The sequence below is a fragment of the Vitis riparia genome, chromosome 3 (assembly GCF_004353265.1).
Source record: "Vitis riparia cultivar Riparia Gloire de Montpellier isolate 1030 chromosome 3, EGFV_Vit.rip_1.0, whole genome shotgun sequence".
NCBI lineage: Eukaryota > Viridiplantae > Streptophyta > Magnoliopsida > Vitales > Vitaceae > Vitis > Vitis riparia.
The window spans coordinates 5,785,191-6,046,326 of NC_048433.1; the positions used below are offsets into that span (position 1 = coordinate 5,785,191).

Genomic DNA, 261,136 nt, shown 5'->3' on the forward strand with positions numbered 1-261,136 from the left:
TATTTATAGAAAACAAATGAATAAATAATAAATATTTTATGATTAAGATATTGATCGGAAGTATAAATGGATAAGTGTGAACGTCAATGAGAGTTGTGAGAAAGTGGCCTCCAACTGGCCAAAGACCATGCACCACTGACATCCCTATTCTAATTTCAAAGACCCACGCCGAGGCTCAAGGTCCCACTCACTTCCCAACCCCAACACCCTCTTCTTCTCTTTCAAATACAAAAAGGAGATCGAGAAGTGATGCCATTGCCGCAATTTCTAGCTCTTCTCGCCATGTCTCACCTCTCTCTTCTGCTTCTCTTCTCCGTCTTCTCCGCCACCCATGCCCTCACTCTCCCCTCCGACGTCTCTGCTCTTCAATCCTTCAAAGCCTCCATTAAACCCTCCTCTGTTTCTCCTTGGTCATGCCTCGCTTCTTGGAACTTCTCCACCGATCCATGCTCTGTTCCTCGCCGGACTCATTTCACCTGTGGTATTTCTTGCTCCGCAGACTCCACCAGGGTGATATCAATCACTCTCGACCCTGCTGGATACGCTGGCGCTCTCTCTCCGGCCATAGCCAAACTTACCCAACTCACCGTCCTCGACCTCTCCGATAATTCCTTCTCCGGGTATGTTCCAAGCGCACTTTCCTCTCTTTCCAACCTCCAAATCCTCACCCTCCGGTCCAACTCATTCTCTGGTCCTCTCCCTCAAACCATTACTGCGATCAAGTCTCTTGAATCTCTCGACATTTCTCATAATTTTCTATCTGGGTCGCTCCCCAAAACCATGGTTTCTCTCTCCAGCTTGAGGAGACTCGATCTCAGCTTCAACAGGATTACGGGGACCCTCCCCAAGCTTCCGTCGTCCTTATCAGAACTCGCTCTCAGGAGCAATTCTCTATCTGGGTATCTCCTGAAATCGTCCTTCGACGGTTTAACTCGATTGGAAGTAGTCGAGCTCAGCGCAAACGCCTTCACGGGGCCAATACAAAGCTGGTTCTTCCTCCTCCCTTCCCTGCAACAGGTCAATTTAGCCAACAACAGCTTCACCGGTCTCGCGATCTTGAAACCCACAGCCAGCGACCTCGTCGCCGTCGATCTGGGCTTCAACCAGATCAAAGGCTACGTTCCCACGAATTTCTCAGCCTTCCCTCTCCTCTCATCACTCTCGCTTCGCTACAACCAGTTGCGTGGCCCAATTCCGATGGACTACAGCAAGAAGGAGACCCTAAAGAGACTATTCCTGGACGGGAACTTCTTGAACGGAAAAGCGCCGGTGGGATTCTTCTCCAGGTGGTCGGGGGTATCGGGGAGCTTGGGGGACAACTGCCTACAGAGCTGTCCGACATCGTCTCAGCTGTGCCTACCATCACAGAAACCCAACTCTATTTGCAAGCAAGCCTACGGAGGAAAACCAAGGTCATAGTTAGAGAGATCTGTCAGCATAATATTTGTATTTTAGAATCCTCCTACTTCTCTGTATTTTAATTGTTAGTTTTAAAAAATAAAAATACATTTTCACTTGTAATATAATTAATAACTGAAGCTTTAGCACATGACAGTGTGCTTAGAGGATTCATTCTAGCCTCCCTGCATCCCTCTTTTTGTTTTGTAGAAGAAACAAGACAACAAGGGTAGGTGGATGGATGAAGAGCTGTTTGGCACTCATATTAAAAACACCTTTCTGGTATTAAAAATAAAAAAATATTTTTTTAAAATAATTCTAAAAAATAGCTTCTCAGGTCTTTTAAATTACTCTTTAATATTTTATAAAACAAAAATCTATTTAAAAACCTAAATATTTTAAATATATTTTTTATATCTAATGATTTGTTTTTTTTATCATTTTACATACTTGTATAATTATTTTTAAAAACAATTCTTAGAAAACAACTAAAATATATTATTTAAAAATACTTTTATTTTCTATTCTTAAAAATAGAAAATAGAATATAAAACATGTTTTTTTAATTTGTAAACATGTTTTTCTATTTTTTTTCCCTAAATAATATAAAACTATTCTTTAAAATAATTGTCAAACTGATCCTAAGCGTGTTTGGTACTATTTTAAAAAATAGTTTTTGAAAATTATTCTTTAATTTTTATAAAATAAATTTTTTAAAAAAAATATAAATTTTTTAAAATTATTTTTATATTTAGTGTTTTATGTTTAATCATTTTACATGTTTATATAGTTATTTTTTAAAACAATCCTCAAAAAACAAGTAAAAACAATAAAAACAACTAGAGATTCTCAAAGTGATCCTAAATCTCTAAAATTCTTATTTTTTATATCAAAATTATTATTATTTTCTAGAATAACAAAACGAATACTAATTATTATTTTTTTTTTGAAAAATATCCTGCAACCATGGTGAATGATTAATGCATTTACTTGCATCAACAATGCAAATATTTTTTATTTTTTATTTAATTTTTTAGTCTTCAATTAAATTTTTTTTTCAATGAGACAAAAGACCATATCTCTGTCTGCTTGGATCAATTTATACATAATTGTTGGATTTATAAATTATTGTGGTGGGCCTACATTGGGGAACATTTCCATTTTCTAGAAAGGCAGTGGATGGTACATTTTCTTTTCACCCTTCTTTAATTATTTTTCATCCCAAATAATTATAAAAAATGTATCAAAAATATTTCTTTTGTCAAATTTTTTAAATAAAAATTTAAAAAATAGTACACACCTATATGGTTCATTCTCTTTTTTCCAAACAAATGATGGGATGTTCACAAATCATCCAAAAATGATTTACACTTTTTTTATTATAGAGATCATTAGTGTAATGACCCGTGTTCAAACGTAGATATTGTTTATCATATATCTAAAGAGATATTTCACTATTTTAAAACGCATTTATCAGGTTAAAAAAAATTTATATTTATATAGCGTAAAAAACTTTTTCCTCTGTTACAAAATCACAATAATATCTCACATTGAGAAAAAGTTTATAACATTATATAAATATAAACTCCTCTTAACCTTATAAATATATTTTAAAATCATGAAAATCCTTTTGGGTTTAGAGTTGATAATATCTCCAAAATTGGGTGCAGATCGATTCTTATTTAACCTCACAATGTCATCTGAAAATATTTACATGATTGAGTGCGTATAATTAATTAATATTTTTTAAAAAAACATGAAATGAAATTAAAATTATTAAATATATTTATAATTATTATTATTAAAATTAAAACATAATTAAAATCTTATTTTTAAAAATAAAAAATAAATCTGTATCACCAATAATTTTGGGGCTGTTATTTAAGGCGTAATAAAGAAAAGTCGTTAATAAGAGTAGTTAAAGTAGGTATAAGGTGTCGGTGGTACAATCCTTTTGTGGCGTCCCCATCAATAACTCCCCGCCCTGCATTCTGAACTTGTACTCTACATGTTAGGCATTCATGTCCCACACTTGTTCCCACCTTCAATTCCCTCCATTATTGTCTTTCGTGTCCTTTTTAAATCATGACACGTGTACATTTCGATATTATATACTTTTAACGATAAAAATATAAGATTAATTATTTTTTTCATTTTATTTTTTACCCTAGTCGTAAACAATTATTTTTTATTTTTTCACCATTTTACTCTCCTTTATTTTTGTTTTTCCTTCCTTGGAAAGGGGATCAGTCTTCCTTTCGTTTTCTTTCCCATGGTCCCATTTTGTCACCTTCCCTTTTCACATCTTAATGTCTCTTTTTTTAGCTTTTTCCTTTTTATTTCCCATCAAAATCAACCTCTTTGTCTCTTTACGTCATTTTCTTCCTCTGTTATAATTAATCTTCAGATGTCTTTCTAGATCTTATTATATACACTGAAGTTGGGATTGAATGTCCAAGTTGATTAACCCGATCCAATATGAGAAAATAGAGGAACAATTTAATTTTTTTTAAAACTATCCAGAAATTACTATTATTAAGAAAAAGTTTTTTTTTTCACTTTGACAACTCTCTCTCCCTAGAAACCAGAAAAAGAAAAAATATATTTTCTCCTATCGATGAAAGCAAAAGAAATAATACAATTCTTTTTTATTAAGAAACAAGTTATTTTCTCGAAATGTTTTCATATTTTCGTGAAAGTAAAGATTAAAGTTTTTGCGTTGTGAGAAAAAAATGTTTCTTATATTTTTAGTTTTATTCATGACTTAGATTCATGTCTTTCTAAATCTTATTATATATATTGGAGTTGAGTTTGAGTGTCCAAATCAACTAACCCGATCCAATATGAGAAAATTGAGGAACAGTTTATAGGAATTTTAAAACTATCCAAAAATTATTACTATTATATATATAAAAAATCTCACTTTGACAACTCTCCCTCCCTGGAAACCAAAAAAAGAAAAAATACATTTTCTTATATAGGTAAAAATAAAAGAAATAATACAATTATTTTTTTATCAAGAAACAAGGTAGTTTCTCGAAATGTTTTCATATTTTCATAAAAACAAAGGTTGAAGTTTTTGTGTTGTGTGAAAAAAAATGATTCTCATACTCTTAGTTTTATTCACGATTTAAAAAAAAAAATTGATCAATAAAACAACAAATTATAAATGTTAATCATTTCAAAAGGTAACCCGAAAAGTCTTATTTTTCATCAATATATTTTTCACGTCGATTTTATTTTGATAATCTCAACTCTAATCATCTTTGATATTGCGCCTGAAATAAACTTAATATATGTTGATTGCATTTTGGTAATCTCAACTCTAATAATCGAGAGTAGAAGGTGATAGAAAGTTCAACCCTTAGTTGTGTCGCCATGGAGCTCACAAATGAGCTTCGACACCCGTCCTGCAATAGTGGGTCGGTCGAGTAGAACTAAAAATAATACATGCTGTCATGCACTTGAATAAACAAATTGGTAGGAATTATGAAATTATAGTATGAGCGTCGGAGTAAAATGGCAATGATGGCTTGCATCCAAGTGGTATAGAAAATGAATCACAAAGGACGATAGAGGATCAGAGAGGGGAAGTGGTCTTCCACAAACTGATTGCTTACACTCAAGATTTAGAGGTGGAAATTTGAATTGCAGAGCACTAGGCCTAGTTGCAGTGTTGGTCTCTCCTCAAGCCTCCATTATTCAGCTGTCGACGTCATTGGAGATACTGAATTTAAATCCCTGCTCCTCACGTGACTACCCTCCTCATTTATTACTCTACCCTTTTCCCCCACTTCATCTGCCTCACGTGGCATTTTTTTTTTTTTAAATTTTATTGAGTTTTATAGAACAAATTAAAAAAAGGGGTGAAGATGATGGAGAATTTTAGTGTGACAATGGACCAGCTGTGTCACAGAAAAAAGGTAGGGAACTAACCCACATGGGCCCTTCCTGGAAGCCACTTCCATTTTTTCGGAATAAAGGGTGCTTAAAAAAAGAAAAAAAAGGAAAAAGAAGAATAGCATCCTCATCCTTTTGGGAAAAAAAAGAAATGAAATCGACATTATAACATAACCAACATAATGTTACCAACTTTAGGGTACCAAAACAAATTAAAGGTCCGTGCTCTTACAATACGAGCAAAAACCCGTGTTCATAAGAACACAAACAAAAGTACGCATCTTTATGAACACGAATAATAAGTCATACTTATTAAAACACGATCAAAAAATCATATTCATGTAAATACAATTATCATAGTCTTCGCCGTTGAAAAGATAATACGTAAACTCATGATGAAAAATAAAAACTAAGAAACGTCCTAGAAGAACTCAAGTAATAATTGTGTGTGACAATAAGAAAGAGTTGTTTATGTTTATGAAAATTGACGAAAAAGTCAATTTAATATGAACGAGATTTTTTGGAATAAACGCTTTTTTTCTTCTAAGTTCGGGTTTGATTGCTGATAATGATAATAATGATAATGATGTACAAGTTGGTATATTTAATATGTAATAGTGAGGGGACAGAAACATTGTGAAAGGGTGGTTCATACTTTCTTAATCCGCAAGTTTTCAACCTCTATTTTAATACCAAACACAATAGTTGGCAAGATGCTTTCAAAATAACATAACATTCTCTATTAATTAATCCTAGTTTAGACTAGGAGACGGCGCCGCATTAATCTATTCAAACAACTCCGTGTTTGGATCTTCGGAAAATATTTTTCTTTTAAGATTAATGCATGTAGGATTGATTGTTGGATTAAAGTAATGAAAGGGAGGCTTTTTAATAGTAGAGATAAAGTTTGAAACCAATATCTCATGTGAGATCATAGTGCACATGGCTTGTCCACGGTCCAACTCCTCCTTTTCTTGGTGCCAGTCCATTTTATATTTAACAAATTTTTAAGTGTTGGTTAAATAATTTAATCACCTTATATAATTAAGTGATTTGATTTATTTTTTAAATACATTTTATAAAATATCTCAAATTTTAAAAACTTCTTACATTAAATGAAATGAATGACAAACAAATAAATATTTGAAAAGTAAAAAAAAACCAGTAAAACTCCATTCCTACTCTTATATATATAAATTGCTTGCTTTTAGCTAAAAGACATAATTGGTATTTGTTTTTTTATTATTTAAATTTAAAAAAAAATTAATCTAACTTAATTCTATATATAACTTAATAGTATTAAATATTAAATTATTTATTTTTGTTCTATTAATTATCAAGCATCGAAGATTGTGTTTTAATTGTTTCAAAGAGTTATTTTTAACATTCAACAAAAAAAAACAATTTTTTTTTTATTTTTTTGTTTTTTATATTTATATGGGTTTGTTTTTTCACTTTTTGTTAACTTGTTTTTATTTCGTAAGTTTTTTTATGGAATAAAAAAAAACAAAAATATTTGATTTTTTTAAGATGTTGAAGGTAATATATTAAGTTTTCTTTATTTTTTTAAATACTTTTTAAATTCTATTTTGTAATTAATTAAAAAAACAAATACGACCTAAATATTTTAGTTCTTTTTTATTTAATAATTATTTTTAAATAAGTAATAAATAGAATACCAATAATATAAAGTCTGAAAAGCAAATTGTCTTAAAAAAAGCAAACACCTCGAAGGCAAATGAAGGTAGTCATAATCTTCAACATATCAATTTCCGAGTGGTAGCTTTCTTGGCCAGATTGCATTGGAAACAGATGCGTAGTTGAGGAGCATGACAGTGATGGACTGGAAGTTCGGAACAGGGAAGGAAAAAACAAAATATTGGGTTTGTTGACCTTTGAGTTTTGGACATGTTGGATCTGGTTCACATAGTTTGAATTGGGCTGGGATGGAGGAGAAAGGTGGGGGAGCCCAGCCCAAACCTGACTTAGAATCTGATCCAATAAGTATTTTAAACTTTTATTTATTTTATCAAATTAATTTTTATTTAAAACTTATATTTTATAAAATATTTAAAAGCTTTTTTTTTTTTAGTCGCAAGGAAGTTCATGATAATTTTATTTTATTTTAATTTTTTAAATAAAAATGATAAATTTTTTAAAATAAAGTGTTCGTATTTTTGTAATTTTTAAAGTAATAAATTAAAGTGATTAATATAAAAAAACTTTAAAGTCGTCACTCATCTCTCACCTCTCACCTCTCTAAGCTCTCTTCGTCTGCTGTCATGAAACCCTCCCTTGCGGCCAGCTCCACCGCCGTGCCGTAATCGTCGCCGCCTCCACCCCTTAAGATCTTCACAAAGTCACTCATCTCTCACCTCTCTTCGCCTAAAACTCCTCACAAACCTAATTTTCTCTCTCGACGAATTTCTGTGCGTAGATCTAAGCTTTGATTTTGAAATCTTCAGACATGGGTTTGGACAACGTCAGGTAAATCTCATATACTTGTACATTGTTACGTTCTTGTTACTGTTTTGAGTAGTGTTGATTTTCGTTTTTATTCTTCTGATTATTTGATGAATGTTGATGCAGATCAGAATCATCCAAAAAGGTCGGGAAGTTTGAAAAGAAACTGAAGTTCTACTCCAGTAAGTTTGAACTTTTTTTTCGACTCATTGTGATCTAGCATATATTGAAATATATGCATTAGGCTGTTTGGCCTTTGGGAAAATTGAATTAGTTAATTAGGGCAAATATCAACACCTGTTTCATCATCCAATAATGGCTTTGAAAAAATTGGCACGTTGTATGCTGTCTCAATTTCACGGGTATTTTGATTATATACAATGCTTGTTTGTTGGGTCCGAATATTATCTTGCGAATATTGAACAATGGCATGTATGAAAGTTTTTCTTTACACAACCGTCATTAATCAGCCAAGTGATAATTAAAGAGAAGACACATTTGCCTTAATGAAAATGATAATACAGTATGAAGCACGAATATAATTCTTTTTGCAAGGTGTTATAATTTTGTATCTGTTGAAAGAAGATCTGTATAGGGAATTTTTCTCCCTTTACAAGGTCGGAGAGAGGCCGAACAGAAACCTGAATGGACATATGATATGTATGTGGCAATCTGGCATCGAGTGGTTATGAGGAAACAGCTCATTGTGATTGGATGAGTTTAATAACAGTTTAATGCTTTCATTATATGTGTTGTTTTTTTCAATTTCTGTAAATTTCACTTTGTATCATTTGTGAAAAGGCCATCTATAACTAAATTCATTTTTTTTCTCGTTTATTTGTAGAGGTTAGAGATACAGTTGCTTCCTTAAGTGCCAAAAAGGGTATTAATAAGGTGAGAATCTTACTTTATTCAATGTTCTTGTCATCATTCTTGGTGCTGCAACTATTTATGGCCTACTGTTGGTTTGCTTATGCTTGTGTTCAAATTGGGTCAGTTATGTCATGGCCAAAGTTGTGGATTTGACAGAGGAACTTCATTGTCATCTGTGATATGATATTAAAAATTTCAACAATTCGCTAAGAAATGATGCCAAAGTTATGGAGTTTGACGCTAAGTTGTGGTGTCATTGATTGCTAACTTTAGAATGATTTACATCGGTTCTTATTTTTTGTAAACAAAATGAATTTACATGGACTTATTGTTGATGGTTTTGTATTGCCATTTAGAAAAGAGGTCCTTACTAGTTGCTTTTTTCGATGTTCCAATATTATTCTGTGCTTTATTGCTATTGGTGCATGCTGCCTTTATATTTTATTCGAGGTACTAATTTTTGAAAGAAATTCATTAAGTACAACATTCTGAAGATGTAAATCTTGTTTAACCAGAAGAAAAAACTTAGAAGCCGACAGAAGAAATTGAAAGCATACAATCTCTCTTCCCTCTCGGAGGTCCTTCCAGATTTGAAGGCTGAAGAGCAACCTGCTCCTGTAACTGAGTTTAAAGTGAATTGCAAATCTAGGCAAAAATTGATGTAAGTGCTTCAGGTCCATGGCTTTATTTTTAGTCTTCCTGTACCTTATACTGTTTTCAGAATCTTGATTATCTAATGATGTGTTTATTGTAACCAGCATGAAGGAAGGAGATCAGTTGAGAACAGTTCTGAACCATCCAATTTTCCATTCAGATCCGTTGGCTGCCATTCACCAACACCTACTGAGCACACAGCCTCCAGATGAGAAACAAGAAAAAAAGTCTAGCAAAAAAGGGAAGAAGGCTAAAAAGCAAAAATCGAAGGCTTCCCTAGGTCCTCAATCCATGGAAATGTGATTTGATATAGGAGCTTCTTTTTGAGTTGTGTTCATGACCTATGTATGTTCATGTCAGGTTTGGCACTTTCCATTGCTTAAATTTTGAATATGGTGTCCCTGTTATGTTCATGTCATGTCCTTGGGGCTTTAATTTCTGATACACCTGATTACTGGACATTGTAAATGGGTTTTTTCTCAATTCCTAGGGCTTTCCTGGAGTCCTCTATGCCATTTTGTTCCTAAAATCTGAAGTCAAGCTACTATTGCAGCTTTGTTGATCACATTTTCATTTACTTGCATTTTGTGTATGTCAGTGCTAGAAATGAAGGCCCTGTTTGCAATATGTGCTTTTCAAAACAAATTTTGATATTTTTAGTTGTTGGTGGTGGTGGTTGGTGTTTTATTTTTTGTAAGAGTTAAGAGGATATTTTAAAGGGTGCATAATATGAAGCGAGTTCTTAAATAGAATTTGCTCCTAAAAATAATTAAGAATTATTTTTGAAAATTGTTCTTAAAAATTGTTTTTTGAAAATTATTTTCGAAAATCTTGCCAAATAGGGCCAAACTCTTCCCCTTGTATGATATTCCAGCTTAAGAGTTTTGTTGATTCAAGGATGCATCTGTTCATGTGCTTCTGGGATCCAAAAATTGACCTGAATGAGCCTATGCTGATTTGAATGTTGAAGCTTTCTCTATGAAGTTTAACTAAATCATATTTAGATTTACTGAACCACCATTAAAGATGAAGAATCTTCCCAACAATAGGACCCTAAGGGGAAGACATTGTTCAGCACATTCAAATAATAGTGCCAATGCAGATGGGAGTAAACCTAAAATGGCCCTATTTTGTGGGTTAAAAGCAATCTTTAAATGGATAATGTCACATCCACAGTAAAAAAAAAAAAGAGATGTATTTGTCCATTTCCCACAAAAACAAACAAAAGACCCTCCTGAAAAAATATCCACTGTGCTGCACCATCCAGTATTACCAATCCCCAATCCAAAGATCTCCTGTTCAAAAACCATCTTAATCAAATTTATCTTGCTCTAGATGCATATAGGTGCAGTATCTAGGCCATTTTCACAAGATATTCTGGAAAAGCAGCTGGGTATGAGTAGATCCAAAGACAAAAAAAATCCCTTTACACATTAAAATCTTTCAACATTTGGCATACTATCATGTTTTGCTACTCTTTTCTTCGGCTTTAAGACAAAATTACAACAAATAACAAGAATGTAATTGATAACAACATTAGGAAAAACCACAAAATCATGAGGTGATTTCTCAAGTGCGATCAATTCTTAGAGGCTGACTGGAAGATAAAGACCGCTGTCAAAACGCCCACCAGTGCTGTAACTGCCAAGGCCACTGTTGGCAAGGGGCTTGTCAGCCCAAAATTCTGCAAGATCAAAAGGAACATGGGTTTTATAAGATATGCAAATTATATTTATCTTTCTGGGTCGGGTTTAAAGTGTCAAATCTGAATCTGGAAATCTAAGTTGCATAATATGCATTTGGAAAATTGGAATCATGTAATAGCCTAATAGGTAAAGCATATTGTATGTGACATACCTCCAGAAGTCCCTTGCCTGTTGCTATCTCGACGCTGATAGCCACTGCAAAACCAACCATTGCAAGCCGTCCTAGCCATACATCCAAACTGTTGCCCTCATTGGCACTTTGCTCACATCTTATTGAAACTGATGTTGCTCTGCATGCAGGTTTCTGTAGACGAGAAGATCTGCATATCACTGGAAATGAAGTTCAAAATGACCTTTAGTAACTAAGAATATTGAGGAAATGAAATGGAATTACTACAACAAATAGTAGTGAGATTCCAAATTTTCTCTTATATTCCTACATTTTTCTAATAGGGCATAACATTGAAGCAAGGCTGACTAGGTAGTGAAAGACATTTGAGAGAGGTCATACATTTTTTTTTTCTCCAACAAGAATTATAGAGATGAATGAAAGGCCAATGGTGTCTATAGGGTGTTCTTTGTAAACATCCCAGGAGTGATATAAAAAACAAAGATTGATCAAATTAATGCTTGAATTCTTAGTGCAAACAACAAAATAGATTTTTGATCCGATCTTTTGGATCCAACAGGAGGAAGAAAAATTAGAATGTTAAAACTGCGAAAACATAGTTGAGAAACAAGGGAGACCTTGAGGCCTGGCTCAAATGGTAAAGGGATGGGGAGGGTTTGTAGGAAGTTCCAGGTTCAAGGCCAAGTCCCAATGGGAACAAAAATTAACTAATAAAAAAAGAAACAAAATTAGTTTCGTTGATAGCAGGTTTGAACCTGCATGGGCAAAGTCCAACAGATTTCAAGTCTGTCTCCTTAACCACTCGGGCATATCGACCTGTGGCTTTCATCTTCAATTTTTTATAAGTTAGAGGATCATCAGCATAATCATACTAAGATGAATGCCATGAGCTTAGGTCATTGAAGCAAGTGGGTGGCTTTGGCAAGTCCTTGCAGGCCTTATATCGTGGCCTACCACAGACCAAAGTATTCAAAATCCCCAACGGAATGAAGCTTAGCTAAGACTATGTTTGATTACAGGAAAGTACTCAAGAAAGGAAAAACAATATTAAAAAAAACGATTTTCTCATGTTTGATTGACCATGATTTTTCTTTAAAAAAAATCAAATATAATTAAAATTAATTGAAAGCTTATACATTTTCAAATTATTTAATCTTTATATGGAAAAAGAACAACAAGTGAAGTGAGTTTGAGGAACCGTGTAAAGATAATTACTAATTTTAAATCTATTTTTTATTTTCCTTCACTTTTTCCTTCCTTTCCAAGATCCAAACATAACCTAAAACTCCAACTAGCTTTTGATATAAAAAAGAAATCAAATACAATTCCCTGGCAGACTTTCAAATCTTTTCTAGAGGAAGACATGAGTGTCACTTGTTATTTAGCTAATAAGCCCAATTTGAAAATTTGAGACGATGTGAAGATCAGCAGATTCTGCACAATACTTTTCACAGTTAGCTCCAATTCATTATTATTTCCTCTTATTGCAGTGTCAACACCAATATATATACATATATCCCTTTGATTTTGAGCTGTCCATGCTCCATAGAACCAGTTATCATATTTCCCAGTTCAATTGGCCTCCTAATGAAGTCTTAAGAACCATAAGAAACTAATGTGCAATATGATGAATGATTTAGATTTAATGCCACAAACAGAAGTAAATGATATGTTGTGCATGAAGAGAATCCCTTGTTTTTCCTTCTTGTTTGGATTCTCTTATGTATGAGCACTGACATTAACATGGAGTATCATAAGTTTCTACAAATTGTTTGTAAAAGATACTACAGGATGAACATATCATAAATTCATAACCTACTTGGTTCCACAAAATTTCAGAATCGCCTAAAAAGGAATTGACCCTCATTTGGATAGAGGGCCTTTATGCATATTGCCCACCAAGAATACCCCCAACCAAATAAACCATTACATCCATGCCCTCAGTCATTTCAATGCCAAAAACTGAGCTTCCGTCCAGAAAACTTCACACAATTTCCACATTCAACCATCATAAAGCACCCCAGAATCAGGGTGTGAAAACCCAAATACGACACCCATAATTGCAAACCCAGTGAAAAAAAGAAAAAGAAAAGTGAAGAACATAAAGCTTAATACTCACAGAGTGGAGAGCCGGAGGCAAACGGAGTTCGAATTCGAGCCAAACTCGACATGGGTAGGCGTGGAGTGGAAAAGGCTCTTGCGGAGCTTGGAGCACATACATCTGCACCCAATAATTTTGGAGCATGAAATTTCTTGAATTGTACCAATATTATATATATAAATACAGAGATGGATAGAAGTAGAGAGAGGGATACAGGTGGGGATGCAGGCGTAGAAGGAGGTGGAGGCGGAGGCTGAGGCTGAGGCAGAGAGTTGAGGTGGTGCCATGGCCGTTTGAGAACGTTGGAGGTACGAACTACGAAGCCACACTGCCCTCTCAATGTTTATCTCTTTTTTTAATGTTTTCTCCTCAAGGGGTTTGTGGCAGTTGAAGATGACCAGACATCTTCCAATTGGGTAACTGACACGTGTCCTATCCATATGACCCCTGAAGAGCCCTTAATTTCGTAAGAATGATTTGGTTAGTATTTTTATTTTATTTTAGGGTTTATTATACTCCGAATTTATAACGTGTTTTACATTTTATCTCAAGTTCAAAACAATATACCCTTCGTTCTTTAAAATTATATATAATATGCATTTTTTTAAGAGATGAAGATTTTTTTTTTTTAATAGAAAGACATATATTCTTCGTGATCGATAATAAAATGATAATTTCTTAGTAAGTGAGGGCAAAAATGATCATTTCATTTTAACCTTAATCTGTCTCTACCCCATCTCTTCTCTTCCATAGATTGTTTCTTCCCCTGTTGCCCGGTAAATCTCCAAGCCTAAGCCCTCGTTCCCCAATGAAGCTAATGTAAGGTTGACATTGAATAAAAGACATGAAATTCAACATTAATTTTTTTTCCTTCTAATTCTTTAATGGGTAGAAGCATGTCAGGAAAAAGGGTTAGGAATTTTTTTATTTTTTATCTTTCAACAAATTTAGGGAGAATAAAACTAGGTTAAATTGAGGGTTAAGGTTTCGTTTGATGTTTCAGAATAGTGGAGGAGATTTTGGGGAAATTTTAGGGCAATTTTTGGGGGAAATTTGAAGATTTTAGGGTTAAAGAAATTATTTGGCAATTTTGCAAATTTTCACCCCATGGACAAGGAGAAATTATGTGGGGTTTTTTTTTTATCCCTGTCTCATTTAAAAAATTAAACGGGATAGGGTAGGTATGGGCCCCGCTCCGCCCTGCCTCGTTTAGTTATTTTATTTTAAATTACTTTTATATTTTTTAATTACATTAAAATAAATATATTTTATAAATAATAAAATTATTATATTTTTTATAACTTATTTTATTAAAATTTTTTATTATTATCTATATATTAAAAATAGTAAAATAAAAATTTAAATTAAATTAATTTTAAATTTTAAATTTAATTTAATTTTATATGTAAACGGGATGGGGCAGGGCGGGATGGGGCAATACCCGAACCCGCATTACCTGAAAAAACCTATCACGTTGCCATTCCTAACTACAGATTGAGATAAAAATGATCATTTTATCATAGATCATGCGTAGAACACGTGCCTTTCCATCAAACAATATAATGTTGTGTTTAAAAAAATGCATATTACATGCAATTATAAATGATGAAGGGTACATTCCTCCATTTTAAACTCGAGAAGACAATATGTAAAACACATATTATAGGTTGGGGATAAAGTGTAATTTATTTTATTTTACAATAAAAATAGAAAAATTAGATATGATATCAAAACCTTTAGGCTATATTTGGTTCTCAAAAAATTTGAGGGAAAATGTAAGGGAAAGAAAATATAAAGGAAAAATATAAGGAAAGGAAAAGTGAATGAAAATAAAAAATGGATTAAAAATTGATAAGTTATTTTTATTTTTTACTTCAAACTCATTTTATTTATTTTAACTTATTAATATAAATATTAAATAATTTTAAAATACATAAGTTTTTAATTAGTTTTAATTGTATTTAATTTTTTTTTATATTTTTCATAGGACAAAAATAATTTTCTTTTACATTTTTTTTTTCCTTAGTATTTTCCGGAACAAACGTAACCTTAGTATCATGTAGATCCTCTCGGGCATCATTAGCTTGAACAGTTCTGTTTGGTATTATACTCACCATAATCCACTGATTCCACTATTAGAGCTGCTGATTCCACAGATGCTGGAGGAGTGGAAATAGGCAAAAAGTTGCATCCATCGTCCATTCAACTGGGTTGAGTCCTCACTCCACAGTGGTCCTTGGCTGTACCATCTCCTCATCTTCTGCAAGCCCTAGCTGAGCTCCAATGGCTTCCTTCTCAATCTCCACAAGCCTCTCTCCATCACACTCACTCTCAAAACGATCACCTCTCTCACCCGCTTACTCTCGTCCTTGGGTCCCATCTCACCATCGCCTTAACTCCTCTACTTGGAGGTTCAGACCTCCGAAATTGAACGCCCGACTCGAAAACAAGCCCGGAGACCCACCCTCCTCCACCCCGCGAGAGGCCCAATCCTTGTCTGACAAACAGCTTCAGGTTCTTCGTCTTCCCTTTGCTTCCAAATTCTCTCAGTTTTGATTTGTTTCTGTGAATTTATGAGCACTCTGCTTGGTTGCTGAGATAATGGAGGAAAGTGGAATGCTGAAAATGATGAAAATTTGAGAATCGGGATTTTGTTATTTTGTTTTATTTTTTGCCTCTTCTCATCAACAAGACGGTGTGAAATTCACATTGGTTAGTTGGAGTCTGCAACTGATGGCTGGAACATGTTTGGTTGGTTGGTTGATGAAATGAGTGTAGCTGCATATAATTATCATGAAGGATCACTGTTGTGGGGTTTTCTATAGCGGATGAGTTTCGAGTTTGTCAATGATGAAAATTTGTTTCTACACGGATTGCTCGTTAGCTGCTGCTGGGCATTGGGATTCAAAAGTCCCCAATTTGTCTTTTGAACGAGCTCCGACTGTTTGCAAAATTGTCATTTAAACATATGTAGTTTATTGATAGGATTGGAATTTTGATTCAGAACGGTGAAATATCATGAATCATGTCTCATTTGAAAATTTTGGATGATGCTTATTATTACTTCTAGCTTCTCAGTTTTTCTTCCATGATATTTCCCAATTCCCAATTTTCTACTGTGTGTTAAGGCTAGTAGTGAACCTGTATTAAGTTGTTGAAACAGCCAGGACACTCGTTGCTTCTATGTTGGAGTTGTTAGTAATATATTAGAGGATTGGTTAGCACTCTGTTGGAAGATTAGTTGGTAATAAACTCTATTCAAGCCATCTAATATACAGCTAATAAACTGTAATGAAAATCACTTCTGTAGAGAAGAAGCTTCCTCATTTTCTTTAGATTCTTGAGATGGAATCCGAGCCAAACTCTCCTGAAAATGAAATTTCTTTAGTTTTCGTTGTGGCAACCTCTTTGTCCTCCTCCAGATTTCTACATGTGTCTTTTACTCACTGTCTTACTTTGAAATTAGATAACAACGATTTCATCATATGGTGTAAACAAATTCTTGCTACTGTTCGTGGTCACAAGCTTCAACACTTCCTTCTTGCCACGAAAACACCTCCATTGAAGTTCTTGGAGCTAGGAGATGAAGCAGTAGACAAGATTAATCCAGATTTCTTGGATTGGGAATAACAGGATCAATTGACTGTGTCATGGACCCATGGTTGCTCTCCTCAATGTCAGAAGGAATTCTTCCTTGAATAGTGAATTGTGATACCTCAGCTCAGATCTGGAGTACTCTAGAGGTATATTTCTCTTCTCAAATTCGAGCTAAAGCCACTCAATTTAAGAGACAACTGCAAGACACAAAGAAAGCCTCTTTGTCCATTAATGATTACCTCTAAAAAAAATTAGGGGTTTTGTTGATTTACTTTATCTAATTGGTTATCCTCTTTTTGTAAGACCACATTGATGTGGCCTCCGACAGTTTGCCTTTTGAGTGTGATGCTTTTATAGTGTCAGTGAATTGTTCTATTGTCCCGTATGGTGTTCATGAAATTGAATCTCTTCTCTTGACACAAGAAACTTGAACTGAGAAAAACAACAAGGTTCTTGATTCAGCTAATCCTAGTGCAAATCTTGTCATGGGCTCTATGCAAGATGCACCACAAGGGAAGAAAAAGTATTACAATCTTGGAAATAATGAAAACTATGGTCAAGGATATGGTTAAACTTCCAATCTTCCTGGGCAAGGAAATTTTCTTGGATTTCTCAATAATAAAGGAGGTTTTAGTAATAGAGGAAGAGGTTGTTTTAGTGGTTCTAATGGACTTGGAGGATATTGGAATAATAACACCACAATGTTAACTCTGCGGTTGGATAGGACATGTTGTGATGCAATGCAACTATCGGTTTGATCAATCTTTCCAAGGACCCAATAATCACAAATGCCAACAATGCTTACAACTCTAGAAACCATGTATGATAACAATTGATATCCAGATTCTAGAGCGGTGAATCAGATCATTGCTGATGTTGGAAACCTAACGATTGAAACAAGATTCTTTGGGATAGATCAAGTTTATATGTGCAATGGTAAGGGGTTTATCGGTTAAGTATGTTGGTCAGTCCATGCTTATTTCTCCTTACCTTTCTTCCAAAACTCTTTCTTTAAAACATTTGTTACATGTTCCTTATATAACAAAAGATCTACTTAGTGTCTCAAAATTTGCAAAAGACAACATTGTCTTCTTTGAATTTCACCCCTCTTCATGTTTTGTCAAGGACCGGGTCACCAAAACAACTTTGTTGGAAGGGATACTTAAAGGTGGGCTGTATGTGTTTGATCACACTCAAATTGATCTAAGAAGTCAGTTGCAGCCTAATTCTTTTGGATTTGCCTCAGCAAAAGTTGTTGGAAAATCACAAGTGTCAAAACACTTTGTTTTACTTCCTCTGTTTTTGTACTGGTCTCTTATTCAAAGTCTACGCTAATTTCCTCTTCTGTTTCGACCTATAGTTGTTGGATAGATTAAGCCACCCTTTTGAGAAAGTTGTAAGATCCATTGTTTCTAAATGTAATCCTTCCACAATCAATAAACATGGCTCTACCTTTTGTTTTTCTAGTTGTTTGGGCAAAATTCATAACTTTTCTTTTCTCTAGTTCAAAATACATGAAACCGCTCTAGTTAGTGCATTCAGACCTATAGGCCATCACCATCCTTCTCATCAAGTGGTTATTGTCATTATATACACTTTGTTGGAGCCTTCTCATGTTTTACTTGGATTTATATGCTTAGAAAGAAGTTTGATGCACTTCAAACTTTCATCAACTTTAAAAATCAAGTAGAACTTCAACTTGGTCATAAAATAAGGTCCATTAAAAATATTGGGGTGGAGGGTATAGGGCATCACTAATTTTCTTCTTTTCTCATGGTATCATTCACAAAAACTCTTGCTCTCGTACTCATGAGCAGAATGGTGTGTAACTCAAAGAAAACATCATCACGTAATGGAAAATGGTTTTACTCTTCTTGCACATGCATCAATGCCTTAAAAATATTCCCGAAAAAGAGCATTTGGGTGGACAAGGTTCCATCCAAAGTTGCTTTTTTTGCTTGGAAGGCTTCTTGGGAGAAGGTCCTAACTTTGGATAATCTTCAAAGACGGGGCTGGCAGTTTCTAAACCGGTGTTTTTTGTGTGGTTGTGAAGAGGAATCTGTAAATCATATTCTTTTACACTGTACAGTTGTAAAGGCTCTCTGGGAGATTGTCTTGGCCTTGTTTGGGGCTAATTGGGTGTTCCCAGAGAAAGTCAAAGAGTTGTTAGAAAGTTGGAGGGGTCCTTTTGTGGGGAAAAAGAGGAAAAGGATTTGGTCTTCCATTCCTTTGTGTATTTTTTGGACGGTTTGGAAGGAGAGAAATAGATTAGCCTTTAGGGGGGGATCTCTAGCTATTCAGAAGCTAAAAAATTCGTTTGTTTGTAATTTGTGGAGTTGGGCTAGGGTGTATATGGGAGAGGAGTCCTCTTCGCTTTTAGGTTTTTTGGAATAGCTTGCCACTCCCTAAGGGATGGTGAGTGTTGCTTTTGTTTTTGCGTAGGCTACTTTGTATACTCCCTGTATGCTTTGTGGCTTTTTGCCTAATTTTATATACATGCGCTCAATTATCTAAAAAAAAAATATTGGGATGAGTTTTTTTGAACATTTATCTTTCTCATAAACAGATTGCCCACGCCTGTTCTTCATAAAAAGTTTCCACTTGAAGTTCTATTTCATGTCTCACCAGATTATTCACAACTTAAGAGTTTTTGGTTGTGCTTGCTTTCTAAATATCAAACCTTATAATTAGCATAAGGTGCAGTTTAATTCCACTCCTTGTTCCTTCCTTGGCGATAGCTTGAATCATAAAGGTTACAAGTGTCTTGATACTAGTGGTTGAATTTTCGTATCCCGGGATGTCATCTTCAATGAGCATTCTTCCCCTTTTGGCCCACAATGTTCTGCACAAGTTAAACCTTTAGAAGTTCGAATTGATGATAATTTTCTTTCTTTCATACATGTCATTTCTCCCTCACATCCTTGTACTTTTACCAATGCTCCTACCCCTGTTATTTCATAACAAACTCTTTTGTCAAACACTACTAGTAATTCAGTTCCAAATAGTGATTCAATCTCAGCCTTTCCACATTCTGCTCATACTCCAAATCAGTCTCTAAATAGGTCTCATGGTTTATCCATTCTTGAAGAAAACACCACTAACCAAGATGTTGAATTATTAGATTCTGCAATTATCCTAATGTCAACCAGGTTACATATTCCAAACAGACATTTAATGACAACTAGACCAAAGAATGGAATTTTTAAGCCTAGAGTGTTTGTTGCTCATAAAGAACCTGATTCTGTTGAAGAAGCTTTGCAGCTTGATCATTGGGAGCAAGCTATAATAAATGAATTTCTAGCATTATTAAGAAACAACACTTGGTCTCTTGTACCTCTACCTCAAGGGAGGAAGGCCATAGTGCAAATGGGTTTTCAAAGTTAAGGAAAACCTTGATGGAACAATAAGCAAGTATAAATTAAGACTTGTTGCCAAGGGATTTCATCAGGTAGTTAGATTTGACTTTAATGTGACTTTTAGCCCTGTTGTGAAACCTATAACCATTCAAGTGGTACTCACAACGGTATTGACTAGAGGGTGGACAATCAGACAACTAGACATCAACAATGGGTGACTTGCAAGAGGAGGTTTATATGGAAAAACCAACTGGTTTTAAAGATCCAAAGTTAGTTTGTAAGCTTCATAAGTCTCCCTATGTCTTAAACAAGCCCCAATGGCCTGGTTTGAGAAGATGTACAATGTTGTTATTGGTTTTAGTTTTCCAATCAGCCAAGTCAAATCAATAACTCTTCGTTCGGATAACTTCTCAACATTGTACATCTGTTTTGGTGTATGTAGATCATATTCTCATTTCTGGAAGCAATACTAAGAGTGGTGCAGGAATCGATAACTAGCTTAAATCGTAAGTTTGCATTAAAGGATCTTGGTGTTGTAGATTACTTCTTAGGCATCCAAGCGAAACACATTGCAGAGGGACTTCACCTTTCATAGACAAAGTGTATTACTGATCTGTTATGCCGAGCTAAGATGCAATATGCTAAAGCAGTCAATGCTCCAATGACAATTGGACTTCAACTTACAACATATGGAAGTGACCTTGTAGAAAGTGCATAGATGTACAGAAGTGTAGTTGAAGCCTTGCAATATGTTACCATTACAAGACTTGAAATTGCTTTTAGTGGTAATAAGGTCTCCCATTTCTTGCATGCCTTTAAATTGTAGCATATGCATACAAGAACATTTGACCTCATGTCAACTGTTATACCCTTCTGTAATTATTGAACACCAATAAGGAAAAGGAGATTAAAAGATCATATCACTTAAAATATGGCACATCCTAACATTCAAATATTAGAAATAAATCATATAATTTTAGAGCATTGATGTTCCTGTAATACAGTTTGCTTCTTTTCTGATGGTAGTTGCTTACCTTTTGGAATGTGATCAGGAACTGACACCATCATCTGGATCATGTGATCCCCTATGTTCTGTTGATGAATTAAGCTCACAAGATTTTGAAGCCACATACCAGCCAAAGACCGATTTGCTGAAAGCTCTTGCAATTCTTGCAGCAGCTACAACAGGAGCAGTTGCAATTAATCAGTCGTGGGTTGCTGCTAATCAGGTCTATCTTCATCTTGTTGTCTGATTCTTTTGATGGTTTTCTTGTTTGCTTACATGCCTTTGTTCAAAAAAGTTCATACGAATAAAGGGGCATTACAAAACAAATCAATTCTCATGATATAGGATGCTGCTATGGCATTGCTATTTGGAGTGGGATATGCTGGAATAATTTTTGAAGAATCTCTAGCCTTTAACAAAAGTGGAGTGGGGTTATTGATGGCTGTGAGCTTATGGGTTATAAGAAGCATTGGGGTAAGATTCATTTTTGCTTCTTGAGATTATTTGTGATATTTTGTTTAGCTGTAATTTAATATCTGGTTCCTTCTCCATTTGCCTGTATGGATATGAAAGGTATCATATATCAATTTAGGCTGAACAACAAACTTGAATTTATTTGGAGCATTCTTTTATGATCTATCAAGTAGATGTCTTAGTCATGGTAATGTGTTCACCACAGAATTTATTTTCATTGCCTGTGTCTTGGTGTAAATGAAAGTAGAAATCAGCAGATCAAGAAAGGGATGACTGAATCATAATAACCTTCTAAGGTTCTATTCCTGTCATAGAACAAATATGAATTATATATCCCTGCTGTGCTAGAATTTAATGAGCTTCTATTCTTATTTTGGGATCTTTGTCATATTTTATTTTGCTATTGGCAGCCTGTTATGGCTGATGGGATTAGTGACTTAAGTCACTAATTGTCTCTTAATGGTGATTACCAATCCTAACAAGTAGGGGTTGCCTAATTTTCATGAATTACATCTGCTTTTAGCATGAGGAAGTTTGAACAAACTTACAAAAGGATGGTTGATAGCTTATTGCTTATGATGGAGTCACAAATTTGGTGGTTAATGAAACCAACTATTGACTTGTTGATATATTATATAAGTGGATGCTGGCACATTGTTGTTGTTGCTAGATCTACAATAGTTTATATGTGTTTGGATTTTGGTGTTGGTATTTGCTCTTGTTATAAAATTATTATCTACTGTGGATGAAGATAGCCTAGTTGCAGGCTATCATTATTTCCTTCTTATACAAAATCTATCTTGTGAATGCCTCTTCTTAACTGCGCCACTGCAGTTATTTCCATTGGATCAATATATCCATTGAATTTTCATTAATTTAAATTTTGCACATTGAGTCTTACTTTTTATGTGTTAATGCTTGTGTCTGTCTTTGTTTGTAGGCACCTTCAACTGATATAGCTGTTTCAGAGCTAACTCATGCATCTGCTGAAGTTAGTGAAATAGTGTTTTTCTTGCTTGGTGCAATGACCATTGTTGAGATTGTTGATGCTCATCAAGGGTTTAAGCTGGTTACTGACAATATAACAACTCGCAAGCCACAAACTCTACTTTGGGTGGTGAGTGCTTTATTTCATGGCAACAATGTTTCTTTTGAACTTCAGATATTTTAACCTTATTCTTGGACATTAATGTTGACATGGTATTTTTGATGTTTTTTATCAGTCTCAAGTATCAAAACATACAGCAATTTTTTCCTTTTTCAGTAGCTTTTATTCAAAGTATAGTTCTCATGGGCTGGTCTTTTAATTCTATACTTGGCAATATTGACACTAGTTTGTTTCATCACGTCAACATATACACAAAGATCCAACTTATTACCTCTTGATAACAAGATCCTACCAAGTATTTGGAAGGTGCATGTTTGTGTGTATATCTATACATACACATTATAATTTCTAGTATATGACTTTTATTATTTCTTTTTTTTTAGCTTCATACCTTTCTGATTTTCTTGAGTAACCCCAATAACTTGGTACCTGCCTATAGGATGGTGCTACATACACCATGGTAATTAGTGATTACAAATGACAAAAAATGGACAACATGCATTAAATGCAGAAGTTTTTGGCACCCAATCACTAATTGCCGCCTAGCAAGGTGGAAAAAAATGTGACAGAAGTGATGGTGCAAGTGGTATTTTCTCTATCTACATATGCAATATATGATGGTGAGCAAGCCCAATTGCACTTGACTTCTTACTTCTTGCTCTTAAAATGAGGAATATCTAGGAATATATATGGATAGGAAGAAGTAAAGAATAGAGTTAGTGATGTATTTTTTTTAATTACAAAAATGATGGTTTCTTAATATTTGGCCCTTTGCTTCACATGGGAAATAAAGTTTTGTGGGGGAAAAAAATCTTTCTTACAGTGATTTCTGTAGTTCATAATCTACCAAAACTAGATGGGTTTTAAAATAGAGAAATTTTGCAAATGTTTAGACGTAAGTAATTTTGCAATGTTTAGACTCAAGTTCAAATGGTGTTAAGAAGTTGAAAAAAAATAGAAGAAATTATGGAGAAATATAATTATAATTCCAAATTTGAGTTAAAAAATTTTGGAAATTGGTATAAGTAATTTTTAATTTCAAAAGATTGTAAGTATTTCTGCCAAACCATGTTAACTAAGATTTGGTCTATTTCACCAAAATTTTAGAAATACATACAGGTTAGTTTGGGTCTCCATAAATGGTTGAATTTCAGTAAGCTTCCACCTTGTTCCATCCCTCTTAAGAAAAAACTTCTGGCTTTGACCCTGCTTGTACCAGTTTATTTTTATTACAATGATGTGAGATGTCATCCATTCTTGGAGTCAGCAATTTGTTTTAGTGGGTATCAATGGGAGCTCAGTAAGATAGATTGACCCTAAAGTCTCTCTGGACATATCATCAAACAATATTCTAACAACAAAGTTTGTATGGGAAAATACCAAGCTAAAACCTACCTATTGAATCCTAAAAAACCTAAACGACTTCTTGGAAAGATTGGATAATAATCTTTGTTCCAAAATTCCTGAATTAATAATTTCTTGTTGACAATAGTTGGTTAATTCTGAAAATTTTTCATTCTCTCCTATGGAATTTCAATATTTTATTGCATTGTAGCTTTCTATTGATTATAATAATAGATGGGACACTATGGAACTCAATACAGAATCCCAATATTCCAAGTTTTTATGATAATTTTTGAAAAGAGAGAAAGATTTCTGAATAGTACTTGTATATTCACCAGGCATATTTGCAACCTATTTATTATGTTTTACAACGAGAAAAGGAAAAAGAAATTAATCTATTCTAGGCCTAAAATTACTCCTCTAAATCAGTTGCTAATTTGAGGAAATAAATCAGTTACTTAATCGATCTCTAATTACAAGAAATAAACCAGGAAATAAGTTAAGTCAATTGTACAGTAAAGAAAAAAACAAATTTCAATCAAATCCCTACCTGTTTAGGTTGTATAATTTGGCAATTACTGCACCGATTTCCAACACTTCTAAATCTGGTAAGTAAATGTTCTTCCCCTAGCTTGTTTGTGATAAATTGGAATGGTTGAGCTGTAAGTCCCCTGAGTATTATGTCGGCTAATTGTTTTTTTTTTTTCTTTTTTTAAAGGATATATGGGGGGTGCATACTTTGATGAATTGATGATAAACTTCAACGTGCTTAATTTGCTCATGTTGAACTGGATTGTGGGCTATATTGATGGGCAACTTTTTATCACAATAGAGCTTCATAAAACTTTCCTAGCTTATTCTAAGGTCACTAATTGTTTTTTTTTTTTTTTTAAAAGGATATATGGGGGGTGCATACTTTGATGAATTGATGATAAACTTCAACAAGCTTAATTTGCTCATGTTGAACTCCATTGTGGGCTATATTGATGGGCAACTTTTTATCACAATAGAGCTTCATAGAGCTTTCCTAGCTTATTCTAAGGTCACTAAGAAATTTTTTTATCCAAAGAAGCTCACACAGTCCTTGCATCTTGAAATTCTACTTCAAGACTCAGACTTAGCAACCACGGATTGTTTCTTACTGTTCCAAGTTACCAAATTCCCTCCCAAAAAAGGTATAATAGCCAGATGTTGAGCTCCTGTTAGTGGCTGATGTATAAACCTCCAGTGTCAACCTTCCAGTTTTCTGAAGCAAAATACCACTGCCAGAAGTTAACTTCAAGTATCTAAGTATCTGAGTAATATCCTACATGTGTATCTCCTAACAATTGTGCATAAATTGGCTTCCAACACTCATAGCTTATGCTATATCATATATAGTATGTGATAGGAAATTAATTTACCTACCAAGTGTTGATACCTCTCTCTCTCAATTGGATGACTCTCCAGTCCCTCATCGAGTTTGTGACCTGTCTCAATGGGTGTATCTGTGGCCCACACCCTAACAACTTGGTTTCTCTAAGGAGATCTAAAATATACTTTTGCTGTAAAATCAATAATTCCTCTTTTAACTGAGCAACTTCAATCCCTAGAAAGGATTAAAGCCATCCTTAGTGTTTGGTTGCAAACTCTTTTTCCAACTTCTTTTTTGATCTCTCCATTTCTTCTAAATCATCTCCTTTCACAATAATGTTATCAACATATACCATGAGTGTAGTTATTTTCTTATTCCCAAAGTATTTAACAAATAATGTATGATCCCTTTGCCTCTGAATATAATTCATGTTCTCTATTTCCTTAACAAATCAAGCTTTAGGGCACTATGTAAACCCACATGGAGCCTTCTTCAATTGATAGACCTTATTCCCCTTTAAATTTTGGTGTCTCCATATGAACTTCCTCCTCTAAATCCCCATGGAGGAATGCATTCTTTGCGTGGGAAGCCACTTGGGGGAAGGTGCTTACTCTAGTTAGGCTCCAGAAAAGAGGGTGGCAACTTCTTAATTGTTGTTTTTTGTGTGGTCGCGAAGAGGAAACTGTAAATCATATTCTAATACATTGTATAGTGGCTAGAGTGTTGTGGGATATTGTTCTTGGGTTGTTTGGCGCTCAGTGGGTTTTTCCAGAAACTGTAAAGGAGGTCTTATTTAGCTGGAAGGGCTCTTTTGTGGGGAAAAAAAGGAAAAAAATTTGGAAATCCATTCCATTATTCATTTTTTTGACGGTTTGGAAAGAGAAGAATAGACTAGCTTTTAGGGGGGTGTTAGCAATTCAAAAACTTAAAAATTCTTTGTTTTTAACTTATAGGGTTGGGCTAAATTGTATATTGGTGAGGAACCGCCCTCCCTTATGGGCTTTTTGGAATGGTTAGCTTCCAATTAAGGGATGGTGTGTTTTTTGGTTTTCTTTCTTTGGTTGTGAGGCCTTAGCTGCCTTGTATACTTCCTGTATGCTTTGTGGCTTTTTGCCTCTTGTTAATCTATGCTGTGCTTATTTATCAAAAAATGGAGGAATGCATTCTTTATATCAAATTGCTATAAGGGTAGACCAACGTCAGTACCAAGGAATAACAATATATGAATAACATTCATCTTTGCCATTAGAGCAAAGGTTTCTTGGTAGTTTATTCCACAAGTTTAAGTATACCCAGGAGCTATCAATCTTGCTTTATACCTCTCAGGTGTCCCATTTGCCCTATATTTTATTGTAAACACTTACTTAAACCTAACTTGTTTCTTCCTAACATGAAGATCCATAATCTTCTAGGTATTATTTTATTTTATTTTATTTTCAAAGAACTCATCTCTTCTTGCATTGCCTTCCTGCAATTCCCATTCTGTAATGCCTCTTGAATAGTTTTGGGCATATAAATGGAGTTAAGTTTGGTAACAAATGTTCTATTAGATGCAGAAATATTATCAAATGAAACAAAGTTGACCAAAGGATGTTCAATACAATTTCTCTTGCCATTCTTAATGGTAATAGGTAAATCAAGATCGTGCAACATATTGGAATTAGATTCAAGTTTAGTTTCAGTACTTTCTTCCCAGTTATTAATTGGAGTAGCACCCTAAGGTTCAGGAGTAGACTATATTCTCTTAGAGTACACCTTACTGTAGCATATCTCTTCCTCTCTCTTCCTTGGAATATAGAATCCGGAATAACGGACTCAGGAACCACAGGTTCAGAGCTTGTGGGCTTGGGTGAATCTTGAGGATGACTTGAGGAATGAATTGCAGAGCTTAAAACAAGAATAGGCACTGATTCAGAGTCAGACTCGGAAGCAATTTTGTGTATGAAACAAACAAACTTCGAAAAAATTGATTCTCGTTTGCAAATGGCTCCCCTTGAAGATAAGGTTGAGGAAAAAATGACCGACTTTCACGAATGGTAACATCCATTGACATGAAAAATTTCTTTAAGTCAGATGATTGCACTTATATTCCCTTTTAGATGGAGAATAGCTAAAAAATATGCATCTAAGGGCTCTAGGATCAAGTTTTGTTCTTTGGTGAGTATGAATATGAATAAAGGCAATACAACCAAAACTTCTGAGGGCTATTTGAGTATAACCATCAAATTAGGGTATAGCCAAGAACTTGAGAGGGTATTTTGTCAATAAGAAGAGCAACAATAAGGATAGCTTCCCTTCAATAGGTTTTGGGAACATTCATTTGAAAAATCAAGGCTCTAGGAATTTCAAGATAATCTTTGTTTTTTCTCTTAGTTATCCCATTTTTCTGTGGGGTATTAGTACAAGAAGATTGGTGAAAAATTCCCTCTTTTTGTAAGAATGGTGAAAGTTATTGGTTGAAATATTCACTGGCATTATCGGGTATTAAAGTCCGGATTTTTGAGTTAATTTTGGTGCTTACCATTTCATGGAAAACAGGAAATATAATACTAGCATTCGACTTTCATTTTATAAGGTAGACCGAGTAACCCTTGTACAATCATCAATAAAAGACATAAACCACTTTGCTCCAAAAATACTTTGGACTTTTGTGGGTCCTCAAACATTCTTATGAATTAAATTGACAGGAATATTAATTTTTTATTATTCATAGGACAAGACCCTCGATAGGCTCGATGGCACTTAGCAAGTTCATATATGTCACAACGGAAGTTTTGAATCTCTTTGAAACATAGTAGGAAACATTTTCTTTGATAACCTAAATGGTGGATGACCAAGGTGAAGATGGGGTAACCAAACTTCAGCTTTATTAGACCTGGAAGTTTCGAATAAATAGGAGAGAGGACTTGAGCATGTTGTTCCACTTTCACCTTCACGGAGGTGCAATCCATTCTTCTCTCTAGTATGCTCAATCATATTCATTTTATGAAATTCGTAAAGACACCTAAAAAGTGAGAAATTCATAGTACATTCAGATTTTTGGTGATTTTAGAAATGGATAACAAGTTAACAGAAAGCTTTCGAACATGCAAAACATTTTCAATGATGAATCTTTAGTCAAAGAGATATTTCCTTGACTAGTTGTAGTAATTGACTCGACCTTTACCCTGTGTAAGTATATAAAACCAATGTTTTCTTTACACAATAGTCTTGATCGGTCAAAACTAGAGAAAAGGCTACTATAATCAGTAATAAGCCGGGTTGTCATCCTTGGGATTCAACCTAAACATGATTTGATTATTCTAATGCTTATGTTATATTGATTAGGTGTTGCTAAGATCTAAATGAACTAATCTAACAATAAAAATTGGAACTTTCTGAATTAAACTAAACCAAGAGATTTAGTAATAATGAAAAGATGCAAATAAAAATAAAATATCCAGAGACAATCTTGCTCTTAAATTCATATCTCAAGTGGAGTAGGATTTCAGTTTTCTAAAAATAGTTGCACTCTTTTGAATTTGAATCTCAAAACCATTGAAAAGCTTAATAATCTCAAGACCTTTTTGAGGGGTTTGCACATAATTGATGAAATCGGTCATCAATGAATCAAACCTCCAGGGTAAGCATTCACTGAGCCTAATAAGCATAAAATATGCTTTATCTTGATAGATTTGTAAAGAATTTTTATCCTGAAAAAGTTAAGCATTCTGAATCTAGGAATAGGGAAGTTCTCCTCTATAAAGCCCTAATAACAATATATATATATATATATATATAATAACACAATACTAGCAGAAAATCCTGGAGAAACAATCCTTGGAAGGAAATAACACAAAACAATCTGACATCGGATTGAAATCAACATTGGAATGGCTTTAGCATCAGAATTTTGACATCAGGTTCTAATTTCTAGGTGGTGCCAGTTCATTATCGAAATCTAGATGCACAACCAATAGACAAACTGAAACTATTGCCAAAGAAGATATAAAGGAGTCTGCCATCAGAAATGGTGTCGGTTTAATCCGATACAAGACCAACATTGGAACACTATACAAGCCTTACCCATTAAAACGATGACAACTCCAGCTGCTATCAGTTTAGTGTCAGTTTCTTGTCTCTGTTGTTGAAATGGATTCTCCTTCATATTCAACTTCCTATGCAAAATTCTTGCTCTCACAGGTCCCAATCCACTTAAACTTCCTTTGTAAATCAAAGTCTCCTTCAATTTGTGCACAAATTTGGATTTTGCAGCTTGATATTTGAAGTCTCAACTGACATCAGATTTTTGTCAGTTTCCTTGATAAATATTCTCTAGCTTCTGCCAATAATTCCTCACCATCAGTTTGCAAACTGATAATGGACCGTGGTGTTTGATTCAATTCGATAGAAAGAACTGAGAGTGAACATCCTTGAGTATGCTTTTGGAATTTTCGACATTGTCTCTTTTGGTATTGATTCATTTTGACATCATGCATCAGGCTTCAAATCTGCACTGTTCATTGCGCTGGAGCCTTATTGAAATTTTGTGCATGCTTCTTTCCATTATCAAACTTCTATTGTATAGCCTCACTGTTTGAAACGGTATTCAAATGAAGTTGCCAATCCATTTGAATTGGCCAAACCAACAACAACCTTCCTTCATCTTTTCCATGCCCTTTTGTTGTCCAATTGCATCTCTAATCCTTCCGTTGCTTCTTCACCTTGGTTCCATCAACATAAGATTTTTACATTGCCTTGAAACTTGTATATTTTGCACCTTTTACTATCTTTTCACTTCATTCTTCACTAGATTTGAACTTTAGTCCTCAAATAGGGCTTAACATACATGTAAGTTAAAAAATACTGATTAACACTCAAATTATATTTAAAATCCTTGTTTTAAGGCTGGGAAAACATCAGTTTTTAAGTGTTAAAACAGTAACAAACGTTCCATCTGCTATTTTATTTTTTTGATTTCTTAGGCATGAGCTGTGGGTTAGGAAGCAACTTGAAGAATTGGTCATATGGTCCAAGCTCTTGAATCGATGACCTAAAGGCTGGAAAACTGTTCTTTTAAGACATTTAGGGCAAGAGAATACTTTACTGTCTGAACAAAACATGTTGTCCCCTTTGGTTTCTCATGTTGTGACAAGAATTGTTTCAATTTTTCAATATATTCTGTATTCAATGATTCTTCTCAGCTACCATTTTTGTTTGTGGGTTTTTCATCAATGTTGGCCAGATTATTTTGTGGTTTATACCCTTGGTTTCCTCCTTGGCCTCCATTTCCTCTTCTAAAAACATTTGAAGTTCCATGGAGTTGTCAACATGACTCTCAGGTATGTCTCAGCTTTTGGTAGTAAGTACACCACTGACAATCAATTGACCTTCTACCTTCATTCCTTCCTAGGTTTGTGGCTGAGGCAATAGTAGTAGTACCAATGGTGGGTTAATAGTGATGATAACAAAGTTTTTTAGTTGGGTAGTGATTAATATGGAGCCATTCAAAAAGTTCCAATCTAGCATAACGCCTCTTCATCCTTCTTCCCCTCTAACAATTGCAAAAGCTTTCCTTAAGGAAGAAAGAATCTCTTTACCAAGAATTTGAACTCTGATATGAACAAAATCCTTATGTAATCCAATCAAGGATAAAAAACGCTCTTTTTTTCAATAAATTCTTGATACATCATTGCATCTTTACCACATTTCATTTTTAAATATTAATCTAATTCAAGCCACAACCCTCATAACATTGTAGTTTTGAAGCACTAAAAGATGACCTTATTTGGTTTTATGAATTCTAGTCTTGAGTTCATCAATTTGAGTAACATCTTCAACCTTTGAATAAGTTTGACAGGCAAACTCCCAAATCTCCCTTGTTGTAGAGATGAACATACAAGTTTTGTTGATCTTTGGTTACATTGAGTTCTATGACTAAGACATTAATTGAGACTCCTCTTCATCCTGGCCATTGAATTTCAAGCCTCCCTTACTCATCTCTAGCCTGAGTAAATGACTCAATTTTTTTTTTTTTCCATTTCAGGCACGTTTTTGCCAACTACATCCATTCTAGGTAATTGCCTCAATTCAGTTTAAATGTGGGTCAAGTACTCCGAAATTCTCCTGGGGTCAAAGTTGGATCTTGAGTATTTATGGTTGTTTGGGTAATAGTGGAAGAGACATAAGATTCTATCACCTTAGGTTGATTGCATATAAGACGAGATTATTATAATGGGGGGTGACACACACCATAAAAAAAGGATATAGAAAAATGGGTTCTGAACCAACCACGACAATGAAGGCCAAAAGGATACACTAACAATTCCTGCAATTAGGTTGGAAAAAAATTAAACTAACACTGGCAATTGGAATCGGTAAATGGAAGAAAAAGAAAAGTTATTGGGCACAAGACTTTGCTACCATGAAAATAGAGAATGATCTCTGGATAATACTGGTATTCATTGATAATAGTTACAGCCTATTTACAATGTTTTATGGTGTGAAAAGGAAAGGAAAAAGAAATTACTCTATACTAGGCATAGAATTACTCCACTAAATCAGTTACTAATTACAGAAAAAGCAGGTACTTAATCATTTCCTAATTAACAAGTAATCAAGTCAACAGCACAGAAAAAAAAATATACAAAAAAATTCCAATCAAATCCTGACCTATTTTGGCTGCATAATCTAACAATTATTGGATCAATTTTCCAACAATTTTAGACCATCTTATATCTTTCTGGTTATGCTTTTCTTTTGGGAAATATTTGGAGGTTTATTTGATTTTATTTTCCATTTGGTGATTTGTGATCATGGTAGCAGCTTCATCTATTGTACATTGCATATCCGTATCGTTTTTTGGTGTTTAACAAATTATTGTTGAAACTTGCAGGTTGGTTTTGTGACTTTTTTCCTCAGTTCGATCCTTGACAACCTGACGACCACCATTATCATGGTTTCCTTATTGCGAAAACTGGTGCCTCCATCAGAATTCCGCAAGTATGTGCTTAAAAATGTACAATGTTTTCTTATGTGATTTAGGATTTTCTAGTATATTAAATGATAAAAGCCTTACCTTGTATCAAATATCCTGAGTTTATTTTACAAGTAGTATGTATCACAATATCTATCACAGATCTATAACAGTATCACTACTTGTCTTGGTATAATGCTACATTGTTGGTTCTCTCACACTTATATTAGGCTTCAGGTTTTAGCTGATTAGAATTTTGTTCTATGATTAAGTGGGTGTTTGGTAAAACTTAATACTTATGACTTGATGACTTAAGTTGATTTTAAGTTAAATTATTCTTAAGTTGATGACTTAAAACCTATTAGTTGATTTTTTAAGTAGTCTATTGGGCTATTTGGTAAATTTAGCTTAACTTTTTTTCTAAATTATCTAATTGACATATTTACCCTCATTAATTTTAATAAATATTTATCTTCATTAATTGTAACTAATATTTACTTTCATTAACCCTAATCAATAAGTTTGTTTATTAAACATTCATATTAAAAATATGATAAACACATAAAATAATTACAAAATATTTACAATAAAAATTAGTCATAGATGTGGAGTCATAGATCTAAAAGAGACTCACTAGATATTAGGCCAATAAGACAAAAGAAATATAAGATTCAGAATAAGTTAATTATTTTGTCTTAATACTTAAAGTAATTTTTAATTTTAAGTTATGGTATTAAGTTACTTTACCAAACATGCTCAATCTACTTAATAACTTAAATTAAGTTATTAAGTTATATTAAGTAATTAAGTTGATTTACTAAATATTGAACTTTTCTTTTTTTCTTTTTGTATGTGGTTGACTTCCATAATATGTTTCACTTTGCTTCTTGTTTTGAGGTGTCTTATGGTTATATACTCAATTCCCTTTTTTGATAGGTAAAGCAATTGTACTGAAAGCACCAAAAGTATACACGATGTATTCAAGGCCAAAAAGGGAGGGATACATAGGATATATAGGATTGCCCATGCTTTGCAGCTTGATTTGGTCCCCTTTTTCCTAAGACAATGATGTGGGTTAATGCCTTAATATGGTACCTGACCTGCTCCCTTATTAGGATGGGCATTAGATACAATAAAGCCTTGGGCAAGAATTTCAGACCTGATGAGGTTCCAGTTGTATTCTTATACTGTTTCTCCCCTTTTCTCTGGAGACTTAGTAGGCGTAGTATATTGGGTTTTGTGCCTGGAGGCTTGTCTGAAGGTGAGGCTCAAAGCAAATGACTTGAGGCACTAAGTGATAACTCAGACACAATCCCAAGGTTTAAGGCTCTCATCAGATGTTCATCTCACAACTTAAAGATTCATCTTATATCAGAGTTCAAGATTGTGCTTTATAAGCCAAATATCTTCTTTGTGGCTTTTAGCTCTGCAATTCTTACAAATCAGTAATATATTTCTCAAATCTAGTTTTGTTTGATGCCAACAAAATACAGAAGACCTAGGGTAGGTTTAATGTGGAGGCATGTGTATAACTCTGAACGGCATCTAAGGTGCTTTTTGTAATAATTTTATGTGTTATCTTTTGTTTTTTCCATAATTTTTCTATATTTTCTATTTTACTTTTGAAATAAACATAAAAAATTATGATACTTAAGTCTTACACTTTGAGATCTTGAGGCTTATATGTGGTCTCATGGGAGGGTAAAAAACTTTGCCTCCAGCTTTCTCCTTTTAAAATATGTTGGTATCTATAATTTGGACAAACAGATCAATGGACAGAAATCTTTCTTTCATCAGGTTAATCATCTATATTGTTCTAACTTGCCCTTATTTGGATGGAGATAGAACATACAGATTGAGTTTTGGGTTAAGTTGGATTTTTATATCCAAGCCTTTTTATGAGTGCCAAATAATGACATGATTACTGTCAAATAATAGTGTTCTTTTGCTCAAGTATTTGCTAAAGCATGCCACAATCTTGGAAAATCATATAACATTTTTTTTCCCTTTTTTTTTTTCTCACTTTGGTGATTAAAAAGAGTTGATCGAAGAGCATAATATAAAGAAGGCTTTATGAAAATAAATCGTTTATGAAATGATGCATTGGATTTATGTATTGAAAGAAAAAAATGATCCATTGACTTTGTTCTTTTGTCTCTATTTGAATACAAGAAAATGAGAAATACCCAACTCTGTGGAGTTTATTCCCATATTTAAGTGTCATGGACCTCTTCTGTAGTAAGAATTTTTCATAGGACTTGGTTGATGGTTAGGGGGATCAGTTATGCTGAGTATCATTTAAGGTGGCAGCATTTCCAATTTTAGTCTAAATTCTTGGTTGATTGACTCCATGGAATTTGAGGAGTCAACTGATTAATACTGCTCTCTTCTGGCTGCCAATTTTTCTACATTACTAAAATGTCGCCAATCCTCTATTTTTCAGAAATTCTTTGTCAACTTGTTCTGTATTACCTTTTTCACATTCCAGGGTTTGGTTGACAGGTTCCTAGGAGCAGTTGTTGTGATAGCCGCAAATGCTGGTGGTGCTTGGACTCCCATTGGTGATGTTACCACTACTATGCTGTGGATTCATGGTCAGATATCCACATTGCAGACAATGAAGGTTCTTTTATTTTGTCCATGCTTCCATTGGACAGCTATTCTTTTACAGGGAATCGATTGGAATAGATATTTTTTCTAGTATATATAGTTTGAACTTATGGACCAAGGTAATTTTTGTTTTGTTAGCAAGTATATTTTTATGCTAATGACACGTGCTGAAGATTACACATCAAGTAGATAGGACTGAATCCAGCAGGTTCAGTATAGCATAAGTTCTAGGTCTTCAGATTGTCTTCCCCTGATATAAAGTATGATTTGGACTCAACGAGCATTTAAAAATCACATTCTAATTGTCGGTCTTAGATAACTTAAATGTTGTATTTTCAACTGCCATGTTTAACTACTGTGTCTTAGCGCATGTTTTGGGTTTGAGGCTAGAATAGCCAACACACCCTCTATTTCATCACCCCTGGAGAAATTTTTAGAACTGTATTGTTTTGGAATAATCTGGAATGGAAGGGTTCCATGATTGCCTTTTCTTTCTTACAGGGTTTGTTTATACCTTCTGCTGTTTCTCTGGTTGTCCCGCTGGCTCTTATGTCCCTCACTAGGTAATTTTCTTGCATGTCAAAATAAAGCCAGGAAGTTTAAGTTGCTATGTTTAATTTCATGCATTATAGGTAAATTGTTTGAGCTTTTCTTCTCTCATTCAGTGAAGTTAATGGGAAGGGACAGGATTCTCCCAATGTTTTGGCATCTGAACAGATGGCTCCAAGAGGACAGCTTGTTTTCGCTGTTGGAGTTGGAGCTTTGGTGTTTGTTCCAGTGTTCAAGGCTGTGACTGGTTTGCCTCCTTTTATGGGTATTCTGCTTGGGCTTGGAGTTCTTTGGATTCTGACAGATGCTATTCATTATGGTGAATCGGAAAGACAAAGATTGAAAGTTCCACAGGCTTTATCACGCATTGACACTCAAGGAGCCCTTTTCTTCCTTGGAATCCTTTTATCTGTCAGCAGGTATCCACAAACACCATTCTCTCTATGTTATACAGGGTGGGTTTTATGCAACATAGTAACCTGTTAATGACTATCTGAATATCCTATCACTTATAATCGTTTTGGATCATGGTCAGGAAATCATGATGCACTTTTGGCACCTTTGTTTTATCAGGAAATAATGTTTTATCATGATTATACTATATTTGATGACAAATTAAGAGACTGCACCTTTGTAGTAATACCTTTGTTGAAACCGTAGGTTTGATTTTTAGGAGTTTGAATTTAAAAATAAAATCAGAAGATAAGACTTGACTGAGTTCTTTTATTTTGGACTGTTTAGTTTAGATAAGTCCAAGATTTTTAGGGGTTTGAATTTAAAATAAAACCAAAAGATAAGGCTTGATTGAATCCTAGATAAGTCCTTGTGTGTTTAAATTTGTTTTTATCACTAGTTTGAATTAGAGAGAATATCGGATGATATTCTGCAGGATGGGATTGCTTCGTCTATTTAAGTTCTCGATGTAAACCAAATTTTTTCAATAGAGTATCATTCAGTTTCTCTTCCAAATTCAATAACCTTTCAAACAATGGTCAAGGGAAAATTTTCCGACCTTCCATTAAGAAAACATTCATTATACAACGCTATTAAGCACTATTGGTTCTTTCATTCTGAAAATTGTGTAGATTTGTTGTGCATGTACAAACTTTATTATATTTGTTTAACATTGTTTTCTTCCCTGGAAGTAAGGAAACAAAAAATTTTATTTATTTTTAATTTGGGATGTCCAATGGTATAACTACATTCACTCCAGGCCTAGAGGAGAAAAAGGAGAATAATTCTTTAGTAAGAAGTGCTAGTGTTTGATCATTGAAGCGTTGTGGTCTTGTGCCCTTTTGCTAAAGCTCTAAAACTTTATCTGATCTGAAATGCTTGATTTGTAGAAATGAAGCAAACAAAAAATGAAGATATTTGCTGGATAGCTAAATTTAATGCTCTAGAAAGGGAGGATGTTTTAGACTGCATGATAGAAATTATTTCATCAATTTAGTTCGTGCTATTCTTCCATGTCAGAGAGGGAACAGGATAAAATTCTGCTTCCTGGCTATTTTTTGTAAGGGTTTCTTAGGATTTGATTTAGTGACAGGAATTTCTGGGGATCTTGAAGACTGTTAATAGACCCTGATAATGGTCTGAACTGTAGAACCATTTGTCCTAGCCTGAAAATGATAAATAAATAAATAATCTCTACAAAGATAACTAACAAAGTATAATCTACATTTTCCTTTTTTTGAACTTTTTAGTATACAAGGCCGGTTGTCGAAACTCATTCATTGAACTATGTTAGATCTGTTAGAATATTGTACCCATAAGGTGGGACTACAGTTTTGTTGACTACTATATCTGTTAGATGTGGCATCAGGGGTTAAAACTATACTTTTCCTGTTCTAAAAATTTTGAATTCTCCTTTTGTAGTCTTGAGGCAGCAGGGATTCTCCGGGAATTAGCAAATTACCTTGATGCACATATCCCTAATGTTGAACTTATTGCAAGTTCAATAGGTGTCGTGTCAGCAATTATAGACAATGTTCCACTGGTTGCAGCGACAATGGGAATGTATGACCTTACCTCATACCCCCAAGACTCTGAGTTCTGGCAGCTGATTGCCTATTGTGCTGGTACGGGTGGATCCATGCTAGTTATTGGCTCTGCTGCTGGAGTTGCATTTATGGGGATGGAAAAAGTGGACTTCTTTTGGTACTTAAGGAAGGTATGTGCTGCGGTGCTGCTATTTGATGATAATTCAGTTTTAATTAGAACTGGAAACTTTCCTTAGTGAAAGAAATTGTTTCCTTTTATGCAGGTGAGTGGGTTTGCCTTTGCAGGCTATGCTGCTGGTATTGCTGCCTACCTAGCACTTCATAACCTCCACATTTCCACAACTCTAGCTCATGTTCCTTTCTTCTCTGGTTCATAAATCATGGTGCTCAGATTTTGATGCTTTCTGGCTCCCCAAATGGCAGTGTACATCACAAAATGTGGTGGCTCACATGATATTGGCATGACAATATTATGGGACCATTTTAATTAGACCCAGAGATGCAGATTGTGGCAACTTTTATGGAAAAAAAAATATAATGCTGCCAAGAGTCTAATAATATTCTCTTTCCTGCTAAGAAAGCAGCCCTAAAGGAAGCATGTATGAAGTGCACTCAGACATTCATCTTCAGATGTACATTTTTTTTGCAAACCCAAATAAAAATGATATTTCAATTTCCATAAATGCTCATCTAAAAGAGCTTTTAGAGTTTTAAAGCATGTTGGTTGCTGGTGGACAGAATCTTCAATCCACAAATGCTCTTCTCACTCCAAGGTATTTTGGTTGTTCTATGGTACCCACTCTTCATTTTGGGAGTACCTATCCACATTTGACCCCAATAAAAATATGACATGTGTAAAGTGCATATCATTAAAAAATTTATAAAAATTTATCAAACCCGTAAAGATGATTTGTTGGTGAGAAATAATCACATGCATTTTATATATATCTAAATATTACAACTTTTTTTATAATTTATTATTAAATATTAAGTATAATTTGTTATTTAATGCATTACCTAACTCTATCTAAAAAAAGAAAATCTTACCTACTACTTTTATACTTTCATTATTTATATATAAAAAAAAGGATAGTAATTTAATATGAAAATTATATAATTTTAACTACCAAATTACAAAATATGTAAGATGTATTTTGATGAATCAAATTTCAAGATCAAGTTTAAAACTTTTTGAGAGAGAATTTAAAATTTGTATTATATGAAGAAGATGAAGGATTTCAAGTGATTACAAGTGTCAAAGGTAATATTTGATATTTTTTTATCCAAATATAATTGTTGTAGGAAGAAATGTGATGTTAAATAACGATTTTAGAATTTTTTATGAGTTTATTATAAAATTTTGTTCTCAAATTGTTATTAATATTTTTATATAATTTTTTTTTTTTTTTCATAGATTAAATTTGAAGATGAATCTTTATATGTCTTGAAGGATGTCAAGTGATTACAAGTGTTAAAAGGTAACATTTGATTTTTTTTTTTCCATTTACATATAACTATTGTAGGTAGAAATGTCATGTTAAATGACATTTAAATATGTAATGATTTATAATATCTAGATTTTTTATTTTTTTTCTGAGTTATTTTTAATCAAATTGAGACAATTTATTAATTTGTTATGAAATTGTCATTAATATTTTGTAAAAGATGGTACGAACTTTGTAAAAGAGAGTGCGAATTTTTTAAGAGAGGGTACAAACTTTTTAAGAGATGGTACAAACTTTCTAAGAGAACTTTCTAAGAGTGAATGCGAACTTTCTAAGAGAGGGTGCAAATTTTCTAAGAGAGGGTGTGAACTTTCTAAGAGAGGGTGTAGACTTTTTAAAAGAGGGTAAAAACTTTCTAAGAGAGGGTATGAACTTTCTAAGAGTGGGTACGAACTTTCTAAGAGATGGTACAAACTTTCTAAGAATGGGTACGAACTTTCTAAGACAGGGTACGAACTTTCTAAGACAGGGTACGAACTTTCTAAGAGAGAGTACGAACTTTCTCAGAGAGGGTACGAACTTTCTAAGATAGAGTACGAACTTTCTAAGAGAGGGAACGAATTTTCTAAGACAGGGTACGAACTTTCTAAGAGAGTGTACGAACTTTCTAAAAGAGGGTACAAACTTTCTAAGAATGGGTACGAACTTTCTAAGAGAGGATACGAACTTTCTAAGAGAGGGAACGAACTTTCTAAGAGAGGGTATGAACTTTCTAAGAGAGGGTATGAACTTTTTAAGAGATGGTACGAACTTTCTAAGAGAACTTTCTAAGAGTGAGTGCGAACTTTATAAGAGATGGTATGAACTTTTTAAGAGAACTTCCTAAGAGTGGGTGCGAACTTTCTAAGAGAGGGTACGAACTTTTTAAGAGAGGGTACGAACTTTCTAAGAGAGGTGCGACCTTTCTAAGAGAGGGTACGAACTTTTTAAGAGAGGGTGCGAACTTTCTAAGAGAGGTGCGACCTTTCTAAGAGAGGGTACGAACTTTCTAAGAGTGGGTACGAACTTTCTAAGAGAGGGTACGAATTGTCTAAGACAGGGTACGAACTTTCTAAGAGAGGGTACGGACTTTCTAAGAGTGAGTATGAACTTTCTAAGACAGGGTACGAACTTTCTAAGAGATGGTACGAACTTTCTAAGAGTGGGTGCGAACTTTCTAAGACAGGGTGCGAACTTTCTAAGAAATGGTACGAACTTTCTAAGAGTGGGCACGAACTTTCTAAGAGAGGGTACGAACTTTCTAAGAATGGGTACGAACTTTCTAAGAGAGGATACGAAATTTCTAAGAGTGGGTACAAACTTTCTAAGAGAGGGTACGAACTTTCTAAGAGAGGGTGCGAACTTTGTAAGAGATGGTACAAACTTTGTCAAAGAGGGTACGAACTTTGTAAGAGAGGGTACGAACTTACAAACTTTCTAAGAGATGATACGATCTTTCTAAGAGAGGGTATGGACTTTCTAAGAGAGAGTACGAACTTTGTGAGAGAGTGTACGAACTTTGTGAGAGATAGTACGAACTTTGTTAGAGGGGGTACGAACTTTGTGAGATGGGGTACGAACTTTGTGAGATGGGGTACGAACTTCCATAATTTCTTTAAGAGTAATTTTTTAATTTCTTTTAAGAGTAATTTCCATCATTTCTAATCTTAATTAGTATCAATAAATAATATTATTGTATTTCCATGTGGAAAAAAATTTTGAAAAGTTTGAAAATTTGTAAAATTTTCGAGGGTAAAGAGAATGTGATGAAGGGTGTTAAGAATGTGAGGATTCCTCACATTCTTTGTACAATTCCTCACATTATTCGTACCTTCTACAATTACTTAGTGTTTTAATTTTTTAATTTTCTTAAAAGTAATATTCATCATTTCTAAGCTTGATTAATATCAATAAACAATATTATTTATATTTTTAAGTGGAAAAAAAATTGAAAAATTGTTAAATTTTAGGGTACGGAAAATGTGAGGTAAGGTATGAAAAATGTGAGGATTTATCATAATCTTCATACATTTTCTCACATTTTTCATATCCTCTCTAATTTTTTAGTGTTTTAATTTTTTAATTTTTTAGGATAATTTACATTATTTCCAATTTAAAATTTTTTAATGCTTAATTTTTTTTAACAATTTTATCAATAATAACTCAAAATAATATTATTAAACTATGTTATTGTTATTTCAAGTTAAAAAGTAAATCTAAAATTTTAAAAATATAAATAATTTAGGGTACGAAAAATATGAGAACGATATGAAAAATGTGATAAATACATGTTTGGTACTTTTATCACATTTTTCATATTGATTTTTAGTTTTAAAATTTTTGAAATTACAAATTTATTTTCGAAAATACTATCATTAGTAACTTAAAAGAGTATTAGTAATTTATTTTTATTGTAATTTAACTTTAAAAACCTTAAATTCAAAAAATGTAAAATTTGGAGAGTACGGAAAAAAATTAGGACTATCTAATTACCTAAACTTTACGTATGATTACCAAAATGTTGAATTTTTATTAAAATACTCATTTCATATTAAAATATTACTATATTCATTTTTTGTTGAATTTAAATGTTTAATAATTTATTAAAAATAAAATAATGTAATTATGATATATGATGATTTTTTTTGTTAATAAATATGTTTTCAAATTTATATCATTTTATTTCTTATTTTTTTCCAATTCTATTTTTATCTAATATTTATTTTCTTTAAACCCAAAATTATTGAGAATGGAGGAAGAAAAAATGTCACAACCGGTTCTTCCTTTAACTGGTTAAGTGGAATTTTTATTTCAAATTTAAAATGGATGGCCACGATGTAATCTTGGACATCCAATGGCTTGAAAAGCTTTTTGGGTAGGTACCAAAGAGGTACCCTAGAATTTTCCTTTGGTTAATGCCCTAAATAAAAATGTACTTTAGCCTTGACCCAGGAGTTGGCCAAAAAGCATTGCACTTTCACTTGGTGGTTGATTATTGATTTGGAAAATTTCCAGCTCCTCTCAACTGGCAATGATGCCCTTGTGGTTATATCGTTGTGTTTCTACTGAAATCTGTTCCGAATGATGATGACACTATTAAGAATCTGAACGGGAGACCCGCAAAAGCATAGTTGAAACTTGAAACGAAGATAATTGCAACTTAATGAAGAACATGCTTCATATCGTACATCTGGATTATTCTTTTCCCCCTCCGCTAAAGGTACTACAAAACATACAAGACACTCGATGCAAATCATCAAAATTGGGATCCAAGCACACAGATACGAAGATTTCACATTACAACTTGAGGAAAACAAACTCTTCTACAGCTGGAATCTCCCCAATCTTCTTCAGCGTTACCTTGCTAGGTTGCTCATCCACTCCAATAGCCATTACAGCATGCTTCCGAGGCGCAACTCTTCCAACGCTCATGAAGCTCACATTCACGTTCTCCTCCCCCAAAATGCTCCCGACCTTTCCAATCATACCCGGCTGATCTACCTGTCTGCAAAGTATAATGCTACCTTCCAAGCTCACATCCACTTCAAAAGACCCTACCTTTGTCAAATGGGGAATCCCATCTTTCACACGTCCCTCCACTGTAATCTCCCCAGACTCAGAAATGGCACTGGCAAATTTTGATTCCACATTAGCAATCTGAACCTGGATGAACTCAAGTGGACTCTCAGGTGAACCATCTAGAATTGATCGTTCTTCTGTTATTCGGAGTCCTCTCTGTTTAGCAGAGAAATCAGCATTCACCAAGTTCACAAAAACACTGGATATGGGCTCAATCAGACCCTTGGTGATCATGGCTCGGAGTAGCCTTGTGTCAAGGTCATCAGGAGCCCTGGCAGAAGCATATGTCACTTTCACCGACTTTACACCACTTCCACCGGATACTAACTGGACAGCAAGTCTCCCAAGTTTTTCAGCAAGTTCAACGAATGGTTTCAGCTCTGACAGAACCTGCAGTTTCGAAGAAAAAATAGACAAGTCAAAACCTTAAGCTATTATGCCATAAACTTTATTTCTCAGTAAATTCTTTGAATTTATAAGAGAGAAACCAGTCTTTAATTTAGCAGCCTGTTTAGAGATCCACAGACCACCATGATAAAGCAAAACTGACTCAATGGTACATGATGTAAATAAGAAGTTTGGCGTCAAACCCCTCCACATACTTTCCTTTTTTGTAATAGACGACATATTTAGCCACAAACATCCATCTACTTTATTTTCCTATGTCTACTGATGTAAGTGGTTTCTAATTTCCAAGAATACCTATGCATAATTGTTAAAAACATACTATAAACAACAAAATAAAATGATATGATACACTTTGATGTAACATGATACACATCCTCGATATGTATCTTATCTTAGTATGATATTATGTTACAATATAGATATTAAAAACAATTTGATACATGGTGCAACAAAAGCAATATTGATGCATGGCCCTATGACCATCTCTAATAGTTTCTAAGAAAAATACAAATTTGAAAAAAAAAAAACCATTAAAAAAATTTATTCTATTAAAATGTATTTCAACATTGAAGATTGATGATAAAAGAGAGCAGTAAGATAATTCCACATGAGAATGTTAGAACTTGTCAAAAGCAAACACAAAAGTTAGAAACTTAATAAACTTTATTCTAGTAATGAATATTGGAAAGTTGTTTTTCAATTTTTGATGAATTGGAAGCTAACCTTGAACATAATGGTGAATGAAAGTGTTCTTTAATACGTTTTTTATTTTTTGGATTTTTTTTCTTAGGGGCAAGAAATGACAAGTTTGGAAAGCCAGATCATTGAAAGTGGCACAATAACACATAGAATGTGTACAGTAAAATGCCATCCTAGTTAAGTTAGAACTGTCAAAATCTAGTGTTAAATGTTTTCATATATGAATTGATGGATGTCCCTTCCAATACTGGTTATATAATTTTCTATACTTTATTCTTCAAATATATATGCAGTTCTTATCCTGCACGTATTTTTTATATTTATTTCTTCACCATATGAAAAATTTTATAGCACGTGATACGATGTTATACACAATACAAACAAATAGAAAAATGAAACACAAGACATTTCACGAGTTAACAACTATGTACCCAAGTCCAATCCAATCATAAACATGTTTTTTTAATCAGATTTTAACATTCATTAACAAATGTTTAAATTGAAAAATTAGAAAATGCAGCATTGATCTTTGAAACTGAAATACATAAAACAAGGAACTATGGTTGAAGATTTAGAGTCAATTTTTTTGGGCTGGAAAGATTGAACATGGTTCCTTACTTGAAATCATGGGTCTTGAATGCAATGAATAAAAATGGTGAAACAGAGAAAGTGTTTGGAATTATACCTCTGCAGGAACCATTGGTGCGTTGACTGCAGTAGCAGCAAGCTCCCCCTTTAAGGCTCCAACAACAGCTTCAGCTATCTCAATGGCTACTCCTTCCTAAAAGTCAAATCCAAACATTACATAACAACATGGTGAGGGAAAAAAAGGAAGCATGACTAATATTGATCACTCAATGCACCTGAGCTTCCATAGTGCTGGCACCGAGATGGGGAGTCACAGTTACATTTTCATGTTGTATTAATTTGCTGTCTTTTGGGGGTGGCTCTTCTGTGAAAACATCAAGAGCAGCCTGAAACAAAGAAAATCATGTTATTCCCTTTTCTATGCCAAAAAATGAAAATAAAATAAATATTTTTCCTTCAAAAATGAGAAGCCAAGCACCTGTGCAACAATTCCAGCATCCAGTGCCCTCACAAGAGCTTCTTCATCAATTACCCCCCCACGAGCAACATTAATTATCCGAACTCCTTTCTTCATTTTGGCAAAAGTTTCATCATTGAGCATCTTTGATGTAGCAGGAGTAAGGGGCATATGAAGTGATATGAAATCTGCAGTTGATATGGCTTCATCAAAGCCCACAAGTTCCACACCTATTGCACGGGCACGGTCTGCAGCTGCATATGGATCATGTGCAATCACATGCATACCAAGCCCCTTGGCACGTCGGGTAACTTCTGACCCAACCTTACCAAACCCCATCACAGCAAGCGTTTTCCCAACAAGAGAAACACCCACATATTTGTTCCTTTGCCACTTCCCTGAAATGAGCGAAATTAAAATAAGTGAGAAGGCCCTAGGTGTCATTGGAATACTACTAGAAGCCAATTTTATTGTTGAATGTTCATGATTATGAAGCTCATACATTTAATTAACATAGTTAACTCTTGAACAAATCCACCAAGAACCCCACAAAACCTATAAGAAATCAATTATTAACGGGACACAATTCAATCTGATTCTAATAATAATCTTCCAAAAAAAAATAATAATTGACCAGTGCCTGCTGGATACCTCAACACAAGTTTCCCCTTGTGAATTGAAAACAAAAAATGACAAAAAGAAAAAATTGCCTGAAATCCACATGTTTGTTTAATTTTTTCTCCCTTTAAGCACTTCCAATCAAATCTGGCAACTATATAAATTTACATGTTACCTAATGACAATTTGTCTATGCCCTCCCAAAGATGAAGCATGCTTCCTACTCTTATTTCCAGAATTCATATGAAATCCACAACTAAGCTAGATCTTAAAAACCACAGTAACCCAAATATCGATCACATCTTTCAGGGTGGTAGGAAAGAAATGAAAGCCTTTGGCGTTCAGAGTTTTAGAATTTTCTTTGGTTTTTCAATCAAAGAGAACATAAATATATAACAACAACAACAACAACAACAACAACAACAACAACACCAGATCTAGCCAGGCAAAGGAAATCGTCCGATGAAATGATGAATAAAATCAAAATCCAATCCCAAAACCAAATCAACACTCACCAGATTTCACAGACGCATCAGCCTGCGCAACATTCCTCGCCATCGCCGTTAGGAGGGCGATCCCATGCTCCGCCGCCGCAACCGTATTCGCCGTGGGCGCATTCACCACAAGGCACCCATGCTCTGTCGCCGCGGCCAGATCCACGTTATCGATACCGACGCCAGCCCGTCCGACTACCTTCAAACGGCCGCTTGATGCCTCGAACACCTCTCGACTCACCTTGGTTCCACTACGGACGATCAAGGCGTCGCAGAGCGAGATCTTGGTGCACAGCTCCTCCGGGCTCAGATTATACGCGCAATCAACGTTAGCAAAATCTTTCAGCAGATCGAGCCCCGCCGCTCCCAGCTTTTCCGCAACCAAAACCGTCGGTTTCGCATCCAAGGCCGTCGCCACCACCACTAACGACCGACGCCGACGGGGCACCACGACGGCGACAGAGAAGGCGGGGGCCAACGATAGCTTCCGTGACAGAGAATTAGACGAGAGCTTGTTTGATGGAAAGAGAGTCGATGAAGACGCAGCTGCCATAGCTGTATGCCGGAGGTGGATCGTGCTAAGCTGCGCCGTAGGGACGGTTGAGCTGATAGTGGAAGTGAGACAGGAGCCTACGATGCATTTTATAGTGGTTTTGCGATGGACTCGCCCGTGATTGGGCGCGGGAAACTCGGTGAAGGGTTTGGGGGTTGTTTGGATTTTCTTCATTTATGTTTGGTTTTGTAAGTAACCTTCTACCTTTTTGGGCATTTGTAATTGTCCCCATAATACCATACGTATATAACCAATTTTGGAAATTCTACTTTTTTTTTTCTTCTTATTTTGATAAAAATATCTTTACTCTTTTCTTATAAAAATAATCATAAATACTTAAAATAATAAACAATATTTATATAAAAAAAATAGTTATTTTTTGAATACCGGTAAATATAAGGATTATTTCAACCCTTTTAACTCATTAATTTATATATTTTAAAGACATTTAGACATCTTTGTTGCCAAAAGTAATAACAAAATAAATATGAAAAAAAGATGATTTTTATATATTTAATTATATTATGAAAAATATCAAATATAATAAAAATTAATTAAAACCTTAGGGCCTGTTTGACTAAATGCTCAATTACAATATGTATGTATATAAACTAATATTTAGGAGTTAAGGAGTATATGAAAAGGAAAAATAATGAGACAAAAAATAAATTTATGTAATTCATTCTTGCTATATTTTATTTTAGATTTTACATACAAAAATAATACTATGAAAAAATAACCATTTTTGCTATACCCAATTTTTTTTTTTTTATAATTTATTTATTATAATGAAATAGATTAATATTTTTAATAGTTTAGGGTCTGGTAACTGTTTTATAATATTTTATAAAATAAAAGTATGTTTGAAACTTAAAATATTTTTAATTTTATATAATTATTATTATTAAATAACTCTAAAAAAATAGATGAAAATAACCAAAAAAATAATTAAAAAATATCTAAAAACATCTTATTTAAGTTCTTAAGAACATAAAAGAGAAAATAGCCTTTATTGTCAAATATATTTTTTTTATTTTTTTTTAGAGAATGAAAAACTATTTTTAAATAAAAAAAATATTTTTCAAAATAGTTACCAAACAAAGGAATTTTGCAAACAAAGCAAAAATAGAAAAGCTGGGGTTGGTGATGAGTAGAATTATAAGTAGCGAGTCAAAAATGTCAAGGTAACGGAGACAAAAGAAAGAAAATCTAGAACCATCTATTACGCAGGCCCCACGAGGGTTGGTGAGGAGGGCATGAAAATCCCCATTTTGCTTTCTCAACAAGACAGGGTTGGTGATGGATCCGGATCTCGTATTGGCCCTCTACTGTGTACATTAAAAACTTCGAAATCTAGATATCCATATATCTTTCTCCCTCGGATACCTTTTCATGGGATAATCATAAAGAAAATAAAAAGTTGTTACATAGATTATATGATATAAAGATCTTTAATTCTATGAAAAGATTATATGATTAAGGATGTGCTGGCGCTGACCAACATTTCATGTACTAAATACCTACTCCATCTCTTATTTATTCGTGTTCTATTCCAAATATGTACCACTTCAATCTCTAGATGCTCACATAATTGTGCATGTGTTATGTACATGTGTACATCTTTAGGGATATGGGACAAAAAAAAATGTTTAGAAAAATGTACACGTGTACATTTTATTTATTCGTTGTTCTTTATGGAAAATATGTACATGTGTTACCATCTTTAGGGATATGGAACAAAAAAATTGTTTAGAAAAAGACGCATAATTGAATCTAATCCCATCGATTTTGTGCTTTTTATTTTTTTACGTTTTCATAATTCTGATTTTATAAGTGTAAAATCAAATAAAAGATTTCCTCATTTCCCATTCTAAAAATTGAAAATAATTTAAACCAAACGTTAAAAGACAAAAAGGGGTATCAGGTGAAATCAATCTTATAACGATAAAAGTTGTGTACAATTTAGAAGGTTTCAATAAAAGCCCCAGGTCATAAAGAAACAACATCGATCCTAAACCACTTGAGAATTTTTATTTTTTATTTTTATCCTAATCAATATTTGAGGTATCAATATCCTGGAATGCTAAAAGACAAAAAAAAGGTCTTAATAACCCTGAGGAGTAGCTCAGTTGGTCCGGCCTTGGGTTTGCTCCCCAATGGTCACCAGTTTGAGTCCCCTCAGGGCCACTAGAGGTTTACCTGATCATTAATTTTAGGGACCTATGGGATTAGTCGAGATGCGCGTAAGCTAACTCGGACATCCACAGTTATAAAAAAAAATAAAAAAAGTCTTAATAATATCCTCACTTATAAACTTTCTAATGGTACCTACTTGAAAGACCTCTTAACATTATAAATGTATAGTATAAATGTATAGTATATCCCTCATCGTGATCCTAAGCTTCTTTAGGTAATCCAAAATGAACAACACCATGATCATATAAATGATATTTATGGCAAGTTGGTTGGGAACAAGACTTGAAGAGAGGGGCCAACAAAGGCAAACTCAAGTTGGCCTCAAAATAGATATCGTGAAGGAATAGTTCTCCTTCAATAGAAGTCCCTGCTACTAAATCAACTTCACATTCTTCTACAAATTGTAAACCTACGAATGACAAAATAGTAGTTCAACTCAAAAACCTTTTATTGAATTAGAAAGCTTCATCCTCTTTCTTATCTTAGTCAATGTAAAGAAATAAAAAAGCTTATGAGATGGGAATTAATTAAGGACTACATAAGGAAGAAAGAACACCTTACCAAACTCAACCTCTTCCAAAACTAAGGGAAACCCAAGTGAAGAAGAAACATAACTAATTAAAATAAAATGTGTCATTCTCATTGGGAAGATCAACTAAATCATCAACAAGTGGCAAAATAAGAATTGCATGACATGATTTTGAGCATTAGAAAGAGAACAACTGCTAGTGCTATAAAAAAATGCTTACTATGTCATCATTCCTAGAGTAATCACTCCCATTAGTAGAATGACAACCCTAACTCTTAACGCTTCTTACTAAAGAGATTGTAGGGGAGGTCCTTATTGAGAACCTCGAATTACTTTGTTCTCATGTCCTGGATCTTGTAAGATGCATGTATCTATCCTTAGACATCTCTAAATTTATTGCAGCGGAATAAAATGACAATAAAAACAATTATTAACTATAGGTCTAGAGATATAGTATTTTTACTTGGATCTAAATATTCCTAGATCAATTTTTTTTTGTGGTGAAGAACATGTTTGAATAGTTTAGAGGTCTTGTACACCTAAAATTTTCTATCTGATGAATCGAATCGTGATCTTGGCACTCTTAGCATTCCAAAGTGTGGGTTTTAAAAGGGTGGAAACCTTAGCACTCTCTCTCTTTCTTTGGAAGTAGAAGATGACTAACTAAAGTCATGAGGAAACCCTAACCCCATAAAGGGGTATTTATAGGGTTTCCTTATTGGGATCGAGCAACTTGAGTTAACCAAAGCTTAAGGGTCACTTAATCTATCCCAAAATGGGTCATAAGTGATTAATTAACCACATAAGGTCATCGAAATAATCAATTAGCCTAATTCAAAGACCTAATTCACTATTCCCTGTACAATCTTACATAATTACCAAATCACCTTTATGCATAAGAGTGAACCTAGAGTCAATCCAACCCTTATAAATTATGTCATCATGGTATATAAGGTCAAAGTTGGGACCATGAGAACTCATAAAAGTATTGGCTTCTTCATAATTTAATTCTAAAATTGATTTGATATTCCACTAAAAAGAATTAATTGCACTCCAATACTCTATATAAATAACAAGAAGACAAAGTTCAGGTATGTGACCTACTATCAATTGCATACAGACTCCCTATGAATTAGTATTTGTAATTTAACAAGGTCGAGTTATCACATATCAAGATTATCTCTTAAATCATTGAATTACAAATTTCATTTATTATGTGATCAACTGATATACTCTAACTTCAATAAATATATGTCAAATTCCACTAAATGAATTACTACAACCACATATTTCATGATTAAATGTCCTTTGGATCACCCAAGGTGACATATTGTCTCAATCTATGAGATATTTATGATGCCTTTATGGAGAATACATGTTACTACCAGCTTCCATCAATAGTGATCCAATTCATAGGGATATACGATCACTTCAAGATCTCAACCATATGTCAAAGTCTCCTATTGATTTTGACATAGATTTAATATCCTCTCAAGATTGAGAGTCCATGTAAAATAGTAGTTTGGTGAATCATGACAATTGATAGTCTTGCATCATGATTCACCGTAAGTCCTATCCAATTTGCATCATGTATATTAGTGTACTCACCATGGGAAACTCATCCCGATGGCCAAAACAAGTCATTTCTCCAATTAGAAGGTGGTGCATTATAGTTTCTATTGGATTGCCCAAATCCATGAATTGGTTGTGAATAACTTATTTACTTACAAGGAATCTATGATTTGTATCTTCTGTGCAACTTCTAATGCACTCAAATCATGTACAATACAAGAGACATAAGTCGAATGCTCAAATCAATGTTAATACATTAAAGAAATAACAAGGGGATAGTTAAGTCTAACTTTGTTATATCATGTCTTACTTTCAGAGGCTCAATCTCAATAGTCTTAAAAAGGTAAAAACAAACCCCAAGAAAAAGTACTTGCCTCCTATCTAAACCAAATCATCAAGTCAGGGAAAAATCCTAACCTAGAAATAGCTAACCTAAACATTCTAGTTGCCTCAAAGAGTTTGGGAGAATGACTCAACCTCCGCAAAACAACCTGTTCTTGAAACCATCACATGTTAATCTAGTTAAGGCTCGAGTTTTCTCTATCGAAAAGCTTGCATGAATCATGAAAAAGAAATTTGTGAAAGAAAACCAAGGGCTTGTTTGAGAACTATTTTTTTAGAACAGTTTTTTATTCTCCATAACAGAAAATGCAGAAAACACATTTGACAACAAAAAACTGTTTTATGTTCTTAATAATAGAAAACGGGATGTTTTTAGAAAACATCTTTTAATTGTTTTATAATGTTTTCATTTGTTTTTTAAGGACCGTTTTAAGAAATAATTATACAAATACGTAGAATGATTAAAAATAAAATACTATATATAAAAATTATTTTAAAAACATATTTAAAAATATTAAAAACTAAAAATATTTTAGGTTTTCAAATAGATTTTTGTTTTACAAAAATCAAAGAATGGTTTTAAAAAATTATTCTCAAAAACTATTTTTCAAAATTGCTTTCGAAAACGGTTACCAAACATGCCCCAAACCCCTCGATGGATTTGTAAAATCAAAACCATTAAAGGGGAGAGAGGAAATGGTCATTCCCTCCTTTGACTTTCAACAAACCTTATATCTATAGAATTCTATCTTCTTCAATAATGTTCTTGGATTGAGCTTCCACTTAATGGATTAGGCTATTGATTCACCCCTTGTAATATGAGATCTTAGTAGTTAAAATTATTTTTTAACTATTTTTATTACATAAAACGTTCAAAGGCTTCATGGATATGATTTTTAAGTTAGAATTTTATATAAAAAGATTAAACACACACACAAACCCTAGCATTACATGAAAATACATTTAGAGAGTTCATAAGACCATTAGGAGTTCATTCGAGACAAAAGATCAAACATCGAAGATAAAACAAATACCATGGTAGAGGATCTGTGTGCTTCGAAAAAGTTAAAAATAATAATCCCTTAAAAAACAATTAAAGGTTGTCACATACACAATATGAATAGTATGCAAGTAGAGTTGGAAGTAAATCTCATGAAACATCTCCAACAATAAAGAGATTTTAGCGTTGTTTGGGATAACTTCCTATTTTTGACTTTAGCTAGAAATGGAAGGCAAAGACAATTTTTAGAAGGTAATATTAGTATGATAAAGTTTTATTAAATATAAAATAACTTCTTATATAAACTAAAATAGAATTTTTACCAAAAGCAACATTTTCCTAACTTCCATATTCAATTCTTTTTTAAACCATAAACTCTTTAAACTAAATATACACAAAAACTCTTATTGAGCTTATAAACGAGCTTTTGACTTTTGATAAGTCAATCCAAACAAGCTCTCCATGGACCATTCTTTTGGTGATTTTGGTACTAGGGAAACCCATAAATAATTAAGCTTGTTTGGTTGGTATTTTCGAAAATTGTTTTATGTTTTTTTAGAACAAAAAAACACATTTAGTAAGGGAGTGTTTTTTATTCTCTGTGTTCTCCTCTTTGCACTGCAAGTATTTCCACTAGCTCCATGGTCAGCAACCTTTACTTAAAAACTTCCAAACCCCTCTGTCAACTTCCTAAACTTGGGGTTTTTGCTGAGATTTCTTTTTATTATCAATAAATTTGTTTGTGGTTTCAAGATTTGCAATCATTGATTTTGTTAGAGATGAGAGTGTTTCTTCATACACACCTACAACTGCGCCTTGCGCACATGGCTTCTCGCCTTTGAAGACTCAACCACACTGGTTTTTTCACGTTCTGTCACAGTGGTTTGCTCCGCCTTTAATGGCGTTTGTTCTCGCTATTTCTGCTTTTTCTTTGCAAGTAATTTCAACTAGGTCTGAAGTAGTTCTTCTATAATCAGAAATGGAACGAAACCTCATGGTATATAATTAACACATAACACACACATACCCAAAAAGATTATGATACGAAAGGTAGTAAAAGAGCATGAAGAAGACAGCTTGGTCAAAAGACAGGAGAGGAAAGAGAGATTGAATTCTCCCTTGAAGAATCAAGAAGAAGCTTGTGGGGGTGCAAAGTTGGCAAGGTATGCGTCAGCCAGCATTTGCCCAAGGCTAACCTGGGCCTCCGTGGTTAGATGAAGATGATCCTCTTTCAGTGGCAATCCCTTGGCGTCTACACACACTACATTGGGAATATCGATCTCCTTCTGCGCTTCTCTCACTCTTTCCATGTACTTGCTGTCACCCGATGCTATTGCAACCTGTTCACAATTTGGAATCAATTCCATCAAATCAATCCATGTTGATTTCCCTTTTTGGGATGATAATCTCTGAATTCTGAATCAAAAACCAATTGGGTATCATCAGATGTAGAGATTATGGAATTTATTAAGGGATTTGACGAACCTGGATGATCGGGAGAGAAGGCGAGCCCAGATCTTGACGAACATTTTGGATTAAGCTCTCCATGTTATCCTTGTACGACTTAGCGTCGTTATACGACGACGTATCACTCTCTCCCTGATACCACAGCAGCGCCTTGATCTCCCCTCCGCTCTTCACCGACTCTTTAGCCCTGTTCACCATGTTCTCGTACAAGGGCCGTCCACGCGCCCACTCTTTGATGGCGGTGCCGCCCACCGCGCACGGCACCAGCCCCACCAGCCCCACACGCTTTCTCACGGCGTTTGCGAACGACATCCCCGGCCCCACGCCACAGGCCTTCTTGGTATCGATATCGGCGTGGAGGGGCTCGCGGGCGGACTCCCAGTGGAGCTGGGCGTTGAGGCGGAGGATGGAGGAGTCGGGGCTGCACTCCGGCGGAACCACCCCGTCCCATTTGTGGTGGCCGTTGACGCCGCCGCGGCCGGCCATGTTGCTCTGGCCGGAGAGAATGAAGATTTGCTTGGAAGGGCGGCTTTCTGTGCTCTGGTTTGAGCTTGCAATTCCCATGGCTAGGATCTGGGTTGAGGGTCAAGGGGGAAAGTGAAGTGTGGGGTTTTTTATGAGTGGGTGTGGGTGGGGTCAGTGTTTGGCGCTCACCAGGTGGGGCTAGTGACTAGCCAACAGGTGATGTATCAAAAGTGATGCAGGCAAATCATAAGTACCCACAATGGTTACAAACAAGGAAAATTCCTAGCAGAAGCCACGGCTACCCGCGAAAGTTCCCAATATCCTGTTTGAAAAATTCACCTCCCGCAATTTTAAGTACTATGAAAAATCCATCCATTTTCAAGTATGAACAACCAATTGAATCCAATTGATTTGATTTGATTTGATTTCACTTGAGTGTATAACTTCATCGGGTTAGTCCCTTTCACTTTGAACCTTAAACCTAATACCATTGAACATCGTATACGAGGTTTAATAACCTATCTGGTAATGATATTAAAAAATATTTTTATTTTTTAAAATATTTTAAAAAGTTTTATCTTTTAGTTATTAAAAAAGCTAAAACCGTTCCATAAATTTAATGTCAAATTCATACTAGCCTATTACTTAAAACCTTGATATCATATTTCTATAATTTTATAATTCATATTGTCCTATTTAATATTATTTATTTATTTGATTTCTAATTTAAAAATATATATATGTTAAATGATAATTAGATCATATATCATTTGATGTAATTAGAATGATATATAAAATTGATTTTTTGCTATAATCTTAAAATGCTTTCTTATGGACTAATATATTTAAGTTTCATTATAGATATCTAGAAGAAATTTTTAAAAATATTGCAAGTGGGTTTAATCTAAATTAAACTTGACTAAACCAAATTTTAAAACCTTACAATCCTACCAACTCATGTCTAATCTAATGAACTTAAACCTAATCCGAGCTTTATGAGTTTGAAACAATAGGTACATGAGGAACTTGAGTTGAGTATCAAACTCTTAATTGAGTAAGAATTCTACTCTCTTGAAAACTTGAACCATAAGCCTTCAATTTCTACATTTGGATTTCAATGTTCCAATAAACTTTTACAATCTCCTGAAATAATAAGAACCTGTTTGGTAGTAATTCTAAGAAACGCTTTTAATATTTCTAATACTTGAAAAATTTTATCAAAGTGTTAGAAATACTAAAAACATTTTTTAGAATCACTCACAAACGCCACTCTAAACCTACTTAAATAACTTCTCTCCTAATAATTAGGTAAGAATGAATTAATGAACTTCAAACCTAGTAGCAAATTAGAATCTTTACACAAGAAGAAACTATGATGGATTTGAAGGTGCACAAAATGGTTTGTAAGTTGAGAATTGGATACACTTATGGAAGAGCTTTGAACAAAGAAAAAAAAAAGGTTTTTCAATTGAATACAATTATTTTTTTATATTAATAAATGCTCTAAAACCCTTTAATAAATATTTTTTCCATTCGAGGATGCCAAAGGCCATAAACAAGCCTTGACCAGCCAAGTAATCATTTTAACTGAATCACTAGTTGTTGTGCATTTAATGCATCGATAGATGACCAGTGGGGTTCAACCCTAACTGGTTGAACAACCAATTCAACTAGTCAAGGCTTTGCTACACCTAAGCCATTTGAAGTAAGGAGGTTGCAAAGTGTTATTTGACTCATTAAACCCAATCAACTTAATTGATTCTTCACCCTCTCAATTGGGCCCATAATAAAGTATTCAAATAGTATAGTTTAAGACATGAAACCTTTAGCAATTTGTGATTAACTTCTTAAAACCTTTTGGGACAAGTTTAAAAAGAATTTGGTTCAAGGTTTTAATCTCCAATTTTTTTTTTTTTATGAAAATGATATTTTTATGTTCAAGGATGGATCAATTTAAAGCTTTAAATGCATCAAAATGATTTAGACTCAAGTGCACCAACAAATACCAATCTTATATAAGGTCCTAGATCACTTTAAGTCTTCCAAGATTTCAAGTCTTCATGGTATTGATTTTCTTTCATGGTTATTTGAACTTTGTTTGAATTTTCACAAGTAAACTAAAAATACTTACCTTAATTTGAATCGTTAGTAACTTTAACCTTATTTTGTAATCATCAAAATTTAATTAGTTAATACATTTCATTGTCTTTGAGGTTTTCATCAAAATATATTGGCTCATCTGGCAAGGCATAATAGTTTTAATACATTTGTCTAGTACATCCAATCATTCATATTGTGCTTAATTTTTGCAAGAAACCTAGACTTTTATAATGACAAAAAAATCTGCCCTACAAGGTTATAGTTCATTGAAGGTTGTATACATGAGCCTACATAGAAGTGCTAACTTGTACTAAAAAACAATGCAAGAAACCTAATAGTTTTAATACATTTGTCTTGTACATCAAATCATTCATATTATGCATAATTTTCGCAAGAAACCTATATTTTCATAATGATAAGGGCCGGGGGGTGGCAAGAATACTAATTGGATGGTTGAGTGGTAACCAAAGTTTCCTCCTAATCCAAAGGGTAAAGATTCAAACCCTTGTGAAAGAAGGATTTTTTTCCCTAATTTCAGGGGGGTCAATTTGCCCTCGTAAGCCTTATGTTATATTTTTAGTGCATTTAACTCGTATATTTAGTATATTTATATCATAGTTATCTCTTAAGAGTAAACTTAATTACTTTGAGACTATCTTATTATGCCATATTAACTTTTTATAATAAGGCATGATAGTTTTAGTTCATTTATCTTGATCATCAAAGAAAATCAATATAGTAATGAAAGCATGGGATAAAAATTGGACATACTAAGCAATCACATAGGTTCACACCTTGCGGCAAATTAGCTGAGAGTTGGTGACAACTTGTGTGGAATCTATGCTTGTTAAACTAAAGGTAAGAAAATGAATGAATGAAATGAGACATATCAATCTTGACAAAAAAAAAAAAAAAAAACACAAAGGGAGCAAATAAAAAATAGTTTTTTATCTTAAAAAATATTGAACAAGTTCTTTACTAGAAATAAGTTTTTGAAAATTTGTTTCGAAAGTAGATTATTTTTTATAAAAAAAAAAATTGAGTTTTTAAGGCTATATTTGATTCACAAAAAGTACTAAGGAAAGAAAAAAAATGATAAAGAAAATGATTTTATTATATTTAGTTTTAATACGAAAAATATATAAGAAAATCAAATATAATTAAAAATAGTTAGAAATTTATATATTTTTAAATTATTTAATATTTATATAGAAGTGGAAAAATAAGTGAATAAGTTTAAAGTAGCGTATAAAATAACTTATTGATTTTAATTTTTTTTTGTTACTTTCTTTTACTTTTTCTTTTTTTTTCATTTTTCTTTTTCTATTTTCTTTCCCTCATATTGTTTCTCATATTTTTTCTTCTTAACCAAACATAGTATAAGTATATTTTATAGACCATTCTAATAAATAATTAAAAATACATATAATAGTTTAAAATTTTCATATTATACATAAATATCCTATCCTTTTATAAAATGTAAATTCTAAAAATTAATTTAAATTCTAAATAGAATTATTTATATAAATGATTAAAACCTAAACAAACTATTAAGCCTAGCCAAACCCTCATCCTAAACTTTCCATTGTCCCTTCTTGAATCAATCTAGTAGAATTTATTGGCATGCTATCTCTTGGTTGAGCCTGTCTAGCAATTGGATATGCAAATTGACCAAGATAGCATTTGATTAGAAGATCTTAGAGATGCAGATTGACCAAGTCTATTTTAAAATAGGAAATAAAAATATTAGTAGGAAAACAATAGATATTTCCTTTTTGGTAATTGTTCTTTAAAATCATTTATAAAAAAATATTTTAAATTTGATAAACTTTTGATAGGTAACTATATTTTTAGAATTTGTTTCGACAATGGTTTTTAGGAGCATTTTTAGTTGTTTTTTTATATGGTATATATTAAAAACTACAATTGAAAAATCGGAGAACATTATTAAAATCATGCATCATACGCAAGTATACAATAATTTTGGACTGCATCGCACAAACCGGTATTCGAATGGGCTTGTGTTTCTTCGAATATTTAATCTCTAAGGTAAGTATGAATGAACATTCGAATAGTTAAATTTAGAAATGACGTGAATGAGTATGATATTGAACAATATAAAAATAATTAATTTCATCTTAGTTAATTGATTTTTAGATAAGATGATTTTAGTTCTTGATCCTTTAACAATTTTGAACCTTTTGGTTCATTTCCTACCATTTCTTATGCTCAATATTCATTTCAATGCAATTTTCAAGCACTAGGATGCCCTAGGATCATGTGGTTGACTCTTTGGTTCATTTATATTAATCATACCATTTTGATTTCTAGTTAAAACTTTGATTTTTAACTTACATTTCTTACAATTTAAGGGCATTGTTTTATCAAAGTAGTCTTTGAACAAAATTCACAAGCAATTCAACAATCGAAATGGAAAAATAAAGATTGAGTTGGGTTGCAACTTTGGTGGCTCAACCCACCTTCCTAAGTTATAATTCAAACTAGTGTGTGCAAGAATTGATTAGGTTAGGGTCAAAGTTTGGAATAAACTAATACCCATCCCAAAATAGTAGCACATTGCACTTCAACATTACGCTCCCTTGACTTGAACCATAACCCTTGGCTCTTACACCAAAATTTCAATTGGGTTTTGACTATTTCATGTAGCGACCTGCTTCCAATTATGTAAATATTATTCACAATGAACTTAAAGAACCCTTATAACCTTAAAATACATTAATAAGATTAAAATAAAGAATCCATACAAACATGGAGTTAAAAACCTTTTCTCCTGTTCATATCACATTTCACTCATTTCATCTAGATATTAATTAATGTCTAATAAAAATGTATGAAGCCTTTTATAATATTCGACCACCACCTTTTGAATGATCCATCTCTCGACTTAAAAGAAGCATTATTGTGCAACAACATATTTAAATATTAATGCTTGAGTTTGGTAGTTGTTATTTAAGTTAAATAAGTAATTGATCTTCAAGACTCATTTAATTTTATTCTCTTATATAATAACATCAATTGTAATGATCTGTTCTCAATCATGTAGATATTGTTCATTTTGAACCCAAAGGGGTCTTCATGACTTTAAAACACGTTTACAAGGTTAAGAAAAGTTTATACTTATATAGCGTCAGAAGCTTTCCCCCTATCCGATGTGGGATATCACAAACATCTCCCATGTAGACACAACGTCTTTATTGTGTCCCACAAGATTGTGGGGTCAAATAAACGAATAACCCTATGAGGTCAAACAAATCTCCACACTTAAGTCAGAGATCAAATTTGATATCATTTGTAATGGCTCACTTCCAACCATGTAGATATTATCCGTTTTAAACTCAAATGGATCATCATGTTTTAAAACACATTTAAAGGGTTAAGAGAAATTTATAATTATATATTACCAAGAAATTTATCCGATCACATTAATTTTTTTTATAACGCAGTATATTATAAAAAATTATTTATTTATTTACTTATTTATAAAAGCATTTACGGTAAAAGCACTATGGGCACAAGTGCCACAAACTAGAGCCACTTTTACTTGATGGGACACCTTGTGTTTTTATTTTCTCTGTCATCGCACGTGATGCTTCATATAATTGTACTTCCACTAACCATATCATCTCATTTCTTCTTTTATAAAATTTAAGAAAGACAAAACTAAATTCTTTTATTTTTCTATTGAATTTAGAAAATAAATAATAAACAAATTCACGTGATGGTGAATCGGTGATTGAGCAGAAGATGACAAGGATGATAGGATAATTTCATAATTTAAGAAATAAAATATATATTAAAATCTTGCTCCGAAAAACAACCTAAACCAATCGATTAAGAAACAGAATGTTATTACACAAACTACAACATATGTTACATGGAATAATAATAATAATAATAACAATAATAAAAATATTAAAGTCACCTCCACGGTCATAGGCAAAAATCAGAGCCACATATCATTCACCAATCAACGGCTCTCATCTCTCTTGTAAAATAAGAGTACAGAATCATGCAAACATCTAACGTTTTCAAGTCAACAAAGATGGAAGATTCAACTTTAATCCAAACATTGGGCCGTTGTGTGGGCCCATTTACATCATTAGTGTGAGGTGGGTGAAATCTTTTCCAGGATCTGAAGCGCTTCTTTCATGGTGGGTCTTTTTTGCGGGACCGACGAAGCACAGTTAAACCCTAATTTAAAGCATGCCAGCGTGGCATCCTCCCTTCCTTCCACGTCACCTCTTATACCCACGTCAGCCATCCTCAAAACCCGGTCCCTCCCTTCCATCCCCGAACCGCCGGCTTTCAACTGACCCAACTCCCGGTCCAGAAACACTCGTCCCGTTAGAAGCTCGAGCAGAACGATTCCAAACGAGTAGACGTCCCACTTGGGGTTAGGCTTGAGGGTCCCGAGCCACTCCGGGGGATGGTACGGGGAGAGGATGCCGGCGGACGTGCCGGCCGTGAGGTAGTCCTGTGGGTGGTCGTGAAAAGTGGTGGACCGCTGTCTGCTGAAATGGCCGCCTGAAGCGTCATCTTTGTGGGTGTAGTCGCCGGAGAGAAAGCGGTCGAGGCCGAAGTCGGCGATGATTGGTTCCATTTCAGGGGTTAAGAGGATGTTGGAGGGTTTGAGATTGCCATGCACGTGCTTCTTCTCGTGGATGTAGGCTAGCCCTCGAGCCACTCCTTTGGCTATCCTGAACCGGAGTTCCAGCGGCATATGAATCGGCGATGACCCCATCTTTCCTGAAAATATTAACCATGTCTTAGTGAAAAAAGAACAAAAATGAAAAAAGGGGGGGGGGGGGGGGGGGGGCATATGGGCAGTTAGCTATATATATCTATATTGCTAATGATGTGTTACATAATTAGCCAATAATGCGTTACATAATAGTTTAAAAGAATTAAAATATGCATTCATACGAATTTAAGACCCCAACAGTTCTATAGAGGAAAGGTATTTGGGAGGTGGATGAAAATTGAATGACTGAAAAAGAAATGGAGCCAAAAGTGAATGATCAGTGGATTTCCTAAAGGCAATGAGACATGGATTGATGTATGCCGTTTTGTACGCGCGTTCGAGACTTATTCTCTATCCCGCATGACCCGGTGTACCGTGTACCAGAAGGCTGACATCCACCGTATTATGGGCTTAGGTTCCCTGCACAAAGACTCCTTTTCCACACCGTCGGATTTCTACGTAATCGTTACCGACAAACTCACAAACTGCCGACGGTGCAGATCTCAGGTAAATCAATAGTCACTCACTAGTCCCACTTCAGAGGAGAGGACCCACATAATCCAACGGTGGAGATTACGGAAGATTGGTTATCGACCAAAGTACCGGGTCCACCTGGTCCACGGTAGTGACGGCACCAGCCTAAGACTGACCCCAATGGGGACGATGGTTTGTCAGCGTAATTTAGCAAGAAATGAAGAGTTTTGCTAAAGTGCGCATGGGGAGAGAGAGAGAGAGAGGGGTGGAGAAGAGCTTACTGTGACCGGTGCTGGCGAGGCTGCCATTGGAGACATAGTCGTAGATAATGAGCTTCTCATCTGAACCCCAGTAAAACCCTCGAGCACGAACCAGATTTGGGTGGCGGAGCTTGGCTATGAGCCTCACCTGGTTCTCGAAATCTTTGAACTTCTCCACTCGGCTCTCTCCGATCCTCCTCACTGCCAACGCGGTTCCATCCTCCAGCACAGCTTTGTACACAATGCTCGCCCCAGTGGTTCCCAATATGTAGGCAGACGCCTTCAGCAGAGTCTCGAGCTCCAGCTGCGTCTCTCCGTCCACAGTCACCACGCAGCCCTCCCCATTTTTCATCATCTCCTTTTTGTTACCGTCATCGCGGTGGTCCTCAGAGCCAGTCTCCGTCTCAGTCTCGGTCTCTTCTTCTTCGCCGTTCTTTGGTTTTGTTAAGCACGACCACGCTTGGGTTGTTTCTTTCTTCTCTGGAATGGGTTTGTTCAATGAGTCCGTCTTTTCGTTGTCGTTGAGTTTCTTTCGCTTCTTCAGTTGGTAAACGTAGATGAAGATCATGGCAAGAATAGCGATGCCTGCTAAGTCTCCGACAGCGATTCCTGCGACTGTGCCGGGATTCATCCCGCTCTCTTGCTGGGTCTGAGGCGAGCTTGTTACTGGGCTTGAGTCGGTTGTTCTGGGGATGGCTGCAATCGCGGGAGGAGACGTGGTTGTGGTTACATTGGGTGGAGTAGCTTGCGTAGAAGGTACTGTGCAGAGTTTCTTCAGTGGGTTTCCACACAGATCCAGATTTCCTTCAAACGACGCCGGTTTCTGATAAATCAAGGCTGCAGTTTCTGGAATTTGGCCTGTCAGGTCGTTCGACGAGAGATCAATTGTCGCGTTCCCCGGGATTTTCTCGGCGAATTGTGACGGTATTGTTCCGGAGATCTTATTATAAGAGAGATTAAAGTAGCTCAAACTCTCCCCACCAAAATCTATGGGCAATGACCCATTGAAAAGATTGGATGACAGATCTAAAACTTGAACCAGATTGAATCCACCGGGAACAGTGCCCGAAAAGTAGTTGCTTCTCAATGAAACTACCGTGAGATTCTCCAGAGCAGTCAAATTCTCTGAAACCGTACCCGCCAAGGCGTTGTCGGAGAGGTTGAGAAGCTGCAGACTCTTCATACCACCAATGAACTCCGGCAGCTCACCGGAGATCACATTGTTGGCAAGAGAAAGCACCCTGAGCTCAGAAGCTTTGAAGAGCGAAGTGGGCAACGACCCATTGAAGAAATTGTTGGAGAGATCAAGACGTTGAAGGTGTTCGATCGTGCAGAGATCTTCTGGGATGGAGCCCAGAAGCTGACAGTTGGAGAGGACCAAACCGGTGACCCGAAACATATCCGGCGTGCCCGGAGCTCCTATTTCAGTACACGTGACTCCGGTCCACGAACATGGCGTTAGGTCGTTGTAATTCCAGTTATCCAACACAAACAACGGATCACTGAGAATAGAGTACTTCAAAGAAAGCAACAGACCTCCATCGGAGTTGAGAGCAGAGCACCGAACCAGAAGAAGAAAAGCAAAAGCAAACGCAAACGCAGTGATCCTCCACCATGAGCAGAGATAATCCCCGTTGAAACTCATGCTTTCTCCAACTGATCCCACATCTCCACTACAAATTCATATAGAAAAAAGGCAGAGAGCGACAAAGAAGATGGTGACCAACTCTAGCTATTGTTGTTCTGGTTACCAGAAAGAGAAAGAAAATGCAGGAAAATTGATGGGACTTGCAGGGAGGCACAGAGTGTAGAATGAAAGGTGTTCCTTTTTACTTTACCATTTTTTTACATGTATTCATGGGAAGATGAGTATAAATGAGTGAGGCCACCGTCGACCTTAGCCAACTGTGAGTCTAGAGAACAGAAAAAAGAAGAGAAAAAGGAATAATTCATTTACTACAAGACGCCATGTGATTATTGTGAGTTGTGCCCCATCACAGTCCACAGTGAGAGACCCCAATTCCATTGTTTACTTCTGTTGCCTCTGTAATCTTGATTCTGGTAAAATAATAATAATAATAATAATAATAATGGTATTGAATCGGTAATATCACATTTGGAAAATTTTATTCTTTTTTGTTTTTTTTTAATTAAAAAGTAGAAAATCTTCAAGTACTAAAATGACAGTGTATTAAAGTTATTTTTTGTCATTCAAGTTGTTTTTCAATGTAATGTTAAAATAAAAGTTGTTTAGAAAATTGCAGAGAAAATACCCTAAAAGAAAATAATGAGGAAAAAACGAAGAAAAAAATTTTTTAAGTCAATAAATTATTTTTATTAATTTTTAAAGCTTATTTCACTTATTTTACTATGTTATATAAATTTTAATTGTATTTAGTTTTTTCTTTATTTATTTTTCATGATGAAACCAAATATGAGAAAATCGATTTTCTTAAATTTTTTTAATACTTTTCAAAACTAAACATAATTGAAAATTTTATCTTAGTATTAATTTTTTTAATCCATGAAATGATATAGTAAAAAGTACTACCAAATTTATCATAGAAAATAAGATTGCTATTAAATTGGCACATGAAGTGGTATTACTCTTTAAACCAACAATATTAAATGTAAATATTATATCTTAAGGACAATATTAAATGCATATGTATTTTGAGGGTAGCATAAATATATCATATTTATGATATGTTATGTTTGGTTGTAAAAGGAAAAAAAAATATTAAGGAAAATAATTTTTTATGATTTCATTAAAATAAATATGAAAGAAAATAAAATAGAAATAAAATTAATAAAAAAAATTAAATATTTTTTAACTATTTACTTTTATTTAAAATTATTAAAATAAGTGAAGTGGGTTTAAAATAATATATAAAAATAATTTATTAATTTTAAATCTATTTTTAATTTTCATTCACTATTTTTTCTTCCATTTTTTTTCTCTTTCTTGTGTTTTCCCTCAAAATTCACAAAAACAAAAATCGCCTAAAAAATTTTTATAGGATTTTCCTCCTATCAATAACTTAACTAGTTATGTTTGATTCTTATAAAACACTAAAGAAACAAAAAAACATATTAAAAAAAATGATTTTCTTATATTTGATTGTACTATAAAAAAATATCAAATAAAATAAAAGACAATTAAACAAGTTAAAAAATTATATATTTTAAAATTAGTTAATTTTATATCAATGAATTAAAATAAATAAAATTAGTTTGAATTAATAAATAAAAATATTTTATTGACTTGTAATCTATTTTTTTATTTTATTTCACTTTTTTTTCTTCTATTTTTTTCTTTGTATTTTATTTCCCTTGCTCAGATTTCCAAGAAACCAAACATAATTATCGCAATAGTTTATTAAAAAGATTAGTAAATTAAAACTTACAATCAATTAACCAAATATGAAAATATTATTTTTTTACTTTTAATATATCTCTAGAACCAAAATAGTTTATTACCCTAATCACAATGGGTACAAAGGACAAGCCATCCATTCTCATTGAACCATGGCCAAGTAATTATTAGGAAAAAATTGGGTGGGGCTTTAATTCTACTTTCAAATTTCAATCATGGATGCCCCAACAACTAACTAAACTTGCAGACCATTTCAAAAAGAATGTGGCATCCCAACCTAAGCCACTCCTCATTCTATGCCTTCATGCTTTCTCCCATAATTGTGGCAGCTATCTTTTTAGCTCTATTTAATGTTATCCCATCATTGTTATGGGCGCATCTTATATTAAAGTTATTGCATGGCATTATGGAATTTGGTCTGACTGCTCTATATTAATGATTCATCTACTCCATGTCAACGCATATATGAGATTAGGAGAAAGTCCAACCGTTCCTCTAAGATGGCTTTTATTATTTGAACCATGTCTTAACCATAGTCTCTAGTTAATTTTCTTATTTTATTCTATGATAAATTTATATTTACGATTTATCAAATTTGCAGATCTTTTATTCATCTCCTTTAACAATGACACGATAATTTGTAACTTCGGGTAATAACATCATTTAAATGGTATTTGGTGGTCAATTTGATCTGGTCAATGTTTAAACTAGGGTTGTAACTTAGGTGAGTTGGTCGGGTTGATAATTAGCCTAAGTCCAACTCGAATTAAAAAACAATCAACTTGAACTCAATCCAATCCAAATTGTAATTGAAGGTATTCAACTCAAACCCAACTCAACCTCATTTTACTAAACTTGAATTCAATTTAGATTGTTCAAATTGGATTCGAGTTGATAGAATTATACTTGAATTACATAATTCAAAATCTATTTGTAATATTTTTTTAAATTTTTTAATGTATTTATATTAAAATTCAAATAGTAAATAAGATAAAATTTAAGGTAGTAAAATAAATAAATATAAATTTATATATTTTCTAAAAAAATAAAAAATATATGATATAATATAATTTTTTTAAGAAAATAAAAAACAAAAAATAAATATTATTTTATATGATAATATGAATTATAAATATTATAAAAATATTAAATCAGAGTTTGAGTTAGGCTCTTTAGTTTGAATGCAACCCAAATTAAACTCCAATTAAAAAAACTCTAACTCAAACCCAATCCGAATATTGAAAATGATTGTCTAATGCCATACAAACGTCAAGTTAAGTTGGGTCAACCTACTCAAGTTGTACTCCAAATTTAAATGGCTTAACATCGGATTAAATTATAAAAATAATCATATAAAATTATTAGGGTCGTTGCGAGTTGAATGTATAAATAATCTATCAAAACTAGAACCCACATATTATTATTTATTTAATATTATATTATATGTTATTTTATTCAAACATAATAAAACACAAAAATATAAGAAAACTTTCTAATCTTTCTTACTTTTTAATTATATTGGGCTAATGAGTTTATTATTTTCATTAAATTATTAAAATATCTTTGATAATTGAAATTTTATGAGTCTTTATTTATATCAAATTAGTACATAATGATTTATATTTTAGAAATTCTAAAATAATTATTCCGTTTTGATAATCTACAACAAGCCTTGGCATCGAATCCGAATTGCCCATAGACTTGACGTGATTTAGATGAAACAAATTAAACATATCGACAAACCGATTTAGCCTGGATCAAGCTTCAAAGTGGCCATCCTACAAAAAGAGGTTTTCTGTGCTGCCCGTGAAAAACATATAAGAGGAACCATGGCCGTCGATTGAAGATCCTGTCAGAATCTAATCGAGCCAAAATTAAAATAAAGTGTAAAAGAAAGGAGCTGTTTGTGAGTGGGGAGTCCAGCTAGCTGCTGGCGAGAGTCCATACTTCGAGCAGCAGCTACACGTGGTTTGGCACCAGATTCCAAGTACAAATTTAACCCAAGGATATGTTGGAAGGGACGTCGGTAACAGAACTCACCCCCGTGACAGCAGTAGAAGACACTCAAAGTTGCAGTTCTTTTCAGGAGAATCGTGTTTTGGGGGTAGTTGGGGATGACAATTAGTCCAATTAGTCCAATTTCTCCTGTTACCCATACTTAAATTCAAAGCCTAAGGAAAGAGTAGGAGTTGAAATATCATTGACTATTAAAAAAGCTAAAGAAAGAGTAGGAGTTGAAAACTTGAAATATCATTGACTATTAAATAGAAAAGCTAATCCTTGGTGCATCTTTCTTGTTCTTTCTTTCACTCTTTCACATTCTTTCACCTGTTTATTATTGGAACTAAGTTGAATGATTTTCCAGTCATTTTTCTCTAACAGATTGAACGAGAAATAAATGGTTAAAATTTATAATTATAAAATATGTTTTTACTGTAAATAACTTTAAAATACCTCATCAAATATATTTTTTTTAAAAACTTACATAATATACAATAAACATTTTTTAAATACCTTGAAAACTTACTTAATATATAATAAATATTATTATTTATTTCAAGCTTACACTATTTCTCAAATGTATTAAACCCGTCATAAAATATTAGTATTTTTTGTTTGTTCTAACTTTTAAATTAGACATCATCAAATACTTTTTTTTTTCTCCAAATTTATAGAATATATAATAAATATTTTTTAAATACTTTAGCAAATCTTTTTTTGTTTCTTACTTACAAAATAATAAATATGTCGTACATTATTTGCCTTATATATTAAACAATTTTTAAATACCTCATAAAATATTATTATTATTTTTTAATATGCAAATTAAACATATAGTGTTTATTATTTATCATAAAATGGTGGATGACTTAGGGTTAATTTTTTTTCTCCAAACATCATTATTGGGAAAAACATTGAAATTTTCATGTGGGATTTAAATAAAGTGTATGACATGAGTGTATAATTCTTGGGTGATAAAGGAAATTTTCATTTAAAACGAGTAAATATACCATTCAACCATTTTATATAAGAAAATTTCAATCTCTACTATACTATATACTAATATAATCAACTTCTAAAATTAGGTCATACGAAAATATTTTAATTAAATATTTAAAATAAAAACTCTATATCCATCATTTTTCTGTTTTTTTTTTTTTGCTTATTTTTGATAAATTTTCAATTAATTCAAATAAGTTAAAAAAATCATTAGTAAATAAATTTGTAACATTTCATATAACTTATTACCAAAAGTCATGTTCAAAAAGTTATTAAAATAAGGAAGAAGATTAAAAGCAAATTCAAACTTTTTATTTTATAATAGTAAAAAATAATAATAAGCTTTAAAATACTTTTTAGCATAAAAGGAAAGAAAATAGTGAATATATTTATTTTAAATAGTATTTTAATAATTAAATTATTTACTTCTAATAGAGGATAATTTTTATTTATTTAAATTAATTTTTTTTTAGAAATTATTTCCCAACATAGTTTTTGAATCATTAATATAATTTTTAGTTTATTTATAATTTAAAAATAGAAAATATTTTTGATTTTTTAATTATTAATAAAAGAGTATAAAAAAACAATAAAAAATCCAAAAATAGTTAAATAAGGATGAATTTGTTGATGTTGACACGTGAAGAGTGCCGGAGTAGAGACAAAAATGAGTCTATATCAATTATCAAGCACAAGTGGGCAGCAAACACAATTCTCCCTTCTTTGTATGATGAAGTGTCGAAGTCATTTTTGGTCCTGGTTTCATCATCACTTCCTTTTCTGTTTATTTCTTTGTCCGCAGCATTTACAATGGTTTGTGTCGCCACCTTGTCCCAAGTGTTGTCTTGCACGGGAAACTCTAAACCAACCTCGGCCTGTGCTTGCTTAGCCTAACCTCAGATGAGTTAAAGCTGGGATCATGGAGGCCACGACTATAATAAATTTTATGGGAGTTGTGGGAGACCCCCCTAATACAAATCATTAGTGGATGATAAGTTATGTTTGGACTTTGGAGATGGTTGCAATGCTTTTCATTTGATTGATGCTCATGATGTGCAAATTAAGTACTCGGATAGGTAACCCTGGTAAGAGTATTTTGATGAGCTTAGAGTTCGTTTGATAACTATGATAGAAAGTATTTCTAACATTTTTAAATAACTCTTTTAATAAAAATTTTCGAATGTTAGAAATATTATAAACATTTCATATAATCATTATCAAATGAATTCATAATCTCATGGAGAGATACTTGTACACGTTAACTATCCACCAAGACAATTATTTGATAAGTAACTAGAGGATAATGAGCCCCATCTCAATTGGGGAAGAAGACAAAAAGAATACAAAAGAAAAATTAGGATTCTGATTGGGAAGTGTTTTCGAAAATGATTCTAAAAAAATATTTTTAAAGAACAAAATTTGAAAATTATTCTTTAATATTTTGTACAATAAAAATCTGTTTAAGAACATGAAATGCTTTAAACTTATTTCCTATGTTTTAACATGTTTTAAAAATAATTTTTATATATAATACTTTATTTTTTATCGTTCTCCATATTTATATCATTATTTTTTAAAATAATCATTAAAAAACAAGCGAAAATAGTGAAAAACAATTAAAAATATTATCTAAAAACATTCTATTTTTTTGTTCTTAAGAACAAAAACCCATTTCTAAGTTCTTGTTGCTAGACTTGTTTTTCTATTTTTTTTGGTTATAAAGAAAAAAATTATAGACTCAACATCCTATATACAACATAAAAAATAAGAATGATGTGTACTAATTATACATAGGGACAATTATGCCTTAAGGAGAAATAGAACTGAAATTTGGGCCAAGGCCCATAGAAGATGTAGATTTGGGCTCAAAGAGTAGAAGTCTCTCCATAATTGTTTTGAAGGACGTTTGAACAATTAATCAATCAAATATATCAAAAATACCCTTAAAAAAAATTCCAATTGGATAATAATTTACACGTTAGCACTGCTGAGATGGTATGAAACTCTAAAACAAATATAGCCTAAAATTCATAAAAGCATTAGATAGACAAGGTTGAAGAGTACCTGGTGAGAATCACACGGAGATTGCCGGAGATTGCCGTTCTTGGCTTCACAAAGGCACATGACACCAGCAACTCTATTGGGTTTGTGGCGGTCGAATTAATGGGGATGTCTTGAAGGGAAATGGGAATGTGAATGGAATGACGAGCCCCGTCGTCACGATTCATAATCAAAATAAGCGCTCTTTCTGGTATCACTTGCTTCCAAGTTCCAAGTCGTCGTGGTTCTGATTATGTGCGAGCCCTCTCTTTCAGATGCGATCACCTTTTTCTTCTTCTGAAATCATCCTAGAACCTACATTTCTCCCTATGGGTTTAAGGCTTCGAGCCTTCGACAGTGTTTGCCTGCCTATTTGAGAGATCCATATGCTATATCTGCAACCGGTCACCATTCCATATTTCCATATCATATCTTACGTGGCAATGTTTAAGGGTAATTTTGTCCCACCTTAGCAACGATTATGCAATTTACGTGGACTTTAGGCCCCCACTAGTAGGCAATTTTGTCTCACCTTAGCAACCATCATATTTCAATAAAATTTCTCATAGTTAGTTGTAATTTGAGAGTATTTTGATATATTTTTTTTAATTTTCACATCCTTCCCTTTTTATTATTTTCTTTTTTAATTTGTTGACTTTTTTTTTTCTTTTGACATTTTTCAGCTTCTTTTTTGTTTATATTTTCTTTTTTCTTTTTTTGAAACAATTATGTTTTTAACCTTATGGACCTAAAAATTAGGTTTTGGTTCATATAAATGACATAATTGATGAAAAAGATATAAAATATGAAAATATCAACATATCATTCAAAACTATTTTTTATTATAATGTTTGACAAATTTTTTGATTTTAAATTTTTTTAATAATTATTGTAAAAATTTATTATTCTTAGAAAACTATTTTTTAAAAAAATATATAAGTTAAAAAAAAATAAGTTTGATACATTTTTAGTTATTTTTTATATACATAATTTTTTTAAAAAAAATTTCCAAGATATTTGATTTTTAAATAATAATAATAATAATAATTTATTATTCTTTTTTTTTGGAAAATGGTGAATTTTTTTTTTCCATATCACTTAATTATATTGAATTTTATTGAGGTTTATAAAAAAAAATAAAATTTAAATTAATAATTTTTTTTTTCATAGTCAATAAATATAATTTTCGAAAAGATAAAAAAAAAATTATATCATTTTTCTCGATTTTCACATTTCCTCTGGATCTCAGGGATCTTGAGCTTAAAAGGTGAATTTATATAGACTAAAGCTTAATTTTTGGACCAATCAGTCCAAAACATAATTGTCTTTTTTTTTTTTGTTAGTCTTTTTAAAGATTTTCCTTCTTTTGTTTTGGGGGTTATATTCCAGAGGGGAGAGTGAAATTCCTGGAATCCAAACAGGCCCTCGTTGCCAGTACCAGACGAGTTATCACGCAAGCAGACTTCGGAGATACTTTCAACTAGATTCCTACTCACTCCGACTATGCAGACACTACTATTGCCGGCAGCTCTTTCCGGCAACCCCACGGCGGCGCTACCACTTCCCAGGGCGGCACCCTCTCCTTTAAACATCCACCGCCGTCTCCCGCGTTCATCACTCTCCTTCAACCACTCCACAGCCAATCCCCCTTTTTCTCCTCCAAATTCTCTCTCCTCACTTTCTCTTTCTTCCCTCAAGCCCTCTCTTTCTTCTTACGATGCTCTCGGTCATAGAGGAACCAGGCTTGCCTCCTCAATTTCCCCCACTTTCCCTTCTTCCGACGAGTCCGAGAAAGCTAAACTCGCTCAGGTGCAGCATCTTTCTTCCTGCATTGTTTGATTGCCGAGAAAAATGAGGGAAAATTAAAATAAACTCCGATTTTGAATATCTTGTATGCTGGACCTAATTCAAATTTTAGCCAAAACAGAACTGAAATACGATATTTTTGAATTTTTTATTTTCCTCAGTACGTTCTAAGCAACAAACTGAGGGTTAGGTTTGGAGCTTGTTTTGAATTCGTGGGCATTGTTTGTGTAATGTGTATTTTAAGTGAAACTTATAGTTTAGAATGGTGTAGGTAGCAAAGAGATTGGAGAATACTTCGAGGTATTTCAGGAGGTTGGGCAACTTAGGGTTTTGGGGACAGTTGGTGTGTACTGTTGTTGCGGCTGTGATTCTCTCGTTTTCCGTTGTCATCACTGGGAAGATATCTTCGCCTGCAACTTTTTATTCTACTACTGGTGGAATTGTGGCCGCTTTCATTTCGGTGTTCTGGTCATTTGGGTATATTCGGCTCTCGGATAGGCTTCGGAAAACTGCAAGTGAGCCATCTAAGGTATGTAATCCTAAACAATTCTGGTGTTCTCTTGAGTTGGATTTTAGAATTCAAATGTATTATGCCTTTGTTTCCATTGTCTACTGTGAATTTAGGTGTGAAGAGAATGCTAGATAATGTAAATATGTCGCATATCAGTTTAATTGATAATTTTCTTGGAATTTTTGGGGTTAGTATCTCTAAGGAGAAAGCATTGGTTGGATCTTTTTCTTTTGTGAGTCTTAAATCAAATTATTTTCAACAGATTGGAGCTTCACTTTATTCAATGTGAAATAAATGGTGGCAGAAAGCTATTAACATAACAGTCTTTACTCTATGTTTGGTTGCTGCAAAGGATCATTGAAAAAAATGAGAATCCAAATTTCAACACCCCCTCCTTTTTTGTTGGTTTCACATACACTTTGAGTTTCAGATACTCAACCTGACATGGAAATGTGATGTTAACTTAACAATCATAAGCAGTGGCATTGTTTTAAAGTCTGAAATGAAGTAGATTTTGTGCCCGATCATATGGACAGCTACTAAGCCTAGATTAGATGCTTATGGCCGATAAGCAACTACAATTTTGAGGTTGAAAAATTATACAAATTAGTGACTTCTATAAGAAGTTTGGCTTGAAACTTGATGTTATGAGTTTTCTCAAGTTCCATTTTAATTTATTATGCAATTGATGTTTGAGCTAATTGTGAATTTTCCCTTACCTTTTATTTAGATAATGTCATGTTACTATTATTTAGGAATAGGATTTAAAACCATGAAACAAAAGGAAAAGAATGGCAATGAAATGTACACACCCATACTTCTGCATGTTGTCATGCCCTAAAAAAACGAGCCTTCACTAATATTTTAGTTGGGTGGCAAATTCTAGACACAACGACTACGAGTTAAGAAAAGTGCAGGCATATCTGCTCAAGTCCATCAAACTGAAGTTTCTATAGACTGTCATAAGAGTGTGGGTTTTTTGAGAGTTGGGTGGAAAGCTGGATTTTATGTTGAGCAGGACTATCTTAAATATTCCAAAGGATTATTATACATAATGCAGTTGTAAGAAGGTAATAAAGAGTCTCTAGAAACCTGAGGTTCCAAAGAGTTCCATGTTGGCTATCAATAGGGAAAGACCACATTTGATCAAGGCATCAGAAGTTGTAAAGCTCTTAACCCTTGCAAGATCCTTTGTGCTATATGAACTCTTTTCACAGTCTTAACTCTCTAGTGTTTGACTAGCCTACTTTCTCTTTTATCCTATTAGTTTCTGTTGGCCAGAAAAGTCCTTGATTTTAGGACACAGAATACACACAGAGAATCTCACAACCATATAGGTGTGTGTATGATATATAAAGAATGTTGGATGAGGAAATTATGGAAACGGGTAATCAGAATCATGTATTGCCATTAATATTTGGCAATAGTGTCTAAACCAAATCAGAGTCGTATATTACCATTCATATATTTGGCAATAGTGTGTGATCAACATGGAAACCTGGTGGTGGTAAGAGCCTATAAATAGAGGCCTCCTCTCCTCATTCTATTCATCCCAGAGTTGAGAGAAAAAGAGTGATACAACTCTTTGAGTGAAGAAGTAAGGTTCTCTTGAGAGTTAGAGAATTATTATTCTCCTAGTGTAATTGGGTTTTGGGTTTGTGAGGAGTGAGTGTTTATAAACACTTGTGGTTATTTTTCTCCCCGTAGTGAAGATTTGCAGCAGCTCTGTGAATGTAGCCTATTTTAAGAAGACCACATAAATTTCATGTGTTGATTTTGTCTACTCTATTTCGTTATTATTTCCACGTTTTTATTTGCTTCATTAATCTAGCCTTTTGGGAGGTTTATTTCTCAACAATTGGCATTAGAGCGTGGTTCTATAGTATTCTAGGAGCTTGGAGGTAGTCTAAGGAAATTGAAATTTAAGAGGAATAATTGTGACCCCTCCAGTCTTTCCGGGGAACTTTTAGTTCTGTCTAAGGAGGCTAGGTTTTAAGCTGGACCGTTGTGATCCTTCCAATCTTTCCTGGAAACTTTCTTAGTGGTTTAAAGCTCTGGGTGGAAGTTCCTCTGCAATTTTTTGTTTGAAAAAGAAATCAGAAGTTTGTAATGTTTTCAAAAAATGGAAAACCATGGCAGAGAACGAGACGGGCTTGAAAGTGAAGCGGTTGAAGTCCGACAACGGAGGAGAGTATAGAGATGAGAAGCTTAAAGAGTTTTGTGTAGCCAATGGAATTAAATTGGAAAAAACTGTTCCAAAGACACCTCAACAGAATGGTGTAGTAGAGCGTATGAGCAGAATTCTAAAAGAACGTGCCACAAGCAGGAGAATACTCGCAAGCTTACCCAGGATGTTTTGGGCTGAAGCCGTCAACACAGTGGCCTAGCTTATCAACCGTGGGCACTAAGTGCCTCTTGGAGAAAAGTTACTTGAAGAAGTATGAAGCGGAAAAGAGGCGAACTTTTCACATTTGAGAGTATTTGGTTGTATTTCTTATGTTCATATTGACTCATTTGAAAGGAGCAACCTCGACGCAAAGTCCAAGAAATGTGCTTTTGTTGGATATGGCACTGATGAATTTGGCTACTGATTTTGGGATTTTGAAAATAAAAAAATCATCAGAAGCAGGGATGTCATCTTCAATGAGAAAGCAATACACAAGGATAAGTCATTTGCAAAATCTACCAACACAAAAGTTGAAACTTAAAAGAGGGAGTGCATTGAATTTGAGGAAAACTCTAAGAAGGAAATGCAATTTGGGGATCGGCAAAATCCTGGAAATGAAGTCTCTTAAGAAGAACCATGCAGTCTTTTAACAAAAGTGAGACGCTCTTTGAGAACTCCTAAACCGGTACAACACTATTCACCTTCTTTGCATTATTTATTGTTGACTGACAATGGAAAACCGGAGTGTTATGATGAAGCAATTCAGGTTGAAGATTTGGTCAAGTGAGAGTTTGCCATGAAAGATGAGATGGACTCACTAATGTCAAATCAAACATGGGATTTGACTGAGCTATCAAAAGGGAAGAAAGCTTTACATAACAAATGGGTTTTCAGGATCAAAGAAGAGCATGATGGAAGCAAGCATTACAAAGCTAGGTTGGTAGTCAAAGGATTGTAACAGAAAGCAGGCATCAACTACATTGAGATTTTCTCTCCAGTAGTGAAGCTGACAACAATCAGGTTGATGCTGAAGATGGTAGTTGCAAAAAATTTACATCTTGAGTAGTTAGATGTAAAGACAATCTTCCTTCATGGAGATTTGGAAGAAGAGATTTATTTGAATCAACCAAAAGGCTTCATGGTAGTAGGCAAAGAAAGCCTCGTGTGCAAGTTGAAGAAGAGTTTGTACGGTCTGAAACAGGCTCTGAGACAGTGGTACAAGAGGTTCGATGGCTTCATGAGTAGCAGCGGTTTTACAAAATGTCAAGCAAATCATTGTTGTTATATCAAAAAGCTTGACAATAGCTTTATTATTTTACTTTTGTATCTAGATGATATGCTCATTGCAGGTTCTGATATACAGGAGATAAATAACTTAAAGTGGGAATTATTGTAGCAATTTTCAATGAAAGATCTAGGCGCTGCAAAGTAGATTCTTTGAATGAGGATAAGCAGGGAAAGAGCAATGGGGACTTTGATGTTGTCACAAGCAGAGTACATCAACAAAGTACTCTCCAGGTTCATGCAGAATGCTAAATCAATGAGCATGCCTTTAGGTGCCCATGTCAAACTTTGCAAAGAGCAATCACCAAAGACTAAGAAAGAACGTGATCACATCAAGAAGGTTCCTTATGCCTTTGCCATTGGAAGTTTGATGTATGTCATGGTTTGTATGAAACCAGATATTGTGCAAGCAGTGGAAGTGGTGAGCAGGTACATGAACAACCTTGGCAAAATGCACTGGGAAGTAGTTAAATGGATCCTTAGATATCTGCGAGTACTAAAATAATGGCACTTTGTTTTAGAAGTGGAGAAATGAAACTGGAAGGCTTTGTTGATGCTGACCTAGCTGGAGATGTCAACAATAGAAAGAGCACTATAGGATATGTGTATACTCTTGGAGGAACTGCAATGAGTTGGGTTTCTTAATTGCAGAAAGTTGTAGCTCTCTCCACTACTGAGGAGGAATACATTGTTGTTACAGAAGCCAGTAAGGAGATGATTTAGCTTCAAGGTTTCTTAGAAGAGTTGGGAAAGAAACAAGAGAACAATGTCCTTTGTTCTGATAGTTAGAGTGCAATTCACTTGGCGAAGCATCCATCTTTCCATGCTAGAATGAAGCATATTTAAATAAAGTATCATTTCATTCGATCTCTTTTGGAGGACAAAGCTCTTAGACTTGAGAAGATTCATGGAAATGAAAACCCAGCAGATATGTTAACAAAGACGGTGACAGTTGACAAATTGAAATTATGTTCAACTTCAGTTGGCCTGCAAATGTAGAAGAAAAGAGATGAGTTGTTGCATTGATCTTGTGTGAAAAATTCTTCAAGTGGGAGATTGTTGGCTAGAAAAGTCCTTAATTTTAGGACACAAAATACACAAAGAATCTCACAACCATATATGTGTGTGTGAGATATATATAAAGAATGTTGGATGAGGAAATTATGGGCACAGGTAAATCAGAATCGTGTATTGTCATTTATATTTGACAATAGCATCTAAACCAAATCAGAATCGTATATTGTCATTCATATATTTGGCAACAACGTGTGATCTACATAGAAACCAGGTGGTGGTAGGAGCATATAAATAGAGGCCTCCTCTCCTCATTTTATTGATCCCAAAGTTAAGAGAAAAAGAGTGGTACAACTCTTTTTAGTGAAAAAGTGAGGTTCTCTTGAGAGTTAGAGAATTATTATTCTCTTGGGTGTAATTGGGTTTTGGGTTTGTGAGGAGTAAGTGCTTGTAAACACTTGTGGTTATTTTTCTCCTTATAGGGCAGATTTGCAGCAACTCCATGGACATAGCTTGTTTTGGGTGAACCATGTAAATTTCGTGTGTTGATTTTGTTTGCTCTATTTCGTTATTATTTCCATGTTTTTATTTGTTTCATTAATCTGGTCTTTTGGGAGGTTTATTTCTAACAGTTTCCTTTAATAATGTCAATCTTTAGAGCCAAGTCATCTACAACCATTTCACCTAGCTGTGGACTTTCCTTAGAAAAAATAACATGAGGAACTCTCATATTGAACAATACAAAATCTAAAACCCAAATTGCAATCTCTCGCGTTCTTACTTTTTCTCACCTCCCAAGTGAATTCTTAGTACTTAAAAGAAACACAAATAGATAGATATACAAAAATACAAGATCAAGATGCCAACCTTTTTTTTTTGCATTAAAATATAAAGCAACACCTATCAATTTTGTCTTTGATTTCTCATGTATACTATCTCTGCTTGCTTTAAATCCCTTTTCCATGCTCATGGATTTCCTTCCTCTCTGCATGGGAATTGATTTCATTTATTAACTTTAGTCCTTCTCAAACTATTTTATTCTCTATTTTGTTTCTCTGTCTCGGATCTTCATTACCAACATTTTTCCAAGCTTCCTTCACTTAACTTGGTTTGGGCCAAGCTCTAAAGGTGCTTGGGAATCTCTTAAGTCTGAGAAATGCATTACATATGCACTTGAGAAAACTCCACATTAACATGTTTACAAGAAGATTTGTGTGATATATTTGTAAAGCGTAGAAATTAATGAAGCTGCCTTCTCTATTCATGGATTAGAAATTCCGTGGAAGTGTAATTTTTGTTTTATCTTTCTCCTCAAGCACTTTTATGATGAATTTTGATGCTAGAATCAATTGACACATTTTCCCCCTCATTAACTTGAATTTATATCATGTAAATTTATGATAATAGAAAAGTAAATCAGAGAAGCTGAAACTTTGGAGTTGGGATGTCATTTTGAATGGGAGGTTCATCACTTCCTATGGCAATGGGTTGCCATCAATAATTTTAGGAGTTGAAGCTGAAAACATGGAACTGAATTTGCTTGGTACTTTTTTCTTACCATATGCTGTCCTTTAAAAAATAAAAAAAGTGCATCACCTCAATAACTTGAGAAGGATATATCCCTTTGTCGTTTCCTATCAAAAAATAAATAAATAACTGGAGAAGGGATTTTTCATTCATGTAGGAGTTTCAGAAGCTTGTAACCTAATTTGACCCTCATTTTGTCAAGCTTGGTATTGATGGGGCAACTAAACATTGATGAGGTTGGTTTGCCCATGGGAAAAAGAGACAGAGAGTTCACGTTCTTTTGTGACAGACAGGGTGTGCTCACATATTCAAAAAAGTGAGGGGTACATGGAACTATGTAATTCTACAGCTAATGTCAACTTAATACAACTGTAAATAGATCTCTCTTGAAAATGATTAGTGATGAGGCATATTTCTGAGTCAAGAAGGGCTTTCTAAAACATAGTTTTGTATTGGTCATCTGTCCTTGGGTTAGTTGTTATGGTCCTGCTGCTTGAATGGCATGAGGCAGTCTCTCTACACCTTACTATGAAAATGCAGAATCATGCCTTATTTTCATTCTCTACAGTTATTTTGATCCCTCCCCTTACAAATAAAATTAGCATATGTCTCATGACAGCATTTAGAATTTAGATTGTATGTTGGTCAGTAGTGAATGGCATTGATCTCCATGTGGAGCTTCTGGAGAGTCAACATGGCACCAGCAACAAACCCTCTCTGTATGTCTCAAACTGATACTTGGTTGGCTTCTTATGGGGCCACCCAGTTGACATTTTGGATTCATGTGATCTCTCATACCCCTGTTGTATGAATTCCTATAGTGGACTCAAAGGCAAATAAAACAACAATTAGAGCTCTATCAGAAACTTGTACCTCTGCATTCCTATAATCTCTGATTTGTTTTACACCTAATTTTGATGCATGAAATGCATGGAAATGTGCTCCTACGCCTGAAAAATGATCTTGGCCATGGTATATAGCAAGCCCATCTGGTGCCAACTAGCCTCCTAGGGGTTTGGCATTAATTTATAGAGCATGGCATCAAGTAGACAACCTGCAGTGTGGTAATCTCAATATTGATAGACCATACTTTGATCCTTAAAGTCATGACAAATTGTTGGGATAAGAGTGGTGATGCTGGTTCTGGTTCTGTTTTTTCAAGTCAATAGAAACTATGTCCTTAAGTATTTTGTTGGATAAGACCTTTAAAGGTACAATGTTCTATTGTTTGCTTTTGTTTTCAGGCTCCTCCTCGGGCTGATGTCGTGAAAAGTTTGAAAAATGGTATAGTACTGAACTTATTGGGAATGGGTGCTGCAATTCTTGGCATGCAAGCTACTGTTGGATTGTTGGTTGCAAAGGCTCTTACTACATCAGCAAATCCTTATTACCAGGGTATCTCTCCCGGGTCCAGTCCTGTTCTTGCATTGGATGTATTCTTGGTGCAGGTAGGTACTATATCAAATTCCAGCTTTCATTTTGAAGATCAGTAAAATTTTAGATGCAAACTCATGGAAATAATCCTAAATAGGCAAATCCAAATTTCTGTTGATCGTGATGAAGAAATTGACGTAACTCTAATCAGTTCCAAATCTTTTGCACTTTTAACCCCAAGAAGGAACAACCAAAAGAAGCTCTATTCCTAATTTTTTGACTTTTTGAGTAGTTTAGGTTCAATAATCCATATACTGGATAAATTACCTTCTACTGCTTCTGATTTCCTGATTTATTTTCTGTGTACTTGTCAGTTACATTGCTTCTGAAGGTTGTTGCTGTCTTTGTGGCCTTGTGCTATGACCATTTTCCGCTTGTTTTGGGGAAAAAAAATTAGGAATTTAATTGAAGGCAACAAATGTTCCATCTAGCATTATCTGGAATATGAATCATTCAAAATAAAATTAGGGCTTCCTCTTTTCAAACATCATATGGCATTATAACTGACATAATCAAATAAGGATCGCAAATCCAGAGCTAATCCAGAATAACTGTTTATGGAGGGTAAAAAATGTCAAAATAAAGGGAAAGAAACCCAAATAAAAAAATCCAGATTCAAACTTCATAATTTCTTCCAAAGTTCCTCAAATCCAGTAGTCCATTTATCCTTTCTGTCCAGAGTATCTTGTCTAAGAGTAGTTAAGTTCCCTGGTGTGCATTTTCCCAGCAAGCCCCCGAGTTCTGTATCAGGTCAGAGAAAATATTTAGCAACATTGGTTTGACAAAAGCAGCCGTGGTCTTCTTATTTCCTTGGCCAAGGCATGGAAAGTGCTCTGATTAGGCAAATTTACTTCCTGAATTCTGTATTGAACTGCTATCATGCTTTACTAAAGGATAAACTTTAAAAGCCATGATTCCAAGTAGGAGGCAACTGATCTTGATGGGTTGTTGTTTGATTGCAGGCTTCGGCAAACACTATCCTTTCTCATTTCTTGGGGCTTGTTTTCTCATTGGAGCTGTTGCGTTCAGTTACACTACCGCCTTCAGAAACGATTCCAGTTCCCAAGGCTGCTTAAGCCCAGCCTGTTTGGGTTTCAACAAAAATGTATTACAACATTCGTGTAACCATGTTTTTGGAGCCATAAAATTGATGATGAGAGTAATCTTTCGTTTCTGCCGGAGTTTGTTGTAACCGTGAAGTTGTGTATTCATATTCCGAGTTTTTGCAACCTTGCACTTACCTTCACAATTTGGTATAATTATGGGCAGTAGAGTACTGGAAATAGGGCAAATTTCATTTCTCATTTCAAACACAGATTGAAGTCTGTTTCTTCCGCCAGTTTCTAACTGAATACAGTTAAGCATGAATATATATATACATGTTAAGAGTGATGAAAAACATTTGTAATCGAGTATTACGAATGCTACTAGTAGATTTTTATTCATTAAAATAAGTTGATTCCTTAAATATTTAGGAGAATGTGTGTTGAACTTATATAATGTTTATTAGTATGATCAATCCAATCATATATTTACCCAATCCAAAAGAAAATAGGCTTGGATTGAACTAAACTTGGGTTAACCCAAACCATCTAAATTACAACCCTATCACTAAGAATCTTTTTGGAACTTCCGAACGCGAGAAAACTAATAGCGAAAAAAGTTAAATCCATTTTCGGTATTTTTGATTTTTAAAAGATACTAAAAAAAAGCAGCTAAACAAATAATTTTTTTTTTCATTTTTGAATACTGAAAATAAGAAATTTAAAAAACAAAAAACACTAAAAGATTTTTCTTAGATAAATGCGCAAAATGTTTTGGAAAAAAGGCGAAGGTTTTAACAATATTTTCTCTCTTCATTTACTTTCCCTCCAAAACTTTTCGAGTGTAGACATAATCCCAGTGTCCTTTGGAGTAAACAATTCAGATATTAAGGATAATACTTTCACTTCACAGTTCATTATTTCAGGAAATTCAAATGGCAAGCCAACCACGTTTCAAACCCTTTTTGCAACCACACAACCCAAATGGACTAAATGGCACTCCACCCACCCACTTTTTCTTAACAACCTGATTGCCAAAATGGAGGGAAAGTGATTTCGCCATTACCCAGAATCTGATTCTTGGTTAATTAGGTTGGCTGTTCACAATGAGGCGTATCTTTCTTATCTTATAAACCCAAATTTCCACGACAATTAAAAGTATACAAGGCAAAACAATCACACAAGGAATTTAGACACCAATACCACCAAAGGCTTGCACGCAAGCTCAAGTCTACAGGTAGTTTGTAGAAAATTTTCTCAGAAGCAGCTCTTTTTAGTATCGGGGCACCAGCCATCTTGTTGTACGGACATAAAAGCATAAATCTTCAAACCAATTAAAACATAAAAATCCTTTCCAACTGATAAAAGGAAATAGATTTTAGACAACTCCAGCAGCACGTCAGGGAATCAAACTTCGTTTTCCAATTACCAAGTTGCTACTTGAGGAGAATTTCTTCAACCAGTGAAAGGTTTAACATGGGTCAATGTCCCAGACCAAAGTTGATCAACAGTAGGTGTTCCGTAAAGACTACGAAAAAATTGAAGATAATCCCAAAAAGGTCAAAGTTGATGGTGGCTGCTCCTGATGGTTTGTCATACTAACCGGTGGTTGAAATAGACACTGACAGCCTCCAGCAAAAAAAGGAACCTCAAGATACTTCATACTTTGAAAACCCTGTCTCTAAGCCCTACTCAAATTTTGCTGTGCCACTTGGGACCCCTGTATCAAATGAATGTGCTTCAGAAGGAAAACAACAGATTAAGCAAAACCACAGTGAGCGAAATTACAAGTACAACACAATTTGGAACACAAGAGATGAAACTTCACACATGGCTTTAATTAGAGCGTGGTATTCATGCATCACTCTTAACCAATATCAGTGGCCAACAATGCAACTAAATATAGGTGACACTCAGAATTAGTATGTTGTTATACACAAAATAACGCATGAACTTTCATTTAAAGAATTGAGTGTCATAAGCAAAAATACAGCTTAGTATTATATAAAATCATCAAGTAGTTTCTCACATGCACTATTATGTTTTCCTTTATGTGCTGGTTTGCCTTAAATCCCAACGGGAATTTTTGTGGGTGGAGATTGACGTTCACACACAAGTTCCGTCTAGCTAAAAGGTCCCTGTCTATAACACCAAAAAAGGTGGGTTGAAGCTATCAAAAAAGGTTAGAATGTTTTCAAGGCATGACAAGTTTATTAATGGGTTTGTCATAGGGATAAATTCTTACTTGATTTTTGGTGTGGGGAGGTTAAGTCTTGATGATCACTCTCTTGCCCCTTTTGTCTTGGCCAATCATTAGGAATAGGCTGATAGTTGACTTTTGGTGTTTGGAGAGTAGGCTAGTTCATTGGAATATGAGATTCCTTAGGATCATCCATCCGCCTTTGAATATTGAATGTAGGATTTTTATGGCTTTGCATTTTATCAACAGATAACAATAATGGACAAAACATGTTTTAGTGGGCAGTTCCTTGAGAGGGTTCACAATGTTGTGAACTATTTTTCTTGGCACCCTCCCGCAGGTCTAATCTTGTTTTCCAACATTAGTTGTCTCTGGCTGGGATAGAATGTTGAATCTACATGTATGGTTGAGCGATTAAGGGGTGAGCTCATGGCAAACCGTAAACTTGGGCAAACTGGGCTTGACTCCCACAGATGTTAAAATATCTCAATTTACCTGATTCACAAGGGTTGTGGCTGCTGTGTGTGTCCGGGGTTTATTTTAAGTCCCTTGTGCCTAAAGAGGAGTTGGGGTTTTCCCTTATTATAAAAAAGGGTAGTACTAGGATTGAAGTTGAAAGATGCTTTCCTTAAGTTCGGAAAAAGTGCACACCTAATTCAAGAGAGACTAGTGGTTAATCTAATTTTGTTGTACTCGTCTAACCTAGTGAAAGCTATGACCTGAGAAAAGCATGCGTACTCCCCCGAAAATCACCCCTTGGGGGAGGAAGTTTGACACTTTTTGATTCTATTGATTGTGGGAGGATGATTTCAGGCTTGTAGCCTGTCACTTGTTACCTTACAGCTCTTCTTTTCTTTTTAGCAGTGCTAGAGTGATCCTTGTGCACATTCTGTCACTAAGATTCACCTCCTTAATTGCATTTTGAAGTATTATCTATTTCCCTATAAAGACAAAGGAAATAAAGAGTTTGAACTTTTCAAGATTGAAAACATAGTGCTTACGAAAGAAAAGAGTACCAATGATTACTCCTTTTTAATGCTGAAAAAAATCCTCCACATGTTCATGAATTTGAGGCAATATCTGAAAAGTGCCGCAACTTAGGTTGCAAGCCCATATTACTGAGCTCAGAAGAACAGCCTTCAGTTTTTTCACTTTTCTTTTCCCTTCTTTCATGATTGTCATATACATTCTAGATAATGTCACATGTGATTTTTTCATATAGGTCAAACTAAATGAAGAAATCTACATTCAGCAATCCTCTATGTTAATTAATTAATTAATATCAAAATTGTTAGGGAGAAGTTACATAGGAATATTAACCTAGCAAACTCTTGAAAACAACAGCATCAAGATTAACCATATCCTATCTTTGAATTATCAACTTTAACATGAAATCTATGGGGCAAGCATCTATTTGGAAAGATGTTAGAATCAAGTTTCTGCAATGGTATAAACTTCGTTATAAACAAGCAATCATCTTCCAAAATTCCATGCATTAAATATAATAATTTTCAACATGGGAAATTCCATCTCAAATGGTCCAAACATGTTAAGATTCACATTATTTCTATGACTCGATGACAAATATATCCATGAGTTTCTAGAACTATTTAGTATTATACACAAAACCCATAAATCCTTAAATCCTTATGTGACAAGAAATTATGACAATAACCATTATTACTTCCTCTAATTTACTGCTATCGCATATGGAGGCGGATTGAAAATCGAATAAAAGGGAGTAACAAAAATCATGCATGAATCCCTTTGGAGAACTACCCATACTCAATGATTCCACTTTAACAAAGTACCCAAAAACTCAACAATGTGAAAATTAGATTTGGACAAACAATGTTTCTACACTGCCCCTTTCTGAGGACAACTATGCGCATTCTTAGAGTCTGAATATTTTAATACATCTGAACTTAATATTATTTTAATAAATACATCATCCTGCAAAAATAGCCATTTATTAGAACCATAATAGATGAATCAGCAAATGATTTGTTTCAATATTATACAATGCATTGTGTTTGTATTCATTTGTGTGTGTGTGTGTGTGTGTGTGTGTGAGAGAGAGAGAGAGAGAGAGAGGAGTACCCTTGGTCTACTGAGTTTTCTTCCCCATGTTGATGGGCATTGGGATCTTTCTTAGGATGTTATCATCAATTTTCTTATACTGTGTTTGAACAACTCTATGTGTTACCCTCAGCTTGTCATCAATGTGGTCCTGATACTTATCATATAACACAGGAACTGAAAGGCTGAGAACAACCCCTGCCGCAAATCAAAAACCATAACAGACTAAGCATATGATCTTCTAAAAGAAAGTTTACACTCATACAGAACATAGGCAGCAAAACACTCACCAATATAGACAAGAGTCAGGAAGTTGAAGAGACTGCCAATATATGAAACAACCCACAAGCCAAAGGCAACCTGAAGAACCAACCCCCCATTTTGTTAAGACAATCAAACACTTATAATCAATTAAGCTCCATTTAGTTTCTGAGAACAGGTAGGAAAAGAAAACAAATTAAAATTCAATCCTGTGAATTTTTTGTTTTTCCAATTTCAAATCCAGGAAATAAAGAAACTCCACCAAACAGAGTGTGATACAACTATTTGGATGACCACCTCATTTAAGGTTTTTTTTCTTTTCTTTTCCATTTTTTTTTCTTCGTTTTGAAAAATAAGTCCTACAAGAAACATAAGATCTTAAATCTTATTTTCTCTCTTTTCCCCGGTTACCTCAGCAACCACAGAAAGGCAAAGCATGATTATATCCAATCCCTTAAAAGATTTAGAGAAAGGTCAACTCCTGAACAGACCTGGAGGAAGAGTTTCACATTTCTACCAACTGCAATGTCCCGTGCAACTGATAACGCATAATTGATCCATACTCGAATGACATCCGCAGCTTTCACAACAGATTCTTCTGAGATTTCCATATCAGGGAGGGGAGGCAGAGGTCTGAATCATTTTCAAAAACCCCATCCAGCAAAACTTAATTTCCTCAATATATTTCAAGATAAAATGTTTGCAGATGAAAATTTTCTATCATAGAATGAACTTCACATGCATGTATAGTCCAAATGAAACTCAAAAGAGACACCACAAAGTGTACCTCCGTTTCAGAGTGAAGTACTAACTAGGGGTTTAAAGGTTTATTTCCTGAGAATAATCAAATAAATTTCACGGTCCAAAGCTAACTATCAAGTGTCAAGACATGACAAATTTAATTCACAGTAGAGTATCCATCAACCTAATTATACCTTCAAAGGAGAGTTTCCAGAAGTTCTTTCAAATAAATATTTTTGGTATGATCAAACATAGGAAAATTTTCAGAAAAAATAATAATAATCAAAAGTAGAGGCAATTAAAGAGAGTTGTAATACCTATTAAGAATAGATGCAGATTTGGCCCACAGGAAGAGGATCACAACCAAAAGCAACACCACATTTGCTACGAAAGACAATAGGTTATAGCCGGCTCGTTCGAAGAGAAACCACAAGCTACTTGCAGAGACTAGACAAACCGCCGCTCCACACCACCGTCTCCACAACAGGAAATCAGCAACTGCAAGATTAACAGCCATCACAAAATTATAACAAAAAAAAATCAAGAAAGAACTCGAATAAAAATATCGTAGAATCCAATGCTATAGAGCATGATTCCATGGTGAGAGGGAAAGTTGGAGAAAATTTAGCAAACGACAGTACAATAAGGAAAAAGGATCCATTCGCATAGGATTGCAAGGGGGGAAAATACATCAAGAGACAGAGAGAGGACCTGAACCACCGCCAAGAGCTTGATGAACGGAGATACGAGAAGGATGATCAGATTCGCCCATGGCGATTATTAGGGTTTCCGGCAAACGGAATTGAATATATAGAGAAGACAAAAGAGAGAATCTAAAGTCGTAACGGAGAGATTTGAAAAGACGGAAACTGGCAAACCACCAAAAAAAAATATAAAAATAATAATGCCAAGTGCGAGTGCCAACCCCAAAAAATGCTCAATCCCACGACTTCTCTAACACTCCATCATTTCGGTTTTCTTGAAGCGTAAATTTGTTACGTTCTCACTCGTGGATTTGTCATTTTTCCTCGCAACAAAATTTGAGAAATGCTTAATGAGACATGAACATTTATTTTTAAATATAAAATCACCATACTTATTTACTTTTTTTTTTCATCCAATTTTATCACATGGATAAAATGGTAAATGATATTTTGAAGAAAAAAAAAGTGAAAAATATATAATTTATATTTGATACTTGGAAAATTCTTAGGGAAAAAAAGAATAATATATATATTTTTATGTCATATCAAGTTATAATTACGCAAAGAAAAAGTACATTTAACGTGACACAACCCATTTTGACATTGACAACGTAAAGACATAAAGACCTGTTATCTGTTGAACATGATGCTGACTAGATAACAAAGACTCTAACCCTAGGGGAGTGTGGAAAAAGACAGAAACCTTTTTCAATTTTTAACTAGGTAACAAATTTGTTTCCTATGCGAAATCAACTATTCCATTCGCATTTTCACCTTCCAAAGTTGAGATACAAGTTTGGCATTAATAATAACTTGGAACAGAACCCTCAAATCCAATGAAGTTGGTGACTCCTCCAGTTTCCTTTCCTTGGAGATGTCGATATGGAACCGAGCTTCAACTGCGGGCTTGGACAGAATTTCAGTACAAGCTTGTTCGCTTCACAATATCTTCACCATTCTCAGAGGAGTCTCCATCATCATCTGAGGATTCTTCTTTCTGCTGCTCTTCCCCACCAGCATTCAATTTGATCTTCTTCTCTTTTTTCCTCTGCTTTTTCTTCTGGCGTTTCAAACGCTTCTTTGCTGTCCGTTCTTCTGCAGCTTTCATTCTTTCCTCCTGTCTCATATTGAATTCCGCTATTTCTTTTCTTCTCTGGTAGTCCACATCCATCCTTGCAAGTCGGTCTTGCTCTTTACGTCTCATCTGGCGGTACTGTTTGCAACCATAATTGAGGGAAAAAATGAAACCAAAGTACAGGGTATAATCAGACAGAAGGCAAAGATGAACAAAAAATCCTTTATTCTTATTCATTATTGAAGGGGCAGCAGTGAGTAATGAAGTAATAAACAGCATCCTTGGGTTAATGTGAAATTAAACCGAAAGAAATATAGATAATAAAAAGAATGCAGTTCCAGTAGATTTCAAGGTGATGTAAAAAATTAATAACCTTTTCTGAAAGAAACTACAGTTTCCATTGCATTAATCCAAATAGGAGGCGGTCAATCTGCTCCATTGGAATGTTTAATTAAGAGAAATCAACTTATCCAGAGTAAAGAAATGGAAATGAAAAATAATGAGAAATCGTATGGTTAACACTGGTTCTCCCAGTTAATTTGCTTGGTTTTACCATTCTCAAATCCTACCAAGAAGTCTCACTTAAATGTCCATAGGGTCAAACTTGGAGGCCCTTCTTTTGTGGCAATTCACAACTTTTTTAGAATTGGACTCAACCAGCACCATTCTCATCAATGTCCCAGAGGCAAGCTTCTTACTGGTATAAGGCTCATAACTCTCCAAAAAAAGCTTAGCAAATTCCCTCCACTAGAGGAGTAGACAATAACCCTCTGCCTTCATCTTGAAGCATGCCTATCTCCAGGCATTACCCAGGTGCCTTAGAAGTCAAAAGGAATCAGTATTCAATTTAACCTACCCATTAGGAGGAAGAAAATTGCCCAGTTTTTCCAACACAACAAGCTCCAGGTAATTTGAATAAACACATAGGCTCAAGGGGGCTTCATATTTGCTGCAGTATGAAAATGAGCAAATATACTAAAAAATATTATTAAGGTCCCTCAGTGTCCATGTCCTACATTTTAAGGACTACTTGTGTTTTGTTGTGCCAATGTCCCTTGCCCACATCCATGCCACATACCCTAAACAGTGGAGGTTCACTTATTCTCTATTTCACTCTATCCTAGAATTGTCCATTTAGAAAGACCTTAAGATGCCACACAAAACTACCATTTCTCAAGGTTTTTTGATAGCTACCATCCAGACAATGCATGCACACGCTCATTAGAACCAGGCTATGCATCCAAGCAAGCTTCATACTCAGTGCATGCTCACTCCCATTTTGCCCTATCAAGTACCTCCTCTTCTCTGCCTCCACAACTTGCACATTTTTTTTTTTCACCTTCTATCAAAATTGCCCCATCTCCACTCCCTCTTCTCTGCTTTTCCTTCCCTTCCTCTACGTTCCTTTATGGCACACAAGAGGCCACATGGTGTGTACATTGTTTTAGCATCTCTTCGAACTTTAACTTTCTGATCTAAACCTGCTGCTAAAATTCTCTCCAAGCAATTTGGAGCCAGCACATGGCCCTGTAAGCATGTGATACTAAACTCCTGATGTTTAAACCAAATTTGTGTTATGGCTTCCTAGGACATTAAACCAGATCTGAACAGCAGCACACTTGAACTGTTTTGCCTCCACTTTGAAATGTGAGTCTCAAAGGGGGGAACAATGTAGCCCAATTTTGAGAATATTTCTCACATCCTTTATCAGAAGATTCCAAATCTTTAACTCCTTGCCAAAAGATCCTAATAATTCAGTAACCAAAGGGATTGTATAAACCAAAATTCCAAATCCCATGCCACAGAAGAAGGAAATTTTGAACTCCACATTAAAATCCATTAAAGCCACCTATGGAGATGTAATCCAAGTACATACCATGTGTACAAAGTACACCAACAAGGGAAAAAGACATGAAAAATAGAGAGAAAAACAAGCACCCTTTACAGTGCCACCATTGCAAAATCTGTTCAGTAACCACATGAAACACTGCAGTGTCCATAGAAAAAAAGGGATCTTAATAAAACCTCCTTTAACTTCATAACCAAGAGCTCCTTCTGTTCAAAAGTATGCATGTCCACACCAAGAAAAAAGGCAAACAACCTTCCACAGCGTTCTTCTTTCAACAAAAATGCTATCCCATGCCCAAAACTGACTTTATAGAAGCCAAGCATGGCACACTCCACTCTAAAAGGGCAAAGAACGAGGCCAACACCGGAGCCGCACTTAAATGAAGAAGAAAGTGATTGGATAATTAACCATCTCTCTTATAGATACAACACCAATTCACTATGACTTTTACCCGTTAATATCTTTTCCTTAGGAACCTTTCACATAAAGAAAACCACCTTTGAAGCCTCAAACTTCCTTTCCAGGAAATGGCCTTACACCACCCACCATAGCCCCAGAATGCAAATTTACAGTAAACATCCCTCCACTCAACAGCTTCCATGCAACCCCTTCTTCCCCACCCCGCAATAGTAAGTAGCAACTACATAACCTCTTCTGATAAAGCTTCCAAGCATGCCTGTTACCAACCTAAATATTCCTAACAAACTTAGGTTCCAACTCCTCTACCACCGATTTGAGTCAAGTAGCTTAACCCTAAAATGTCTTTAGTACTGCTATATAATACAAATACAAATTCAAATTCAAATATCTCATCCTTAGCATGTAAAATCTACACCTCATATCACTCCAAAAGTGCACCTTTTTTATTTATTTATGAGTAAAGCAACAGTGTATTATAAACAAAAAGCGCCAAAACAGCGCTCTAAAGTACACCAAGGGTATACAACAAACGCTTAAAAGCACAAATAAAAAGAGAAGGACCAACAAAAAACTATGCCCCCCTCAAAAAGAACTCACCCAATCCACAAAATCTACAACCGAAGAAGGACTACAAATAAAAAACAACCTAGACCAATCCCATATATTACAAAAGAAAGTGTGTTTTAGTCCTTGAACAAACGGTTCCTCATTCTCAAATGTTCTTTTGTTTCTTTCCTTCCAAACGGTCCAAAACAAGCAAGGAGGAGCTGCCCGCACACCTTTTTACGCCTTTTACCCACAAAAGAACCATGCCATCCTAAGAGCGTGTCTCTAAGTAAGGAAGGAAGTATCCAAAGCACACCAAGCAAAGAGAACAAAAGGTTCCATAACACTCTTGTCTTGACACAATGGATAAAGATGTGGTCAATGGTCTCTTCCTCTTCAAGACAAAGGAAACATCTATTTGTTAAAAACCACCCTCTCCTCTTTAAACGGTCCAAAGTTAACACCTTTACCCAAGAACCCTCCCAACCAAAAAAAACCCACCTTCAAGGGAACCCAAGAATTCCAAATCACACTAGTAGGAAAGGGCATTGTACTTCCTGTCTCCAAGGTCAAATATAGGGCTTTAATAGAAAACTTCCCATTTTTTGATCTTGTCCAAATCACTTTATCTTCCCAATCCCTGCACATACTCCTCTGCAAACTTAAAAGAAACCACTCTACCAAATCTAGCTCCCAATCATTAAGGGCCCTAGAAAAACAAGAGGTCCAACACTCCCCTTCAATTGTCGAGTGCTAAACATCCGCCACCCAATCATCCTTAGAATCAGGAATAACATAAAGAGCAGGGGAAAAAGTATATAGTGTCGCATCACCACACCACTTGTCTTTCCAAAATTTCATCCTTCGCCCACTATCAACTAAGAAAGCAACTCTATTACCTAAAAAGTCCTCAACCCTTTCCAATAGCTTTCCATAACCCTACCCCATAACTATCTATTACCACCTTGGAGCGCCAACTCCCTATTCCACACCGTACTTGCCACTAATATCTTGCCTCCACAAAGCCTTCCTATCCTTTACGAACTGCCAAATCCATTTACCTAGAAGGGTTTTGTTAAGTTTAGCAAGGTTCTTTACCCCCAATCCACCCTTGCTCTTATTTGTACAAATAATGGACCACCTTACTTAGTGAGGCTTCCGCTCAAGGGCAGGGCTCCTCCTCCCCAAAGGAAATCCTTTCCAACCCCATCCTAACTATCCTTGGAATACGAACAAAGACATGATATAGATAGGCATGCTAGAGAAAGTGCTCCAAATTAGGGTAACCCTCCCACTCTTGGATGAGTACAGTCTTTTTCACATGACTAATTTTTTGCAAGACCTCTCCTCTATCCCATCCCATACCACCATAGACTTGAAAGGAGCACCAAGGGGGACACCCAAGTAAGATGACGAAAGTGCTCCCACCTTGCAACCAAACTTAAGGGCCAACTCTTCTACATTTTCCATCCTTCCCACCAGAATTAACTCGCTTTTTTCCAAGTTAATGCTAAGCCTCGAAATGGCCTCAAACCATATAAGCAACCAACTAAGGTAAGTCAACTGATCTTGATTCAGTTTTCACAAAATTAACATATCACTGACAAACAAAAGATGGGAGATATCCACTCCATCTCCACCTTTACCACTCACCCTCCAACCCAGAAAAAACCTCCAACCTTAGCCCCCTTGAGCAAGCAATTAAAAGCCTCCATAGCAATTACAAACAAAAAAGGTGAGAGAGGATCTTCTTGTCTTAGACTCTTAGAACTCTTAAAGAAGCCTATCGGAGCACCATTAACCAGAACTGAAAACCTTACTAGTGATATACACCACTTGATCCACAATTCTACTCTAAAAGTGCACTTTTTGCACACCCAACCTCAAAAACCACAAATTTGGAAAAACCACCCTACTCCTTTCTAATATCCTTCCACATTTCAATGGCACACCCATAGGAACTTCATATATTTCCCAGGCACAACTCCTCCCCGCAAACTTTATTTTTATATAGCATATGTCAACAACCATTCTTATAACACGATTTCATTAAACAAACAAAACAACCTAGCACCTAAACCCCTTAAAATCAAAGGAGACCACACCTCCCTCCAGCCTACTAAATGATATTTCTTCCCATTCTCCATGTCTCCATATAGAAAACCTTCTAAACCTTCTGGAGTGCATTCATTCCATAAGCCTGGTTAGGGTAGGGGTGGGTAGCTTGTGGAAGAAGGGCAACAGAGGGCTGTTTCATGGTGAACTCTTTTTACCACTCTTCGCCTTCTGTAAGCTTGCTGCAGTTCCTAGCAAAGGAGATTTGAGGTTTTTGTGCCCTTTGAGGGCTGTTCTCTCAAAACAAATGTAGCTAATGTAAAACTTGATAGGAGACAACAAACCATATTCTTATTTACTATGACAAAGCCCTTTTGCAGTGGGATCTCTTATTCACAATTTTTGGATTGTAGTGAGTTCTTCAGGGTATAATCTCTTCTTCTAGGGCTGCCTGCTTGAAAGCTGGATTAGAGGAGGAGAAAAGTGTGGAGAATAGCTCATCTCTGCTTGTTCTGGTGCATTTGGGGAGAGCAGGAATGACTTGCGATTTTAAGGAGAAATGGTCGAAAATCCCATTAGGGGTGGTAATTGCCCCTTGTTGGATTTCATTGAAAGTTTAAGCTAGGACTAGGAAGTAGTTCCTGTTTTATTTTGTCTCTTCATTCTGTGGTGCTCTCTTTATACTTCCTCGCTATACGGTGGCATTCCCGCATCAGGTATTCCTTAATTTATCTCTATTTGCGTAAAGAAAAAGGAAAATCACTGTAAAACTTCCTCTGGCCTCTTTCATTTTAGTTTTTTCACTACAGCACAAATTGTGAAAAATGAATATACAAAACGCTCAACATAGTTGTATCACCAAGCTCAGTATAATAAAGGTTTTATTTTTCCAGCCCCTAAATAATGAAAAATCTGGTCGACGATTTAAATTTCTTCTCTTCCCATGTTCTCTCAGAAATTAGAGGAAACAATTAGGTTAAACAACTGAATCAACCAGCAACATTTAAAAACACGAGATTGAACAATTTAGACACGGAATTCCACTCTAGGGTTTTAATACACAGAAACGATGGGTGCTTTACCTGATGGAAGTCTCCAGAGCCCGAACCAGCGGAACTCCCGGAGGTGTTGCTGACACGAACTGGAACGTGATCGATGATCCGCCGAAGCTTAACTTCCAGGTCTTCCTCATCCTCCAATGGAGCTGGCGGCGCATACTCGACAAGCGCCATGGATCCTACGACTGGAGGAAGCGGAGGAAGGGCAGGCTTTGGCTTCTCCGGCGCCGGAATGACTTGCAAGTCTCCGTCGGTGAGACTCTTCGATCTTCCCGATGACATTTTCCCTGAAAACCCTAAAATTTTCAACCTGGAGTTTTCAGCTTCTCATGGCTCTCTCAGTCGTGCGAGAGAGGAGTAGAAATTAGAAACGGAATCAGAAAACAGGATTGATGCGAGAGGGGGCGAAGCCAGTGTAATTAAAAACGAGATAGAAAGAGGGAAAATGAGAAACAATCGAAAAAGGTCTTCTTTTTTTTTAAAAAAAAAAATAAGTTCAGGGATGAGAAAATTTTGGATGGCCTACTTTTCAAAAATATTTTTAGATTTTCTACTCTCAAAATTTTTATTTTTATAATTTTTGTATTTTATGAATATATTTTAGGCTTGATGATTTGTGTAAATTTTAATAAAAAAAAAAATTTTATTTTATTTTAATTCAAATTGATATATAAAAATATTTGATAAATACAAATATAAATAAAGAAGTCTTAAATTTCAAATAATATATAGGCGAAGTTAATCTATTGGAATTTCATTTCAATAACCTTGAGGTAATTTTGAGCAATAAACCTTGGGTTAACTCTACGCAAACTAAATTTTATTATTATTATTATTATTATTATTAAGAAATTATTTTTTCATTTTGATGAATCTTCTTAAAAGAAGAATTTAATTATTCAACTTTCTAATTAGATCTCAATAAAATACACTATCTTTTCTTTCTCTCTTTTAATATGTGTGAATTCAATTGTTTCGTAGTTAATTTGCCGATTGTCTTTTTAATGGATTTTTTTATAAGAGTGTGACAATTTTAAAAAATAATTCTTAAATTATCGTAATAGAAAAAATAATTTAAAATCTATCGCAATTTTGTTTGAATAAAAAAGAGAAAATAAATTGAAAATGAAAGATTATCTCTTAAAATACTATTTAAAAAAAATTAAATTAAAAAAAATTCCAAATCTATCTTAAATGAAAGTGAAAAACCTCTCGAAGAGGTAGTGTGGACCCCACATTTCGGCTCAATGCGTTTCCCACTCGATGGCGAGCTCGATTTTTATTTGAAGAATTGATTTTTATTGATTAGGAAAAATGACTTGGAGTCGCCACTTATTTTTGTTTTATTTTTAAAGGGTAAACAAAATAAGAAAGAAAACCCTAAGTGTGACTCCTTATTTTGGAAAAGGTGGTCTGTGAAAAACCGGATTGGGTTCGGGGGTCAGGTTACTTATCGGGAAGGTACGGTAATAGCACCCCTCTAAGTCCCTAAAGTCGGGTCTCTACTAATAAGATGAAGTTGATGTGGCAATGATGGGGAAATCAATGAATACTCGAATCAATCATGCACGTATGAGAGTAAAAAAAATACATATGAATTAACCAGAGTGAGAATGAGCGCGTACCTGGGCAACGATCCTTCATGCGCTATCAAGAAAAAGGGTTAGCACATAATTAAAGAATAAACTCAAGCGTGTCATAGAGCAGAATGAATCAATCAAGTGTGAGGATCAAATCAATCGATCAAAAATCACTTATGTAGGGCCCCCACCAAAGCCCGTTTATTTTTGCATGAATTAATTCCATAAATTCCATCGCTTAGAATTACGGAAATTAATTCACACTTATTTTAAAACATTTTAAAACAAAAGAGATGTTGAAATTGTTTGCCAAGAAGAAAAGATGGCAATCAAGTTTTATTAAAAATGGGATTTTTGGAACCCTAACATTCTAAGGATGAAAGAGGGAAAAATGAGAGAATTGGGGTTATTTGAAAACCAGATTCCGAGAAAATGCTTGCAAAATGGGATCAGGAGCAATGGTTAAAAATAGAGAATGAGGAAATAGAAGGTGAGGACTCATGGTCAAAGGCTACACGTCCAAGGTGGCCATGCAAAAAGTGGTCATGCAAAGGGGAAATATGCAAGAGTGGGCCCAGTATGGGAGAGTACTTCTGTTGCCTCTATTCCAGGTCAGTTTTCTCCCCTTCTTCATCACCACTGCTTCTGTAATTCTCAATCATCAAAACCCCCATCGCTCACTCTCCGGAAGACTCTTCTCGATTGCAACAAGATTTCCATTATCATGGGCTAGAGTACCTTTGTAAACTGTTGCAAAAGCCCCAGTTCCCAGTTCATCCTTAAATCCATCAGTGGCCTCTTCTAGCTCATCATAAGTGAATCGTTTTAGATTTGTTCCCAGCATGACCAGGCGTGATTCATCAGTCATCGGCTTTCTCTGATTCAAGCGGTAGATGAACATGGCAGTTGCTAGGAGGAGAAGAATGTTGAGAAGCACTGAGCTACCTAGTAGCACAGATCCAGTGAGGATTAGAGTAGCCTGATCTTTACCTTCACTTCCAAGTGGGAAAGTAGAATTATCTTTTCTTACTTTAATCAGTGCTATTCGCCCGTTACTAGAATCAAACCTCCCATTTGACAGAGGGAATTTCTTCTTCCAACAATCCCCCTCTCTAACAATGGCAACAGCACAAAAGCAATCATCCAAGCAAGCTATTCTGCACTCATCCCCAGTAAATAGCTGAAATCGGTCATAATCTGACAATGGCCAATCCACGTTTGTCATCCTCACAAAATCAAAGTCACCTGTTTCATGTGATCCTTCACTGCAAATTTCTGGAAAAAAAGTTCTGTCTGCACCCCTTCACTTGATCATGCGGATCCAAGAAGGTGTAACCAGGTGGGCACTGGCAATAAGGCCTCTGATCATCTCCCAGAGTACAGTAACTGTTGAACCCGTAAGCTCCACTGCCCCTCCCTGCTGTAATTACTTCCCATTTGGAGCAAATACCCATATTTAGCCAGTCATATGGCTGGTTGGAATAAACTCCTCCAAGCCAGTCGCCCATGTTTCAACCAAGCATCACGAAGGCCAGCTATCTCCTTAAGAACACCCATAGCCAGTGTACCTAGATACTTGGCTCTGGGATTGTTCTCATACATGTTTTGTGAAACAGCTAAAGGAGTTGTTTCTCTCATAGGCCACTACAACCACAAGTTGAGGTACGTATCTGAGGCGTCCAACATGGTATGAAAGTGCAAGGTATATTCGTAATAATGACACCAATACAGCAGACAGAAGCAAAGGGGTCCAGGATCAACAGCTTGCATGTCATAACGTGTGGCAGCGATGGATGGGAAATACTGATCTAATAGCTCTTCCAATAACCTCTTTGGATTTCTAAGAGGGAACTTGGGGTCTTTCAAGAAAAGCTTAATATGGATTCCTCCAACTTGTGGCTCATCTCATCCTTTCCTGCTGACCTGATGCTTGCTCAAGCACATTCCAATTAATAACACGACCTTGCATTTGTTCACGATAAAGATCTAAAGCCGTAGTTGTGATTTGTATGGTCCCAAAGAAAACTGCCATGGCTGGTATCCACATGGGCTCTGGTGTCTCTATTATCTGTTCAAGAGTGAATACCATATGGTTCGTCCTTAACAACTGATATTGGGCCATCTGGAGGAAAACCTTGATAAAGTTATAACCACTCTTGGCCCATGCATTGGTTGCTCAGTGAGCTTTCCTAGCAATGAGGCAGCTGCTTAAATTTGGAAGTGAACCATGAACATTGGCAGAGAGCCTCATTCCAGTTGTTCTCATCATCAAGTTACCCTGATTTTAGCATTCATTGCTTCGTTTATTCTTGGATCTTTTGGCAAAACTAGAGCTTTTGGGATAATATCAATCCAAACTGGAATGAATCTCGTTATCAAAGGCATGAGAGGTAGTCTTCACAGGCCTTCCTTGAATTTCTCTCACTTCCAGCATCGAATTCGGTTGGATACTAGAAGAGTGTCCAATCAGACCCCGTTCCGAAGACCCCAGAATATGAGAAACGGGTGGCTTGCCTTCAAAACTGTTGAGACGGCTGTACCGATCTGTTCGTGGGCATCTTGCAAGCTGTTCACTGCATAGAAATATATACATCTGCACCCTGGCACTCTCTGGAACTCCTTAACGTCCTCAGTGTTTTAGCCATGCATTCTTTTGAACAAGGGTGAGTGGGATAGTGTGAGGGAGTGGTGTGGCGACGGGCATTAGAAGATGGGTAACATGGGTGTGCAAATGAGAATGGATGGTAAGAAAAAAAATGGGTAAGCTGATAGACATGATGAAGTGAAGACATTGGAGATGGTGGACAAAAGAGAAACGAAACGGGGGTATGGATGTGGCCCCTTGATTAGGTATGATCTCTTGGCACTCTCCCATCATTTTATGTACTTCAGTTGTTTCACTTGCAGCGTCTCTGACTTAACACCAGAACCATTCCCACCAAGCACTTTAGTTTGATCAGCTTCAACTGCTGTCGTTGACCTTTGAACAGAAGATTCAGCATCAACAGACAAAAGCTTTGGCTCTTTTGTTGGTGAGCTAATACCAGTGGCATCCTCAGCGAGCAATCGGGTACAATCATCCTTAACAGCAACTGAACACTGAACACAATATTCAGCATCTCCAGATGAAAGCATGGGCTCTTTCATTGATGAAATAATACCAGAAGCTTCCCCACCAAGCATTTGAGTATAGTCCTCTTCAACAGTGGTCGAACATTGAACAGAAGATTCAAAATCTCCAGTCTTCTGCATTGTGTTAATTTCTCACCATCAAGATTTTGACTCAGCAACTCCACAGACTGCACCCAAACATTGCACTTTTACCTCATCATGCTTACTGATACCAAGTCCTTAAGAACCTTTATCCTGGTTTTAAAGGCAAGAATGTGTTTCTGTTATATCGATTTCAACTCTGCTTGGATCTGAAACTTCATACAAATCCTTGTTTTAAGTTTCAGGTAAGTTCCTCACGGGCACATTCATATCATCCTCTGCAGCAATCTGGGATTCAGATAGACTACTTGCAAATTCAGGGACACTCATCATAATATTTTCCTTTCCTTCCCAGCTTTCCTTTTTTGTTAACTCACATTTTGTTATTTCAACCTTGTCATTGTCTCCTCGAGAGCTTCAGAACAGAGCTCCATCCCAAGCTCATGTAGGTTAATGTGAACATCTGTGTCAATACCAACATGGGTTCTGAACAGTTGAGTAAACCCAAAGAGCCAATCATCCATCTCCACTTCCTTGGTGCAGGTATTAATCAGCTAGCAAGTGGTATAAGTAAGATGCTCAAGTCCTATTTTCCCATTAAGTAGATCTGCATTAGCACTTTCAGGAAGCTTCTTGAGAATATGAACCACAGACTTGGCAAACGTCTCAAAAGTAACCAGTAATGATGGGCTGTCCAGGTCAAGTGCACCAAATGTTGCTTCTCTGTGAGAAATACTGGATGTTCTTATGGGCGCCCTGGATGGCAGTGTCCTCTTTGCCAATGATCGAAACTCCTTTGTCACTTCTTTCCGCTCACGAGCTGAGGAAGTCATCTTCTCAAACAATTCGATAAAACGGCTTCGGTCTGCAGCCATTATCTGATCCTCATTGTTGCACTGATCTGGGTCTGTTGGATAGGCACGAAATAGGATAGAAAGTAGAGAAAAAAACGGGTGTGACTGGTGTAAGAAATGACGAGATATGGGATTGAAAATATGCATGGGGACACGAGTGGCGAATGTGGAGATGAGTATGAGAAGGTGAGCAGTGGGTATGAAGAACATGGATGCCATTGATAGAACGGGTAAGATAAGGAAAAGATTGATGGGTACAAAGATGGAAAGGATAAGTTGATGGCTTAGGTGGAGGAGTGAAAGTGAAAGAAAATGGGCTTGGTGAGTCTATGGAGCGAGAGATGGGTGTGGTTACAAAATGGGTATGAAGATGAGTGTTTACACGGGCACTATGGGAGATGACCAATGTATGTAGGGCTGAATATATAAGCATGGTGAGTTTGCATGGATGCATGAAAGATGGGTATGGAGATGGGCAGTGGGTACGTGGTGAGTATGAGAGACCTGAGCTAAAGATGGTGACCAAATGGGTATGGAAGGTATGTAACGGGTGAGTTAATGAAGCGAAAGAGATTGAGAATAAGTCCCGACGGGTGGTGAGTATGAAGGAAATGGGCATGGGAAAATATGTACGATGATTTAAGAATATGAACCAGGAATGGAGCGCCACAAGAGCAAAGGAATGCTTATTTCATGATTTGGCCAAAATGATGCACAATGACGACTAAAGTAATGAAGAAGACAGCTTCTTTGATGAGAGACTCGGGCATGTGAGGTGAGTATGGAGGGAATAGAAACCAACGCCTTCATACCAAGAAAAAGTTTCAATGGTGGCCTGGGTAGTGGAAGAGAGAATCCTCTTAGCTCTCTCACATGCAATTCTCAATCTCCTGAGAGCCCTGGGGTTCGCCATCATTGAGATAGTCTCTTCTGGCAATCTTTGAAGGCTGTTAGGGCAAATCTGGGCTTTAGAGAGTCTGAGGGAGCTCTCATTCAAGAATATGATGGATCAGTCAAAACGGCATTATTGAAACATTTTGGTACGTCCAACTCTACCCCTCAAATCTTCAACATTGGCAACATAGAGATGGTTACCAACAAGCGCTGCTATGGGAACAGTAAAACCATCATCTCGGTAAGTAACTCTTTCAGTATCCAGACAAATCATGTCAGCTTGTTGATATGTTTCACTTATAGCCAATTTAGTATTTGTCATGGACTCTGGATGCTTTAACAAATTCTCAAAGAGATGCTTCTTCAAAAAAAACCTGCTGCTACAGTTGTCTTCTTCATATGGTGCATTTTCAAGAAAATAAGCCCCACTCCTACTGATCCAAAACTGAAATACCCCAGAGATCCGGGCAGCAATAACCACATTCTGAACAATGAGAATTTCTCCAAAAACACCTCCTCCCCTCTGGAGCTTACAGAGCCCTCTGAAAAAAAACCTCCCTTATCAGGCTTCAAAAAACTCAACTCTCTCTGCCAGAAACACTTCCAGTTTCTATATCCCCGAAACAACCACGAAAAATACCCATCTTCCCTCCTAACAAAAACATGCTCCCCCAAGCAACCTGCTATCTTGCTTTCCCCTCGAACCAACGAATCACCCCTCCAAAAGATGCCAAAAATAGAGAGAAAAGCAAAGAAAAAGAAAAAAAGAACAAAAGAAGAAGAAGAACACAACAATATAGAAGGGGAAGTAATGCCATTAAATCCAAAAACCTGATTCATGAAGATCAAAAGAGTTTGCAAAAGTGACTGGTGGGAGGATTTAAATGAACTCAAAACTCAAACACCATATACAACAATATGCAACTCTTACGAGAGAGAACAAGGATCAAGCAAACAAAAATCAGAAGCAGGTTTTTTTTTTAGATAAACAAGGCAGTCGTCTAAATATCCACAAGAAACGCAAAGTGATCATAAAAAAAAATAAGGTAAGATGAAGTAAGAAATAAGAACATATGATGAGAGATGATCAAACCTTGCTCTTTCCTCCCCTCTGCAGCTTACCATCCCCAGGATATCTCCTAGCAGCTAAATCAACACCTCTTCTCTCTGGAAAACCCTAGCTCTCCCTGGTAGTCCCCGTCTCAACGGCAAGGAATCCTCAGAAAAATATCTCTCTCCCCCAGCTGCCCTCCAAATGTCCAAACAAAAACCTCCCTCTAAAAGCTATCTGCCACCTTCCTCTTCTAGGCCCTATCTCCCTTCCCCAAAAACGACCCAAACAAAAGTTTCTCTCTCTAAAAGATCTCTGCCCTCTTTTCCTCCGCCACCTCTCTGCCAGAAACCCTTCTCCTCTTGCAGCTTTTCTTTTTCCTTTTTTTTTTCTTTTTCTCTCCCGGATTTGCCCTTCTTAACAGCCTCTGCAGAAACAGCCCTCAAAAAGCACCACCACCAGCTGCCAGCCTAACGGCATACGCTCCTCCTTCTAGAATATTCATCCACGTGTCAGCCTCTGATTTGCTTCCCAAAAAGCAAGGCTGATTCCCTTATAGCCACTAAGGAAACGACACGTGGCTCGCTGGGGCTCTTCCACGTGGCAAAATCAGCTGCAGCAAAGAAAGACCTAAAATGGGGGTCTACAGGTAGGACTTTGTAACTGCTTCATGCTAATGATGATTTTGGGAGCATTTCTGATGGCATCATCAAATTTTCTTCCCAAGGTGGTTATCGCAAAGTCTCGCGCGTCCAAGGGTTGTGATTATGCCACGTGGCGACTCCTAAATTCGTTTTCCAATGGGAACTTCTCTTTTAATTATGGTTTTGTTTCTTCTTGGTTTGCAATTACTTCATCATAGACGAGGTCAGGCTTTAATCTTCTCATTTTTCATCATATTTGTTGCTTCCTGCTTATACCCTTCCCCCTCTGGCCTTGTCGAAGAAAGGTAAGGGAATAAACGTTTCCGGGTCGCTGGAGGAATTTCGCGCGGAGTTCAATATCCCGCTTTCACTTAATTGAATCTCCATTTTGTTGGGGATGGTGAGGTTAATTTTACCATGGGAAGCCCTGATAAAGGGGAAATGTTGTTGTCAAAGAGTTATTTTGAGGTTGGTCTCAAGTTGCCACTACCTCCCTTGTTCAAAGACATCGTGAACCACCTTCATCTTGCCCCAAACCAACTGTGTATTAACATGATAAGGTTAACTATGTCCTTGGCCGTTCTGGATCATATGAGGGGTTTGGGCATTTTGGTCATAGATGTGTTTTACATCTGTACTGCGATGAGGTCTCACATTCCACATGAATGGTACATGTCTCCCTACCTAGGCATGAGCGGCTTTATCATAGGTGTGTTATCATCACCCATGTCGTCTCCACATTCACCACCATGAAGGGGTGATTTTGAAGTGGTCACACCCACGTCCTCCACCATAATCGCATTTTTTCCGCTGCGTTAAAGGAGGGTGTGGCAAATCTACAGAGACGTGGTATGATGGGAAGCCACGCATATATATTTCACATATGGTCCCGAACTCGTGATCTACCATTTTTCTTTCTTCAGTAATACACCATCCATAAGAGATCTTCAAGGTTTGGAAACCGATTACAACAACTTGAATCAATGGCTGGAGGTAAGTAGACTATGCCTAGTCTTTTACAGATTCAGTTCATCTTGTAAGTGTTAATTTTGAATTGAATGTATCATACGAATATCTAACATTTGGTATCAGAGCTTGAAAATCTTGCCTCTGCCTTGGTATCTATTTTGCTAGAGAATTGTTTTTTTTTTTTTAATGGTTTCTCTTCTCTGTAAGATACTATCTATAAGTTGTTCATGCTTTAAAAAGAGCAAATAGTTTCAGCCTTGCCACCACATATCACAGGCCTTCATGGCGCTGATCATTGCTGCCATTTAGGCGCTATTTTAAGGGGTTCCAAAAGCGCATTTTCGGTGCTGTTTTGGGTTGTATTTTCAGCCACTGTGGGCACCATATTTAGGCGCCATTAAAGCACTGTTGCTGGTGCTAGTTTCAAGGGTTGCAGGTGCCCATTCAGGTGTTATTTTCAGCCCATTTCAAGCGCCATTCAGGCGCTATTTAAACGCCGCTACTGGTGCTAGTTTCAACAGCTGAAGGTGCCATATTCAGGCGTTGTTCACAGTGGCTGCTAGTGCTGGTTTCAAGCGCTTAAGGCGCCCATTCCGAGCACCATTCAGCAACATTCAGAGCACCATTCAGCCCCCATTCCAAGCCTGTGAATGAGGGAATCGGGCTGCACTTCGGTGGATGCAGCCCATCCCGTTGGTCGTGGCATGCATGGCACTGTTGGGGATGAAGCAGTCCACGGGTGGTTGAAAATTAGGAAGATGGGTTTTGTGTGGAGAACCTAGAGAGAGATTGGATTTCCAATGAAGCCCACTAACGAAATTGGGCTCATTAGTTAAATGAATGGGCAGTGGCCTATTTTTACAAAATCAAGGGCTTTGTGTATTGGACCATGAATTAAATAAGAAATTTGGGTCTATTTAGGTTCTAATGGCCCGGTCATGAATTATTTTTTATTGGGTTTTGAACTGATTAAGTTTTATATGGATTTAGGCACTCTTTCATAATCTAAAATCCTTTAATATTAATTCTGAATTATTTGTGATCCTTTATACATGCATATTAAATCATTAATTTTAATGTTTGTATGTATAAAATGTAGCTTAATCTAGTGTTACATATATTAAATGTTGTAGCTTTTAATGCATGCAATTGTTGTCTAAAATTTGGTTAAATACATTAAAATTATATCATATAGTTTTAATGTCTAGTGAATCCATATGATTTTTTAAATAATTAAGGAATAGTCATAGCATCCTTCATTATATAAAAATTATATATTAATAAGGATCACATTATGGACATTAATTGTAATTAACTATATAAATATGATGATTTTACCCTACAGGGTTTTCATTATGTTTATATAATTAATTAGGATAAAATATTAAAATTAATTTTTCCTAATTTACCCACAGGAGTTAGGAATAATTAATTTAATAGGTTTATCATAAATATTATAGACAAAAAATATCAAACTATATTCATAATAAATTTCATAATTCAATAAAATAGTTTGATAAAGTCTATCATAAAGATAATTAATTTGATTGAATTAAAGATTTAGCCCACATGCAATTTTTAATAAAATTAGATTCAATTTTAAGCATGTTCTACATTGGTAAAGCATGAATTTATATTAAAGCCTCAAATTTTTAATAAGCTTGTAATCCTTTTGTGCAGTTTTACCTAGCATATCTGATATTCGTTGTGAGGTTCCCGAACTTAGAGGAGATAACTTTAAGATATGGAAGGAGAGAATTCTTCTTCAATTAGGGTGCATGGACATAGATTATGCTATAAGGAAAGATGAACCACATAAGATTACTGATACCAACACACCTGAACAAATTTTATTGTACGAACGCTGGGAGAAATCTAATCGCCTTAGCGTGATGTACATTAAGACAAAAATTAGTGCTAGTATACGTGGTTCAATCGAGCAACATGAGAATGTCCGTGAATTGCTAAAGGCTATTGACGAGCAATTCGTCACTTCAGATAAAGCCTTGGCAAGCACCATAATTATGAAGTTCACATCCCTGAAGCTCACCGGTATAAGAGGTGTACGCGAACACATCATGGAGATGAGGGACATAGTGGCTCAATTGAAGAAGCTCGAGGTAGAAATGTCTGAATCCTTCTTGGTGCACTTTATCCTTAACACTCTTCCGCCTCAGTATGGACCTTTCAAAATCTCTTACAACACACATAAGGATAAGTGGTCTATCAATGAATTGATGACCATGTGTGTTCAAGAGGAAGGAAGGTTATAGTGGTTTTGTTTTAGAATTGCAAAAGACTTTTTATGTACCAAGTTTCTCACGAAACTTGATTTCAGTTTCTAGACTTGTACCGTTTGGATATTCCTTTCATTTTTCAGAAACATCTTTCAATTTGATTTATAAATCTGATTGTATTGGGAATGGTATTTTGTCTAATGGTCTTTATTGCATATTCTTACAAAATGATACCACTTATAATTCATTACATGTCCAAACTGGCATTAAAAGATGTGTTGTTAATGAGGATTCCTCTACATTGTGGCACCGGAGATTAGGTCATATCTCCATAGATAGAATCAAAAGATTGGTGAATGATGGGGTACTTAGTACTCTAGATTTTACTGACTTTGAGACTTGTGTGGATTGCATTAAGGGAAAGCAAACCAACAAGTCAAAGAGAGGTGCTATTAGGAGTTCCACCATACTAGAGATCATACATACTGATATATGTAGTCTTGACATGGACTCTCATGGTCAAAAATACTTCATCTCTTTCATAGATGATTTCTCACGATACATGTATCTCTACATACTTCATAATAAAAATGAAGTTTTAGATGTCTTTAAAGTCTTTAAGGCAAAAGTAGAGAAACAATATGGTAAACAAATTAAGATCGTGAGATCAAATAGAGGTGGAGAATATTATGGTAGATACTTGGAAGATGGACAATCATCTGGGCCATTTGCGAAGTTTCTTCAAGAACATGGGATTGTTGCCCAATACACCATGCTTGGTTCTCCAGACCAAAATGGTGTAGTAGAAAGAAGAAACCGAACTTTATTGGACATGGTGAGGAGTATGCTTAGCAACTCAAAACTTCTTAAATTCTTGTGGACTGAAGCACTTAAGACAACAGTGTATGTATTAAACCGAGTTCCAACCAAGGTTGTCCCAAAGACGCTATTTGAGTTATTGAAATGTTGGAAACCGAGTTTGCGACATATGCGCGTTTGGGAATGCTCGTCTAAAGTGAGAATTTATAATCCACTGGAGAAGAAACTGGACCCAAGGACTATTAGTGGGTATTTCATTGGATATGCTGAAAAGTCTAAGGGGTACAGATTTTACTGTCCATCTCACAACACTAGGATTGTGGAATCGAGAAATGCTAAATTTCTTGAATATGACTTGGTCAGTGGGAGCGATCAATTCAAAAACATAGTTTCTGATATTGATCATACAAAGTCTCAACCTTCCACTTCAAGTGATAGATTGTTTATTGTTCATAACACCCCTCAAGTACAATCGGGTGTAGAACGAACAATTGTTGAAGTTTAACCAGTCATTGAAGCTCCACAAGCTGTTGACAACATTCCAGTAGATCAAGTTGATTAGGAGTTTCCTGACACTTCTGAACAACAAGTTGAACCTCATACTTCCTTAGAAGATATTGGTGCAACCTTAAGAAGGTCTACTCGAACTAAGAGGTCAGTAATTCCTAATGATTATGTAGTGTATCTACAGGAATGTGACTACAATATAGGAGCCAAAAATGATCCCGAATTTTTTTCACAAGCCATGAGTTGTAAAGAATCAGAATTGTGGTACAATGCCATGAAGGATGAGATGAGTTCCATGAAGTGCAACGATGTTTGGGACCTTGTTGAGTTGCCTAATGGTGCAAAAACCATTGGTTGTAAATGGGTTTTTAAGACAAAGAAAGACTCATTATGCAACATTGAGAGATATAAGGCCAGACTTGTTGCAAAAGGGTTCACTCAGAAAGAAGGAATCGATTACACGAAAACCTTTTCTCTTGTATCTAAGAAAGATTCCTTGCGTATTATATTGGCATTAGTAGCCCACTTTGATTTGGAATTGCAACAAATGGATGTGAAAACAGCATTTCTTAATGGAGAGCTAGAGGAGGAGGTTTACATGAAACAACCTAAAGGATTCCCCTCTAGTGATGGTGAGCAATTGGTTTGTAAGCTTAAGAAATCCATATACAGTTTAAAACAAGCATCCCACCAATGGTATTTAAAATTCCATAACATAATTTCTTCATTTGGTTTTGAAGAAAATGTTATAGATCAATGCATATACCTTAAGGTTAGTGGGAGTAAAGTTTGTTTTCTTGTTTTATACGTGGATGACATCTTACTTGCAACCAATGATAAGGGTTTACTTCATGAGGTAAAACAATTCCTCTCTAAAAATTTTGACATGAAGGATATGGGTGATGCATCTTATGTCATTGGCATTAAGATCCATAGAGACAGATTTAAAGGTATCTTAGGTTTGTCTCAAGAAACCTATATCAATAAAGTTTTAGAGAGATTTCGGATGAAGAATTGTTCACCTAGTGTTTCTCCTATAGTGAAGGGTGATAGGTTCAATCTGGACCAATGCCCGAAAAACGATCTTGAGAGGGAACAAATGAAGAACATTCCATACGTTTTTGCAGTTGGAAGTTTGATGTATGCTCAGGTCTGCACAAGGCCTGACATTGCATTTGCTGTTGGAATGTTAGGACGATATCAGAGTAACCCAAGTAAGGACCACTGGAAAGTTGCAATGAAAGTGATGAGATATCTTCAAGGAACCAAAGATTACAAGCTTATGTACAGACGGACAAGCAATTTAGAGGTTGTTGGCTACTCAGATTCAGACTTTGCTGGTTGTGTTGATTCACGTAAATCAACATCTGGATACATTTTTATATTGGCCGGTGGAGCTATATCTTGGAGGAGCATTAAGCAGACCATGACTGCTACTTCTACTATGGAAGCTGAGTTCATATCTTGTTTTGAGGCTACTTCACATGGTGTATGGCTTAAGAGTTTCATTTCGGGGCTTAGAGTTATGGATTCAATATCTAGGCCATTGAGTATATATTGCGACAATTCAGCTGCAGTCTTTATGGCAAAGAACAATAAAAGTGGAAGTCGAAGCAAACACATCGACATTAAGTATCTAGCCATAAGAGAACGTGTTAAAGAAAAGAAAGTGGTCATTGAGCACATTAGCACTGAATTGATATTTGCTGATCCTTTGACTAAGGGCATGCCACCATTGAAATTCAAGGATCATGTAGTGAACATGGGACTTAGTTCCCTTATGTAGTTTCTATTGTACAAACTATTATTATGATGTTTTCTCATATTGATGTGCACCTTTATTTAATTTTGAGAAAAATTCAACTTCATTGGACCAAGAATGAACATAGGGTTTATTCATTAAGTAATATTAATATTGCCACATAAAGTAAAATGTTAAGAAATGAATGCACTGTAATACATGGAAGATAATACTCGTTATATAGAGGACTTATCGCCATGATTCATGTATTTGTTACTTAATATGGATAATTGATGGATTAAGATAGGACATTAAGTTAAAGGTGTGGACCAAGTGGGAGAATGTTATCATCACCCATGTCGTCTCCACATTCACCACCATGAAGGGGTGATTCTGAAGTGGTCACACCCACGTCCTCCACCATAATCGCATTTTTTCTGCTGCGTTAAAGGAGGGTGTGGCAAATCTGCAGAGACGTGGTATGATGGGAAGCCATGCATATATATTTCACATATGGTCCCGAACTCGTGATCTACCGTTTTTCTTTCTTTAGTAATACACCATCCATAGGAGATCATTAGGGTTTGGAAATCGATTACAGCAACTTGAATCAATGGCTGGAGGTAAGTAGACTACGCATAGTCTTTTACAAATTCAGTTCATCTTGCAAGTGTTAATTTTGAATTGAATGTATCATATGAATATCTAACAAGATGCGCCTTTAACAAACAAGAACCTTGACCGCGGTTTGGTAGTAGTGTTAGGTAAGTGGGAGTTTGGCATTTCGGAACCTGAGGGTCTTCCAAAAGTTCCAAGAGTTCACAATGTTGCGAGTGTGTGTCAATGTTGATTGGGTCTTTAAAGTTGATTGTTTTGTTTCGTTGGCTCTTTCCTTGGGGTTTCAGTCAATTGCGAGTTCATTTGATATTGATAGAACTCTTCAATATTAGAAAGTCTTGCTAAAACCCTCTCAGTTATACGCCACTTGGATTTCTTTTGGCCTTATTTTTCTTGCTTCTTGTCTGTCTTTCATTGAACCTGAAGAACCACTTCCGTTGGAGAGAGAGTTTTTGCTCCCTGCTCTTTCTATTGCTGAGCGCTTAAAGAGGAAACAATAGCAACTTGCTTTAAAGCCATCTTCTTCGGAAGGAAAATCTCAAAATGTTGGGTTTAGCACTAGTGGTTCTGTGGGTTCTCCTGCAGTTCCAGGTTTTCCCAACAGAATTCACTCAATCAGTAGAGTGACTCTCTCTTCTATCTCTGCATCTAAGAGTAAACTGTCCTCATGTTCCAGTCCAATCAATCTTATTGGTGATATATGTCCATTTATTCCTTTTCCTCCCAATCTTTTTCCTTTTATATTATTCTTGTACACGACACGCATAGAGAAGGTAGCCTGGTCATGAGATGTTAGGAGTGGTCACGAGCCAATCTGTAGGCTTTTAAACTAATTGCCAAAGGTGGGGGGAAAATTCTAGGGTACCTCTTCGGTACCTACCCAAAAAGCTTTTCAAGCCATTGGATGTCCAAGATTACATATTGGCCATCCATTTTAAATTTGAAATAAAAATTCCACTTAACCAGTTAAGGGAAGAACCGGTTGTGGCATTCTTTCTTCCTCCATTCTCAACAATTTTGGGTTTAAATAAAATAAATATTAGATAAAAATAGAATTGGAAAAAAATAAAAAATAAAATGATATAAAATTTGAAAACATATTTATTAACAAAAAAAATCATCATATATCATAATTACATTATTTTATTTTTAACAAATTATTAAACATTTAAATTCAATATAAAAATGAATATGATAATATTTTAATATGAAATGAGTATTTTAATAAAAATTCAACATTTTGGTAATCATATGTAAAGTTTAGGTAATTAGATCGTCCTAATTTTTTTCCGTACTATCCAAATTTTACATTTTTTGAATTTAAGGTTTTTAAAGTTAAATTACAATAAAATAAATTATTAATACTCTTTTAAGTTATTAATGATAGTATTTTCGAAAATAAATTTGTAATTTCAAAAATTTTAAAACTAAAAATCAATATGAAAAATGTGATAAAAGTACTAATTAAGCTTAGAAATGATGGAAATTACTCTTAAAAGAAATTAAAAAAATTACTCTTAAAGAAATTATGGAAGTTCGTACCCCATCTCACAAAGTTCGTACCCTCTCTCACAAAGTTCGTACTCTCTCTTAAAAAGTTCGTACCTTCTCTTAGAAAGATTGTATCATCTTTTAGAAAGTTTGTAAGTTCGTACCCTCTCTTACAAAGTTCGTACCATCTCTTACAAAGTTCGTACCCTCTTTGACAAAGTTTGTACCATCTCTTACAAAGTTCGCACCCTCTCTTAGAAAGTTCGTACCATCTCTTAGAAAGTTTGTACCCTTTCTTAGAAAGTTTGTACCCTCTCTTAGAAAGTTCGTTCCTTCTCTTAGAAAGTTCGTACCCTGTTTTAGAAAGTTCGTTCCCTCTCTTAGAAAGTTCGTACCCTCTCTTAGAAAGTTCGTACCCTGTCTTAGAAAGTTCGTACTCATTCTTAGAAAGTTCGTACAATCTCTTAGAAAGTTCGTACCATCTCTTACAAATTTCATACACTCTCTTAGAAAGTTCGTACCCTCTCTTAAAAAGTTTGCACCCTCTCTTAGAAAGTTCGCACCCACTCTTAGAAAGTTCTCTTAGAAAGTTTGTACCATCTCTTATAAAGTTCGTACCCTCTCTTAGAAAGTTCGTACCATCTCTTAGAAAGTTCGTACCCTCTTTTACAAAATATTGATGACAATTTCATAACAAATTACTAAATGCTTTCAATTTGATTAAAAATAACTCAGAAAAAAAAATTAAAAAATCTAGATATTATAAAACATTACATATTTAAATGTCATTTAACATGACATTTCTACCTACAATAGTTATATGTAAATGGAAAAAAATAAAATAAAATGTTACCTTTTAACACTTGTAATCACTTGACATCCTTCAAGACATAAAACTTCATCTTCAAATTTAATCTATGAACAAAAAAAAAAATTATATAAAAATATTAATAACAATTTGAGAACAAAATTTTATAATAAACTCATAAAAAATTCTAAAATCGTTATTTAACATCACATTTCTTCCTACAACAATTATATTTGGATAAAAAAAATATCAAATATTACCTTTGACACTTGTAATCACTTGAAATCCTTCATCTTCTTCATATAATACAAATTTTAAATTTTCTCTCTCAAAAAGTTTTAAACTTGATCTTGAAATTTGATTCATCAAAATACATCATACATATTTTGTAATTTGGTAGTTGAAATTATGTAATTTTCATATTAAATTATTATCCTTTTTTTTATATATGAATAATGAGAGTATAAAAGTAGTAGGTAAGATTTTTCTTTTTTAGATAGAGTTAGATAATGCATTAAATAACAAATTATATTTGATATTTAATAATAAATTATAAAAAAGTTGTAATATTTAGATATATATGAAATGCATGTGATTATTTTTCACCAACAAGTCATCTTTACTGGTTTGATAAGTTTTTATAAATTTTTTAATGATATATACTTTACACATGTCATATTTTTATTGGATCAAATGTGGGTAGGTAACCCCAAAATGTAGGGTGGGTACCATAGAACAACACCAGATGGGAATGCGGTAGATGACATTGTCCCTTTGACTGTCAGGTCCGGTATTTCGCCCAACCTGGAGTTGGTTGCTTATGCGTGCACCCTCCTACCAAGGTACCCAGTTGTAGGTTGATCACGTGTTGAGGTGGTCCAATTAATTTTTAGTAGCTCCAAAGCGTTTGTGTTAGGTTAGAGTGAGGCACATTTGACATTGGGTAGAGAGTCCTTTGTCCCCTAGAGTAATTTTTTGAGGGCGACCCGTCATTTGGTACAAGTGGTGGCCTAACCAAGTCCGACCTTGAGGTTAGCTCTTCCTACTCTTTTCTTTTCTTAGCTGCATTCACCAGTGCCTCACTTCACTTTCTATTGTTCCAAGAACTTGGCTTGATTGAAAGATCAACCAACTGAGGGGCAGGATAAGGTCACTGCTGGGGATCCCATTACATCAAGCAAAAGTCTTCTGGGAACAAAAGAAGATATTCAAGCCAATGGTGGAACCCTTCATGTGTTTTCTATGGCGAGCTTATCTTTCCCCAAAGACAAAGGTCGGGTTTTAGAGATTAACATCAATGTGTTTTCAAAGAGAACCAAGTCACTTATTACTCTACCCAAAGAAGGTGCTTTTGTGGCGGTGGAATCTTCCATTCCAACACCCCACTAGGCTGGGGGTTGCTTGTTTGCCTTTTTAACCTACTGTGATAAGGTGACTCTTTTTGTATTTCGTCAGCTTTGGAAGCTATTTTGATGAATTGTGCCTATGTTGGGCTTCTTTTAATTTGCCATGCTATTTTGGATAATTATGAATGCATGTCAATATGTTTACTGGTTCACGCTTAATAAAATATTTTCTAATATATGATCGATGAGATTGAGAAAAGGATTGCTTGGTCTTGGAAGCGTGTGGATCCCCTTCCAAGGCCAAAGAAAGTGGTCGAATTATGACCTTTGACCCGTAAAAGGGGTTGGTGATCTTATGGCTTGGATCGTTTAAGGTCTTGGTTGCTCGGCAAGACCGATCATAATTCTAGTTTACATAGACTAGGCAAGCTTTTAGCCTAAGCTATTTTCTGGTGTTGGGGCTTAAGCTTTAGCTGTGCATTTAACTTTTCCCGAAGGTCATCAAGGGTCAGTGTCATCACCAACCACACCAACCACACAATCTTGTACGCATGCAAGTACAACATGTTGACATTGTGGATGCCTTGATGACTTAGACATGATTGGTGCACTAGTAGCCTGCTTACTTTGATCCACACTTTGCTCTTTGAGATGGATTTGAACACTTGCTCCATATTCATTAGAGGGTCAATCTCATACTACTTGCTCATCAAGAATTATATCACCACTGAAAATAACCTTCTTGGTTTGTAGATCGTATAATTTATAGTTTTTTGTCACTTTGCTATAACCAATAAAAATTCACATTTCACCTTTGTCATCAAGGCTTCCTATGACTCCAAGCTTCTTATGGGGTCATTTCATAAACAATTTTAATGACACACCTATTCAATTAATAAGCTATACAAGAAATTGCTTCGACCCAAAATATTTTAAGTAACTGTTTTAAGTGCAACGTGCACCGTTGCAAAGTGTATCTTGTACTTAATTGATACTCAATACCATATTTTTTCAAAAAAAAATCATAATTCTCCAAATTTTTAGGGTATGTCCAATTTGTTTTTCCATATAAGTTTTAAAAATCTGAAAATTTTCACATGCAACTTCCTTTTGCTTTAAAAAATAGACTCAAGTCTTCCAACTAAAATCATTAATAAAAGTAATAAAAAATTTCCATTCGAGGGATCCTCTATTAAACATAAATTCAAATTAATCAACTCAAGAGGTTTCCTACCTCTTCATGATTTTTCCATAGAAAAAGAATCTCTATTTTTCTTCCCTAAAACACATGTTTTGCAAACCTCAATTGAAGAATTAATAAAAGGCAACCCAAAACCATCTTCCTAGCAGCAATTAATTTTAGACTTTCAAAATTTAAATATCCAAATTGTAACTATCATAATCAATTTTTATCATCAATTATAGAACTAAAGTTAGGTAAATATTCACAATTATATTTTACAAAAATAAATGATTTTATATCATATTTATCTTTGCTATTAGTCATTTATGATCATCATTAATGGTACTAACGCCCTTATAGATATGCATATCCTAGTCTTTTTTTAAAAAATTGCCCCCATATTTAATAGATTTTGATGAAACATATAACATGGAAATAAAATTTTGAGATTCATCTATCAATTTAATGGAAACTTTATCCTTGTCTTTAACTGGTATTATTATATTATTCCTAAATTTTACCTTGAAAAACATCTTTTTCCTACAACACATAATTATTACATGTATAGAAAAATCATGCATTTTCGTTTTCATCTTTTCTAGTATTACAAGGTAATAATAAGGTCTCCGAATTAATATTGGATATGAAATTTATTGTTATTTTTAGTTGAATTATTAATTTTTCCTTGGCGTAATTTAAAATTTTCTTGTCCTTTATTTTATCAATTATGATATTTTTTACTTGATTTAAAATTATTTCGAAACTTTTTTTTTTCCTTATAAGGCTTGCGTAGCTTTATAATGCTTCTTCCGCCTCCATCCAAAACCTTTTATTTAATCATTGTTCATCAGCTTGGAAGGGACCATCAATTCATCAATTCATCAATTCACCCAATGATAATAATTTCCATGTTAGGGTGACAAAACAAGGGAAAACATACAAGTGCCATGAGACGACACCGTTTTATCTAGGAGAGGAATGAAAAAAGTAGGTAATTGAACATTGAATACCCAATGGTTCTCTTACCTTATTTCACGCTACATCAAAATTATACTTGATACATTTCCAAACACCCTATGATCATGAGGACGTTGACCATTCTCTTTCAAATTTTGTTTGACTTGCAAACCAGCTCCATACTCATCCTCCTGACCTCGTCCACAAACTCCTGAAGATTCCGATCGGAGGAGCCGCCCTCTGCAACTGCCTCCTCCGCCGCCTTCTTCCACTTCATGGTGTTTTCCTTCAGCTCCGCCGCCTTTTCACCGGTTGTGGCCTCGATCAGACACTTCTCCACTTCGTCCCGTGTGATGAGCTTGTTTTCCGCCTCACCTCTGCACATTCTCACCCCAACTTTGAATACGTCGACCAGGTACTTGGCGTCGGTGACTTGGTCACCCCACTGTGGGAACGCCACCACCGGCATGCCGGAGCTGAGAGCCTCCATGGACGAGTTCCAACCGCAGTGGGTCACGAAACAGGCGACTGAGGGGTGGGCTAAGACTTGCTCTTGCGGGCTCCACTGGACCACCTTGCCTTTGTCGCCGGCCTTTTCCAAGAACCCTTCTGGGAGAACTAGGAGTTCCAAGCCGGCGTCTTTGTGCGGCGGTTTCATCACCCATAAGAATTGCACGCCGGAGTTTAAGAGCCCATAAGCGATCTCGTCGACTTGCTCTTGTTTCAGGTACACGACGCTTCCAAAAGAGATGTAGACGACGGAGGAGGGAGGCTTGGAGTCGAGCCACTCGATGCAGTCGTCGGCCTTCATGAAGTCGCCACGGACAGCGGCGTTTGGCACTTTGGGGTTCTTGTATAGAGGGCCTACAGGTTTGATTGGGCAGATCTTGGACATGTATTCAATGACTTCGGGTTCCAGCTCTTGGAATGTATCCATCAATATACAGAAGGGCTTGTCCAGGTTCTTGTACTGCCCTAAGATGGCTCTCCTCAGGAATGGATATGGAGTGGTCGGGTACAAGAAGCTGGCGATTTCATCATACTTCAAAAGAGGCATACATGGAAGTTGAACATCGATTTCGGGCTCAGCTTCACTGGGGAAAGGGACTAAGCCATGGTAGTAGTGGTAATAAGTAGACAAGCAAGCGCAAGATTGAACCCAAAGCATGGCACTGGGAAGTCCAAGATCATCTGCAACATCAGAGACCCATGGAATAAATGGATTGTTGATGAGGCACGAAACTGGACGATCTTGTTCAGCGTTTTTCTTGATCATTTCAGGAATAATCTTCTTGCCCACGAGCTCCAGCTGTGGCAAGTACAAGTCGAGGTCTTGGCGCTTGGGCTCGTTCTCGTCCCACCCATCTTCAAAAAACTCGAACCTGATCATACCATCTCCGACCGGCGTTGGTTGGTCAGTGATGTTACTGGCTTTCCTCATCTGCTTCCCAATGCTTTCTGGGGTCGTGAAAGTCACAAGCAAGCCCTTTGAAGCCAGACGCTTCCCCAACCTAAGCAAAGGGTTAACATGCCCTTGTCCAGGGAAGGAGACCAAAAATACATGGACTAGCTTTGATTCAGACCCCATTCTTCTTCAACTTCCACAGCTTACTATCACAGGGAGAAATGAATATTCAATAAAGAGAGGAAAGAGAATTATAATAGAGAAATCGATTGGATATGGAATGGATGGAAGATAAATGTGGGAAGACTGCTATTATATACCCTTGGAGAAATGCTGATCAATTCAAAGTTTCAATGCGTGGGAAACGACTGTTAGGTAGCTACCTCGGACATGCTGAAGGTTTGGTTTAGCAAAATGCAGAGCAGAAAGAGTGGAGATAACACAGGAGTAGTAGTTGATATGACACAATCTTCAATTCAAGAGTCAAATTCACCATAATAACAATCGTCTTGATTGACATCTAGACCATAATTAATAAGGAATTCTGAAATCTTCACAGGTAAAATCTCTACCAATCCTTGGGTCAGGTTCACTCTTTTTTATCAACTTTCCTTACATGCATTTTTTAACTGAATAAAGGAGCTTTAAAGTATACATTTAAAACAAAAATAAAAACGATTTTCATTATAATTTTATTTTTTTTAGTATTTTTTAAACCCAAGCATACAAATGGGTAAGGCACTCTTTGGTGTTCTGCTCAAGAATGATTACTTGAGATAAGCATAAACGTACTTTCTATATTTTTATTCTTGTCCTCTCTTTAAGTACGAATTGTGACGATGAATTACAAAAAGTGTGAGCTGTTCTTTTTAACTTTAAGTTGGAGGGTGACAAAGGTCTTATCTCTTATTACCTAACTAATATTCAAAATCCCGGGGCTGGACGTTGGGTTAAAGAAAATACAGTTGGAGCAGGGGAAAAGGAAATTGTTATGATACATGCAATAGTTGTTCAAATTGGGCATGAGCTCATGTCAAAATAGAATTCGCCAACTAGAAACGTCAAAATAACCTGAACGGGAAGTATGTAGAACTAAATATGTAAGAAAATCTATAGAAGTTCGTCTACGCTTGAGGCTGACTAGGCGGCTGTCACCTAACTTTATTCCATGTTCAAGGACTAGAGTATTTGTTATCGTCTTTACAAGTTTCCAATAAAAGTAAGAGGAAAAACAAAAAGAAAATCATGAGAGATAAGTAGGTATAACTGTTCTTACAATTGTTGCTTTTAGAAGAAAAGGAGAAAAATTTTCTTTTCCTTGTCTTGTTCTAATTTTTTCGTATGGATATCTAATTCTTCTACTTATTAAACCATTAAATGGGGGTTGACTGTGATGAAATTGTACCAATGGTTGGTTATATAATAAAGTTTAAATCAGTTTGATCATTAATTATTTTTTGTGTTTAATACATTTTACCCTTTTAACCTATCCCGTATTTTGCATATTGTCCTTTTAGGTTTAAAATTGAACACATTGCACCTCAAACTTCTTAAATTGCAGCACTCTGCATTTTTCATTAAACGATTTAGTTTAAGTGGATGGAAACCTCATATGTTGTACACGTGACTGACTAATGAAGGGTAAATTTGTAAATCCCCAAACAACTCTCCTTCCCTTCGTCGTCATCTTCATTTTCATCAAACCCTAACCTTGTTTGGAGTGCAATTTTCAGTATTTTCCCTTTCTTATAAGTGATTAACAGTTTCAACATCTTATCTTCGTTTTCTTACCATCTTCTCCTCCTTCTCACTCCAATCTCCAAACCCTAATCATGCATTGTTTTCTTAGGCATTGTAAATCTTCTGCCTCTGAAAAAGGAGTTAAGAGAGCTTAGAGTTTTGACTTTTGAGTGTCTACATATGGGCATTTTCTGATGTGATTATTGAAATGACTTTTTTTTTTTTTGAATTTTGGTTTCTAGGTTGATTTTGAAGGGTACCCATCTGGGTGAAATTGTTTTTGTGTGTGCAATGCTCGGTGAAAGGTGGGATTTGGGTGGTTTGACTTTACATGTTCTTGTTGTTTGGTTGCTGAAAAAGAGGGGAGATTGGAATTTTGGGTTGTTATGGGTTTTCTCTGATCTAATTTTTAGAAGGAAATTGAAATTTCTACTCAACTATATTAACTAACTGTAGTAAGGTCGATGGATATTACAATTTAAGAACTTTGATTCGTTTTGTTTTTACATTTTCCACAGCCAAATGGGGTTAGGGGTGCAATATGTTATAGGCTAAAACGAAGACGAAGACCGATGGAGTGAGCAACTTTTTGGATTTAGGAATTTATAAATCTACCCTTCATTAGTCAGTTACGTGCACAACACGTAACATTTCCATCCACTTAAACTAACACCATCTAACAAAAAAGATAAAGTGTTGCAATTTAAGAAGTTTGGGATGCAATGTGTTCGAATTTAAACTTAAAGGGGCAATGTACAAAACACGGGATAGGTTGAGGGGTAAAGTGTATTAAACCCTTTTTTTTTTGTTAATTTATGCAACTCTACCAATCAATTTACAGTAATTTTTTCCCAAGAGCTAGCGAACCAATCAAATCAAAGTCTCTTATGTTTTCTAAATTAATACTAAAGGTTAGACCAGGCATTGAAGAGCAAAAATACAAAAACTTCAAGATACATGGATGCGGCACTGCCCTCTTGTAAATTGCATTCTGGCAGCTAATTTTTCAGGCAAGTACACCCATTTTCCTACTTGTGGGTCAAGGTGGCCATATAAAATTGGGAAGTAGCCACATATAGATTGGAATATAAGGTGCTTTCTTTTCAAAACAAAGGCTTGACCAAGTGTAGGGGAGGGGATGCAAGTTTCAGTACAAAATTTAGGTTCCCTGTATGATTGAATTCTTCTGCAGTGCACGAGTCAAAGTTAAATGATAAGTTATAACTTCTTCAAATTTTCAGGGTATTGGAATATGGCAATGGGCCAAATTGGAATCAAGTTAATTAGTGGTTTTCATTTTATTTTTTAATTTATGATAGCAGCACAGTCAACAAACTTTCCAAGCATCTTGGTCGTATGGAGAGATTCGGTGGACATGCAGTTGGGCACCATAAAATATATGAAGTAATACTGTTTAGGTTTATAATTCTATAAATTAATACATAGTCTTGCATCATATTTCACTTAATTATTAATGATTCATAGCTAGTACTGTAATAATAATAATAATAATAATAATAATAATAATAATAATAATAATAATAATAATAATAATAATAATAATAATTAAAAAAAATTATTATTATTATTATTATCAATAATTTTAAGAATTAATCCAACATATCTTAAGGATGACAATGAGATGAATTTTTCAATGAAAATTTTGAAAGATATGACAATACAACTAAAAAAATGATATGAATTTTACTAGGTTTAGGTTAATTGTCTTTATGTCATTATAGTGTCAACCCTTATAAATCGGTTAATAAGTAAGTCATATCCAAGTTTGATTGCTCAACCCATCCAACTCATTTGACTCATTTGTGTCAAGATGTGTGGAACCTAATTATTATCCTGACAATGTTCACCATAATGTAGATCGACTTTAGGTAGAGATAGCATGCGAATCACATGAAATTTTGTAAGGGTATTTTTAAGTTGAGGTGTCTTGGGAATTTTACTCATGTAATTTGGTTATCCTAATTTTGTCTTGTTTAGGGTAACCAACTTAGAAAGATTGGGGTACAATTGAAATAGATAAAATAAATAAATAAATAAGAGCAAAGAGAAAAACCTAGAAGGTAAGATGTTTGTGATCGTCTTATAATTTTCATTTCATCATAGTGAAAATCTACAGCGGCTACAAGTGAACATAACTCTCACATTGAGAGTAAACCACTATGAATCTCATGTGTTCTTATGCTTTGATTTTTTTTCGTATTTGTTTATTGTTGCTTTAGAAAAATTAGGATTAAGGTGTTTTAATTCTAACAACCGATATCAAAGCTTTTGGTTTAGATGAAGAGATTGGTGAAGATAGTTCAGCACATGGAATTGGGAAGTTGAATGGTATAGATTTTGCTTTCTAGAGAATGTGTTTTTTAATCAATTGTCATTTGTTGAAATTGATTTTGATGATGACGTCTATGTTCTAATTCTTTTGACATCTCTACCAAACAATTGGGAACCCATAAGGGTAGTAGTTAGTAACTTTGTACGCAATGTCAAGTTGAATTTTAATAATGTCAAGGTTCGTAGAATTGATTTAAGTAAAGCATCAATGATTACTACTCAAAAAGAGCATATTTTAGATAATAATTCTCATGAGTTTCACATCTTTTAAGTAGTAATTATGCCTAAAACACTCAATTAACATGTTTTTGCCCTTGCAAGAGTTACTAACAAGTTTTATGAAGTTTTGGAGTCATTTCAAGGTATAATTTTGATAAATTGGTGACAAAAGAGATTAATCAAATTGAAGAAAACAAATAAAGTTGATGATGATCCAAATGCATAATGAAAGAAGCAATGCAATCAGTTTGGATTGGGATTTGGAGCTTAATTGAAGGTGGTGGAGATGGATTAAACATGAAGAAATGAGAGAAATTGCAAAGGGGAGTCGGAAAAGCATATTTCTCGATTTCGCATGACCATGCGAAATTTTTGCATAGTCATGCGAAATGAAACAGCATGGGTATTGGCTGCAGCACATAAGGGAATTGTGAAAAGCAATTTCGCATGACCATGCGAAATTTTCGCACAGTCATGCGAAACGCTCCAGAAGAACGAAAATGAAGCTGATGGACTCTCCACTTTGCACCATCATGCGAGATTGCTAGGGGCTCGTGCGAAAATGCATTTTCTCTAGATTCCTTGATGAAGAAGCATCCGGAAGACCTCTAAAAAGTTGCCAAGTGTCCTTTTTACCTTGGCCTATAAATAGAAACGAGATGGACTCATTTAAGAACTTTTAAATTTTTGATACATTTTCTAATTGTAGAACTTTTCATACTTCTTCTTTCTATATAATTCTCTATTTTCCTTCAGTTTCTCTTATTTTCTCGGTAGCCAAACATGTCTTGTGAGATCAAATCTCCAAGCATGAGTGGCTAAATCTCGTTTTTCTCGGAGGAGGGAGGATCTAGAGGCAAGATCTATGGTGAATTAGAGAATTGAGCCTGAATTGTAAAGGTAATTAGATCCAATTGATTGATTAATTGAAATTTTGGGGATTTTTCTCTTCAAATTATCTTGGATGATTACTACAATGCAAGCTAGGTAGATTCATCAAATTCTTAATGCTAGATTTGATGAGATTGAATAGTTGCATTGTGTGAATCATTGGAAGATAATTTAAGATGAATTGAATATATGATTTGAATTGATCTCTTGGATTAGATTGTCTAATTTGAGGAGAAATTAGATCTAGACCTAAAGCTAAATCAAAAATCAGTTTAGATGAAAATTTAGGTTTTCAATCTAACTTGATGAAAATTAGATCTCAACTTCTATTCACCATGGAAATTGCTTTCTAGAAAATCCTAACTCCGAGAATCTCACATCTTATTAATTTTCTTCTATGTTACACTTCATTTTTCTCTCAATTTGAAATCATTGTTATTTTGAAATTTTATCATGCATTTTCAAATCCATTTCACTTTATCACAATCATTTCTTATCATTTCATTCAAGCCTTAATTACCAAGAATAATCCATCCTTGTGGACGATACCTAAAAACCACTATACTACAGTAGTTTGTACTAAAACCACTTTTTGATCGGGTACAAATTGCTATAGAATAGTGAATTAGGTTATAAATTTTGTTTTGATCCAACAAACGACAAAATCCGAGCGATCAAAAATGGCGCCGTTGCCGGGGATGGTGTCAAGGTGATTGAGGCATTTTCTTTGGTGAGGATTAACCCTTGTGATCCACATCACAAGATTGGTGAAGTTCTCTTTACCGATTCTCCGCTTTCATTTTATTTTTCTTCCAGATTTCATTTTTCTTTTTATTATTTTTTTTCTCTTTTGTTCTTTTTGTTTTGTTTTGGTTTTTCTTAGCTTGTTTTGTAGGCTCTCCATTGCATGCTACATTGAGAATAAAATTCAAGAGAGAGATTGAAAAGAACTTACATTGCTAATCATCTTTGGTTTGTGATCCAATTGTTGAGGAAATGGAAAATCAAGGGGAAAATCAACAAACTCAACAAGGACCAAACAATGGCAATTCTCACATGTCTAGATCAATGAGAGAATATATGCATCCTCAAAGAATAGGCATGAGATCATGTATAGTTCTTCCTAATGAGTCTATTGTGATAAAAACTCACTTGGTACCCCTTCTACCTCAATTTCATGGAATGGAGAATGAGAATCCTTATACTCACATCAAGGATTTTGAAGAAGTTTGTCATACTTTTCAAGAAGGGACTACATCCATAGAGCTTATGAGATTGAAGCTTTTTCCATTCACATTGAAGGATAAGGCTAAGTTGTGGTTCAACTCATTGAGGCCCCAAAGCATAAGGTCATGGTTGGAACTACAAACAACCTTCTTGAAGAAATTTTTCCCCATACATCGCACAAGTGGCTTGAAGAGGCAAATTACCAACTTTGTGGCATTGGACAATGAAAAATTTTATGCTTGTTGGGAAAATATATGGAAGTAGTCAATGCTTGTCCTCATCATGGTTTTGACACATGGATGTTGGTGAGTTACTTCTATGATGGCATGTCGCCAACTATGAAGCAATTGCTAGAAACCATGTGTGGAGGTGACTTTATGAGCAAAAGTCCCGATGAAGCTTTTGAATTTTTGAATTATGTGGCTGAAATATCAAGGTCATGGGATGAGCCACATGAAAGGGATTTACACAAGTCCAAGTCTCAAAGCAATTCAAAAGGAGGAATGTATATGTTGAATGAAGATGTTGATCTACAAGCTAAAATGATAGCTTTGACAAAAAGGCTAGAGGAATTTGAAGCTAAGGGATTTCATGAGGTGAATGCAATATATGATAATCCAATTTACATGGAGCAATGTTCTAATTGTCAATCTATAGAACATGAAGTGAGTGGTTGTCCTATAATACCAGCCATGGGGGAAAGACTTGTTGAGAATCATCTGAACATGTCATGGAATTGTGGACAAGAACAATTTTCTTCAAGTCAATACTCACAAAGCCAACAATTCATGGAAGACTCTCCACAACAAGTTTCTTTGGTTGAGCAAGCTATTGTAAACTTGAGTAAAATTTTAGGTGATTTTATTGGTGATCAAAAGAATATCAATATTCAAGTAAACCAAATGATAAATCATGTGGAGACATCTTTCAATCAGAAATTTGATAGCTTGCAAACCAATCTCACACAAAAGATTGATAATATGCAGCTTGTTATTTCTAAACTCACAAGCATGCATACGGTGCAAGAAAAAGGAAAATTCTTTTCACAACCCCAACAAAATCCAAGTGGAGTCCATGAAATTGGAGAGACAAGTGAAAATTCTATTGAGAATGATGAAGTCAAAGTAGTCATTACCTTAAGAGGTGGTAAGCAAGTTGATCAACCTATGCCAAAACCAAAAAAGAATAAAAGAGGGGAACAAAAGGAAAATGTGAAAGAACAAGAAAAAGGGAAAGAGGTGAATGAGGATGATAGATCAAAGGAAGATGAGATTGTTAAAGAAAAGGTTAATAAGAAAGATATGCTCTTAGCTCCACCTTTTCCCATGGCTCTTCAATCCAAGAAAGTGGTAAATAATGCTCCAGAAATTTTTGAAGTTCTCAAGCAAGTCAAAGTCAATATACCACTCCTTGACATGATAAGACAAGTTCCAACCTATGCCAAGTTTCTTAAGGATTTGTGTACCATAAAGAGAGGGATGCATTTGAAAAAGAAAGCTTTCTTGACTGAACAAGTTAGTGCAATCATCCAATGCAAGACTCCAATCAAGTATAAGGATTCGGGATGTCCAACTATCTCGGTGAATATTGGCAACACTTTTGTGAAAAGAGCACTTTTAGACTTGGGGACAAGTGTGAATCTTCTTCCCTACTCGGTATATAAGCAATTGGGGCTTGGAGAACTAAAGTCTACTTCCATCACACTTTCATTGGAGGATAGATCGGTTAAGTTTCCAAGAGGAATTATTGAAGATGTGTTGATCCAAATCGATAACTTCTATTATCCGGTTGATTTTGTGGTGCTTGATACGAAACAAGGAACTAGTGGACTCAACCATGTTCCTATTATACTTGGCCGACCTTTCCTTGCCACAGCAAATGCATTGATTAATTGTCGAAGTGGGGTGATGCAACTTACCTTTGGTAACATGACAATTGAGCTGAACATTTTTCATTCGTGTAAGAAGCATGGTACCAAAGAGGATGAGGAACTTAAGGAGGCTTATTTGATTGAATTGCCTATGAAAGAGCTAGTGAAAGAAAAGGTTGAAGATAATTTTTCAAAACTTGGTGAAGCAATTTCCAATGAACGGATTGAAGTTTGGAGGATCAATGAAGAAATTCAACCTTTGAAGTTAATGAAATGGTCTTTCAGCTTCAAGAAAGTGAAAACCACAAAGCATGGTGTGCATAATAATCCAAAGATCATGAAAAAGAAGCTCAAGGAATGGCATGACCAACTTATTCAAAAGAACAAGTTCAAAGAAGGTTATTTCAAGCCATATCTTTTTCCAAGAAAGCTTAAGTACCAAGGAGTTGGTCCATTCATTGTTTGCAAGCCATATCCAAATTGAGTATTGATGCAAAGAATAATGGGTTTAGTCATGTCAATGGCTAGCAAGCCCAATGGTTTCTCATTTTTCTACTTTTCTTTGAATTTTGATTTTTTTTCTTTTAGTTTCCATTAAATAAATCCATCTCAATTCTTTGATTTGTGTTTTGAAGGATTTTTCGGATGGATGGAATGCATGAAGCAAAGGAAAAAGAGTTTTAATGACCCATCACCATTTTGCACAGTCATGACAAAACAAGGGAGTCATGCCAAAACAGGGGAGTTTTCATACCTTTGGAAATGTGCAAAACGAGTCTCTGTCCCAGTTGGCATGATCATGCGAAATTCTCGCATGACTATGCAAAATTGATAAGGGTAGTGCAAAAATTTTTAACCCTCTGGACCATTTCGCATGACCATGCGAACATTTCGCATGACTATGTGAAATCCATCTTAAAGACTGCAGTAAAATGAGCCATTTGGACCACTTCGCACACTCATGCGAAATTTTTGCATGACTATGCGAAACTAATGTGGATGACTGCAGAAATTTCATGCATCTGGACCATTTCGCATCAGCATGCGAATTTTCGCATGACTATGCGAAAATTATGCTGAAGGCTATAATAAGATAAAACTCTCTTGACCAATTCGCATGTACATGCAAATTTCCGCATGATTGTGCCAAATTATTTCAAAAGAAGAAAGTGGTTGCAACACACTTCACCTTTTTTGTCTAGTTTGACTTATCATTGAAATCATGTTTTCTTTGGACATTGTCATCATCTATACCTTGATTTTACTCCATACATTGTGTCTCTAACATAGTTTTTTTTTTGTTTTTGTTTTTAATAGATTTATTTTTATATTTTCTTCTCTTATGTCATTCATATCCAACAATTCTCATGTGTGATCTTATTTTTGTTTTAGCTATTGAAGCTGAAATTCATGAGAGATTGAGGTATCTTCCCTTCCTTTCTTTGTATATTTTCATTACACATTGAGGACAATGTACAAGTTAGGTTGGGGGGAGGGTTAAAAATGAAGATAAGGAAATATGTTATTAGTTTTATTAGTTTTTCTATAAATTTTTTTTTTTCATAAATCACATTTGTGACTTATTTGGTGAGATTTTTTTTTTTTTGAGATGACTATAGCATTTGTGATTGATGAATGAGCAAACCTAACTTGAAAAAAGTTGATTTAGAGTACTAGCTTATTTGCTTAATCTTAGAAGATTTGTTATGTGAATTAAAGTTGATTTGACTTTGAAGTCTTCATTTTTCAAATGGTCATTTCTATTTGAGTCTTGACACATACTGTGCACTCTAGACCCCGAATATAAGATGAAAAACTATTCTAACCTTAAGACTTGGACTTAATTGTCTCGTAACATTGATTACTCTTGAATTGAGTTGAGACACCTTAAAAAGAGGCAATGTACCCAATTGAAAAAAAAAAAAAGTTGATGAATAAAAAGGTTGAGTTATGCTTGCCTTGAAACCTAAGCAAGGTCCGAGGGGTATATGGCCCAAAGGTCTTTAAAGCCTGGTGCCCTAAGCCATTATGGTTGGGAGCCACCGACCTCAATGCTTGTTACATGGGTGGATAGGTGGAGTATGAGCTCAATTGTAGGTGCTAAGGTATTGGATCCTAATTTGAGGAGTCCGGGGTGAAGTCCGAGGAGTTAGTGGCTAGTTAAATAGTCCTATAAACTTGATGCCCTATGTCTTATGGTTGGGAGTCACCGATGAATCCCCGCTACATGGACCATATACTTGGAGATACCTTTAGCATTGCACTCCTACAATAAGTCCTTTGAAAAAATAATAATAAAAAATAAAATAAAAATAGGTGCGTTCTTGACCTATGAGAGAGTGATTTTTGTTGTTTGAGATAATTTGAGCTAGGTTGGGGGGAGGATTAGTTTTGAGTACTATATTTCGGGAGCTAGCTTAATTACACTCAAGACTTGTTTGGAAAGATTGTTTGGGAAATGAAGATGGATATGTTTTTGATACCTTGATTTGCATGATATTTTTTTTCTATTAGAGATAGTAAATAAGTTGAAATTTTGTCGATACCTATGGATAGTAGGGTGTGCTTGTTTATCAACCATTTATGCTATGGAAATTTCAAAGATTGTTTTTCAAATGATTTGCTTATGTGACTTATGATTTCTTTTGTTTGGTATTATTTTTCTTTCCTTTTGTTATACCATTGCTAAGGGACTAGCAATGTGTTGGTTGGGGGGAATGATTACTACTCAAAAAGAGCATATTTTAGATAATAATTCTCATGAGTTTCACATCTTTTAAGTAGTAATTATGCCTAAAACACTCAATTAACATGTTTTTGCCCTTGCAAGAGTTACTAACAAGTTTTATGAAGTTTTGGAGTCATTTCAAGGTATAATTTTGATAAATTGGTGACAAAAGAGATTAATCAAATTGAAGAAAACAAATAAAGTTGATGATGATCCAAATGCATAATGAAAGAAGCAATGCAATCAGTTTGGATTGGGATTTGGAGCTTAATTGAAGGTGGTGGAGATGGATTAAACATGAAGAAATGAGAGAAATTGCAAAGGGGAGTCGGAAAAGCATATTTCTCGATTTCGCATGACCATGCAAAATTTTCGCATAGTCATGCGAAATGAAACAGCATGGGTATTGGTTGCAGCACATAAGGGAATTGTGAAAAGCAATTTCGCATGACCATGCGAAATTTTCGCACAGTCATGCGAAACGCTCCAGAAGAACGAAAATGAAGCTGATGGACTCTCCACTTCGCACCATCATGCGAGATTGCTAGGGGCTCGTGCGAAAATGCATTTTCTCCAGATTCCTTGATGAAGAAGCATCCGGAAGACCTCTAAAAAGTTGTCAAGTGTCCTTTTTACCTTGGCCTATAAATAGAAACGAGATGGACTCATTTAAGAACTTTTAAACTTTTGATACATTTTCTAATTGTAGAACTTTTCATACTTCTTCTTTCTATATAATTCTCCATTTTTCTTCAGTTTCTCTTATTTTCTCGGTAGCCAAACATGTCTTGTGAGATCAAATCTCCAAGCATGAGTGGCTAAATCTCGTTTTTCTCGGAGGAGAGAGGATCTAGAGGCAAGATCTATGGTGAATTAGAGAATTGAGCCTGAATTGTAAAGGTAATTAGATCCAATTGATTGATTAATTGAAATTTTGGGGATTTTTCTCTTCAAATTATCTTGGATGATTACTACAATGCAAGCTAGGTAGATTCATCAAATTCTTAATGCTAGATTTGATGAGATTGAATAATTGTATTGTGTGAATCATTGGAAGATAATTTAAGATGAATTGAATATATGATTTGAATTGATCTCTTGGATTAGATTATCTAATTTGAGGAGAAATTAGATCTAGACCTAAAGCTAAATCAAAAATCGGTTTAGATGAAAATTTAGGTTTTCAATCTAACTTGATGAAAATTAGATCTCAACTTCTATTCACCATGGAAATTGCTTTCTAGAAAATCCTAACTCCGAGAATCTCACATCTTATTAATTTTCTTCTATGTTACACTTCATTTTTCTCTCAATTTGAAATCATTGTTATTTTGAAATTTTATCATGCATTTTCAAATCCATTTCACTTTATCACAATCATTTCTTATCATTTCATTCAAGCCTTAATTACCAAGAATAATCCATCCTTGTGGACGATACCTAAAAACCACTATACTACAGTAGTTTGTACTAAAACCACTTTTTGATCGGGTACAAATTGCTATAGAATAGTGAATTAGGTTATAAATTTTGTTTTGATCCAACAAACGACAAAATCCGAGTGATCAATCAACATCGAGTTTTGCCTTAAATCTCGAGTGTAGGGTTATGGGGAATGATAAAAATTCTAATAAGAATAAAGGTAAATCGAAGTTGAGGAATGGAAGAAGTATTCTAGATTTTGGTAGAATGTAGAGTGTTAGAACTGTGGGAAAATAGGTCATATAAAGAAGCACTAAAAAAGAAGAAATAAAACAAAGGTGATGTTGCAAATGCAGTCACTGATGAGATACATGATACGTTATTTCTGTCAATTGACAGTCCTATTTATTCTTGGGTTTTGGATTTAAGGGCATCTTTTCACACAATTGCACACCAAGAAATTATGGAGAACTATGTTTCTAAGATATATGGGAAGGTGTATCTGGCAAATGGTGAACCACTAGATATTGTGGATGTTAGAGGCATTCATCTGAAGATGTCAAACGATTTTGTGTGGAAAATTCATAAGGTGAGACATGAATCGAAATCGATATGTAATCTTAATTTGGTAGGGCAACTTGATGATGAAGGACATAATGTGACCTTCACCAATAGTGTGTGGAATGTTACGAAAGGTGTTATGGTTGTTATGCGAGAAAACAAAACTAGAACACTATACATGACATGCAGTTACAGAGATATGGTTTTTGTTGTTGAAAGCAATGTTAACTCAAATTTGTGGCATTGTAAACTTAGGCACATGAGTGAAAAATGAATGAAAGTACTCATATCAAATGGTAAATTGTCAGGGTTGAAATCTACTGAGCACAAATTGTGTGAGGGCTATCTTTTTAAAATAAAAAATAAAAAATGATAAGCTTCTTTAAAGTTGGTGGGAAGTTGAAAGAAGAAAAATCGGAGTTGGTTCATACGGATGTATGAGGGTCTTTGAATGTAGCATCTCTTAAAGGATCCAACTATATTATATAATACTCATTGATGACTTAACTAGGAAGGCATGAGTTTATTTTCTAAAGAATAAATATAACATATTTGATGCCTTTAAAAAATGGAAGGTTATGGTTGAGAATGAGACAAACTTAAAGGCGAAATGTTTGAAATCTTATAATAGGGGGAAATACATTGATGATGATCATTTCAAGTGGTATTGCATTGAGAACGTGATCAAAATGACAAAAACTATTCCTAGAAAACCTTAACAAAATGGTATGACTGAAATAATGAACAAGACCTTAAATGAGCGTACAAGGAGTATGAGGATTCACGTAGGACTGCCTAAGATGTTTTGGGCAGATGCAGTTAACACTGCAACTTACCTAATCAATAAAGGTCTTTCAGTTCCTTTGGATTGTAGAACATTTAAAGAGGTTTAAAACATCCAAAATGTAAATCTTTCTTTTTTGAAAGTGTTTGGTTGTCTTTCTTATGTTCACATTAATGTTGTTGCCAGAAGTAAACTTAATATGAAATCTAAGAAATGTTTTTTATTGGTTATAATAGCACCAAGTTTGGTTATCATTTATGGGATGACTAAAATCAAAAGATCATCAGAAGTAAGGACGTAATCTTCAATGAGCAAGTGTTTTATAAAAATAGGTCAGGCAAAGTTTTAGATAATTCAGATTTTGAAGTGAGGATGCCTGAGGTAGTTCACTTGAAAGATTTTTTGATGGAATATTTACAAGTGAATGTTTATGAAGTTTAAGAAACCACACCCCCAAAAGATCAAGAGAATATGACCTCAAAAGTGAATCAGCATACTCCTGTGATTGAACCCAAAAAATCTTCCAAAACTATCAAGCCACCACAAAGATATTCATTTTCACTTAACTACATTTTGCTCACTAATAAAGGTGAACCAAAAAGTTGTGAAGAAGCAGTACAAGTTGATGAATCAATCAAGTGGGAGTTAGTCATGAAAGATGAAATTGATTCATTAGTGTCCAATCAAACATGGCAGTTGGCAAGGCTACCAAAAAGGAAAAGGGCTTTGCAAAATAAATGGGTATACCAAATAAATGATGAATGATGGTAGCAAGAGGTACAAAATAAGACTTGTAGTAAAAGACTTTCAATAGAAGAAAGACATTGATTACACATAGATTTTCTCCCCAGTGGTCAAACTAACCACTATTAGAATGGTACTTGGGTTAATGGCAAAAAAAAATCTTCACTTATAGCATATGGATGTAAAAACGATATTTCTTCATGGTGATTTGAAGAAAAAAAATTATATGCATCAACTGCAGAGGTTTCAAGTTCAAGGAAAAGAGAAAATGATGTAAGCTACAAAAGAGTTCATATGGCTTGAAACAAACTCTAAGACAATGGTATAACTAGTTGGACAACTTCATGAGCAATAATGGTTTTTTTAGATGTTAGGCAGCTCCTTGTTGCTATGTCAAGAGGTTTGACGACTCCTACATTATTTTACTGCTATATGTTAACAATATGTTCATTCTCACTCCCATTCCCATAAAACAAAAATGGCATAAAAGGAATGAATGTGATACAAGAGATGAAATTAAATATATATATATATATATATATATATATACACACATATAATTAATGGATAAATGAACCACTCCACCAAATCATACTATAATGATGAAAGGTTGATTTCACTCACCTCCCCTTAGGACTTACTAAATACAATTGGCTCCATGGGTTTGAAATTTTATCAAATAATTTTATTTTTTTAATAAAAATGAGGTGAATAAAAATAAGAAATGATAAATGATAAAAAAAAAAAAAAGTATTTAATAAAATTTCAAACCAATCAGGGTTATTCTACATAAATAAATGAAATTAACCCTAATAAAGAAATAGAAGTTCTTCTTCTTCCCATGAATATTTATTTTAAAATGGTAATAGAAATAGGAACATAATAAACTGAATTTGCATGAACATACATAAATAAGTCATATGTACTTGTTTCAAGTGATATGAAACATAACTAACATGGGAAAAATTTTTACTTGTCCATATTTTTCCTCCATTACCCCACATTGATCTCTATCTAATCTAATTATTGAAATGAATTAGCAACATATGTGTAAGTAGCAACTTATTTATATTAATTAATTTTTTTTACTTACTAACAATTAAGTTTATTTATTCATTTACTTATTCAATACTTCATTTATTATCTAAGTTAATCATCTATTGATTTTTTAGACCAACAAATTTGAATACTATTACATATGGTAGCATTGTTCTATTTAATCTTACAACACAAACTTCTTACCTAAAATTCCTCCAATATAAGCTAATATATTATACCAAAATTACCTTCAAAATATAAATAATGGTAGAAATTTATTAGAGAACTAAACTTTTAATTTCAAAATTTCTCAATTTTTTATATTTTTTAATAATTAATAATTAATAGCCTAACAAAGAGAGCTAATCCTCAAAGTTGCAAAAATATAAATCATAATTATACCTAAAAAATGCACATCAAATTAAAATATACACATGCTATGTAAAAATGTTTGCATATAGTTATAGTTGTTGACATAACACACTATATAAGAAATTAGCAAAAAATATGATTTATTATAATATGAATTAATTTTGATGTTTAACAAATATTGTTGGGTACAAAAATGCTACTCTTAAGCTCGAAGAAAGGTCATTTAAATAATGATGGTCAAATATCACAAAATGATTAGTTAACTATTATTGGATACCAATCGGTTTTTAGATAAGATGGTGAAAGCTTGTTTTTTTGTTATTATAACTTTTTTCTCGGTTGTTATATTGTGAAATAAGACAATTCAAAAACTTAAGAGTCAATGTAATAGCAAATATAATGTTTTTATTATTGAATTATAAGTATGAAATAATGATCTTTAAGATTTTATAATAATAATGATAAGAAAAATAATATATAAAAAATGTGTTGTAAATTGTTTGATGGTATCTTCCTAATATATTAAGGTTGCTTTATTTTCTCTATTATTATTATTATTATAAAACATAAATTTTAAAATTTTAAAAGATAAAATAAAGAAAATATAGAATAGAGGTAAACATAAAAATAAAAATCTTTTATGTCATTTTTTGGACTTATTAAAAAAGATGTAAGGCAGGCTCGGGGGTTAAAAAAAAAACATAAATAGAAAATTTCACAAAATGTATTACTATTCATAATTTATTTTATTCTATTTCATTTTTTTTTTCTCATGCAACCATTATCACAATTTATTTTTCATGATTTTTTTTAAAAATTTTATTTGATATCTATGAAATAAATTTCATAGGTGCATGATTCTCTTTGCTTTTAATTTTAAAAATTTTTACTTTTGAAATTTAATTAAACAAAACCTTATAAAAATTAATTTACAATAGAACTATTTTATCAAATTATGTATTATTCAACTATTGATAAAATTTTATTTATAGAGCAAAAACAAGGTTACCATTGACTATTTTACTGTTATTATAATGCTTACCCTTCAAGAAAAATTCCTAACTCCACCTGCTTCTTTATAAAAAAAATTGGTATTTCTATTTAAACACTTTTGTGAATAAGATGAAGACACTCGTAGCAATGCTTCTCGGAGCTAAAAATGTGCCCCAAGAGGGCACAAATAGATGAATTATTTCAGAAGGGTAAAAAAGAAAGAGACAATTGTATATAATGTAGTGGAAAGCAATCTTTCCATTTAGCCATAAGGTCAAGGGTTTAAAAACCCTATTGCAATTTTGATTTTTGAGGGAGGCATGTGCCCTTCCTAGTCCTTAACTAGCTCCGTCAATGCTTATCACTAAATATTCATACTCGTGACATGGTATAGAAAGTAGTCAAAGGTATCAAAACAAATCATCTTATCATCAATTTAGACCACAATTCACCAACATAAAATGTGATTCTTATACAAGGATCGAGCCTACCACCTTCTATTGGGATGAAAGTGGACAAAATATTTAAACTAGCACTAAATCCAGCCTGCAAGCGAGTAACTATAAGCAATATGACGTAATTATCCACATTTGCAAAGAACACGAGCTATTTCCCACATTCCCATGCACCCCTAGCATGATCACTAATCATGGTTAGTTTTCCATGAAGATGATTAGGTTGATGTCACTGACCGAAAATTCTCTATTGTATCAAAATACTTTGCCTTTTTACGTAGTAACTCTGGTCAAGAAAAACTAGAGAAAGAGTCACTACGGCTTTTGTAGTATTCCGGGTATCGTTCTCAGGGACTGGCTTATGAAAATTGTCAATACTAGAATAAATGAATTGTTTTTGTTTAAATCCTTAAGTGAAAAACAATAAGTGAATAATGTGAAACCAAGTAAAAGAAATTCAATTAATAAGAGAAAATGAATATTGATTTTAAATTCAATTGATTCAAGTTTGGGGTTTTCCACAATCCAACCTAGGGTATAGAAATTATAGAAAACAAGGGTATTTTAAGTAATATGATCTTAGGTTTTTGGGATCCTTGGCCACTCGCGATCAAGTTGGGTTCTATAACTCAAAATTGCATTCGAAACCTAATTTTTCCTTTTTAAAACAGATTCCTAAAACCATCAAATAATGAGATTGATTATCAATTTAAGATTTGGCTTTTTAATCCTTCCTACTCCTTATAGCTTTGTTTAGGGGCAAATAATGGCTGGTAAGACGAGGAAAACAAATGATCAAGAATTACCAAGAATCACTAGTATCGAGTAATAACCTACCGTATTATTCCCTAAACGAACTCACAAGGATAGGATAAAATAATAATAAATTGTCATCCAACCAATAATTAATCTCATTGTTATAGAAATTTACCCATTGTCCCTATAGATTTCCTAGCCCTTAGGTTTTCATGCTTCAAGCCCCAAGTTGGCTCTTAGCCTCTCATGGGGGTGATGTCACATTCACAATCCATAATAGGGTAAAAATCCATAATTTGAATCAAAAGAAACTAAAAACAATATATTCAATAGAGAAGAAAAAGAAAACAAACCAAAGTTCTCGTCTTCTTCCACCTTCAATGTCAAACTCTCCAGAAAAAAATCCAAGATTCCTAAAACCTAGAATTGAGAGAGTTTATATAATATTCTCAATTACCTAACATGTGGCACACTCTCATTGGCCACTTATTACAAAATAATTTCCTAAAAATGATTAAAAAGCAATAAAATGGTGATTTCTAGTCGTGTGGGGTCCACCTAGGGCGGATTGAGTGCTTTAGATGCAATTCTCGAGGTAGAGGAGGCGGAACATCAAAGTGGCAGTGGGTGAATTCGAAATTGGTGTCATTTCGAAGTGGAGGAGGTGGAACATCAAAGTGGCAGTGGGTGAATTCGAAATTGGTGTCATTTCGAAGTGGATTTCGAATTCACAAGTTGAATTTCGAAATCATAAGTTGAATTTCGAAATCATTTCGTAATGACCCTCCAGCTTGGTGTAGTTGTCTTCAAATGGCCATAACTTCTTCATTTCAGCTCCGATTTGCAAACCGTTTGAAGCGTTGGACTCCTGACTTCCCGAGCTTCGAAACGATATATAGTATGTATATAATGGACTCCAGAAAGTGCTCCAAATTTGTCCTCAAAGTCAGAGTATATAATGCCATCAGATTTTTGAGTTCTAAATTTCCATGCAGCTCAATCTTGCTTTATGCCTCACTTCCCATGCTTTCTTGCCTTCTTTGTCACTCCATAATGGTCATTTATCATCCTCCAACCTCATGATATCCTTGTTTTGCCTTTCCTTACATTCAATGAGTCTTGACTCATTTATTTCCTCATTTAGCCCTTCTTGATCTTTCGAAATCTAAAGTCATTCAATTTGCACAATTTTCTTCCCTTGAACCTGAGATAAATCTCCAAAGTATAGATTAAACTCATGGCTAGGGCCTTAGCATTGATTTAGGTCAAGTTGGGTGATTTGAATGTCCTTTGGTGCACAAATCATATCGAATATGTGCCATTAGAGCACATATTTTGGCTCCAATCATCCCCCTCAACCTAAACTTTGCTAGTCCCTAGCAAATGAAAAGAATAAAGAAGAATGAAAAATATGTAATGAGATTCATGAAACCATATTAACTCAACATAACATGTTTCACACACAAGATACCCAAGTAGACAAATTTCTTAGAATTGAGCAAGATGACACAAGATATGCAATTTCTTAGTTTTCTCACCTTATCTTCGTATACATAAATGTGCATCCATGTTTAGCATTCCTCTTAGTGTCTCTTGATTTTCCCTTGATTGGTTCTTTCCACCTAAACCTCATGTGCTTAATTTTGGTGTCCCCTCATAGTATTTTTCTTAAGATTTTTTCTTAAACTCAAATTTCATCATTCTTTAAGTTAAAGAGGAGGAAAATTTATTTTGATTTTTCTTTCTTAGTTTAGGAAATCTCCTTCTATATGGCTTAATAGGGATCCACCGGCAACTCCCGAGTTTTCACCCAAGGTACCAGGTATTGAGGACCTTTATAGGCCACTTACCCCTCAGGTATCACCCTAGCTCAAGGTAGAACAAGGTCGAATTTCCCAAACATTTTTTTTTCATTTTTCATTTATCTTTTTTTTTTTTTTTTTTTAAACTGAGTTTAGCTTATGTAACGAGCAAGATACCGATGACTCCTAACCAGTTGGTTTTGGGCACCAGGGCTTGAAGACACAAGGCCATTACCCCCTCAGATAATTGCTCAAGCTTAAATCAGTCATTTTTAATTTTTTTTTTTTTTTTTCATTTCCTCATTTTATTGCTTAAGAACAACTCTTTTTAAGCTAAAGAAATTATCTTAATCAAGATACCATAAGGGTACACGTGCTTTGTGTGTGCTTTGAGTCTTAAATAGAAAATAACCATCAAAGAAAAATTGAAGGTATTTCAAGAATTCAACCTAACTATTTTTGCACTTAAATGTATATAAAGATAAGGTAAGTGAACTAATACTCTTGCTCTAACTGCATTTTTTTTTCTCAAATTCTAAAGAAATAATACTACTTAAAGCATTCTCATGCCAAATAAACCATGAGTTACCAAGGCAAATCAAGAATCTCATTAGCTAACCAAAGATGACATGCAAACTTTTGAAAAAATTAGGGCTAATAGGCTAATGAGCCTTTCCCCCTCAACCTAAATTACACATTGTCCCCAATGTGTAGGATAATGGGTCAAAAGAAAGGAAAAATGAATATGTTACCTCAAGATCATCAGGTGAGAAGTTTGTTATGTGGACTTCATATAAACTGTAGGAGCTTTGTCACCTTGAACACATGTGAGGCTTACCTTTTCACTCCCTTGAAGTTCGCATTTACCTATATCACTTGGATATTTGCAAGCTAAGTTGCTACAACTCATAAACTCATTAGTAAGTTAAAAACAAAAATAAAAAATAAAAAATGCTAACCATATTGCTAATGACTAATTGAAAATGCAAAACTAAATAAAGGAAAATAAAAAAATAAAATAAAACAAAATAAAAGTTTTACCTACTGGATTTTCAGAAAATGCTTCAACCCTTTTGAACATCCCCATCAAGAAAATGGAGATTCTCCTCTTGTGTCTCAAATCTTTCAATGAAATGCTTTAGGCGCTGACCATTAACTTTGAATTCATTACCTGTCCTCGGATTTTGAATGGTCACGGTGCCATAAGGGAAGACTTCCTTTACCACATAAGGGCCATTCCACCTTGACCTAAGCTTTCCTGGAAAAATGTGAAGCTTGGAGTCGTACAACAACACCTTTTCACCTTGCTTGAACTCCCTTCGTAAAATAAGCTTGTCATGGTAGAATTTGTGTTTTTCCCTTGCATTTCGTAGGCATTCATAACTCTCATTTCGATATGCCTCAAGTTCATTCAAATTATATTTCCTTTTAGCGCCAGCTTAATCCGAATCAAAGTTCATCTTCTTTACAGCCCAATATGCACGATGTTCGAGTTCTACAGGCAAATGACATGCTTTACCATAAACAATTCGGTACGGTGACATGCCAAGGACAGTCTTATAGGCTGTCCTATATGCCCAAAGTGCATCACTCAACTTGGTAGACCAATCTTTTCTTGTAGTATTGACTACTTTGGTGAGGATTCTCTTAATTTCCCGATTTGCTAGCTCAGCTTGCCCATTCGTTTGAGGGTGATATGGGGTGGACACTTTATGCCTCACTCCATATTTCTGCAAAAGAGTGGAAAAGGGCTTATTACAAAAGTGTGAACCTCCATCACTAATGATTGCTCTCGGAATGCCAAACCTAGAGAAAATATTCTCCTTTAAAAATTTGAGCACCACTTTGTGATCATTGCTCTTGCATGCCACTGCTTCTACCCATTTAGAGACATAATCCACTCCCACCAAAATATAGAGATTGCCAAAAGAAGGAGGGAATGGTCCCATAAAGTCCAGGCCCCAACAATCAAAGACCTCAACAACACAAATATGATTTTGAGGCATTTGATACCTTGTGTTGATTTTCCCCAGTTGTTGACATTGTGGACAACTTTTGCAATGAGTGTTACAATCCTTGAACATAGTTGGCCAATAGAATCCACTCTGTAGAATTTTTGCTGAAGTCTTCCTTGAAGCAAAATGACCTCCACAAGCTCCTTCATGGCACATTCGCAATATGTCTTGTTGTTCATCCTCTGGAACACATCTCCGCATAATTTGATCCGGGCAAAACTTATACAAATATGGATAATCCCAAGCATAGTGTTTTGCCCGCGAAAGAAAATACTTCTTTGTTTCCATGTTCCATTCTGATGGAAGTTCTCCAGTTGCCAAGTAATTGACTATATTTGCGAACCAAGGCAACTTCTCCACTGCACAAAGTGCATCATCAGGAAACTCATCATTAATTTGTGCTTCCTCAAAATGTGACTCTACTTTAACTCGGGAAAGATGATCAGCAACCACATTCTCTACCCCTTGCTTATCCTTGATTTGAATGTTAAATTCTTGAAGGAGAAGGATCCATCTGATAAGTCTTGCTTTGGCATCCTTTTTGTTGAGTAGATATTTCAAGGCCGAATGATCAGTAAAAATCACTATTGAAGTTCCCAAAAGGTAGTTCCTTAATTTATCAAGTGCGAACACCACTGCAAGAAGCTCCTTTTCAGTAGTTGTGTAGTTCTTCTGAGCATCATTGAGGGTTTTACTAGCATAGTACACCACATATGGTTTTCCATCCTCCCTTTGACCTAGTACGGCTCCCACTGCATAGTCACTAGCATCACACATCAACTCAAATGGGAGAGACCAATTTGGAGATCTCACAATTGGTGCAGTAGTGAGGAGTGACTTTAGCCTCTTGAAAGCTTCTTGGCATGCTTTAGTCCATACGAATTCTGCATCCTTAAGTAGTAAAGCACAAAGAGGTTGAGCGATTTTTGAGAAGTCTTGTATGAACCTTCTATAAAAACCTGCATGTCCCAAAAATTGTCTCACCTCTTTAACAGTAGTAGGCGAAGGTAGCTTTGAGATGAGCTCAATTTTTGCTGGATCTACCTGAATGCCCTCTTTAGAGATGATATGACCAAGTACTACCCCTGAGGTTGCCATGAAGTGACATTTCTCCCAATTTAGGACCAAATCCTTCTCAATGCACCTTTTCAAAACTTTTTTCAAATTTAAGAGACAATCATCAAAGGTCTTCCCATAAACAGTCAGATCATCCATAAAAACTTCCATGATTCTCTCTACCATGTCACTGAAAATACTAAGCATACACCTTTGAAATGTGGTTGGTGCATTACAAAGACCAAAAGGCATGCGCCTATAAGCATAGGTGCCAAATGGGCACGTGAATGTGGTTTTCTCCTGATCCTCCAATGCAATGGCAATTTGAAAATAGCCTGAATAGCCATCCAAGAAACAATAATAGTCATGACCAGCTACCCTCTCCAAAACTTGATCTAAGAAAGGTAATGGAAAATGATCTTTCTTGGTGACTGCATTCAACTTCCTAAAATCAATGCATACTCGCCAACCTGTAGTCAACCTTGTAGGAATGAGTTCTCCTTCATCATTCTTCATCACAGTTATCCCGCTTTTCTTAGGTACTACTTGAGTGGGGCTCACCCAACTACTGTCAGAGATAGGATAAATAATACCTGCATCTAAAAGCTTCAATACCTCATTTCTGACTACATCTTGCATAAGGGGATTTAGCCTTCTTTGTGGTTGCCTTACTGGTTTTGCATTCTCTTCCAAATAAATATGATGCGTGCAAATCAAGGGATTTATCCCTTTCAAATCTGAAATGGACCAACCAATCGCTCCTTTATTCTCTTTAAGCACCTTCAAAAGTCTAATTTCTTGCTCTTCAGTTAATGTAGCTGAAATTACCACAGGTTTTTCTTCATTTGCCTCTAAATAAACATACTTTAAACCATGTGGTAGGGGCTTTAACTCTGGTTTGATGATCTCCACCTCTTCCTTTTTGCTTTCTTCATCATTCTCAACACTGTTCAAAGATTGAATCATATATTTTTCTTTCCATTCTGTAGCAACTTGAACACATTCTTCCTTAACGATTGTAGAGAAAAATTCATCTATATTTTCTTCCATTAACTTTTCTGTGTGTTCTTGCACCAAGGCCTCTATAAGGCATGCTTCCTCATTTTCCACATCATCATGGTCCATTGGTTGCTTGCATAAATTGAAGACATTCATTTCCACTGTCATGTTCCCAAAAGATAATTGCATCAATCCATTTCGACAGTTAATGAGAGCATTGGTTGTAGCAAGGAAAGGTCTCCCAAGAATAATTGGAACAGAATTCATACCCTTTTTCAATGGTTCTGTATCTAACACCACAAAGTCCACTGGGTAGTAGAACTTTTCAACTTGCACCAAAACATCTTCGACTACTCCTCTGGGTACTTTAATCGAACGGTCTGCTAAAGAGAGTGTAATGGTAGTAGCCTTAAGCTCTCCCAATCCCAATTGCTTATAGATTGAATATGGAAGCAAATTCACACTAACTCCCAAATCTAACAAAGCCTTTTCCACGAATGAATCTCCAATCTGGACTGAGATGGTAGGACAACCTGGATCTTTGTACTTTACCATTGCCTTATTCTCAATGATGGCACTGACTTGCTCGGTGAGGAATGCTTTCTTGCTTAATTTAATCCTTCTCTTCACAGTGCATAAGTCTTTGAGGAACTTTGCATAAGCAGGAACTTGCTTGATCATATCAAGGAGTGGAATGTTGATCTTCACTTGCTTCAAAACTTCCAAAATCTCTAAAGTCTTATCCCTCACTTTGTGTCTCTGCATAGCTGAAAGGAAAGGCAAATGATTGGAAACACTCATTTTATTTTTGCTCACAATGACTTCCTCATTTTCAGACGCTTTCTCATTTCTAACATTTTTCTCCACAGTTGGTTCATCTCTAGCAGGAATATCTTCACTTATAGGTAACTTGGGCCCTTCATATTCTTTCCCATTTCTGAGTGTGATAACTGCATTGCAATCTTCCTTTTGCACTTCAGAAACTTCATTTACTCCTCTCGGATTTTTCTGTGGTTGAGCTGGGAATTTTCCTTTCTCTTGAGATAAACTTACAGCAAGTTGGCTCAAAGTGGTTCGAATATCCACTAGTTCTTGAGATGTTTGAGCATTTATCCTACTTTGATCTTCATTACGCTTGTCTTGCTTCTGTATAAACTCTCTCATCATGTCTTCCAGGCTTGAGTTAGATGATGAGGTTTGATGTTGCTGTTGAAAATTCTGAGATGGCATACCTTGTGGTTGAAAGCCTTGCTGCCCATTAGTCTGATTACCCTGAAATCGGTTTCCTTGCTGTTGAAACTGGCCATTGTTACCTCCCCTCCATGATAGATTTGGATGATTCCTCCAACCCGGATTATAAGTGTTGGAATATGGAGAGTTGCTAGAATATTGCCTGTATGTCCCTAAGGCATTGGCTTGCTCCGTAAACATATCTTGCACTGCAGGTAGAGTGGGACAAGATTGCACACCATGTTCCGTAGACTTACATATCAAGCACAGTTTAGTTACCCCCTCATTGACTATTTGTACCTCTTGAACTCCCTTGGATTCCAAATCATCCAACCTTCTCATAACGGTTGCTAACTTTGCTTGGACATCTAAACCCTCTGGTAAGGTATACACTCCACTAGCTCTTGCTCTGTTCATTGTTCTATCTCTAGATGGTTCCTTGACGATTGGTTCATCCCAACTTCTAGATACCTCAGCAACATAATCAAGGAATTGAAATGCTTCATCGGGGTTTTTATTCATGAAATCTCCTCCACACATAGTCTCGAGAAGTTGTTTCATTGGTGGTGCCATGCCTTCATAGAAATACGAAACTAGCATCCAATTGTCAAATCCGTGATGGGGGCATGCTGCAACAATCTCCCTGAATCTTTCCCAACATGCAAAAAATTTCTCATCCTCCACAGCCTTGAAATTCGAGATCTCCTTTTTCAATGCACTGGTTCTATGTGTTGGAAAGAATTTCTGCAAAAACACTGATTGTAGATCACCCCAATTTCTGATACTATAGGGTCTAAGACTATTTAACCAAGTCTTAGCTTTATCCTTCAATGACAAGGGGAATAACTTCATGCGAAAGATCTCCAAAGGAGTGTTGGCTTCTCGGAAAATTGAAACGATGTCCTCAAATTCCTTGATGTGAGAGTATGGATTTTCATTTTCTGTCCCCCTAAAAATGGGTAGTTGAGACACCACTTGAGGCCGAATGGTAACATGATCATGATTTTGAGGTAGCATAAAACATGATGGTGTGCTCAACCTAGGAGGATTTAGAAGCTCTCTCATAGTTCTTTGGCCCTGCACAGGTGGTCGTGGCCTGTTGTTATTACTGTTGAATTCTTCAGTGTCCTCCATATCTGGTCGAGATTCCTCAATTGTTCTTTGAAGTCTACCTGAAAGATCTCTTTCCCAACCAAGCATAAAATAGAAGAAAAATATGTATAAAGATAAAAAAATAATAATAATAATAAAAGAACTAAAACAAAGTAATTCACTATATCCTAGTTATGACGATTGCCAATCCCCGGCAACGGCGCCATTTTCTTGACCGAAAATTCTCTATTGTATCAAAATACTTTGCCTTTTTACGTAGTAACTCTGGTCAAGAAAAACTAGAGAAAGAGTCACTACGGCTTTTTTAGTATTCCGGGTATCGTTCTCAGGGACTGGCTTATGAAAATTGTCAATACTAGAATAAATGAATTGTTTTTGTTTAAATCCTTAAGTGAAAAACAATAAGTGAATAATGTGAAACCAAGTAAAAGAAATTCAATTAATAAGAGAAAATGAATATTGATTTTAAATTCAATTGATTCAAGTTTGGGGTTTTCCACAATCCAACCTAGGGTATAGAAATTATAGAAAACAAGGGTATTTTAAGTAATATGATCTTAGGTTTTTGGGATCCTTGGCCACTCGCGATCAAGTTGGGTTCTATAACTCAAAATTGCATCCGAAACCTAATTTTTCCTTTTTAAAACAGATTCCTAAAACCATCAAATAATGAGATTGATTATCAATTTAAGATTTGGCTTTTTAATCCTTCCTACTCCTTATAGCTTTGTTTAGGGGCAAATAATGGCTGGTAAGACGAGGAAAACAAATGATCAAGAATTACCAAGAATCACTAGTATCGAGTAATAACCTACCGTATTATTCCCTAAACGAACTCACAAGGATAGGATAAAATAATAATAAATTTTCATCCAACCAATAATTAATCTCATTGTTATAGAAATTTACCCATTGTCCCTATAGATTTCCTAGCCCTTAGGTTTTCATGCTTCAAGCCCCAAGTTGGCTCTTAGCCTCTCATGGGGGTGATGTCACATTCACAATCCATAATAGGGTAAAAATCCATAATTTGAATCAAAAGAAACTAAAAACAATATATTCAATAGAGAAGAAAAAGAAAACAAACCAAAGTTCTCGTCTTCTTCCACCTTCAATGTCAAACTCTCCAGAAAAAAATCCAAGATTCCTAAAACCTAGAATTGAGAGAGTTTATATAATATTCTCAATTACCTAACATGTGGCACACTCTCATTGGCCACTTATTACAAAATAATTTCCTAAAAATGATTAAAAAGCAATAAAATGGTGATTTCTAGTCGTGTGGGGTCCACCTAGGGCGGATTGAGTGCTTTAGATGCAATTCCCGAGGTAGAGGAGGCGGAACATCAAAGTGGCAATGGGTGAATTCGAAATTGGTGTCATTTCGAAGTGGAGGAGGTGGAACATCAAAGTGGCAGTGGGTGAATTCGAAATTGGTGTCATTTCGAAGTGGATTTCGAATTCACAAGTTGAATTTCGAAATCATAAGTTGAATTTCGAAATCATTTCGAAATGACCCTCCAGCTTGGTGTAGTTGTCTTCAAATGGCCATAACTTCTTCATTTCAGCTCCGATTTGCAAACCGTTTGAAGCGTTGGACTCCTGACTTCCCGAGCTTCGAAATGATATATAGTATGTATATAATGGACTCCAGAAAGTGCTCCAAATTTGTCCTCAAAGTCAGAGTATATAATGCCATCAGATTTTTGAGTTCTAAATTTCCATGCAGCTCAATCTTGCTTTATGCCTCACTTCCCATGCTTTCTTGCCTTCTTTGTCACTCCATAATGGTCATTTATCATCCTCCAACCTCATGATATCCTTGTTTTGCCTTTCCTTACATTCAATGAGTCTTGACTCATTTATTTCCTCATTTAGCCCTTCTTGATCTTTCGAAATCTAAAGTCATTCAATTTGCACAATTTTCTTCCCTTGAACCTGAGATAAATCTCCAAAGTATAGATTAAACTCATGGCTAGGGCCTTAGCATTGATTTAGGTCAAGTTGGGTGATTTGAATGTCCTTTGGTGCACAAATCATATCGAATATGTGCCATTAGAGCACATATTTTGGCTCCAATCAGTCACACATGCCAATTGTGAGATAGTGTTCATATAGTCTCGAGAGGCCAAACCAATAACCTATTTTGTTTTGAAGATTATTGTTTCAAACAACAAATCAAAACTTATATTATATTAGAAATACTTGTATTTGGTTGTCGAACTATTCGACTATTGTTATAAACATATCATAATTGTTAATAGACCTAAATCATATCAATTTAAGCTCTTAAGAAAGTTGCTAAATTTATATCTATTTAAGAAAAAATTGGTAGTTTGATCTTAATAACCTTCTTACAAAAGAGCTACTTCTTGTGCTTGGGCCTTCAAATCAAACCCTAGAATTATGTACCAAAATGAAATTAAGGTACACTTTGTTATGATGAATTCACAATATTCCAAAAAACACCAGGATTTTTATACCATTTCTTTGTGTAAAATTAAATAGGTAATAGCAATTAGCAGCAATAAATAAATAAATAAACTCATGCAATGGAAAAAGAAATCAGACACTAGAATTTTTACATGGAAAACTCCCCAATGCGAAAGGAAAAACCACATGACCTAGTCTAGTTCAAACTTCCACTATCAACAATAATGGGTTACACCTGTCTTCTCTAGAATAATCTCTAGAGGCTACCAAATATATCAAGAGCACATATAGTCTTGGATTATATAATCTCTCTTGGCAAAAATAAAGAAAATTGGAGAAATAATACCCAAAAAACATGCTACTGTTCATGGGCAGTAACACCAGTTCTTGAGTTCAAAATCTGATCTCCACCATTCAGATTGTAGCTACTTGAGTTTCGAACCTCTCTTCCAAATTTCAACTCAATCAGACCACAGATGAAGTAGGATCGATTCTTTGATGAAATCTAGACAGTGAGATGTGTTTTTCTTTTCTTTCTTCTCTTCTCTCCGTTTTTTTTATTATTATTATTGTAATTGACTTGGGCCCCAATAATATGGGGCTCACTCTCTCACATACGAGGAAGCCCAATAAATCTTCCCATCCCGACTATGTGAGGGGTTCTACCAAGCCCGCTTGCTTTCTACAGAATTGTAGTTTCTCTGTATGTATTGGTTTTGTCATCATATTTGATCGATTCTCATCAGTATGGATTTTCTTAAGGCAAAACAATTTCTTCTCTAGTGCATCATGAATCCAATGATATCTCACATCAATATGCTTGGATTTAGAGTGAAAAGTTGGATTCTTACTGAGATGAATAGCACTCTGACTATCACAGTAGAGTAGATACCTTTCTTGCTATAGACCTAATTCTTGTAGGAACTTCTTCATCCACAGTAACTCTTTGCTAGCTTTAGTGATAGCAATATACTTAGCCTTTGTGGTCGACAAAGCAACACATTTCTGCAACATTGATTGCCATGACACTGTTCCCCCTGAAAAAGTGATCAAATAACCAGAAATAAACTTTTTGGAACCAACATCCCCAACCATATCTGCATCTGTACATCCTACAAGCACAGGTTTTTCAATCCCAAAACATAAAAATGTCTTAGAAGTACCCCTTAGATACCTGAGAATCCATTTCACTGCAGCTCAATGTTCTTTGCCAAGATTAGAAAGGAACCTGCTACAACTCCAACAGCATGAGCAATATCAGGCCTCGTGCATATCATGACATACATCAAGCTACCCACAGCTAATGCATAGGGCACCTTTCGCATTTCTTCTTTTTCTTTCTCACTTGAAGGACTATGTTTGGAACTTAGCTTTAGATGACTTCCAAGTGGAGAACACACTGGTTTTGTCTTGCCTATGTTGAACTTGTCTAAAACCTTCTTAATATAGCTTTCTTGAGATAGCCACAATTTTCCATTCGTCATATCTCGAGAAATCTTTATACTAAGAATTTGCCTTGCAGGCCCCAAGTCCTTCATTTCAAATGATTTGCTCAACTCCTTTTTCAATTTATCAATTTTACCAGTATCATGACCAACAATCAACATGTCATCCACATATAGCAAGAAAATAATAAATTCTCCATTAGAGAATTTCTTCACAAACACACAATGGTCAGAAGCAGTTCTATCATACCCATGCTCAACCATGAAGGAATCAAACTTCTTGTACCACTATCTCGGTGTCTGCTTGAGACCATACAAGTTCTTCTTTAGTCGACACACTAAGTGTTTCTTGCCTTTGATTGTAAACCCTTCTGGATGTTCCATATATATTTTCTCATCTAAGTCACCATGGAGGAAAACAATCTTCACATCAAGCTGTTCAATCTCTAGATTCATACTAGCAGTCAAGCCTAACACAACTCGGATCGAAGACATCTTAACCACGGGTGAGAAAATCTCTTTAAAGTCAATGTATTTCTTTTGACTAAAACCTTTCACAACCAATCTTGCATTGTACCTTGGTTGTGATCTATTTGGTTCAGGCTTTCTTTTCAGTACCCATTTATTCTTTAATGCTCTCTTACCCTTAGGCAACTCCATCAATTCATAAGTGTTGTTCTTATGCAAAGACTTCATCTCTTCATGCATAGCTCTCAACCATTTTTTTTCTCATCATGCAACAAAACCTCTTGATAATTTTTTGGCTCTCTCCCACCAGAAAGCAACAAATACTCATTACTAGTATACCTTCTGGAAGGTTGACACTCTCTAGTAGATCTTCTTAACTGTGTTTCAGTAGGCAACTCTGAAGTAGCTTGTTATTACTGTTGTTCTAGGCCATCATTCTCAACTATAGGATTTTCTTCTACATCATCAACTGCAGACTCATAATTTCTGTCAACTATATCAGCATATTCTTCTTGCATAACTTTCCTGTGTTCGTTATGTCCCATAGAGTTAGGAGCGACTGGACCCAAATCAACATGTTCTTCACTAAAAGGCTTTTGGCTTCTTAACCTGATCCAAGTCTTCAATGGTTTGATCTTCAAAGAAGACAACATCTTTATTTCTTATAATCTTTTTGGTAGTTGGATCTCATAACCTGTACCCAAACTCTTCATCTGAATAACCCAAGAAGATACACTGTTTAGTTTTACTGTCAAGCTTGGACCACTCATCTTTAAGAACATGAACAAATGCCCTACAGCCAAACACTCTCAAGTGCTCAAAAGAAACAAATTTTTCTGTCCAAATCCTCTCTGGAATATCACCCTCTAAAGGATATGATGGAGACAGATTAATCAAATCAACGGTTGTCCTCATGGCCTTACCCCAAAAAGACTTAGGCAATTTTGCATGAGAGAGCATACACCTGATTCTATTACATATGGTTCTATTCATTCTCTCAGCTACACCATTTTGTTGTAGGGTCTTAGGAATCGTCTTCTCAAGCCCGATGTAATGACTTCTGCAGTATTGTTCAAATGGCCCCCTATATTCACCATCATTGTCTGCTCTGACAGATTTTAACTGCTTGTCAATTTGTCTCTCAACCTTCACATGAAAATCTTTGAATGCATCAAGTACCTAGTCTTTGGATTTCAAAGCATATGCCAACACATTTCTTGAATGATCATCAATAAAATTCACATAATAAAGTGCACCACCAAGAGTATTACTTTGCATAGTACAAACATCAGTGTGAACTAAATCAAGAATATCAAGTTTTCTATGTGAAGGAAATCTACGAAATGCAACTCTACTTTGCTTTCTAGAAAAATAATGTGTACAAGGTAATAGTGACGTACCTTTAATTGGTAGAAGCTTCTTTCTAGCAAGAACCTGAAGTCCTTTTTCACTCATGTGACCAAGCCTCTTATGTCATAGCTCAGTAGAGGCTTCATTCTCAACAATGTTCACCTCTCCTTTGACTAGTCTCGCTTCTGTCTTGTAGAGGGTGTTGTTTTTCTTCCCCCTAGCTAACAAGAGAACCCTTAGCAAGCTTCCACTTACCCTCTCTAAGGTGACTATGGTAGCCCTCATCATCAAGCTTCCTAACAGAAATCAAACTAAAACGCATTTCAGGAACATGTCTAACATCTTTTAAAATCAATTTGCACCCAATGCTAGTTTCTAGCTTTACATCTCTCATGCCAACAATTTCACATTTTGCTTCATTACTTATCCTAACCCAACCAAAACTGTCATTGGTGTAGGAAGAGAAGAAATCTCTACGTGCAGTGATATGAAACGATGTTGTTGTATCATCCACCCAAGTGGAATCTTGTCATGCAAGGTTTACACACGCATCATCACAGACAATGATCGTATCACCATCAGATGCAACTACTGCAATGTCTTTGTCATCTTTCTATTCTTCACATTTTCCTTTAAACTGTTTTCTTCTGAATTTTATGCACTCTCTCTTAATGTGCCTTGGCTTGTCATAATAAAAACATTTTATCTCTTTTCGGGACTTTGACTTTCCCCTTAACTTGTCACGATTATAATCACTAAAAGGTTTTCTGCTTTTACTTCTCCTCCACCTCTCTATAATAAGTGTTTTGGTATTAGAGGAAATACCTAACTCTTTTCTTCTTGTCTCTTTATTAAACATACTGTCTTTTACCATGTTGACAGTTATTACACCATTTGGAGCTGAATTACTCAAGGATACCACCAAAGTTTTCCAACTGTCTGGTAAAGAACTCAACAAAAGTAAAGCATGTACCTCATCATCTAGCTCAAGCTTCATGGTAGAGAACTCATTCAACAATCCTTGAAAATTACTGAGATGCTCTGCAACACTATTACCATCCTTGTACTTTAAATTCACAAGTCTTCTTATCATAAAGGCTTTGTTCTATGTAGTTTTTCTCTCATAAAGACTCTAATTTTCTGTCAAAGGCTATATGCAGCAACTTCCTTGGCTACATGATGGAAGACACTCTAATCAACCCACTGCCTAATCTGTCCAATGGTTTTCCTATTTAATTTCTTCCACTCATCCTTAGTTGTAGTAACTGGCTTATAACCTCTGCATTTAATGGGCTCAAACAACTCTTTGCAATATAGAATATCCTCCATCCTAGTCTTCCAAATTGAATAATTGAAAGCTGTGAGTTTAATCATTCCACTGCCAACCTCCTCCATTTAATTCACACAAGAGATCCCAGTGCTAATCAACTTGTCTCTGATACCACTTGTTAGGTGAATTTACAATATTCCAACAAACACCAGAATTTTTCTACCATTTCTTTGTGTAAAATTAAATAGGTAATAGTAACTAGTAACAATAAATAAATAAACTCATACAACGGAAAAATAAATCAAACACCAGAATTTTACGTGGAAAACCCCCTAATACGAAGGGAAAAACCACGGGACCTAATCCAATTCAAACTTCCACTATCAACAATAATGGGTTACAACACTTGTCTTCTCTAGAATAATCTCTAGAGGCTACCAAATACATCAAGAACACATATAACCTTGGATTATATAATCTCTCTTGACAAAAACAAAGAAAATTGGAGAAATAGTACCCAAAAACACGTCGTTACTGTTCATAGGTAGTAACACTAGTTCCTGAGCTCGAAATCTGATCTCCACCGTTCAGATTGTAGCTACTCGAGTTTCGAACCTCTCCTCCAAATTTCAACTCAATCAGACCACAAATGAAGCAAGATTGACTCTTAGATGAAATCTAGGCAGTGAGATGTGTTTTTCTTTTCTCTCTTCTCTTCTCTTCTCTCCGTTTTTTTTTTTAATTTTTTATTGCAACTGATTTGGGCCCAAGAATATGGGCCCACTCCCTCGTATGTAGCCCAACGGACTCACAAAAGCTTCTACTAGTAAGTACTAACCACTTCAAGACCTTGCTCAGTTGCATATATGTAAATCTCCTGTCGCACTGAAGCCCCATGCGCCAGCATATTTGCATATATCCATGAGTATGTTAATTGGATTCTAGATTTTAGATAGTGAAATCACTAAAAATAAAAATTTTATGTTCCATGCTTTCATAATTTCATGCTTTTTAGGTTATATTTGGTTCTCGAAAATTTAAAATTTTAAAGAAATAAAATAAAGAAGAAAAATGAAAGAAAAAAAAATTAAAAATTAAAATCTAAAGTTAATAAACAAATTTTCATGTTATTTCAAATTTATTTTATTTATTTAATTCTTTTATATAAAAATTAAATATTAAAAAAATATATAATTTTTTAATTAATTTTAATTATATTTGATTTTCTTATATTTATTTTATAGTAAAATCAAATATGAAAAAAAAAAATCATTTTTTTAATATTTTATGGTATGAAAAAATTTATTAAGTTTAAATTGCTTTTATTTTATTTGTTTTTTTCTCTTTTATTTTTTTATTTTATACCTCACTTGAAACTTTTCAAAATTGTTTAAAATAAATTTAGTAACAACTTAATTATGAAAAATAAAATAAAATAAAACTAATATTTAAATAAATAAAAGTTAGTATAGAAGTCTAGAAGGAACCTTCGTATGATAAGGATAAAAAAAAAAAAAAATCAAAAGTATAGTGACTTTTTGGTTGCTTATATTCCAGCATGCCCTCGTGAACAAAGGACAGGTGAGTGAGGTCAACCAGTCAACCCAAAGAAACATGTGCTCTGCTTTGGAAAACAAACCTTTTTAACTTTTGTTAGTTATTGCTGTAGATTCCCCAATCCTCATCCTGTATTGTTTCTTCACCACGTGTATATCGTTCTGTTCTTTTTGCGCCACGTGTACCCTCATCATTTGTTCTCTCCTTCAGCGTTATCCTTGACTTTTGGGCAAAAAATTAAAATAGCCTTTTATTATTAAATATATATCACTTTTTGGCCAATGAAATATCGGTTAAATTTTAACTTTTTCTCTCTCTCTCTCTCTCTTCTTTTTTTTTTTCTTTTTTTTTTTATAATTAAGAAAAGGTTTTGAAAATATTAACTATCAGCCTCACCCAATTTTTATTTTTATTTTCAATTTTTAATATGCTTTAAATTTTCCTCACTCATAAGTATACAATATTTTAATAAAATTAAAATTCAAGCATTGAATATTTCATCGGTTTAATAATTATAAATATGTGTCATAGTGTTTTTTTTTTTTTGAAGGTGTTTTTATTTTGATTAATTTTAGAAAAATTATCTAATAAATATTTTTTTATGAAATATTATAAATGTTTTTTTAATTTTTTAAATCTCACTAATTTTTTTTGAAGTAGTTTTTAAGTTAAAACTATTTTTTTAAGTAACATTCCTAAGGATGATAAAGTTTGACACGAATTCATGAATACGGCATAAATCCAATATGCTTTTTACAAATTTGGTTTAAATTTATATCGATTTGCATAGCCCGTTTAATAAATATGTGATTTTTTTATCAACCTATATAACATAAATTTAACCCAAAATGACTCATCTAATAATTTTAATATTAACTTCATTATATTTTTAAATTATTTAATTCATATTTGACTCATTTAAAATTTATTTTTAAATAAATAAATCAATTGAATTATAAACATATTTGATTGAAACATTCATGATATACGTATATATAAGATCTAATTTAACTTGATTATTATTTTTAGGTTTATATTTTTTTACATGATTATTATTTGAATCAGGTTTGATTGGGCTATATAATAAAATACTTAAATTTTTATACAACACGCTAACATAAATTACCTCTCCTAAACATTTCCAAATGTACTTTAAATCACATTATTCTAATTGTTTATCTTATTAAATATGTTTACTCCTATAAAACTATTTTAATTACTTTTTAATACCTAAATTATAAAATATATTAAATTAATTTAAATCACTAAATATTAACTATTAAATTTTATCGAAATATATCCAAACAACACTCGTACACGTATTCATTTCTGGTTTTTATTGCGTGGCCCCTTTGCCACCTTAAAGGACAATTCAAGACCACGTTTTTTGATGTCTCGGGTGGCTACAATTTCTCATAAGGGTAACGAATCCAAGGACATGTGACCAACGTTGGAAAAGAAAGCTTTAATATTTTTTTATATACATCGTATCAACGAAAACATCTTCCATTGTTCTTCACCACGTGTTAATCGTTTTTTATTATTTCTGACTACGTAGCCCCTTCCACACCATGCAAGGATCCGAAATGTTTTATTATTTCCTTCATATTTTTGCAATAGAAAAAACTAAAATTATCACCAATATATATTTTTATTTTCAGAAAAAAATGCATGTAATAGCAACTTAACATCCCAAAAATTTGTAAATTATTTTTATATACTACTTTAAATTAAATTTATTTATTTAAAATTTTAAATTTATATAAAAATTAAATAATTTAAAAATGTATAAGTATTTTTATTAATTTTAATTATATTTTATATAATATAATCAAATATGAAACTCGTTATTTTTGTTAACATTTTTAGTGAGATATTAATTTGATGCTATACATTTTTTATGAATAGGTTCCTTCCTAAACTTATATATAAAATACCTTTTATTTAAATTAAAAAATGAAGTTTCAATTATTAATAAAGGTTTTCGTTCAAAAATGAAGTTTTAGTTAATAATTGTAATTTTAAATTAAAAAATGAAATTTTAATTAACAATAATTGATATTTCAACCTTTTTTTTAAGACATTTTTTAATAACATGACATTATTAAACAATAATTTCTTTTTATCTTATATTTTTTAAAAAAAAAAAAAAACCTAAGTTAAAAAAGGCATGACTTTACACTTTCTCGTGAGCTACTTACCATGACTTCATGATTAAACAATAATTTTGTTTTTACCTTATATTAAAAAAAAAAAAAAAGACATATTTAATATTTTAAAATACATTATTTATTTATTTATTTAATAAAAAATCATGTAAATTATTTCATAGCACTCTTCACACGCTTATTATGGTTTAAGGTAAATTTAAAGAATTTTTTAATCTAATGGATGGTGTATAATGACAAAAGAATTGAAAAAAAAAAAAAAAAAAAAAAAACCATTGCATTTTTATTTAATTTTTCAAAATATAAAGTAATAAAAATCAAAATTAAAAAAATTAGAATCACCTGGGAGGTGCACTGCTCTGGGAAAGAAGAATCTTGACAGGAGATTACTCTCTTTCCAATTCCCTTACACAAAGTGACAAAGGTTTCAATCCTTCAAGAATATGTATTAAATGTAGGGTCGGTTAAATTGCTGAATAGGTGAGACCCACTCATAAATTAAATAAAACCTCTATAAAATAATATTTTTAAAATAAAAAATTATTATATTATCAGAGTTATTGATTTAGCAATAGATAAATAATTTATTAATAAATAAAAAGTTTTTTTTGCTACATTAATTGAATAAAAAAATTCTAAAAATATATATATAACATAAAAAATTAATATCGTAAAAGATAAAAAGATTTCAAATATGTGATCATTTTGAGGAGTGAATTGAGGAAAATAATAATTATAAAAAATTACTCAATACTTTATTGTTAAGCTTTTTTGTTATTATTATTAATTTATATTTCCTTAAATTCTTAAAGATTTTTTAAAATATTATTATTTTATACATTAAACAAGATTATTAATTTAATACACTAATATGACTTAAGACTATAAAATTTTATTAATAAAACAAAATTATTAATTTATCGGGTATTTATTTATAGGCTTTACAATATGTGATAAATTCTTTATAGTTATACTGAATATAAATTTTGAGACATAATATTTATTACTATAAAACCTATATCAATGAATTTGTAAAATAACATTTGTTATTACACATTTTTATAAGTGCTAAAACCAATCAAAACATCTTTAAAAACTTAATAACATAGATCAAATGCGAAAATAAAGGAAGAATAGAAACATATCTCCTATCATTAATGATTTGAGAATCATAAAATAAAATTTGATATTCAAATGGGTTGAGGTACTTCTAAACCTTTAAAATGATGGTGTATATGTGTTTGAATAAAGATTGAAGGCTTAGGGACCTAATCACGAAAACTCTATTTATATTCAATCTGCTCATTATACGATCAATGTCATAATTCATGGTTGTTAATGGGATTAAAAATAAAAAACTAAATCAACAAAAATTCTAGAATTGATGGAAAATTATTGGCCAGATTCCTGGATCCATTTAGGAAAATCTAATTGTTTTATCTTTTTTTCTAATTCATTTTAAAAAATTAACATTTTTAATTGTATAAAAAGGTAAAGATAAGCATTATAGGAGCTATTGTCCCACCTTAATTATATATATATAAATAGTATTTGTAAAACTAAATAAAAAGAGAAAAATATTATTTATAAATAGATTTTATAAAAAAATTATTTTATATGTATTTTAAAAGCAATTTTGATTAAAATGTTTTTAGTTTTTAATGGTATTGTTTTGATTTGTATAAGTAAAAATAATTGCTTTGACATTGTCTAATACAAAAATAAATTTTGAAATAATCATTTATTAAAGAAGAGGATGAGTGTCGTACCTCAATAACTTTACTTTAGTTTGTATTAATAAATTTAACGGTCTAAAACTTCCATTCAATCTAATTGCTCTAGTATTTTAAAATAAATAATAACGGCTCTAACTGCTTAATGACTTTCACAACAAAGTCACCTACCATCCCTAAAGCCTAAACTTGGAGGTTAGTAATTCCATCATCCAAAACAAATAAATAACTAATATCAAGGTAAAATATGATTAAGGATAGTTTAAGATTACGCTAATTATTTTATAAAAATAATTAAATATGTTCAAATAATTGGATAAAGATTTTAAAATCATTTTAGGATATAATCAAAACTATTCAAAGTTGGAAATGATAACGGTTTGTTCAAATACGTTAAAATAAATTCAAAATTATTAAACGTTGAAATTAATAACGGTTTTTCAGATAATTTAGAATAAAATAAAAACCGTTGAAAATCTATTACAAAGTTGAAAATAATAATAGTTAGTTCCATCTACTTCCAACTGTCAACGGCCTATTAGCCCTTTTAAGTCATCAACAACTATTATTTCAACCATAAGAAAATTTAAAAAAAAAAAAAACCCTAATTTTTTTATAAAAAATAAAATAAAATACATGCAAGATTTAAAGTATTTTTTTTTATAAAATCCAACTAGCAATGATCTTATTTTTTAAAAAAATTAAATAATTTCATCTTTTTTCTAATTTAATTTTTTTTAAAGCCACCAATCCAACAAGACCTATTCACTTTCTTTTAAGTCACCAACCCCTTGTCATTTCCACAATTCCTTAAAAAATAAAAATAAAACCATAATTTATTTTTTGACTTTTTTTTGTAATTTTGATAAAATAAAAATTTTTTAAAATATTTTTAAAAAATAAAAAATAAAATAAAATGAAATGAAAATCACCTGGAAGGTCCACCGCCTGACCGAGCGTGTGAAGGGCCCACCCAGAAGCCGTTAAGGAAGGAAGAATCTTGACAGGAGCCTACTCACTTTTCGTATACAAAAGTGTGTAGAGTTGCAACCCTTGAAGAAGAGGGCATTAAATGCTGGGTCTGCAAAATAGGTAATGCAATTCAAGTATTTTATGGAAAACAATTTAAACCCATTCTAAATATGAATTTTATGTTATGCTATTTATGACCATAATATCTGTCTCAATGAATTTATATAATTTAAAATTACATTTATTAGTAAAAAAATTATCTTTTGGGCAACCCATTTGATGGGTTTATCTTTTATGATCACATAATAGGAAAAACCAAGTGTTCTAGATTTTCATATGATAAAAGATTATTAGGAAAGACTTATTGCTTTCTTATCTGATGGTTATCTGTTTGTTGACCAGTGGGCGTCGGTGTTGATTTAGCGTTACAGTTAATGGGGTTCCGTTTTGTCAGTTCAAAATTAGGGACTGAATGGGTGACCGCCATGTGTAGGTAAAAGGGCGGTTGGGGTGGAGTCCCTGTGGCAGAGTTTACAGCCAGGACTGACAGAGTGGCAGCGGTGATCCACTCTACTCCCTCTCTACTCTGTTTGTCGTTTTGTCCAGCTCGGCATTTTCGTGCCAAACGTTCTAAGAATTAAGAATGGGAACTTAAATCCAAATCACTCACCTAATGCCTTCCAGCCTGTTAGTCAAAATTTTTCAACACACTCAATTTCTCGATATTTTCAAACGTATCCTGGAATTTGAAATTTATTTTCACATTTGTAAATAAAAAAAATTTATGTATTTTTGTTCACTTTTGGAATGATTTAAAATTTAAAAATAATTCTCCAATTTGCTGTCAAGCAAACAGGCCTTTGAAGGCGTTGAAACAAGAATAGGAGAGACTTCACTCTCTCGAGCTTTCGATTTGGCGAGATTTTGATGGGATTCTGTGATATCTGAGTGCCTACGTGGCGACGCGTGTGGGCGGTACAGCTGTAATTGTGCAACTGGTTACCTAGAGGTAGCGGTAACCATAACGCCCTTTACCCGTTTTGGTTAACCGGCTGTATTGGTTACACTAACCTACCCTTTATAAACCCCTCTTGCTAATCCCTAGTCGTCTCGCAAAAGAGGCTCTTCTCTCACCGCCTCTCCCTCGCCCTCTCTTTCTGTGGGTTGTTTTCTTCTGGTTGTTGTTGTAAATTTCTGATTTTAAGGGTTTTTTTTTTCTTAAATTTATTTTCCTAGGGTTAGGGTTTGGAACCTGATTCTACAATGGAGGCTTTGCAGAACGAAGCGGATCGGGTCAAGGGTCCATGGAGTCCCCAAGAAGACCAAGCTTTGCAGCGTCTCGTGAAGCGTTACGGTGCTAGGAACTGGTCTCTGATAAGCCGGTCGATACCGGGTAGGTCCGGCAAGTCGTGTAGGCTCCGATGGTGTAACCAGCTGTCGCCTCAGGTGGAGCACCGACCATTCACGCCGGAGGAGGACCGGAGAATCATTGAAGCCCACGCAAAGTACGGAAATAAGTGGGCGACGATCGCGAGGATGCTCAATGGCCGTACAGACAACGCGATCAAGAACCACTGGAACTCGACTTTGAAGAGGAAGTTCGCGGCGGAGATCGAACAAGTGCCGGCGCCTGTGTCGGTTGATAACGAAGGATCGCGGCCTGAGAAGAGGCAATCGAGCGGTGGCGGCCCCTCGATGCCAGCAACGGGGCTTTGCTTAAGCCCTGGCAGTCCTACTGGATCTGATGTAAGCGACACTGGCTTTCCCGTAGTTTCTTCTCCAAATCTGTATCGACCTGTGGCAAGAACTGGAGCGGTCCAAGTGCCTCCTCAGCAGTTTGAGCCATCCTCGAAGAAAGACGATCCTCCAACGGCGCTCACCCTCTCCCTCCCTGGAACTGAGACCTACGAGAACGAGTACGAGTCTCCACCTCTCGACTCTGCTCCTCGCCACAACAAGCTGGCGTCTCCAGAGAAGCAACCGGCTCTGACCTTCTCCATGCCGGAGAATCCTGAGCCGATGACCTTTGGTTCGGACTTTTTCCTTATGATACAAGACATGATCAAAACTGAAGTGAAGAACTACATGTCAGGACTTGAAATCAACGAGATATGCTCGCAGAGTGAGGGAAATATCAGAAATGCTGCTATTAATCGCATTGGCATGGGCGATTGAGATGAGCAGTAGTAGAGTTGTTTGGGAAGCGAGAAAAAAAAAAGAAGAAACAAACTTTCGTTGTTCTTTTGTTAGGTGCTTTTGTTTCCGAGGAAAGTCGTTTTGGCCGTGTACAGGAAAATAGCGGAAATATGTAGAGAGAGGTGGGTACAATTAGAAGTTAATGGGTGAGAGAGTATTCTAGAGAATCGGAGGGGAATAACCAAAAACAAATGAAATGGAACTTGTTAGAGAAAGTTATCTATTAACTAGAACCGCCTTTTTCCTTTTATTTAAACAATTGTTCACACAGTTGATTACAACTTATAAGACAATCCCTCTCTCATTTATTTTCCCCAATTTTTAACTTCCTCTCCCTCCTCTCTCTCTCTACTCGTACTGATTTTCTAGTGTTAAAAGAAAACGTCGTCGTTTTCATTTTTTAAATTTCTTGCTTGGAGGCCAAACGAAGCGTACTGAGGGTACGAATTTGGTACGCGGTATGTTGTTGACTTGGGTAGTCAAGGTGGTTAGAGGCGTGCGTGGAACAAAAACGGTTAACGCGGTTGAGTGGATTAACCGAATAATTCCCTGTATGTGTTGTCTTGTCACATTTTTTATCGTGTTCCTATTATATTACATAATCAAACTAACTCTCGAAGTCCAGTTTGGTCACTGACCAAAACCAAACTATATCCTATTCGCGATGAAAAATGAATTACATAAAAAAATAAATAAATAAATAAAGACTTTGCTTTTTTACTTTTGTACCACTGTCTTTTTTCTTAAAACATGATCTTTTTTAATAAATTTAGAAGAAATAAAATAGATTAAAAAAAAAAAGAAAAAGAAATTGTTTGGAAGAAGTGAAAACAATGAGCTTTTTTAATAAATTTAGAAGAAATAAAATAGATTAAAAAAAAGAAAAAGAAATTGTTTGGAAGAAGCGAAAACAAATTTAAAACAGATAATGTCAATTGATTACGTATAATTTAAGACCGTTATGTAAAATTTTATGTGATCGTTATTTTTAGTCTTATTCATGCTTTATAAACTATTACGACCGTTATGATTTTTTAGTTAAAACCATTGAGTTTTAGAATTTTTATCCAGTGTCAGGTTCTCTTATTTAGAAAAAATCCTTATTTTTATGTACGATTATAATTTTCCTCTTTGTAAAAAAAAATATATATATCACTTGAATGTATTATCTAATTGTAAAAACGTACATCCAATAATTTAAAATTTCTAAAATAATTTAAAATTTCTAAAAGAATGAATTTTAAATACAAATAAAAAAATTTAGAAAATCTATCTAGAGTTCATGTTTACCATTTTTTTCTTCTTCTTATGCTAGTCTACTTATCGTTCATTCGATGAATTAAATTTATATTTTTTAATTTTCATTTATTTATGTGAAATTTTTAAAATTTTTAATATTTTTTTAAATAAATTAAAAGTATTTAATTTTGTGTTTGATGTTTTATTAAAAAAAAAAATTGGGTGATTGGTTTCTCATCTATTTTAGAAGAAATAAAATAGATTAAAGAAAAAAGAAAAAGAAATTGTTTGGAAGAAGCGAAAACAATGAGCTTTTTTAATAAATTTAGAAGAAATAAAATAGATTAAAAAAGAAAAAGAAATTGTTTGGAAGAAGCAAAAACAAATTTAAAACGGATAATGTTAGTTGATTATGTATAATTTAAGACTGTTATGTAAAATCTTATCTATATCTAAACACCTGTTATGTGACCGTTATTTCTAATCTTATCCATACTTTATAAACTGTTATGATCGTTATGATTTTTTAGTTAAAACCGTTGAGTTTTAGGATTTTTATCCAAGTTCTCCATTTATTTAAATGGATTATTTAGAAAAAAAAAATCCTCATTTTTGTGTACGATTATAATTTTCCACATTGTAAAAATAAATAAATATATAAATAATAAAAAATCTCTTGAATGTATTATCTAATTGTAAAAATGTATATCCAATAATTTAAAGTTTCTAAATTCTATTTCTACTTCTTTCCTCTTGTATAATTTAACGCTAAAAGAATGAATTTTAAATACAAATAAAAACTTTTAGAAAATCTATCTAGAGTTCATGTTTATCATTTTTTTTTTCTTCTTATGCTAGTCTACTTATCGTTCCCTCGACGAATTAAATTTATATTTTTAAATTTTCATTTATTTATGTGAAATTTTCTATTTTTTTAACATTTTTTAAATAAATTAAAAGTATTTAATTTTGTGTTTGATGTTTTATTAAATAATATTTTTTTGGGTGATCGGTTTCTCATCTATTTTAAGATGTTTAAGGTTACAATTGGTTCCTATAAATTTTGAGGGAAAATGTAAGAAAAGAAAATACAAAAAAAAAAAGTGGAAGGACAAAAAAAAGATTACAAGTCAATAAATTATTTTTATTTATTACTTCAAACTTATTTTACTTATTTTAATACATTGAAATAAAGATGAAATAATTTAAAAATATATGAAATTCTAACTAATTTTAATTATATTTGATTTTCTTTGATATTTTTCATCGACAACCAAAACAAATAAAATAATTTTTCTATATATGTTTTTTTTTCTTTCCTTAATATTTTTTGACAACCAAATATAACTTAAATATTTTGGACTTTGATAGTTAATTAAATAATTGTGAAGTTACCATGACATGTTATTACGATATTTTATATAATTCTTCAAAAAAATGTTACTTTATATTAGTGTTTAATAATAAATTTTTGCTATAATTTGACTAAAATTATTAATGAGATCTCTTGCTTTTTTTAAAAAAAAAAAATTATTGAAAATTTTATTTATTTATTTATTTTTTAAATCTTCTTTTAGTGTTTTTATTTTTAAATTTAAAAATATTTATATAACATTTGTAATGAGATATCTTGCTACTTTTTAATTTTTTATTGAAAAATTCTCTTTTTAAAATTTTTTATTAGCTTATATATATATATATATATATTATATATATATTTATATTATATATATATATATATATATCTTTATTTCATTAAATATCCAAAACATAAATTTTTTTAATTTAATATTCATCTAGATACACTTTTCCTTTTAAAAAAAAGAAAATAATATTAATTTCTATATAAAATATGGTACTCATATATGAAAATTATGCACCTACTTTATTTTTAAATTGTTGTAATAAATTTTTTTAGTACCTTAATTTTTTAAAATAGTTTTTAAAAAATCATTGTCTTTTTAAAATAGGTCTCAAATAATATTAACTCTTATATGAAAATTATGGACTTACCTATTTTTTGTAATACCATAATTTTTAAAAATCATTGTCTTTTTAAGATAAGTCCCGAATAATACTTATATTTTACATAGAAATTATTATTTTTTTATTTCTTAAAATAAAAAATAAGAAACATGTCCAAAACATACCCTAACTTTCCTATTTAGCCTTCATAAATTTTTATTTTATATTTTTAAAACAAGAAAAGTATCCCGATCACACCTTAACTGTCCCATTTACTCTTCATGACTTTTCTAGCTACCAACCCCATTAACATTATTGATCATTTTCTAAAATTTAGACATTGGGTTGACTAGTTACTCATATATGAATTTTAGATCCTAAAAATCATTTCAAAATATCATTTTCTTGTCACAATATTTATGACTCAAAAAATTATGAACTAAATTCCTCGTCATAATTCAAAAAATTATAAGCTAGTTGTCATTCGAATATTTTTTTTATTTTTTGTTTTTAAAAATAGGAACCAGTAATAACTTTTGCATAAAATATAAGAATTTTTATAAAAATGGTTAATGATGAAACTTAGATGGGTTGATTGGATTAATAATCAATTTAAGTTTAACTCAAAAATAATTATAAGAATTTTTATTTTATTTTTCTTTTTCCCTGATTTTAATTATTTGTTTTCCTTTCTATACGTTTTCCTTTTACTCTATGTTTTTATTTTATTTATTTATTTATTTTTATTATTATTTTTTTTAATGCAATTGGTGTTTGCTCTTCTTTGTAATTGTGATTTTTCTCTAATGCTACTATTGTCTTTGCTCCATTTTTCTAACATCATTCATATGCATTGCATGTATTCACCTACTTGTATTAACAAAGCAAAAGAAAATACATGAACATGAAAATGATTGATGACACTAGAGAAAATGAGAATGAAAGTTCATATGGGTAGGTAAAGATTATTCATTCTTCCTTTAAATAAGTAATTTAATCTTTTTTTTTTATAAGTAATTTATTTCTAGCAAAATAAATTATATATTTGTTAATTTTAATTGATAAAAAGGTAATTTATAGAATTTAATTATTTAGGATATAATGTTATTTTCTCATTAAAATTAATAAATACTTAATTTAGGTTCAAGTTTCTCTAATTTCTTTTTTTTTTTTTTTTCCTTTTTTGCAAAAGAAGTTGCTCAAACTCGCCTTGGCTGGGTTGAACCAGTCCTAGTTGCACATCTAGAAATGGCAAGGACTTATCTTAAAGAGATAATAATCTAATTTTATCTTATCAACTAATTTCATGTTCTGAATTTTACTTGGGGATGACAATGTGACGGTTTTTCATAATGGAATAAGTTTAAAATTTAAATAAACGGGTTTTGGATGTTTTGAGATTTTTTTAAAAATCCAAGGGTTTAGATATTGCCTTGTCCCGCCCCCACCCAATTATATAAAATTAGTTTAATTTTTAATACATGGGTGATGATGAGGATATTGATGATGATGATAATAATAATAATAATAATTTTCAATAAAATAATTTATACAAAATATAATAATTTAATTATTTATAAAATATATTTATTTTAATGTAATTAAAAAATTTTAAAAATTAAAAAAAAAAAGTTAAATGAGACAGGAAGGGTGAGTATGAAATGGAGATGAAAATTATTTTGTGTAAACGGGATGAGGTTAGAAAAGGGGCTACCCATCCTAAACCTGCCCCACCCTGCTTATTATTATTATTTTTTTAATGGGATTGGGATGTGAATTATTTTAAATAAAGCGAGACAAGGTTGAAATTAGGGCGATTTGTTCCAAACTTGCCCTGCTTAATTTTTTTAATAGGATTAGAATAAGACAGGATTAGAACGAGGGTGACCTGTCCTAAACCCACCCCATTGCCATCCCTACCGTTACACATAAACCTCTTAAGAGCTTTATTTAAAATAAACTTGAAATTAATTCCATTTTTCTCAAAATTTTATAAAAAAAAAACAATAATTCTCTTTTCTTATACAATTTTCAACTTGTTCAATTTCACAAGAAGACCTAGTTTTACTTGAATTAACAATCTAGTAGAGGCCCTATCTAGGGTTGCATATATTTTTTAAATAATAATTTTGAATGGAGAAGTAGTTAATTTATGGACTTAAGAGCAAGTTTGGATTGACTTTCAAGAAGTAAAAAACTTTATTTCACCAAATTAGAGGGTATTTTTTTTAAGCATTTCAAGATTGTGGAACTAAGGATGAGTATGTTTTTCCTAAATTTCATAGAATAAAAATGCGAAGGAATGGAGTAGGTTTTGAAGGGAGATACGATAAATTCAATTGTTATAAAGTATTTTTTATTGTTAACAATTTTCAAATGTTAGAAAGTTAAAAACGTTTCCTAAAATCATAATCAAACAAACTCTTATTTTTTAGATTTTTAAAAGTGTTTATTAGATTTTGTCAAATACCTCATTTTTAAAAAAATATTTTTTTAAGTTAAAAATGCTTCATAGAATCACTGTCAGGAAATAAAAAAATTAGGTTTGGAATCCATTACAAATATTATATAAATATTTTAAAATTTTTAAAAAAACTAAAAGAATGATTTTTTTTAAATTATTATTTTTTTAAAAAAGTAGCAATAAATTTATTTAAACATTAATTTAAATAAATTTATTATTTAAACACTAATTTAAAAACTAATTTAAACACTAATTTAAAAACTAATTTAAACACTTTTTTTTGATTTATTTATTATTTCTCATTTGATACATAAATAAATTTATTTTCTTTTTTATTGAGTGGTTTATTTATTGAATTTGGAAATTCTAACCTATGCAAGTGTGGTTTCTCATGTACCACCTCACACTCTTAACCCTTCCTCTTCCTCATATTCCCCATTTTCTTCTCATTCTTGGCTTTCTTTTCTCCCTTCTCATCCATCCCATTTTCTAACCTACTTGAAATTAAAATATAAAAAATAAATAAAAACAAAAATATAAAAAGGAGGGGAGCATGTCCACAGTCCTTGCAACTTGCAACAACCATGATCGTTACTCATCTCTCTTATTTGAGGATCCTTTTGGGAAATTTAAGGAATTGAAGCAGGCCCAAGTCCACGGCCCAACCCAAATGTGTTAAAGCTTGAGCCCAACTCACTCAACTCGCCCCAGCTCATTGCACCTGTTTTTTTGTTGTCGTCGTTGTCGTCGGCTTCACCCTTGACAACGCTTGGATTGGTGCCGAGATCGAGAGAGAAGTGTAGAATCAGTGTCAGATCGTGGGTTGTAGAAGAACCAAGATGCTGCCCACAGTCTCCAAAGGACGTTCTCCTTCCAACTCTCGCCCCAATCCTATGTTCCCCCAGTACCTCCGCCGAATAATCAAGGTTCCCTTTCTCTCTATATCCATACACGTGCTATTCATGTCCATGGATCTGAACTGAAACAATAACTGTACTGAAAAATTTACAGAATTAATGATATCATACCCATGTATACCTGCAATGGTATGAGAATCCTTTTCGTTTCTCTTTGGGAGTTAGAATTGTGGATGATTTGTTTTGTTTTGTTTTTTTTTTTTCCTTTTTATAGTGGGAGAAGTGTTTTAGGTGTGGGTTTTATCCTTTGGGGGTGTAAATTTTGGACGGTGGATTGTTTTGATGCGGGTTTATTGTAGATTTGAGGATTATTAGGTTACGTCGCTGATTGGGATCCGAGAATTGGGTATTGAAATGGGTGTTTTGTAATTGCTTTAGTGAGATCAGGTTGGTGGAGTTGCAGAATGTTATTATTTATGTGATTTAGGTTAAGGATTGAGCTGCTGATAAATTCTGTAACTCAGGACCCTAGGGCACGAGTGCTTGCTTTGAGCACTCGGGCGTATTGATAATTCACAGAACTTTGTCTACAGTCTTTTAAATCTATTTGTCATGTCCATAAAGTTGTTGGGTTAGTGCCAAAATTATTTTTTTCCAGACATTTGAGCTTGAAAACCATTACTGTGTGAAGGCTTGAAGTTTTTCTTACCTACTGGATTCATTTTCTGATGATCTCCAACTCTGGATTTTAATACCTTCTTCCTCTGATCTTGACCTGCATGAATTTGGGGGAGCAGTCACTTGTTCTCTTTTAACATTTCAGTTTACCCATAGTATTAATTCCCAATCTTTTGGTACAATTGATTTGCTTTGTCATTGTTAAATTTCCATACATTCTGGTCAATTCAAAGTACCTAACTTTCTTGGCTTTGCATACAACTTGTTCATTTCATTTAAAGCCCAAGTTAGCATTTTTTTTTCCTAACCGATTCTGTTCATCCTTTTCACCTCTTTAATTTGTTTCTCATTTACTTAAATTCTCCCCAAATTTTCCTTAATGCATTCAATTTTTTTTTGATAGGTATTTCTTTAATGTGTTCAATGTTACTCATCTTTCTGGTTTTCTTAAATTTTATGACAAGAAAAGAAAAAAGGCGTCCAGTGCCTAACATGGGGAGGGTTGTAGTGAGGGGACATTGGCATCGTTGTGAATTCTGGACTTGGAGAGACTAGAATAATGGGGTTGGTTATGGCCCATAAAATGTGTTACTCATTACTTTTATAATGTTAACCAATTGCAACTAATTACAATTCCATCTGGGTAGAAAGTGCTATATGCATTCTGCATTTTCCTTTTGCACTTAAAAACAGGGTGAATCAATCAGTACCGTTAGTTATAATGTGGACTCAAAAACAAAAGCATGTGCATAGAGTTATCCTATTATTCTAGTTTTAGGATCAAAGTTGATCCTTTGATTTTTACTCTGTGATTATGTTGGTCTAAATGTTTTGGCTAATTAGAAAAGCTTTAGCATAGTTGTTAGCATTTTTTGAAGCCTTGAACAGGATGGAGCTGGCTTGATTGCTAGTTTCAGGTACAATAGTAGAGAGCTGGTGGATTTGATAAATGCTTTTAGACGTCTCTGATTGCTATGACAAATATGCAGATGGCTTCTTAGTATCATTTTTTTTTTTTAAATACATTGGAGATATCTTATTATCTATGATTTGCTATGGATTTTGGAGTGTCCTTGTAATCAAAACTTCTATGTCTAAATCTCCTGTTCCTTGAAGTCTTTCCTGTTTCTTACTTTGTGATTACCCCCTGACTGGCTATTATTTTGATATCCTAGTTATCATGTTTGTAGCAGAAGGCTGTATGGATGGATTGAACATATGCTAATGAAGATTACTTTTGTTAATAGGCATTGAGCATTTCTCAATTAGAGCATTGGAGTCTTAATCAAAGAAATATACTGCTTGTTATTATTCTCACATTTTTATGAGATGCATTTTATCTTGGCTCACGTTTTTCTTTTCATCTTCTATTCTTTGATCCATTGTAGTGGCAACAAATGGATATTGAATATACTTTCTGGCAAATGCTTCACCTATGCACCTCACCGAAAGTTGTGTACGTATCCACCCTTTTAAATTCTTCTTCATGCATGCAGTTTTTGTTTACAGAACTAGAGCCAGAAACTTTTTCATACAGAGTCAGAGTAAATGTATCAGGATAAAGTTTGGAAAATAGCAGAGCCCCCTTTGTTGTTACAAAATTAAATTTATCATCTTGCAAGTCTCCCTTGATTATTATACAAACAAACATCGAGGCCAATTCTGGTTGGAATAAAAACAGGGTTAGCACTGATCTTATCAGGTTAGAACATCAAATAGATTGGCTTACTTTCAAACAATGGTGGTGAACACATTTGGGATTAAATTTTGTTAAACATATCTATGTAGTGATGCCCAAAATATGGAATTCACAAGTTTTAGCACGTCCCAATATCTGTCATATGTCAAATGCAGTATCATCCGTGTTCAATTTTTTTTTTTTTTTTTGATAGATAAAGGGAATTATGTTAAACAGAAAGAGAAAACACCAAAATAGTGCCCTCTAAGTATACAGGGAGTATACAAAAACAGCCCAAAGGCTTGAAACCAAGGGAGGAGGAAATAAACAACACATCACCTACCCTTACTTAGAGCCTAGCCACTCAAAAAAGCTAACAAGAGAAGAAGGATTCAAAACTATAAACACCCTAATCCAAGACCAAAAATTACATACAAAAGAATATTTCAGTCTTTGAAGCGAAAACTCCTCATTCCCAAAAGCTAACAAATTCCTTTCCTTCCAGACTAACCAAAATATACATAAGGGGGCCATTTGCCAAGCCTTTTTATAGGTTTTCCCCACAAACGCTCCATGCCACCCAAGGAGAGTTTCCTTCACTGAACCAGAGAGAACCTAAGCCACACCAAAGAGGGAGAAAAGAAGATTCCACAAGGCCCGCGTCTTTACACAATGAAGTAAAAGGTGTCCACCCTTTCTACTTTAGAAAGGCATAGAAAACACCTATTTGCCAAAGAGTACCCTCTCCTCTAGAGTTGCTCCAAAGTTAAGATTACCCCAAGAAGCCTCCCAAGCAAAGAATGCTACCTTAGGAGGCACATTCACCCTCCAAATACTACCACAAGGGAACAAAGAAGAACCTTCGGGCTCCAAAATAGAATAAAGCGACTTGACTGAGAAAGCTCCACTCTTAGATGCTGTTCACACCACTTTATCCTCGTTCTCCCTTTGCACCCTAAAGGCTTGGAATCTTAAGCATAAAACGCTCTACCATCTCAATCTCTCAATCATTAAACGCCCTTGAGAAAATAGGGGTCCAACCATTCCCAACACCGTCTGGGCTCCAAACATCCGATACCCAAACATCTTTAGCCAAGGAGATGACAAATAAAGAAGGGAATGACTCACAAAGAGGCTCATCTCCACACCACTTGTCCTTCCAGAATCTCACTCTCCTTCCACAACCCACTCGGTAGGCTAAACTGCTATTCAGATACAACCACTCCTTTCTAATTGCTTTCCAAAGTCTGACACCATACCTCCCACTTACGGCCCGAGTGCACCATCCCCCCTCCTCTTCACCATATTTGTGACCGATGACTTGCTTCCACAAAGCCTCGCTTTTAATGGCAAAACACCAATTCCACTTACTTAAGAGAGCTTTATTCATCAAAACTAAATTTCTCACACCCAAACCACCTTTCTTTCTTTCCAAACAAACCAAGTTCCACCTAACAAGATGTGGCCTCTGCACAAGAGCTCTCCTACTCCACAGAAAATCCCTCTGAATCTTCTCCAATTTCAACCTTACTTTTATGGGAAAATGAAAGAGAGACATGAAGTAAATAGGCATGCTAGAGAGACTGCTCCGGATTAGAGCGAGTCTTTCTCCTTTTGATATATACTGTCTCTTCCACATTGCAAGCCTTTTTCGAAATCTCTCTTCAACTCCATCCCAAACCACCTTTGATTTGAAGGGGCCCCCCAAAGGCAGACCCAAATAACAGGATGGGAGACCACCCACTTTACAACCTAACTCCAAGGCCAAATCCTCTATATCATGCACCTTCCCCACCGGGATTAGCTCGCTCTTCTCCAAATTAACTCTCAACCCTAAGCAAGCCTCAAACTACATGAGAAGCCAACTTAGATACGTCAACTGATCATGAGACTCCTCACAAAACACCAAAGTGTCATCCGCAAATAACAAGTGTGAGATTAGTATCCACTCACCTCTCCGGCCTCTCACCCTCCACCCTAATAAAAAGCCCCTATCAATAGTTTTTCTCAATAAACAACTAAACACCTCCATGACTATCACAAACAGATAAGGGGAGAGAGGGTCTCCTTGTCTCAAACCCCTCAAATTTTGGAAAAAACCGGAAGGAGAGCCATTTATAAGAACAGAAAATCTCACAGTAGAGATACACCACTCTATCCACTTAATCCATCTCTCCCCAAAGCCCATTTTTTTAAGCACTGCCAACAAGAATTTCTAGCTGACATGATCATAGGCCTTCTCTATATCCAACTTGCACAGCACACCCCCTTGATTGCTTTTCAACCTAGAATCCACAACCTCATTTGCGATCAAACCTGCATCTAGAATTTGTCTACCCTCCACAAAGGCATTTTGGGGCTCCGAAATCACTTTCCCCATAACCTTCTTAATTCTATTTGCCAACACCTTGGCCAACAACTTGTAAAGGCTTTCCACAAGGCTAATCGGTCTGAAATCTTTCAAATCTTCTACACCTCCCTTCTTTAGGACTAAAACTAGGAATGTAGCATTCAAAGACTTTACAAATCTGCCCCTTTCATGAAATTCTTTAAAAAAAACCCATAATCTCAACCTTCACCACATCCCAACAAAAAAGCCAAAAAGCCATGGTAAATCCATCCGGCTCGGGAGCTTTGTCCTTGCCTAGATTTGAGAGAGTTACAAACACATCTTCTTCTGAAAAAGGAATCTCCAACCCCTCAGCCTCACTGCTGACTAACCCCATAAAAGATAGCCCGTCGATACAAGGGCGCCACCCCTCTTCTTCTGAATACAGCTTTTGAAACGCCCCCACCACACTATTTTTTAAATTGTTGTCCTCTGAATGGCAACAACCATTCACTTTCAACTTGGACAACCAGTTTCTTCTACTGTGAGCGTTTGCCATCCTATGAAAAAATCTGATATTATTGCCCCCCTCCTTCAGCCACAACTCCTTAGACTTCTGTCTCTAGGAGATTTCCTCCCTCAACACCCAAGACTTATAAGACTCCCTAACCTCTTTTCTTGCTTCACACTCTTCCAAATTTAAAGCTGAACATTTCTCATTTTCATCCCAGTACACAACCTGCCTAAGAGCTTCTCCCTTTTTAGTCTCAATGAGACCAAACTCTTCTCTATTCCAATTCTTCAAAATATTTTTTAAGTCTCAATTTTGCATCTAAAATAAAGCTGGATGTCCCTGTAAAATTTCAACTCCCCCACCACGTCTTCATCTTATCTCTGAAACCCTCCTCCTTCAACCACATATTCTTAAATCTGAAAGGGGAAGGTCTCCTCTTCAATCCTCCTCCTTCTAGGAGAACGGGGAAGTGATCAGAGACTGGTCTAGAAAGAACTCCCTGCACAGCCCCATTGAAAAGGCTATCCCAGTTGTCTGTCACTAAAAACCGGTCAAGCCTAAATTGGGTCTGGTTATTCAAACCGCCTCTCCAGGTAAAAGGGCCCTCCTTCAAAGGAAAATTCCTCAACTCCAAATCCTTTACGACTTCTGAAAATCTCCTCATTGAAGCAATAAGCCCTTCATCTCAGTTGTCTATCCCAGTTGTCTGCCCCTTTTGATCAATTCTCCCCTTCATCCTCCTTAAGAGGTACAAAATTTCCTCTTTAAAACCTTTTGTCGGCATACCTAGGTAACAACTGAACTTCGCAAGACAGCTTGAGCTCCACCCTTCATCTCGCCCCCCCTCTTCCAGGTGACAGTCAATCATTTTTTCAAAAGGACTCGCATACTCCGACCCAACTGGGACAAGTGCTAGCTCATTCGCACTCACAACGTCAACCAAACCCCAAGGAGGCTCATTCCAGCCACTGAGAACCGAAACATCTTCAGTCAGCACTACACACAGCAGAATCCAGCCCATCGCCCCTTCCGCTCCACTGGAAACCCCCTCCGACACCACTAAAGCTTTGTCGTGCCCCCAGAGAGGAGAAAAAGAAGAGGAACCCTGAAGCCCCAAAGAAAAAGAAGAGATTTTGGGAACAACGGAATACCTGGAAGCCTTCTCCAACAAAGCCTCGTCGGTGAACTTTAGACGACCAGACAACGACTACCCGGCGACGGCATCTTCAACGGCTAGGAGCTCCATTTCCATCCCCACAGCACCCCCCGCGAGCTCAGAAGGAGCCCTAGAAGAGGAAGGACTCCCTAATAAGCTCGTGAATGCCTTATTAAAAGTGGGCCTAAGAGGCCTCAATGAGCTATCACCCGGGCCCACCTTTGCTGGACTGACGGGAATTGGGCCTTTGGCCCATTCGACTCCACCACTTAAGCCCATATAGCCTCTTTCTTTGTAAGCCTCCCAACCTGCTTTTCTAGGCCCAAGCCCACTCACGGTTGAGTCCAGCTTAGCTGCACTAGCTAGCCTGCCCTCTGCATCCACTGCAGCCCTATGCCTTCTACCATACTCAACCTACTCATCTGTCCCCCAAGACTGAATTCCAATTTGAAAATCCCGCACGCTAACACTAGCGCGTGCATCATGCCCACCTTTATCCCTGACCTCCCGCCCCTCATATTTATGCCAGGCGAACCTTGTCACTACCTGAGAAACCCAAGGGGGGGTTTCTCACCACAGACTAACCGCCCAACAAAAATTCTTGGCTACCACCTGCAAAGAACCTGACCTATTCTTCCCAGAGGCTCTCACCAAGATACGAGCCTATTGCAACTGTGAGAAGAAAGCTGTTTCCTCATCAACAGTTATGAAACCCCCAGAGCTCTCTCCAATTCTCTTGAACACCTCTCTACTCCAAAGGTGAAGTGGAAATCCTACAACCTTCACCCAAGCTTCCTTGGCATGACTCCCATTCCTAAAACACCCCACTTCAGGTCCCCATTTCTGCAGGAGAAACTCTCTCTCCTTAATACATCTGCTGCCCCTTAAAAACACCAAATCAGCTTCACATTTATTTTCAAATTCGAACAACACAAGGGCCTCACCCAACCTGGAAATTTTTAAACCTCCCTTGAGAAACCACCTTTCAAACGCCCACTCCTTCAAGAAGGACAAAGGATGAACAAACTGTCTCCAAAGCATCCTACCAGGCAACGACTTAGCTGCTCTTCCCTACTGAGCAGGTCACGGTCCCCTACATGCACCCATAAAGAATCCCCTAATTCCCCTGTCTTCACTCTCGCGACTTCTGCATACACTATTTTCCCTTTCTCCTTCCCTTTGACACTATATCCATCATTTTCAGAGTTGGAAGTACCTAAATCACCTTTGCTCAAAGCTGAAGTGGAAAATCCAAGGGCCCTTAACTTTTGAGCCAATAGAAACCACCCCCCTACTAAGCCTTTTCCTTATGGAAAAACGAGACAAAACCTCTTAGCTTCCAAATCTCTCACCGAGCAAAGTGAAAACCTACCAGCTTCATTTGAACGATACTCCAACCTAAACTTTCTTCCTCCTTCTTCCCAAACTTTTAAACACCTCGAGCTTAACTCTCCTCTACACCAATCTTCCACACCTTCCAATAGATAGCTTAAGCTCTTTTCTCCAAATCTTATTCACGAGGAAAAGCCTTTGCTCCTTTCCAAAATAATCCCTCTCTGTTTACCTTGGACCTCTTCAATGGAGATTTTGAACGTCTTAGATTCCACTGCAAACCAACACTTTCCACCTTTCGAAACTCCTCTCCCCTCCGAGAAAGCAGCCATGGTTTTATCATCTGTGTTCAATTTCATGGATGCATAAAATTCCAAGTTTAATGAAGAATGTTCAATTACTAAAAAAAAGAAAAAAATCTTTAGTAGGTGCTTTTGAATGAACTAAGCACCTTATTGTATTGCATTAACGTGTCTTGCAAGCAGTGAACTGTGACTGGCCAATTAGCAGATATCTTTTAAGAGATCTGTAGTCAAGATTCAGGATGTTGGGGACAACACTAGGACATCCAATTTTACCCATTTCTTGAGATGTTTGAAAATTTGAAGAAATGAGAAAACTGTACTGATTAATCACTTGGAATGCATTTAATCATATTCTTTTACCGATTAATCACTTGAAATGCTTTTAATCTTATTTTTTTACTGATTAATCACTTGGAATGTATTTAATCATATTCCTTTTCTGTTCTACATGTTCATCTAGGTGGGGCCTGCGAAATGATAGGTTTCGCTCTCTTGTATGAGTGCCATGTGCTTAATTGTAGTGCTAGGTGGCCCACATTTTGAATACAAGACTCACCGATGAGATGATTCCATAATTGGACAAGTGAGGATATGAGGGAAGAAGGGTGGGAATGTAATAAATAGGCAAAGGTTAGGGTGGAAGAATTCTTTCTCTGATACCCACAAAAGCGAAGGTGGTTATTTCTATGACCAGAATCTTGGGAGAGGTTTTGTAATAACCATAAAATCATCATCTTACTGTTTTCTCATATTATGTGGCTGATTGATCAAGAATGAGGCCAAACGAAGAGAGCATTCATATTCTTCTTTCCCCTGGCAACCCTGCTACCCTAAAAAGGAGTTCTTAATTTTCTATCTGCCTTTGTGCTACTAATAAATCATGATACTATTCTCTTCTTTAAGCTCATAAAGAGTCCTTTATGTTTGTTATGATGCAATTTCCTAATTATATTTATGCTCCATTTTGCATGTGGAACTCTAATGGATGCAGCTATCAGCACACTAAGTACCACAAACGTAAGTCTGCATCCTACTACTGAGCCATTCACCTGTGATCTCCAAAATTTTGATGAATCTTAAAGTGCATCAATATCAAATTATGATGTTAGCAGCCTATACATTTTTATTTAGCTGTTATGTTTGAATTATTTGTTATTTCAAGGAGCCATAATTTTTTTTATCCTAACTCTTCCTTTAATATGCATAGTTGGCCTGCTGGAATAATATAACTAGTGATTATACCCTCCATGTGGATAGCTGGATTTCTATGCAGAAATAAATTTGTTCCTTGCTTCTTTTGTATGGAAAGAACATAGATAGAAAACATCCTAGCAGAAATAATAAGTCTGTTTCCTACTAGAAGCCATTTGTTATTAAGTGCTTCAACCTGAAATCTTGTTGTTATTACCATAATATCTTTTTATTTAGCTGTAACTTGTAAAATTGTTTGTTTGGGTTTTTTCCCCCCAAAGAAGCCGTCTTTTGTGGTTGTTTTCTTTTTTAATCGGCAAATAGGGAGAATATATTGACAACTGCCAATCAAAAAAGGGAGGCACATCCTTGGAACATTGAGAGCATACAAAGGGGGTCAAAAGGTTAGAAACAAACTAGAAACTTTTAGTTGACCATACAATAAATAGAAAAAAATAGTTAACTCCCAAACAACCTCTAGACCAAATAACGAGGGAATGAATAAAAAGCTTGGCAACTCCCAAACAACCTTTAAGGATTGAAGAGAACACTCCTCATTTTATCAACCTTGGCAGCACCAAAGAGACTAAAAAGCTTAAAGACCAGTTGTCATAAACTTTCTGCTATGCCACAATAAAAGGGTTATTGTAGACTGATTCCTCATTGCTTCTACACAAGCGACATGGCTAGTTAGAGATCTTACTCTGCTTTTCAATTGATCCAATATCAATATCTCATCCAAGCAGCCTCCCATGCAAAAAACTCACTTTTGTGGGGGTCCTTGGACACCATACTCCTTTTACTGGGAAAGGAACTCTAAGTCACTTTCAAAGAGTTAAAGAAAGATTTGATAGGGAAAATTCCCATTCTTAGTGCCTTTCTGCAGCAACTTATCGTCCTATCCACTAGTCATCACCACTTGAATTTGTTGTAGTAAAGACTCCATAACAGCTAGCTTTGATTCATGTAAATTCCTTAAAAAATAAGAGTTCCAATACCCACCATCTGCCACAACCTCCTAAATATTGGCAACCCAGGCATCTTCTGACCTTGCAATGGAGCATAATGCAATAAGAGTCCCTTAAAACAACTCCATTTCACCACAAGTCATACCAAAACCTCACTCCCTTAACCCTACCCACCTCAAAGCTAGGTCTTGCTTGAAATATCGCCCATCCTTTTTTAATTGTTTTCCTAGCTCAACTCCATATCCTTTCCTCCCCTCAGTAGAACACCACCCTCTCTCCTCATCTAGTTTGCCCAAGCTAACCCATTTCTAAAGCTTATCCTAGTATATTGCAAATGTACAACTCCACTTATCCATAAAAGCCTTATCGAGTCAAGAAACACTTTTAATGCCTAAGCCACTTCATTTTTATTCTAAACACATGGTTGACGAATTAACTAAGTGAGATTTCTTCTCCAAAGTATGACTTCCCCACAAAAAGTCCCAATGAATATTTTTGAATCTATAGGACCACACTTAGAGTAACATTAAGGACATATAGCAGACAGGAGAACAAGATAAAGTGCTCTTTAGAAGTGTTAATCTATCACCTTTAGACAAAAATAATAGCTTTCCATAAGCGTAACCTTTTAAGGAGCCTTTTTTTAATTTTTATAGGTGCTAACCTTTTAAGGAGCCTCTCCTTCACAACATCCTGGGCAATTGAAGATTTGATAAGTGCACTTGGTGGAAGACCTAGAAAAATGGAGGGTAATTTACCCAACTTGCAACCTAGAAAAGAGGCTAATTCCTCAGTATTGGGGACTTCTCTTGCATGATTAATGTACTTTTTTCCAAGTTAATAATCAACCTTGAAACAACTTAAAACTAAAAAAGATTCTACTTTAAATATAACATATAATCAGAGGACACGTATAAAAGACTAACGTATCATCAACAAAGAGTAAATGAGAACCCACCACCTCTTATCTTCCTCTTCAACCACCCACTTCTGCATTCCCCCCAATCCCAACAATTTAAAATTAGAAATGAATCCTTTCTTCCCTACTGTAGTGATAAAACAGCTTAGGGCCTCCATAGTAAAACAAACAGATAATCAGATACATGATCCCCTTATCTTAATCCTCTTGAGCCCTAAAATGTTTTGGAAGGAGATCCATTCACCATTACAAAGAATCTTATAGTCAATATATAGAATCTTATCTGATGAATCCATTTTTGCCCAAACCCCATATCAGAAAGAGGAAATTCAAATTTACATAATTGTAGGGTTTTTCAATACCCAACTTACAAATCACCCCTTTCTCTTGAACTCTTCAATCTAGAATTTATGAGTTTATTTGCTATTAAAGCTACATCCAAAATTTGTTGGCCTTCCACAAATGCATTTTGAGACCTTGGCACTAATTTCCTTGCTATTTTCTTCATTCTATTAGGCAAAACTTTGCCACAATCTTGTATAGGCTTCCAACTAAATTAATAGGCTTACAATCCTTTAAGTCTTCATTGTCCATTTTCTTAGGTACCAACACTAAGAAAGTAGTGTTAAGACTTTTTTTTTTTGAAGGTCCAAAACCTTGAAGAATTCCTTTAAAGGCCAAAGTGAATCCATCTGCCCAGGAGCCTTATCCCTACATAAACCATTAAAAGAAGTTTTTGTTTCCTCCTCAGAAAAAAAGGCATCTCCAACCTCATAGAGTCAACTCTGTCTAAAGACTTAAAAGTAATCCCTTCTAAATGGGGACTTTACTAGCCAGATATGGAAACAAAAGTTGGAAAAATTAGCAACCTCATGTTGTGTATGAGTGTCTTCATTAAGCCACACCCCATTCACCGGTAACCTCTAAATTTTGATTCATTCTTCGCGTATTTGCCATGATGTAGGACAACCCTAGGATGGTTGCCTACACTCAAGGGTAGGTGGGCTAGGGTTTTACTTTTAGGGTGTAAGGAGAGGAACAAAGAATAAATTTGATGGTAGAGAAAATTATAAGATAAGAAATAGAGAGAAAGAAGAAACAATGAAGAAAAGATGGAAAACCTTAGAGTCTCACTAAGGCCTTTTAGGAGTCTCACTAGAAGAAAATCAATGGAGTCTCACCATTGAGGGTTGCAACCTTGCAATGAAAGAAAGTATAATATTATTCATCAAATTCATCCATTTGTTTTACATTGATTAGCCTATTTATAGGCTTTTCTAAGAAATCCAAAGTCTACTAGGACTCTAATAATCTATTATGATTCTAATTATAATTATAACATCCAAAGTCTACTAGGATTCTAATAACCTATCATGACTCAAATTCTAATTATATTATAACTCAACCAGCTAATCCTAATTAGACTCCAACAAATACCAAGTACAATTCAATTCTAGTTAATATTAATTCTACTTAAAGTTTACTTAGGTCTTCACTTTCTTCCTTGAATAAACTTTAAAAGGCTTTCCCCCATCAATTCTCCCCGGCTTGAAAGAACTCGGCTCTGACGAGTTAGATGCTTGATACAATTCATAGAGATTGGGGTTAAGCTTCTGAAAATCCGTTGTCATAATCCATGTATTCTTAGAGTGTGGTTTGTCTGGCCATTTCACCAAAATTTTTTGGCATCCACCTTGTCGAGTAGACACAAGTTGATCATCAAGAACATACTTGATCTCAGGACGTGGGCTAAGAGTAGGTGGTAATTGAAGATCCAACTCTTCACTTACATCGTTGTGATGGCCATGGTAGATATACAAATCTTCCACATTAAATATTGGACTAAAATACAAGTTTGAAGGGAGCTTTAACAAATAAGCATTCTCAACAAGCTCCTCTGAAGCTAGATTGGAACAACTACCTCCATCAATAATTAAAGTACATAGTCTCCCTTGACAAGCAACACGAGTTTGGAAGATGCTAGTACGTCGCCAATCCTCCTCTTCATTTAGCCTTGGTATGTTCACCAATGGCTGCATAAAAAAGTTGTAGCTTTCAACCATGGTTGCATATGTTGCTCCACTCCTCAATTACAAGTGTAGGTGGGCTAGGGTTTTATTTGTAGGGTGTAAGGAGAGGAACAAAGAATCAATTTTATGGTAGAGAAAATTATAAGATAAGAAATAGAGAGAAATAAGAAACAATGAAGAAAAGATGGAAAACCTTAGAGTCTCACTAAGGCCTTCTAGGAGTCTCACCTAGAAGAAAATCAATGGAGTCTCACCATTGAGGGTTGCAACCTTGCAATGAAAGAAAATATAATATTATTCATCAATTCATCCCTTTGATTTACATTGATAACTAGCTAATCCTAATTAGACTCCAACAAATACCAATCCCAATTCAATTCTAATTAATATTAATCCTACTTAAAGTTTGCTTAGGTCTTCACTTTCTTCCTTGAATAAACTTTAAAAGGCTTTCCCCCATCATGCCATTTTGGGAAACAACTTGGTATTTCTATCAACGCCCTCTAGCTGCAACTCCCTAGACTTTTGCCTCCAAGATGTTTCCTCCAAAACCTGCCCAATAGCAATACTTCTACAAAGCTAGTTCCCTTGCTTCCAGCTCCACTGAGGTTGAACCCTCTCCTCTCCTTCTTGTCCTAAAAACGACTGCTCTCGAGAGCACATTCCTTGCAAACTGCCATATTACCTAGAACCCCTTGTTCCAGGATTTTAAATACTCCTTGAGAGCCTTCACTTTGGCAGCTGGGAAAAATCTGGATGATCCCCTGTCCTTGTAATCGTTGATCTTCTTCTTACTATTCATGGTAGGCATGGTGCCTGTGATAGAATTTGCAATTGGTTCCCTAACGAGTATTGCAGAAGCATACCTATTTGTTGCACCTGTTGTATGGAAACCATGGGAGAGAGCCAACATTGAATTCCTAGTAGAGCATGTAGAGGTTTCTTGATTACACTAACCTTTCAAAAGCAAAGTTTAAGCGGTCGCATGGCAATGATAGGTGACTTTAATGACGTGAAATATTGTAACCCTTATGGTTACCAGTATAATTTATTATCAAACTTGCTTACTGAAAGTGAATATGAAGAAGAGTAAGTTGATTCTTGTCTCTGAGATTGGGAATCTGCTAGGTTAGGCAAAAAATTTGGGTTTTGGAGCTGGATTTCTTCTCTAAACATATCTTGGTCTCTCATTGGGGTTAGGCCTAAGGCCAAGACTCTATGGGGTTCAGTTATTGAGAGGATTTTCTGGTGGGTTGAGAAACATTGTATCTCAAAAGGTTGTAGTTTAACCCTTCATAAGCAATCAATGTAGCCTCCCCATATTTTTATGTATGCTTATATGGTTCTAAGTTCAGTGCAAAGTACTGAGAGCTTTGAGAAGTCGTAGGACTTTCTTTGGGAGGGATGGTGTTCTGCCTGCTAAGACAAGGGGTTCTAAGAAAGGTTTGGGGAGACTTCAGGAAATGTGTTTTGTTTGTGGAGGGTGAAGGAAGTATAGGGCTTTAAAACAGTTTATTTTACCCTGATTTGTTTGTGATTCTGGATTTTAAGGATGCCTTGGTAGCAGACTATGTGGGTAGGGAGGATGTGAGTAGCATTGGAACTGTTCCATATGCTACTCACATCCTCTAAAAACCTTGTGAGGATGTGAGTTGCATTCTCACATGAATTATGGCTTTGAAGGTTTTGGAGGTTTTTAGAGGTTGGCATGGTGATTCATTAGGAAAGCTGATCCATGGTTATGGAAAGGAGCTCCTCTTTGGCTAATTTGGTGTTTGTGGAAAAAGAGGAATAATTGGTAAATTTGAGGTACTGAAGCTTTTGTTACTTAGGCTCAAACCCACTTTTTTTTTGGGATTTAAAAAAAAAAAAAAATTATTTAGCCGTTTTCCTGGGTTGAATCCTTCTTGTTTGGGTTCCTTTCTTGATTTCTTAGATGGCATAAGGTGTCGATGATGTTTTTTAGTGTAATTTTTTTTCCCTTTCTTTTCTTTTATTGGTGTTTCTTTGAATATTTCGTATGTGCATGGTTTATGTCTTCTTCAGTGTCTTTTAATGTTTTCTTGAATGTGTCATTTTTGGCAAGAACATAATCAGCTAAAAGTGAAGAGTACCTGCAAATATTTCAAAAGTATTGGAAACTGCAACATTTGATATCAAATTATTGGTAAAGTATCCAATGGTACCTGTAAATCTACTGGATTGATGTTAAAAAAATATGCTCTCTGTTCCTCAAGTTTTACTCCGATATCCAATTTCCATTCATCACTTGATGAAAATTGTAGAAAATAAGAGTTAGCTGAGATTGTGTTAGTTCTTATGGTTTTTTTCAAAGGAAGTTGGTTAAGATTTTTGTAGGTGGGATTCTTATATGATTTGATTAGTTTTGTTGTTTGCATGATTGGTCAAGCATAAACCGAGTAGGAAAACTTCATTTTAAACCTTGTTGACTGGCTTGTGTTCTTAAGACCATTTGTTTATTACCTTTCATGAGCGCATAATCATTGAATATATGGGGATCCTAAAATTTTCTTCCTTACATTAGATAAAAATTGAGAATCTGTTTACTTCTCTTTTTGATCTCAGAAACTAAGAATCAATGGGCCCGTGATGATCCTGCTTTTGTTGTAATCTGCAGTCTTCTTTTGGTAGTTGCAACCTCGGCTTATTGTGCTGCGTAAGTTTCTCAGTTGCAAGTTACAGCTAGTTTTGTAGCAGTGATAATAGTGACAAAATTGATGTTCAAGAACCTTTCCATATGAAAGCAAGTGCTCATCAATCATCTAGCGAATGACTATTTTGGCAAGGAAAATCCTTCCAAAAGCTTTCCATGCCATGGTGCTTTCAAAAGCTAGATTTGTGATTATTAATGTGCAAATGCAAAATGGTCAATTCCTGTACTTTAGATGTACTAACTTCTTCCAACTTAAGTAATTTAATGGCTCAAAATTTCCTTCTAATTGGATTTTTTTTTTAATCTTGCACTTGGACTATTTGATTATCATCCATCTTGTTCAGTAAGTTGTATAAACTATTCTCGTGTCTAATCTCATCTAAATGTTTTATCTATTTCAGGTATGATCATAGTTCAGCACATGCTGTTTTTGTAGTGATATCAGTATTGCTTTTCCATTTTTTAATAACTGGAATATTTCTGGCTACATGTTGTTGGTAAGAGCCCCTTCTACTGAGAAATGTGATATTTTTTTAGTGTTCTCTTTTTTTAGGATCCTTGTTAATACCTACTGTGCACATTAGCAGCTTCTGTGTTGTTTTTTATTTTGTGAGTCACCTAATTCCATTTAATGCGTAATAATATTTATTTGAGTAGTTCTTCTACAAAAAGATATCGTGTTTATATCTATTTGCCCTCTTTTACCTGTCCAAACTTTCCAAACTAAAGAGTACAAAATCTTCCAAACCTTTGTATCGGGCATTCTCTTGAAAAATCACTCCACTGAAAATTTAGAGATCATTCACTTTGGTTTTGAAGGAGCAAAGCGAGCAAGATAATCAAATGAGTGTGGGAAGGTCCTCACATGCTTTTTTGTTTCTACTTAATCAGAAACAAACATTTCATTGCCAAGAAATAATCACATAGAAGGGAAGGTGAGAAATCCTTCCCTGTAACAAAACTACAAGAATCAAATACGAGAAAGAAATTACAACTATAACATTGATTCCTTTTGGAGGTAGAAAATCCCCACAAAGGAGGTCAATGTTTTGCTCCCATTTTTGCTTACAAATCTGCCACTTTTAGCTAAGTGAGGGATCCAATGAAAAGAGCACTCCAACTTTGAGACAATGTCAAAGAGCTAGCTTTGAACCTCTTTCTTTCTTATCCACCCAAGATATAGCTATAGCAGGATATAGAAAATCTTGAAAGATTACAAGGCTTGAAGTGGGTTTTTGAGAGATCTAGCTTCATATTTGTTTCTCCATGCCCAGCCTGAATACCACACAAATTTTCCTTGTTCTCTTTAAAATCAGAGAAAATGTTTTGAAAATGATTTTGGAAGAAATTTTATTCCAGAATAGATGTTGATAAAGGGATCTCAAAGCAAGAATCTAAAGGTTTCAGGGATAAGGGCAAAAAGTTTTATCTTCATTATTTTGCCTGGCATTTTTACTATCTGATGATATCGCTTAATTGGCTGGTTTTTATGTTGTTTGGTTTTGTTTGCTTTTCTGTGTAAGTGCCTTTTTATTTTTTATTTTTATTTTTACTTTCTGTTTTAGAAAAAGCCAACTTGGCTAATTCTGTGTATCCTAATTTATATTATGGCATGATCCTGACTTGAGAAGCCTCACATTCTTGTAACCTCCTTCTCCCCTCTCATACTAAGCTGATCGGATATGCAATTAGTTTCTTTGCATAAGATGTATAGTGATTAACCAACCTATCAAAAAAAAAAAAAAAGATGTATAGTGATTAACCATTATGATGGCATAATTCCTTTCCTGAATGTCCATGCAGGTTTCTAACAAATGCTTACCTTCGAGAGGAGGCTCCAAACAGTCATGTAGTTGAGCAACGGGTTGAATGGCAAGTCAGCAAACTTCCCCTTTCCCACTCAAGCAATTTTATGCCAATTTTAGCAGTTCAAATAAATTTCATCCTACATTTCAGTTGTCAGCTATGGGTCTAGCTCTGTGTGCAACTTCTGAAAAAGCTAAAATTGGTTGATGCTCCTCATATTTTTTTTTAGGGTGTTTAGGGTTTTTAAAATAGAGAATGAGTCTTTCATTAATAGATGACCTGTTTAGGAAACAGATAACTGGGGAAATTTTAATTTCCTGGGATCTTCTCCAATCAAGTGTAACTGTGTAAGGACAGCTCAGCCTCAGTGTATTTATTCCCATCCTTTGCTAATGAAACAAAAAATGAAAAAGATTAAATGACTATTTTTATTCCCTTATTTGTTTGTCAATAAATATACTTCTATAAATATAATTTGAAAGAGTTATACTCTAAATTTGTAGTAATTTTTGTGCAATTCCTGAGATAACCAAACACTAGAACAGGAATGAGATTGATGGATTCTGACAGGAACCAAAATTTCGTAGGGGAATGTCATATTCATACCATTCTGGGGATAAATTCTGGAACCTGGGAATGGGAATCATGTCTGTGGAAAAGGATCCCCTCAAATGAAGTGGATATGAGATTCTTATTTCAGAATTCTGTTAATGTCTAGAAATTAAGATTGTCTACTTTCACTCTCATTTTGGTGTTTGGTTATTTCAAGAACTGCCTGAGAGTTGATGCAAATTTGCAAAACTATTCTTCAAATTATAATTATGAAGATGAGATTTATTTATAAATAAATAAGGGAATAGAAATGGGTCAGTAAGTAATTTGGGAGGATTTTATATCCATGAAAATTACAATTTCCAAATTATGTGCTCCTCGAACATGGTAATTTAATAATTGAGAATAAAATACCCATTCACTAGTTAAGATTCTGCAAAACATACATGGCATAACTGTTATCTTTGTTGATATAAATAGTTTATGCTTGGTTTCCTTATTTGGTGTTTATTTTGGTCTGTTCAAGGCTGTATGCATTTGATGTGCACTGCAACTCTTTCTTCCCAATGTTTGTTCTGCTTTATGGTAAGTTTTACGTTAACTTGTGCTCTGTTCTTCAAATTTTTAACCTCAATCCATTCACCTGAATATTACTAATGACTTTGTTTTGTGACAGTGATACATTATTTTCTATCACCTCTCTTGGTGGCTCACGGTTTCATTCCTGTCTTGCTGTCAAATTTGCTTTTCATGGTGGCTACCTCCTACTATCACTATCTTAACTTTTTAGGTTATGATGGTAAGTCAGTTTTTTAGGTGTATTTATGTATTTTTCTGTAGTCATATGAATTATTAGATCAAGTAGGTGGACGAGTGAGTTCCTGCCTAAGCCTTGCATGATGGATTCTCTTAGGATATCATTTATTGGAATCAGCCAAACAGATTATTTATGTTGTCTCATTTTTTTGGAGTTTTTGGGGACAGGTTTATTGGCATCGTGATGAAAAAAACAGTTTTATGATGTCTTGGCTGATACTCTTAAATCAGTTTTCTGACAACTGAAGTTTGTCAATTTGAACTATCAAAAGGTCAGCATGGCTTAGCTCAGGTTTTTCTGAGATTCAGCAGATGTGACAAAAATGTTTTCAAGCAAGATTCATATAGTCATTTGGGATCTGTCTTTGGAACCTTATTTTGGTTCAACAGCGTATCCTTACCATCCATTCACCTTTTTGAGTGAGAAGAACTCAGCATCTTGGAAAAAATAAGTCACCTGTTTCTTTGCATCTTGGAAAAAATAAGTCAATGAAAATATTAACGTTCCTTATTGAAGTGGCTGGGAAGTTTTTATTTTCCAATTCAGCATCTTGGACTACTTTCATGAATGAATATAAATACTGATCACCTGTTTCTCACCACAGTATTGCCCTTTTTGGAGAGGACTACATTCTTCCTGTATCCAATTGGTTGTGTCATAATCCTTTCTCCCATCTGTAAGTGCCAAATCCCACTCCTGTTGCTTTGTTCTTTGTTTGTGATTTACTATGATAAAGGTAAATTTCTTCTTTTGCTTTGCAGTCATTCTGAGTGGGTTCAATCCTTCAAGATACATTATGAACATGTACTTCAGTCAATTCCAATGATCCATCAAGGCTAACACTCAATATATAGGATATATAATGAGGTGAGATTGAGAGGGAACTAATTCAGAAGTTACATGAACAAGAGAAGGGTTTTGATCAATGCTTGATTGGTTCTCTTATATGTTAAAAAAAAAGGCAGGATCACCGATCGAAAAAAGCTTCTGCTGCTTTGCTTCTTTGTAGGCCTTTTGTCACTGCAAGTGAAATTTGCAACCAACTGGAGTCACGGAAAAAAAAAAAAAAATGTTTTTGTAGTCAGGAGAATCGATCAATAGATCTTGTTGAATGTAATGATTTTGCCTCTTCATGTCAGTTTCTTCAGTGTTCCACCTCCTTATTTTCTGCTTTCATTTTTTTCCTGGAAAGTTAATATGACTGCTGCCATGGGAAGGAAGTGCTTTGCTCATATGTGCTTATAGGTTTGGGTATCATATTTGCTCATACATGAATGATAAAAAGGAGTATTTTCCATCTTTACCCTTGATGATTTCAACTAATTTTTTGAGTTGGGGATGATGTAAAAGTCACTTTGTAATTGATGGGTTTGGACTCTTCTATACTCCTCTTGCAACAATCTCCATACTATCAGATTTACATTCAAAGTGGTGTGACGAAGATAAGCAAAGTCCTCATAGAAGTCAAAATTTATAATGGTAAGATGTCAAAACCTGATGTGAATGGGTTACGAAGAAGAAGAAATTGTTTACCAGCTGACCAAAAGGTCACAATGGTAAAAAGTAATGTTATTAAAAAAATCATTGAATTGAAAAAGTTATTGGTTATATATTATTAAAAAAAAAATAATTATGAAAATTAAAAATGAAAAATATATTTTCAAATGAATAAAATGATTAAAATCAAAATTTAGAAATTTAAACTCACAAATTTAAAAATTAAAATCATAAGTATAAAATCACATATTTAAAAATCAGAATTTAAAAGATTAAAAGTTAAAAATGAAACAAAGTAACAACTAACAAATATCAAATGAAATAATTAAAAAAATCAGACATTTGATGGGATGAGCATGTGAGCCTTTAAAGGTTACATGTAACATTGAATCTTGCAATGGCTAGCTAAATGATTGATTGAATTACGATTGATTGGACCAACAATTGGTTTGTCATAACAACTAGTTTGCCTCCAATTCATACATAAAGACTCATCAATTCTCATTTATCGACTTCCAATTCCAACTACTCAACATTTATTTTCATTTATTGGAAGGGCGTTTCTAGGTGCACCTTAATTTATAAATTTGTTGTAAACCTTCAAAGTGTGGGATAATACTTTACGCATCCCTAGTGTGGTGTATCATTTCAAGAATTGAGGAGTGAATATTCAAAGGTTTTGTGAATGGTTGACTAAAACTATAATCCATTAAGATTAATTGAAACTATAATCTAATTATAAAGCTTCAAGACTTGGGTTCCAAGTGTTTTACGGAATTGTCTCTTTGTCCTTCCTTTGGAGATCAAGAATTGATGTGACTGTTGGGAATGGTGATTATATTAAGTCACTTCTCTATCCTGAGAGCAATGGAAAGGATGCAAAATTCTTTGGAAACTGCTTTTAGTTTTTGTTTTACATTGATATTTCTACATTTTTTTCATGTTCATATTCTTTTATTTTTATAACTGAACAGTGCAAGGACTCCCAGGATTTGAGGTAACCAATATTGAGGGCTTTGATTTAAGTGGAAAAGCAACTCAATCTAGAAAAGCACAGTAGGTTTGCTTTAAAGGTTTTAGAATTCATGTTCTCTTATTCTTCCTTTCTGGATTTTCTAGGTAGCTAATGCGTCACTTTTCACTTGTGATTCATTGGCTTTTGGTGTCTCTATTTCACTCTTTCCTCACAAATGTTTGAAATTTTGTGTCGTTTTACATTACCATGAAGGCATTGCATATATTTCTTGTGGATAGAAATTTGTCAGCTGTTCTAATGAATTTATTAATTAAAAAATGCCACTCAAACACTCTAACTCTACACCATGGCTACTTATGCTTTGCTTTAGGATAATGATGTATTATGTAACTATGATAATAAATTACTACTTCTTGGAAAGTTCGTTGCCCTTCTAAATTTGAGAGACATGTTTATTGATATTCTGAAACTAATTAAACTGAATTTGATGGACAGTATAACTACTACATAGAGGATGCTTAGGAAGCAAAGATTTTCATGTAGCCCATGTAGAGTCTACTAGATACTTAGCTATTATGCTTGTATGTTTGGCCACACTTACCTCTGGAAGCATTACCTTGCATTGTTTATGATAAAATAAATATATCTATGTTTTTTTACCTTTCACACCAAGTTCCATACAATGTTTCCAACAGATTATCAGGTTTTCTCTTTTTCAATAGATACCATAATCCATCTATTATATATTCTTGCAAAGATTGATGCCCTACGAAACAAGTCAAAGGCGACAAAGATTGATGCCTTTTGTTGCACCTTGCTCTTATACCTTGAACCTTTCAAAACTATGTTATTACATGATACTTCATATTGATATTAATCTACTTTAGAAATTCTTAATCATGTCTCATACAACCTCATCCTTTTTGCAAAGGTTTTATATGTGATTTTCCATTTGTTATCACCCAAATATGAATTTTGAAACTGTTTACTCCATTTTATTTGTATTCTAACATTGGCATTCTACATCTAGTTTTAGGATATGGCTGGATTAATAAGTAAAATAAATTCACTAAAAAAAAAAAAAAATAGGTTTTTAATGACGAATCTTTGGTCACGGCTACAAATGTAGTGACCAAAGATATTATTTTGTCACAATCAGGATAAAGTTGTGACTATATGTGTTAATGTGGAAAAAAAACATGTTTAGTCATGGTGATTTTATCAACTGTCACCAAAAGTATTGATGAGAGGGTATTTTAGTCACGGATTTTTTTGAAACCGTGATTATTTGTAAATTTATGGAGGGAAATTTTGGCGCCAATAATTTTAGTCACGGTAATTTTATCATCCGTGACAAAAAGTGTAACGAAAAGATGTTTTAGTCACGATTTTTTGTGAAACCGTGACCCCATATATATATATATATATATATTGTGACTTTTAGTCACACCATTGATTGACCGTGACTGTAGGGGAACCTATAGTCACGAAATTCTCATGACCGTGACCTAATGCATAGAGGTTTATTTTAAATATTTTGAACCTATGGTCACGGGGTTCACATAATCGTGACCAAAAGTCTATTATTTATTTTAAACCATTTTTTTGGGTTATCTATTATAATTTTTTAGAAAATTATATATATATATATATATCATAAATAGAAATTATCATTAATAGTAATAATAATAGTTCTTATTAATTATAAAAAGTTTAAAGTTATATTACTATTTTTTTTTAAGTTAAGAAACAAATTAGCATGTTACCTATTTTTCTTTAGTTAAAATTATTTAATTTCCTTGTTATGATTAATGTTTTAATAAGAAGCAAAATAAAGTTTAATATGTTAGTTTAAAAATATGATGGTTCAATTTGATATTATTTGATAAAAAGTTTAAATGCAAGTGAGTTAGCAAATTAAAAAACAATTTTGATTTTATATATGATAAATAATTCTTATTATATTTAAAGTATCAATAGTCGTGATAACTAAATTTTACTATGAACAATTACTAGTAAAAATGTTTATAGTTTTATTTAATTTTCAATCATAAAATATTTTTTAATATTTATGATTTTTACAATATAGAAACAGTTTATAACTACAAAAATAACATTCTTTGTTTATGATTAAAAATTAAAGTTCTAAACTTTTATAATTCTTAAATTTGTAAAATTAACAAATTTATAAAGTTAAAATTCATGGAAAAATATTCTTAAACGCACCATTCTCTGTTTATGTTTATTATATTTAGTACCAAATGGAAGTCTGAAATTCTATTGTCCAAATGTATGATGAAAGTAAGCTACAAGCATATGGGATAAGGTAGAAATTAATATCATTAAATATGAAAAAATGATACCATATGATAAAATAATAATAGATTGGTATAAGATATAAAGGGACACGTGACTGAAAATAATGAAGACAGAGTAGGAGTAGAATGCACATGTAACATTTCCTAGCACCTAAGGCCCACAAAAATACTAATAAATTATAGTTTTATTTGTGAAGTATTTTGACATTTTCATAAACAGTTATACAAAAACGGTTTTTTAAAACATTTTTAAAAATTTGTTTGCGGATGTATTTTAAATAAAAGTCGATTTAGAAACCTATAATATTCTCAATATATTTTTTATGTTTTTAAATATGTTTAAAAAATAACTTTTATATGTTATATTTTATTTTTTATTATTCTTTGTATTTATATAATTATTTTTGAAAATATCTTTTACTCTAATAAGTGAAAACAATTTAAGATAACTAAAAATATTAATATTTTTTAAAAATATCTTATTTTTTGTTTTTAAGAACAAAAAATTGTTTCCCCTCTATGGTTTACTTATTTATTTATTTATTTATTATTAAGAATAAAAAACTGTTATAACTAAAAGCTCGTTAGCAAACACTGCCTATACCTTTGAATTATTTTAGAAAAAGAACATTTTATATATGATAAATAATAGGTTTTATAATAAGATAAGTTATTATTAGAAGATTTTATTAAATTTTATCATCATTAATATTAACATCATTAAGAGTAGTTATTTCTTTTTTAGTAAACTTAAATTTACTAAACATGTTTAACTATTAAAATTTTAAAATATAGAACTTGATAAATTTCTAATATAAAATTTTAAAATTTTAAAACTTGATAAAACTTTGAAAATAACAATTTTAAAATATAAAACTTGATAATTTTCTCATACATAATTGTAAAATTTAAAATTTTAAAACTTGATAAAACTTTGAAAATAACAATTTTAAAATATAAAACTTGATAATTTTCTCATACATAATTGTAAAATTTAAAATTTTAAAACTTGATAAAAAAAATTAAAATATAATACTTGATAAATTTCTAATATAAAATTTTAAAATTTTAAAACTTGATAAAACTTTGAAAAAAACAATTTTAAAATATAGAACTTGATAATTTTCTCATACATAATTGTCAAATTTAAAATTTTAAAACTTGATAAAAAAATTTAAAATATAATACTTGATAAATTTCTAATATAAAATTTTTAAATTTTAAACTTGATAATTTTAAAAATTGAAAAACTTTATAAAACTTAATAAAAATTTTAAAACAACACTTTGAGTAAAACATTGAACTTTCAAAATTAATTTTAAATTTTAAAATAATTGTAAATTTAAAAATTTAAAATAATTGATAATAAACCACGACCAACATTTTAACCCATAAAATGTTAAAATGAGATTTGATAATAACCATATATAAAGCCATGAATATAAAGTCTCACATCACTTTCCAATATAATATTTTAACCATGTGGGCCTTAACCATCGACTTTCCAATATAAAAGACACAGGCAACGTTTTAACCCATTTTTACCATTGAGTAAAACCCTTCTCCTGCAAACATTTCCAATATAAAGCCTCTCTCTCCTGCCAACAAAACCCATTTTCTCTTCCTCTCCAAAACCCACGGCCATAAAACCCACAAAACCTACCCACAACCCCCATTGCTTGGAGGAAGCCATGCCGAAGAAGCCCCATGGAAGCTATGGTTCGTAAAGCCAAAGCCACCTCCAAGAAATTCTCGTAAAAATCGTTTCTCTCTAGGTTTTGGTGAGTTTTGGGACTATTTTTTTTTTTTTTTTTTTGCGTTTTGTTAATTGGTATTTTGGAAATGTTTGTGATTAGGTTTGAGATTTCATTGTTATTGGGTTTATTTTAATTGTTATTGGGTTTATTTCCATTGTTATAGGGTTTTGGTGCTTTTGGAAAAACCACACTTACTTCCTAAGGTACAATTTCTCTCTAGTTTCTTTCTATTTTTTCTATGATTTAATTCTGATTTCATTGTTATTGGGTTTATTTCCCTTGTTACTGTGTAATGAAAGAATTTTTCTTTTGTGTGTTGCATTCTCTTCAATTGTCTATTTCCATTGGGTTTAATTATTGTGTTGAAAATTTAGATTAGTTTTCAACAATGTTGTTTTTTCTTTGTTTTTGTAGCTTTGAATTTGTGAACATGTTGATATGGATTAAAACTATATATTCCACACTCCACGTTTTTGTAGCTTTGTTTCTATGTTTTTTTTTTGTCCTATTTATGAGTCTCACAAACAATAATATTTTACAAAATTTTAAATATTTTATTTGTATATCAAATAGTCATACAATTAAGACACATCACTTTTATGAATATTATTTTCCATGTAAGATAGATTTTTATACCATATGTCACACTTTAGTTAAGGATATGGTAATTTAAACAAATATTTTTTAAGATAGTCCTAAAAATTATTTTAAATTTTATGATACCCATTAAGTGTATTAGGAAATTGCCTTTTCAATTAAATATTAAAATATTTTTTAAAAGACAATTTTAAATTTAAATTAAAATTATCTTCTTTTTTTTTAAAGTAATTTTAAATTGCCTTTTCAATAATATTTTTTTTTAGCTTTGGGAACTCATATTACCAACTATCTAAAATCCATGATATTTTAAGTAGATAAAAAAAAATAAAATTAGAAAGTAGATAAAAAAATTATAATTTAAGAACTATTAATTATATAATAAGAGATACAAATAATTATGGAAAAGTTTGTACACAAATAACTGTTTTAAAAAATAATTATATAAATATATAAAATAAAATATTATATATAAAATTTATTTTAAATTTTTAAATATTCTTTTGTTTTATTAAACATAATTATTAAAACTCTTTTATAAAACTCTTTTTAAAAATAATTATCAAACATGCTATTAAAAATTTTGAATCATAATTCTTTCTAAATAAATTCATTATACAATTAATAATATAGAATGAAACTTAAGTATGTAATAGCTCTCACCGTAAGTCCCCTAAAATTTAATGATTTTCCATGTGGCATGACATCATGTCATAGTCAAATCATTTCCATCCTAAAATAAATAAATAAATTTACAATGGTGGTGCAAACTGGATTGCAATGATGGATTAATTAAAGTTAAAGTAAATCCCTCAATGCATCCAAACTTACATGATTAAAGAAATTTTATAAATTAGAATTATGAAATGAATAAAATAATAAAGGATGGATTATTGATTAGCTTAATTGGCAACTATTTTATAGGCGTCGAGATACAAGTAGATATTTTATTTTATATATACAAATAATTATTTTTTATTTTTTATATATTTTTAAAAATAAGTGAGTCAAAACCCACTTTTCTTAAAAAAAAAAAGAAAAAAAAAAGAGTTTGAATTGAATTTAGGTAATAAATTAGATTAGATAAAACTTCCTGTACGTGATTTATTAAAATTTTGATCGAATACATTTAATTTTCATTGATTCCAAATTCCTTTAATATATACATATATATAATTTTTTTTTTTTTTGGATAGAGTTTGAGTTGGCAATCAACCAAACCCCTAATCCACATGAGCTACACGTTACAACCACTAATGCTGAGTTGGATATAGGCCCTGAATCTGTATATATATTATAATATAAAATTTATGACATTTTAAGGAAATAATTATGTGACTGATCGCTCGGATTTTGTCGTTTGTTGGATCAAAACAAAATTTATAACCTAATTCACTATTCTATAACAATTTGTACCCGATCAAAAAGTGGTTTTAGTACAAACTACTGTAGTATAGTGGTTTTTAGGTATCGTCCACAAGGATGGATTATTCTTGGTAATTAAGGCTTGAATGAGATGATAAGAAATGATTGTGATCAAGTGAAATTGACTTGAAATTGCATGATAAAATTCCAAAATAACAATGTATTCAAATTGAGAGAAAAATGAAGTGTAAAATAGAAGAAAATTAATAAGATGTGAGATTCTCGGAGTTAGGATTTTCTAGAGAGCAATTTCCATGGTGAATAGGTGTTGAGATCTAATTTTCATCAAGTTAGATTGAAAACCTAAATTTTCATCTAAACCGATTTTTGATTTAGCTTTAGGTCTAGATCTAATTTCTCTCCAAATTAGGTAATCTAATCCAAGAGATCAATTTGAATCATATATTCAATTCATCTTAAATTATCTTCCGATGATTCACACAATGTAACTATTCAATCTCATCAAATCTAGCATTAAGAATTTGATGAATCTACCTAGCTTGCATTGTAGTAATCATCCAAGACAATTTGAAGAGAAAAATCCCCAAATTTCAATTAATCAATCAATTGGATCAAATTACCTTTGCAATTCAAGCTCAATTCTCTAATTCACCATAGATCTTGCCTCTAGATCCTCCCTCCTCCGAGAAAAACGAGATTTAGCAACTCATGCTTGGAGATTTGATCTCACAAGACATGTTTGGCTACCGAGAAAGTAAGAGAAATTGAAGGAAAGTAGAGAATTATATAGAGAAAAGAAATCTAAAAAGTTCTACAATTAGAAAATGTATCAAAAGTAAGAATTCTTAAATGAGTCCATCTTGTTTCTATTTATAGGCCAAGGTAAAAAGGACACTTGGCAACTTTTTAGAGGTCTTTCGGATGCTTCTTCATCAAGGAATCTGGAGAAAATGCATTTTCGCACAAGCCCCTAGCAATCTCGCATGATGATGCGAAGTGGAGAGTCCAACAGCTTCAATTTCGTTCTTCTGGAGCGTTTCGCATGACTGTGCGAAAATTTCGCATGGTCATGCGAAATCACTTTCTCACAATTTCCTTATGTGTTGCAGCCACCTCCTTTCTGTTTCATTTCGCATGACTGTGCGAAAATTTCGCATGGTCATGTGAAATCAAAAATCATGCTATTCCGACTCCTCTTTGCAATTTCTCTCATTTCTTCATTTTTAATCCATCTCCACCACCTTCAATTAAGCTCCAAAGCTTGGTCCAAGTGCATTTCATTGCTTCTTTCATTATGCATTTGGATCATCATCAACTTTATTTGTTTTCTTCAATTTGATTCATCTCTTTTGTCACAAATTTATCAAAAAATACTTTGAAATGATTCCAAAACTTCATAAAACTTGTTAGTAACTCTTGCAAGGGCAACAACATGTTAATTGAGTGTTTTAGGCATAATTATTACTCAAAAGACGTGAAACTCATGAGAATTATTATCTAAAATATGCTCTTTTTGAGTAGTAATCAGTGACTTATGAAAAAATGCATTTCACAATATTTTTAAATGAATTATTTATAAAAAATTGGGTTTATATATGAATCTGCATATATATTATAATATAAAATTCATGATATTTTAAGTAGATAAAAAACATAGAAAGTAGATATAAAGAAAATTATAATGTAAGAACTATTAATTATATTATATGTACCTTCATGAAAAATAGATGGAGAAAATAATTTTTTTATCTTTGATTTCCCAAATATAATTTAAGAACTATTAATTAAACCATGCTTGACTTTAGTGAAATATTTACATTTTTAATTATTGTCAAAAGTAAAAAATAAAAAATAAAAATTTTAAAAGTGATACAAATAAAATCTATTCTCAAATTTATATCTTTTTTTTATGATTTAATTTATAAGTTGTGTCTTTTTTTTTTATTTAAAATAAAGTAATTAGTTTTTAAAGTTTAAAGATAGTAAACTTATATAATATTTTTAATTAAATATACTCTCAAATAATATCCTACTTCCAAAACAACTTCTCAACAAAAACCATTTTTTATTAAAAATAAATAAATAAAAATAATATCAAACCTATTCTAGAAAAAAAAAAAGGAATATTTAGAAAATTTTTGTTTTGCACCCAAATTAGAAAATTAAGAAAATTTTTGTTTTGTTTCATCTTATTTATACCTTACCCTTTCGTTACTTCATGATATAAGATATGCATATGTTGCATCTATTGTGAGGCCTTATCTATGATTTTATATTTTATTATTGTTATATGTGAACTAACCCTCGTTGATTTTATGCAATAGAAATATTAGTAATTCATTTATATAAATTATCGAATGTGTTAGTCTCATTGTGTGTTTTTATCTATTTTTTTTCTAATATTATTTGTCATTAATTTTATCATTTACTCATTTTCATATTAGAAAACCCTAGAATTCCCATTCAAGTATCCTTGCTTGACAAATGTCTCTTTTATCATATATTAAAAATATATAAGTTGTAGACGTGTGGATATGATTATTTATCAGAGAGCATAAGCAATCTATAAGGGTTAAGCCTTGTATTCGTGCACGAGATGTAGATTTGATTCACAGAAGAGAATTCATTAGTTGGTTTGAAGAACGTGTAAGTTCATGCACTACATAAATTGTTCTATTATCTAATACACATGTATGTATTAACATCTTATATTTGAATCTATAGATTATACAAATGTGACATGAAGGTCCAATTTCTGAACACATACTATCATTGTCTCGTGGACCAAGTACATCAGTTACATGTTATAGAGGATACATCATTAATGGGTTCAGATTTCACACAAGAGAACGAGAAAAGGGAAAAAAAAACTCAAAAATAGTGGAGTTGTTGTGACCATAGAGGTATCAAGCTTTGCAAGTGCAAGAGATAAGAACCCAATTCCTGGTCATGTTTCTTACTATGGTGTGCTAACTGATGTAATTGAGTTACATTACCTTGGTGGAAATAGAGTTATTTTATTCAAGTGTGACTGGTGAGATGTAATCAATAGTGGAAGGGGAATAAAGAAGGATGAATAGGGGTTCACGTGTTTGAATTTTGAACGTACCATATGCACAGATGAACCATTTGTGCTTGCATCTCAAGCAAAACAAGTCTTCTATGTTCAAAATTCAAATGAGGAAAATTGGCACACCGTTGTAGAGATACAAACTCGAGGGGTTTATGATATGAATAAGAAAGTATCTACTAATGATCCATAGCCATATCAACAGCTTATAACACTTCATAGTCAACGTGATGTGCATGAGTTGATCGAGAATGATTTAATCAATTGGGATAGAAATGATATTGCAAGAGAAACTATCCAAACAGATGTTCTACTATCACGACAAAAAAACATTGTTGAAAGAGATAATGAATTCATTCATGATGATGATATAGATGATGTGTAGCTAATAGTATTGGTAAGTACATAAATATATACTTACCAGATATACAAATTGTAATTTATTTCAATTATTTATGTAACTTATTTTGTATTGCTTTTTCTAATTTACTTTATTATGTAGGAAATGTCACATCGAAGAAGAAGAGTACAAATAGTGTCTCCAGAAGATGAGTTGGACAATCTACAACAACTCTTAGACATACAACCTGCTGCAACTACTACTCATAGTAGTTCTGATTCTTCAGATCCTTCTGTTGTTGGTATGATTAAGAAGATTATGTTTAACTTTACATATGATAAATGTGTTTACATATATTTAATTTCTTGAATGATAGGTTTTTAATGTTTAATTTTATATAAGATAAGTAAATTATGTTTCTTTTAATTTCATTATTACTCTTAATAGGTTCATCCTCTAGCAAAAAGAGGACACGTGGCCTAACACGTAACTTATATTTACTTAGTATGAAACCCAGGGAAAAAAAAACTACACGATTCAATACTAAGTAAATCTAAGTTACGTGTTAAGCCACGTGTCCTCTTTTTGCTGGAGGATGAACCTATTAAGAGTAATAATGAAATTAAAAGAAACATAATTTACTTATCTTATATAAAATTAAACATTAAAAACCTATCATTCAATAAATTAAATATATGTAAACACATTTATCATATGTAAAGTTAAATATAATCTTCTTAATCATACCAACAACAGAAGGATATGAAGAATCAGAACTACTAGGAGTAGTAGTTGCAACAGGTTGTATGTCTAAGAGTTGTTGTAGATGACTTGCTATTCAATCTAAATTGATGTAGGATATCTCAGAAAAAAACAAGGCAAATAGGGCAAAACAAGTGATAAAGCATACATCGGGATCAAAAAGTTATGCTCAAATTCGATATGAACAGGTTGAAAATTTATTATTAACATGATTTGTTTGTACATAAATAATTCATCATAAATAACTCAATTGTTTTACTTATAAGAATAGGCACAAAAGAAGGAGGATCGAAGTGAGCCCAATAGAATTGAGATGTTTGCCTTGACACACACAAGAAAAGATGGGACGCCTGTTGATGATCATTCTAAGGAGATTATGGTAATGAAGTAAATAAATTTTATATACTTGTATTTCAATCATAGCCTTATACTAAATTATTTTAAAAGTTTAACAATTTTTTTTTTTTTATAATTCCAGGATCAATTTCAACAATTACTATCCCAACCTGAGGAGACATCTTCTTCTACTTTTGCATCATCTAGAGCATCTACATCTGTATCATCTACATCTGTAGCATCTACATATGTAGATGAGATATATACTCAAGTCATGGGTCTAGAGAGGCATGGTCATGTTCGAGAGTATGGATTTGGTCCTACTCTTACCTCAATCTTTGGTTCTACTAGTAGAAGGCGATCAGGAGTTATTCTTTCAACACAACTTGAAAACGCCCAAGAAAGAGATGCTAATAGCTGCAGAACAAAAGTTTACAACTACAACTGAAGAACTCTCAAATGTGAAAGATGAACTCTCACATGTGAAAGAAACATTTGAAGAGAGGTTGATAGAAGTTCAAAAGAAGACACGTGAAGAAGTGAAAGAAGAATTTGAAGAAAAAATGATGGAAATGCAAAGAAAAATGCAAGCATAAATGCAAGCACAAATTCAAGAACAAATGATGCAAATGATGCAAATGATGCAACAATTTTAGCAAAAGTAGTAGACATTTGAAGATTTTGCTACATCTTTATTTGATAGATTCTCTTAACTTTTTTGAAGATTATGCTACTTATTTATATGATAGATTTTCCTAACTTTTTTTGCTTTCTATGACTATTATGTGATGTTTGGTTGGTTGATTTGTTATATTATGTTAGAATGTGAAACTAAATTTGAATCTCTTTGTTTTTTGTTTGTTTGGTTTTTTTTTTGTTATATTATGTTTTTTTTATTTAACTAGCTTGGAATAATTGATTGTAATATATTGAAATTGGTTTAATTGTTTAATTGCATATACAGGTCTAAAATGGGTTTGTTTGGGTTTATAACAGGTTTGGGAAATTTTAATTTATAAAAAACCAATATCCAAAATATAACATATTTTAGTCACGGCCACTAAAAAATTGTGACCATAAGTGTGCTTTTAGTCACGCTTAAAATGAATCGTCACCAAAAGTTAGGGATAGCGGCCATAATAGACTTAATGTTTAGTCACGGTCACTTAATTACCGTGACCATATACCTATATTTAGTCACGGTTAGGGGCATTGACCGTGACCAAAAGTTGACATTTAGTCACGGTCATTTTTATTAACCGTTACTATAGACATACATTTAGTCACGGTTACGGGCATTGATCGTGACCAAAAGTTGACATTTTAGTCACGGTCATTTTTATTAACCGTGACTATAGACATACATTTAGTCACGGTTTAGGGCATTAACCGTGACCAAAAGTTTACATTTAGTCACGGTCGATAAATTTTACCCGTGATTATAAGTGTACATTTAATCACGTTCATTATTTGGCCGTGACTAAAGGTTAAACATATAGTCACGGTTTATTACCTGATTGTGACCAATACCTTTAGCTACGCCTCATACTGTGACGCTCGGTCACGGTTTCATAAGACCGCGACAATAGGTTTTGGTCACAGATATATACGATTTGGTGACGGTCGCCAACCGTCGACCGTCACCAAAAATCCTATTTCTTGTTGCGATTGTTCTTCTATTGGTCCTTTGCCCTCATGCTATTCCTTTTCTTTCTAAGTCTCTATGTTGTTAAGATTGAATTTCTTATGTGCTTGATATGCAAAGAGATTCTAGTTTATTGTTTATGCAACAATTAGGCAATGCCTAGAGCTACTGCTTTGTTTAACCAAGTAACCATGCCTTGGATTCCTGAATTATAACTAAGGTGGTTGATGGTAATGAGGCAATTGCCTAGTTGGTGGTCAGATGTTTAAAAATTAAAGCTATTTTATTAAAATAAAAAACATATCATGCTCTATTATGCTTTTTGAAATTTAAACATCATGCCTAGTTGGTGGTTAGATGTTTAAAATTTTAAATGACTCTATGTAGACCCTTTTTTTAAAAAAAAAACAGGGGAAGACCTTTCTTTTGTTTGGGGGGAACACCCGGGAGATGGGGATTCTTCCTTCATTTTTTGAAGTAGGGGAGACCTTTTTTTGGAGACATGAGCAGCACGGGACGCGTGGTGATCCATTAGCTGCCCGCCCATGCTAGTGGTTGAAGGCGCCATGCTTGCTGAGGGATGAATAGGGGAGCTGGTAATGGCTTGAGTGGGGGGAGATAGAAATAGGGGCAGAGGGTGCCTTGAGAAGAAGAGGAGGAAAACAACAGAGGACACCATTAAGAGCCATTTTTGGGGTGGACAGCAAACCGGTTAGTGAATGCAATGCTTTCGAAATCAATTTTCATGTTTTATTTCATCTTGCCATACGTATTATCATGATTCTGTTAAGTTATTATTTGTTCAAGAACTGATATTTCACATACTAGTGCATGAGATAAAATATTGGTTTCAATGTTTTAATACTGAGAAGCAAGTTAACGTGATTGTAAGATGGGATTTTCGCTACCTATTTATGCTACAAATATTCCCAATTCTTTTCTTTTCTACCCCACCTGGACAAACCAAACAATAGGAAATGGAGATGGAAGAAAAAGGAAATGGAAGATGGCTTACGGAGGGGATGTCTGAAAAGAGTATCTGGGTGAGAGAATAAAAATATATATATATATATAAAAAAAAACAGGGGAATGGGATTTTTTCCGGGATTATGGGGAAGCTCTCTAGATGAAAGTTGTGTTTAATTGATTCATCCTTGAGGAATGTGGAAGCATCATTTTTGGATAATCTCGCGGGTGCCATTCTTGCCATCTTCCATCAAAGCCAAGGATTTTCGCCTTTTGGACGGGAGAACCTGGTCAACACAGTTCTCGGCGAAGGAAAACGCGTTGATGTATTTTTGTGGAGGAAGAAGAGGATCTCCGTCAGAGTTCTTGGCGGAGCTGTGCAGTGATGAGGGGATGCTGACAAGACTGCATAGTGGGAACATGAAGCTTTTCTCTCTCATGAAATATCATTAAGGCTAACTTCAGTTTGTCTTTGATTTTCGGGAGCAGCATTTAATGAGGGCACCATTAGAAGCCTCCATCCCCAGTTCTCATCATTAGTCAGTGTGTTTCTTTATTGTTTTATTTTTTTATTTTTTTATTTATCTATTATTATTTTCTTAACCCATAAAAGCTAGCCATCACATGAAAAGTCATCTTGCACTCCATGTTCTAATTTCCATTCTCTCCACCGACACTACCAACCCACTACCAACCCACTACCAATCTCACCTTTTTTTTAATTCTTTCACATTTTGATGTCCAAATTTAATCTTCCAAATTTTTAATTTTTAAATTTAATTTCCAAAATTCCAAATTCTTTAAAAATTAATTTTCAAAACTTCATTTTCTCAATTTAATCTTCAAAACTCTAATATCCAAACTTCATTTTCTTTCAAATTAATTTTCAAAACTCCAATTTCTCTCAAATGTAATTCCCAAAATTTAAATTCCTAAATTTAATTTTTAAAACTCCAAATATTCAAATAATTTCCAAAACTCCAATTTTTTATTTTTATTTTTTAGAAAAACTTTTATTTTTAAACAATTCTCCAAAATTCTAATTTCCAAAATTCCAATATTCACATTTATTTGTTTAATCATTATTATTTCGTTTATTTATTTATCTACTCATTTTTAAAAATCTCCTCTCTAAATAACTCTTCAAATTTTCAATCTCAAAAAATTCCACTATTCACGTTCATTTGTTTAAACATTATTTTTGTTATTATTATTATTATTATTCCATATTCATTTATTTATTTATTTTAAAAATTCAAATCATTATGGTTTAATTATTCAAAAATCTTACTTCCGAATTTAATTTTCAATCTCAAAAATTTCACTATTCACGTTCATCCATTTAAACATTATTTTTGTTATAATTATTATTATTCCATATTTATTTATTTATTTCTTTTAAAAATTCAAATCATTAAAGTTCAATTCTTGAAAATCTGACTCCCAAATTTAATTTTCAACCTAAAAAATTTCACTATTCACATTCAGCTATTTCATGATGATTTTCGTTACTATTATTATCCCGTTCATTTATTTATTCACTTATTCATATATTTAAAATCTCATCTCCAAATAATTTCTCAAAATTTCAATCTCTAAATTCAATCTCCAATCTCTAAAGTTCTATTTTTTGCAATTATTTACTTAATCTTTATTATTTCATCATTATTATTATTCCATTCCTTTATTTATCCACTTATTTGTTTATTAAAGTTCCGTCTTTAAATAATTTTTCAAAATTCTGATTCTCAAATTTAGCTCTTTGAAATTCCAATTCCTTTCAAATTTAATTTCTAAAATTCTAATTCTTATATTTAATTTCTAAAAATCTAATTTTCAAATAATCTCTAAAACTCCAATTTTCAAATAATCCTTAAGACTCCAATTTTCAAATAAATTTCAAAAATCCAATTTTCTCCCAAATAATTTTAATTCCACTCTGGTTTTCAAACAATCTTATGCTCCTCTTGATTTTAATAGGCATGAATGAATTTTTCATAATTCCAGAATAATGGAATCTGTGATATTAATTCATGCAAAATAAATGGGCTTTGGTGGGGGCCCAACATATGTGTTTTCCTTATGATTGATTGATTGTTTGTTTGATTTAATTGCCATGCGTGATTGATTTTATTCTGCTCTATGACATGCTCGAAATTATTCCTTAATTGTGCACTAACCTCACTTCTTGATAGCGCTTTATGGATCACTGCCCAGGTACGCATCCACATCTGCTCTAGTCATTTTCTGTATGCACGTTTAGATTCTCACGTGTGCATGATCACTCTGAGTATTCATTGATTCCCTCATCAATTGTCATGATTGTTTTATTTTATTAGTAGATACCCGACTTTAGGGACTTAAAGGGGTGCTACGGTCTGTACCGTACTTTCCCGATAAGTAACCTGACCCCCGAACCCGATCTGGTTTTTCATAGACCACCTTTTCCAAAATAAGGAGTCGCACTTAGGGTTTTCTTTCTTATTTTGTTTACCCTTTTAAAAAATAAAACAAAAATAAGTGGCGACTCCAAGTCATTTTTTTAATCAATAAAATCATTTTTCAAAATGAATATCAAGCTCGCCATCGAGTGGGAAACGCATAAGCCGAAATGCGGGGTCCACATTCTAGTTAGCTAGGAAAAATAAACATCTTTTGTGGATAGAGAAGAAATAGTTATGTTTAATTTGAGTGTTATAACTATGACTTCCAGATTTACAGTGTATTCATCAATTTTTCTTTTACAATTTGGGGCTTGCTTGTGCCTTATGACATGTTTCTTTGGTGTGTACAACAATGGGATCGAGTTGGAGTGCAATTATCCCATAATTTAAAATGGATTAAATATCTCTAGATCTGTTTATAGCCATGTATATATGTAGTGAATTATGGTTTGTAGGGAATTAACAAATTGAGTACTTTTTTGTCACATCTCATCACCAAGTTTAGTGCTCTGAGTCATCTAGAAGCCTTACATGCACCCTAAAAACATTGGAGGAAATTTTGGAATTCCAAATAGTAGGGGCGTCAAGGTCTTGGTGGAGCTTATTTTAGGTCCTTGATTCTTTTCCTTTCATCTCAAGGAAACTTGCATGGCTAGAAACATACCAAGTTTTGCATTCTTTTTCTTATTGGATTTTGTCCTAGTATTGATTGTCATCCTATATGACACAATTTATTTTCTCATTTAGCTTCTCCTTCAATGAAATTTATAGAGAGAGCGTAGTTAGAAATGAGAGGGGATTCCTCTGTGATACTTACAAAACAATTAACAGTTCTTATTCCATTATTTTTTAATTGACTGCCAATTCTAAAGGCTCTGTTTGGTTGGTAGCTAGGGAACTAATTCAGCAGTCATAGGGCATGATTATGATGATAAGCATGATTTATATATATATATATATTATGTAAGTATGTCTATAGGTTTTGAAATTTAGGTATTTTATGTTGAGGATGTTGTGTTAATTAATAGAAAGGCAAATGAAAATCTTAGTAATGGGGATTGGCATACTACCATGGCAAGAAAGGGTAGGGGGAGAAAGAAATCATCATTTTCTTCTTTTTTAATATAGTATTGGATAAACAATGTCTAAGACTATAACTGATCTGATAATATTATATGCATGTAAGAAAACACTCATAAAGGGCATGCTGAGAAAGAACCTTGAGCAATGATCAAGTGTAAGCCTTTGCAAAACATCACTTATAAACTCTAGAGGATTTTGTTTCTGGAATTTCTTCTTAACAATCTGGATTTGGACTTTTATCAGGCATTTGAGATTTTTTAAACTCCCCTATCTACAACCTTATATATGTTGATCAATATCAATTATTATTCAATCCTCCTATTGCCTATTCCTTAGAGAAGCCTATATCAACTACTTCTGATTCTCATAAGAACATGGCTGAAAGCCAATGACATAAAATTGGGATTTGTTAATGATGAAGTTGGCTCTGACCAGCCAATGATGAACATGGAACCAACATGTGCACTATCAAAATGGATGAACAAGAGGTGATGAAACCCTCACATGATGAGTATGGATTAAATACTGAATCAAAACAACAAAAAACAATTAGAAATATCTGGATGGCTCTAAAAGAAGGAAAAGTTAGAGAAAATAGTTCCCTAATGAAGGGCAACGGTGCGAAGCCTGGAGGTCAATCAACCCAAAAAGCAAACACAGAAGCATCACTCGAAGTTCCCAAACCCAGTATTGTCTCTCCCGGTTTCAAGTCTAATGTAATTGCCCCAACTTCAATCCCAACCAAAGCAGGCCTTGATTCCACAAACCAAATTCAAGGATCACATTCTTTGAAGCACCGGGTATAACTTGAAAAGTATTTTGTTTTACTTTTGTTTTATATTTCGAACCTATCATTTTATTCCATGATTTATCTATGCATTCACCTATGTTTGATCTCCAAAGACTAAACCCATACATGATGGTATTCCTCCATAGTTTTTAGTTTTTTGGCATGCTTTCCTCATATACAAGTTCCATTTGAATTTTTAAACAGAACCCATGAGGCCTGGTCACCCCACTTTTATTTTATTTTTAATTATTTGCCTTATTCGGTAATTCTTTCAATGTAGTATGCTGTTATACATATTGACTATACATATCTCGAGATTTAATTTGTAGTTTCCACTTATTTGTATTTTTTCCTTTTTCTAATCTCTTTGTCCATTGATATTCCAAGTTTCTTCTAAGAATTCTCCTCTGATAGCATTTTCTACTCTATTGAGAAAATGCTAGCTTTTTCTCTAGTAGATTTTTCAGGTCGCACTCTGGCCTAATCTTCCATCTAAAGTATGTTTCTACCTCACTGTTTCTATTGGCTAGCTTCTTGTGCAGCTCCATGGGGGTTAGGTGCTTTATAGATGCTAATATCTTGATAAATGCATCTGGCGAGTTCATGTCTCTTGAATACATAGTGGTAGGCAATAGGATGTTATGCATGGCCTTTCCTTTACTGTCATGGATGGGTGGTTCAATGTATTTGGTGGTATCCTAAGTGGCATTGGTTTGTAGGCCATATGAGCTTGATTTTGGTGCAGTTTGGGGTAACATTGTGTGGGCTCACTTAGTATCATTGAAGCTGCAAAAAAACATTGCGTGGGCTCACTTAGTATCCTTAAAGTTGCAAAAAAACATTGTGTGGGCCTTGATTTGAACTACATATGTAATGGAGTGATTGATTCAACTTTTTGTATGTAATGGAACAATATTGAGTTGATTTACCGCAGCATGATTAAGCTTAAGCTTCTATGTTAGGCCTAAACATATGTACTCTTATATTTAATTAAAAAAGAAGGTATTATTTCTTTTAAATGATTCTTTAACCATCATTTTAATGATTAGTAGGCTGTCTTTGGGTAACATTCTTCACTTAGCCATTACCTCCATTACGTTGTCCACATGATAGCCTATAGCAATAGCCAAGTAAAAAACCATATCCATATCAAGACTTATATTAGGGGCCAAAGCATAGCCATCTCCGTATTGGCACATATGATTATGACTACAAATAACTCACACCTATAAGCACTAGACCTCAAATTATTTATATATTTTACAACCTTATAGCTGCGACCACTCCTAGCCGCCGCTATAGCACACCTTTAGTCACGGTAAGAACAAAGCCCCAGCTGTATACTACTGTTAGTCGTGGAATAAATGTGGGCGCAGCCATAATTTCAATATTTTTAGTCACGCTTTCACATATGAACCCAACCTGCCAACCATAACATTTCTCCGCATGCCCTATGGTCATGACTACTTGTGGTTTCTTTTATCCACTCATATCCTATAGTTGCAGTACTAAAGCTTCCTTTTAGTCGAGGTTGGTGGCCACAACCAAAAACCCACCTTCTCATAGTGAGTGCAATCAAAATATTGTACTATTTAATCATACTTGATGTCAAGTTGGTTTTAAAAAATTCAATATTTTTATATAATGTTATTTTATTTTTTGTATTTAGAGCGATATTCATGACATTTTTAAATTTTAAACCATTTTTTATTATAAAACAGAAAGGTGAGACTTGAGAGGGAACTAGTTTAGAAGTTTCATGAACATGAGAAGGGTTTGATGAATGCTTGATTGGTTCTCTTACATGTTAAAGAAAAAAAAAAAAGACAGGATCACCGCACGAAAAAGCTTCTACTGCTTTGCTTTCTTTGTAGGCCTTTTGTCACTGCAAATGAACATTGCAACCAAATGGAGTAGCGGGAAAAAAGGGGTTTTTGTAGCCAGGAGCATCGATCAATAGATCTTGTTGAATGCAATGATTTTGCCTCTTCTTGTCAGTTTCTATCTGCATCACTACCTCCTCCCTTCTTTTCTGCTTTCATTTTTTCCTGGAAAATTGAAACTGACTGCTGCCATGGGAAGGAAGTAGTTTACTTAGATGTGCTTATATATATCTATATATATATATATATATATATATATATATATATATATATAATGAATGATAAAAGACTATTTTTCCTCTTTAGCCTTCGTTTGGGATGATGTAGAAAACACTTTGTAATTGATGTGAACAGGTTACTAAGTCTTTAGATAGCAGACCAAAAGATGAGAGTGGTACAAAGTCATGTGTCTTTCTGTATTGGAGGGGGAGAAGGAGAAAAAAAGAAAAAGAGAAATAGGAAAGAAAGGGGGTGCAGTCGACCGAAGGAGGTGGCGAAAGGAGTGGCCAACGGCGACGTTGTGGGCGCTGGGTCAAAAGCAGTGATATGTGGTGATGGCTGTGCCGGTGGAGGAAGGAACAAATACAGTTTCAAAAAAAAAAAAAAATGACTAGTTTGAACAATAGTTTCAAGACAAGGCCATTAGGGTCCACTCTGTTTTCAAGTCAACTGCTTTTGTGAAAATTAATAATAATATAGTATTTATTTAATAATAGTATTAAATATATAATATTAATACAACTGTTAATATTATTATTTGACTAAAAAAATAATAAATAAATAAATAAAATGGGTGGTTGATGAGAGACATAAAAGAGAATAATTGAAAATAATTGAAAAGACAAAATATGGAAAAAGACAAAAAGAAAAGTCTTTCCATCTTCTCACATTTCATAGACTTTTCTAGCCAAATTTATAATTAGTATTCCCCATTTTATATCATTTTTAAACTCTTAAACCTAATTCTCTTAAAAACATTTTTTGAAAATAAATTATTTTGGAGAAAATAAATTTTTTTAAAAAAAAAAATTCTATTTTTGACATTTCAAAAACTTCCACACTATTAAGAAGTAATTAACAACAACCACAATAATTGGAGAGTAAGCCATATTTATGGTTGTCATTTTCTCCAAATCTGAAAATAATCTCAACCAAAGAATTAGGCTTGATCTTCATGGCCAAACGACACCTATCCATCGATACCTAACTTCTGGAGAGGTTGGAATCATAGCCAAATACAAAGTCTTTTGCCTTACTCAGCTTTTGCTTAATCCAAAGGTGAGGTGTTGGCAAGTGACATTTAACCACCAAACCCATCTCAATCTTTCACTATCATTGCTTGCCATATGGAGTATCCCACAGACAGTTGACGCCATTTTCAATTTGATTAGGTGGGTGACAACCTAGCAAAGTCTTTGAATATTTTAGATGAAAATTTCGAGGGTACCCAAGTTGTACCTTGATCAAATATGTTATCTCCACCATTGAAAATATAAGATAAAGATAAAGGTCTACAAACTTGGATTTTGGTATAAAGAACAAGACCAATATATATATATATATGATATCATCTTATTTTCCAAACCTCAATTAACGGTCTTAAAGAAATTTTAGAAGAAGGTGATCACCACGATCCGGGATTAATTTAAAATTAATTTTTTAAAATACAACATATTCAAAAATATTTTTAATCGATATATATATTGAAAGTTGTCCGTTGAAATATATATGTTATCTCCACCATTGAAAATATATGATAAAGAAAAGGGTGATGACTACAATATAGGGTTAATTTAAAATTAATTTTTTAATATAGAACACATTAAAAAATATTTTTAATAGACACATTGAAAGTTGTATGTTGAAAAGATATGTTACATAGTTTTTATATCAATCATACCTGGAAAAAAAGTAATATTAATTTATTTTTTCTCGATGTAAGATTGATATGAAAAATATGAAAGATATATCTTTAAGAGACATTATTAGTATAAATTTAATTTTTTTAAATATATGATTGATATAAAAATTATTTATATTTTTTCTCGATGTAAGATTGATATTAAAAAATATGAAAGATATATCTTTAAGAAATATCATTAATATAAATTTAAATTTTTTTAATATTTGATTGACATAAAAATTATGAAAAATATTTTGTTAATTTTTTTTAATTTATGATTGATAAAAATTATGAAAGGTGTTTCTTTCGAAGTAAAACTATGTTATAGGATTCCTCAGGATTTTTACAATTACCTAAGAATTTTTTTACAATTTCGGGTAGAAGTTAAAAAAGGCCCTACAGCATGGGCATGGGTTGGTGAGTGGTGACCACACTTATTCTTTGGTAGTAATGGCAGTCGAATGGATGGAAGTAAGTGTAGAGGACTTGGGAGGGTGCGGCCTTGACTTATACTCTTGGTTATTAATTATTAGGTAGCCTACCGTCCAGTTTGCAACAATATGGGAAACCTCCAAAGAAGAAATTACTTCTTTTTTCCTAGGGACATGACTCTAGGAGTTTGTGAACCGCCTCCCAATATATACACGTAGAAATTTTTATTTTTGGGGTTAATTATAGGTTTGTTCAAATTTATCTTAACTAAGACAACTTGTCCAATTCAATAAAAAATATTCTAGAAGAAATTTATAAGATGCTTTTTCCATTATTTTTTAGATAGGCAAGGGCTTAGCAGGAGCTTTGACCCAAAATAGTGTGTTTTAAAAAAAATTTTCAAAAAATAAAGTTGTTTTGAAAATAATGTCTAATCTAATACGTGTGTGCCACATAAGCTGCCATGTCATAAAACCGTAATTGGTGACTACCGTTTTATTTTTCTAAAATGGTTAGAAACCGTAGTTACCAATCACGGTTTTAACTTTAAGTTTAAAGCCGTAGTTGATGATTACGGCTTTGACTTTTTTTTAAAATGGTCAAAGTCGTAATTACCAACTGCGATTTTAACTTTATATATATTTATATATAACTTTAATTTTTTTAATAAAAATATTATATTATTTTGATTTTAAATATACTTATTTCATTATTTTAAAAATAATAATATACGAAATTAAATAATTGATATTTTTAATTTGATATAAAAATATATTTTTAAATTTTATTAAAACAATAGGCACTATATTTACTATAAATATAATTAATTAATTAAAATATAATATAATAAATTATATTTATTTTAAATAAATAAATTATAAATGCCTATTTAGAAAAATAAAAAGTAATATAAATTATTATATTAATTAATAATTTTTATATATTATATATAAGTGGTATATAATACCTCTCTCTCTCTCTCTCTCACACACACACACACATATATATATATATATATATATATATAGTTTAATTTAAGTTTAAAATTTATCACATTTTTTATTAAAACAATTGACACTATATTTAATATAAATATAATTATTTAATTAAAATTAAATATAAATAAAATATAATAAATTATGTTTATTTAAAATAAATAAATTATAAATGACTATTTGGAGAAAAAAATAATATAAATTATTATATTAATTAATAATTTTTTTATATATTATATGTAAATAGTATATAATATCACACACACACATATATATATATATATATATATATATATATATATATATATATATATATATATATATATATATATATATATATAAAAGTTTAATTTAAGTTTAAAATTTAGCATATTTATATAAATATATAAATAAATTATTATCATATCGATATAATATTATGAACTTAAATTAAAATATGATAAATTTTAAACTTAATTGAACTTATATACATGTGACATTATATACCACTTACATATAGTATATAAAAAATTATTAATTAATATAATAATTTATATTATTTGTTTTTTAATAGGCTTTCATAATTTATTATATTTTATTTATATTTAAATATAATTAACTAAATATATTTATATTAAATATAGAGTATATTATTTTAATAAAATTTAAAATTATATTTATATCAAATTAAAAATATCAATTATTTAATTTCGTATATTATTATTTTTAAAATAATGAAATAAGTATATTTAAAATCAAAATAATATAATATTTTTATTAAAAAAATTAAAGTTATATATAAATATATATAAAGTTAAAACCGCAGTTGGTGACTATGGCTTTGACCATTTTAAAAAAAAGTCAAAGTCGTAGTCACCAAGTATAGCTTTAAACTTAAAGTTAAAACCGTGGTTGGTAACTACGGTTTCTAACCACTTTAGAAAAATAAAACCGTAGTCACCAACTACGGTTTTATGACATGGCAGCTTATGTGGCACATACGCATTAGATTGGACATTATTTTCAAAACAACTTTATTTTTTGAATTTTTTTTTTAAAACGCACTATTTTGGGTCAAAGCTCGCTTAGCAGCCATGAGTCCATTTGTTTTTGTTTACTGTTTTTTATTTATTTGTTTTTGTTTTCTTTATTTTAGGCATATTGTGAACATCATCTCTAACTAATTTTTCATTTGAAGTGAAATTGATTCTAAACTATATATTAATGGAAATTTTATCAAAAATGAATGAAAAAAAGGTAAATTGAACATGTTTAGATTCTTCGGGTATTTTTTAAAATTTTAAAATATAAGATAAATTTATACAAAGATGTTCTACTTTTATATAAAAACTTAACTACACTATTTGCATATGTATGACTTACAAATCCAAAAATAATAGATATGATTAAAAGTTGATACATAGAAACTTAACTGCTTTAAGAAAGAAGAGATGATTATTAATTATAATAAGTAGAAAGACTCGTAAATGAAAAAGAGTGACGTTAAAACTTAATATCTTAAAAAATAAAAATATTTCAAGTAGAAGAGAAAAAAAAAATTCAAATATATAGAGTGAAAACAAACAAGTAACCTCTTGGGTGTAAACACGCATAGGGTGGTGTATTAGCTGTCAAATAATTTACTAAATATGAGAAATTGAAAAGTAAATTTAAGTTTTGGAAGTTTAAAAAAAAAAAAAAATAGAATTTGATTTATTTGAAAAAAAATATCAATTTCAAATATTTGTAGTTTGAGTAGTTGATTTAACTTAATTATATATGCAAGCACTTAAGTCCTACAAGATTTTTATATTTTTTGTTATTAAAAGTCTATATTTTTAAGTGTGAATATTTATAAATAAGAAATTATATAATGATTGATGAATGAGAGAATATATATAGTTTTAAAATAATTCTTCATTTGTTAATTATTTATGTCCTTTTTCAACTCTATCCATCCAACATTATTTATAAAAAAATATTATTACATCAAAGTTTGTTTAATATCAGTTTTAATAATAATAAAACAAAGGTTAAAGACACTCATGATTGTATTAAGTGTATAAGTTCAAAAAAAATTCATCCTTCCATATGCCAAAGCTCATGTGTCTCTCCTATCTGGAAGAAATAAAAGAAAGTGTGATTGAAGAGGGAGATGATTTGTAGTAAGAAGATTTCTATGGAGTAATTAAGAAAGAGATGCATGAAGGCTAAAAATGAAAACAAGTGCACTTCAAGAAGACTTATCAAGGTTAATCTTATGTATGACTCTTTGGATGTACTAAATTAGGATTGCATGCTTATGTTCTTTAAAGCATCCATTACTCCAAATCTCATCTCATTGAAACCAATTTGTTTTAGATCTTTTCAAAAGTTGAATGAATGGAGTATTTTCCATACTAAAACCATCTTTAATTTATGTATTTCATGATGAAAAATGTTTTAAAAAAAACATTGAATTAAGGAACTTTAAGTACCAAGTATTAAATTTTGCAAAACAAGCTCAACTTAGAGGCATGCATGGGTTAGGTGGTTGACCAAGTCGGGCCAATGACTCGTTGCCTTTTTTATTCGTATATAAAGGTCCATTAACTATTATTTACTAACTTCCAATAATTAACCTCAATTTTCATTCATCAAGAGAGTGCTTTTAAATATACCTTGATTTATAAACTTGCATATCTATTTATTACACGTTAATTCTAGTTAATCTTGTATTATTTAAGCTTAACTTATATACCAAGAGTTTATCATTATTAATTCATTTTTTTGTAAATATCGTGAGGTGAGCTCAAATGTGGGATAATACTTAAGAGATTCCAATGATGCATTATTCGACGAGTTCAAAAGTATGATCTCTTAATGGTTTTGTAAAAGGTTCATGAAACCATAATCCAATATGGTTTATTGCAACCATAACTCAATTATAAAGTTTGGATGTTTCAATTGAAACCCTCAATATATTGAAACTCTTTTCTTGATTGAAGTTGAAGGAGAATGGACGTAAGTCAAGTTGCGTGAACCAATTTACAATTTTTTTATCCCCTCTTTCTTTATATTTTATTTTTTATATTATTATTCATTTTGTTAAACTATGAAACATTTTATTCATAATTAATATTATTTTTATAATAATAATAAAAAAAATTCCCTCGTCTTGAAAACTTATCATTACTTGGCATGAAGAATTGGGTGCTCTATATCATCAAGCAGTAGCTTATGAGCAAAGAATTTTTTTTTCCTTTTTGCACTCCATGTGCACAATCATAGAAGGGAGTTCAAAATCATCACAACCACCTTGAGAAATAACTGTAAAATTTTTAAATTATTTTAAATGTAAAATGCCACACAAAAGATGCTTCATACCAAAGTTATTTAAAAAAAAAAAAGTTGATTAATGACATGATGTATTAGTGTAATATTGTAATGTTCCCAAAGGCCAAAGCATCTCATTGAGAATCCAAAGAAAATGGAATTTATTCTATGTTGGGGCATTCTATAATCTAGATTTCATGTCACCACTCACCACCCAACAACCTGATAAGACAAACATGTGATGTTCATAAGGCATTACTTCAATTCATTGAAGACACCACCCCCACCTTACTACTATTTCAAAGGCCAAGACCAGCTTTTGTTGGGTTACCACAAGCCAAGAGTTGAAGCTTAATGAGGGTTTGAAGTGCCTCTTTTTTTTTTTTTCAGAAGAAAAAAAAAATTCAAGTTAAGAAGTATTTTGAATCTTTTCAATATTATTTTTAAAAGAGGTTTTTAAAGTCTGTTATGACCATAAAAAGGATTACAATTTTTTTTCCTTTAATATAAAATTTCAATATTGAAAAATCACTAAAAATTATTTATAAATAATCACCCATAGATTAATTATTTGAAAAGCTTTTCGGTTTATATGGAAAGTCTAAGGGATCATTTTTAAAGGCATTCTTAATAGATGTGTTACTAATAAAAACACTATAAATAGAAGCATTTTAATTGGAATCACTTCCAAATATACGCTCTTGATTTAACAACATGAATTTTAGTTATTTACCATCTCTACTTTAAAAGAATTTTTCCTTTTTTTTAAGTATATTTTTTCCATATTATGAATTCTTACATGCTAATACTTCAATGAATGTCTTAATTGTAGATGTATTTTGATAGTGTTTTGATTACAAGTTATCTATATAAAAGTTAGAGCATGTTTTACCATATAATTTAAAAACAGTTTTTGTTTCTAAAAACAGTTTAGAAACCAAAACTATTTTTTAAATTTTCTAACACTGGTTGTTGTTCTATGGAATTTTTTTTTAAAAATAGAGTGAAATAAGGAATAATTTTTAAAAAATAAATAAGAATTATTTTTATTAATTTTTAAAAATAAAAAGAAAACATAAGCCGGATTAAACATATTTACTTGAACTTATTTTTAAAAACTGTTTCTTATTCTTTAAGTTAAAAACAGTTTTTAAATACAAATTTAAGAAAATGTGACCAAAGGCTCCTTAATTTCTAAAAAAAATTAATACTTTTTACTAGTTAGTCCCACTTTCTTAAATTTTTATTAGATATATCTTTTTGTCATAAAAATACTTTTAAGTACTAAGAATTGGAGAATCACTCTCAAAAGTAACCTTAAATCTCATAAATGAAAGGAAAAAAAAAAGAAAAAGCTAATTTCTCTCACCATCTTAGAAAATAGTAACAAATAGAAATTCTAGGTGACTTTATATATGTTTTCAAACTTTCAAAATCTTTTCCTTTTTTTTTTCTCCTTCCTTCTTCCCGTATTCCTTTTTCAATTTCTTATATTTAAAGAGAATAATGGAAATAAAAATATTTAAAACACTTTCTTCCCAAGAAAAGCATTGAGATAGTATTATGGGAAAGCAAGTGAAAAGGAAAAAAAAAAAAAAACAAAATAAAGCAAAATTGAACATCATACAACAATGTGCCTGTAGGAAATCAACAAGGGAAACAATTTTCACTTTATTAAAATTTTTAAAAATATTAATTACCAGTTATAAAATTCAATTATCTTTATTCTTTTAAAATGCTAATTCAATTGCACCATAATTGTAATTATTTTAAAATACTAACCAAACAGGGTATAAGAAGATTGTTTAAACCAACCCCAAAAGGTGTAATATTACACAATAAATGAACACCAAAAACCATAAAAATGCGAATTTATGAACAACGCCGGGTTAATCATATTGTAGTTTTAGAAGGAATATAGTACGAAAACATCCATGAAATCAAGAAGAAAAAGAACAGAGGAAACCCAGAAAACAGAGGCCTCGAAACAAACAGGAAGTGAAGTATTTTTTGTCATCCATTTTCACTGATCAAGCTTGCTTCCAGCGACATCAACCACGAACCTATACCTCACATCGTTCTTCTCCAATCTCTCCAAAGCTGTGTTAACATAATCCATTTTCACCATTTCGATCATTGATGTTAGTCCATTCTCCTTGCAGAATTCCAGCATTTCCTCTGTCTCTTTCATGCTTCCAATGAAGCTCCCAGTTATGATTTTCCTCCCTTCACAATTTCATACCAGAGAAACCAAAGACATTTAGCAATTAGATTAAACAAAAAAACAGAGACACCCAGAGAAAATTTTGAGGGTTTTTTTTTGGGGGGGGAAATGGAGCTCACCAAGCATAACCATGGGGGTGACAAACTGGAGAGGAGTATTGATAACGCCCATGAGAATCAACTTGCCGTCGAGCTTGAGCAAGGAAAGATATGGCTCAAGGGGGTGGAAGACAGGGACAGTATCAATGATATAGTCAAGGGAATCGGCAGCTTCCTGCATCCGAGTGGAGTCAGAGCTGACCAAGTAATCATCAGCGCCAAGATGGTCCATAGCCTCCTCCCTCTTCCGATCAGAAGAGCTGATGACAGTCACATGGTGGCCCATGGCTTTTGCTATCTTCACACCCATGTGCCCAACTCCCCCAAGCCCTAGTATTCCTCCTCTCAACCCACTCTTTTTCAGCCCAAAGTGACTCAGTGGGCTGTACACTGTCACCCCCGCGCACAGTAGTGGCGCCGCCTGCTCCGGTGCCATCCCATCTGGTATTTTCAGCACAAACCTTCAAAAAAAAAAGAAAAAAGAAGGTTTAAAATTTATTTAATTACGAAATATCAAAAACATACAATTCAACCAGCTTGAAATAAAATATTCTTTTAAAAGTTTACTTTTGATCAACGATCATGGATTCAGCAAAGCCTCCCTGGGTGGGTTTGCCATCAGTATAGACATCGTTGTAGGACCAGATCTTCTTGCTGCAGTATTGCTCGATATCTGATTGACATGGACGACAGCTTCTGCAGCATCCGACGATCACCCCCACTCCCACGCAGTCTCCTACCCTGACCTTGCTCACATCCGATCCCACCTCCACCACTTCACCTACCACCTCATGCCTATTCCAAAATATTAAAGAAATTAATTAATTCACGGAAAAAATAATGAATTTGTGTAGTTTCTGAAGAAACGACAGGATCAGATCGAAGAAAACTGAAAAACAGATGAAATATTCTTTTTGAAAGAGACAAAGAAACAAACATACCCAGGAACCATGGGGTAGTGGGACATGCCAAGGTCATTTTTTATTTGATGAAGATCCGTATGGCAAATTCCACAGTAGGTGACCTTGATCAGAACATCTTCTGGGCCCGTGTTTCTGAGAGTGTAGGTGTAAAAATTTTCAGAGCGAGAGATGATAGAGATGAGATTATAAGGATGAGAAAGAGAGAGAGATTGAAACCTTACCTGAGAGTGTAGGTGTAGGGAGAGAGAACGCCGGAAGGGTCTCTAGCTGCCCATCCTATGATCGTTTTCTCAGTCTCAAGGCTACCCATTTCCACAGAGAGATAGACAGAACGGAAAGAGACGGAGAGACAGAAATACTGTTGGCAATTTCGGAATGAAAAGGGGAAAGAGATGATTTATTATAATATATACAGGATACGATAGAGAGAGATGAAGTCGGAGTGATCCAAAACGCTGCGTTTTAGTGGGTGGTGCGGTTGGTGGAATGGTCCTAGCATGGACGTCAGTGCTACGTCACCTCCGACTACCCAAATAAAATGGGAAGCATCCACTCCCTTTTTTATTGGACCACGTTCTCCAAACCTAATCTTATTTTTCTTCAAAACAAGTACCAGGCCTTGAAAAAAAAATCAACGCATTATCGATGATTCTCGTACCTCATAAACTCATATACCCCTTCTATAAAAATTAAAATTTTTTCTAAAAAATAATAACCTCTTTAACATATTTATATTTGAAATGATTTTTTTATTGCCACATCAGCTAATAACATTAAAAAAACTCTTTTTTTTTTGCAACTTGAGTTCAAATCTTAATCATCAATTAAGGTTTCAATTAAAAAATGAAGCCTTAATTATTAATTATGACTATATCTTTAACTTAAAACTTTAATTTTCACTTCAATGTTTATTAAACTTGTACTTTTGATTATTGAAAGCATACAATAAATCTAAGTTGTTAAACTACAAGCGTTTTATATCACATTAATAAATGGTACCTTTTAACCTCGATCATTAAAAATGTATAAGATTAAGATATAAACATTTAGATCGGATGCTATTAAATTAGAAAAACGTTAAAACTCGTAATATTAAAAGAATTGATTAGGACAAAGATAGAGTTTACTCATATTGATACGATGTTTATTGAACTCGTTCTTTCGATTATTAAAACTATTGGGTGAAATTTAAATTGTTAAACAATAATAGTTTTATATCATCATTAATTTATAATATTTTTTAACCTCAATCGTTAAAGTGTATGAGATTAAGATATAAATAATGGAGTCAAACATAAATGAATAAGATCAAAGTACAGAAAAATGGAACCAAAGATACACAATAGAATTCAAGTTGAGCGTAAAACATTGGAATCAAATTATATTTATAGCATATTGTAGTCATTTCCACTTTTCGATAGAATATCGATTTAGTTTTGTAACAACATGTTACCCTTTAATTTCAGCAATGAAATTAATTAAATACGAGTAGAGTTCTTGAAAATTATCTTTTATAATAGATGCCTTCTTAATCAAATATCTAACTTCACAAAAGGCTATCATTTATGAAAGTTTCACTTTGTGTGTGTTTCTCAATCAATTTCTAAACTTGTAAGCAATATTTTCCTATAGAAAAAAAGGGACAAGTAGCCTAAAATCTGAAAACCATGACCAGGGCCTTCCAACCTCCCCTATGACATGCTCTTTATCTTGTCTTAAACAAATGACACCACACACTTTTTACCCTCAATCCAGATATAAAATTTATACTGCCTGCATCCATGGTGCCCATTAACCAACTTTACCTTCAGAGATCAACTGTGTATTGTATTAATCGATGATAAAAGAAGAGAAAAAAAATCATAAAAGAGTGGTAATCAATCATGCAGTGTTGGATAATTACTAACATATTTGAAAAAGGTGTTGCATAGGATGTGTGACTTCAGAGGAAAGGCAGACCACCAATTCCATAAAGATTGTGTGCGTCAGATACTTGGACTTACCAGAGAAGCAGCCCACTAACCACACCCACCCCCTCGGGCTCCACCTCCAACAGCACTCTCCTTTGGAGTTGTATGGATATCTGATCAGTCCCCCAGCTTCCAGATCATTTTCATTTTCTAGTGATTCCTTTTCCGGTAGTCACACTCCATTTTGGATAATGAGTTTCCTTGACAGTTACGACACGTTGACACCCACCTCCTTTCCTATTCTTCGGGTCCCTGCTCAAGTAAAAGGGAATGAAAGGAAGGGGAATCATTCCCATTCCTTAAAAAAGTAAGCAGGCAGGCCATTAGAGGATTACCCATTAAGCAAAAGAGCCAGATGAACTTGAGTGTCAATGTGAAATTAAATTTCACTCAAAATGCCTGAAATAAATGCCCTGAAATTGAGCAATCCAAAGGTTCACTAGCTACCCAGCAAACCCAAAAATTTCGACAATGTTGCGCTTCTTTCCTTTTCATGCTTCCCACTAAGTATAAGAAGACTAGGTGGGGTGACCAATCATGCAAACCACGAACACATTATGCTTACCTGGCAGAGCAAAGATGAGTTTAACCTAATTTATGAATATAGATGAGATCCAGAATGTCTCTATTGACAACTCTCAGAGAAGAATATCTTGAACAGGACTACCTATTTCAATTTTCCTACTAATCAGTCAATCAAATATATGAAGAATGTTTCTAATGACAAGGCAACAGCTGGATGTGAATGATAATGCAGCAGATATTGGGGAGTTCACGTGTTGTATTTAATTAGATACTCTATATATGCAAGCCATAGGATATTTAATCAAATCAGTAGAAAAATCAAGGCAAGAGAACAAGAGAACCAAAGCTTTATCCTAATACTGCAACAAAGCACAAAACAAAAGCAAGTAGAGCTCTGTTCAGAATCTGGTAGTCCTCTTTATTCAGAAGAACACATTGTAGCAGCATTCAGCAGTAGCAAGTTTGATGAGGCAAAAAGATTATATAAATGAATGTTGGGTCTAGGAATAAAAAGAAACACTACATATAATTATTGTGCAGCTTATGGTCTTTACACAAACAATAAAGCCTGCTGCTTGCTATCCAGGGTAAATGGTAGCTGCAAAAAATAGGCACAATTGAGTCCTTTTCCCCTGCATCTTTCTCTCATGATGAGAAGAGAGCACACATGTTAAAGACTGTTACATGGGATGTCATTTGATCAAATAACTGGTGCTTGTGGAAAAGTGTAATGGTAGGGGCAACACAATGTTAGGATATGCACTCAAAAACTTGATTCTGACCCACCTAGGGCAGTTAAGGTAACCGGGCTGGCTGGTTCAAATTGAATTTGGAGAGGCTGCTAAGTCAGGAGCCAAGTTGGTCATGTTTTTCCCTCTTTCCCTCAAAAGATGGCAGTTTGACATTTTTTTCATTTTGGTCATCCATGTCTTTGTTGATCTCCAGATGCTCAGTTTCCCAAATAGCTTCTTATGCTTCAGACATATCAAACTACCCAGAATCAGGAATTAATCCCCAATCAACAGGATTCAGCTGTAGAAATGTAAGACAAGTTGTAAATGCACCTCTGAGCATCTCATAGCTAAGTCAAGAGTGGTTCTCAAAATGAAGAAATTGTCTTAAAAAAGAACTTGCAAAATTCCAATAGTAGCTCATGAATTCAAAATGGCCCAACTTCTTTGCATGTGTGAAGGCAAAGGAGCAACAAACTTGAGGCTTTCTAGTTCTGAAAGATCACACTCTGCAGACAATTGCAAATTCTGCAAGGCCAGAGAAACATTGGGCAAAACCATTTGCTTACAATGGAGATGCAGGTGGGGCTGTTTATCCAAGATACTTCCACTCTCCAAATCAAGGCCAAAAGGATGCGTCTTTCTATTGGGAAGATTTTCATCCAAGTTCTTTTCAATATTAGACTGAGACAATTGCTTCCACTTCCTATGAGCTTGCCATCCATATTTGTAGTCTCCAACTATGGGTGTTCCCAATACCTCAGCACAGTGTACTCGAAGCTGTTTACCAGCATATGAGAAAAAGGAACTTGAACTGAGTAGAAGAATAAGTGCAAAACCAAGGATATAAGGATGCATTTCAAAAGCAGCATAGTATTAAGTTCTGATCCATACCTGGTGCTTTCTACCAGTGAGAGGAGACAACTCTAACCATGTGTAACCTGCAAAATTACCACCAGTATATTAAGTATATACTTGCAAGACACATTGTGCTGCAAAATATATCTATAAGAATGCCCAAGGCAGTGCAGAAAGTTGCCCTGCACTGTTTTCATCCAAATAGTAACAGGGATAGTTGCATAAAAATTTCAACTTAGGAGGCCACTTAAAAGTAAAATTACTCTAAATAATCTTCTGACTAATTCATTGCACAGTTATTTTCAGATTGTCGACCATATTTTTCCAACCATGAAACTGATCACAATGAAAACATCTTAGGATTTCAATGACCACATTTTTATTTTATGTTGAATACCATATATCCACATTAGAATACCAACTGGTGCATTCAAAGGCTTTCCTAAAACACGATCACTGATTTCATTTCCATGAGACCTTCAAGGACCTTCTAGATCAATGCAATTAATATAGCAGACCTGGTTGCTAATTTGGACCTTATTTATAGGAAACATGAGAATTTGTGATTGCCATAGTCCAATGCAGTTCATGAATTGTGAGTTAAGGACATTACTGATCATATGTTATCCTCGATTTCATTTACATTTTGGTTTCCAAGAAAATGGAAGAAAACTATAAAACAATATTGTAAAGAAATTAGTGCTACAACCGGTTGGCTTACAAAATTGTTTCTAACATATACAATTTCAGAGTTTGTTTTCTTTTCCTACATCTTCTAGGCAACCAAACCAAAAGAAATAGAGCATAAGAGAATTTGATTCTGCCTTATGTATCAAGGCATGAAGGTATAAATGTTAATGAACTAGAGGCAATCCAAGTGTCTATAGGGCACATTTTTGCTATTTTCTTGACATATACCTCTACATGCACCACTTACCATGACATGAAGATTTAATCACCCGATACTCTGTGATTGCATGCTGAGATGACATAGTTTGTACATTGTCAACAATGGTGATTCGTTCAGACTTTCCATCATCCACCACCACCTGGGGAATAACTATTAGGGATGAGCAAGACTGCACAAAAATGAGTTATATTGTAAAACATTACCCAGCTACAGGGAAAGTAAACACTGTTTTAATGGGGGAAAAAATGAACATTTCAGTTCAAGATAGAAGCCAGATCAACTTTTCCCTAAGCCAAGACTATCATATGGCCTAGCTAATAAGAAGGATATGGGCACGGGTATGGTCAATGCATCTTGATGATGACATGCAAATGGGTCTCTTTAGGTAAGGTGAGCTTAAGTTAAGGCTGGAAAAGATCCAAAGGGATTTCCTTTGTGGGGGGTGGGGAGGTGCTATGGAGAAAAAGCCTCACCTAGTTAGCTGGTCAAAAGTTTGCATGGTCAAGAGGGAGGTGATTGGGCATTAGAACTTTGTCCATGCATAATAAAGTTCTTTTTAAATGATGTTGAAGATTTGCTATGGAGAGAGACTCCTTCTAGAAGAAAGTGATCATAGGGAAATATGGAGAAGAAGTGGGAGATTGGTGCTTAGGAGCAGTTAGGGAAATGCCTAATGATTGGGAACTAGAGTGGGTGGAAGCTCTCCTTAGGAAGTTGACAGAGATGTAAAGGATAAAATGGTGTGGTTGAACTTGAAAGGTGACATTTTTTTCAGTTAAATCTCTTTACTCTTCTTTGTCCAATGGAAGAATGGAGACTTTTCCCTCCTGTCTTTGTATGGAACCCTTGGATCCCATTGAGAGTTAATTTTATTTTTTATTTTTTGCTTGGGAATTTGTGTGGGAAAGGATTTTGACATTAGATCTACTTATACGAAGGGGGTAGAAGATACCGAAAGGATGCTATTTGTGCAAGGGAGAAGAAGATATAGTTGACCATGTTCTCCTTCACTGTTCAAAAGAAGTCAACTTGTGACAGTTGATTTATGCTCTATTTGGAATAGAGTGAGTCATGCAATCCTCAATAAGGAAAGCACTCTTGAGTTGGCATGACTCCTTAAAAGATGGGTTAGGAAAACGAAATCCATGTAGGCAAACTCACATGGCCAAAACTGTGATATTTTTGCATACACACAATATATATATGATGAGAAACAACAGTATAGTATATTAAGGTAAGTAAAAATAAGTACAAAAAAGGATGAGAGATCTTCCAAAAAGTTTTTTTTTTTTTTTTTTTTTTCAACCAACCTTTTTCTAAATTTTTTTATAACCATTAAATCTTGAAATACAGGAAATTTGCAATCCTTGGAAGAGAGAATGGAGAATATTCCAACCTTTCCTAATGGTGCTGAAATTAATCCCCTTGGACGTCTTGGAGAACCAATGACAAGTGTCCAATACCTCCTTTGCAAAATTCTCTTCTTGGTATCAATGTCCTTTAGAAAACACAAAATTTAGGTTGACCACTAGAAGTACATTTACAAAGAAAAGAAAACAGAAATATCAATGGTGACCTTCCTATAAACCTGTATAGCTATTGAAAAGAAATAATTCACCTGTAGAAAGATAAACAGATATGTACTCACATTATTTGATGCTCCAAATGTTTTCTCACGAAATATGGAATGCAGAATTGTAGCACTTGTTTGTGTCCTTCCCATGATCAAGATGCCACTACTATCTCTGTCAAGTCTGTGTACCTGATAAGTAATAAACATAAATGCAAAGCTTTACCACTGCATGATATTAACCCCTATCTACAAACAACCTGAAAAATATACAGTGGAAAATAGACACAAAATAACTGGTTCCATATAAAAATGGTTTAAATTTCTGTGCATGAAGAACATTAAGGAAGCTTGCTTTATTGTTAAATGAGCTAAAGCTTGAGTTTAGTTTATGATCACTATTGCTTGAGAAGATAAACTTAAGAAATCCTAGGCACTGCTAGAGAACTGGTAAAAGTGGCGTCTAGTTCATTGTGGATTGCAACGCACACAGAAGATTAACTTCAAATTATAAGCATAGGTATTGTCTGAGTTGGCATTCACTCCATGTTTTCATTTTCTTGTGCAATTGAGAATATGCTATTGAGATGTTACTGATGATGGAACATGTAAAATTGGCTGCACAGGGTCATTTTAGACATCCTTTATTGCAGATAGGGGTATGTAATGAGTAACCATTCGATTACCCGATAGGCCAATTCCTGATTAGTAGGGTTAGATAGAATTCCTTGAGCCTGGTGGCTGATTAGTTTGGGTCTGGATACATGTGCAATAACCAAGGATCCTCCTCGTCCAACCTGCAATTTACAAGACATACAATATATATATATACTTTATGAAACAATATATACAAGGATTTTCTTAGTTGTACGAGGTAATCTTATGTTTTGAATAATTATTTGGTTTCTCCTTCTTATTTCTTTGTATTTCTTTAGGAACTCAAAGCCATTTGATGAGAAGGGTCCAGGTCCATCAGTTACATATCTGGACCTCAACCTGTTAAGACCCAAACCACTAGAAACATTAACACTCCACTTCTGGCACACTAGTCCTTAAAAAGAAACTGACAGTTCAAACTCCTAATTGTGGATGGCAGGCAAGCAGAAATGGAAAACAATCCTTTGGTATTCGAAAAATTAGAAGTATGAGATGAACACCTCATAAACAGTAATCTTTTTTCCTTCTCTGATATGTAAGAAACTTCATATGACCTCAAGTTTCCAGTAGTCTAGAAAAACAAGCTCAAGTGTGTCAGGTCATTCTGACATGGTCATTAAACAAGTAGCATCCAGGTTGAGTAAATTTTTACTATTTCTCATCTTGACATGATACGAACCTGACATGACCTATTACCACCTCTGGATATAGAATGATGAACATGTGAATTACATGCAAAAACAGGAAAAAAAAAGAAAAAAAAAAAGATCATGATAGTTTGCAAAACATATGGAACAAAATAAGCAAGCTTCATCCTCAAGTAAACATGTTGCTAACTGTACCATTCGACTATGCAAATCATATATGGTTGATTTACAAGAAAACTCACTAGTCGAGGGGGTTCTGAGCAGTCATATCTTAAATAAGTTGCAGCCAGTTCATCTAAACTTCTTTTGATGCCAATGCCACCCTGTCCAGAGGAATGTATCAGTTGATAAAGAGCTTGCTAATAACAATCCAAAAGTAGAATGGGAAAGCAAGCATGAACACAAACTAGCATACCTGAACAGGCAATCCCGGAGGTTTATTGACAACAATAATGGATGGATCCTGAATGTCAACAAGCATATTGCATCAGATATTGGATGCGAAACATAACATACTTTCCAACTAAAAGAGTCCAGGTAGGGAACCTTATACAATTCAAGGCTATGGACAAAATTTATTTCTTCATCATTGCAATGGTACTCATGTTTTTCCGAAGGCAACTCTTCAACTGTGATAGGAAGAAGGATTCGATCTCCCAAGTTCATCAAGTCCTTGGCTGCCACCTTAAAATGACTTAAACATCAGATGAAAGAAAACTCGCCCCATGAAACTGTAAAGCAACAGTAGTCCAAATCCTATTTAGACATACCATAATAAAAATTAAAGAAACTCTACACATTGAAAAGGCCATTTTAATCAAATGAGAATCTAGCCAAGTAATTACCTACCCTTTTAAGTCGATGTTCTTGGTTTTGAACACCAACATCAGAAGTTATCATGTTGGAGGATTCTCTTCTAACCTGTAAGGAAGAACACAATAAGAAATTGGCTTTACATGGAATGGTCCCTTCTTTACCATTGCCTTTTCCCCCAAGATCAGATATTTTAAACAAGGAAAAACAAAAGAATTAAAAATTCAACCAGCTGAAAAATGCAGAAAAACATGAGGGTCAATAATCAATCTTGTCATCTAGTGAACTATGATGAGTTATTTAGCTATAATAACACTTAGAGATCCTCTGCATTTTGTTTCTATTTTGAACAAGACCGAGACTTATATGAAGAAAAAAAAATGAAAAACTAAGTATATTAAATGGAAAGGAATCTGCGAACAAAATGCAGTCAATAAATCTACAGGTTTCACCCTATTGTAGGGGTGGTGAGAACTATTTTAAAATACTTTTTAGTTGCTTTAACTTTCAACTTTTAATTTTTTTCTCTTGTTTTAAACCTTGACAAATTTAGGTGGCATTGGATGCACTTCTTATTTTTTATTTTTAAAAATAGAAATTCCTATATAAAATGCAGGAACTCTTATACAAAAGGTAGGGACTTACCTTATATTCTTGAAAACACTTTTCAAAAATTTTAAAATTTGAAGAAGTGGCTCTTATACAAAAAGTAGGGACTTACCTTATATTCTTGAAAATACTTTTCAAAAATTTTAAAATTTGAAGAAATGAAATTTTACTTCCTCGAAGTTTAAAAACTTTGAAAAGTGTTTTTTAGAAATTTTATATTTAATGAAGAAGTTTCCATTTTTAAAAACAAAAAACAAGAAGTGTATTCAAACAACACATTAACTATTTTATTTTAATTACAATACGTTTGCAATATCGAAAATAAATTATAAAATATTTCTAATAACAAAAATATTTTTAGTTTTACAAATTTAATAAATTTATATAGGTTAATTAGGTCATAAGCAAGGTATTTTGACATGATTAAGTAAACAAGTTAAAGGGTACAGTTGATATAAACATGGTTATAGCTATCTTGAACCCACTAAAGTTCATGTCATGTTTTAGTCATGTTGTTGTGTTGTATCAAAATTGTTATCCCTACCCTATTGCATATAGAATCGGAATTCATCAACAACAGAACACATTATATTGCCCTAAAAATTGATGCCCACCACTTTCTTGTCTTTTTCTTTTTTTGTATACCTGGTTTGTTTCAGCTATAGTTGCATAAGTATCAAATGTTGCTTGTTTGGATAGTTGCATAAGTATCATACGTTGTTTGTTTGGATTTGCAATCTAAAGCCTCATCTAAGATCAAGGCTTTTGTGTGCTTAGTGCCCAACAAGAAGATCAATACCAACAACTTGCTACAAGTGAGAAGACCCCACAAAGCTCCTAGTCCTAACCTTTGCATTATGTGTATGAGGCATGGTGAATTAGTTGATTATCTCTTTTTACACTGTCCAACAACTTTAATGTTTTGACATAGATTATTCAAACTGATTGGGTTAGATTAGGTCCTTCCTTGGAGCATAAGCAACATTATGATCATTTTTTAAAGGTTTGGGGAGTACAGATAGAAGCAAAACTCTTTGGCAAATTGCATACCTTACATTAATTTGGATGGTATAGAGGGAAAAAATGAAAAGAATTCTTAGGATAAGTGGAGAAGTCTAGAGTTGATATGAGACATAATCTACCTTTATTCCTCTTTTTGGACCTCAACAACTTCTGCTTTCAATAGCACTCCTCTCACTGATATTAAGCTTTGTTAGTGTATTTTGTTTAGTAAACAGTTTTGTTCCATTTCTTACTGAGTAGATGTGACTTCCTTGAGTTTTATCAATTTCAAGATGATTTCGGACTTTTTATAGACTTGATTTCAAACCATTTCAGAGTCATTAAATTCAAGGTAGTTATGCATTTATGGATTAGTGAAGTTTTTGGAATGACACTTAATGATTTGAATTGAAAATAACTAGAAAAATGAAAAATGGATTCTTGAGAAGAAAAAGAAGAGTGTTTAAACGCCCTGAGGGAGTTCAATCCGCCCAAGGACCGTTCAAACGATCTATGAATGTTTTAAATTTCCAAATTCCATTTTAATTGAAAAGATTATGTTTTGGGAACGTTCTAAAACTTGGAAACTCTCCTAATTGCTTATTGTTTTTGGAATGTTTTACATTTGGGAATCTCTTCATAATGGGAGTCTAGGGTTTTTCAAACATAAACAAAATTAGTTTTATTGAAAATTAATGGCCTCCAAGAAAACCCAAGTGAGAGAGAAAAACCATAAGAGAACAATTGTCATCCCCAAAGCTTGATCCTCCAACTCTTAAACCTTTCAAAACTTTGAAAAAACATTTGGTTAGAACAAAGGTTAGAGCTCTCATCACAAAACTTCAATAAGGCTTTCAAGGGATCCAATAAGGAGCACAAGGGACTATTGCGTTGGGAGCATGGATAAAGCATAAGTGCTAGTGGTATAAGACCCTAGGGAATAGGTGCATATGGTTAAGTAAAACTGTGTACAATTTTCTTATAATTAGTCAATTATTTAGCGGGCAAGAGACCACTTGCGATTTTTATACCTAGTAGGTCCACGTTATATCCTTGTGTTCATTTGTGTGATGGATTTTATTTATATTTGCATGAAATTTATTACTCCTAATAAATAACTAATCTAAAGAGAGAAACCAAAAATTAGTAATTAAGTGTTAATTTGGGGATTAATCTAGAGACTACCTATTCACCTCCTCTAGGTAGTTTCATTATATTAAAACTAGGCATTAGTTAAAAGAGCAACAAAACCATATTTCCTCTATGGTTTTGGGTGGTGCACAGGAGACATCGTATTTATCTTTTCTTTTTATTAGAGTTCGTATATTTAGGAAGGATTTCTCATCCTTACTTCAAAATCCTAATGATTGAATTTTGTTTCTGATGAAAAAAAATTAAAGAAAAAACCACACATTTTCCTTAATTCTTCAATATAAAGCAATTTGTATCAACGAATTACATTCTCTAAGGTCACAGTTCAAAACTATCACCCAACCAAATTATAGAGTTCAATATCAAATCAACAGAGTAAATATTTGCACACATAACTACACACCATTGCGCAATACATTGAGACTGAGAACCAAACCTGCCTCAAGCGAAAGAGCTTCTGTACGAGCGATCTCGGCAGTTGCGGACAGCACCGAACCACCCATTTCAAAGCCGTTGTAGAGGCTCCAGCGGTGGCATTACCGCCGTTCAAGTCCGTAAGATTTCCGGAAAGCACTTTCCCCAAGGACGAAGCGTCGACGACGGGAGTGAACGCCGGCAAGGTGAACCATTTGCCCTTCTTGCTCTTGTGCGCTTCGGAAACGGCGTCGTTACTGGTGGCAAAGCAGGACCGCTGTTGATTCAGGGCTGAAATACAGAACATGTCGCCAACCTTCCCGGTGGTTTCCCGTCGAGATTGGAGGAAAAATCGGCGGCGGAGAACGGCTACCGCCATTTTTGCAGTTGAAGAAAGTGTAGGCTGTGTAGCTGCGCCAGGGGTGAGTGGGGTTTCGGACACGAAGGGAATTTGTGATCGAGTCTGGGCCCGTCTGTGACTAGTCCATTTAGGCCCTATCGATCTTGGGCCACCCTCGCGTTAGGCCCAGATTGGCCCAATGCTTTGAGAATAAAAAAATGATTTTGACTTTTAAAACTTTACATCTAATTGTGTTAATTTCATTGTTTAAGGGGTTTGAGTAACCAAATCTAAGCCTATTGGTCTCCCTTGTTTCGAATGAAAAACGAGATAGTGAAAATTACAAATGAAAAAAATAAGAGAAGTATTTAATGAAATTTTAAATTAAAGGAATTTAGCTATATTTAAATAAAATCTTGAGAAAGATAAACCAAAATTATATGTTGAACAACATATAAGGAAAAATAATTTAAAATAATATTTCAAAGAGACGGCTCTTTAATTTTGTTTCATTCTTTTGTGAGATATGTGCTTTTACAATTATCATATTTTTCTCGATCCATGCACTCTTCTTTTATACATAATTGAAGCTTATATTATAAGTATAAGTTTAAAGAAAAAGCTTAAAAGGTATGATTCAAGTTCGGGTTAGGCTCCGATTAAGAGGATGTTTAGTAAATTAACTTAATTTAAGTTATTAAATAAATTAAATATATATATTTTTAAATAATTTAATATCACAACTTAAAATTAAAAATGATTTCAAATATTAAGTTACAACAGTTAACTTATTCTTATTTAAATATAAAATTATGTTTATAAAAAAGAATTTAAGATTGATATAAATTAATTTACTAAGTCATTAAATTAAGTTAGTGTAAGTCATTAAATTGATTTATTAAACACTTTATAAGTTGACTTGGACTTCTAATTCTAATAATTTAACAAATATGATAGCCTTTGGTGTTAAGTATTTCCCTTTGTTTGGAAATTCAGAATAGATAGAATCTTTTACAAAACGTATTTTTCAAACTTCAATCAATGTTTAGACCCATGGTTGGCTTGAGTTTAAAAGAACCAGTTCAGGGCTATGTAGGGTTGTAAAAATATTTGCTTCATTCGGTTTTTTGAAGAAAAAATTAAGCGACTTAATATGGTCAAAACCATATCAATCCTTTAATGATCACAACCACTCCAAATTTGGTTGGGGAAATTGTGCTTTAAACCCAATTGGACCAAAAAAATTGGCATTTAAAGTCCATAAAACCTGTTTATTTAAGTTTAAAACCGATGGAAAATATGGAAATTGAGATGAAGAATATAGAACTTAAATATTTCGCGAAATGCCCTTTATCGATTGTGAAAAATTAAAGCACAAAATCCAAGTTGAAAATCATATCATAAACTTTTTTTTAAGAAAAAAAGAAAATAAAAATAGAACTCTGTAAAATAAAATTTTAAAAACGGTTTTTTTTAATAAAAGTAGAAAAAAACATTTTTAGACTAAAATTAAAAAGAAAAAAATATATTTTTTTAATAAAATCGAATTTCCATTTTTAATAAATTGAGTTTTTCTTTTAATAAATTGTTTTTTAAAAAATAAATCTTTTTTTTTTAGAATTTGAAATCACATTTTTTTAAAATAAATTTGAACTTTTTTTCTCTTAATTTTTTATAACTAATTTAAAATATTTTTTAGGATAGAACGGGGACAATTTTTTTAGAAAAATAAATTGTAATGATTTTCTAAATAAATTTGAGAGTTTTTTTTTATATTTATAAATATTTTCTAATTCAAATAGAAATTGGTTTTTGTCAACAAAAAAATATTAAAAGATATTTTGTAAGTAACATTTTCTTCTATTTAATCAAATAAAAAAATTGGAGATTTTTTTCAAGTTATTGCCACGTATGCAACTAGTTAGCTTTTTAAAAAATCTTATGTGTCATCTTCATGGTATTTTTGTTTTCATATCATTCATATCAATTAAGCTACTTGCATGGACTGAAGGTCAATTTCAAGGCCTAATCAAGTCCAAAGTACAATTCTCCCATTTGTTTAACATCAGCTTGGTTATGATGATTTAATGTAAGTTAATTTAGATTTCAAGTTAGTTTTTAAAACAATTTAAACTCAAAGTTTAAAATATATTAAAACATTTAAGTTTAAATTATAGTGAATGTATTTAAATATTTATTTGATCAATGATAATGAATTACTTAGATAAAATCTCTAAAATATATATAGCAATAAATATAAAAAGTAAAATATATATATAGTAATAAATATGAAAAATGTTCACACATTCGTGTATTTATGAATGAGAATGAGGTTGGTTTTTCAAGTACCTAGCTCACCCGTCCCTAGTGGGATGATTTTGAAATTTAAATAAATATGTTATTGGTAGGTTTGGGTATTGCCTTGTTCAACTCCACACGACTAAATATAAAATTAATTTAATTTAAATTTTATTTTCCTATTTTTTTAATACATATGAATAAAAAATTACTTTTCAATAGAATAATTTATAAAAATTATAATTATTTTAATGCAATTAAAAATTTTAAAAAATAAAAAATTAAATAGATGAGTGTGAGAAATTTGCATACCACCTTACCCCGTCACACAATGTTTAATTTTTTTTTTTAATGAAACGAGGATAAAAATTATTTCAAATAAACGAGATTGAGATGGGGTGACCTGTCTTAAAGCCACTCGTCATCTATCTCAAATAAAAGTGACATGGTTGGGATAAAATGACTTGTCTCAAGCCCATTCATATATATAATAAAATAAATTAAAAATTAGAAGAAAAAAAGAAAAGGAAAAGGGAAAAGACGAGGGAAGTGGCTTGAGAAGGGTAGGAAGAGACAAAGGAAACCAACGTTGTTAGCTACCTAAATGGCTTTTGCCTAATCAATTTGTTTTCTCGAGGAGTAGGAATCTTGACACCGAACTCCCCATTTTTTCTTTACCTGAGAAAAAGGCAATGAACGATTCGAATTCGGGATACTTACAAGGGATTCGCTGTTGACTAAATCTTTAGTTCAATGTTTCCATTCCATTACTTTCAATTTTATTCCCTCAAAAATCTTGGACCTAAGCCTAACTCTCATACCCCATTCCCTTATCCGGATTGCCAAATTCTCGCACCATTTTCTTCATCAATTTTTGTTTTTAATATGACTTGTTATATTAATACAACATTACAACTCCCTGCTTCTCAAGTTTGTTAGTAGCTTCTTGAGTGACGTAAACACCAACCTAAAAAAATAAATAAATACGAAAATGTCACATTGCTGCTTAAATTTTCTTGAATTTAATTTGGACCAAATTAAATATTTATATCATAACCATTGTAGTTATTAAGTAATAAAACCATAATGCATACTTAATACTTGTTTGGATTTTGTTTAAAATAATTAAATAATAATAATAATAGAATTTGATAACGTTAAATAAAATGTATACGTTTACCTTATCTCCTAAAAAAATATTTTTATAAATTTTTTTTTATACCTTAATCTTTTCAAACGATTTTCAAAATTATTATGTTTCTCTCCTTGACAGCATCCATTAATTCAAAACATAATTTAAAAGTCATATTTCGATTTCAACGAGGTGCTCTTGATGACCAATAAATGACAAATGTGTTTTCTTACAAGTGTTTTTTCTCATCTGGATCCTATATACAATAGGAACTTAATGAGTTGATATACCTACATGTTTTGCTTTTATTGCTATATCAAGAGTTACTTCACATATTACTTGATATAAAACATATAGTGGATTTGTTTCTATTTTTGTTAAATCTTTTTCAAGATGATACTGAAAAGAAAGTATACAAAAAAAAAGAAAATATTTTTTTTTATTATATTAGTATTAGCTAGTAATCCCGATTCAATGAACTATTGACGTCAGTCCTATATTTTGTTTTTATGGATTGAGCGGTCTCAAGGAAAGAGGATTGTACCATGAGAGAAGCAAGGAAGTCAACCTCTCTTAAATTGTTTTTAATTTTATAAGAGTTACTATCATTTTTTGTTTTTTAAAAATAAAAAATATATTTAAATAATACCATAATTTTTTATTTTATAAATTTAGGGTTTAGGTGTATATCATCTCATGTCACAAAATATTTAAAATAAAAAACGGAGCTATTCCTAAAAGAATAAAAAATAATAATAATTTTTTCTAAATTACAAAATCAAAATTTCGAGTGAAAATAGGTTTTGTTGAGAATTTATTTTTGAAAAAAAAAGGTAAATTTAAAATATGAAAAGTGTTTTAAAAACTTAAAACCCTTTATACTATATATATAAAAGTGCATGTACATCCACAATGATAAGACAAGATGAGAAGATTTGTTTTTCAAATGTCAAAATTTTAATATAATTTTATTTTTATGGCTGATAATGATTGAGATTTAAGAATTATTATTGGCAGCTTCGGAAAAGCAGTGTGCTTAGGGCATTGGGATGGGCCCGAGGGGGTTGGGGAGAGGGTGGGGAGGGTGGTGGGAGAGTCAACTTGGTTGGCCACACCCACATATCAACCAATGTAAGTAATGCTCCACCGGAAGGCTTGTGTGGAAGATGTGACCCACAGGGCCAGCATTTCCTTTAACGTCACGCAAAAATATCCTCTATTTCCAAGGATAATTCAGTATTTTAATGCGATAGATTTGGGAAATTGTGGGATCCTGCAGCTTCATCTGGGCCGCAACGTTTGGTCCCCATTCTTGGTGGCATGATCCATTTTCAAAGTTTAGGACTTCTTTTGGTTGGATTTGGCCTCATTCGAGTCACCCTGAAAATGAAGTAAACTTTATTTTATACTCTAATAGTGTCGTGTGGGTGTATGGAAAAGAAAATAAAATGTCCAAAAAATAAATAAAATTATATAATATTTCAAATTTATTTCTTGGATCCATTATTGGGACAGGAGAGCCACACAAATCATTTCAACATTAATTCAAAAAGTGGAACGTGATCATCGTGTAAACAGTTTTGTTATGAAAAAAATTACGAAAAAAATATGAATGAAAGAAAATAAAAGAAAAATACAAAAAAATAAATTTAAAGTTAATAGATAATTTTTATATATTAATTCAAACATATTTTTATGACCTTTGCAAGAATTAAATAATTTTAAAATATACAAAATTTTAACTAATTTTAATCATATTTAAATTTATTTATTATTTTTATAATAAGGCCAAATACGAAGAAATGATTTTTTTTCCTTCTATTTTCCTAAAACCAAACATGATACAAAAATATTTATTTTATTAATAGCTTAATTCCATTCTTAGCATTCTTAACCCATAAATTTGCGTTTAAAATAAGGGATTGATTAAAAGACCATTGAAAACCCAAAAAATCTTGCCCTTTATAATTTTTTGGTTTTATTTTGATAAAAATATCTTTATTATTATTATTATTTTTTAAAAATCATTTATTTTAAAAATATTAAAAATACTTGAAATAATTAAGGACTTTTATGTCAAAATGAATTTTTCTCCCGATAAAAACATAAAATGGGATAAATTAAAAAATATGAAGAGTATCTAGTCCTTTTAACTAATTATTTCTTAAAAAATTCATATTTTAGTAGGGTAGTCCATTTTCCAACATTCAAACTTGGGATGACCAAAATAAATTTGTCCCATGATTTTCTTGGGACTAAAACTAACAATAAATATAATATAATATATGACCCATGTGGACTTTCATACCATATGGACCATGGATTAGAGACACTTGTCATATAAAAGTACAAAAATCATGAGACGGTCCAAATAAAATAAAGCTTAAACATCAAATCTGAAACATTTTAGATCAAAGTATGATTAAAGATGAGAATATTGTTTGAATAAAGTATATATGTACATTTGTATCTTGCAAAATTAGTTAAATGTATTTGTCACAACCGCCTAAATTTGGGAATTGAAGAAAAGTATATGCTTTGGACAATATGGGCGACTGCGATGGTCTCTTGGCAGCCTCCGTTGAAAACTACCTCAACTTCATGACTTGGCTCCTATCTTTTGAGATGCTTTTAATTTAATTTAAAAGTATTTTAAAAATAATATTTTTAAAAACAGGATGAAATAAGACAACGGTTTGTACTTTTAACTGATTAAATAATAAAATAAAACTTATTGTTTATTTAGAATATTTAATAAAACAATTTTTTATAACCTTTTTGAAAAAAAGTTGGATGATATTTTTAAATATTTTTTTAAGAATAAATTTTGTCTTAGTGTTTTATTTTTAATTATTTTTTATATCTGATATGTTAGTTTTAAAAATAATTCCTAAAAAGTATTAGAAACCAATACAAAATAATTAAAATATTTTTTAAAAAACATCTTGTTTTATGTTTTTAAGAATATAAAATCATTTTTTAATTTCTTATTAATTAATATATTTTTCTATTTTTTATGTTCTTAAAAAAAGTTCTCAAAATTAAAAATATAAACTATGTTTAGTAATTGTGATTGAGAATTTTAAATATTTCTAATATTTTTAAATATATCTTTTTATATGATACTTTATTTTTAATCATTTTATATATTTGTATAATTATTTTTTAAAATATTTTTTATAAAATAAATGAAAAATAATTAAAATATGTTATCTAAAAACATTATATTTTCTGTTTTTAAGAATAAAAAATAGAAAATAGTAAATAGTTTCTTTGATATCATGAGAGAATAACGTGGAAAAGAAAAAAAAATGGAATAAATGAAATGAAAAATAAGATGTAAATTAATTTTTTTTTTTTTTAAAGAAAGAGTTTAAAATGTAGATATTTTTAATTTATTTATTTTAATGAAAATAAGATATATATGAATAACACGTAAAGATGAGCGGCAAAAGAAAAGTCCAACATTTCAGCCCAGCTCAGCGAGGTATGTGACTGGTGAAGAATTATGAAGAAGTAATTGTCAGAGATTTCATGGCATTTTGGGAGGGGTTTGACCCTCAAAAAGTTAATGCCAGGAGGAACGAACAATTGGAATCTTGAAAATGGAAACCGCCTCCACCCCTCATATCTGTCAGATTTCCATTTGTTCAGTGCCGTTTGGCACACTTCTTTCCCTTTCTCATACAACATTCCCGCATCCCAAACAACCAAGTCTTCACTTCTCCTTTTCATTATAATTACCATCTTTATTTTTTAATTGTTTTTTCTCTCTTTTTTCTGGGTAAATGTCGGCAACATGGGAATTAAATGAAACCCAATTGGGGTCTCAAATTTCGGCTAGCTGCAGTCCCACAAAGCCAAAAGTGCACGTTTTTTTTTTGGTTGATCAATTGTCTTCTCTTTCTCATGCTCCATTTTCTCCATGATCTCCATTTCTTTTCTCAGTCTTGAGTTATAATAATCCCTGTGGGGGATGAATGTTGGTGGCTTTAGGCCTAAAAGTGAGTCTACAGTGATCATTCATGGAGGATCTGGACAAGTACACAAAATGCGGGCGTCTAAAGTATATGGTAAAAGAGTTAATTAAAGTATCGCTAAAATCTTAGCAATTTCTACATTTTGCGGAGTACATCATAAGGGAATGATACAAAACAAAACTGAATCAATGGACAAAAACATGGAGAGGCCAACAGCAGCGCTAGCATCTTCAAACATACAGCAACCATGGTTGAATGCTCAAATAAATAAAGTCGAGTCATTCTTTCTCCGGGAAAATAAGATCAGAGAGAAGAGAAAATGGTAAGTGATCGTCAGTGGTGATTGCCAGTGATATACTTGTGTCCCTCGCCGGGACTGGGGCCCGAGTCCTTCATCAGCACTTTTAGTTTTCCAAGCCGTATAAGGCTGTGTCCTCCGCCACGCGAGCTCGGTCCGGAATGCTTGATGGCCCCAATAGAAAACCCTTCAAAACGACCGTTGGAATCTCCATAATTAATAGGGGTCATGTGCAGCGGCCGCGCTTCTATTACAGAAGGGAATGTCATGGAACTCCAAAGGAGAGGTAGAAGAAGAAGAAAGGAAGTGAGGAAGAGGAGTGGTCTAGCCATGAGATGTGTGGGGGAGGACGGGAGGTGGGTCTTTCGCGTGGGGTTAGGGAGGAGCAGTAAGATGGGGTATAATATATAGTGTTGGGGGGAGGGTGGCATTTTGACTGGGCTCACTACTATTCAAAGGCATGTGAGATATATGCATCGGGGAGGAGGTGCCGCCACCTTTGGGCAACCAACGTGGAGGGTAAGGCCCAATATTGTGTTCCATGTTTCTCAATCAAATTCCTGCTCTCACGTGACTACATAAATTCATTTTGGAAAAGTCATTGAAAGATGACGTTTAATAATATAATGTGTGGGCACCGGTTTTCTTTGCCCAAAAGTTTCTTGTACATGTGCCGAGAAAATGAATGAAAATGTTTGGTTACACTGCAAAAGGTTCTCGTGTTGGAGAATTTAAGGCTGCGTTTCAATCATGGAAAAAGATTCCGACAGGATTTTCAAGTTTTAAGTGAAACAAAAATAAGCAAAGTACCAAATGAATCTGAACAAAATCAGAGCAAACTTAAAAATCTCGAATAAATATTGAAACAAATAAGTACAATGAATATTGAAATATACTTGAACTTTTAGAATAAGATCTTAAACACAACGTGTCAGATTGGGTCGGATTAAGGGAACTCTCTAGCGGGGTGAATAGGGAGTCCAAATAAGGTATCTCTATATTTTAAATTTTATTTAGATTTTGACAATTCCAATTAATAATGAGTAATAGTTAATCAATTTCATATAAAAACATTGTATATGACGTGAAAAAACATTTATAGAGTTCTCCAAAAACTCCCTAGTGTGAAAAACTATTAATTGAATGTGAAAAAACAAAACGGAGTAGGTGAATGTCTAGAGGGGGGAAAGAGTGTAATTTTAAAATTTAAAAACAATTAATACCTTTACCCTAGCCAAGCAACCAATTATGGAATTGATTTAGCCCATTTTAAATTAATTTAAGCTAGTAAGATAATTTGAATAATCAATGCAACAAAACAACCAAAAAGGGACATAAGGATTTTTTATGTGGAAAATCCTCACACTAATTGTGGAAATAAAAAACCATGGGTCTAATACCTTTAATCTAAAATCCATTATATGAGATCAAGTCATATAAAATTATCTGACAACTTACTCTTAAGATTTATTCTTCAGAACCTATAACTTGATTCATGTTTGTAACGCAACAATTTCCAATTACTCCAATGAATTTTTCTCAACCTCGTTGAAGAGATGTAAGTCTTTTAACAATCTAAGATTCAAATGTTGAATCTTTCTTGAGAGATTAGGAACGTTAGGGCAAGTTAGGTTGAATCTTTCTAATTGTCCAATCTTAAATGGGTTAAAAAAGGGTTTACATAGGCCTATAGGATTAGGAGATCGATTTTTAGAATTTTCCAAAAAAGAATACTTGTGAATTTCCAAAAAATAAATTTGTCATATTCTAGTAGGTTTGAAACGACCACTCGAGTGCACTTACCCACCGCCCGAGCACCTTGGGCGTTTGAGCATTGAATAAACTCTTAGGTAGTTTTAGCACTATTTCAATCACTCGAGTGTCCCATGTTTTTCCAAAACATTAATTTAAATAATTTTAGTTTATAGAAAATAATTGATCTACTTTAACCTTTTAATCACTTAACTTGCTACTAACAAACCTTTTTAGACTTACATGTGGCTTTTCGATTGAGTTAACAACAACCTTGAATCTTTAGTAGAAATCATGCACACATGTGAACTAAGAACCAATCGAACCTTCATAAAGCATGTCAATGAGGAATATGAGCTTGAACAAGAATTATTGGGACCTATAGGATAATACTAATGTTAGGATAGAACCTTTAAAAGCATGACATGATGTAATAGACTTAGAATTCATTATTTATTTAATAATATTATAGTTTCACTTTTATCTATCCTTATTTCATGTATTGTACTTTATGAGCATTCTTGTCTAACATATTTTGTTTTATATGTGATTTAGGTGTATTAAGAGTTGCATTGAAAATTTAAGTCATGGATTCCTTGCAAATAGATGACTTGTTTATAGTTGGTTCATGGGTTTAGGCAACTCATTAGAAGTTGTAGTGCACCACCTTATAATTGGAGGAATGGTTGGTTTTGGTCATCGAAATGAGTTTCCTATGGTGAGTGCACTAATGTGTATGGTTACACATTGAACATGACCTATGATGAGTCATGAATTAAGGCTATCAAGTAGTCATGACTTCACTAAGCTGCTTCATTATGTTGTTTCTCAACCTTGAGAGAATATTGAGTTTATGCTAAAGTTAGTAGTGACTTTGCCTATGGGTGAGATTGTAAGTTGATCATATGTTTCCTATGGATTGAGTCATTGTTGATGGAAGCTAGTAGCAATAGGTATTCTCAATTGAGGCATCATGATATCTCATGAGATTGAAATAGAGTGTCCCCTTGAGTGATTCTAAGGAGATGCATTCATGAAAACTATTGTCATAGTAGTTCATTAGGTGGAATTTGATATAAACTCTTTGAGAGCTAAAACATGTTAGTTGAACACACAATAGGATGATTTGTAACTCAAGGATAGTAGAAGTAGTCTTGAAAGATTAATAACTTTTACTTAGACTACAAACATTAGTTCATGCAGAGACTGAATACAATGGATAGCAGGTCACAAACCCAAGCACATAGTGTCTCTATAGACCCTCCATTTTGTTCTCTTAGCACATGTTCTATTAAGTGTTCATTCAATACTTCACAACAACTTCCGAGTGGCCCATTGCTACTCATACACCTTACTTTTTTTTAGCCACCTTTGAGATTGTGAATGAGGATTTATCTGCCACCCCCACCCCATTATGACTCTTGGTAGCCCCAATTTTAACTTAGGTTTTTTTTTTTTTTTTTTTTTTTAAGGATAGCTTATTTAGGTGTATCTTTAGGATAAAATACTTAGGCATGTTTAGACACACTTTTTAGGTCACTTAAATGCATCCTAAATCACTTTGGTTCACTTAGACACTTCTTAAGCACACCTACGCACCTTCTAGCTTGCACACACTCACTTAGGTCACTTAGACACCTTTCTAATCACCCTAGGTCACTTAGGTACCTTATTGATCACCTTAGGTCACTTAGGTACCTTAATGATCACTTTAGGTCACTTAGGACCATCGAGTCACACCTTAGGTCACTTAGGCATATCACATTTCACCTAGATTCACTTAGGGCACATTTAGGCTCACCATAGGTCACCTAGGCACATTACACTTCACCCTAGGTCACTTAAGCGCATTGTTTTTATCATCTTAGGTCACTTAGATACTTTCGTGATCGCCCTAGGTCATTTAAGAATCGTCCTAATCACCCTAAGTCATTTAGGTGCTATTTTGATCACCTTAGGTTTCATAGGCACCTTTTAGGTCCACCTAGGCCCATTTTAGGCACAACTAGGCCCATTTAGGTTCATTTGGGCCCACCTAAGCACACTTGACCCACTTAGATTCACCTAGGCCCACCTTAAACACACTTAGGTCATGTTTTAGACATTCTTTGCATGATTTGTATGACTTGTATGGTTGCATGGCTTGTATGGTTTGTATGTCTTAGTTTTTATTTATTTATTTATTTATATTTATATTTTTATTTGTTTAATTAAATTATTTATTTATTATTGTTTTCTAATTTATTTATTTATTTCTTCATTCAATTATTTAATTTAATAAATTTGGTGCTTTTACAAGAAAACTTACCGTTGGATAAGGAAAGTGAGACTATCCTTGGAAGACATTTTTGGGGAGTTTGAAATTCTATGGATTTGTTTTGGTGAGAAAGATATGGAGATGACATTGGAGTTTAAAGAAAGTGGGACTCTCCTTGGAAGACCTTTTTGGGGGGTTTGAAATTCTATGGATTTGTTTTGGTGAGAAAGATATGAAAATGACATTGGAGTTTAAGGAAAGTAGGACGCTCCTTAGAAGGAGGTTTTGGGGAGTTTGAAATTCTAAGGATTTGTTTTGGTAAAAAAAAGTATGGATATTGGGAGTTTAAGGAAAATTGGAATCCTTGATAATAAATGAGAGTCCACAACTACATGTATTTTTTAATATAAAAAGTAGAATTTGAAATGAAATGAGATTTTGGATGGAAGATTGGAGAAAGAAGGAAAAATGAGAGAATTTATTATTGGAGAATGGATTCACCGGATCATATCATTAATGGAATTATGTGGGTTGCCATATAGGAGAAAATCCTAGCCACATTAGCAAAAGGAGGAAAAAGTAATAATAAAGGAGGCTACCAAGGATGGAGGACAGGGGAGACCATGATTCTCCATTTTACACAACACATGTAGTAATGGTTTTTAGGAAAAATCATCCACATAACACCATCTCAAACAAAAATGACTAGCCGACATTCTTTTAAAGGGGAATCACGCTTGGGAAAACTTTTGGAAGCAGATTATCACCAGATTTTTGGACGGGGCTGCATCCATCAGGACTTCGGACATCACCATGCACAAACACACGTTGAATGAGATTAATTTTTGGGGTAGTTCACTAAGAATGGGTGGATTTTTTTAATTTAATTTAATTTATTATTTTATTATTTTTTATTTTTTTATTTTTATTGATTGGAGGACACAATATCAAGGGCCACTTTGAGAACCCACCATCAGCATCCCACTCCAAGAACACGCCATTATCTTCTCCACTCCATTGGCACATCAGAAATCTGCATCAACTTCTTTGACTTGCCAGCGTGGGTGTCGTTCGGAGGGCCGCATCATCAACAGAGTCTAAATTGGTGCATGATCAACAACACCACGACTTGAGGGGTGAATCACCACTTGCATCTCCAAGGGTACAGGTGCGCATGCTGATCAAAAACTTCTCTCCACCGACGCACCATTCTGTAGCATACCCATCCCATTGATACATCATTCGTTGACGGTACACGATTGGAGTTCATCATCAGCCGCTCATCCCTTGAAGGAAAAAGACCCCGCTGCCACTTTTAGGACACGACATGCACCTTGATAGAAAACCATTTGCATCACGGAATAGATTAAAGGCGAGTTCTTATTCTCAGGACGCTTGATTTGGATTTATTTATTTATAATTAGATTTTGATCCATTAGTTTATGTATTGTTTTTATTCATTGATAATTCATGTTAGTTTACTTATCTTAAAGTCTTTAGTTTTTAATTCCATTCCGTGTTTGAAAGTTCATGCTTCTAGTTTGCATTAAGTTAAATTTGATTTATTTTGTTTAGTTAAAGTGTTTTAGATTAGTTTTGAGTCATTAATATAATTAATCCTGTATGGAAAAATTCAATTCCTTTTAATTTAGTTGTCAATTCTTATATAAGCTGTGAAAGTTAGTTTTGTTTTCATTTTATTTTATTTATTATGCATAGATTGAAAAAGTTCGGCTTTTATTTAATTTTGTTTGATTTTTTTAAATATTAGATTGAATAGTTGATTTTTTATTTTTTGTTTTACTTAGTTTTGATTCTTTACTGCTATTTAAAAATTTTAGAGTTCTCATTTTAATTTAGGTTTGATTCATTTTATTATATTGAAAAAATTGGAATCTTGTGAATTTTAGTTTTGACTTCCTGTTTTAGTTCAAAAGTTAGATTTAGTTAGTTAGATTACTTCTTGATAGTTGTTAAGTTGGTTATAATTTTAGTCATAGTTTAATTCATGCTTATTTTTAAAATTGATGATTCATGAGTTTGATTGATCATTGCAATTATTAAGTTGTTTAGAATTTCAGTTGATTAATCTAGTTAATCTTATGTCATTGTTTGCATGTTTCCAAGTTCATTAATTTAGGTTTTGGTTTGTCAATATTTTATTATTAGTTGATTAGGGTTTAAGTTAATTAATTTAGTTAATCCTATGATTTGTTTGCATTTTTTTTAAGCTTATTAATCTTAGTCTTTGGTTTATAAATATTTATTTTGTGTGTTTACTAGAATTTTAGTTAATTGATTTAGTTAATCTCATATTTATTGTTTCCATGTTTTCAAGTTTATTAATTTTAGTTTTTGATCCATCGTGTTTTATTTTATGTGCTTTTGAGATTCTAGTGGATAGTGCTTGATCAATACCTCATTGTTTAGTTTGATCCAAAATTCTTAGTTTATTGCTTTGGGTGTTTCTTTGTTAAAATTCAATCTTTAAAGGTCATCGAAAAATAGTGAAGATTGACCTCTGTTCCCACCACTTTAATTTGCTTGGTTGTCAAAAATTTTACTTTGTGAATTTGTGTTCTTTGGTTTTGGTTGGTATTTTGTTTCTTATGTTTTGTTGTTTTCAAATTGGTTTCTTTCATTTTAAAAGAAAATACCTTTCTCAAAAGATCCCTTTGAAAATCTATTCCAAAAATTCATTTAAAATCCTTAGGGTCAAAAATGAAAAATCTCTTTTAAAAAATATGCAACTATATCTTATTTAGTGTGCACCATCTTGTTTTCAATAAAAATCTGGTTTTGAATAGAACATGAATCCAAACTTGTGGTCCCAAATAAATTGGACAATTCTAGGCTAGATTTGTATATATCAATTGGGGACTTGGTAAAAACCTACATGAAAATCATTTTTCAAAAATTTTTTATTGTCAACTTGTTGGATTTACTGCACATCTAAAATAAAATTTTGATTTGACTCTTTTAGAGTATTCCTCAATTTTTTCATGTGTTTTTATGATGTTGTTGACTTCTTGAACTTGATTTTAAAACTTTGTTTGAGTTAAAAAGCAAAATTTCAAATTGGAAATATGAGTTAATCTTTTGACAGGTTATATTTTTACCTAGTTTTGGACACCCAAATTATTATTTTTTATTTTTTATTTTTGTCAAAATAAATTATTAGGTGACTTTGTTAATTTTATTTGATATATTTACTTATTTCTTGAAATTAATTTTAGACACGTGAAATATTGAAAATAGTTTTTCCAATTGAAATATATAATTTCCCATTTCTACACTCACTACATTGCCATAATTTTGAATAGAGGGGATGTTTTATTGTTTTTAAAATTGATTCGTGTGCTTTCTGACCTTGTTTTTATTTTTATTGTAAAATAGACATTCTAAACATGTTTCTTTATTTTTTGTATGATTTTTTAACACATCTATATTAGTTTAAAAATCAGTTTATGCATGCTATTGAATTCTGCCCCGTTTTGAACCTTCTCGGATGTTTTTGTAAACCAGTATTAAATGGAGCTTTGTTAAATTGTTTGGCCAATTGGATGACCATCTAGATATATGGAAGAGATTCAATTGAAAAATTTTTGTAATTAAATTCCATTTCTAGATATTTTTAAGGATTTATTTTTTAAAGGCTCCTGTTGTGATTGCATGTTGAGATTTTTGTACAATGTTTAAGTTACCTTTTAATTTGGAGTTAATTGATATGTCTTTACTTGATCTTGGCTTTGGTGTTGTAATATAGACATAATGAGGATGTCGTATGATTCTTCCCATGTTGAAATTATGTCTCTAGATATTGGTTTAGGATTTTTTAAGTGAATGCAATTGTTTTGCCCTTTTATTGCATGTTTTTGTCTTAATTACTAAATTTAATACTTATAGCTTTCTAGAGCATTAGTTTAAATTTAACAATGAGTTTGTACACATATCCTATATGATAGTTGTTGTTTCTTTAGACTTATGCCATTTCATTTAAGTTGTACATATACCATGTATATTAGGGTTTATTGTCATAGTTATTGGTTATTACTTGTGAGTTAACCCTCTAGCTCTAGCCACATGCAAGTGCATTGTAAGTTATGCTTGCTATCCAGATACGTTCCATGCACCCTTTCTCTTTTTAATTATATAAATATGTAAACTTTGTTTGTAAATACTCTCATGTTTGATATTAGCTTGGTTTATTTGATTTATTGCTTGATTATTTGAATGCATGAGGTATGTTGTATTATATTGTCAAACTAACTTTGATGTCTTGTGATAGCGCCTAAAAAGAAATCTTGGTACACACCATAACTCTTCTTTATGATTGTGATTGACTTTCTTGTTTGACACGTTAATTTTGAAATTACCTTAACTTATTTAGGTATCCGTAATTAACTGATTAATTGTCATATTTTCCTTGACTTAGCCAGTAGAGACATTTTTAGAGCTTAGAGGGGTGTTACCTCTTCGAAGTATCTTTCCAATAGGTAACTTGATTCTTGGACCTAAATTCAGGTTTTTTCAAAGATAGACTTTTTCCAAAACTTAAGGAGTCACATTTTAGGGTTTTTTTTTCTTGTTTTATTTTTCATTTTACAATAAAATAAAATAAAAGAAGTGGCGACTCCAGTTTTTAACAAAATCAATTTTTCACAAATAAAAGTGAGTCTTGCTAACAAGTGGGACACATGTGAGAAATGTGGATCCACAGTCTCGTTATTTACATAAGATATTAGAGCTCAGTTGATTATCTGTAGCGGGATGCTAAATCAACTTCAAAATTGGATTTTGAGGGAGTTAATACTCTTATGGGTTTTAATGATCCCCACTCTGAGCTCATATACCTTGTTGATATGAGTTATGAGGGTTGGATTGGCTTCAGATTCATTTTGTGCATAAGGGCATTTTGGTAATTACCAAAGTTGCACAAGGGTAAGTGACTAAAGTCTATGGATTATGCTAATTGATTAATTTGTAGGTTTTGTTGGGTTAATTAATTAATTAGAACCCAATTTGGGTTACATTAAGTGACCTAAATTCATATGGGTTTAAGTCACTTAAGCCCAATTAGGAACCCTATAAATATCTCTTAGGGGTTAGGGTTTCCATTACTTTTTATTTTCCATCATCTAGAAAGAAAAGAAAGTCCTAGCCTTTACCTTTCCAAACTCTCTACCTTTTGTGTGCTAAGGAATTAGGTTGAGTCATCGGGTGGAAAATCATGGGTCTATGAGACTTCTGATGATATTGATTTGATTATTCAACGCTTGGATTTAAGGTTTAGGTACATTCAAACCTAAAGGTTAGTACTTCAACTCCCAATATCATTTTTTTTGTAAAAATTGATATTACTTTTGTTGCTTAAACCTAAGATGCCAACAACTAGTTCATTTAGAATCAAATTTTGCAATAGACTCAACACCCTACTATATAAAGTCAACTGCACTTTAGTACCTATGTATATTACAACAAGACACAAGTGCTCAAGTTTGTAACCTATTATCCACATGTGTAGTCTCCTTATGAATTAGTATTTATAATCTAACAAGGTAAATGTTATCAACCTTTTAAGATTACCTCTACCAGCCTTGAGTTATAGATCTTTTTATTATGTGATCAATTGACATGTCCTAGTTCACAAAGAGTAGAGTGAAGTTCCACTTAAGGAACTACTATATATAACCATAGTTTTCCTAAATACACTTCCATAGGATCACCTAAGGGGACACACTGTCTCATCTCAAACTCCAAGAGATATCATGATGTTTTTTTTTTTTAATTGAGAATACTTATTGTCATTGACTTCTATCAATAGTAACTTAATCTATAAAGAATATATGACAATCCATGGGGCTCACCCATAGGTCAAAGTCACTGCAAACTTTGTCACAAACTCAATATTCTCTTAAGGTCAAGAGATCATACAATATAGTAGCTTGATGAAATTATGACTACCTAATAGCCTTTGGTCATGACTCACCATAGATCTTGTTCAATATGTGACCCCTACAAACTAATGCATTCATTATGAGAAACCTATCCTGATGACTAAGAGTAATAATTCTTCCATTTAAAAGGTGATGCATTATAGCCTCAAATGGATTGCCTAGGTTCATAAATCGGTTATAAATAAATCATTTACTTGCAAGAAACCCATGAATTGAATTTTTTGTGCAATTATTAATGCACCAAAGTTATGTACAATACAAAATAAACCATACTAGAATGCTCATAAGATATAATGCATACAATGTGATAGATAAAGCGTGAGAAATTGAAATCTTATTAAATATATAACAAATCTAAAAATTTATATTATGTTATGATTTTAAGCACTTTAACCTAATACAAATCATGTATCCAAAAATTATAGGTATTCATAAAATTATAAATTGAATCAAATTAATTTAATTAACAAAAATTTATGATTTTCAAGTTAATAATGAGTACGGCATGTGTAATATAGTACACTTCAATTCCATAATTAAAGCCCCCTACTTGAAATCATCAATCCTTTAACCTAATTATTTTAACAAATTTATCTAGGATCCCTATATGTGATAACAATCAATTTGAATCCTTTAGCCATATTTCTATTTAACATGACTCAATTTTAGGAAGTCCTTTTTAATGACTTTCTTTCTTCATAATTAATGAAATTTTCTATCAATACAAACTTCGAGAGTAAATTGGATATGTTATATTTATATAAATATATATATATATTGTTGGTTAAAAATAAAGTGTAAGAAAAGTTACACTTTTGAAAAATAACTTTTGAAAATAAAATGTAAGAAGGGTTACACTTTTAATGTGTGAATTAAACACATGATTAAGTTTTTGGAATGTTACAAAACTTAAGAGGTATTTACACATATGATTAAGTTTTGAAATGTTACAAAACTTGAAAGGTTAAGGAAGACAATGAGTCTTCTCATCTTTGTAACTTTATAAAACTTAAGAGGTTAAGTGTAAGAGAGTTACACATTTGAGATTAAATCATGTTTAATGTAAGAATTAAACATATGATTTAATTTTTTTTTTAATGTTACAAAGATGAAGAGATTGAGGAAGACAATGGGTTTTTTCTCATTCTTGTAACCATTTTTCAACCCTAAGAGTGTTGTTTGGAAAATTTGGATACAATGGAGAAAAGAAACACTCTCAAACACTCACTTTGATACAATAAAACTCTCAAAGTTACAAAATAAGAACAAGAAGAAGAAGAACACAAGAAAGGCTCAAACAAGTTCTTGGAACTTTGTTCAAAGACTCTATTTCCTCCCACTTCTAGAAATCTTTAGGGAACTAATGGAAATAGTCTTGGGATTGATCAAGCCTTTTCACTTTTCTGCATAAGATTTCAAAAAGAAGAAAAGTCATATATAGCACTCTTAGGGTTGAAAAAAGGTTACAAGGATGAGAAAAAACCCATTGTCTTTCTCAATCTCTTCATCTTTGTAAAATTCAAAAAATTAAATCATATGTTTAATTCACACATTAAACATGATTTAATCTCAAATGTGTAACTCTCTTACACTAAACCTCTTAAGTTTTATAAAGTTACAAAGATGAGAAGACTCATTGTCTTCCTTAACCTTTCAAGTTTTGTAACATTTCAAAACTTAATCATGTGTTTAATTCACACATTAAAAGTGTAACCCTTCTTACACTTTATTTTCAAAATTTATTTTTCAAAAGTGTAACTCTTCTTATACTTTATTTTTAACCAACAATATATATATATTTATATAAATATAACAATCCCCCACTTGGTTAAAAATAAACATCAACCCTTATAACCTTAACAGTGAAAATGTATAAAATAAAATATCTTTCGATTTGAATTTTACCTTAGTGTAATTGTCACAAAGCTCCGTTGAAATCCCAGGTTGCTTGTAGCATTGACCCAGTTATTCCTTGTAACGAAATCGGTAACAACACACACACTTCCACTAACCACACGAGTGCCCATTATTTTCTTGCTTAGCACTTTTATGGCCATGTGCTCAATCCATTCATGAACTTTCTTGAAAGAAACTCCAACTCTCATGAGAAGCGGCACCACCCTTAAGTTCACATAGGTGAAATTCTTCCAGCATCCTTGTTACCTTTAAGATGCTTGTCACACATAGACTGAATTTCATTAAAAGCTTTAAGCTTAACCCTCCAACGGTAACAACCAGCATTAATCATCACAGATGGAACTCACATGTTCTAATGCTACCACAACCCACTTATTAATGACTTGTTTTTACCTATTGAACTTAAGACTAGTCATTTCTTAGTATTAAGTTGGGTTACCATCATTGGTGAATTTTATTTAAGGAGTTTTAGTCTCATCCCTCAAGATGTTATCCTTACTAAATCTCTTGTAAGAGGTTTAGTAAAAGGATCCGCCAAGTTTCCACTTGACCTCACAAATGAGATTGAGATGATTCCATTTTAAATCAATTGTCTTACATACTCATGTCTAATGCTTATATGTCTAGACTTCCCATTGTACACTCCACTGTACGCACGTGCTAGAGTGGCTTGACTGTCACAATGTATCGACACTGTTGACACATTATTTGCAGTAAAAGGGATGTCCATCATGAGATCCCTAAGCCACTCAACTTCTTTTCCAGTTGCAGCTAGAGCTATAAACTCTATCTCCATGGTTGAGTGTGATATACAAATCTGTTTCTTGGATCTCTAAGAGACAGCCCCACCACCAAGTGTAAACACCCAACCTGTGGTAGATAAATTATCTTTCACACTCGATATCCAACTTGCATCTGAATACCCTTCAAGTATAGCAGGAAACTTTGAATATTGGAGGCTTAGTTCTTTGGTATTCTTTAGGTAACCAAGAACTCTACCAATAGCTTTCCAATGTTCCACGCTTGGATTGCTAATAAACCTACTTAGTTTACTAACTGCAAATGAAATGTCAACCCTAGTACACTGAGCAGCATACATAAGACTTTCAATTGCACTTGCATACTCAAGTTGAGCCATCGATCTACCATCATTCTTTTCAAGTTTTATACTTGAATCAATGGAGTATTAGTATCTTTAATCTTGAGATGACTAAATTTGCTAACTACTTTCTCAATATAGTGGGTTTGGTTCAAAGCATAACCCTCACCATTTCTTTTCACTTTGATACCCAATATAGTATCAACTTCTCCAAGATCTTTCACCTTGAAGGTTGAGGATAGAAACCTTTTCGTTTCTATTATTCCTTTCATGTCATCACTCAAGATTAACATGTCATCCACATATAGACACACTATGACCACATAGTCATCACAAGTCTTAGAATATAAGCACTTGTCCACATTGTTGTGTCTAAATCCATCCGAAAGAATAACATGATCAAATTTTTCGTGCCATTGTTTGGGAGCTTGTTTTAAACCATATAATGATTTGATAAGCTTACACACTTTGTTTTCATTCCCTAGTAGAACAAAACCTTCCGGTTGTTCCATGTAGACTTCCTCATTGAGATCCCCATTCAAGAATGCCGTTTTGACATCCATTTGATGAACAAATAGATTATGAATTGATGCCAAAGCAAACAATATCCTAATCGATGTTGTTCTAGCCACCGTCACATAGGTATCAAAATAATCAATACCTTCTCTTTGTTTAAACCCCTTAGCTACTAATCTAGCCTTAAAGGTTTGAATCATGCCATCGGTGTGATATTTCCTTCGAAATACCCACTTGCACCCTATTGGTTTAGATCCTGGTGGAAGGTCTACCAATTCCCATGTTTGGTTGGACATAATTGAATCCATTTCATCATTGATAGCCTCTTTCCCAAAAACAACATCTCTAGAAGCCATAGCTTCTTTGTATGTTTTGGGATCCTCCTCTATTTGAAGTACTATAGGAATTTTTCTTATAATATATTCTCTATTTCCTTCTACTAAGTAAAAGGAAATTCTTTGAGAGTTAATCTCATCCGATCCCACCACTTTCTCTTTTCTAGCTCTTTGGCTTTTTCGAGGCACAATGGGTTGCTCAACAACCTTTGAAGGTGTCTCCTCTTGAGACTCTCCAACACTAGTAGGTACTTGAGAATTGCTATCACTCAACAAATTCTCAAAGAACTCTACCTCTCTTGATTCAATTATCACATTAGACTCCAAGTCTAATAGCCTATAAGCTTTGCTATTTGAGGCATAGCCTACAAATGCACACTTAATGGCTTTTGGACCCAATTTTGTTTTATTTGGATCCGTTTTCTTGCAATAAGCAAGACACCCCCACACTTTGAAGTAACCTATATTAGGCTTCCTTCCTTTCCATAACTCATATGGAGATATCTCATTTTTCTTCATAGGAATTCTATTCAAAATATGGCAAGTAGTCAACAAAGCTTCACCCCACAAATTGAAATTCAATTTAGCATGCAATAACATAGCATTCACCATTTCCAAGAATGTTCTATTCTTTCTCTCCGCTATGCCATTGTGTTGAGGTGTATAGGGTGCGGTGCACTCATGTATTATGCCATATTCTTCACAAAAAGAATTGAATTCTCTAGAGAAATATTCACCACCTCTATCACTTCTAAGCACCTTAATATTTTTTCCTAGTTGATTTTCAACTTTGGCTTTGTAAACTTTAAAGGCATTGAAAGTTTTACTTTTGTTTTTCAACAAAAACACATAGGTAAATATAGAACAATCATCTATGAATGTAAGAAAATACCTATTTCCACCTCTTATTAACATGCCATAAAGTTCACAAAGATCACTATGTATTAAATCAAGCAAATTAGATGATCTCTCAACACTATGAAAAGGCTTTTTAATCATCTTTGATTTAACACATATTTCACACTTTTCAAATTTCTTGGTATCACAAGCAATCAAACCACATTTCACAATCCTTTTAATAGTGCTTAAACCAACATGTGCAAGCCTATTATGCCACAAAAATAAAGAATTTGAATTACACATATAAGCGGAAGTAGAAGCCATTTTATTGATATTGTCATTGGTACAAATTTTGATCATCCCATCACAAGAATACCCCTTTCCCACAAAGTTCCCCGATTTGGATAAAATTAGCTTACCGGATTCAAACACCGCTTTGATACCTGGTTTTCCAAACAAATCCCCACTAACCAAATTTTTATTCATATCGGGGACATACAATACATTTATAAGGGTAACCTTTTTGCCGGAGGTAAAAACAACTTCAATAATGCCCTTGCCAAGCACCTTGGATCTTCCTTCATTGCCCATTTGAACCTCTTGATCTCCCTTTGCATCTTCAAAGGTCTTGAAAAGAGATTTGTCATAGGTAACATGAACTGTGGCACAAGTATCATACCACCATCCTTGCACATTTCCTTGGACAACGCACACATCGCTTAGTGTTGCAATGATCTCCTCATCAATTGCATTCACCACAGCCCCTTTTTGGTCATTTCGGTACCTACACTCCCTAGCATAATGCCCGGGTTTTCCACACACAAAACAATGACCTTTCTTACCCTTAAATTGCTCTTGATTTTTCTTGGAGCTCATATAATTTCTAGAATTTTTTTTGTCGTTGTTATTTTTACCTCTAAGATGATTGGCCTTTGAAACCGCATTGGCTTTGTTAGTCCCACCATTGGACTCTTCCACCATTTTGTCTCTTGATCTCGATTCTTCCTCAATGTGAAGATGTTTTTGAATCTCTTCCAAGGAGTAATCTTCACTCTTGTGGAGAATCCTCTTCCGGTAACCTTTCCAACTTGATGGTAATTTAGCCACAATAGCACCAACTTGGAAGGCCTCCGGAAGTTCAATTTTGAGAACTTTCAACTTATTCACAATTACTTGCAACTCATGAATTTATGGTAAGAGAGGCTTTTCATAAAAAAAATTTGAAATCTATGTATTGAGAAATAAGAAACTTTTTGGTACCTTCTTCCTCGGCTTTGTACTTATTTTCAAGAGCCTCCCAAATCTCCCTCGCGGAATTGGTGTTGGTGTAGAGATTATATGGCCTATCGGATAAGGCGTTCAAAATATGACCCCTACACTATGTGAGGTTGGATCGTTTTGATGGTTTCAACTTCACTAGGTGGCAAGACAATGTGAGATTCCTTCTCACAGTACTCAAGATTTTCTACATCCTTGATCCTACCTTGGCACCATTACCGGAACCAAAGGAAAATGACACACCTCAAGTGGTGGCGGCAAGGAAAAAGAGGGAGGAGGATGAGCTCATATGTAGGGGTCATATTTTGAACGCCTTATCCGATAGGCTATATGATCTCTACACCAACACCAATTCCGCGAGGGAGATTTGGGAGGCTCTTGAAAACAAGTACAAAGCCGAGGAAGAAGGTACCAAAAAGTTTCTTATTTCTTAATACATAGATTTCAAATTTTTTGATGAAAAGCCTCTCTTACCACAAATTCATGAGTTGCAAGTAATTGTGAATAAGTTGAAAGTTCTCAAAATTGAACTTCCGGAGGCCTTCCAAGTTGGTGCTATTGTGACTAAATTACCATCAAGTTAGAAAGGTTACCGGAAGAGGATTCTCCATAAGAGTGAAGATTACTCCTTGGAAGAGATTCAAAAACATCTTCGCATTGAGGAAGAATCGAGATCAAGAGACAAAATGGTGGAAGAGTCTAATGGTGGGACTAACAAAGCCAATGTGGTTTCAAAGGCCAATCATCCTAGAGGTAAAAATAACAACGACAAAAGGAATTCCGGAAATTATATGAGCCCCAAGAAAAATCAAGAGCAATTTAAGGGCAAGAAAGGTCCTTGTTTTGTGTGTGGAAAACCCGGGCATTATGCTAGGAAGTGTAGGTACCGAAATGACCTAAAAGGGGCTATGGTGAATGCAATTGATGAGGAGATCATTGCAACACTAAGCGATGTGTGCGTTGTCCAAGGAAAGGTGCAAGGATGGTGGTATGATACTTGTGCCACAATTCATGTTACCTATGACAAATCTCTTTTCAAGACCTTTGAAGATGCAAAGGGAGATCAAGAGGTTCAAATGGGCAATGAAGGAAGATCCAAGGTGCTTGGCAAGGGCACTATTGAAGTTGTTTTTACCTCCGGCAAAAAGGTTACCCTTATAAATGTATTGTATGTCCCCGATATGAATAAAAATTTGGTTAGTGGGGATTTACTTGGCAAATCGGGTATCAAAGCGGTGTTTGAATTCGGTAAGCTAATTTTATCCAAATCGGGGAACTTTGTGGGAAAGGGGTATTCTTGTGATGGGATGATCAAACTTTGTACCAATAACAATATCAATAAAATGGCGTCTACTTCCGCTTATATGTGCGATTCAAATTCTTTATTTTTGTGGCATAATAGGCTTGCACATGTTGGTTTAAGCACTATTAAAAAGATTGTGAAATGTGGTTTGATTGCTTGTGATACCAAGAAATTTGAAAAGTGTGAAATATGTGTTAAATCAAAGATGATTAAAAATCCTTTTCATAGTGTTGAGAGATCATCTAATTTGCTTGATTTAATACATAGTGATCTTTGTGAACTTAATGGCATGTTAACAAGAGGTGGAAATAGGTATTTTCTTACATTCATAGATGATTGTTCTAAATTTACCTATGTGTTTTTGTTGAAAAACAAAAGTGAAACTTTCAATGCCTTCAAAGTTTACAAAGCCAAAGTTGAAAATCAACTAGGAAAAAATATTAAGGTGCTTAGAAGTGATAGAGGTGGTGAATATTTCTCTAGTGAATTCAATTCTTTTTGTGAAGAATATGGCATAATACATGAGTGCACCGCACCCTATACACCTCAACACAATGGCATAGCGGAGAGAAAGAATAGAACATTCTTGGAAATGGTGAATGCTATGTTATTGCATGCTAAATTGAATTTCAATTTGTGGGGTGAAGCTTTGTTGACTACTTGCCATATTTTGAATAGAATTCCTATGAAGAAAAATGAGATATCTCCATATGAGTTATGGAAAGGAAGGAAGCCTAATATAGGTTACTTCAAAGTGTGGGGGCGTCTTGCTTATTGCAAGAAAACGGATCCAAATAAAACAAAATTGGGTCCAAGAGCCATTAAGTGTGCATTTGTAGGCTATGCCTCAAATAGCAAAGCTTATAGGCTATTAGACTTGGAGTCTAATGTGATAATTGAATCAAGAGAGGTAGAGTTCTTTGAGAATTTGTTGAGTGATAGCAATTCTCAAGTACCTACTAGTGTTGGAGAGTCTCAAAAGGAGACACCTTCAAAGGTTGTTGAGCAACCCATTGTGCCTCGGAAAAGCCAAAGAGCTAGAAAAGAGAAAGTGTTGGGATCGGATGAGATTGACTCTCAAAGAATTTCCTTTTACTTAGTAGAAGGAAATAGAGAAGATATTATAAGAAAAATTCCTATAGTACTTCAAATAGAGGAGGATCCCAAAACATACAAAGAAGCTATGGCTTCTAGAGATGTTGCTTTTTGGAAAGAGGCTATCAATGATGAAATGGATTCAATTATGTCCAACCAAACATGGGAATTGGTAGACCTTCCACCAGGATCTAAACCAATAGGGTGCAAGTGGGTATTTCGAAGGAAATATCACACCGATGGCATGATTCAAACCTTTAAGGCTAGATTAGTAGCTAAGGGGTTTAAACAAAGAGAAGGTATTGATTATTTTGATACCCATGCGCCGGTGGCTAGAACAACATCAATTAGGATATTGTTTGCTTTGACATCAATTCATAATCTATTTGTTCATCAAATGGATGTCAAAACGGCATTCTTGAATGGGGATCTTAATGAGGAGGTCTACATGGAACAATCAGAAGGTTTTGTTCTACTGGGGAATGAAAACAAAGTGTGTAAGTTTGTCAAATCATTATATGGTTTAAAACAAGCTCCCAAACAATGGCACGAAAAATTTGATCATGCTATTCTTTCGGATGGATTTAGACACAACAATGTGGACAAGTGCTTATATTCTAAGACTTGTGATGACTATATGGTCATAGTGTGTCTATATGTGGATGACATGTTAATCTTGAGTGATGACATGAAAGGAATAATAGAAACGAAAATGTTTCTATCCTCAACCTTCAAGATGAAAGATCTTGGAAAAGTTGATACTATATTGGGTATCAAAGTGAAAAGAAATAGTGAGGGTTATGCTTTGAACCAAACCCACTATATTGAGAAAGTAGTTAGGAAATTTAGTCATCTCAAGATTAAAGATGCTAATACTCCATTTGATTCAAGTATAAAACTTGAAAAGAATGATGGTAGATCAGTGGCTCAACTTGAGTATGCAAGTGCATTTGGAAGTCTTATGTATGCTGCTTAGTGTACTAGGGCTGACATTCCATTTGCAGTTAGTAAACTAAGTAGGTTTATTAGCAATCCAAGCGTGGAACATTGGAAAGCTATTGGTAGAGTTCTTAGTTACCTAAAGAATACCAAAGAACTAAGCCTCCAATATTCAAAGTTTCCTGCTATACTTGAAGGGTATTCAAATGCAAGCTGGATATCGAGTGTGGGAGATAATTTATCTACCACAGGTTGGGTGTTTACACTTGGTGGTGGGGCTGTCTCTTGGGGATCCAAGAAACAGACTTGTATATCACACTCAACCATGGAGGCAGAGTTTATAGCTCTAGTTGCAACTGGAAAAGAAGCTGAGTGGCTTAGGGATCTCATGATGGACATCCCTTTTACTGCAAATAATGTGTCAACAGTGTCGATACATTGTGACAGTCAAGCCACTTTAGCCCGTGCGTACAGTGGAGTGTACAATGGGAAGTCTAGACATATGAGCATTAGACATGAGTATGTGAGACAATTGATTCAAAATGAAATCATCTCAATCTCATTTGTGAGGTCAAGTGGAAACTTGGCTGATCCTTTTACTAAACCTCTTACAAGAGATTTAGTAAGGATAACATCTAGAGGGATGAGACTAAAACTCCTTAAATAAAATTCACCAATGATGGTAACCCAACTTAATACTACGAAATGACTAGTCTTAAGTTCAATGGGTAAAAACAAGTCATTGATAAGTGGGTTGTGGCAGCATTAGAACATGTGAGTTCCATCTGTGATGATTAATGCTGGTTGTTACCGTTAGAGGGTTAAGCTTAAAGCTTTTAATGAAATTCAGTCTATGTGTGACAAACATCTTAAAGGTAACAAGGATGCTGGAAGAATTTCACCTATGTGAACTTAAAGGTGGTGCCGCCTCTCATGAGAGTTGGAGTTTCTTTCAAGAAAGTTCATGAATGGATTGAGCACATAGCCATAAAAGTGCTAAGTAAGAAAATATTGGGCACTCGTGTGGTTAGTGGAAGTGTGTGTGTTGTTACCGGTTTCGTTACAAGGAATAACTGGTTCAATGCTACAAGCAACCTGGGATTTCAACAGAGCTTTGTGACAATTACACTAAGGTAAAATTCAAATCGAAAGATATTTTATTTTATGCATTTTCACTGTTGAGGTTATAAGGGTTGATGTTTATTTTTAACCAAATGAGGGATTGTTATATTTATATAAATATATATATATATATATATATATATATATATTGTTGGTTAAAAATAAAGTGTAAGAAGAGTTACACTTTTGAAAAATAACTTTTGAAAATAAAGTGTAAGAAAGGTTACACTTTTAATGTGTGAATTAAACACATGATTAAGTTTTTGGAATGTTACAAAACTTAAGAGGTATTTACACATATGATTAAATTTTGAAATGTTACAAAACTTGAAAGGTTAAGGAAGACAATGAGTCTTCTCATCTTTGTAACTTTATAAAACTTAAGAGGTTAAGTGTAAGAGAGTTACACATTTGAGATTAAATCATGTTTAATGTGTGAATTAAACATATGATTTAATTTTTTTTTTTAATGTTACAAAGATGAAGAGATTGAGGAAGACAATGAGTTTTTTCTCATTCTTGTAACCATTTTTCAACCCTAAGAGTACTTTATATGACTTTTCTTCTTTTTGAAATCTTATGCAGAAAAGTGAAAAGGCTTGATCAATCCCAAGACTATTTCCATTAGTTCCCCAAAGATTTCTAGAGGTGGGAGGAAATAGAGTCTTTGGACAAAGTTCCAAGAACTTGTTTGAGCCTTTCTTGTGTTCTTCTTCTTTTTGTTCTTATTTTGTAACTTTGAGAGTTTTATTGTATCAAAGTGAGTGTTTGAGAGTGTTTCTTTTCTCCATTGTATCCAAATTTTTCCAAACAGGATAGACTATGAAAATTATAGTTCATTTACAACTACTCATTTCACAATAGAGATATTTCTCTTTTTATGCAAGTGACAACTTTCACACTTGGCTAAAAAATATGAATTTTAGTTATGGTCAATGTGGTCTTTTTCACTTTTGAAATATAAAATTTTCTTCTTGAGTACATAAAAATGGATCAAACAAGTACTGATTGAGAGTATTGGATAGATCCTTAAAAAATATGACATGATTTAACAAAGTGAAATTTCATTAATATATTTATCTATTATGATTTATGTTTCCACTATCCTATCCTTATTCGTATTAATATTTGTTTGAGCATTTAAGCCTACATCACTTGCATTGTATATGACTTGAATGTATTAGAAATTGCATGAAATATATAACTCATAGGTTCCTTGCAAATTGATGAGTGGTTAATTAATAATCGCTTCAAGGACTTAGGTAATCCATCTAAGGTTGTAATGCATTACCTCCTAGTTAGAGAGATGACTTGTCTTGGTCATCATGATGAGTTTCCCATGGTGAGTTAACTAGTGTAAGAACTACAATGAGTCATGATATTAACTATCAGACAGTCATGATTTCATCAAGTTATTATGTTGTATGAACTCTCAATCTTGAGAGGATATTAAGTTAGTGTTGAGGCCTTCAGTTGCTTTGACTTATGGTTAAGTGACAACAACTCTTTGTTGCACCAAAATACTTTAGCTTAATTGTACAATAATTTTGACAAAAAAAAAAAAGTTGCTACGACTTTTGTAGTATTTTGGGCATCATCTTTAGGGATTGACCTATAAAAGTATCAGTACTATGTCAAATGAGTTGCTTTTACTCAAATCATAAATAAAAATAGTACGTGAATTAATTTTTATAAAATGTAATTAAATAAAGGAAATTGAATTAATAATGGTGTAAATGTTGATTCTTAATTTAAATGACTCAAGTTTAAGGGAAAATAAGGGTTTCTTAAGTAGAATGGTCTTAGTGTTTTTGGAATCCTTGGTCATTTGCAATCAACCTGAGCTCTAAAACTCAAAATTGCATTCTATACTTGATTTTACCTTTTAAAATTAGATTCCTAAATACAATAAAATTAATGAAATTAATTGCAAGTTCAAGTCTTGACTTTTTAACCCTTCTTACTTGTAGTTTTATCTTGAAGTGGATAATGATGGGAAAACTTGAGAAAACTAATGATTAAGGTTGCCAAGAATCAATAGTATTAAGTAATACTTTACCATATTATTTCTTAATCCAACTAACATGGGGAGAACTAGCATTGTTGTCCAATCTATTCATCAATCTTATTATTATAATCATTTATCCATTGTTCCTTTAAGTTTCTAACCCTTATGTTTTCATGCTTCATTTTCTAGGATGGTTTTTTAGCCTCTCATAGGAGTGATATGACATTCACAATCCATAACAGACTAAAAAGACATGTATTGAATTAAAAAAAAAAACTAAAAACAATATAGTAAGTCAAAGCGAAAGGAAACAAACTAAACTTGTTGTCTTCCACTAAAATTTTCGAAACTATTTTCTCATCTATTCCAAATCCTAGAACTAAAAGAGTTTATATAGTAAATTCAATAAACTACCATGTAACACTTCTATTAGCCATTTATTCCAAAGAAAAGTCATGAACAACCTAAAGACTCAAAATATTACGAGTTCTAAATAAGTGTTATGCATTTTGAATTGGATGAAGGCATTTGAAACTGGTTTCCATATTTTTTTAGGCTAAAAAATTGATCACCACTAGCTAAGTTCAAAATTGGAGTGAATTCAAAATCAATTTTGAACTCTTAAGTACCAAAATCAAGTGAGTTTGAAATCAAAGGGGTAAGTTTGTAATTTTCGGCTAATTTTGAACTCTTTCCTGCTTCAAAATGAGTTCCTCTTGTTCAAAATAGGTAAGGGGATTCAAACCCAACCTTTACCAAAGGTATCCTTGCATTCCCTTGAGTTCTAAATGGCTAAAAACCATTTCCAACTTAGTTTGTTAAATTTGAACTCATCTCCCTCTCTAACCAATTTTCTTCAAATGCCCATATCATCTTTGTTTTAGCTTTGATTTGCAAACCGTTTGAACTTTGGATTTTTTTTACTTCCCAACCCTTGAAATAATATGTAGCTCGACTTAAAATAACATTAGGAAGTGCTCTAGAATTTATCACAAAGTTAAGGTATGTATTGTTGTCAAATTTTGAGTTCTAATTTTCCATGTGAACTTTATTGCATTTACTTCAAGTCTCATCCATTATGGTTGCTTGCCCTCTATCTCACTTCATAACATTTTTTTTTAGCATATTTCATGCCATGATTCACTCGTTTTTTTTCCAAAACATAACCTAAGTTTCTATATATTCAATCTATCACAAAGGAAACAAATTAAATGGGAGTGTTGGATTTCAAGCCAAGCCATAAGCAAAGCATAAGTGGTCTCTTTATCGCCTCCAATTCCAACAAATTTTTCCGAAAACACTCTTGCAACATTTAGTAAGAGCATCCATAGAGAGTAGTGCATCCATGAACTAGAGGATGTTTAGGGGCAAGAAGTATACCATTTTTTTTGGCATCAAATAAAGTGAATGTGATTAGTCCTTTGGCGTTGCGAGGCTCTTCCTTATTCTCTAGATACCATGTTAAGATCCCAGGCATTTTCATTTTCCCTTTCTACATCAAAATTATTGGAAAAAAAAGTTTTAGACTCCGTTTGATAATTATTCTTGAGAACAGTTTTTTGTTCTCTAGAATATTTTGACAACTAGAAAATTATTTTTTGTTTACTATTTTTTTTAAATAAAATAAAATATTTTCAAGAACATTTTTTAATTGTTTTTTGTTGTTTTCCGAAAACTATTTTAAAAAAACAATTATGCAAACATGTAAAATAATTAAAAATAATTATTAAATATAAAAATTATTCTCAAATCATATTTAAAAATATTAAAAATAGATTAAAAACATTTCAGATTTTTAAACAGATTTTTTTTTTATAGAACATAAAAATAATAATAATAATAATAATTTTAAGAAAGTGTTTTTAAAATTTGTTTTTTAAAATAGTTTTTGAATCCAGTTACTAAACGGGGCATTACTTTTTGCTTTCTTCCCTTGAATGGTACCCATAGGTTGTTTTCTCATTTATCCCTTTTTGAATTTCTTTTTGATAATGAATGAATTTAGGGAAATTTGTGTTTTGATGGGGTGATTTGGTAAATATATATTTTTCAGAACCTAATTTTATAAAATCTGGAAACTAGCTTTTAATGTGAAAATTATATTTTTTTTGTGCACTCTGAGCTGGCTCAATTTTTTTTGTGCCGAGATTGCCTTTTTTTTTTTTTCTTTTTTTCCTTCCGCGCCTCTCCCTCCCTCTCCAGTGAAACTGGCCGGCCGGCGTCATCACCGGCCGGCAAGCAAAGGTTGTGTTTTTCAACTTGGCTCAAAAATCGTGCATTTAGGGTTCGTGAAATTTAAATCCAAAGGCACAAAAGCAAAGAGACCCTAGAACAGATCCAGAAAACACAGGGAGCAAAAAAAAATTCCAAATTGTGGATTTAGGGTTCGTGAAATTTAAATCCAATGGCACAAAAGCAAAGAGACCCCTAGAACAGATCCAGAAAACACAGGGAGCAAAAAAAAAAAAAACAATTTTTTTGGTTTTTCTTGGGGGTTTAGTATGGATTTTCTGGGAAATCAAACGAAGATGAATTTTCCCTGAAATCGTGGATTTAGGGTTCGTGAAATTTAAATCTAATGGCACAAAAGCAAAAAGACCCCTAGAACAGATCCAGAAAACACAGGGAGCAAAAAAGAAAAGCAATTTTTTTGGTTTTCCATGGGGGTTTTGCATGGATTTTCTCGGAAATCAAACGAGAATGAATTTTCCCGGAAATCGAATGAGGGTTGGATTTTCTTGGGGATCAAATGGGGATTTTTTTTGCTTCCGTCGCCGCCGCCGTCAATGGCAACCAACCGCGCCTTCTTCCTTCCGGCCCTGGTTCTCTACCATTGCCACCGCCTTCTTTTCTCTTAGTGATGTCGAAAGAGAAGGAAGAGAGATAAAGAGGGAAGGGAAAAGGAGAGAGGGGGAGATTGCGCAACCGATGATGATGCCGGCCGGCCGGTTTCACTGCAGAGGGAGGGAGAGGCACGGGAGGAAAAAAAAAAAAGGGCAATTTCGGTAAAAAAAATTGAGCCTGCTCAGAGTGCACAAAAAACATATAATTTTCACATTAAAAGCTAGTTTCCAGATTTTATAAAATTGGGTTCTGAAAAATATATATTTACCAAATCACCTCATGAAAACACAAGTTTCCCATGAATTTATTATTATTATTTTTTGATGGGTATTGTTTTCATCGTTTGGTTTGTATAATGGTGAAGTTCAATTATTCTGTTTTAACCATCTCCCAAGTGTTTAATTAACCATCCCGTAGCCAAGGGTTATCCCAAGAGACATTGCACCATCTCCAATACCTACCCACACAATTAAGTTCCCATCATGATTAAATTTTAAAATAAATGAATAAATAAAACAAGGTAAAATAAAGTAAAATAAGAATGAGTAGTTCATTGAACTAATGTGTGGTGCCCAGCATTTTCTTTGCAAGAAGTTGGCATGCCATCATTTTGAATCACTTGTTCAATGGAGGAACGAGCGTCCCCGTACCCCCCCCCCCCCCCCCCCCAAATGGCCAAAAACC

The 261,136-nt window shown here is 33.7% G+C and overlaps 17 protein-coding genes, 2 long non-coding RNA genes and 1 other non-coding gene across 21 annotated transcripts; 9 read left to right on the plus strand and 11 right to left on the minus strand.

Moving 5' to 3' along the window:
• Positions 1-213: 213 nt before the first annotated feature.
• Positions 214-1,577, plus strand: LOC117909038 (probable inactive leucine-rich repeat receptor kinase XIAO). Its single transcript, XM_034822943.1, has one exon. The coding sequence runs from the start codon at positions 250-252 to the stop codon at positions 1,417-1,419; it is 1,170 nt and encodes a 389-aa protein (XP_034678834.1). The 5' UTR covers positions 214-249; the 3' UTR covers positions 1,420-1,577.
• A 5,958-nt stretch (positions 1,578-7,535) lies between these two features.
• LOC117910072 lies at positions 7,536-9,871 on the plus strand. 2 transcript variants are annotated; one of them, XM_034824137.1, is made up of 5 exons: positions 7,536-7,785; positions 7,888-7,943; positions 8,606-8,655; positions 9,153-9,295; positions 9,393-9,871. In XM_034824137.1, the coding sequence occupies exons 1-5, from the start codon at positions 7,766-7,768 to the stop codon at positions 9,589-9,591; spliced, it is 468 nt and encodes a 155-aa protein (XP_034680028.1). In that variant the 5' UTR covers positions 7,536-7,765; the 3' UTR covers positions 9,592-9,871. The 2 variants fall into 2 exon arrangements, with proteins under 2 accessions (XP_034680028.1, XP_034680021.1); XM_034824130.1 differs by having other exon boundaries at positions 7,537-7,785; positions 9,150-9,295.
• A 795-nt stretch (positions 9,872-10,666) lies between these two features.
• LOC117910475 (stress enhanced protein 1, chloroplastic) lies at positions 10,667-13,566 on the minus strand. The gene is made up of 4 exons (XM_034824549.1): positions 13,440-13,566; positions 13,244-13,345; positions 11,146-11,324; positions 10,667-10,972 (listed from the first exon to the last, which is right to left on the minus strand). Exons 1-4 carry the CDS (start codon positions 13,510-13,512, stop codon positions 10,868-10,870), a joined length of 459 nt encoding a protein of 152 aa, XP_034680440.1. The 5' UTR covers positions 13,513-13,566; the 3' UTR covers positions 10,667-10,867.
• On the minus strand, positions 11,860-11,940 carry TRNAS-UGA. Its single transcript has one exon. It is a non-coding gene; the product is annotated as a tRNA-Ser (tRNA).
• Positions 13,567-15,330: 1,764 nt separating the features above from the next.
• LOC117911385 (sodium/proton antiporter 1) lies at positions 15,331-38,261 on the plus strand. Its single transcript, XM_034825738.1, has 10 exons — positions 15,331-15,739; positions 21,231-21,407; positions 21,530-21,658; positions 22,599-22,775; positions 32,339-32,445; positions 34,922-35,042; positions 35,531-35,592; positions 35,695-35,997; positions 37,454-37,748; positions 37,842-38,261. The coding sequence occupies exons 1-10, from the start codon at positions 15,509-15,511 to the stop codon at positions 37,953-37,955; spliced, it is 1,716 nt and encodes a 571-aa protein (XP_034681629.1). The 5' UTR covers positions 15,331-15,508; the 3' UTR covers positions 37,956-38,261.
• A 3,902-nt stretch (positions 38,262-42,163) lies between these two features.
• On the minus strand, positions 42,164-46,589 carry LOC117911364 (D-3-phosphoglycerate dehydrogenase 1, chloroplastic). Its single transcript, XM_034825710.1, has 5 exons — positions 45,927-46,589; positions 44,815-45,191; positions 44,612-44,722; positions 44,434-44,529; positions 42,164-43,031 (listed from the first exon to the last, which is right to left on the minus strand). Exons 1-5 carry the CDS (start codon positions 46,456-46,458, stop codon positions 42,360-42,362), a joined length of 1,788 nt encoding a protein of 595 aa, XP_034681601.1. The 5' UTR covers positions 46,459-46,589; the 3' UTR covers positions 42,164-42,359.
• A 6,456-nt stretch (positions 46,590-53,045) lies between these two features.
• LOC117910259 (probable carbohydrate esterase At4g34215) lies at positions 53,046-54,175 on the minus strand. The gene is made up of 2 exons (XM_034824346.1): positions 53,583-54,175; positions 53,046-53,437 (listed from the first exon to the last, which is right to left on the minus strand). The coding sequence occupies exons 1-2, from the start codon at positions 54,126-54,128 to the stop codon at positions 53,225-53,227; spliced, it is 759 nt and encodes a 252-aa protein (XP_034680237.1). The 5' UTR covers positions 54,129-54,175; the 3' UTR covers positions 53,046-53,224.
• Positions 54,176-59,943: 5,768 nt separating this feature from the next.
• LOC117911425 (receptor protein kinase-like protein At4g34220) lies at positions 59,944-63,522 on the minus strand. The gene is made up of 2 exons (XM_034825796.1): positions 61,647-63,522; positions 59,944-60,896 (listed from the first exon to the last, which is right to left on the minus strand). Exons 1-2 carry the CDS (start codon positions 63,268-63,270, stop codon positions 60,250-60,252), a joined length of 2,271 nt encoding a protein of 756 aa, XP_034681687.1. The 5' UTR covers positions 63,271-63,522; the 3' UTR covers positions 59,944-60,249.
• Positions 63,523-71,420: 7,898 nt separating this feature from the next.
• LOC117911885 (protein TIC 21, chloroplastic) lies at positions 71,421-81,099 on the plus strand. Its single transcript, XM_034826312.1, has 4 exons — positions 71,421-71,850; positions 72,119-72,376; positions 79,595-79,798; positions 80,747-81,099. Exons 1-4 carry the CDS (start codon positions 71,545-71,547, stop codon positions 80,858-80,860), a joined length of 882 nt encoding a protein of 293 aa, XP_034682203.1. The 5' UTR covers positions 71,421-71,544; the 3' UTR covers positions 80,861-81,099.
• An 826-nt stretch (positions 81,100-81,925) lies between these two features.
• On the minus strand, positions 81,926-87,085 carry LOC117911788 (reticulon-like protein B11). The gene is made up of 6 exons (XM_034826204.1): positions 86,820-87,085; positions 86,426-86,606; positions 85,859-86,000; positions 85,397-85,466; positions 85,128-85,304; positions 81,926-82,547 (listed from the first exon to the last, which is right to left on the minus strand). Exons 1-5 carry the CDS (start codon positions 86,878-86,880, stop codon positions 85,135-85,137), a joined length of 624 nt encoding a protein of 207 aa, XP_034682095.1. The 5' UTR covers positions 86,881-87,085; the 3' UTR covers positions 81,926-82,547; positions 85,128-85,134.
• Positions 87,086-87,333: 248 nt separating this feature from the next.
• LOC117911828 (PRKR-interacting protein 1) lies at positions 87,334-94,241 on the minus strand. Its single transcript, XM_034826248.1, has 2 exons — positions 93,840-94,241; positions 87,334-88,025 (listed from the first exon to the last, which is right to left on the minus strand). The coding sequence occupies exons 1-2, from the start codon at positions 94,095-94,097 to the stop codon at positions 87,732-87,734; spliced, it is 552 nt and encodes a 183-aa protein (XP_034682139.1). The 5' UTR covers positions 94,098-94,241; the 3' UTR covers positions 87,334-87,731.
• A 17,982-nt stretch (positions 94,242-112,223) lies between these two features.
• Positions 112,224-112,807, plus strand: LOC117911382. Its single transcript, XR_004650865.1, has 2 exons — positions 112,224-112,272; positions 112,346-112,807. It is a non-coding gene; the product is annotated as an uncharacterized LOC117911382 (long non-coding RNA).
• Positions 112,808-114,619: 1,812 nt separating this feature from the next.
• Positions 114,620-116,426, minus strand: LOC117911380 (gallate 1-beta-glucosyltransferase-like). The gene has a single exon (XM_034825735.1). It carries the CDS (start codon positions 116,313-116,315, stop codon positions 114,876-114,878), a length of 1,440 nt encoding a protein of 479 aa, XP_034681626.1. The 5' UTR covers positions 116,316-116,426; the 3' UTR covers positions 114,620-114,875.
• A 7,460-nt stretch (positions 116,427-123,886) lies between these two features.
• Positions 123,887-124,915, plus strand: LOC117911640. The gene has a single exon (XM_034826043.1). The coding sequence runs from the start codon at positions 123,887-123,889 to the stop codon at positions 124,913-124,915; it is 1,029 nt and encodes a 342-aa protein (XP_034681934.1).
• Positions 124,916-137,150: 12,235 nt separating this feature from the next.
• On the minus strand, positions 137,151-142,520 carry LOC117911641. Its single transcript, XM_034826044.1, is given in 2 exon segments — positions 137,151-139,145; positions 139,620-142,520. Coding segments are annotated over 2 exon segments (4,896 nt in total).
• Positions 142,521-157,007: 14,487 nt separating this feature from the next.
• LOC117909992 (transcription factor MYB44-like) lies at positions 157,008-158,409 on the plus strand. The gene has a single exon (XM_034824040.1). It carries the CDS (start codon positions 157,159-157,161, stop codon positions 158,068-158,070), a length of 912 nt encoding a protein of 303 aa, XP_034679931.1. The 5' UTR covers positions 157,008-157,158; the 3' UTR covers positions 158,071-158,409.
• Positions 158,410-164,488: 6,079 nt separating this feature from the next.
• LOC117911377 (protein unc-50 homolog) lies at positions 164,489-184,884 on the plus strand. Its single transcript, XM_034825732.1, has 10 exons — positions 164,489-164,685; positions 166,683-166,750; positions 173,600-173,625; positions 180,303-180,393; positions 180,792-180,887; positions 182,194-182,262; positions 183,275-183,333; positions 183,425-183,547; positions 184,170-184,241; positions 184,327-184,884. Exons 1-10 carry the CDS (start codon positions 164,599-164,601, stop codon positions 184,389-184,391), a joined length of 756 nt encoding a protein of 251 aa, XP_034681623.1. The 5' UTR covers positions 164,489-164,598; the 3' UTR covers positions 184,392-184,884.
• An 11,284-nt stretch (positions 184,885-196,168) lies between these two features.
• Positions 196,169-197,354, plus strand: LOC117911718. The gene is made up of 3 exons (XR_004650899.1): positions 196,169-196,456; positions 196,540-196,647; positions 196,747-197,354. It is a non-coding gene; the product is annotated as an uncharacterized LOC117911718 (long non-coding RNA).
• A 16,486-nt stretch (positions 197,355-213,840) lies between these two features.
• Positions 213,841-215,671, minus strand: LOC117911725 (probable cinnamyl alcohol dehydrogenase 1). The gene is made up of 5 exons (XM_034826127.1): positions 215,506-215,671; positions 215,303-215,416; positions 214,929-215,156; positions 214,383-214,822; positions 213,841-214,265 (listed from the first exon to the last, which is right to left on the minus strand). The coding sequence occupies exons 1-5, from the start codon at positions 215,592-215,594 to the stop codon at positions 214,063-214,065; spliced, it is 1,074 nt and encodes a 357-aa protein (XP_034682018.1). The 5' UTR covers positions 215,595-215,671; the 3' UTR covers positions 213,841-214,062.
• Positions 215,672-218,174: 2,503 nt separating this feature from the next.
• Positions 218,175-227,550, minus strand: LOC117909984 (RNA pseudouridine synthase 4, mitochondrial). The gene is made up of 10 exons (XM_034824033.1): positions 227,165-227,550; positions 224,002-224,073; positions 223,699-223,836; positions 223,568-223,615; positions 223,395-223,475; positions 221,927-222,040; positions 221,675-221,776; positions 220,306-220,417; positions 219,405-219,451; positions 218,175-219,290 (listed from the first exon to the last, which is right to left on the minus strand). The coding sequence occupies exons 1-10, from the start codon at positions 227,519-227,521 to the stop codon at positions 218,931-218,933; spliced, it is 1,431 nt and encodes a 476-aa protein (XP_034679924.1). The 5' UTR covers positions 227,522-227,550; the 3' UTR covers positions 218,175-218,930.
• Between the last annotated feature and the right edge of the window lie 33,586 nt (positions 227,551-261,136).

Coding starts and splice junctions, on each gene's coding strand:
- LOC117909038 (XM_034822943.1), top strand. CDS start 250: ATGCCATTGCCGCAATTTCTAGCTCTTCTCGCCATGTCTCACCTCTCT.
- LOC117910072 (XM_034824130.1), top strand. CDS start 7,766: ATGGGTTTGGACAACGTCAG. Junction 7,944..8,605: donor GAAACTGAAGTTCTACTCCA/GTAAGTTTGAAC, acceptor GTTTATTTGTAG/AGGTTAGAGATACAGTTGCT. Junction 8,656..9,149: donor CCAAAAAGGGTATTAATAAG/GTGAGAATCTTA, acceptor TTGTTTAACCAG/AAGAAAAAACTTAGAAGCCG.
- LOC117910475 (XM_034824549.1), bottom strand. CDS start 13,512: ATGGCACCACCTCAACTCTCTGCCTCAGCCTCAGCCTCCGCCTCCACC. Junction 13,346..13,439: donor CTACGCCTGCATCCCCACCT/GTATCCCTCTCT, acceptor TATTGGGTGCAG/ATGTATGTGCTCCAAGCTCC. Junction 11,325..13,243: donor TGCCTCCGGCTCTCCACTCT/GTGAGTATTAAG, acceptor CTTCATTTCCAG/TGATATGCAGATCTTCTCGT.
- LOC117911385 (XM_034825738.1), top strand. CDS start 15,509: ATGGCTTCCTTCTCAATCTCCACAAGCCTCTCTCCATCACACTCACTC. Junction 21,408..21,529: donor CGTGGGTTGCTGCTAATCAG/GTCTATCTTCAT, acceptor CTCATGATATAG/GATGCTGCTATGGCATTGCT. Junction 35,043..35,530: donor CCACATTGCAGACAATGAAG/GTTCTTTTATTT, acceptor TCTTTCTTACAG/GGTTTGTTTATACCTTCTGC.
- LOC117911364 (XM_034825710.1), bottom strand. CDS start 46,458: ATGGCAGCTGCGTCTTCATCGACTCTCTTTCCATCAAACAAGCTCTCG. Junction 45,192..45,926: donor TGATGCGTCTGTGAAATCTG/GTGAGTGTTGAT, acceptor CGCTCATTTCAG/GGAAGTGGCAAAGGAACAAA. Junction 44,530..44,611: donor CCAGCACTATGGAAGCTCAG/GTGCATTGAGTG, acceptor TTTGACTTTTAG/GAAGGAGTAGCCATTGAGAT.
- LOC117910259 (XM_034824346.1), bottom strand. CDS start 54,128: ATGGGAATTGCAAGCTCAAACCAGAGCACAGAAAGCCGCCCTTCCAAG. Junction 53,438..53,582: donor CTTCTCTCCCGATCATCCAG/GTTCGTCAAATC, acceptor AATTGTGAACAG/GTTGCAATAGCATCGGGTGA.
- LOC117911425 (XM_034825796.1), bottom strand. CDS start 63,270: ATGAGTTTCAACGGGGATTATCTCTGCTCATGGTGGAGGATCACTGCG. Junction 60,897..61,646: donor CCTCGCCAGCACCGGTCACA/GTAAGCTCTTCT, acceptor TAATATTTTCAG/GAAAGATGGGGTCATCGCCG.
- LOC117911885 (XM_034826312.1), top strand. CDS start 71,545: ATGCAGACACTACTATTGCCGGCAGCTCTTTCCGGCAACCCCACGGCG. Junction 71,851..72,118: donor AGAAAGCTAAACTCGCTCAG/GTGCAGCATCTT, acceptor AGAATGGTGTAG/GTAGCAAAGAGATTGGAGAA. Junction 72,377..79,594: donor CTGCAAGTGAGCCATCTAAG/GTATGTAATCCT, acceptor TTTTGTTTTCAG/GCTCCTCCTCGGGCTGATGT.
- LOC117911788 (XM_034826204.1), bottom strand. CDS start 86,880: ATGGGCGAATCTGATCATCCTTCTCGTATCTCCGTTCATCAAGCTCTT. Junction 86,607..86,819: donor AGCTCTTGGCGGTGGTTCAG/GTCCTCTCTCTG, acceptor TTAATCTTGCAG/TTGCTGATTTCCTGTTGTGG. Junction 85,467..85,858: donor ATGTGAAACTCTTCCTCCAG/GTCTGTTCAGGA, acceptor TTGGTTCTTCAG/GTTGCCTTTGGCTTGTGGGT.
- LOC117911828 (XM_034826248.1), bottom strand. CDS start 94,097: ATGTCATCGGGAAGATCGAAGAGTCTCACCGACGGAGACTTGCAAGTC. Junction 88,026..93,839: donor GCTCTGGAGACTTCCATCAG/GTAAAGCACCCA, acceptor GGTTGCAAACAG/TACCGCCAGATGAGACGTAA.
- LOC117911380 (XM_034825735.1), bottom strand. CDS start 116,315: ATGGGGTCTGAATCAAAGCTAGTCCATGTATTTTTGGTCTCCTTCCCT.
- LOC117911640 (XM_034826043.1), top strand. CDS start 123,887: ATGGCTCTTCAATCCAAGAAAGTGGTAAATAATGCTCCAGAAATTTTT.
- LOC117909992 (XM_034824040.1), top strand. CDS start 157,159: ATGGAGGCTTTGCAGAACGAAGCGGATCGGGTCAAGGGTCCATGGAGT.
- LOC117911377 (XM_034825732.1), top strand. CDS start 164,599: ATGCTGCCCACAGTCTCCAAAGGACGTTCTCCTTCCAACTCTCGCCCC. Junction 182,263..183,274: donor GTTGAGCAACGGGTTGAATG/GCAAGTCAGCAA, acceptor GGTCTGTTCAAG/GCTGTATGCATTTGATGTGC. Junction 184,242..184,326: donor CATAATCCTTTCTCCCATCT/GTAAGTGCCAAA, acceptor TTTGCTTTGCAG/TCATTCTGAGTGGGTTCAAT.
- LOC117911725 (XM_034826127.1), bottom strand. CDS start 215,594: ATGGGTAGCCTTGAGACTGAGAAAACGATCATAGGATGGGCAGCTAGA. Junction 215,157..215,302: donor CACTACCCCATGGTTCCTGG/GTATGTTTGTTT, acceptor ATTTTGGAATAG/GCATGAGGTGGTAGGTGAAG. Junction 214,266..214,382: donor CACCCCCATGGTTATGCTTG/GTGAGCTCCATT, acceptor GAAATTGTGAAG/GGAGGAAAATCATAACTGGG.
- LOC117909984 (XM_034824033.1), bottom strand. CDS start 227,521: ATGGCGGTAGCCGTTCTCCGCCGCCGATTTTTCCTCCAATCTCGACGG. Junction 220,418..221,674: donor TTTCAGCACCATTAGGAAAG/GTTGGAATATTC, acceptor GTTATTCCCCAG/GTGGTGGTGGATGATGGAAA. Junction 219,452..220,305: donor GATTAAATCTTCATGTCATG/GTAAGTGGTGCA, acceptor GTAATTTTGCAG/GTTACACATGGTTAGAGTTG.